This window comes from Rattus norvegicus, chromosome 2 (genome assembly GCF_036323735.1).
Source record: "Rattus norvegicus strain BN/NHsdMcwi chromosome 2, GRCr8, whole genome shotgun sequence".
In the NCBI taxonomy this organism is placed as follows: domain Eukaryota; kingdom Metazoa; phylum Chordata; class Mammalia; order Rodentia; family Muridae; genus Rattus; species Rattus norvegicus.
This window is the reverse complement of record NC_086020.1, coordinates 7,024,368-7,268,160: the sequence shown is the minus strand read 5'-3', so window position 1 is coordinate 7,268,160 and position 243,793 is coordinate 7,024,368. Positions and strand designations below refer to the sequence as shown.

General features: G+C 40.8%; 4 protein-coding genes and 1 non-coding gene across 17 annotated transcripts; 3 read left to right on the top strand and 2 right to left on the bottom strand.

Annotated features, from left to right (window-relative positions):
* Positions 1–13,766: 13,766 nt before the first annotated feature.
* Rfesd (Rieske (Fe-S) domain containing) lies at positions 13,767–47,772 on the top strand. 9 transcript variants are annotated; one of them, XR_005500308.2, is made up of 6 exons: positions 15,318–15,818; positions 20,569–20,710; positions 20,803–20,837; positions 29,657–29,946; positions 40,564–40,628; positions 40,739–47,772. XR_005500308.2 is itself a non-coding variant. In XM_039102505.2 (4 exons), exons 2-4 carry the CDS (start codon positions 20,545–20,547, stop codon positions 29,918–29,920), a joined length of 465 nt encoding a protein of 154 aa, XP_038958433.1. In that variant the 5' UTR covers positions 13,767–15,222; position 20,544; the 3' UTR covers positions 29,921–35,136. The 9 variants fall into 9 exon arrangements, 7 of the variants coding, with proteins under 7 accessions (XP_038958433.1, XP_006231768.1, XP_006231771.1 ...); XR_005500309.2 differs by having other exon boundaries at positions 40,710–47,772; XM_039102505.2 differs by lacking the exons at positions 15,318–15,818; positions 40,564–40,628; positions 40,739–47,772 and adding an exon at positions 13,767–15,222 and having other exon boundaries at positions 20,544–20,710; positions 29,657–35,136.
* Spata9 (spermatogenesis associated 9) lies at positions 32,753–70,789 on the bottom strand. Of its 2 annotated transcripts, NM_001106399.1 has the most exons (5): positions 70,570–70,728; positions 70,316–70,404; positions 61,716–61,943; positions 39,177–39,272; positions 32,761–33,224 (listed from the first exon to the last, which is right to left on the bottom strand). In NM_001106399.1, exons 1-5 carry the CDS (start codon positions 70,628–70,630, stop codon positions 32,940–32,942), a joined length of 759 nt encoding a protein of 252 aa, NP_001099869.2. In that variant the 5' UTR covers positions 70,631–70,728; the 3' UTR covers positions 32,761–32,939. The 2 variants fall into 2 exon arrangements, with proteins under 2 accessions (XP_006231767.1, NP_001099869.2); XM_006231705.5 differs by lacking the exon at positions 39,177–39,272 and having other exon boundaries at positions 32,753–33,224; positions 70,570–70,789.
* Positions 66,654–173,189, top strand: Rhobtb3 (Rho-related BTB domain containing 3). Of its 3 annotated transcripts, none has more exons than XM_063281692.1 (12): positions 66,654–66,837; positions 117,773–117,998; positions 121,686–121,872; positions 134,768–134,922; positions 139,112–139,223; positions 141,595–141,960; positions 149,159–149,271; positions 152,214–152,334; positions 160,456–160,629; positions 164,616–164,782; positions 165,323–165,419; positions 170,189–173,189. In XM_063281692.1, exons 5-12 carry the CDS (start codon positions 139,124–139,126, stop codon positions 170,302–170,304), a joined length of 1,254 nt encoding a protein of 417 aa, XP_063137762.1. In that variant the 5' UTR covers positions 66,654–66,837; positions 117,773–117,998; positions 121,686–121,872; positions 134,768–134,922; positions 139,112–139,123; the 3' UTR covers positions 170,305–173,189. The 3 variants fall into 3 exon arrangements, with proteins under 3 accessions (XP_063137762.1, XP_038958078.1, NP_001101115.1); NM_001107645.1 differs by lacking the exon at positions 66,654–66,837 and adding an exon at positions 117,255–117,674 and having other exon boundaries at positions 170,189–172,908; XM_039102150.2 differs by lacking the exons at positions 66,654–66,837; positions 160,456–160,629; positions 164,616–164,782; positions 165,323–165,419; positions 170,189–173,189 and adding exons at positions 116,981–117,674; positions 154,251–160,449.
* Positions 80,052–80,183, top strand: LOC120101286 (small nucleolar RNA SNORA17). The gene has a single exon (XR_005501660.1). It is a non-coding gene; the product is annotated as a small nucleolar RNA SNORA17 (small nucleolar RNA).
* Positions 173,190–184,612: 11,423 nt separating the features above from the next.
* Positions 184,613–194,424, bottom strand: Glrx (glutaredoxin). Of its 2 annotated transcripts, none has more exons than XM_039103033.2 (3): positions 194,129–194,424; positions 187,214–187,342; positions 184,613–185,359 (listed from the first exon to the last, which is right to left on the bottom strand). In XM_039103033.2, the coding sequence occupies exons 1-2, from the start codon at positions 194,333–194,335 to the stop codon at positions 187,226–187,228; spliced, it is 324 nt and encodes a 107-aa protein (XP_038958961.1). In that variant the 5' UTR covers positions 194,336–194,424; the 3' UTR covers positions 184,613–185,359; positions 187,214–187,225.
* Positions 194,425–243,793: the final 49,369 nt, after the last annotated feature.

Sequence of the window (243,793 nt, the reverse complement as noted above, 5' to 3'; positions counted from 1 at the left end):
CTGGGCATCAGCCCACCATATTGAGCAGACTTCCTGCAGATCAACATAAAGATGAACTTTCATGAATTAATACTGTTTAGATGAATTAATGATTTTTATAGAATTCTCGATTTGATTCAAGTAATTTTATGAAGAAAGTTTTAAGAGATGGCTTTAGTTGTTTTTGCTAGAAAGATGTAATAAAATTAGAATCAAGAATAGAATGTGCCTGCTCATCATATAGTAAGTAAAGTCTTCATAATAAGAAATACAATGAACTCTCATAATTACACTAAAAAGAAAAACAGGTTTAGGACAAATTTATGTTCAAAGAAAAGCATTCAGGTCCAAGGATGAATTCACAGGTGTGCACTGTGCAAGGGCATGTAAAAAACTGTTACTTTGAACTTGTAACAGCTTACAGTATGAAACTTATTGCTTTGAACTTGCTATTAATATTCTTCTGTAACTTCCCTTTTAACATTCTATCTGTGAGGTAATTTTTTTCTTACACAGAGAGCTTTTTAGCTATAAGAAGACTGAAAGCAATAAGGGAAGTTGGTGGGGCTGTTTCCCCCTTTATCTGATGAGTTGTCTTTCTTATTCTTTTTCTCTCTGGTTCTGAAAGAGTTAATTAGCTCTGAGCTTCTCACCTAGCCACCAAGATGAAGGGGGTGGGGGGGCTGGGGCTGGCTTGACAGAGAAAGGCAGTCTACCAATAAATTCTTTTACTTAATTCCCCACTGCTAAACAGACATTACTGCTTATGTAAGCACAAATAATGAGAGGTAATGAGCTAAGTTTCCCCATTGCTTATTTAAGCATTGAGTATTAAGTTTTCAGGGTTTCAGCATACAACAGTAAGAAAGAGTTAAGTCTCCAGTGTTAAATAAAGCAGTGATTCATAAAGTAAAAATAAAGCACAGAGAGTTAAAGAGAAGAGAAGCCAGAGGTTTCCAGCCACAGAATAAAGGAGAAAGTGTTAAGTCTTCAGAAGCATCAGCTTCCAGGACAGAGTTACAAGGTTAAAGATATCAGTCTTTTGGCCTTTGTTCAACTCTGTGTTCCACCACAGCTTGGAACCCCAAAAGGCCGGGGCAAAAACTAAAAAGTTGTCAACAACAAAAGCTGATCTTCTTTGAACCCTAAGTGAAGGAGGTTGGAGGCTCTACCCCTGTCTGTGCTGCTGACAGAGCAGAAAACCCTGCTCACAATGTTCACAGCTTTTTCTGAAAGGTTTTGGGTGCTCTAACAGACAGACACTTCAAATCTAAAACATCACAAGTATACTGTCATTGGAAATATTCCACCAGGATTTGCAGACATCTCTCTGTTAAATATTTCCTTTTCTGCTTCATTGTTCACCCTATGCAGCTCTTCCCTTGGGCACCTGTAATGGATTTCTGGACTACCTTCACTTTGAGTCACCCAGTTCATGCTGAAAAAAATTTTTTTTGAATTTTTAAAAATGTTTATATATGTGTACTGTATTTACCTTATATACCTTCCTCAAGTTCATAACATCTTTTTCTTTCATTAATATTTTTACATATATATTTTTCAAAGTGTAAAAATAAAACCCAAATCAATTTAGTGTAACTTAGATGTTTTTAGGGCTGACCATTTGGCACGGGGCAAGCTGATTACCTCTCTCCACTATTCATAAGCCTCTCTAGGTCTTGATCTAGGGGAGGACCCTGTGAGATTTTCTTCATTCACAGGTCAATTGCTGTTGCAATGTTCAAATCCTGTTTAGGCAACAATATTGTTGAATATTGAGTGTGGCCTCCCTGTTACATAAAAAGCCCAATGGCCTGGTCTGCTGCTGTTACAATGTTTCTAGTCCCTCCTCTCCATTTCCCTTCCTTTGGGTTAGGATTGCATTGTAGATTCATTGCTTGGTGTTGGGCACCCACAGTCAGTTCTTCTTGTATTTTTACTCTGCAGAGCTTTCTGTCATGGCTACAAAAAGAAGCTTCTTTGATGAGGGGTGAAAACTACACTTACCTGTGGGCATCAGGATAAGTACATTAAATGCAGCTAACCATTATACTGGTTTAGGGAAGGGGTTAAACTTGAAAATGTTAACATATTTCAACTTTAGTTTTTAATAGTATTGTAAATAGTTATAATTTATTAAGTGGTTTCCATGAAACAGGCATTGTGTTTGGCATTTCACAAGCACTAACTCATGAAAACCCCACAACAAGCTGGAAGGCACATCTTATCATCACCTCCAGTTTAAGGAACTGGAGAGAAAGATAAGCTGTCCATGTCCAGACAGCTTTTAAGTGGCAAAGCTTATCTCTTTGCTGCTGTTATCTGAAAATATAGTAGAAAAATTTTGTGGGTGTTTTTTTTTAAGATGCAACCTTCCTTTGCATCAATACACACCATCAGGAAGAAGCTGGGAGGGAGGATGTTGGGTAAACGAAACCAAAACAACATCAATTCCTGACTTGTTCTAAAGAACAAAATTATATTTTGGACAAACAACCAATGACCATCAGGATTTCTCATCATCTCAGCTTCTAAACAAATCAAGTAAAGAACTCACTTGCTGGAAATGAAGAAGCATATCACTTAGTCTACCAAATCTACTCTTCCCTGCTCAGCCATACATGCCTGCTCAGCCAAAGACCACATCTCGAAGTCCTCTTTGCTCCTAGATATAGCAAGTGACTCAGTTCTGGGCTGTGGAATGTGGTAACAGTAACGTTTGCTTTCCAGGCATGGGCTCTGCCATGTGCTTTTTTTCTCCCACTGGCCACCACTCATGGTGGGACAGTGACTCGGGTTTATCCACACAGACAAGGGAGCGGAAGAACCAAACTGCATTTACCTATGCTTGAGTCATCTTACAGTAAAGATAAACAAGGTTCTTGCCTGTTTATGACTGAACTACTGTTTGTTAAGGACTGGGCTATGCCCCACCTATAATCTTAACTACAAATTGTTCTGTATCTCCTGTTCCAGGAATGGCAATAATGTCTTTGTTTTAGGAGATCATTATGACTAACTTGTTATGCTTATGTTCTGTTCCTGTAACCCTGCCTATTTTGTGAGTCAACTCTGCCCCCCTTAGAAACCTCCTACCCCTGAGCTACAAAAACCCTGTCTTTCTCATGCTCAGGGTTTCTCTCCAAAATGCTGATATAGAATGAAACAATTAGCTAGCCAGACAAAGTCCACCCCTAAAATAAATCTTGTTTTAATTAGATAATCCTAGATTTGGTGTTTCTCCTTACACTTTTCAGGCTTAAAAGAAACATTCTGGAACATGACAGAGCACCAATAGGAATGCAATCTGGATGTTTTGGAATCTTGTGGTACAAAGGCAAGCCAGCCTAGACCGAGGATCATATGAGACTGTACATGTCATCCTTAAGCTACTGCATTTTGTGGGGGTTTGTTTTTGTTACAATAGATAAACTTTTCCTTTGCATAATATTCCAAGGATCTATTAAATTAGACAAAGATATGGTTCATTCCTCAGTTTTCTGCTCCAGGAGCTGTCTAAGTTTCCAGGAAATGCTGGTGTGAATTACATGGGCACAAAATTACACTATGACGCTCCTTAGGGGCTTAAGGATGATCTAGAGCTTGACCTGTGACCATAGCCAAACTGCATTTATGAGGAATTTGCTCTATTTGCCTTAAAAGATGTCCATTAATGTCAGAAGAGACTTTGTGTCCATCTAAGCGTGTTAAAGAAACCTCATTCACAGTACAGAGCAGCGGTCAGACACAGCGTCTATGGGACCCATTGTTAACTCCCATGTCTTTCCTGTCCTTTAGCAGAAGCTAGTTTTATTCAGGATCAACATATTCATATGCTGTGCTGAGTAACAGAATACTTCAAACCTTATGGCATAAAATAACCATTATTTGATTATGTTCATGGATTCTGTAGAGCTGGAGATCAGACCAAGTACTTGTCTGTGTGGAGCTTTGTCTTGGAAGGAAGAAGTGGAAGAGTCTGTAGTCACTCGAGAGTTTCTAACTTTGTACAAATAGCCCCTTCGATACGCAAAAGCTGGGCTCATCGGAGCCTATTGACTAGAGTGCTCACATGTGCTTCCAAGTGGCCTCAAGAGAGACGGACTTACCAGACATGCAAAGACGGCATACTAGTGGTAAAGCAGAAGCAGTAAGATGCTGTCCCACTGCCTCAGAACCCAGGCAGCATTGTTGTCTCTGTGCCCTACTGATCAAAGCAGTCACACATCTGCCAGATGAATAAAGAAGTGGATACAAATCATTTCTTCTCATGGAAGGAATCTTCCTCATAACCATTCAGGAGTTGTTTAACAATAAAAGCCCTCTCCAACCGGAGTAAGATAAAAGCCCTTGAAATTAGGAAGTCCAAGAACACAAAATGGTTTTGGGAAGAGCTGAATGAATCCAGTCACAGAAAATACATCACCAGAAACATGTGTTCTTCCTCTCAGCTTTCCCTTTCTTAGACTGTCTCATTCTGAGTCTCTGCTCCCACAAAAATCAAGGGCTTTTTAACAACATATAGTTCAATGCAGCCAATAGAAAGACACCATCATATATTATTTAAGACCAGCAAAGATCACAGGACCAACCATGCTCACTTGAACATGTGACAAAATTTGCATTATGGGCACATGCTTTTTAAGAACGATAAATATCAGGCCTTCCTGGGGCTTCTGGCAGGAGAGTTGATCTACATCATTGTACTTGAGGTAATACTAAATAAAGGATCTGGGTAATGAATACTAGATATTCGATGTGCAAGATTCTAGCTTTACCATTCTGACCACTGTGTTAGCTGCATTCAACTGACTTTAAAGATACATTTTGAATTTCTAAACCAACGTTTTATTTTTACTGAGCATTTCTATTACTGTAATATCTACTATATTTATATATTATATATAATATATAAGTAATACATACATATACAAGTATATTAGGTATAAATATATTATTATGTATTTAAAATGTAGATACCAAAACCTTACCCCATGCAAGAACATTCTACAGTATACTCCTCTGTGATAATGTTATGGCCCTGACATTATTATGAGAAATAATTTCATAGTCATATGTTTGGAACATTAGGTTAAAGAGATTTTGCCTCTTTTTTAAGCTTTTTATTATAGAATATACAAAACACTGAGAGTGTAATACAAAAGAACACCCACACATTCAGCACTGAATTGCAACAGTTGTTAGCATTTGCTATGTTTGCTTTTGTGTTCACGTTGGTGACAGGGATAAGCTGACGAGCTCTCGCAGGCATCATGAGCTCATCTCATTACACTTTGCTCTGCCTCTGAGCACACAACTGCTAAGACATTCTTACATAACTCCAAAAGCATGATCGTGCTTAAGGAAAGTAGCAAGAATTTTTCTTAATACCTGTTTTTAAAACGTTTTATTGATTCTTTGTGAGTTTCACATCATGTATCCCAGTCCCACCCATCTCTCTGTCCCTTCGTATTTGCCCTTGCAACTCCCCGAAAAAGAAAATAAAAAACAAAATAAACAAAACAAAACAAAGCATAGAAAACATCTTGTGGAATTTGTAGTGTGACACAGGGTGTCGCACAGAACAACACTGTCCACATATCTTCACTTGCAAATGTTCATTGCAACGAAGTCATTGGTCTGGTTTGAAACCTCTGGCTTCTGTGACACCATTGACACTGGATTCTCCTGATTACCCCGCAGGTACTCTGTGTCAAGGAGATTCTGCAGCTTTGGATCTGCAGGATTGGTCCTTCCAAGGGCTCCAACAGTTCCTAGGTAAGGTAGATGTTGATCCAACCCATAGCCTGGATCTGTGCCTGGGTAGTAGCTAAGCTGGTCAGCCTCCCAGCTCTCCCATACGCATACCACCGGGCCAAACTTTCTAGCACTGCCCCAGTTATATTACCCAGTGCTGCAGTTGTCAAGGCACGGGGCCAGCTCACCTCAGTGAGCATCCCTTACTGTGCTGCCCAGGCAAAGTACAAGGCCAGCTCTGCAGAGTGCTGTAGCCACTGAGAATGGAGTCATCTCTGCACAGCCCCTGCATATTACTATGGTCTCTGGCAGCAGTCCAGAACAGGGACATCTGCATAGTCTTCAGTGACACTGACCCCTGCTGCTACATGGCCACAGACCCAGATATAGCCCTTAAGGGTAGCACAGCCTGGGACTCCAACCTGGAGGCAGGGCAGGTCACCCACTACTGGCCACTCCTCTCCACCTTCTTGTCTCCAGCCACATTTCTCTTCATTTTAGTCGAACTGTTCCACCTCTCTTTCTCTCCCATCTGTGAACCACATTCTAGCACATTGTAGTGGCTCTTGCTGCAGGTGAGCCATGGCTGGTTGGTGGCCTCTGGGTGTCGTCCACTTACTTGAGCCATGACTAATAACTTTTATACTCAGTTCACAACTACATGTTCTCTGTGTCAGTATAACTTGAACTTTTCCCTTTGAACTCAAATCTAATGGTAATCCATCCACTTGACTCTATTGTTTTGTTCAAACAATCTTTTGACCTCTTAAAAAATGATGCTGTATATTTAAAGAAACTACTTATCTTATGAGCCTTTTAAAAATCTTTCTTTTATACTGATCGTGTGTGTGTGTGTGTGTGTGTGTGTGTGTGTGTGTGTGTGTGTGTGTGTGTTTATAAGTGGGCACTTATACAGTGTGCCATGAACCATCTTTGGAAGACAGAGGACATCTTTCAGGAGTTGGCTCTCTCCTTTCACCATGTAAGTTGAAGATACAGAATTCAAGTCATCAGACTTTACAATTAACCCATCTCACCAACCCAGCTGCACATTCTCTTGTTGCTAAAATATCAGCTCTCACCCTGGCATGGGCATACCAGTCATTTAGTAAACAGTGGGAATATTCTTTAAAGCATATAAACATATCCTACCAACTCAGAACTACATTTATTTCAAATTCATCTTCCCCTTAGGCTAAACTCAAAAGCAAATGGCAAAAGGAAAAGAGACAATGAATCTAATCTCTTGAAACTAAATCATTACTTTCACAGATTTTACAAAGATATTCTACCACTATTATTTCTATTTCTTCCCACTTTAAACAATTTAGTTTTAAAACAATTTAGTTTTAAATTCTGATTTTAAAATCAGAAGAAGAGAAATAGCCAGGTAAACACTATCCTAACTGGGGACCTAGGGTGTAGAACCATAGAGTCTCATAGTAGTCTGATAGGGTCGATGACAATGTCGTTGTACAATGAGGCAAACTCTAATGAGGTGAGAAAGGACAAAGGGCTCAAAGCTTATCTTTGTTAGCCAATCAGGAGGAAATATCAGACAAATTCAAATTGAAGGGCATCAAAACAGTTAACGTTGTTGAGCATAGTAGCTCACACCTGAAATCTCAGTTACTTAAGAGGCAGGGGCATAAGAAAAGTTCTTGTCTCAAAAAGGAGAAGAGAGGGAGAAGTTATTCATGCCATAAATGTTTTTTTTTCTTTTTTTTTCTTTTTTTTCTTTTTTTTATTTTTTATTTTTTTTTATTAACTTGAGTATTTCTTATATACATTTCAAGTGTTATTCCCTTTCCCGGTTTCCGGACAAACATCACCCTCCCCCCTCCCCTTCCTTGTGGGTGTTCCCCTCCCAAACCTCCCCCCATTGCCACCCTCCCCGCATAGTCTAGTTCACTGGGGGTTCAGTCTTAGCAGGACCCAGGGCTTCCCCTTCCACTGGTGCTCTTACTAGGATATTCATTGCTACCTATGGGGACAGAGTCCAGGGTCAGTCCATGTATAGTCTTTAGGTAGTGGCTTAGTCCCTGGAAGCTCTGGTTGCTTGACATTGTTGTACTTTTGGGGTCTCGAGCACCTTCAAGCTCTTCCAGTTCTTTCTCTGATTCCTTCAACGGGGGACCTATTCTCAGTTCAGTGGTTTGCTGCTGCATGCCATAAATGTTAAGAAAACACTGAATAGCTTGTGTTGTTGCAAAATCAGGCTTCACTTTCAGAGCTTCTAGTTTTATTAATAAAAGAATTTAAAAATGAATTTAGAAGTTATTTAGGCTTGTGACCAGCATCTGCAAATAACCTGGAAGAAAGAAAAGAAAAAGCTACTGTCTTTTGAATTAGAACTTGGAAAGCGGCAGGCTTAACAGTACTGTGTGGCAGAAACTACCTAAGCAGGATCATGGAGAAGAACTTCTGAGAAGTAAAAGCATACTTTTTCATTAAATACATAGTTATACCTCCCACCTTATCAGATGTTCTGTAAGGTGAGCCTCTGGATAGGTGGTAGGCAGGCAGGCCCTGCTGAATTCACTTTAACCAAAGAGACAGGAGTAAGTAATGTTTTAATCTTCAGAGCAGATTAGAATTCAATGTTTCTACCCAACACCAAATGTAGAACTCAGAATCTATTCTTTTGACCATAAGAAAATATCTTTCCTTGATAGGCCTCAATAAAGTCCTAATATCTCACCCTCTTCATATGGTATTTTAAATCTGGAGGTGCAGTTGTGATATTTCCCTTTCTAGTGTTACCAGGAAAATAGAAGATAGAGTCTGAAACTGTCCATGAGAGAGGACGTCCATCTCCAACGGCCTCCAAGATTGTTAATCCCTTTAACACTCGCTGTAAGAGCTGAATCTGAAATGATTTAAGAGATGGATTGAAATTGGAGTATGGAAGGCTTTAGGGCTGATGGTTGGCCTTGGAAGGTAGTCATGGGAATCCAGATAGTTGGAATTAGGTTCTGGATGGACTGTGAACAAAAGGAGATAACATTAAGGTAGCAGCTTGAATGTACAAGGTCCAGCAACTATATCATTACTACTACAACTATAGCTACAACTCTTTCCAACCCTGAAAACTCCAAGATCCAGCTGCAAAGCCGCACCACAAGGAGTAGGCATCTGGACTGCTCTTGCTCATGTTCACTTTCCAGCAAGCTGTGTGAAAGAAGACAAAAAATTAAAAAGCAATCAAACAGACAACCAGATTTGGAACTAGAGCACTGAAATACCACTTCCGGCATTTTTGGCTTCCAGCCAAGACAGAACAAAGACCATATCTAACCAAGGACAAGAATAGAACTGCTTGTTTTCAAGGTCCCTGCCTGGCTGGTTCATTAATTTAATCTTAAAGAAACATGGCATCTAAATATAGTCTTGGGTTTGAGAATTGAGCTTGAGAATTAGATAATAGGAAGGAATTCTGGCTATCTTCCTGACTTTATGATGTAGAAAATACCTTTGTGTTCAGGAAATACACCCTAAACACTAGGGACTGATAGGACCTCAGAGTGGGCCCAGACATGGAGGAAACCTGAAGTCTGAGTTATATTAACATCACTACTTCTAATAGCAGCACATGTTACTCTACCCACTGTTGTCTGAAAGTCTAGTATACTTACTGAAAGACAGCCTTTCTATAGTCTCATCTTAGCTGTGCCTGGTCCCTAAGGTCTTTGTCTTTTTTTGGTCTTTCTTCATTTGCTAAGAGTGTAGATGGCAGGCATTCTGGGCACTGCTCAAGGTCAGGAAGCAGCAGCTTACATTTAGAGGTCCTTTACTGAAACTCCTTAGCTCTGTGTGCGTTTGTTAAGCCAGGCTTGGTATTCAAGATTTGCTACAGAACTAGTGCAAATCCCTGGTGAAACCTGTGTTTCTCCATCTCCTACTGGGAGCTGTGTATTCATTGCAGAATGTTAGGTCACAAATTTTACCAGAAAGAATGAGAAATATTTCACCTGCTCACTTCTGATGTATGTGGCTGAGTAGTTGCTCTCTTATGCAGGATATATGCCCGAAAGAGGATAGAGTGGGGTTTGTTCTTTAAAAAAGGACCACAGTTAAGAATGTCTACTTGCATATGTAAATTTAATTCCAGAGGTTGTTAGCAAGATTCTTTAAATACATATTTAACCCATCCCAACTGAGATGTTTATTGTTCTCTTTCCTTCTATTCTCAGCTGGTTCTCTCAGAAAAGAAAGTTGGTATGGTCTTCTCAAAGTGCAACAGAAATAGAAGACAATGATACCTACAAGGTACTGTCAGTAGCTGAAAAATGAGGGACAGTTAACCCAAGTGTATTTTCAGAAGTAGAATTGAACAGCATTAGCTCTGGCTTAGCTGTAAGGATGATATCAGGGGACAAAGGAGCCGTCTCATGAGTGGTTAGAGAGTGTTCTTAACTCCAGTAATGAAAGCACAGAAATGTGTGCAATGTGCTTGCTAAAGGAAGTCTGCTAGAGAATTGTCACTCAGCATTTTTATCAGAATCCACAAATTTGCACTTCTTTGTACCCTCTGTCTCCATATGTAACAATTTTGACTTTCCCCAGGCTTATGGTAGAGACCAAGATGTTCTTAGCATAATATCCCTTTTACATAGGTGACCAGAGATGGGTGTTTCTAAAAAGTTCATTTTACTAGCTTCACCCTTGGCTGATGTTTTGGAAGTTGCCAAGCTGAAAATTAATATTTTAATTTTGAACATAATGGAATTGGATATAATTATGAGATATCAGATTAGACTATGCCAAATAGTCAACAATCCCAAATTTTCAATCCCTATGGTGATTACTCCGTTGTCAATTTGATTAGACTGAGAACCACCTACCAGGTTAGTAGAGGCTACCTACAAGAAAGTTTCTGAGAAAGAGTCCTGAAATCCTGGGATCATGATGGTAGGACCTAAAAAGTTGATGAACCCCTTGATGAAGCCATAATACGAGACCCTCACTGAATTCCCCTCCTCTCTGATTGCCATCTGCCAAATACTGAGGAACATCCTCTGCACATAGGCTTATTGTCCACTCGCCTGGTGGCATTATTCACCTTCTGAAATCAGAGTTAAGAGAGCCTTCCTTCCTCATGTCTTTCCTGCCATCTTTCTTCCCCTCTTCCCTCCATCTTCACCCTTCCTTCCCCTCTGCCTCCCTTCCTTTCCTTCTTCCCTTCTTCTCTTCCTCACCATGTTGTTTTGTTGAATATTTTGTCATTGCAGGCAGAAAACTAACTAATCTGGTCCCTCAGTACAACAAAAGTTCATTTTTTTTCACCAAAATCTTATGTCTTTTGCAGTTTGACAGAAGTTGGTGGATTGCAACATGAGTGAGAAATGGAGAAGCATGTAATCTTTGTTATCTGGAGTTACTTGGGGACCCAGGTTTGTGGTGCTTCTAAATCTGTAGTGTCTGTCTTTCATTCTTGTGACAGGTGAAGGGGTAACTCCCAAGGTCTCCTACTAAGCTTTTCTCTTTTGGTCTAGGGATGCACAAACTGCATTTTCAGCCACAATTGTATAATCAGCTTGTAGGCAGGGCTGTGAGTTTATTAGATTCTGAGTAAACACCACTGTTTCTGTCATGGTACCTGGCTACGTGTGAACTGTGGGGATAAGGTTTGGGAATTACAGGACGTAAGATGCATTGAAGTATACTGTGGAGGTCTGAAGGAGAATCCCCCCATAGGCTCATGTATTTGAGTACTTGGTCCCTGGTTGTTAGAACCACTTGGGAAGGATTAGGAATTGTAGTCTTGTTGGAGGTGTATCACTGTGAAGTAGGGTGAGCTTTGAGGTTTCAAAAGACGGATGAGATTCCTAGTGCCCCCTCCTCCCTCTCTCTGTCAAGATACAAGCTCACCACCTCCTACCTCCACCTCTTTGCTCCTGCATCATGAACTTTCTAAAACCGTAAGTCAAATTAAATGTGTTATAGCCTGGCTTGGTCTTGGTGTTTTATACAGAATAGGAAAGTAACACAGTAAGGCAAATACCCTCATTTTTTGTGTCTGTGTAGTTTGTGTCACAAGACAGCTAGCTTCAATATTTTCTTTTGCATTTGTAGGAAATTCAGTCTGGTGAATATTCTTCAAATCTTATAGTAGCACTCAACTTAGCCTTCACCAGCTTACAAAACTAATGATGGTAAAGTTCTGTAAGGGGAGGGGTGTGGTACCTGGAAAATCTGTTTAAAAGCAGACTGCTACTCAGTACAGAGGGCTTGGACTCCCCAAAGTTTAGAAGAGACCCTTGAAATTGCCCCCAGAATACAGGATACAGAGGAAAAGTCACTGTGTTCTGATTTCACAAACACCACTGGGTGTCACTAGTAAACTAAAGTTAGAAACACTGGAGAGTAACAACAACCACAGACAAAAACCCATGGAGATGTGAAAACACGTAAATCATGCCCACTAAGTAGAAAGTGCCTCAAGATGGCCATAGACAGCATTAAAGGGAGCAAGAGGAGTTGTGAATTTTACTCAGTTGTAAAGATTTTCACACACACTTAAGGGGTGTGCTACTACCTAGTGTATTATGATGGTGCACACATGATTTTGTATGTTCATATGTGTGCATCTGAGAAGTAGAGAGATGCAATTTATTCTACTATCCATTACAACTTTCAAAGCATTTAATATTAATACTTTCATAAAGATAATAGAAAAATTTCTCTTTATATAGGTGTGTTTACTGGAGTGTTGAGTTGGAAACAGATTGAAGGACAACGTATTTAAAATATGTATCCCTTTAAAATTGTCAGATTAGGTTATGCAAAAGAAAACTTTTTGTTACTTACTGAAATCCATATTTAATTATTTGGTGACACAAGCTGTATGTGTGCTTTATGTGTCACAAACAGAACTGGGGACAGGGGCTGGAGAGGGGGTGCAAGAGGGTTCCTAGAGGAACTAATCCAGAGGACTCAGGTGCAGTCCTCAGCACACACATGGCAGCTTGCAACCATTTGTAATTCCAGTTTCAAGGGCTCTAATGCCCTCCTCTTACCTGTCAGGGCACCTACATGCATGTTGTCACACACACACACAGGGACACATAAAATAAATATTTTCAGAAATCAGGACTGCAGGTAGATAAAGCAAATATTTCATTTTTAAAAATAGTTTTAAAATGATAATTACCACTGAACTAAATAGTGAAAAGGAAGATTGCGGTAGTTTGAATATGCTTGACCCAGGGAGTGGCACTATTAGGAGGTGTGGCTTTGTTTGAGTAGGTGTGGCCCTGTTGGAAGAAGTGTGTCTTTGAATGTGTGGCCTTTAAGACCCTTGTCTTAGCTCCCTGGAAGTCAGTCTTTTCCTGTCTACCTCTGGATGAAAGATGTAAAACTTTCAGCTTCTCCAAACCCTCATCTGCCTCTATACTGCCATGTTCTGCCTTGATGATAATGGATTGAACCTCTGAACCTGTAAGCCAGCCCCAGTTAAGTGTTCTTTATAAGAGTTGCCTTGGTGGTGGTGTCTGTTCACAGCAGTAAAACCCTAACCAAGACAAACATTGTTCTATAAAATACCACTGGTTATCCTAAAACTATACAGTGAACAGAATAGTATGAAGGAAACTAGCATTGAACTATTATTCGGGGATTCTCTGAGTTTTATTTGTTGGGGCTCATTTTGTAAATATTTTGATATTTGTGTGCACACACCTGTAAGTGCTGTGACTTCAGAGACCTTGGAGGGTAATTTTGAGAGAATCACTTGAGCTCACAAGTCTGAGACCAACCTGGATAACACAGCAAAACTTTGTCCTGAAAGAAAAAATATGTATGCAACACACCAGGATAAGTGAACAAGATCCCTGAGTCTCAAGAACTCCAATCCTTTGGGACACTGAAATCACTGTTAGTATGTTAAATACAGGCTTCAATGTTCAATTTGGGGTTCACAGCAGAATCACTTTGGAAGTTAAAAATATATTGAATCCCTTCTACAATTTTTACTTCATTGATCTGGTGTACTGGGCAAAGTTGTGTTTGTTTTTTGTTTGGTTGTTTTTTTTTTGTTGTTGTTGTTTCTTGTTTTTAATTGCTAGGCAAACCTAAAGCCTAGGTTCTGAGCAATGCACCAAAGGATCATTGATTTTTTTTTTAATAAATCAATCTTTTTTTTCTTTCTTTCTTTTTTTTTTTTATTAACTTGAGTATTTCTTATTTACATTTCGAGTGTTATTTCCTTTCCTGGTTTCCGGGGCAACATCCCCCTAGCCCCTCCCCCTCCCCTTTATTTATTATGTATACATCATACAGCTTTCTGCCTGCATTGCATGTATGCCTGCAGGCCAGAAGAGGGCATCAGATCTCAATACAGATGGTTGTGAGCCACTATGTGGTTGCTGGGAATTGAACTCAGGACCTCTAGAAGAGCAGACAATGCTCTTAACCTCTGAGCCATCTCTCCAGCCCCCATTGATTTTTTTCTTTTTAAAAATGTTTATTATTCTGTGTGAGCAGGGACATGCATGCTACAGTATAGTTTGTGGAGTCAATTCCTTCATCATTAGATAGGTTCTGGAGCTACAACTCAGGATGACAGGTTTAAAAGTACCCTTATTACATGAACCATCTTGCTGATCTTTTTAAAAAACAAAAACCAAACCAAAACAAACAAAACAAAAAAACCCCAACAACAATATCAAAAAATTCCCGGGGTCTCTCTGTTGCCCAACACTTGGGTTCAAGTGATCCACCTCAGCCCCAACAGTAGCTGGCTCTACAAGTGCTTGCCATGTGCCAGTTTACAGAGAATACTTGCAAACCTGTTTAGTTTTCACCTCTGAGCAAGTATGAGGAATTCTTATTGTGTTGCTTTCAATGTAATACAAAAAGAGAAATAGGCAGTTAAAAAATTGAAAATGAAAACACACCATCTTCCCTTAAATCTACTAATTTTTAAAAGCTTAAATATATATAGATACTTATCCTATTTGTATCTCAAACAGTAAGTTATTTGTATTAAAGAGCATATTAATAGGGGAACCTGTATGATGTGTTCATTATAGTATGGAATTGGACCTTTGGCTTAGTAGTATATAGCTGTAAAGTTTTCCTACGGTCTAGGTATTATTTCGTTACTATACACAATCCTGTACGTGGATTATGCGCGCCATGAGGCTTCTTCTGCCTTTATTTTTTACAATGTACATTCTTAGGCATGAGATTGCTGAGTGCATTTAAAATTTGAATAAATTTAGAGTGAGACCAATAATCGTTCTTTAAAAAAAGGAAATGATCTCACTTATGGTGGAAGAGCAGGGTAGGTTGGCTGTCACCATCAAACCAACTCCGCCAGAGCTAGAAAATCCCAGAAACGCGGCCCCAGACTGGGGGTAGACAGTACTTCCTAGTACGTGACCCTTGCCCCGCCCCTCCAGCCCCGCCTCGCGCAGGCGCACGACGCAGAAGATAGGGGTGGGGGAGCTATAGTGTACAGGGCGGGGCGAGAACCCCAGCACTGTAAGTTGAGTTCTCGCGGTGCGGGAAATGGGTGCGGGCGGGGGGCGGAGCTTCCTAGTATGCTGCTTCCGGTGGTACGGAGGCCGGGCCTGGACTTCATCCGGCTGTCGGCGCAGTTCGGTGTCTTCGGGTGTCTGAGCTGGGAGCGTTTGGTCCCTCGCGGGGAGGTGTTCCGTAATGGCTCGGCCTCCGGAAAGAGCTTCAGTGTACTTTTCACCTTGACAGTTGGGCCGCCACCGGGATCTGCAGCCATTTAAACACGCTTTCCCGCACCTGTGCACGTAAATTATGAAAGTTGATCCTTCTGATGTCCCACGCACCCCAAAAAGTTCTCCCGGGATGGCCTTCCGGACTGCTGCTGGATGCAGTGATGTCCCTGGCGCCGCTCAGTCTAGCAGCTGCGCAGGCTGTCTTAGCCAATAAAGCTGGTGTTAGAACTGCAAAAGCCACGGGGGGTGGGGGGGCGGCTATCTTGCGTTTCCTGTGGTTGCACCAAACTGTATATTAGTAGAGGTAATGGCATTAACATGCTTTTCGTCTGCACACCCTATGTATGATACAAGCCTCTTATGAAGCAGTCCGGGATTCAGACCCAGGTGAAACTCCTTGTCACCGTTAACATTAGACATTGGCATTAATTTGCTCAGCTGCATGGCTTCATTAAATTGGGCAAGTGTTTTACTTTAAATATTTGTGAACACAATCTTGTACATTAGCATTCCTAGATTTAAATTTGCAACCATCTTTTCTGATACCTGTATGCATTGGGAATATAAAAGGCTCTCTATACATTTTTGCTGAACGATTTTTGTGGCTTTCAAGATGATTTTCTTTCAGGCCACATTTTTTTTTTTTTTTTTAATAAATCGCTGGCTGCTAGTCAAACGAAAGTTACACCAAATATCATGAGTTTACGGATATTTAATTTTGTGAGGAGTAATGAACATTTTAACCCTAACCCTAACCCTAACCTGCAAAGTGTCCATGCAGTAGTCAAATGTAGCTAGTCATGTGTATCATCAAACTGCTACTGGCTAAGGCATTTCCCTTCCATGAGCCTAAAAGCAAGGATATCACCCTGGAGATAAGCATTGTGATAATGTGCAGGCCAAGTCCCCACTCTTGGTGTAGAACCCCTTAGTCATTGCTCAAGAGGAGTGACGTGAATGTGAGTACCTTTAATTTCATGTCTTTTGTCTCTTGTGACTATACTTAAAATGAATTATCTACATTAGAAAGGTGTTTAAAACTGATGGGGCCATCCTCTTATCTAAAAGTAGTAGTTTTATGTGGAATTCTCACTTTAAGAAACCTAATTTTAGGTTTCTTACAACCCTAAACAACAAAACAGAAGGAAATCATTTATTCCTCAAATTGGGTAGTTGTCTAATTTTATACTTTTATTTATTTAAAGGAATCAGTTTATCTTAGCTCTATTGCACACATGGTGACTAAGGTTAATAGTATTGTATTCTTGAAAAACTTAAAATGCTTGAATGCATGTAAATTATTCTTATCACAATATGTTAATTATGTATGGCAACTCACTTTTCAATAACCTAGATTTAGTCGTTCCACGGTGTATGTGTATGTTAGGTTATATTCTGTAAATACATACAATTTTATGTCAGTGTAAAAAAGCTACACTTTTTAAAAAGATTCTATTTTTTTTTAAATACAGGAACTATATGTAGGCATATTAGCATTAGCGATGCCTGAACAGTTTTTATCAGAGTAAGAAAATTTAAATTCTTAAAGATGAACACATGAACTCATTGTCTGAAGGGATTGTGATATTTGCAGTATTTAATTAAGAACAATATGGGTGTTAATTTTAACTAAAAAAAGTAAACTATTATTTGATAAGGAACACTTTCCTAAGCATGTACAAGGCTATAATCATAATTCTCTGAAACTGTTATCAGTAGACAGAGCCTCTCTGTTCCTTTCTTATCAGCCCCTTCAAGTTCTAAACGTCCTATGTGCAAACACTGAAATTTGAGGGAAGTTTGTATTTGCTTTTATTTGTTTGCTTGTCAGGAGTGGTTGACTTTAAGAGTTAGTCTACATTTATTGGACTTTTGTTAGCTTTTGGTGTGTGTTGTGGGTGGTTAACTTCTAATCTAGTACTAAGTTTTGATATAAGATACACAAAAGTCTAAAAGAGTTGATTCTTGATCTATGTGCAGGTAAATGCTCTAATACAAACCTCTATTTTTCTTGACTTTGCAACAAAGGCATAAAGTAGTATTCAACTTAAATACTACAAAGAATAATTTTAAATATAAGAATTAACATTTTTGAGGCTTTTAAGAGTATGTTTTTATTCTTGCTTTTTTCTTTTGTTTATCCTGTAAATGTATTCATAGGGGCTGGTGAGATGGTTCAGCAGTTAAGAGCACTTGCAGCTCTTCCAGAGGACATAGACTTGATTCCCAGCACCCGCATGTCAAATTTTAAACTGTAACTCCAGTTCTAGGGGATCTAATGCCCTCTTCCAGCCTTCTGTGGCACCTAACCACCTGACATGCACACGGTGTACAGACATACATGTAGGCAAAATATCAAGACTAATAAAATAGTAATGAAAATATTTTAAGAGCATGTATTCATGAATAACATTTGGTTTTATGTGCTTTTGCACATGATTAAAAACTGAAAGCTTTTCACATTTTAAAATGAGTCTATTTCTACAGCTATACAACATTCCATTGGATGGATATACAAATTATTCATCTTGCTACTAATGGTCTGTGTTGTTTCCTGTCCTTTGTTGGTGTAGTCATTCTTCCAACAGTCCTCAGTGGCGTATAAGGTCGAGACTGTTCTGCTTTCCTGGGGGATGCCATGCTGCATCAGCATTAGCTTATGTCATCACAAGGGGTCATGCCACATTCTTGCCAGTCTTCTATCATCTTTTGCTGCTCTATTCTAGCAAAAAATATTCTAGTTTGGGGCTTGCTTTTCATTTTCTTTCATTTTCCTGATGAGATGAACATATTCACATGTGACCATTGGCCAGGAGGAGTTCTTCATCTGTGAACTCTTTGGTCATGTCTTCTCTATGTTTTCTCTTTGCTTTTTTTTGGCATTTCTTACTGTGTCCATAGGAGTTCTTCATATATTCTGCATCTTATTTTTGTGGGGGTGTATGTGTGACAAATTTAATAAGATTTCTTTACTTTTACTTCAGCCTAGTTCCCTTTTCTTTACTTGCTTGTTTCTTTGTTTTCTTATCATTTTGGTTTTGTGTTCTTTCCATGGAATCTGATAAGGCTGTAGATCCAGCTTTGAAGGTAATGTTCCCATTAGGAATTTGTATATTTGACCAAATCAAGCAAAACCAGGTGACTAGAGAAATAGGAAGTTCCAGCTTCCTCTCAGACACAAATAATCACCACCACCTACCACCACCACCCCCAATGATAGTAATATCCCCTTTACCCTTTTCTTTTAAGACAGATTCTCACTATATATTCCCTGACTGGTCTGAGACTCACTATATAGAGTTCAGTCTAGCCTTGAACTCAGAGATCTGCCCGTCACAGCCTCAGAGTGCTGGGATTAAAAATGTATGCTACCACAACTGGCCCCTCACTTTTTTTTATTAAAATTATTTTTGCTATTCTATTGTGGAATAGTTTTTTAAAATACCATATATCTTAGTTTTCATTTAACAATTGTCTTAGTTTGGGTTTTAATGCTGTTCAGAGACACTGTGACCACAGCAACTCTTACAAAAGAAAATATTTAATTGGGGCTAGCTTACATGTAGTTCAGAAGTTTAGTCCATTATCATGGTGGGAAACATGGCAGCATGCAATGCTTGAAAAGGAGCTGAGACTTCTATATCTTCATCTACAAGCAACAAGAAGGGACTCCCACCTTAGGCCGAGCCTGACCATGTGTGAGACCTCAAAGCCCACCTCCACAGTAACACACTTCCTCTGACAAGGACACACCTCCTATTAGTACCACTCCCTTATGGGCCAAGCATTTAAACACATGATTCTATGGGTACCATTCCTATTCAAACCATCACAACAGTTAAATGCTAAGTTAAGCCTTCCACCCCAATCCACATGGTAGGGATAGAACTTGTGGCGTATGCTAGTCATCCCATTCTTTACCACCGAGCTGCATCCCAGCCCAACTAGGTTGAACAAGGGTTGACTGAATTTCAGAGTACTTCCTAAACTTAGTTTGTGTAAAGTTTATACACTGAATGAAAGAAAGCTCTTGCTTCTCTGAACCACATCAGGACACATTTCTTCTTCCATTCATGCATGTTTTAGAGCCCAGGCTTATGATGCTATCCTATCTTGTACCTGGTTTAGCTGTCCCCATTGTTACAGTAGCTGATGAATTCCCTTTTCTAAAGCTCCTTCTAATAAACTCAGTAATATTTTATTCCTAAGTAAATGTTTTCTGTTTTTAAACTCTGTTTTACTTGCTTTTAAATGAGTCAGAGTTTTTCCTTCCTAACATTTTAAGGTTTATTATATTGGAGCCATATAATCTAGGTCCAGATTCTCCTTTAAACAAGTTGGATATGTGGGCATATACACACAAAATGTTAACCTCAGGCTGAGATATCCAATATGATATAGCTTCCTGTTTGGTCAGGTAAAAGGTGTGCTAACTCCTTATGTATGCGACAGTATCAGTGTAGTTTAGAAGGTTGATTGTGGGTGTCACCTTCACACAGTTGGAGGACTTGAAGTTAACATGTGCTTTTCTGTATATTGTTAGTAGTAGGAGCACTTCACAGGTACCTCTTAGTGTGTTTAATAACAGTTTCCTGCAGTAGTGCGGGGCATTATTTCCTACTTCATTTCCTTTTCCATATGTAATTCTCTATCTTGCATAAAGCAGGTTGTAAACCTCATACTGGAACAAGTTCACACAAGTATAAAATCGCTAAGATCAAACCAAAAGGGGCTACAGCAATGGCCTAGTGGTTTAAGAGCACTGGCTATTCTTCCAGAGGACCCAGGTTTGATTTCCAGCCCCACATGGTTCCTTCATTCCTCTGTACCTCCAGACCCAGGGCTCTGATACTGTCTTCTGGCCTCCTCAAGCACCAGCCAAGTATGAACATGTGGTACACAAACATACATGCAGGCATACACATAAAATAATATACATACCTATACATATAAAATAGCTTTTTAAAAGGGGATTAAAAAAAAAAAAGAAATGAAATAAAACCTAGGATTGCTTCAAAACTTTACAGTCATTTCATTTTGGTTTGGAAGGTTATGTCTGAGGTAAACATATGTTGAGCTTTCCTCCCATCCCTTCCTCTCTTTGCTAAATAGCATGGACCCTGAAATCTCTGAACAGGATGAGGAACAGAAGACGGTCTGTGTTGGCAGAGAAGAGGACATTAGGAGGTCAGAGAGAATGACAGCTGTTGTCCATGGCAGAGAAGTGGTCATTTTCTACCACAAGGGGGAATATCATGCAATGGACATTCGCTGCTACCGTAAGACTTGTCTTCATTTGTAGAATCTGTATATGTTTACCACAAAACTATCAAGATTCATTTAGTAACTAGATATATCCATTCCTCTTCAGATTCTGGAGGACCCTTGCACTTGGGAGAAATTGAGGTATGTAAAGTTAAATTTACTCTAGACAAACTCAAACGTTTCTTACATTCTTATTATTTTATTTTGTTCTTTATTCAAAATTTGATAATTTACATTCAATTCTACTTTAGTGGTTTCTACATGATTGTCATTATTCTCATTTATTCTTAAAATGTAAAGAGCATCATTTTCCAGACAAAATAATAAGTATGTCCTTTGAACTAACAAATATACTCTGTTAGCTACTCTGTGGATATAATTGCACAAATATTTGATAGGAAAAGCTTGCTGCAGTATCACTAATATGGAAATTTTAGGATCATCTTATTAATAAATATAACATAGCCATGCTTTGGAACATTGTGCACTCATTAAATTAATGAAGCGAGCCTATCTGTGCTAATATGGAGGGACATTAACAATGTGAATATTCAGAGCAAATGGAGTAGTTCCTGTGGGATGACGTCAATATACAGGTGAGGCAGGTACAAGATAGAAGGAGGCCTCTCATTGGATGAGAAGGAAGGATGGGCGGGAGAGAAGTTTGAGGAAAGAGGAGGAGACTGGAGTGGAAGGAGAGAGGAGACCTGAGGGACAGCAGAGTAGCTGCAGGAGAACATGGAGGCTGCCGTTAAGATTTCATGCTGTACCTTAACAGGTTGTTATGAATGTTTTTAAGGGATGGATGAGTGCAGAGCTTTGTATGTTAGGTGGGCAATTATATCTTATCAATTGGATCAAAGGTTATTGGGTTGCGTGTTCTTTCTTGTGGTGATTTGACTTTGGGAGTGTGTGGCAGCAGAGACACTGGGACCCCACAGAGTTGGAATGTGTGCTTCTGCCAAGATATCTACTAGATATCTTGGGGCATGGTGGTGCCGGATCTAGTGGGGATAAAAGAAAACCATTTTTTATAATTTTACAGCAACAGTTTCAATAAACTTGTATTTCTTGAAACATTTTTATTTATATACTGTGTACTTTGAATTTTATGAGTATGTATTCTGACTTAATACAAGGTATTATTCAATATATTATATAATAATAATCAATACAATAAAAGTTTTTCATAGTATTTGAGAGAAACCAAATTTTGAAATATTACCTGAAGAATTTGGGGAAATTACCTTTGCTTTTTTTTTCTTCCCTTCATCTATATTGACATGGGTATTTCTTATTTACATTACAATTGTTATTCCATTTCCCGGTTTCCGAGCCAACATCCCCCTAACCACTCCCCCACCCCTTCTATATGGTTGTTCTCCTCCCCATCCTCCCCCCATTACGGCCCTCCCCCAACAATCACGTTCACTGGGGGTTCAGTCTTAGCAGGACCAAGGGCTTCCCCTTCCACTGGTGCTCTTACTAGGCCATTCATTGCTACCTATGAGGTCAGAGTCCAGGGTCAGTCCATGTATAGTCTTTGGGTAGTGGCTTAGTCCCTGGAAGCTCTGGTTGGTTGGCATTGTTGTTCATATGGGGTCTCAAGCCCCTTCAAACTCTTTCAGTCCTTTCTCTGTTTCCTTCAGTGAGGGTCCCGTTCTCAGTTCAGTGGTTTGCTGCTGGCATTCGCCTATGTATTGCCATATTCTGACTGTGTCTCTCAGGAGAGCTCTACATCCAGTTCCTGTCAGCCTGCACTTCTTTGCTTCATCCATCTTATCTAGTTTGGTGGCTGTATATGTATGGGCCACATGTGGGGCAGGCTCTGAATGGGTGTTCCTTCTGCCTCTGTTCTAAACTTTGCCTCCCTATTCCCTCCCAAGGGTATTCTTGTTCCCCTTTTAAAGAAGGAGTGAAACATTCGCATTTTGGTCATCCTTCTTGAATTTCATGTGTTCTGTGCATCTAGGGTAATTCGAGCATTTGGGCTAATATCCACTTATCAATGAGTGCATACCACGTGTGTTTTTCTGTGATTGGGTTACCTTACTCAGGATGATATTTTCCAGTTACATCCGTTTGCCTATGAATTTTGTAAAGTCATTGTTTTTGATAGCTGAGTAATATTCCATTGTATAGATGTACCACATTTTCTGTATCGATCCCTCTGTTGAAGGGCATCTGGGTTCTTTCCAGCTTCTGTCTATTATAAAGAAGGCTGCTATGAAAACATAGTGGAGCATGTGTCTTTTTTATATGTTGGGGCATCTTTTGGGTATATGCCCAAGAGAGGTATAGCTGGTTCCTCAGGTAATTCAATGTCCAATTTTCTGAGGAAAGTTCAGACTGATCTCCAGAATGGTTGTACCAGTCTGCAATCCCACCAACAATGGAGGAGTGTTCCTCTTTCTCCACATCCTCACCAGCATCTGCTGTCACCTGAGTTTTTGATCTTAGCCATCCTGACTGGTGTGAGGTGGAATCTCAGGATTGTTTTGATTTGCATTTCCCTTATGACTAAAGATGTTGAACATTTCTTTAGGTGTTTCTCAGCCATTCGGCATTCCTTAGCTTTGAATTCTTTGTTTAGCTCTGAACCCCTTTTTTTAATACGGTTATTTGTCTCCCTGCAGTCTAACTTCTTGAGTTCTTTGTATATTTTGGATGTAAGCCCTCTATCAGTTATAGGATTGGTAAAGATCTTTTCCCAATCTGTTGGTTGCCATTTTGTCCTAACAACAGTATCCCTTGCCTTACAGAAGCTTTGCAGTTTGTCGATTTTTGATCTTAGAGAATAAGCCGTTGGTGTTTTGTTCAGGAAATTTTCTCCAGTGCCCATGTGTTTGAGATTCTTCCCCACTTTTTCTTCTATTAATTTGAGTGTATCTGGTTTGATGTGCAGGTCCTTGATCCACTTGGACTTAAGCTTTGTACAGGGTAATAAGCATGGATCGATCTCCATTCTTCTACATGCTGACCTCCAGTTGAACTAGCACTATTTGCTGAAAATGCTGTCTTTTTTCCATTGGATGGTTTTGGCTCCTTTGTCAAAAATCAAGAGACCATAGGTGTGTGTGTGTGTTCATTTCTGGTTCTTGAATTCTATTCCACTGGTCTATCTGTCTGTCTCTGTACCAAGACCATACAATTTTTATCACTATTGCTCTGTAATATTGCTTGAGTTCAGGGATAGTGATTCCCCCAGAAGTCCTTTTATTGTTGAGGATAGTTTTAGCTATCCTGGGTGTTTTGTTATTCCAGATGAATTTGCAAATTGTTCTGTCTAACTCTATGAAGAATTGGGTTGGAATTTTGATGAGGATTGCATTGAATCTGTAGATTGCTTTTGGTAAAATGGCCACTTTTGCTATATTAATCCTGCCAATCCATGAGCATGGGAGATCTTTCCATCTTCTGAGATCTTCTTTAATATCTTTCTTCAGAGGCTTGAAGTTCTTATTGTACAGATCTTTTACTTGCTTGGTTAAAATCACACCAAGGTATTTTATATCATTTGGGACTATTATGAAGTGTGTCGTTTCCCTAATTTCTTTCTTGGCTTGTTTCTCTTTTGTGTAGAGGAAGGCTAGTGATTTATTTGAGTTAATTTTATACCCAGCCACTTTGCTGAAGGTGTTTATCAGCTTTAGTAGTTCTCTGGTGGAACTTTTGGGATCACTTAAGTATACAATCATATCATCTGCAAATAGTGATATTTTGACTTCTTCCTTTCCAATCTGTATCTGTTTGATCTCCTTTTGCTGTCCGATCGCTCTGGCTAGGCCTTTGAGAACTATATTGAGTAAGTAGGGAGAGAGTAGGCAGCCTTGTGTAGTCCCTGATTTTAGTGGTATTGCTTCAAGTTTCTCTCCATTTAGTTTGATGTTGGCTACTGGTTTGCTGTATATGGCTTTTACTATGTTTAGGTATGGGCCTTGAATTCCTATTCTTTCCAGGACTTTTATCATGAAGGGGTGTTGAATTTTGTCAAATGCTTTCTTAGCATCTAATGAAATGATCATGTGGTTTTTATCTTTCAGTTTGTTTATAAAATGGATCACATTGATGGTTTTCCATATATTAAACCATCCCTGCATGCCTGGGATGAAGCCTACTTGATCATGGTGGATGATTATTTTGATGTGCTCTTGGATTCGGTTTGCCAGAATTTTATTGAGTATTTTTGCACTGATATTCATAAGGGAAATTGGTCTGAAGTTCTCTTTCTTTCTTGGGTCTTTGTGTGGTTTAGATATAAGAGTAATTGTGGCTTCATAGAAGGAATTCGATAGGGCTCCATCTGTTAAAATTTCATGGAATAGTTTGGATAGAATTGGTATGAGGTCTTCTGTGAAGGTCTCATAGAATTCTGCACTGGGCTCTTTTTGTTTGGGAGACTTTTAATGACTGCTTCTATTTCCTTAGGAGTTATGGGGTTGTTTAAATGGTTTATCTGTTCCTGAGTTAACTTCCGTACCTGGTATCTGTCTAGGAAATTGTTCATTTCCTCCAGATTTTCAAGTTTTGTTGAATATAGGCTTTTGTAGTAGGATCTGATGATTTTTTGAAATTCCTGTGGCTCTGCTGTTATGTCTCCCTTTTCATTTCTGATTTTGTTAATTTGGACACACTCTCTGTCCTCTTTTTAGTCTGGCTACGGGTTTATGTATCTTGTTGAATTTCTCAAAGAACCAGCTTTTGGTTCTGTTGATTCTTTGTATAGTTCTTTTTGTTTCTATTTGGTTGATTTCAGCTCTGAGTTTGATTATTTCCTGCCTTCTATTCCTCCTGTGTGTGTTTGCTTCTTTTTGTTCTAGAGCTTTTAGGTGTGCTGTCAAGCTGCTGATATATGCTCTCTCCTATTTCTTTCTGCAGGCACTCAGAGCTATGAGTTTTCCTTTTAATACAGCTTTCATTGTGTCCTATAAGTTTGGGTATGTTGTACCTTCATTTTCATTAAATTCTAAGAAGTCTTTAATTTCTTTATTTCTTCCTTGACCAGATTATCATTGAGTAGAGCATTATTCAACTTCCATGTATATGTGGTCATTCTTTCCTTATTGTTATGAAGACGAGCTTTAGCGCGTCGTGGTCTGTTAGGACACATGGGATTATTTTTAACTTTCTGTACCTGTTGAGGCTGTTTTATGACCGAATATATGGTCAGTTTTGGAGGAAGTACCATGAGGTAGTGCAAAGAAGGTATATCCTTTTGTCTTAGGATAGGATGTTCTATTAATATGTTACATCCATTTGGTTCATGACTTATCTTAGTCTTTCTATGTCTTTGTTTAATTTCTGTTTCCATGAGAGTGGGGTCTTGAAATCTCCTATTTTTATTGTGTGAGGTGCAACGTGTGCTTTGAGCTTTAGTAAGGTTTCTTTTATGTATGTAGGTGCCCTTGTATTTGGAGCATAGGTATTTAGGGTTGAGAGTTTATCTTGGTGAATTTTTCCTTTGATGAATATGAAGTGGGCTTCCTTATCTTTTTTGATGACTTTTAGTTGAAAATCGATTTTATTTCATATTAGAATGGCTACTCCAGCTTGCTTCTTCAGACCATTTCCTTGGAAAATTATTTTCCAACCTTCTACTCTGAGGTGGTGTCTGTCTTTGTCTCTGATGTGTGTTTTCTTAGGCAGCAGAATGCTGGATCCTCATTACGTACCCAGTTTGTCAATCTGTGCCTTTTTATTGGGGAATTGAATCTATTGATGTTGAGAGATATTAAGGAATAGTGATTGTTGCTTCCTGTTATATTCGTGTTTGGATGTGGGATTATGTTTGTGCTTGTCTTCTCTTTGTTTTGTTGCAAAACGATGTTTCTTGCTTTGTCTAGGGTGTAGCTTGCCTCCTTGTGTTGGGCTTTACCATTTATTATCCTTTGTAGGGCTGGATTTGTAGAAAGATATTGTGTAAATTTGGTTTTGTCATGGAATATCTTGGTTTCTCCATCTATGCTAATTGAGTTTTGCTGGATACAGTAACCTGGTATGGCATTTGTTTTCTCTTAGGGTATATGTGACATCTGTCCAGGATCTTCTGACTTTCATAGTCTCTGGCGAGAAGTCTGGTGTGATTCTGATAGGTCTGCCTTTATATGTTACGTGACCTTTTTCCCTTACTGCTTTTAATATTCTTTCTTTGTTTTGTGCATTTGGTGTTTTGACTATTATGTGACAGGAGGAGTTTTCTTTTCTGGTCCAATGTATTTGGAGTTCTATAGGCTTCTTGTATGTTTATGGGCATCTCTTTAGGTAGGGAAGTTTTCTTGTACGATTTTGTATTTACTGGTCCTTTGAGTTGGGAGTCTTCACTCTCTTCTATACCTATTATCCTTAGGTTTGATCTTCTCATTGAGTCCTGGATTTCTGGTATGTTTTGGACCAGTATCTTTTCCGTTTTACATTATCTTTGACAGTTGTGTCGATGATTTCTATGGAATCTTCTCCTGGGATTCCCTCTTCTATCTCTTGCATTCTGTGAGTGATGCTTGTATCTACGGCTCCTTGTCTCTTCCTTTGGTTTCCTGTATCCAGGGTTGTCTCCCTTTGTGCTTTCTTTATTGCTTTTTATTTCCATATTTAATATCTTCACCTGCTTGTGTTCTCCTGTTATTCTTTCAGGGATTTTTGCATTTCCTCTCTATAGGCTTCTACTTGTTTATTTATGTTTTCCTGCATTTCTCTAATGGAGTTCTTTATGTCTTTCTTGAAGTCCTCCATCATTATGATCAAATGTGATTTTAAATCAAGATCTTGTTTTTCTGGTGTGTTTGGATATTCAGTGTTTGCTTTGGTGGGAGAATTGGGCTCCAATGATGCCATGTAGTCTTGGTTTCTGTTGCTTGGGTTCCTGCACTTGCCTCTTGTCATCACATTGTCTCTGGTGTTGCCTTGTTCTGCTATTTCTGACAGAGCCTAGACTGTCCTGTAGTCTTGTGTGTCAGGAGTGCTGCAGACCTGTTTTCCTGTTCTCTTTTAGTCAGTTATGGGAACAGAGTGTTCTGCTTTCAGGCGTGTAGTCTTTCCTGTCTTCTGGTCTTCAGGTGTTCCTGTGGGCATGTGTCCTGAGTCCACCAGGCAGGTCACTTGGAGCAGAAAAGTTGGTCTTACCTCTTTTCTCGAGCCTGCAGTCGCTTCTCAGATTTGGGTTTTAGTTCTCCGTGAGGGCAGCAACCAGAAGGGCCTGCCCAGCCTTTGCTCGGGACCCTGTGCACAGGGGGCCCAGATGGCACTAGGCGTTTTCCTCTAGAGTCAGAAATGTTGGCAGAGAGTAGTCTCCTTTGGCCTTCCAGGCGTGTCTGCCCCTCTGAAGGTCTAGCTCTCCCTCCCACGGGATTTGGGTGCAGGGAGCTGTTTCAACGGGTCCCTTCAGATCTGGGCGGTGTCTGGACCGCCGTGTCCCTATCTTCCTGTTCCCAGAGGCCCTATACAATTTCCTCTTGGCCCAGGTATGTGGGCAAGGGTGGGCAATACTGGTGGTCTCTCCTGCCCTGCAGTCTCAGGAGTGCCCACCTATGTGGGTTGTGAGCTCTCTGTCCCATGGGGTTTGGGAGCAGGGAGCTGTGGGTTGGGATCTTCGAGGTTCGGGCCCCAACTAGAAACCGGAAGTGCCCAGTCCTGGAGGAATTTTCCTTTGTGAGTCCTGAGTCCACCAGGCAGGTCACTTGGAGCAGAAAATTTGTTGTTACCCCTGGTCTCAAGCCTGGAGTCGCTTCTCAGAGCTGGGTCTCAGCTCTCCATGAGGGCAGCAACCAGAAGGCACCTTTGCTTTTTTTATACTCCAAAACTAGTTATCTAATATGTCTTCTTCCATTTTTGTTTGTTTTATTTTGTCTAATTGTACAAGCCTTCATGTTAAGCATATATTTTCCTGTTCCAAATACATGGCACGGGGCTGGGGATTTAGCTCAGTGGTAGAGCGCTTACCTAGGAAGCGCAAGGCCCTGGGTTCGGTCCCCAGCTCCGAAAAAAAGAACCAAAAAAAAAAAAAAATATATCGTACAAACCAAATACATGGCATGTATTTGTTATGAAAAATGTTACTATTTGCTCATAACTCTATGGAACTCATATTAGCAATCCTCTGTTTCTGGTGTACTGGGCTGCTAGCACATGTTTGAGAATGCTATAGTATTGTCTCTAGGATTGTAGTCTATAAAGAACTTGCTACTCAATGTGTGAGCCACCCCCGCCAGCACTCTTAGCATGTTGGAGTCTCTTAGACATGTAGAACCCTGCTTACTGAATTTAAACTGACAGCTATGTTTAAAGCAGATCCAGGTGCAGCCCATGCTCCTTAAGGCTTGGCAGCATTTCATTAAGACAGTTCGAAAGTGGGGATCAAAAATTGCATGTCTGTTAGCTTTGCACACATGCCTTTAGTAACACCTAGGCCTTACAGTGAAAATTCCTCTGGAGGCACTATAAGCCCTGCCCTCTTTCTGCCACAGAAGTGACATTAATGTAGATATCTCCTGAGTATAAGGCAGTGAGGTCTTCTGCCAGCTAGTCCTCCCCTGCTGGAGCTCCAGCTCACAAAGTTCTAGCTACAGAAGGGGCTTGATTGTCCTCAGATTAGGTTTACTTTATGTTGAATAACTTGTTGGTAGGAGGGGGAGACAAGGCCTTCTGTCCATTTGTTATGTGTGTATGGGGACAGCCTTGTAGAGGCTGCATTTCCTCATCTATCCGTGGGTTTCTGTGCCTTCACCTACAGGCTTCTCACTGGCAGGCTCCTTTCTGTTTATGAGATAGTCTCACTATGTAGTCTAGGCTGGCCTTAAGTTCAAGAGCCTCTTGCCTCAGGTCCCAGGCAAGCGCTGAGATGACTTTTTCGTGCCACTCCTCTTGGTGGTGTTCTGTAGCCTAGTCCTCCTGCACTAGATTAAATCTGAGATCTATCCTAAATACTTTAAGGTCAAGACTATTAAATCTGGTTTTTTCCCCTCCAGGATTTCAATGGACAATCATGTATAGTTTGCCCGTGGCATAAATACAAAATCACTTTGGCAACAGGAGAAGGATTATACCAGTCTATAGATCCTAAAGACCCATCAGCAAAACCCAAGTGGTGCTCCAAAGGAGTAAAGCAAAGGATTCACATTGTGACGGTGAAGAATGGCAACATTTATGTGACGCTTTCTAAGGAACCTTTCAAATGTGACTCTGACTATTATGCCACTGGAGAATTCAAAGTGATTCAGAGTTCTTCCTGATAAAACATGTACAGCAGCCAAAAAATGTGTGTATGTTTGAAAATATTTTAAAAGTAATTTTGTTTCAGTACCAAAGATGGATTTTTTTTTTCCATCATAGGAGCGTGTGTCTTGTCAGGGGCTGGAGAGATGGCCAGAAGCTAAGCGTTCTCGCTGCTTTTTCAGAGCACCTGAGTTCAGTTCCTAGGGCTCGGATCAAGTGGTTCAAAGTCCCCTGTGATCTGTGACTCTCACTCTTAAGGATCTGATGCCCTCTTCTGGTCTCTGTGGACACCTGCACACACAAGTCATTTGCCATAAATAAAAATAAAAGCAGATGTTTTTTAAAGTGTTAAATTTGAGAAGTTTAAAAACACATTTACTTTAGTATGGTTTCAGGGCCCCACCCAGGTCAATAGAATACATTCCATCTTTCTCAGGACTGATTGGAATCTGTACATTATAGGCTGGACACGATCTGTTTAAGAAGCATGCAGTTAACTCAGAGAAAACACAGTTGATAAACAGACTAAGCAGAAACTTAACAGGAAAAGTGTAAATGGGTAAAGACACATTTTCCCAATCACATTGTGTTTTGTTTTGGAAAATTTTCATAATTCAAAGTTACTTGCTTCAATAGTCCCCAGCAGTCCTCTGTTCCTCTTGCATTGCTGTGCCGACAGACTGTTGACTGCTTGTATTTAATTATGGTTTTTACAATTTTAAAGGTAAAATTTAAACACACTGAGATCCTTGAATTTTAGTTGTATTATATACTTTTGCTTACAAATGTTTAGCACATGTCTTACATGTTAAAACTGCTATCAAAAAAATGAGGTCAATGTTTATGTTGAACTTAAAAATGAGAAACTCAAAGCTAGTTTTAGTTTTAGCTAGAATTAGTGGTGGTACACACCTCTAATTCCAGCATTCTGAGGCAGAGGTAGAAGGATCTGTGAGTTACAGGCTAACCTAGTTTACATAGTGAGAGTCTATCAAGCAGGGGACTGAGGAGTGCGAGATGTAAAGACCCAGTAAAACTTAGCCTGCCCGCCCTGTCTCTCATACCTTAGCAAAGACAGATGTAAAGTCGCCTGTTCAATGATCCAAAGAAATTTACCTAAATGAAACTTTCAAGTAAAACTGTAAAAGAGTTTTAGAGAACATTGTGTATGTGTACAGTTTCCCATAAATGTGTAGACAGCAGAGATATATTTTGTTCCTCAGAGTTTACAAGCAGGATAGATATTCGCTTGGTAACACCCTGTTTAAACCATCAGTTAGTTTTGACCAGTACTGTTCTAGCTGCCTGGGACCCATATCATACTTTTTATTCAGGATTTAGAGCAACACCCTGGGTATCTGTCATGTAGAAGTTAGCAACTCAGTAAAATATAGGCGTAAACAGGGCCAGAAAGGATATGTAGGCTATGAATTCAGCATAAAGACTGTTAAAAATAAAATCAAATCTCAAAACATGATTTTTCATGATGTGGGATGAATTAAGTACTTAACATTTCAAAGGATTGTACCTGGGCTCTTGATTTGTTGTAAAGATCAGTGAAAGACCTAGAGAGATGGATTGGGGGTGCAGTGCACACTACTTCTTCTGAGAGGACTGTTGCTTTGGATCCCAGAACTCACATTAGTGACTTACATGTGCTTGCACCATTTGCTGTACATTCCCTTTTCTTTGGGCATATGGGTTACATGACAGAAAGTATTTGTTACTTGTTTCTAGAAATGCTAATCAGCCAGGCTTGGACTTTCTCCACAGTGTTTTACATCAGCAGTTAGTCACGCATGGGGTTCAGAAATGTGTCATCTCTGAGGGGAGTTCATACCAGCCTAGTAGTTCTTAAATGGGTACAAAATCTTATCATGCATTAAAATGTAAAGTCATTCCCCTTTAGGCAAAAACTAGGACCTTGGTTTATAGAGCCAAGAATAGCAGCCTTTCATAAGGAGCCAGTGGCAGTGATGACTGTGGACTGGGTTTCCTCTTCTTAATCTGTGTCTTTAAATTTGAAAATTAAAGTGTTCCTGTAGTCCTGGTTTCTCAGGGGGCTGAGGAAGAAGGATTATTTGACCCAGGAATTCAAAGTTAAAATGAGGATATAGCCAAACCCCAATATTAAAGAACAACCCCCACCTTATTGCGTCCTGTCGTAACATACAGAAATCTCATCAGATTTGCAAGTAACGTTTTGTTTTACAAGTTTATGGTATGTATAAGTGTTAAGTCCTTCATAACTTCCCAAGTCAGTTACAAAGTCACCAGCAGGGAGACTCAGCTCAACAGCCTGCAAATAGAAATATACTTCTACTATTTCTGAAGATGATGTGTAGCATTTTTTTTAAAGTTTTTGTCTGCATCACACTCACCTGGTGCCAGCAGAAGCCAGAAGAGAGGGTTAGATTCCCAGTGACTGCAGTTACAAAGAGTTGTGAGCTACCTTGAGGATGCTAGGAACCAAATCTTGGTTCTCCGTAAGAGTACCAAGTACTCTTAACCATTGGGCCATCTCTCCAGCCCCAACATGCATAACATTTTGCATTTCCAGATGAACATTCAAAATACTTCTTAAATAAAAATATAAATGAATTTTGAACACATCCATATTATAAACACTGTGTAAGTTCTAACACAACAAAATATGAATTCTCTTATTAAAATTACTGTATAGTCAGGGCTGGGAAGAGCTCAGTAATTAAAAGATGGTCTGCTCTTCCAGAGGACTTGGTTCAGTTGCCAGTATCCATGCCCTCAGAGTTCTGATACTCTCCTCTGGCCTGTACAGATACCTGTATATGTAGGAAAACAAAAATTAAAAAACACTGGGTAGTCATACGTATATTGTACATCAAGATTCATTTTATTTTCTATTTCATTTAAATACCAGAGAATGATGTCATAGTTTCCCTTCTGTGTCCCTTCTTAAAAGAGCATTCAGCTTACATAAATTGGAATGTCTGATGAAATTTACCTGTGGATAGGTAACTATTGAGCTCTCTAAAGTGGTATTTTTGTCCATATTTCTCATTCATTTAATTCAGCCGATTGGTCAAATACAGAATGTAGAACTTGGATCTTGTTGCTCTGCATGCTGGCAGGAGGCTTGGGTTGATCTGAGAGGTGGTCTGGCTTCTCTGGCAGTGACCTGTAAGGTTTCGCTTTGATTTCACCTTCAGAAAACATGGGCTCCGAGAGCACGGGTTCAGAGAAGGCTTTTCTAAAATTCTTGCTCTCTCTATTTTGCCTTATGGATTCTTCTTCTTGGAAAATGTTCTTTATCTTTGCCAGCACAGCATTAACACAGACTGCCTGTACCAAAATCCAAAACAAAATGAAACAGAAATGTTGAAAAATAATGTTTCCCTTTAAGGTACTAACAACCACAGACAAAAAGTAACATGTCTAATATAGTCAATCTACATGTTCTAATTTAAAAAACCCTTCCTTTGAGGAAACCCTGACTCATGGCAAGTGATAGATCGATTCCTTATCCTAAATATGGAAAGGCATTTAAATAAAACATGCATAAAAATAACTTCAGAAGTGAGAAATACAACAAGTTTAATCTTAACTTACTCTTCATCACTAATGACGTCGATGATGGAGCCAAGGAGTGAAAGACAACAACCATTCCCTGAAGCTAAACAGAACAGCACTAGTTTGCCTTGCACAAGAACTGCCTCAAGTCGACATGAGGACAGCAAACATTCAGGGCTTTCTTTCTCTCCTTCAGATTTCAACGCACTTTACTTTTCTCAGAGAACTCTTATTATTACAGCACATGGCTTATATGCTGTTACATTGCTGTATCACAATGATAATTTACCCTCTCCCTCCTCGTACTAGTCCCAGCCCTTCCCTCGTAGTCCTTCCACTAGCTTATGTCTTCTTAAAAATCATTCTGGTTTCCACACAATGAGACAAAACATACTATACTTTTCTTTCTACGTCTTTTGTCTTCTCCTAAATGACCTCAAATTCCATTCTGTAATCTTTTTCCCAAATGTTATAATTTCATTTCATAGGTTTCCTTTGCATTGATCTAGATGATGATATTTTTGTCTTAATTCTATTTAATACTGAATTAAATATTGGTTTACAAATATAGATCTATCCTAGCATCCCTGAGATGAAACTGACAATTATGATGATGTTTTAACATATATTTCTGAGTTCAATTTGCAAGTACCTTATTAAGGATTTATTCACCTAATTAGTTTCAAAGATGATCAAGTATTATCAAAGATTATATTGGCCTATAATTTTTTTCTTCCCTTTTCTTCCTTTCTCGTTTTTCAGATTTGTAAACCTTGTAGTAATGGCTTAAAATGTTTTGAAAAATAGTGTTTTGTGTGTTGATTAAAAGAATGTGTGTTTTGCTACTGTTGTATGGAATATTGTGTAGACATTTATTAAATCATTGACCCTTAGTGTACTTAACGCTATAATGTTTCTTTGTCCATATTTTTGTCATGATGGTCTGTGTGCTGGTGAGAGCAGGGATACTGAAGTCACCAACTAGGATTGACACAATGGTATTGTAGTCTTAGCTCTCCTTGTATGCTTGTTTAATGAGTGATCCAGTCTTCAATGTATATAGATTTATAACCATTACATCTCCTCAATGGACTGTTCCTCTTATAGTTTGGATGTAAAATGTTCTCCATAGGTTCATGGGCTGAAGGCTTTGTCCCAGATATGGACCTATTTTGGGAGGTGCTAGTAATTTTAGATGATGGGTACTTCCTATAATCATTATTTCGTTGGAGGTATATTCTAGGGGTTATATCTTGCCTTGTCCACATCTCCTTCCCCTGCTTCTTCTCTGTCATTAAATAATAAGCTTCTGCCACCTGCCTCCACTGTCATGCTTTACTCCAATGTGAGAGCTGTGGAGAAAGCTAGCCTTTGCTGAAAGTTCTCACACTGTGAGCCAAAATCAACCTTTCCTTCTTTAAAATTGTTTCTTTCAGTTACTTGTTTCAGTGATGAAAAGCTGCCTAGTACAATTCCTTTTGCTGATATATAGTGACCTTGTTTTTTATATTTTCTGAACATTTTGTCTTTAAGTCTCCTGCTTGGTTTCTGATTTAATTTTCTAGAATATAATTTTCTGATATTTCATCTTTAGTTTTTGTATGACTATGTGATGGATGTGCGTTTCTTGCAGGCAGAATTTCTTGTATCTTGTTTTAAAATCCAATAAATCATTTTGAAATTTTGTGTGCGTATGTATGTGTGGTATGTACATGTGTAAGCATATGTTTCTTTTTTTTATAACTTGGTTCATTCAATGCTAGTTAGTCATAAACGTATCCTTCTAATTATGTCACTTTTTGAAAACCATTTATATGTTCATAACATATCTTTTGTTCACTTGTCTTTTGTATCTGATACTTATGCCTTACAGATGACCTTGTTTATTGGTGAGGCTTGAACGAATTTTCCTTTTTCTAGTTTGTTTGGTTCTTTTTCTGAGTTTCATCTTATTGCTTATATTGACTTGCTTATTTTATTCATCTGTTCATTTGTATTCTATTCAGACTCAGTCATCATTTTGAAAAACAGCTGTTTGAATTCTTTATCATTTGTATGCTTCAGTATCTTTGGGTTCACTTTTATAAACTGTCAGAAGAATGGTGCTACCTTATTTTCTTCATAGTACTTGTATTTCTATATTTATATTTGTACATCTACTAGAATGGATATCTTTTCTACTTTATGCAAAGGTCTTCTTAATGAGAAGCCTTCTCCTGAAAGTTCTGTATGACCTATCACTCAAAGATGAAAGTAATCACAGTACAACAGGAAAACAAACCTCCTGGACATAGAAACACAACAAGCAAATAAGAAACAAAACATCAATACCACCACCAATAAGAATAGAAAAGAAATAGTCAGGAATAGTACAGAATAAACTAAAGAGAGCTAAGATGGAAATTTAAAAATCTAATTAAAAGAAAAAGTAAAATTAGATGCAAGGAAAAAATAATGTAAGGAGGAAACACTAAAACTCCCTCCTAACTGAGGTCCATGGATTGAGAAAGTTACCTTCTTTGTCCTCTATTCTTCCATGTGTGATTGGTAGGGAAAGGGGATAGTCTGTCACAGATAAGGCCTATGGTCATTAAATTTCCCACCTGACAGGCAGAGCTGTATACAGTTTGAACCTTGTTCTGCACTGCCTTGCATTTTCCTCTTGGCTTGGTCAAGGATATGCCTGTGGCAGATCTGTATTCATAAAAAGGCTTTCAGTATGCATGGCAAGAAGACGGAAGTGGTAAGGGGGCTGGATGGGCACTGCTCCTCTCTTGAAGTTTGGTTCTGCATGAACCCCAACAATTTTTGATAGGTGAGTGCTCTCTTAGTCCAGATGCCCTCCATCTCAATCTCCCAGGGCATTGGCAAATGTCCAAGCCAAAGTGTATCTTTAGAGGCCCAATAGGGTGTGGGAAGCAAACAGACTACTGACCTCTGACTGGTGATAGGGCAGGGATGGGATGGAGAGAACCCTGTGGGAAATGAAGAATCTACTGCCCTTTCTCTGAGCACTTTCAGCCCAGTTCTTACAGTAAAGCACTTGCTCTTCTCCTTCCCACAGAGGAAAGTGCCATTGACCACTGTGCCCTGCAGTTCACACTTTCCAGTGCCTCTGAATTGTGACCGCTCTGTGTAGTCTGAAATCCAGAGTAGTTCAGTCTTTAATAGTACCCTTCTCACAGTGAATCCTGGCTCCAAACTCTTAAGAAAGTGTGAGCAATAAGTCACCTTCAAAACAAATCACAATACTGGACATGTAAGGCTTATATGGACTAGGGGTTTCTCCACTGCTAAAACGGGCTGATGGTATTACTGTGGCTGTCTGCACTTTGCCTTGCTGAGTATTCTGGCATGAAGACATCCCCTAAGCCTTGCTGGGGACCTAAGTTGGAGTTTCCAATTTGTTTTCTCTGAGTTGCCTTGCTGTTTCTTTGTCTTTTAGCTCTTGTTCACCTGTTTTGATTCCTATAGCTTTTTCCATTTTCTTTCTTCAGAATATACTTTGTTGTACTGACTCTTCCCACTTGCAGAGTCATGTAAAGGACATTTCTGTTCCACCATCTTCCTACAGAAGACATCAGTGCAGTGCTTTGAAGGTAGATTCAGTTCTGGTTTTCTTGAAAGGATAGCAGTGAACAATTGGGGCTTTCAGCTGTTCTCCTGCCTCCTGACTGTCCTATAAAACACTGCAACATACATGCTCCTTTGTCCCCTTCAGTTTTGACCCTGCCTCTTCTACCTCTTGCTTGCTGGGATTATAGGCTTGCAAACCGTACCCGATTCATATATGCATTGCTTGAAACCAAACCTAAGACTTTTGTGCATAGTAGGCAAGAACCCTACTAACTGAGCTGCATTATATTTCCAGCCCTCCCTGACCAATCTAGAAGCAGCTTGTCAACACACACACCAGTTGTGGGAAAAGTTTAATACTATTATATATTGTAATATGATAAAAGTTGACAAATATATAAGTTATGATGAAATAAAAATTGTTAAGAGAAGTTTTGAAAGGCCAAAGTAACCAAAGGATATGCCATGTTCATAAATTAGAAGAATGTAACTGGTAACTTATAAAAACATTTTTATGAAGGTCCAGTGATTCACCACAAAACTGGACTAAGAATAGACAAAACAACTAGACATAGAGAGTTTATAAACAGTCCTACATACAAATAAATTTAACTTGTGACAATAAAGTTCCTGATAAGTAAGGGTAGATTAGTTGGGTGCCATTGGGCTGTGTGTCTCTTAACTCATACCAATTTCCACATAGATTATAAATCTATAAGTGAAAGACAATATAGCTTCTAGAATATAACAGATGAGAATGTTCTCATCATCTTGAGTGTAGGTCATAATTTATTTAAACAGGAAAAAAACCCACAATATAAAGAAAAGTATTAGTAAAGTAAACTACATTAGAATTAAGAAATTGTACATTAAAAGATTCTGCTATGCAAATGAAAGGATAAGTCATAGGATGAAAAAATGAAATTTACCTATATGATATCAAACAAGAATATCTTGAAATATATTTTCAAAGCAAAATCAATAACTTAGAGAGTTAGACATCTCTCAGAAAAATAAAAGACTTTAACAGAAATTTATAGACAAGACATCCAAATGCCCAGGTAATTTATGAAATGGAAATCAATCTCATTAATAATCAAAGACATGTAAATTAAAATCAATATTATAATATGCACTTTCAAAAATGACTAAAAATAGAAACTCTTGACAGTATCAAGATGATACTAATGATAACATATAGGACTGTTGTGATCTGCTAGGATGTTTTAATTGCTAACACTCACTTTAGAAGCTTTTTGCAACATCTATTAGTGATAAAATGTATGCAGATCTGATAGCCTATTGATTTCACCAAAGAACCTGTCCAAAGACATGTATGTTCAGACTAGGAAGAGTCTAACCTACCCATGCATAGTTGAATGGCAGAAGGAATGCAAACTACTAGAACACTCTACAACAATGGTCAGAAATGGACAGCTACAGAGTAACGCCTCTGTAATCTGAGCAGCTGCAGAAAATGTAAATGAAAGTGTATATTATAATTCAATCTATGTACATTCTAAAAAGCTGAATTGCCCACAAGTCAAAATAGTAGTCACTTAGATGTGAGAGAGGGAAGAATGGCTGCCATAGACAATGAGGTTTGACATACGAGTAAAGTTGAAATAGACCAATAGACTTATAATAACTCAAGGCAAGACCTTTCTTGTATTATGTTTTTAATAAAGCATATATGGATATTTATTAACGAAGGGAAACTTATAATTGATAAAACCTTTTATATTGTTATCATAAACAGCACTTATAATCAAAATGCAGTACTGTGTTCTTCAAAGTCACAGACCCCAAATAATGGACTAAAGGTCTCATGAGACAATGGCAATAACAAGTCAATAGAACCCCCTCAAAGCAAATGTTAAACTGTTTTGACTAAATTTCTCTAAATAGTAATTAATTTTGGAGAGATAAAATAATTCTAATTCTATAAGCGAATTGGACCGGGTGGTAACTTTGGCTTTTCAGAAGAGCAAACATCTAATCTGAAATCATTTTGCATAGGCAGCACTGTGCCTTGACTTAGGACTGGTAACATTAAAGCTAGTGCTAGATGACACCTTAGATACAGGGCCTGCCGTCTTCAACAAGGCATGAAGTACCTTCATCTCTACAATCTAGCAGTTAACTTACCAAATAAATTAGCGCTGCATAAGAAGCATACATTATGCTAGTTAAGGCAGTTTTTGCTGGAAAAGAAATGATTTCAAACAAAGAACCTTTTCTGACCTGCAAAAACAAAGCGAAAGTTCATTAAAATGAAATTTTCAATGTTTCAATGTTCTATTTCACAATATTATTCTGAGAAGTTAAAATTTTTACCTAATAAAAGGTATCTGTATTTAGTTATCTGTGCCTTTTCACACTGTGAAGATGTACTAGTTCCTGCTTCTCCTTTTAGCAAGAAGATGCTTCCTTTTACTAATAAAAACCTGTGACAAATATACACAAATCTGAAGTCTCTATTTCGGAAACCAGAACTATTTCAATGTTTAGCTGTGAAATGTGTTCACTAGGAGGGATTCCCTAAATATTAGAAAAATTCTTTGTCTTTTTCTAACACTCGTAATCATTCTTTACTAAATTATTCACAACCTCAATTAAGCAAACAGCAATCAAAATACTAAGCATTTCCTGGAGATTAATGACCCGCTTAGAAATGTTAATCGTGGGGCTGCTGTAGGCAGTCATGACCTTAGATGAACGTTAAGCTTCAGGCAAGTCTCTGCTCATAACCAGCCTGCTGCCCTGAAGGGTTTATGCTAATAATGAATTTGCCTCTTACGAGTTTCTGGTTTCTGGTAGCAGATGTTTTTGCCTTTAACATATCAGTATAACATATTCAGCTTAAGGGGCTCATTCCTATGGGGTTACCTCTGTTGTTTTGAACAGGCTATGAAATGAGGGCCTTTAGATAAATATTTCCTTCCCTCCAGCAGTGAAGTAGCAGTTAGCCATGCTCCTCTGAAGTAAGAGCTAAGCCACATGAAGCAGCTTCAGTGACTGTCCAATGATAGGGCTGTAACTAATAAAATCATAGAGAGGCACAATGGATAGTGCATGCATGCTAAGAACAGTGTGTGCATTGCCCTTAAAAATTATTTATAATGCTGAGACTGGTGCTTCAGCTCAGTGGGAAAGTGCTTGCCTGGCATGCACCAGTTTTGAGTTATTCCCTGGCATCACCAAAAACCAAAATAAAATTACCCACACATAGGAGTGGGTAAATCCAGCTATTTGGGGGACTGAGGCAGGAGGATTCCTTCACCACAGCAATTTGAGGTCAGCCTGGGCAGTATAGGAAGATCTCATTTTGCAAAGGCTATTTACACTATCCTTCTCCTCCCTACCCCCCTCCCCAAAAAGCCAAAATAATTACTGATAGCAGAAAGGTTAGGAAAATGAAATCTAACCGATAATATATTCTGTAATCTTTAAGAACATGCTTCTGAAGTGTATATAATAACATTTTATTGAATAAACACTTCATTCTGTTACTGATGTCATGCTCATTTTGTAGGCTGACATGATAGTACTGGCTGATTGTCACAGCTACTCAGACCAGCCTGGAAGGAACGGAACAAGGTTAGTTCAACTAAAACAGCAACACAGCCAAATATATGCTTTATAAACACTCTGTTTTATACTTAAAACCACCTCATAAAGGTGGCATTTTTGCTTTTCTCATTCCACAGAGACCCAGGAGAAAGGAGACAGAAGTGACCCTCAACATAGCTGCTGAAAGTAAAGTGAGGTTCCAGCAAGGAATCACATCCCAAGTCTAAGCCCTAACTGGACCAGTGAGCTGTGCTGCTGGAAGGCTTTGCTCATCCAAGTGGATAGTAGTACCTGGAGCTAGAATCGTTTACGTCAAGCTTTTGCTAGGAAGACAAGAGCATGCTTACAGTACTTCGTGGAACTCCTGTACAAAGAGAATAATAAATGACTTGACAGACATTAGTATCTCATGCACATGAGAAAGAATGACATTAGAGCTGTATGCCTAGCAAATGGGAAAACTGAAAAGAAAAGTGAGCCAAAGTAATCTCTACTGGTGGGAGTGCAGAGCATGGACTCCTCCTTCATAAGGATGAGGTCAGTGCTGAGGAGGGTATGAGATTTTCGGGGCATGGCTACCATAAATTGTCAATTTATGAAAATTCATTGAATTACACATTAAGTGGTTTGCATACTTTTTGATTATATAGCTCTGTTAGTTTTGATTTAGAATTTAATGATTCTATCTGGATTTTTTTCTTTTTCTTTCTTTTTTTTTTTATTATTAACTTGAGTATTTCTTATATACATTTCGAGTGTTATTCCCTTTCCCGGTTTCCGGGCAAACACCGCCCTCCCCCCTCCCCTTCCTTATGGGTGTTCCCCTCCCAACCCTCCCCCCATTGCCGCCCTCCCCCCATAGACTAGTTCACTGGGGGATCAGTCTTAGCAGGACCCAGGGCTTCCCCTTCCACTGGTGCTCTTACTAGGATATTCATTGCTACCTATGAGGTCAGAGTCCAGGGTCAGTCCATGTATAGTCTTTAGGTAGTGGCTTAGTCCCTGGAAGCTCTGGTTGCTTGACATTGTTGTACTTTTGGGGTCTCGAGCACCTTCAAGCTCTTCCAGTTCTTTCTCTGATTCCTTCAACGGGGGACCTATTCTCAGTTCAGTGGTTTGCTGCTGGCATTCGCCTCTGTGTTTGCTGTATTCTGGCTGTGTCTCTCAGGAGCGATCTCCATCCGGCTCCTGTCGGTCTGCACTTCTTTGCTTCATCCATCTTGTCTAATTGGGTGGCTGTATATGTATGGGCCACATGTGGGGCAGGCTCTGAATGGGTGTTCCTTCTGTCTCTGTTTTAAACTTTGCCTCTTTATTCCCTGTCAAGGATATTCTTGTTCCCCTTTTAAAGAAGGAGTGAAGCATTCACGTTTTGATGATCTGTCTTGAGTTTCATGTGTTCTGTGCATCTAGGGTAATTCAAGCATTTGGGCTAATAGCCACTTATCAATGAGTGCATACCGTGTGTGTTTTTCTGTGATTGGGTTACCTCACTCAGGATGATATTTTCCAGTTCCAACCATTTGTCTATGAATTTCATAATGTCATTGTTTTTGATAACTGAGTAATATTCCATTGTGTAGATGTACCACATTTTGTGTATCCATTCCTCTGTTGAAGGGCATCTGGGTTCTTTCCAGCTTCTGGCTATTATAAATAAGGCTGCTATAAACATAGTGGAGCACGTGTCTTTTTTATACATTGGGGCATCTTTTGGGTATATGCCCAAGAGAGGTATAGCTGGATCCTCAGGCAGTTCAATGTCCAATTTTCTGAGGAACCTCCAGACTGATTTCCAGAATGGTTGTACCAGTCTGCAATCCCACCAACAATGGAGGAGTGTTCCTCTTTCTCCGCATCCTCGCCAGCATCTGCTGTCACCTGAGTTTTTGATCTTAGCCATTCTCACTGGTGTGAGGTGGAATCTCAGGGTTGTTTTGATTTGCATTTCCCTTATGACTAAAGATGTTGAACATTTCTTTAGGTGTTTCTCAGCCATTCGGCATTCCTCAGCTGTGAATTCTTTCTTTAGCTCTGAACCCCATTTTTTAATAGGGTTATTTGTCTCCCTACGGTCTAACTTCTTGAGTTCGTTGTATATTTTGGATATAAGGCCTCTATCTGTTGTAGGATTGGTAAAGATCTTTTCCCAATCTGTTGGTTGCCGTTTTGTCCTAGCCACAGTGTCCTTTGCCTTACAGAAGCTTTGCAGTTTTATGAGATCCCATTTGTCGATTCTTGATCTTAGAGCATAAGCCATTGTTGTTTTGTTTAGGAAAATTTTTCCAGTGCCCATGTGTTCCAGATGCTTCCCTAGTTTTTCTTCTATTAGTTTGAGTGTGTCTGGTTTGATGTGGAGGACCTTGATCCACTTGGACTTAAGCTTTGTACAGGGTGATAAGCATGGATCGATCTGCATTCTTCTACATGTTGACCTCCAGTTGAACCAGCACCATTTGCTGAAAATGCTATCTTTTTTCCATTGGAGGGTTTTGGCTCCTTTGTCAAAAATCAAGTGCCCATAGGTGTGTGGGTTCATTTCTGGGTCTTCACTTCTATTCCACTGGTCTATCTGTCTGTCTCTGTACCAATACCATGCAGTTTTTATCACTATTGCTCTGTAATACTGCTTGAGTTCAGGGATAGTAATTCCCCCTGAAGTCCTTTTATTGTTGAGGATAGTTTTAGCTATCCTGGGTTTTTTGTTATTCCAGATGAATTTGCAAATTGTTCTGTCTAACTCTTTGAAGAATTGGATTGGTATTTTGATGGGGATTGCATTGAATCTGTAGATCGCTTTTGGTAAAATGGCCATTTTTACTATATTAATCCTGCCAATCCATGATCATGGGAGATCTTTCCATCTTCTGAGGTCTTCTTCAATTTCTTTCTTCAGTGTCTTGAAGTTCTTATTGTACACATCTTTTACTTGCTTGGTTAAAGTCACACCAAGGTACTTTATATTATTTGGGTCTATTATGAAGGGTGTCGTTTCCCTAATTTCTTTCTCGGCTTGTTTCTCTTTTGTGTAGAGGAAGGCTACTGATTTATTTGAGTTAATTTTATACCCAGTCACTTTGCTGAAGTTGTTTATCAGCTTTAGTAGTTCTCTGGTGGAACTTTTGGGATCATTTAAATATACTATCATATCATCTGCAAATAGTGATATTTTGACTTCTTCTTTTCCGATCTGTATCCCCTTGACCTCCTTTTGTTGTCTGATTGCTCTGGCTAGAACTTCAAGAACTATATTGAATAAGTAGGGAGAGAGTGGGCAGCCTTGTCTAGTCCCTGATTTTAGTGCGATTGTTTCAAGTTTCTCTCCAGTTACTTTAATGTTAGCAACTGGTTTGCTGTATATGGCTTTTACTATGTTTAGGTATGGGCCTTGAATTCCTATTCTTTCCAGGACTTTTATCATGAAGGGGTGTTGAATTTTGTCAAATGCTTTCTCAGCATCTAATGAAATGATCATGTGGTTCTGTTCTTTCAGTTTGTTTATATAATGGATCACGTTGATGGTTTTCCGTATATTAAACCATCCCTGCATGCCTGGGATGAAGCCTACTTGATCATGGTGGATGATTGTTTTGATGTGCTCTTGGATTCGGTTTGCCAGAATTTTATTGAGTATTTTTGAGTCGATATTCATAAGGGAAATTGGTCTGAAGTTCTCTTTCTCTGTTGGGTCTTTGTGTGGTTTAGGTGTAAGAGTAATTGTGGCTTCATAGAAGGAATTCGGTAGTGCTCCATCTGTTTCAATTTTGTGGAATAGTTTGGATAATATTGGTATGAGGTCTTCTATGAAGGTCTGATAGAATTCTGCACTAAACCCGTCTGGACCTGGGCTCTTTTTGGTTGGGAGACCTTTAATGACTGCTTCTATTTCCTTAGGAGTTATGGGGTTGTTTAACTGGTTTATCTGTTCCTGATTTAACTTCGGTACCTGGTATCAGTCCAGGAAATTGTCCATTTCCTGCAGATTTTCAAGTTTTGTTGAATATAGGCTTTTATAGTAAGATCTCATGATTTTTTGTATTTCCTCTGAATCTGTAGTTATGTCTCCCTTTTCATTTCTGATTTTGTTAATTTGGACACACTCTCTGTGTCCTCTCGTTAGTCTGGCTAAGGGTTTATCTATCTTGTTGATTTTCTCAAAGAACCAACTTTTGGTTCTGTTGATTCTTTCTATGGTCCTTTTTGTTTCTACTTGGCTGATTTCAGCTCTGAGTTTGATTATTTCCTGTCTTCTACTCCACCTGGGTGTATTTGCTTCTTTTTGTTCTAGAGCTTTTAGGTATGCTGTCAAGCTGCTGACATATGCTCTCTCCTGTTTCTTTCTGCAGGCACTCAGAGCTATGAGTTTTCCTCTTAGCACAGCTTTCATTGTGTCCCATAAGTTTGGGTATGTTGTACCTTCATTTTCATTAAATTCTAAAAAGTCTTTTATTTCTTTCTTTATTTCTTCCTTGACCAGGTTATTGTTGAGTAGAGCTTTGTTCAATTTCCAAGTATATGTGGGCATTCTTCCCTTATTGTTATTGAAGACCAGCTTTAGGCCGTGGTGGTCTGATAGCACGCATGGGATTATTTCTATCTTTCTATACCTGTTGAGGCCCGTTTTTTGACCAATTATATGTTCAGTTTTGGAGAAAGTGCCATGAGGAGCTGAGAAGAAGGTATATCCTTTTGCTTTAGGATAGAATGTTCTATAAATATCTGTTAAGTCCATTTGGTTCATGACTTCTCTCAGTCTGTCTACGTCTCTGTTTAATTTCTGTTTCCATGATCTGTCCATTGATGAGAGTGGGGTGTTGAAATCTCCCACTATTATTGTGTGAGGTGCAATGTGTGTTTTGAGCTTTAGTAAGGTTTCTTTTACGTATGTAGGTGCCCTTGTATTTGGGGCATAGATATTTAGGATTGAGAGTTCATCTTGGTGGATTTTTCCTTTGATGAATATGAAGTGTCCTTCCTTATCTTTTTTGATGACTTTTAGTTGGAAATTGATTTTATTTGATATTAGAATGGCTACTCCAGCTTGCTTCTTCTGACCATTTGCTTGGAAAGTTGTTTTCCAGGCTTTCGCTCTGAGGTAGTGTCTGTCTTTGTCTCTGAGGTGTGTTTCCTGTAGGCAGCAGAATGCAGGGTCCTCGTTGCGTATCCAGTTTTTTAATCTATGTCTTTTTATTGGGGAGTTGAGGCCATTGATGTTGAGAGATATTAAGGAATAGTGATTATTGCTTCCTGTTATATTCATATTTGGATGTGAGGTTATGTTTGTGTGCTTTTCTTCTCTTTGTTTTGTTGCCAAGACGATTAGTTTCTTGCTTCTCCTAGGGTATAGCTTGCCTCCTTATGTTGGGCTTTACCATTTATTATCCTTTGTAGTTCTGGATTTGTAGAAAGATATTGTGTAAATTTGGTTTTGTCATGGAATATCTTGGTTTCTCCATCTATGTTAATTGAGAGTTTTGCAGGATACAGTAACCTGGGCTGGCATTTGTGTTCTCTTAGGGTCTGTATGACATCAGTCCAGGATCTTCTGGCCTTCATAGTTTCTGGCGAAAAGTCTGGTGTGATTCTGATAGGTCTGCCTTTATATGTTACTTGACCTTTTTCCCTTACTGCTTTTAATATTCTTTCTTTATTTTGTGCATTTGGTGTTTTGACTATTATGTGACGGGAGGTGTTTCTTTTCTGGTCCAATCTATTTGGAGTTCTGTAGGCTTCTTGTATGCCTATGGGTATCTCTTTTTTTAGGTTAGGGAAGTTTTCTTCTATGATTTTGTTGAAGATATTTACTGGTCCTTTGAGCTGGGAGTCTTTACTCTCTTCTATACCTATTATCCTTAGGTTTGATCTTCTCATTGAGTCCTGGATTTCCTGTATGTTTTGGACCAGTAGCTTTTTCCGCTTTACATTTTCTTTGACAGTTGAGTCAATGATTTCTATGGAATCTTCCGCTCCTGAGATTCTCTCTTCCATCTCTTGTATTCTGTTGGTGAAGCTTATATCTATAGCTCCTTTTCTCTTCCTTTGGTTTTCTATATCCAGGGTTGTTTCCATGTGTTCTTTCTTGATTGCTTCTATTTCCATTTTCAATTCCTTCAACTCTTTGATTGTATTTTCCTGGAATTCTTTCTGGGATTTTTGTGTCTTCTCTCTATGGGCTTCTACTTGTTTATTTCTTTTTTCCTGGAATTCTTCCAGGCATTTTTGCGATTCCTCTCTGTAGGCTTCTACTTGTTTATTAATGTTTTCCTGTGTTTCTCTAAGGGAGTTCTTCACGTCTTTCTTGAAGTCCTCCAGCATCATGATCAAATATGATTTTGAAACTAGATCTTGCTTTTCTGGTGTGTTTGGATATTCCATGTTTGTTTTGATGGGAGAATTGGGCTCCGATGGTGCCATGTAGTCTTGGTTTCTGTTGCTTGGTTTCCTGTGCTTGCCTCTCGCCATCAGATTATCTCTAATGTTACTTTGTTCTGCTATTTCTGACAGTGGCTAGACTGTCGTATAAGCCTGTGTGTCAGGAGTGCTGTAGACCTGTTTTCCTGTTTTCTTTCAGCCTGTTATGGGGACAGAGTGTTCTGCTTTCGGGCGTGCAGTTTTTCCTCTCTACAGGTCTTCAGTTGTTCCTGTGGGCCTGTGTCTTGAGTTCACCAGGCAGGTCACTTGCAGCAGAAAAGTTGGTCTTACCTGTGGTCCCGAGGCTCAAGTTCGCTCATGGGGTGCTGCCCACGAGCTCTCTGCCGCGGCAGCAACCAGGAAGATCTGCACTGCCATTTCTGGGAGCTTCAGTGCACCAGGGTTCCAGATGGTGTTTGGTGTTTTCCTCTGGAATCAGTAATGTGTGCAGAGTGCAGTCTCTTCTGGTTTCCCAGGCCTGTCTGCCTCTCTGAAGGTTTAGCTCTCCCTCCCATGGGATTTGGGTGCAGAGAACTGTTTATCTGGTCTGTTCCTTCAGGTTCCAGCGGTGTCTCACACGGTGGCTCTTAACTGGCTGTAAATCCTGGACCAGGGATGCTAGCGCCCTCCCGTTTTTTTGTTTTTTGTTTTTTTTTTTATGTATTAAAAATACAACTAGCTTTTTACAGGAAAAATTGTCAGAAATACACTAAAATTGTAGTAAAAGCTTTTTGTAATAAAAGTTGTTTGAAAAGTACAACTTTGTATCATTTATATAGAACATTTCTTGAAGGCCAACTTTTTTTCTAACAGTGTTACTAGCATTGTTTTAATCTCTAAGATACCAGTCGCCGAATCTGCCCCCCGGAGTTAACTCTGTGGCACAGCTCCCTGTACCCAATCCCACTTGGAGAGAGCTGATCTCCCAGGAGTGCTGTCACTCCTAAGTTCACAGGTGAGATGAATACTTTTGCTCCAATAACCGGCCAAAGAGGGACCTGCCAGGAGACCACAGGGCTCCGGAACCACTCAGCAACTGGGGAAAGGATCCTTCCAGTCTCCATCTGCCCCCCCGGAGTTAACCCTGTGGCACAGCTCTCTGTACCCAAATCCCACCCAGAGAGAACTGATCTTCCAGGACCACTATCACTCCCAAGTTCACAGGCTCACAGGCTCATAGGAGGGAAAGGCTCCAGTCAGAGACATCAAGACCAACTAACACCAGAGGTAGCTAGATGGCAAGAGGCAAGCACAAAGAACCTAAACAACAGGAAGCAAGGCTCTTTGGTATCAGAACCCAGTTCTCCCACCACAGCAAAGCTCCAATACCCCAAACACATTAGAAAAGCAAGATTTGGATTTAAAATCACATCTTATCATGATGATAGAGGACTTTAAGAAGGACATAAATAATTCCCTTAAAGAAATATAGAAGAGTATAGGAAACAAGTAGAAGCCCTTAAGGAGGAAACACAAAAATCCCTTAAAGAATTAAAAGAATATACAGACAAACAAGTGAAAGAATTGAACAAAACCATCCAAGATCTAAAAATGGAAATAGAAACAATAAAGAAATCACAAAGGGAGACAACCCTGGAGATAGAAAACCTAGGGAAGAGATCAAGAGTCATAGATGCAAGCATCACCAACAGAATATAAGAGATGGAAGGGAGAATGTCAGCTGCAGAAGATATCATAGAAAAGATTGCCACAACAGCCAAAGAAAATGCAAAATGCAGAAAGCTCCTAACCCAAAACATCTAGGAAATCCAGGACACAATGAGAAGACTGAACTTAAGGATAATAGGTATAGAAGAGAGCAAAGATGCCCAACTTAAAGGGCCAGTAAATATCTTCAATAAAATTATAGAAGACTTTCCAAACCTAAAGAAAGAGATGCCGATGAATATGCAAGAATCCTACAGAACTCCAAATAGATTGTACCAAAAAAGATATTCCTCCCATCACATAGTAATCAAAACACCCAATGCACAAATCAAAGAAAGAATATTAAAATCAGTAAGGGGAAAAGATCAAGTAACATATAAAGGCAGATCTATCAGAATTACACCAGACTCCTCAACAGAGACTCTAAAAGCCATGTAGATTAATACAAATCAATCCATTCTTATCACCTTGTATAAATTTCAAGTCCAAGTGGATCAAGGACCTCCACATAAAACCAGGTACAATGAAACTAATAGCAGATAAAGTGGGGAAGATCCTTGAACTCATGAGCATATGGGAAATTTTCCTGAACAGAACACCAATGGCTTATGCTCTAAGATCAACAGTAGACAAATGGGACCTCATAAAATTGCAAAGCTCTGTAAGGCAGAGGACACTGTCAACCAACAGATTGGTTGACAATCCTACATCTGATAGAGGACTAATAACCAATATATACAAAGAACTCAAGAAGTTAGACTCGAAAGAATCAAATAACCCTATTAAAAATGGGGTACCAAGTTAAACAAAGAATTACCAAGTGAAGAATATCAAATGGCTGAGAAGCATTTAAAGAAATGTTCAACATCTTTAGTCATCAGGGAAATGCAAATCAAAACAACCCTGAGATTCCACCTCACACTAGTCAGAATGGCTAAGATCAAAAGCTCAGGTGACAGTAGATGCTGGTGAAGATGTGGAGAAAGAGAAACACTTCTCCATGGTTGGTGGGATTTCTACTCTGGAAATCAGTCTGGTGGCTCCTCAGAGAATTGGTCATAATACTACCTGAGGACCTAGCTATACCACTTCTGGGCATAAACCCAAATGATGCTCCAACATATAACAAAGACACATGCTCCACTATGTTCATAGCAGCCTTATTTATAATAGCCAGAAGCTGGGAAGAACCTAGATGTCCTTCAACAGAGGAATGGATACAGAATGCGGTACATCTACCAATCATGTACTACTCAGCTATTAAAAACAATAACTACATGAAATTCTCAGGCAAATGGATGGAACTAGAAAATACATCCTGACTGAAATAACCCAGTCACAAAAGTCACACATGTATGCACTTGTTGATAAGTGGATATTAGCCCAAAAGCTTGGAATACCCAAGACACACTTCACAGACCACATGAAGTTCAAGAAGAACAAAAACCAAAGTGTGGATGCTTCAGTAATTTAGAAGGAGGAAACAAATACTCAAGGGAAGAAATATGTAGACAAAGTATGGAGCAGAGACTGAAGGATAGGCCATCTAGATATTCCCCCATCTGGTGATTTATCCCATATACAGACATCAAACCCAGACACTAAGGTGGATGACAAGAAGTGCTTGCTGACAGGAGCCTGATATAGCTATCTCCTGAGATGCTCTGCCAGAGCCTGACAAATACAGAGGTGGATGCTCACAGTCAAGCATTTGAGTGAGAATGGGGTCCCCAATTAGGGAGTTAGAGAAAGGACTGAAGTAGCTGAAGGGGCTTCCAACCCCATAGGAAGAACAACAATATCAACCAACCAGATCCCCCCAGTGCTCCCAGGGACTAAACTACCAAATAGTACCAACCAAATAGTACATGGGAGGGACCCATGGCTCCATCTGCATATGTAGCAGAGGATGGTCTTGTCAGACATCAATGGGAGGAGAGACCCTTTGTTCCTGGGAAGGCTCAATGCCCCACTGTAGGTGTATGCCAGGACAGGGAGGCAGGAGTGGTTGGGTGGGTGGGGCAGCACCCTAATAGCAGATAAAGTGGGGAAGATCCTTGAACTCATGAGCATATGGGAAATTTTCCTGAACAGAACACCAATGGCTTATGCTCTAAGATCAACAGTAGACAAATGGGACCTCATAAAATTGCAAAGCTCTGCAGGGGGAGAGGGGATGGGATAGGGGGTGTCCAGAGGGGAAACCAGGAAAGAGGATAGTATTTGAAATGTAAATAAATAAACTATCCAATAAGAAAAAAAAATCTATGAGGTAGGACACAGGTTCAGAAAGATTAGCCCCTTCTATACTGTCACAATTATATTGAAAAGGCACAGGGTATTGTGTTAGTGAAATGTCTAAACTATACATGTGCTCAATGCCCTGAATGTTTCATTTTGGCTTACTGCTGCCACTTCTGAATGAAGAACAAACCTGGCCACCAGTATTTCCGTGACTCTTAGTAAGGGATTTATGGAATGCAAAAACAAATCATGGGCCAAGAGACCTCTCAGCTAAAAGTGAGGGAGTATATTGTTAACTGTTTTCTTCTTTCCTTTTTGAGGCCACACCAACACAGATATAGGAACTGATGCCTTCTTTCTGCTTACAATTAATGCTTTCTATTTCTTTAATAGATCATCCTCATAGGAAATATATTTCCTCTAATTTTGGCTACTCTCCCCATAATTCAATGTGGACAATGACTCAGTGTCCCTGGCTAAGGAGTCTTTGGAAAATGAATCAAAGGCTGCATTTTCTTTTTTTTCCCAGAACAGTGGGAATGGCACCATGCTTTCAAACCTAACTGTATGGCTACAGGACACAAGTACACAGGTAAAGAGCATGAGAAAGAAAGGCAGATATATTCACTTCAACAGGATACCTCTTTGTACAGGAAAAGACTCATTTATGTGCATGGGGGAAAGTCTGTGTGGGATGAGTAGAAGGTCTCATAACAAAATAAAAGAGGTGTCTGTGTAAGAAATCATACTTTGTTTCACTACACACTTCTCTCAGATTTATTCTTTCATCAAAAGGTAATTAAAATGATTAGTTTCAAAATGTATTGATGATTCTTGTTACAACTGTGAGTAATTAATTTTGTACATTGCCTAAGGTTTGTTGATTTCATTATCTTACTATTTTCAATTTCTGTAACATCCCCATAGGATATATATTTGGTCCAAAATTTATGTGGCTACCAGCAAGTAATATTTTCCAGTTTTGCAGCTCACATGCTTTGGTGGTTTAAATAAGAATGGCCCCTATACCCAATTTAATAAAAATGGAAGAAAAAAGGGGCCCCTATAGGTGCATATATTTACATGCTTAGCCATCATGGAGTGAGCCTTTTTGAGAAAGAATAGGAGGTGTGGCCTTGTTGGAGGAAGTGTGTCACTGGGATGAACTTTGAGGCTTCAGGAGTTTCTCTCTCTTGGCTGATGACCAGGATATAGCTCTCAGCTACTTCTCCAGCACCACACCTGCTCCTGTCATGAAAATAAACTAAGCCCCTGACACTGTAAGCAAGTCCCCAATGAAGTGCTTTCCTTTATAAGACCAAATCAGTGATCATGGTGTCACTTCACAGCAATAGAACACTGATTAAGACACATGCACTGCATGGTTTTTACATCGTAAACCACCTTGCTTCATTTCTGCCTGATATCAAGAACAGTGTATAGAAATGTATAGAAAAAATAATAAACAGGAGCTGTTTGGATAAATATGAGCTGTATTTACATTATCTTGGTCTGTCTGAAATATTTTATCTTAAATTTGTTTTATTAATTTCATTTATTTATATATTTTAAAAGTATAGTATAAATGCTATGTCAATATTTTTAGTTTGGTTACATTAATATGCACAATATATACACATTTTTGAGACAAGGAAAAATTTACATAATTGACTGTCTCATCTCGTAAAGCACCTGTCTTCATTTTCTTTTCACTAATAATGACATAAATCACAAGAAAATCATGTTTGAGCAGCTGAAAAAAATAAAGATTTAATTATACATAACCAGCAGAGTAAAGAATTGCCAGGCCTGACTTCTTTCATGCTGTTCAGAATCACAACATGAAAGGGATAGGAGACGCGTCAGGGACAGCTCTGACTCTGTAACTAACAAACAACTGTAAATGTGCTGACGCTGTGAACAGGCAGGCCCAGCAAGGAAGGGCCTCATACAAGTTGGCAAGAGCTACATGGCCATGCCTTTGTGTAACTTACCACAGTGGTAAGTTTAAGACTCCTAGCACTCCACAGTACAGAAGGTTTTGGTTAGCATCTTGTGGAACATCATTCCAGAGAAATGGTCCAGTAGAAGTCAGATGACCTGACTTTTTGATCAGCTTGGAGTAGTATGTCTTTGAGAAGTTCTTTTTTGGGGAAATGTCCTCTTTCCTCAGGTCTGAATCATAGCTCCTAGGTTAGTGTTGGGGCAGACCCATCAAGAACCCACAGAAACCCTGATATTTGTACTTTAAACTCTTAACTGGTGTGCTCCCTGAAGGGTGCAGGGAAGGTGGTGGTAGTGGTAGGGTTGTTTTTAGAAAACTCACCTCAACCTGAAAAGAGGCATGAGTTCAGTTGACTTGAGTAAATATCGAGGAAGTACAGGGCTTCAGGTTCACTCAGGTTTTGCCCCCATTTTACCTCATGCCTCCCATAACGCCTGTACACAATAGAAACAGTCATCTTATCTCGACCCAGAAAGAGCTCTTAATTCTCTGGCGACACATTGATTGGCCTTCCAGAATCAACAGCTATGTCTGGAGCTGACGTGTCTTGGCTGAAGTCAGCATTTAAGCTGATTATCTAGGTCACTGCAGCAAGAACAGCTGCAGGCTTTGCTCAGCTAGGCAGCTTTCAGGCTGGGTGGATATACCACTCTGAAGTACTGGTGCTAGGGATGTTGGAAACCTCTAGGGAATTCTCCACTCTCCATTTCTGAGACTTAACATCATTAGCTACTCTCCTATCACCGCAGTCTGAGGTCTGCAGAACCTGGAAGAACTTGAGAAGAAACATGACTCAACATTCATCTGTCTGTACAGTCAGATGCAAAGGAAATTTCTAACAAGATAGCAATGAAGAGGCCAAACCCCAACTTCTATACTCTACTCGTGACTGGTCATTGGAATTTTTTGAGTATCGAGTGTAGATTTAGGCAGCTCATGTATGTATTTTAAAGGTTAAGAAATACTCGCATGCTCCAGATCCATTCAAAAGACTCAGGAGTCTGTCTTAGGGGCTCTGGGCCAGTATCCTCTCTCTGCTCATCTTAAGGAAACCATTAGTGTAAATTTAATGGCTTAGCTCTCCCTGTACTGTACCAAATAGCTCAAACATCATTCTAGTTATTGTCAGTGTCCTAATGAAAATGCTTCTGTTTCCATGTTTTAAGGGAAATAATCTGCTTCACTGGTATTTAATATTAATAAAAGAATTTAGATAGAACTAATTAAATTGTTACAGGTTAAAATAAAATGCTTCTATCATTCACCACTTTCAGATCAGAGACTCAACAGGGCACTTGAAGACTATCTTTAGACCATGAAATATAGCTTCAAACTGGTTATAGGCCATCTACATTCCCCACAGCCATGTTTACATAAAGTAATATTCTCTAGGAGGTCACACAGCTTACTACTTTGAAAATTAATTCCAGCTATCACCTCCTTGAAATTCTCCACCATAAAGCTTTGCCTGGAAGCAGCTGGGAAAATCGACTGAGAGTTGTTAACAATGAACATAGTTTCTCCATGTTATGACTAAGAGGTACCTTATGTGGTGAGACTCACTTAGTATACTACCACCATGGAAACACTGTCCACAGAGCAACCCTTCCCACACTTCACATCTCATGCATCCCTTTGTTGTGCCTTTGACCCTCTGGACTAATGTTCACATTCATGCTTCCATATATACCTTCACTGAGCCTTCAGGTTCTGAAATTGCATGCCTCTTCTGGATCCTTCCACAATCTGCTTTGCACCCTTCGGTCATGCACTTGCTACGTTTGACTGACAGTACCTACATGTTTACCTATTAGCTCCATGAGGCAAGGATGATACCCCTGAATGCCTGGTACCCAAACAAGTGATTGTATATATCAGGTTTCAATAAATATTTGCTGGGTTAATTGAAAGGTTGCTATACTTTACTTACTTCCCAAAAGAAATGTAGACATTTTATATTAAATTGTAAAAGAAGATGGTAGAAAGATGGTCTAGTTACATGACAGGCTAACATGGAAACATTCACATAAAACCACTGAGAAGTTCCATTTAAAATTAAAAACCCAGAACTTCATGTAAGGCCAAGTCTATTAAAAAGAAAGATAAATCCCTGTGCCAGGAACAAAGCAGGAATGGCCAGGGTAGCTTGTGAGCTTGTATCTCAGGCACCCGGGCACTTACTGGACTACCAGATGAGTTTTAATATCCAGCAGCATTTGAGGCTTGGATAGACACATGGTGGATGAAAGGATTTGCTGAGCTGCAGTGTCAGGGAGACTGAGACTCAAACTGTAACCAGCACAACAGAAGCAGAGGAAGCTGCTCCCTGACTGGGGCTGGCATTTTCTCTTTGTCATAATGCTTAGAGAGCTGTGTGAATGATGCAGCCAAGCCTGGACAGAAAAAGCTTGAAGGCTGGTCTCAGGTTGTCCATATGCCATATGTCCAGGGCACTAGCAAAATTCCTCCAGGAGAGCTCTGTATCAAGTACAGAGGACATTACTAATGTGAACTCTGTTGGAGAAGTTCCAGTTAAATACAATCATAAAACATAAGGAAATAGTAGCTCCTAATATTTCAAAGAATAACCATTTGAAAGACCATACACACACATATGTGCAAAATTATTGAAAAAGTTTAAAGAAAGACTTGAAAGGGAAAAAAAAAACAAAAACAAAAATGAAAAAGAACAAACAGAATCCTAAGGGAAAGAACTCACAGTTCCTCTCAAAGTCCTTAATGTGGGGCAAAAAGGAGACAGCTCATTTGGTAACATATTTGCCATAGAAACAGGAGGCCTTGGGTTTAAACATGTAAAGCTTGGTGGCACACACTTGTAATCCCAGTGCTGGAAACAGAGAGAGGAGGATCCTGGACTTCCTGCGGGCTTAGTGACAGACTCTGTCTCAAACAATACAGTGAAGAGATAGGGAAGAAGATTCTTGATGTCAACCTTTGGCCACTATACACAGTCACCTTTACACACACACACACACACACACACACACACACACACACACGCATGCATAAAAAGAAATTAATATGTTTTAAATTTAAGATACCCTTTGGACATAGCTAATTACTCAAGATGCTTCAAAGAAAAGAGAAAGAGCGAGGCCCTGTGGTGCACACCTTTAATCTCAGAATTTGGGAAGCTAAGGCAGGTGGATCTCTGTGAGCTTGAGGTCATCCTGGTCTACAGAGTGAGTCCCAGGCCAGCCAGAGCTACATAATAAGACCCTGTGTAGAAAGACTCAGGGTTGGGGTGCACAAAACTAAAGTTACATAGAGTGAAACAAGAGGGCAGGGTGTAGCTCAGTGATGGGGTGCTTGCCAACATGCACATAGTCCATGCATATGCACAGGGAAACATCTATAAACATGTTTACCAAAGCACTGTCTGTTTAAGAAAGGAATTGGAAATTAAATTTTTCATCTTACCAGGTCAAACTCTAGATTATCTTTCCTTATTCCAGAATACCAGAGAGAAGCTAAAATAAACCCTAGCTACATTTATTAATAATGTTAGATAAAATCCAAATCCGGTGGAGGAGAGAACTGAACTCTCAGAAGTGTGGACATTTCACATCTGCTCACATTCCTGGCCCAAGAAGAAACCGCCTAGTGCCCTCTGGGCACAGGAAGCTAGGAGCAGTCATGGGCAGGACCATTCTGGTTTCTGCCTGTGCCCAGAGCAGAAAGCCAGTTCCCAGGAGCACTGACACACCTGAGAGATGTCATCTCTTCTGCTCCGAGAGACCCACCTACAGACCCCGGGACACACAAAGGCAGGAGCAGTCTGGTACAGGACCCTCCTGGTTTCTGTCTGAGCCTGGAGCTGAGCCGGTGCCACCGCTCTCTGTACCCCGATCCCACTGTAAGAAAACAGGTCTACAGGAGTGCTGACATGCAAGCATACAGGAAGGCCAAACTACTGTCAGAGACAGCAAGACAAGCTAATACCAGAGACAACCTTATGGTGAGAGACAAGCACAGGAACCTAAGTAACAGAAACCAAGACTACTTGGCATCATCAGAGTCCAGTTCTCCCACCAAAACAAATACTGGATATCCAAACACATCAGAAAAGCCAGATTTGGATTTAAAATCACATCTCATGTTGATGATAGAGGACTTTAAGAAGGACATAAATAACTCCCTAAAGAAATACAGAATAATACAGGTAGAAGCTCTTAAAGAGGAAACACAAAAATCCTTTAAAGAATTAAAGGAAAACACACTCAAACAGATGAAGGAATAGAACAAAACCATCCAGGGTCTAAAAATGGAAATAGAAACAATAAAGAAATCACAGAAGGAGACAACCCCGGACATAGAAAACCTAGAAGAGAGATCAGGAGTCATAAATGCAAGCATCACTAACAGAATACAAGAGATGGAAGAGATTTATCTTAGGGGCATCAGATACCATAGAAAACATCAACACAACCATCAAATATAATGTAAAACACAAAAAGCTCCTAACCGAAACATCCAGGAAATCCAGGACACAATGAGAAGATCAAACCTAAGGATAATAGGTATAGAAGAGAACTAAGAATCCCAACTTAAAGGGCCAGTAAATATCTTCAACAAAATTACAGAAGAAAGAGATGCCCATAAACATAAAAGAAACCTACAGACTCCAAATAGAATGGACCAGAGAAGAAATTCTTTCCATCACATAATAGTCAAAACACCAAATGGACAAAACAAAGAAAGAATATTAAAAGCTGTAAGTGAAAAAGGTCAAGTAACATATCAGAAGGCAGACCTATCAGAATTACACCTGACTTCTCATGAGAGGCTATGAAAGCCAGAAGTTCCTGGGCAGATAGATGTCATACAGACACTAAGAGAACACAAATGCCAACCCAAACTACTATATCCAGCAAAACTCTCAACATAGATGGAGAAACCAAAATATTCCATGACAAAACCAAATTTACACAATATCTTTCCACAAATCCAGCCCTACAAAGGATAATAGATGGAAAACTCCAACACAAGGAGGGAAACTAGACCCTAGAAAAAGCAAGAAAGTAATCTTCTTCCAACAAACCCAAAAGAAGATAGTAACACAAACATAATTTCACCTCTAACAGCAAAAATAACAGGAAACAACAATCACTCTTCCTTAATACCACTTAACATCAATGGACTCAATTCCCCAATAAAAAGACATAGACTAAAAGATACTTAAACAGGACTCAGCATTTTGCTGCATACAGGAAACACATCTCAGTGACAAAGACAGAAACCACCTCCAAGTAAAAGGCTGGAAAACCATTTTCCAATCAAATAGTCCCAAGAAACAAGCTGGAGTAGTCCTTCTAATATCGAATAAAATCGACTTCCAACCAAAAGTTATCAAAAAAGATAAGGAAGGACATATCAAAGGAAAAATCCACCAAGAGGAACTCTCAGTCCTGAATATCTATGCTCCAAATGCAAAGGCACCTACATTCATAAAAGAAACCTTACTAAGGCTCAAAGCATACATTGCACCTCATAAAATAGTAGGGAGAGATTTCAACACCCCACTCTTATCAATACACAGAGCATAGAAACAGAAACAAAACAGAGACATAGAGAAACTAACAGAAGTTATGAACCAAGTGGATTTAACACATATCTATAGAACACTTCATCCTAAAACAAAAGAATATACCTTCTTCTCAGCACTTCATGCTACCTTCTCCAAAATTGACCTACAATGGGTCATGAAAAAGGCCTCAACAGATACAAGAAGATTGAAATAATGCCATGCATCCTATTAGATCACCATGGACTAAGGCTGGTCTTCAATAATAACAAACATGACAGAAACCCTATATACATATGGAAGTTGAACAACACTCTACTCAATGATAACTTGGTCAAGGAAGAAATAAAAAAATTAAAGACTTTTTAGAATTTAATGAAAATGGAAGTGCAACATATCCAAATTTATAGGACACAATGAAAGCAATGCAAACGCATGCTTTGTAAGAGGCAAACGCATGGTTCTGAGTGCCTCCAAAATGATACTAGAGAGAGCATACATTAGCAGCTTTGCAGCACACCTAAAAGCTCTAGAACAAAAAGAAGCAAATAAACCCAAGAGGAATAGAAGGCAGGAAATAATCAAACTCAGGTTTGAAATCAACCAAGTAACAAAAAGAATATAAAGAATCAACAAAACCAGGAGCTGGTTCTTTGAGAAAATCAACAAGATAGATGAACCCTTAGCCAGACTAAACAGAGGACACAGAGACAATATCCAAATTAATAAAATCAGAAATGAAAAGGGAGACATGACAATAGAAACTGAGAAAATTAAAAAAAAATCAGATCCTACTACAAAAGCCTATACTCAACAAAACTGGAAAATCTGGATGAAATGGACAATTTTCTAGACAGATACTAGGTACCAAAATTAAATAAGGATCAGATAAGTCATCGAAACAGTCCCATAACTCCTAAAGAATTAGAAGCAGTTATTAAAAGTTTCCCAACCAAAAAAGACCAAGACGAGATGGATTTAGTGCAGAATTCTATCAGATCTTCATAGAAGACCTCATACCAATACTGTCCAAACTATTTTACAAAAGAGAAACAGAAGGAACACTACCCAATTCCTTCTATGAAGCCATAGTTACACTTATACCTAAACCACACAAAGACCCAACAAAGAAAGGAAACTTCAGACCAGTTTCCCTTATGAATATCAACTCAAAAATACTCAATCTCTCTCTCTCTCTCTCTCTCTCTCTCTCTCTCTCTCTGTCTCTCTCGTCTCTCTCTCTCTCTCTCTCTCTCTCTCTCTCTCTCTCTCTCTCTCTCTCTCTCTCTTCCTCCCCTGGCTTGACACGATAAAAAAAATACTCAATAAACTTCTTGCAGACCAAACCTAAGAACACATCAAAATGATCATCCATCATGAGCAAGTAGACTTCATCCCAGAGATGCAGGGATGGTTCAATAGAAGAAAATCCATCAAAAAAAGAAAGAAAGAGAGAGAGAAAGAAAGAAAGAAAGAAAGAAAGAAAGAAAGAAAGAAAGAAAGAAAGAAAGAAAGGAAGGAAGAAAGGAAAGAAGGAAGGAAGGAAGAAAGGAAAGAAAATCCATCAACATAATACACTATTTAAACAAACTCAAGGAAAAAAACCACATGATCATCTCATTAGATGCTGAAATAGCATGTGATAAAATTCAACACCCCTTCATGTTAAAAGTCTTGGAAAGATCAGGAATTCAAGGCCCATACCTAAACATAGTAAAAACCATATACAGCAAACCAGTAACTAACATCAAACTAATGAAGACTAAAGTCCCACTAAAATCAGGGACTAGACAAGGCTGCCCACTCTCTCCCTACTTATTCAATATGGTACTTGAAGTCCTAGCCAGAGCAATCAGACAACAAAAGAAGAATGACCACCAAAGTGCAGATGCTTCAGTTCTTCTTAAAGGGGAAATAAAAATATTCATAGGAGGAGATATGGAGAAAAAGTTTGGAGCAGAGGCTGTAGGAATGACCATTCAGAGCCTGCTTCACCTGGCGATACAGCCCATACATATACAGCCACCAAACCTAGAGAACATTGATGAAGCCAAAAGTGCATGCTGAGAAGAGCCTGATAAAAGTGTCTCCTGAGAACCTCAGCCAGAGCACGACAAATACAGAGGCGAATGCTATCAGCAAATCATTGAACTGAGTGTGCAGTCCCCATTGGAGGAGTTAGTGAAAGGTCTGAAGGAACTGAAGGGGATTGTAACCCCATAAGAACAATACCAACCAACCAGAGCTTCCAGAGGGTAAACTACTACCCAAAGACAGACCCATGGCTCAGTTTATTTATTTCAAAGTTCTTCTCTCCTGATACAACATTAAATGTGTACAATTAACAAAGGATCCTTATTTCCTCTTCCTGTAGTAGGAATCAAAAGTAGGGCCCAGTACAAGACATTGCTGTGGCTAATGCTTTTAACATGAATACAATGTGTTGTGGATTGGTTCTACTGCTATTTGTGTTCATTTGGCTCCCCAAATTACATGGAAACCTGCTCATCTACCTATAAGATGCTGAGGGTCCCTGCCCCCAGTTGACTTCGATTGGTGAAATAAAGTTGCCAGCAACCCATGGCTGGGCATTGAGACAGAGAGGCAAAGATGAAATATGGATTTTAGTCAGAAATAATTCAGGAATATCAGAGGGGGTTGTTTTTAAATTAAAGAAGATTTAACATGCTATTTATTCTTTCACAATTCTGTCCACTATCATGGACTTTGACCATAATCCCCCATTTTTCTGTCTTATCCTTTTCCCTAGATCATTGATGCCTTCTGTCTTCCAACAAATCTTCCTATTTTTCATACCTTTCAGGGGGAAGAGTGGCTCATTACTTTTAATTGGGGTACTTGAATGAGCACAGGTTTGGGGCAATTTACCTGTGCCTGTCCCATTCAAGAAAAAGCACTCGCCCTTCTCTAGCAACCATTAACTGTCAATAGCCTTCTGAGCTCTTCCCAGTGAGTGATGGAGTGTCAGTGGGCTCAACCCCGAGAACGTAGGCAGCCACTGCTGCAGTGAGTCCATCAACTGGCATGTGTTGTCTAGAAGATGGGCTTTCACTGAATTTCTTCCAGTTTTCTGTCCTGCCCCATGATGTTCCCTGAGTCTTGAAAGGGGGATTCAGGTGTTTAGGGCTAAGCATTCAATGGTGACTTATTTTCAACACTTGGGTCAGCTATGAATGCTTAGAGAGGTTCCTCAGATCATGCAGATATAGCCTGCACTTACCTGTATGCTATTCAGGGGTTGCCTTGGCGCATTCACTTCTCTCAGCAGCCTGTGAGATATGTTCCTCAGTTCTAAGAGTCTGCATGCCAGCTGTGGCTGCAGAAGCTTGGCCACCGATTTGGAGGAACTGGATATCCTGTTCAACCCTTGAATTAATGTTCCACGGTTGATCTTGGCTAAAGCAAGGGCCATTTTGACCTTAGATGTTTTCTGCACTGAATCTTTTTTCTGAAAAAAAAAAGAATCTGATATATGATTCTCTGACATATTATTAGAATCTGCATGTAGCAGAAAGTGAGTATTCAACTACATTGTACACAATGCCTTACATTTATCAGTCCAACAATTATACCTCAAAAATTCAATGACTAATTAAAACTATGTGTGAATACATTTATTTTTCCTTACAATAAATATCAAGAATTGAATAAACCAAAAGAAAGAATATTTTCTTTCAGGGTTTGTGTTATTGTTGTTTTTTGAAACAGAGTTTTACTATGTCATCCTGGTTGACCTTAAATTTTCTGTGTAGACCAGATTAGCCTCAAATTTATAGAGATTTGCCCATCACTGCCTGCCTTGAGTGCTGTGATTAAAGGCATGTGCTACAACCACTGTGCCTGCATAGATGTGGGGGTGGAGTGGAGGTAATGGTGTTTTTACATTGACATTAGAAGCTGCTGTGAAAATAAACATGATTCTCTCTTAACACTTCCTTTGCCTTTCTTCCTCTCTTCCCAGTACTTGGGATTGAACCCAAGGTCTTGTACATGCTAAGCAGATGCTTCACCCCTGAGCTGTATGTTAGCTCACTGTTTACTCTTACTTTGACACAAGATCTCATAAGTTGTGCAGGCTGCATGTGAGCTCATGCTGTAACCCATTCAGGCCTTATACTTGGCAATCCTCCTGCCTTAGCCTCCTGTTTACTTGGGACTGCAGTCCTATGCTTCCAGGCTCCACTGCAAACAATAATTCTTACCCAAGATATTACTCAATATCTGAAACATTCATGCAATTGTACTTATTTTAAATGCTACAAATGTTTTAACAGGCTTACTTTAAATTGTTTTAGTCATAAGCTAAAGCATATATAATATGTAGAAAGGATTTAAAGGAAAGTAAAATGCCTTACATGCAGATCTATTGTGGCTCTAAGAAAATCCTTTATGTCAAAACTTCAGAAATTCTAGGAATTTCTAACAAACCTGTAGTAGCATCATCAAAGCATATAACATGTGTTTCTTCTGAGTTCTACCAAGTAGTTTACCACAGAGAAACTGCAGAGAGTAGCAAGGCTGCACCCAGGTAACAGACAGGCAGTTTCATCATTGATCCAAGCAATTTCCTAGCCATAACTTAGGAAATACTGATTAAGAATTGGGTACAAAGCCACCCAATTAGACAAGATGGATGAAGCAAAGAAGTGCAGACTGACAGGAGCCGGATGTAGATCTCTCCTGAGAGACACAGCCAGAATATAGCAAATACAGAGGCAAATGCCAGCAGCAAACCACTGAACTGAGAACAGGACCCCCATTGAAGGAATCAGAGAAAAACTGGAAGAGCTTGAAGGGGCTCGTGACCCCATATGAACAACAATGCCAAGCAACCAGAGCTTCCAGGGACTAAGCCACTACCTAAAGACTATACATGGACTGACCATGGACTCTGACCTCATAGGTAGCATTGAATATCCTAGTAAGATCACCAGTGGAAGGGGAAGCCCTGGGTCCTGCTAAGACTGAACCTCCAGTGAACATGATTGTTGGGGGGAGGGCAGCAATGGGGGGAGGATGGGGAGGGGAACAGCCATAAAGAAGGGGAGGGGGAGGAGTTAGGGGGATGTTAGCCCAGAAACCGGGAAAGGGAATAACACTCGAAATGTAAATAAGAAATACTCAAGTTAATAAAAAAAAATACAAAATTAAAAAAAAAAGAACTGGGTACAAAATCTGCAATATTTTGTTAAACCTAAATATACCCAAACAAAATATCTGATAAATTGAATTATTTTGTCTTGTCTGCAGCAAACATCATGTGTCTGCCTAAGAGCTAACATTTTATATATTTACTTTAAAAATAAATATGCATCATGTGATTTCAGTATTTTTCTTACTGTTCAGAATTTCTAACCCATTCCTGAGGGGTGGTTTTTTTTGTCCTGTTTTTGGTGTTTTGATGTCCCATTGGTGGGTCCTGGTCTTAGTCTCCCAGGCAGCAGCTACAGTAGCTAGTGCCATCTAGACAGTGGGTTGATTTTGGAACTGCTAACCTCCCAAGCCATGTAGAGAAAAGCAACCTAAAAGCAGAGTGAAACAGCTCAGAGGCACAGTCACATGACACTGTTTTCTTCTGTGGCTGTGGTTAAAGGACAGCCAGGGAAGTCACACAGGCTGTCCTGCTGAAGCTCTGATGTCTGCTGGTCCATTTCTTGTGTGCTATGCTGTACTTGCCCCTCTCTACTCTTCCTTTGTAGGGACTTGACACTAGCTTTATCTTACTTGTGACTACACTTTACCTATGTTCTCCCTCACTGTACTCATTATTAAGAATAGTCATCCACATTGGCAGGACAAACAGGGATGGGACATGTTTCACCTTACAAACTTCATCTCCTTTTCAAGTAATCAGTGTTTGGAGATTCTACCATGTTGGCAGTTGTGAAATGATTATCATCTACAGATTCCTCTTCTAATTTTCTATGTGTCTCTACAGGATCTTTTACTTTCTTCTAGTTTTTCTGAGACACAGTCTCACTTTCTAAGCAAATCTGGTCTCATATGGCCTCTTTCTCTGCTGGCATACACAATCACACCTCCAGTTCTTCTCTAGACCATGGCATGCAGCCACTCATTGGCCCCATCTGTTTCTTTTAAACATATTTATTCTACTCTGATGAAATCAATCCAATCCCTTTCTACATTTTCTATTTTCTTTCTTGTTTTTTGTCTTTATATAAAAACAAGGTTAATTATCATTGATAATTTGGTCATGTCAAATTTCAGTAGGGCTCACATAATTTAGGTTGATCAAAACATGACAATTGTATTCTTTCATGGCAGTCTGAACTGCAATAATGGCATATTTAGCTGCTGTGGTTTGAATATGTTTGGCCCAGGGAGTGGCACTACTAGGAGCTGTGGCCTTATTGGAGTAGGCATGGCCTTGTTGGAGGAAGTGGATCACTTTGGGGTGGGCTTTGAGTCTCTCCTTCCAGCTATGTGGGAGCCAGTTTTTCTCCTGGCTGCTGTCAGATCAAGATACAGAACTCTGGGCTCCTCCTGCTCTATGCCTTCCTGGATGCTGCCATGCTCCTGCCTTGGTGATAATGGACTGAACCTCTGAACCTGTAAGCCAGCTCCAATTAAATGTTGTCCTTTATAAGTGTTGCCTTGGTCATGGTGTCTCTTCATAGCAATGGAAACTCTAAGACAGAAATCATCATGAAATCCTAGCTATCTCTGGGTCTTAACCCATGCCTCATGACTATGGTCTTTGTTTCTTTCTAATGCTTAGTTGTTAGAATTTAATGCTGAGCTGCCCTGCACATCTTTTAAATCCTTTCTTTAAGACAAAAGAAAACAAAAACAAACAAAACATTTCCCATATAACTTTAAGGACTTGTTACTTCCAACAACACAATGTTCTTGGCAACTTGTAATTTCCCTCCCACAAACCATAGAATTGGCACTTTCTCAAGAAGACATTCTTCCTGCCTCACAGGAAAATGATGTAGGAAAGCAAACCAAAGCAGAGGGATACAGGTGTGGTTCTCTTCTATATTACGTGAACAAAAAGATGTCAGGGAGAAGCACCTACCTACAGTCCTCAGAGGTGGGTGGACATGCTTATGATTTACAGCAGTAAATAAACTTCTTAATCAGTTCTAAAAGGGGTGGGGTGGATCTTCATTCTCAGCTGCCAGACATTCCCCTCCTTTTTCTATTGCCTATTCTATGTTGTTTGTTAAGCAAATCATGTGTGGGGGTTTAAATATTGTTCCCAAATGAGTGATCTTCATGCCTGTTTGATGGTTTTCTTTAAGACTCTTAGCCTAAGTATTTAAGATCTGGTTACCGGTGCAAGGTGGATGTCCCTTTGGAGCTTGAGCATCATCTGAGCCGTTCACAGATGCCAGGAAATCAATCACCCACCAAACCCCTGGAGGCTCAGGATTTGCTTAGCAAAGGTAATGTCACTAAGATGGGTTCTGGAACTATGCTCCAGATTTCCGAACTGACCTTCTTCACTTGAATACTTTCCCGCTTCTCAGGCCCTTCCCATATCTTTATTGTCAGTAGTTTTAACACCGAACTATCATTTCTATACCAGAGCAATTACTATCCTCCCTCTATAAAACAAGCCTGCCAGTAAAGCTTATTCAATTCTTCCTTTGAATAGTCCCAGGATTTGGCCCTTTCCTCCCACCCATCCTCTATTCTAGTGTCTACGACACCATTGTCATCTCTTCTGTAGGTGAGCGAATAGCCAGCTAAACAGTTCCTTTCTTCCAGTTTTGCTTACTTTCATTATTTCACCTTCATAAAGCTGAGGGACCCAGTTAAAACCCATGACAGTGTCTTCGTTAGGTTTTTACTGCTATGAACAGACACCATGACCAAGGCAAGTCTTATAAATGACAACATTTAATTGGGGCTGGCTTATAGGTTCAGAGGTTTAGTCCATTATCAAGCATGACACCATCCAGGCAGGCAGGGTGCAGGAGGACCTGAGAGTTTTACATCTTCATCAGTCTGGCTTCCAGACAGCTAGGATGAAGTTCTTAAAGTCCACACCCACAATGCCACACCTACTCCACAAAGGTCACACCTACTCAACAGGGCCACACCTTCTAATAATGTCACTCCCTGGGCTGAGCAAACCATCACAGTCAGAATCACACCTTACTTTGGCACAATTGCTATTCAGCTCTGTGTGAAAGCAAAGTGGGCATATGCCCTGTGGAGATGGCGGCTTTCTCCCATCTGACACAACCATCTTCCCTCCCTTTCCCTTCTCAATATTTGTGGAACTTAAGAGTGTTTTGTGAAAGTTGAACTTCTTCTTGTCAAATCCAGACAGAAGTGGAGCTGGAGATGAGGGAAGGGTGAATACTGAGGTAAGTGCTTCTGAAAGGACTCCTTAAAGGCTCAGGTGAGGTCTCTTTTCATTCTACACACAGTCTGTGCTTTGAACATGTCACACATATGAGTGGGTCTGTGTCACTAAGTTAGCAAAGAAAATGGTGAAAAAAGAACCACAGATTTCAAATTGGGCAAAAGCTGTCATTGTGTTCTTCCATAAATGGCCTGAGTTTCATAAATCAATAAATTAAGGTGCTAGAAACAAGACATAGAGCTCTCTTTAGTGAGCTGGCAGCTATGTATCTAAATAGAAATCATGGTCTTGGATCTGGTGACAATGATGCCATCAGAAGGCAGACAAAGATGAAAGGGGATATAAAAAAACTGAATCCTGTCACCCTATCTGGACTATCTTGTCTCGCCTTGGTATGAGAGGATATACCTAGTCCTGTGGTGACTTAATGTGCCAGGGTAATGTTCTCAGAGGAGAAGGGTATCTGAAGGGAGTACTGGGAGGACAGAGGGGCTGTATGTAAAGTGAATAACAAATCAATTAATGAAAAATCTGATTTTTTTTTGGTTGAACAAGTCTCAATGTCTCTAATCTTAACAACGAAGGAAGCACATTTTGGAAAAGTAACAGGGCACTTATAGCATGTCTCTAGCTTAGAGGACTCCCCTTGAGGCTTTTTCCAATAATTATTGCCACTTTAAGCATTTATATCCTAGGTCCACTGTGGATGCCTGTCTATCTCTTCTCTTACAACTCCAGAGAATGGCCACGAAAAGTTTACAGTGTTTCAAAGTACTTTATACCCAAGTCCAGGGAAATACTAAGAGGGGGTGTAACTAGACATTAGAGATCTGGAATTACTAACTTTGGGTTGACCCCGGGAGTTTTCAAGCCTTGGTTTGTGCTGCTCCATTAGCCAGCATCTCTCTGTACACTGCCCAACTACTGCTCATTGGGGATCCCACACTTCACCATAATCCTTTTCCCCCAAATGAAGAAGGGTTATTTTCATTGTTAGTCAACATTCAGATCAATAAACTAAGTAGCTCCAATTTACAACTCAACTGCATGGATTAAATGCAATGTGTTATGTCCCTTGAAACAAAATTCAACGAAAATAATTTTATTATATTCTATCTCTCTGTTCCTCACCTAGTCACCTATCCTACTTAATAGAATGATTATCCTTCCAGCTATTCAAGAAATGCCAACTCTTGCTTGACTCCTGCATAGCATGTCATCCCATGCTGTCAACTTTATGATATATTGAATCTACCACCAGTCTTTATATTCCCAATATTCTTGGCAACCATTTATAACAGAATCTTACTAGAAACTTTGCCACTATTAAGAAAAAATATCACTGGAAAAATAACATTTCTTTTGTGGGTTTGTATATGTGTGTGACATATATCTGTGTTCATGTATGCATGGAGAGGCCAAAGGAGGGTTTCCTGTGTCTTCCTCTATCATTCCCTACCTTATATTTTGAGGCAGGTCTGTCACTGAACCGTACTCTTTCAGCTAGGCTGACTAGCCAGTGAGAGCCCAGGATCCACCTGCCTTCATTCGTAATGCTGGGTTTACAGGCAGACATACCTGGATTGTATGTGGGCGCCAGAGATGCAAACTCTTGCTGGCACAGCAAGTGATCTGATCCATTGAACTTTCTCTCTAGCCCTAAGAACCATTTTCAGTGTAAAAATTGGATATCATTTTCATCCTCAAGATCATCTTTGTCATATGTTTGTGTTATAATTAAGACAAAGATTAGCTTCTTTTGTTGCATGACATCCAAGATCTTTATATTCTGGGTCCAGGTTAAATTAATAATACTTTAACTTTACTATTAAAACCCCGTCTTTAGTACATTAAACCCACTGACAAGGGACCATTCTTTTTAATTGTCTCTATATCCTTTCCTTCCAGTTCCAAGTGATAGAGAGGTAATGTGGTAAATATTCAACAGTCGTTTATCTCGAGAAATGGCTAGGACAGCTCCAACACCCTTCCTAATGAGATGCACAGATTTTTGTGCTTTCCATATTGTTCAGGATGCTTTTTGTATGTTTTTTAAAACTTCTGGTTTGGACTAAACACTTGATATTGTCACAAGTCTGGCTTTTATAGTATCATATAAAGTGTATTGTACTTCAAAGGAGATACTTAGAATAATTAGGTTAGAAAAGATACTGTCTTTCCTTTTTTTTTTTTTTTATAAGCATCTTCAAAATTCCCTCTCCCTCCAATTTCAAGTTTATCTTTTTCAAATCCTTTTTGGAACAGAGACTTTAAAAATACAGTATATGCATATTTTGTGTAAATTGGTAGATATCGGTACTTTCTTTTCACATTAACACATACTTATTTACGCTGTATCTTTTCAGTATTGGTTTATCTCAGTTATTGTATTCAGTTAATTGTATTAGATTTTATCATAGTATTTCTAACTACTTTACAATTTACATTAAGTAAATCTTTTTTTTTTTATTAACTTGAGTATTTCTTATATACATTTCAAGTGTTAGTCCCTTTCCCGGTTTCCGGACAAACATCACCCTCCCCCATCCCCTTCCTTATGGGTGTTCCCCTCCCAAACCTCCCCCCATTGCCACCCTCCCCCCATAGTCTAGTTCACTGGGGGTTCAGTCTTAGCAGGACCCAGGGCTTCCCCTTCCACTGGTGCTCTTACTAGGATATTCATTGCTACCTATGGGGTCAGAGTCCAGGGTCAGTCCATGTATAGTCTTTAGGTAGTGGCTTAGTCCCTGGAAGCTCTGGTTGCTTGACATTGTTGTACTTTTGGGGTCTCGAGCACCTTCAAGCTCTTCCAGTTCTTTCTCTGATCCCTTCAACGGGGGACCTATTCTCAGTTCAGTGGTTTGCTGCTGGCATTCGCCTCTGTATTTGCTGTATTCTGGCTGTGTCTCTCAGGAGCGATCTCCATCCGGCTCCTGTCGGTCTGCACTTCTTTGCTTCATCCATCTTGTCTAATTGGGTGGCTGTATATGTATGGGCCACATGTGGGGCAGGCTCTGAATGGGTGTTCCTTCAGTCTCTGTTTTAATCTTTGCCTCTCTCTTCCCTGCCAAGGGTATTCTTTTTCCTCATTTAAAGAAGGAGTGAAGCATTCACATTTTGATCATCCATCTTGAGTTTCATTTGTTCTAGGGATCCAGGGTAATTCAAGCATTTGGGCTAATAGCCAACATTAAGTAAATCTTATGTAAACCACATTGTCAGTTTCTGGTTGAAAGACCTCCAGGTTTTTAATCTAATGATCAAATGATCATCTTTAATCATAATTAATCTACCTCACTCACTTCCTGGTCTATCTCTAGGACTAGTCCCACGAAATAAAATTTGACATTGGTTTTTCTGTGGACAAATTAGTTAAAAAAATTTTAACTTTACTTACTGATCTCAGCATTAATGATTTGTATGATATAAATAATAACATATTTTGTCCTTTTTTTTTTGAAGCTCAAGAATCACATTACCTGGTTAGACTGTGATAATCTTAGGATGGTAGGAAGATCATCTTTAAACTCATCTATAAGGTCCATGATTGCCTTCTGGAGCCCCTCAACTAAAAAAAGGAGAAATTAGGAAAAACATCCTGTGACATTTGCAGGCATTTGGAACACTGGCCATTATCCCAGGGAACGGGGAATACAAAGAAACCTGTGGGATTTGTTCCCAATTGTGCCCCTGCCCATAGCCCCCGTTACAATAGGGTTGGCCATATACACACATCTTCCAGAGAAGTTCTTCACCACCTGTCCACAGATCCACCCAATAGGTCTGACTTCCATGACAAGCTGGAACTTGGTTCCAAGCGTTTAGTGAATTGCCAGCCTGGGATAGGATGTCCTCCACTCAGACCAGCAAGAACAGGACCTGTTGGCTCACTGGCTCACTGCTGGGGTTCTTTGTGACTACACAATGGAACCTCTGAGAACTTGTTACAAAACCTTCTGAAATAACTGTATTAGTGGGAGAAAGAATGTGTTTGGAGGCAAGAGGGCAAGAGGGAAGAGTGAGGAACCTGAAAAGTGGATTACAGTAGGAAGATCTATATTTCAGATTGAGTTTTGTCCTAAATTCTATAGTGATATTTAAATTAATGGGTCTAGCTCCCTTTGAAGGGAGTGAGAATGTAGTTTAAAAGAAGTACTTCATATACAGTGTTAAGCACACACACACACACAAACACACACACATACACACACACACTCATTCACATACACACATACTGTGGTTATTCACTCAAGAGGCAAAGAAGGTGGTGACCTCCCTTTGTAAACTCTGTAAACCTCAAAGCAGGAATATGGCCAATTCGTGGCCTGAGAGCTCCAGTCCCCTTCCCCAGGCCTCCCTTACTGTCAAACTGGCATCCTAGCCTCTGAAACTATCATAAATGTCATCTCCAGTCCTTCAATATGACCCTTCCCAGATTAGTCTAATTTTAGGTGAAAAGTCTGAACAGGAAAAACCACCTGCTCAGGAATCGAAATTCCACCAATCCTCACTCTAAAAACTCTCTGCTTTAGAAAGCTCTGCCCCTTAAACCCTATGTAAAGGTTGTGTCTCCTCAGTTCCCTGTTGTCCACTCCCAGTGCAAATGTCAAAACTTTACCAAAGGAAGACCCCAGTCTCAGATAAAAAACAAAGTGTTTTGTTTAAATATCAGCCCACGCCCAGATAAAGCACATCAAGCCAACATGGTTCCATGTGGAGAGATTTAATGGGAGAATTTAACAAGGGGAAGGGATAAGAGAAAGAAGAGAAAGAGAGAGAGGGCAGAAAATGTCTGCCTTTTATTTGTAATATGATGTAACTGCTCCCAGCTGAAGGTGGGAACTAAGCCAAAGGTGTACTGGGAATTTATGGCAATTGCCATGGCAACAGTGACCAGGTGGTGTAGCTGCTGGAGGTGAAAGCAATTCCTGATACCAACATAACTCTTTTTTTCTTATCATAAAATAAAGGAAAAAGGGAGGGGGAAGCTGATGGTGAAAGGAGGATAGGGGTGCTGTGTCTCTTAGGCTACTTCCTGCTGCCTTGTACTCAATGTCAGGGTACAGCTGACTTTCACCATCAGGGCGCACTTGGTAAACGTTCGCATCAGGTTCCTCAATGGACAGTGGCTAGTAATCCTGTAACAGGAACTGATTAATAGTTTGATTAGAGTTTTTTTTATCTGTTGTTGAAGGAATGTAGAGACAAGATTAATGAGGCAGAAGCAAATAGTAACACCAGAAAGATGACTAGAAAGGGTGTTCTGAATGGGAGTATCTACTTTTATATAGGGTTTTCGAAAGTCCAGGAATTGGAGGCCTCACGTTCCTTGAAATTCTGCCTGTCTGATTGAAGCTCCTGAATTTTATTTTTCACTATCCCGGATTAGTTGATGTAGAAACAGCATTCTTCTTGGAGGAACAGGCAAAGAGCACCTTCCTTAGCTGTCAGGATGTCCAGCCCCTGTTGGTTCTGAAGGACCACAGCTGCCAAAGAATCGATCTGTTTCTGGATGGAAAGCATGATTTCAGACATTTTTAAAAATGGTTGCCAAGCTTGTAAGTGAATTTATTATATTGGGTCATAGAAGTAGTTATCCCTGAAATCTCCTGCAGCGACCAAGACCTGAACTGCCCTCTTATGTTGGGCAGCTATCATATCTACAGCTGGGATTGGCAGTGGGTCGTTTCCCTGGATTACCCTTAGTTCAGGGAAAAAGAGTACCGATGTGCAAAACTGTGACCACCTGGCAGGTAAATGATCATAAACTTGGGTGCCACAGAGGATTGACATGTTTTGGACTGCAGGGCATTGTGGCAAGATGTGGCTCTATTGGAGTCTAGGGAGCCTAGTGTTCCTACAGAATGTGTCCTGAAGGTTTTAAAACAGTTTGCCACACCAAAAAGAGAAATAGAGGAAAGATATGGAGTCATAGCAACATCAGAGTCAGGGCAACTGACAAAGGGTGAGGTAAGGTTTGTATCACTGGAGAAGCTGTAAGTGGCAGCTGAGAGTTAGTTCCTGGGGTTACCCATAGCCAGCAATCTTTGAAGCAACCAGGTCGGGTGACATTAAGGAGTTGGTATGCTGAGGTAAAGGTTTGGAGCAAAAGGAGGAATGACAGGTTGGTGCCATTTATGGGGGGCGGTATCAAAGAGGTAAGAAGCTCAGAGGAGTATCTGACTACCTCCCCTACATTTCTGATATCTAGAGGTTGGGCAATTGAAACATATTTTCTCTGAATGTGGATAGTACTTATTGGAGTCTCTGCTTGATTTTTCCAGTTGAGCTTACCAACAACTCCTGTCTCCCACCTGGGATTCCATGGATCTCCTATGTAGAAAAAGAGCATCTTGCATCGTCGTTGATAGAAGTGGTGATTGGTCCATGATCCTAGCATATGTATTTGACAAAACCAATATGGGCTGCGCCCATATGTATCTGGCCAGTTTTTATAATCATCTTTTGTCTGGTCAAAATGAAAGCAAGTAAAGAGATCATAATATTTAGATGGGATAACCGATACAAGGATGACAACAATTTGGATCAGTTCCTGGCACCCGGCCATGGAGCAGTTTCCAGACCCTATTGGGAAAGACTGTTTGTTATCTGCAGAGGTTTCTTGAACCTCAAATTTCCAGATTTATGACCTACCCTGGATAGAAACAAGCAGCAAGGAAAGGATGAGAAGCCCATGTCTAGTCCAGTGGTGTTGAATGCAGTTGGTGAAGTGTTGGAGTCTCCTTTTCTGGAATTGGGACAAGGTGGGGGGTCTCGATGTCTTCTGGAGCTTAACAGAGCATTGTCCTGTTAGGGTTGATGTGTATGAAGAATGTTTAGGAGGAGGGGTAAAAGGTTTAAGGTGGGAAAGGTGGACCCAATGAGGGAGTCCCTCCAATTTGGCAGCTCTAGGTATCATGAGAATCACCTTAAAAGGGCCCTGCCATTTAGGGGAGATGGGTGAGGTCTTGGAGGGATAGCAGAACTTGGTCCCCAATGTTGATAGGCAATGGACAAGGGACAGTGTGTGGCCGAGGTAGATGGTGGTCAGCAAAGTTCCATAGGAGAGAACAAATGAGGCAAAGCAATGGGGTAAGTAGATGGTCTGGGAGGAGAGAGCATTTAGGTGAAAGGCCAGGAGTTAGGACTGGGCATCCATGCATGAGTTCAAAAAGTGAGACTTGGAGAAGTCATTTAGGGAGAGCTCATAGTCTGAAGAGAGCCAGAGGTAGGAGTTTTACCCAATCTAGACAAAGTTCCTGTGACAGCTTGACAAGAGTAGTTTTTAAAGAGTGGTTAGGTCTTTCTACCTTCCCTGACGATTGAGGGTGGTAGGGAATATGAAAATGCCAGGGGATGTCTAGGGCCTTAGATAGAATTTGAGAGATTTGGGAGGTAAACTCAGGGCCATTGTCTGAATGGAGGGAGGCTGGGATACCAAATCGGAGGGAGGGGGGATGGTCTCTCAGAGGAGATCAGAAACTGTCTGTATCCTTTTGTTAGTTGTGGAAAATGCCTCTACCCACCTGAGAAGGTGCCTACCAAGACCAGGAGGTACTTGGCACATTTGACAGTGGGCATGTTGGTGAAGTCAAGTTGCCAGTCGATTCTAAGAAGGGAGCCTCTGACCTGGTGGGTAGAGAAGGGGGGACTAAGATACCTTGAGTTGGAGTCCAACATCTGATAGATTTTTCAAGAAGCAGTGATAGATTTTAAGAAATTTAAGGGCTGGAGAGATGGCTTAGTGGTTAAGAGTACTGACTGCTCTTCCAGAGGTCCTGAGTTCAATTCCCAGCAACAACATGGGGGCTCACAACCATCTGTAATGGTGTCTGGCACCCTCTTCTGGTGTGTCTGAAGACAGCTACAGTGTACTCATCATATGTAAAATAAATAACTAAATACAATTTAAAAGAAAAGAAAAAGAAACAAATTCTCAGGAGTAGGCTGTAGGTGGGTCAAATAGGACAACGCTCAGCTGTTAGGATGACAGTGTTGGTGAAGACAGGACAGAGTTGAGAGAGTGTCAGAGGGTGAGGGTGGCGTTGTCGGCTGTAGTGTAAGAATGCCCTGGGAAGGACGAGATGAGTCTAGGCCTCTAAGGGCTGCATCTCTAAGCTCGTCAACTCAGTTGTTTCCCTTGGAGACAATAGAGTCATCCGTCTGGTGGGATTTGCAGTGGACAATCCCAATAGCTGTGGGGAGGTGGGAGGCCTTTAGCATGGGCTATATTTTGGTTCGAATTAGTTACTGATCCTCCTTTAGTTTTAAGTAACCCACACTCCTTCCAGATTGTTAGGAGACTTCTACGAATATTGGGGTAGAAGTCTCGGCCCATGCCGGGATAAAGCACACGAAGCAACATGGTTCCAGTGGAGAGATTTGTTGAGAGGAGAAGAGTAGAAGAAGAGAGGAAAGGAGGCCTCCATGGGCACATGGAGGGAAAGGGGGAGGGGGAAGGGACAGGGATAAAGAGGGCATGAGAAGAGGAAGAACAAGAGAGAGCAAGAGGGGGAAAAGGGGGCAAGCAGACCCCTTTATAGACAGGCACAGCTAGCTGTTGCCAGGCAACTGTGGGGCAGAGCATACTCGGCTGTTCCCAGGTAGCTGTGGGGGTGGAGCTTAGACAGAATACCAACACAAAGAGCATTTATTCTGCAGAAACAACTAGCATGCTAGGGTCACCATCATTTCAGAATAGTGAAACAGTCAAAGACATTCAAGCCCTTTTTATAACAGAACTGCTTGATTGCTTTTGAAATAACAAACTTCTAAAACCTAGAACACATTCCAAAGGGTTATAAAAGCCATTAATCAAAGGTTATAACAAAGATATACACCAAAGGTGAAAAGACAGAAGATAAAATATTGACTGGATTTTTCTATATAAAGCTTCAATGACAGTTTAGTTATAGTTTTTAACTTTCCATGAACCTGTAAGCTAATAATAAATGATGAATGTTTAGCCAGATAATTATTCCTGGTAGATATTCACATAGACATTCTCTGTTATAAACCTCTTATTCCATTTATGACTTGAATTTATGACAATTTTGTAGTGAACTTTTTACCATGTGATCACACTCTTGGAAAAATCATACAATTGCTGAGAACAAAGGACAGAGACAGGCTTAGCATACCTTTTAAATTTAGAGCGTCCTGCTGTTCCAGTATGAGGTGCTAAGACAGAGATTGCAGCATCTTGCCTCAGAGCAGCCCAGATAGGCAAATCAGCTATGGAAGTACCTCACACCTAGATAACAGATAACAGATGGATAACAGATGGATAACAGATGGATAACAGATGGATAACAGGTGGATAACAGGTGGATAACAGGTGGGTAACAGATGGATAACAGATGGATAACAGATGGATAACAGATGGATAACAGGTGGATAACAGATGGGTAACAGATGGATAACAGGTGGATAACAGGTGGGTAACAGATGGATAACAGATGGATAACAGATGGATAACAGGTGGGTAACAGATGGATAACAGATGGATAACAGATGGATAACAGGTGGTTTATGGACTAGTTCCTGAGTGGGGACAGAACGGGATGAAAAGGACCCTTCAGCAGGAGTAAAGGCAGTCATCCCTGGATTTATCCCTCCACATCCTAATAAATCTCTTTTATGAGTTTTGCTGCCTGAGGTGACTCTCATGGGAAGCCAAGAAACAATGAAAGGAAGAAGGGAAGAAGTGAAGTGGTGGAGCGGGGCTGAAGCTGCTCAGCTCCTCAGCTGACCTGTGTGATTCCTGGGTTTCTGAGTCCCATAACACCTTCCCATCTGAGCAGGAAGGTCAATGCATACTCAGCCCGTCACTTATACACTCACTCACACACTCTCATAACACGTATACTCACACACTCATATACTCACACATAAACACTCGCCCATACACACTCATACTCACGCACACTCACATACTCTTTCTGTCTCTCTCTGTCTTTGTCTTTGTCTCTGTCTCTGTCTCTCTCTCTCTCTCTTTCTCTCTCTCTCTCTCTCTCTCTCTCTCTCTCTCTCTCTCTCACACACACACACACACACAGACACAGTGTTGAAAGAGAGAAATCCTTGTGCCAAGGAAACTTACATTCCATTAAAAAAAAAAAAAGAAACAAGTCATATTCTGTTTCCTGAGAACCTAGAAAAATGATTCCTTTCATTAATGACTTACTCATATTTTGAGATGAATGCTTCCATTTCTGTATTCCCCAGTACCTGGAAAAGTGACTTACATATGATATAAAGCATTTCTTTAATTTAAAAGTAGATTTATGGCTTGGAGTGATGTCTTAGCAGTTCAAAGTGCTGGCTGCTTTCCAAGGGACATAGAAAGCACACACAAAAAAATCAAAGTTCAGAGTGGTAAAACTTAACTAAGGCCCAAGGAACACTTTAGAGGAGTGGACAGAAAGATTGTAAGAGATCGGGGAGTTTAATGGAGTGTGTCTCCTACTAAGGTTAGAAGCTACGCCCACAAAGTCTCACCAACATGACTGATCAGACTTGAGCTGGACAAGGAAGACACCGATGGACATGAGAGTGTGGACAAGGAAAACCCAAAAAGACCTCAACCCTACACAAAGAAGAATGCTGGGAGTGGGCAAGCTAGTTTTCTCCAGGGAAGAGCACACCAATTAATTGTCTAGTGCCAAATGGTCTGCCTTGAAAACATACATACAGGTAACAGTATACAGACTGAGAAAGTTATATTTAGAAATGTGTGTGTGTGTGTGTGTGTGTGTGTGTATGTGTGTGTGTGTATACATACGCATGCATAGCAGTGGAAAGGGGGGGCTGTGAATTTGGACACGAGTGGGATAGGGTATATGGGAGGAGTACGAGGGAAGAATGGGAAGGAAGAAATTGTATTATAAACTAAAAAATAAGTAAAGCAAAGAAATTGTTCAATATTTGTTTAAAATTGATAATGATGAGAACTTTTAAAAATTATTTTACATGTGGGATGTTTTGTCTGCATGCACTTAAATGTACCCTGTGCCCTAGGAGTCCAGAAGAGGGTATTGGATCTCCTGGAATTGGAATTATAATGGTTGTTGAAGTTTGGACTTTTGCTATGTATTGTAATGCTAAATATTGGCTCAAAGCAACTACAAGGTTGCTCTGAGAGAGAGAATCTGAATTTACACAAAGTAATACTATAGTAGTGAGTTTGGGCTATGCTGCTTTGTCTCCCGGGAGGGCGCATGCATGTACTTGCCCAGGCGCTATCTGGATTTGTGAATGGAACACACACACACACACACACACACACACACACACACACACACACACCTGCATGCGCGCCCGTTAATTTTAAAATGCCATGGGCACTCCTAAACCTTCCCCTGCTACTCCAGGCCCAATCTGGGAAGTGGCCAGTGGCCACTCACCCGAATCCTCACATAGCTAGTTGACTTTCTATCCTGCAGGCCTTACATCCCATTCATCTCCCCCAAGTCATGGCAGTTCTTTCTCTCTCTCTCTCTCTCTCTCTCTCTCTCTCTCTCTCTCTCTCTCTCTCTCCTTTTTCCTAGTTCCTAGCCCTCACAAATCTAAAGGTCCTGCCCTGTCTCCCTTTGTCCAGCCATTGGTCACTGGTATCTTCATTGATCAAACAAAAACCTGTTGGGGACAAAGACCTTCAGTGTTTGGACATGCAAATTCTTGATTAAATCCAAGCAGTAGAACCAGTCCCCAACATAACACTATGTGACCTTGCTCTATAATTTAAAACTATTGGTTGAATAAAGACAGTGGCAGAGGAGAGGATAGGTGGGAATTTAGATTCCTTAGCTATGAGTCTGAGGAGAACCATGAGGGGAAGAGGAGAAGATGCCATGGCATAGGTGAGTCATGAGAACATGGCCTTGAAGGCTGGCCAGTTGGAGCTAAGAACAGCCCAGATGGAACATAGCAAATTATAACTTGGGTTATTGTTTAGGGAAGAAGACATTAATAGCTTAGAGAGTAGATTTCTGCCCAGCTCTACTGCTTTAAAGGTTTATCATAAATATAAAGGTTGTGTGTCATTTATATGGGAACTGAATGATCAAGGCAGAGTAGAAACCTCTGACTGAGATTAAATATTAATATAACAGGGGTAGAAAGATGGCTTGTCAGTTAAGAGCACTGACTAATCTTCTAGAGGTCCTGAGTTCAATTCCTAGCAACCACAGGGAGGCTCATAAACATCTGTAATGGGATCCAATATCCTTTTCTGGTGTGTCTGAAGATATCTACAGTGTACTCATATACCTAAAATAAATAAATAAATCTTACAAAATTAATTCAACATATTGGCACCCAACATTGTGAACCACTCTGTGATTTCTAAATATAACTTTCTCAGTCTGTATACTCTTACCTGTATGTATGTTTTCAAGGCAGACCATTTGGCACTGGACAATTAGTTGGTGTGCTCTTCCCTGGAGAAAACTAGCTCGCCCACTCCCAGCATTCTTCTTTGTGTAGGGTTGAGGTCTTATTGGGTTTTCCTTGTCCACACTCTCATGTCCATCGGTGTCTTCCTTGTTCAGCTCAAGTCTGATCAGTCATGTTGGTGAGACTTTGTGGGTGTAGCTTCTAACCTTAGTAGGAGACACACTCCATTAGACTCCCTGATCTGTTGTCTCTTACAATCTTTCTGTCCACTCCTCTACAGTGCTCCCTGGGCCTTAGTTGTTGGAATTTTTTGCCACCCTATCTAGTGGGACAAAGCTCTATGACTCTGAACTTTTTGTGGTTTTCTGTAGTCTTCTCCATCTGTTAGAGAAGTAAGGATGAAGACTCCACTTATCTGTGGGTATAATAAATGTTTATAGATTGTTGCTAGAGATTGTGCTGCATTAGTAAAGTGATGGTTATAGACTCTCCTCCAATAATTATGACTTCGCTAGCCTGAGTAGGTGGTTAGATTTCCAGTACCGGGCATACTTTCTTTCTTGTTGGTGGGTCTTAAAATTAAATACAGAGCTGTTGCCTATCCTCAAAGTATGTGTGCCATTACTGCATCCTTAGGGTTGTTGTGCCATGCTGGTCATTAATGTTGCTCACAGGTGTCATAGCTGTGTGATACTGTTGGTTGCTTCCTTACTTTGAAAGCTGCATGGTGTTTCTGGTACCATGAAAGCTAATCTTCAGTGAGGAGGCATTCATGCCAGTTGACCGTTTTTTTTTTTTTCTTTTAAATAAAGAAAAGTACATGCCCCTAGAGACGTTATAGGAGTGGCTGCTGTGTCACATATGTGTCTGTAGGTAGCAGAGAGCAGAGAGGCTATGTCTATACTCAGTGTTTTCACATGTGAACATCTGAATGATTAGTTGCCTAACATTCCCTGTAAAAGAGAGCTGAAGATGACCACCAGTCTGGTGCTGTGCAGGCCCAGATGGGCTCCCAGGACAGAAATCAAGCTGAGACTAGAAGAACTTAGGCTAGGACTACGACCCCTGGATGGGAATGAGCCCCAAACAACTACCAGTCCCATGCCATGGGGTAAGAGCAGGGAGCTAGCCTGGGATAATCACCAGTCCCATGCCATGGGGCAAGGGCAGTGAGCTAGCCTAGGATGACCACCAGTCCAGCACTGCAAAAGTCTAGAGAGGCCGACCATGCCTCAGATAACCCCTGCCAAGGGGCATAATGCAGAGGTGGGGCACCATACTCCTTAGACCATTCCTGTGATGACCCTAGAATGCCAGAGATCCCAGGCTCCACTAATAGGAGGAGGTAAGTGGTGGAAAGTGGAAGAGAAAGAGAAACAGAAGGACGTGAGCACAGTGAAGAAGGCAGATCTGGAGATTTGAGGGTAGAGAAAAACCTGTTGTGAATAGCTGATAATGTTCCTGGGCTATGCTGTCATTGAGGGCTATGTCTGGGTCTGTACCCCTGCATCAGCAGGAATCTGTTACCACTAAAAGTCAGGAAGATGTCCCTGGCCCAGGAATATATTGATGTCTGAGGGCTGTGCAGATCTGGCTCTACCCCTCACCTGGGCATCATGGGAGAGCTGGCCTTGGAGTGTGAGAGCAGAAGTGCTGGCCCATCCCTAGCAAGCTGTAGTACCTGAGAGAGTTGGCACACATAGCCCAGGAGCTAGCCCTGGTATGAGAGTTGTGGGTGAGCCTGCCCTAAGAGTATGAATGTGGGCAAGCTGACCCTGCCACTCATTTCTCATGGGGTGGCATGGATGAGGGACAGATGCCCTCACCCCTCCTTGCCTCTTGACATCTGCGGAAGGTAGCAGACCTGGTCCTGGGGTCATGAAAGCAGGAGATGTGGTCCTCTGCCTTACCTACTACAACACTTGGGAGAGTGGGCCCTGCACCTTGCCTGGGTAGAACTATAAAGCTGGTCCTGGACACAGGTGGTGCAGGTGAATGGATGAGCCACCCCAGGGTTATGAGAGTGGGAGAGCCTTCCCAACTTCTCACCTGCCATAGCACTCTGGAGACTGGGTCCTGTACTTTATCTGGGCAGCACAATAGAACTATCTCTGACTCTATGGGTGCACATGAGCCAGTCCCATGGGCATGAGAGCAGGAGACTGGCTTTGCCCCTTGCTGGTAGTGGGTCAGTCAGAACAGGGCTTTGAATTGGCCTACCCCAAAATATACCTCATCTATGAACTGCTAGAGTGCATGAAGGGGCAAGTCCTATAGAGGTAAAGCTTCAGGATCTCCATGACACAGGGCAACAATAGGATATCCCAGAGGAGTTCAAATAAGGTTCCAGTAGTGATAGTGTAGTAGAAGTCAGAGGCCTGTATCAGACCAAGTCAATGAACATGTGCAAGCAAAGAAGTGCAGACAAAAGGGTATACTATGGGTCACACTGTGACACACTACAGTTTCCACAATGAGATTTATTTTCTTTCTCTGTTGGGGAGGGTGTTATAAGGGTGGATCTCAGGTATGGGGAGGAGGAGATGAGTGCGATTGGGGTGCATCACGTGAAATTCATAAAGAAAAAGTAATTCATAAAGAAAAAGTAAAAAGCTTTTTAAAGTATATTTATATTAGCCTTATAAAACTTAATATTACAAATATGCTTCAAACTCAGACTTATTTTTTGTAAGACTTTATAGTCAAGTATTTGTCTTTACTGGTCAGTAAAATTGTGATGGCTTGATTATGCTTGGTCTGGGGAGTGACACTATTAGAAGCTATGGCCCTGTTGGAATAGGTATGACCCTTTTAGAGTAGGTGTGATACTGTGGGTGTGGGCTTTAAGACCCTCATTGTAGCTGCCTGGAAGCCAGTATTCTGCTAGTAGCCTTCAGATGAAGATGTAGAACTCTCAGCTCTTCCTGCACCATGCCTGCCTGGATGCTGCCATGCTCCTGCCTTGATGATAATGGACTGAAACTCTGAACCTGTAAGCCAGTCCCAATTAAATGTTGTGCTGATAAGATTTTTCTTGGTCATGGTGTCTGTTATAGCACCCTAAGAAAATCATGGATTTCCTGGAACTGTACTTAACAGATGGTTGTGAGCTACATGTGTATGTCGGGAACTGAACATGGGTCCTCTTGGAGAAGAGCAGGTGTTCTTAACTGCTGATCCATTTTTTCAGCCCCTCAATAAATATTTTTGAGTAGTTAAATATTTCCTGAAAGGATCTATCACCTTGAAACAGGCAATCAACATCATTCCATGAGTAGAAAATAAACACCAATTAGGTAAATTTTGTAATATTAGCTTGTTAAGGATTGGATCTAATACTTTGTCTTAATCCAACTCTCAAAATCACATGGTAATCTATATGTCCAGACACCAACGGTCCCTGTTCTCAATTGGTTTTTGATTGATCAATAAAGAGCCATCAACCAATGGCTGGGCAGTGGGACAGAGGTGGGACTTTTAGGATTCCCAGGCAAGAAACACAGAGTAGAAAAGGAGCAGAATCACCATAATGGGGAAGCAGAGGGAAAGTGGCCCTCGGGGCCACTCCCCTGATTGGGTCTGAGATAGCAGAGATAAAATATAGATTTAGCAAATATTAATTTTGAAATACCGGAGGTGAATGTGTAATAGCCATGGGGAGTTTTAGAAGTATCCAATCATTAAGCTAGTCAAGGCTATTTAAAAAAAGGGTTGTGTGTGAGTGTCTTTCATTTGTGAACCCAAAGCTCTTGGGCAGGTGGAGAGATGACAGGAGCTCAGAGAGGAGCTATTTCACCACTACATAGATCAACAGTGCCTGGTATTCAGTGTGTGTGCAGTCAATAAATGCTAACAATGATCAAAACCACTATGATCTTAGTGAGCTGAAAAGCACAGTATTTAAAAAAATGTTTTCCAGAAATTAGTATGAAAAACAAGCTGAATCAAGATACACTGAGTACCAAAGTAAAAATAAAGTGACATTTATACAAATGAGTTAAAAGGGACAGATATAAGGAATGTGAGAAGAAAATGAACAATAATGATAAAAATATGTGTGTTCATGTGAGCAAAGTAAAGAAATTAAATAAAAAAAAGGAATTCAGAGCTGTGAGACTTTATTGGGAGAATGATAGAAATGGAGATACGGCATGAGTGAGAAGGGTAAGTGGGTGGGAATGGTGGGAAGGGATAGTTTCTGGCACAGAAAATCCTTTAGATATTTGAAAGCTCATCCATTCATACTTGGGGTCAACTATCTTGCAGGGTTCTACTGCAAATAACTTATTGAAGTCTAAATGGGACACCAGAGATTGATGGGAAGACTGGGGTTTTCAGCATAGACTTGGACTCTGATACCACATACTTCTTCAGTTTTTGTTGTTGTTGTTGCTTGTTTTTTGTTTCTTTGTTTTTTCATTTTGTTTTGTGGGTAACACTTGGAAGTCAAAATTTATGGATTTCCAAGACTTGGTAAAAAGGATGAGAATCAGGGACATTAATTGAATTGAATTGAATTCTAACTGTAGCTCACAAATATTTAATTAGCACAATGATGCTCCACAGCAGCTATTCATATTTTCAAGCTTTTTCTTAATTACAGACCCGCAGGAAATTGCAAAAATAGCAAGATCTTAGTTACCTTGACCCAGTTTTTACCAATAATGACATCTTATAAAGCAGAGTACAACAGCAAATCCTGAACCATGATGTTGGGATTTACCACTAAGCTTATTGAGAGCCATGCAGATTTGTGCGCACTTATTTGTGGGAATGTGTGTATCATTCAATACCATGCTCTCACACATCTAAAATTATGTATTATCCTCCTTTACTGAAATCATTTTTTCATTCTAGTTACTTATGTTTCATAGAGAAGCAATACCACAGGAATTTTTTAAAAAAATCATGAGACATAAATACATTAAGTTTTATTGAAAGCATAAATAGTATTGCAATTCTTAGAGATGTAATGTCTTAAACATTACTAATTGTTTGTCATTTGCATGTTTACATTTGTTTTTAATTACAAATTACTGTTACTATAGCCACTACAACTTCATAAAATGTTTCTTGGCTTCTTGTTAGCATATTATTAGAAGCCCAACTGATAAAAGAACATTGATTTGCCTTTCGGGGAAGTAAACTCTTTTTCAATGGATTTTAATTTTGTTCACTTAGATGCCTTATTGAAATAACCTTCAAAAATGTAACTTATTAACATATTTTTGTATTTTACTGATATTATTTCATACTACAAAAGTCAATTGTAGCAAAAGCCATTCTTTGTCTGGATGTATTGATCCATACTTTTCTGAGCCTTTGATCCCATGTTGACTATTCCCAATGTTATCAGCACAATAAAACTTGCAATGCTTAAAGTTCTTTCTAACCCTGTTGGTCAACGATTCCTGAATGAACTCCCAGGTCCCTCAACATCTGGATATAAAGTAGAAACATGTGGCAACTGCAACAGTATTTGAATTAGGTCAGTCTTTTCCCTTAACAGGCCAGTGACCTGGAAGGCATGGGAAATGCTTGTTTTGTTGTAGTAAATAATACCCTGAAAGCTTGGAAATCTTAACATCATACCACAGGTGGCTGCTTCCTCGAAGGTCTTGCAAACTTTAGGCTACAGGAGAAGAAATCAATTACTAACTGCCCTAACCAAAATAACTTCTGTGTTTTGATGAAAATGTTACCCCATTATTTTAATAACTAAACAAAACATTATGGTTTTGGCAGCATTCATCCTTTAGCTATGAGCTTCATTCCAATTGAATTAAGTCAAGATGTATAATGCTCCCTTGTGAGCCAGGCAAAGAAGCGTCTTCTGTGTAGAGAGAAAATAATACTGGCCAGCTGTCAAGTATTTGTAATTAGATTCTCTCCTAAAAATCTGTAATTAATTTCATAAAAATAGTAAAGCCTTTTTTTTTTTGCTTGAAAGTATGTTAGAAGATTCCCATGAGTCAGATAAATACAAATAAATATTTTGGGACTGAGAAAGTGCTACTTTGTGAAGCTTGCCTGAGCTACATACTTTGAAAAATAGTAATATTCGTAGTTTGACAGGTTGCATTGATGCATACACATCAATGAAAACACACTGGCAAAGTAAGGCTAGAGTTCTAATTCAGTAATGTTCAAGGAAAAGACCAAGAGCAGATTGAAGCACTCATGATATTACTTTTTATAGGTGTGTGTGTGTGTGTGTGTGTGTGTGTGTGTGTGTGTGGTGACATGCATGCCACACTGAGTGTGTGTATAGATCAGAAGGTTTTTCCTTCCACATTATTGGTCCCAGAGACAGAACTCAGGTCAGAGCTTAGTAACAAGCATCTTTTTCCACTAAGCCTTCTTGATAGTCCCATGAGGTAACTTTTACTGAACAAAGTTGGTGAAGTATCTTAGGTAATATTTTGTTGCTTGAAGTGACATCATGACCAAGGAAACTCTAATAAAAGAAAGCATTTAAGTGGGGCCTACCTTACAGTTTTAGAGGACTAGTCCATAATCATCGAGAGCTTTACCTCCTCAGGCAACAGGAAGAAAGATGGGGGAAGGGCTGCTTTAGGTTTTTGAAGCCCACATCTTCTCCAACAAGGCCACAATTCCTAATCCTTCCTAAACAGTTCATCAACTGATGACCAAACATGTAAAATATATGGGCCTGTGGAGTGGGAGGAAGAATTATCATTCAAACCACCTCATGAAATATATTTAAATCCTTAAAAGATTTTTAGTAGCTATGCCATTTTAAATTATGCTAATAATTCTATATTGTGATAGCATGATTCTCTCAAGGGAAAACATAGAAACACACAGTATTTGCTTTGAGCCAACAGATTTAGTAGGCCGAAATAAAAATAAAGAGGCCCACATCTTTCTAAGAGATAAAAGACATGACATAATAAAATTAGCACATTTAAAAGCATACTGGTAAAGAAAAAAATACTTACATTTTGTAGTATTGTCAGCATTTTAATAGAGAAACTGAATCCTTCTGAAGTTCTAGAGAGGGTTTGACCTCATTTGTTAGAATAAGATTCTCATCTCAAAGCATCCAAGTGCTAGGATACATCCTGGACACTGCTTGCTGGTCAGTCGCAGGATCCCTCTTGGAGTCAAGTCTTTTACTGACATGCACAGGTATTAGACTTCCGCCTGTCTTTCCCAGCTATGCAGAGCAGGAAGAAAATAAAAATCATGGCTGTCTGACTAAAATATAAGCCTTTTGGACATGTTCAGCCCCAATCACCCTGTTTCTCAGTAGAGAACCTGCACTGTGGAACACTAACTACTGTGCTCTGTTGTATCACATACTTGATTTATTTCCTCAACATTTGTTATAAAGCATCATCTGCTTTAAAGTAATCCTTCACCAGCAATTAGTTTTGTTGTTTAAAAAATGTTTATTGGTTCGGGGGGTATAGAACATTTTCCCCCCACTAGTGAGGCCCTGGGTTCTACACCTCACATAGCAAAATAAAATGAAACATAAAAACTCCTAATTTTTATTTATCATTTTAAAAATATCTTTTTTTTTGTTCTTTTTTTTTTTTTGGTTCTTTTTTTCGGAGCTGGGGATCGAACCCAGGGCCTTGCGCTTCCTAGGTAAGCGCTCTACCACTGAGCTAAATCCCCAGCCCCACAAATATCTTATTTAATATCCACACAGGCATGTAATGAGTTTGGATCAAATGTAACCCCCACCATTTCCTCCCCTCCAATTCTTTACCTACTACCTACACTTTTTCCTCCCATTTTCATACTCTCTGTCTCTCAGTCTCTGTCTCTCTCTCTTTCTCTACCTACCCTTTTCCCTTTCTCTCCTGAAATCTACTGAATCCAATTAGTGTGGCCTGTACTTGCACAAGTATGGACAAATGTATTGCATGGGCAGCCTCTCAGGAACTACACTTCTGAAGAAAACTGGCTTTCCCTCCCTCAGCAGCCATCAGTTGCCAGTATATCCTCATAGGAGTGGAACTTTATGATTCCCTCCTGTACGCATGCTGAGATTTTTAACTGGCTTGATTTCATATAAGTCTTGTGTATATACAGTCCTAGCTACTATGGGTTCATATGTACCCCTACAGTGTCATAGCTCAAGAATACCATTTGCCACTAAGAGCCTCTGGCTCTTACAATCTTTCCATCCCCTCTTCCAAAATGGTCCCTGAAGCTTGCAGGAAGGAGTGTGACGCAGATTTTGAGATGAGCATCTCGCAGTCTCTGTTTACCATCTACTATAAAAGGAAGGAAGTTTCTCTGGTGAGGGCTGACAAATATACTGATCTATGGGTATAATGATAAGAATTTATGGGGCCATTTATTACTATGCTCCCTTAATTCCTATGTTCTCCTCTAGGGACTATGACCTAGCTAACCACAGGTGTTTGGTGCAGCATGTGCCCCATCTTGTGTAGCAGGCTTTAAATATAATCTGAAAGTAGCTGGTTATTCCCATAACATCCAAGCTACTATTTCACCTGTGAACATGTCTTTCCAGATCAGTTATTATTGTAGCTCACCAGGTCACAACTGAGTAGAATAGTTCACGATTTTGCTGCCCTGATAGTATGTATAGAACTTTCTTGCATTGTGAAAGCTAGTCAGTAGAGACGAAGTTTCCAGGTCAGTACAGGTTTGTTTCTCCATGATCTGTGACTCAGATATATAGTATATCCAGCCTTAGGCTCTTATTGTCAAGGTCTGGAAGGTAAGTAAACAAGAGTGTTGGAAATAGCCTATAATGTTTGGGAACGTGACCTATAGGATTCCAGTGACAAACAATTTGAAAAGAAGTAACATATTGGCATTGGGCTTTTAACTTGATAGCCTATGGTGTCTGGGCCAGGCATTGTTTTCCTACTCTAGGGTAATGTATTTGAACCACTTTTATAGATGTGTGTATATATGTGTATGTGTGTATGTGTGTATATGTGTATATATATGTGTGTATATATGATGTATATATATAAATATATATAATAGGAATATTCAATGGTAGTGAATTTCCATATGGCATTTTCAGAGCTTGTAGTATTAGTCATTATCTTCCATACTCTACCCTCTTCCCTGACCTCCCCTTAAGCCCCTCCTATTCCATCACTCCTCTTTGCTCTTCACACCATCAGAAATCTATCTCCCTTCCCTTGAAATACCCCCTGGCCTCTTATTAGCTTCTTGTCTTCTATGAGTACTCCAATTTAAATACACACACACACACACACACACACACACACACACACACACACACCTAAAGATTCACAGTCAACATCCACATACAAGGAAAAACATGCACTGGGTCTAAGCGGCCTCATTAAAAATGATTATTTCCAGCCCCAGCCATTTATCTGCAAATTTTATTTTTCTTAAGAACTGAACAATAATCTTGTGTACATGAACCACGTTTTCATAACCCATTTATCTTTTGATGGCATCTAGGCTGTTCCCATCTTCTGGCTATTTGTGAACCTAGTAGCAATGAATATGGATGTGCAAGTGTCTCTTTAGTACACTGTAGAGTTCTTTGGAAATATGTCCAGAGTAGTATTGCTGAATGTTATAGTGAATCTAGTTCTAGCTTTCTGAGGAATTACACACTGATTTCCATGGTGGAAAAATGGAAAATGATTTCCATTTTCACTCCTACTATTCCAGTAGCCCTATTTCAGCATCTAACCCAATATTTGTTATCACTCGTTTTACTGATCATGGCCATTTTGCCTAGAGTAAGATCAAACCTTTTAATTTGCATTCATCTGAGGGCTAAGAATGTTGAAAAATTTATAGAATTGTTTTTTGGCTATTTGTATTTCCTCTTTTGAGAATGCCTACATTTTTTTTTATTGAGTATTTCTTATTTACATTTCCAGTGTTATTCCCTTTCCCGGTTTCCGGGCCAACATCCCCCTAACCCATCCCCCGCCCCTTCTTTATGGGTGTTCCCCTCCCCACCTTCCCTCTATTGCCACCCTCCCCCCCCCCAACAATCATGTTCACTGGAGGTTCAGTCTTAGCAGGACCCAGGACTTCCCCTTCCACTGGTGCTCTTACTAGGATATTCATTGCTACTTATGAGGTCGGAGTCCAGGGTCAGTCCATGTATAGTCTTTAGGTAGTGGCTTAGTCCCTGGAAGCTCTGGTTGCTTGGCATTGTTGTACAAATGGGGTCTCGAGCCCCTTCAAGCTCTTCCAGTTCTTTCTCTGATTCCTTCAACGGGGGTCCTGTTCTCAGTTCAGTGGTTTGCTGCTGGCATTCGCCTCTGTATTTGCTTTATTCTGGATGTGTCTCTCAGGAGAAATCTACATCCGGCTCCTGTCGGCCTGCACTTCTTTGCTTCAAACATCTTGTCTAATTGGGTGGCTGTATATGTATGGGCCACATGTGGGGCAGAATGCCTAAATTTAACTGAGTTATTTTCTTGTTTAGTTTTTGCATTCGTTGTATCTTGTAGATACTAGTCCCTTGTTAGATACCAATAAAGATTCCCCCATCCTCTGTTCTTCAGGCAGATTCCTCTTCATTTGAGTGTTGGTGTTCTTCAACTCCCTAGATCTTTGCTTAGACTAATGAGTGGTAGAACCTTAATGGTCCATTTGTTTCTCAAAGCTCTCTGTTGGTGGGAGTGAAAATGGGTGTAGCCACAATGGAAATCAGTGTGTAATTTCCTCTGAAAGATAAAACAAGATTCACTATAACATGAAGGAACATGGAATTTCAAGAAGAACCTCTGCTTTCTATTCAGTTGGTAAATTGAGTTGGTTGTCTCTAGCCTAGCTCTACGTTTTAATACTCAAATTAAATTTTACTGTTTACTGTTTGTTTTAGAAATTGGAAATGGGCACCTTCTCTTCCCAGTCTTAGCTAAACACAAACTCTGAGACCAACATTCAAACAGACAATATACATATACCCATGTATAGGTACGAGACTTTGCCTCAAGAGTACATGCTCATTTAATTTTCATACAGTAATTCAATTTCATAGTTAGGGAGGCAATGATATCCGTATTATCAGGATTAAGTCTTATCAAGATTCGTGTGGAACACGATAGGACAATGTAGAGTTTGACTTGCTTTTGGACTGCATCATGATTAATTTTATGTATCAATTTGCCTAGATAATAGTGTCCATATATTAGGTCAAACATTAATCTGGGTTTTTATATGATGGCATCTTTTGGATGAGATTAACATTTAAATTGTTGAAATTTGAGTAAAGCAGATTACTTTTCTAGATATGAGTGGCTCTCACTCAATCAAAGACCTTAATGACTAAAGACTAATCTCCCCCAAGCAAGAAGGAATTCTGCCAGAAAACTGCCTTTGGGATCAAAATTTATCAGCTGTGGTAGATACTCTGAATGAAAATGTGCCCCCATTGGCTCATGGGGAACGGCATTAATTGAAAGGATTAAGAGGTAAGACATAGGGGTTGGTTATTTAGCTCAGTGGTAGAGCGCTTGCCAACAAGCGCAAGGCCCAGGGTTCAGTCCCCAGCTCCAAAAAAAAAGAAAAAAAGAGAAAAAAGAAAAAAAAGAGGTAAGACATTGTTAGAGGAGGTGTAGCCTTATTTAGAGAAGTGTGTCACTTAGAGTAGGTTTTGAGGTTTCAAAAGCTCAAGCCAGGCCCAGTGGATCACTCTTTCTTCCTGCTGCCTATGGATCCAGATGTAGAACTCTCAACTTCTTCTGCAGTACCAAATCTCCTGTCCATCATGCTGAGAATGAGATTAAATCTCTGAACTGTAAGTCAACCCCAGTTAAATGTTTTCCTTTATAAGAGTTGCCTTGTTCATGGTGTCTCCTTACAATAGAAATCCTACCTATCCTAAGACAGAAGTTGGTACTAGGGACTGGGGTATTGCAGTGATAGGCCTGACTATGCTTTTGTCTGAAGGAATGTGAGACTTTGAGACTTTGGAATTGGGAAGCAGTTGAATAAGCAGAATTTAGTCAGCCATACTAGTTAGAAGGACAGCAGACAGTGATGCTGAGAACAAAGTAGATTATGATGGCCTGGCTCAAGAGGTTTCAGAGAGGAAAAATATTAGAATATGACCTAGAGACCGTAATATGCTGAAGAATGTGACTGCTTTCAACTTTTTCTGACAAGTTCATCTGGAGCTAAATGGAAGACTTTTGGATTGGTTGCATTGACAGACAGGTTTCAAATAGCCCTATTATTAACTGTCTTTTGGCTATTAGTGGCCACACTAATGCAGATCTATAATGAAAAGAAGCAAGCTGAGCAAGGAAAAAAATACAAAATGTACAGTTTAAGAATAAAGGGGTTACTAAGAAGTATAAACAGATGAAAGAAAAGTTTAAAACTAAATGGAATTAAGGGAGTAGGAGTCTCAGAGCAAGACATCACCCAGCTGAACTTCCAACTTGCTACAGGAATTAAAGAAAAAGGAAAAGGAATTAAAGGTAGCCCATACCTTTAATCTCAGCACTCAGAAGGCAGAGGCTAGTGAAACTCAGAATTTGAGGCCAGCTTGGTCTACAGAGTGAGTTGAAGGACAGCCAAACCTAGGCAGTGAAGGAAAATATAAAAAACAGAAGCTAATGGAGATGAAATTGAACAAGTGGGCCATGTTCCACCCCTAGAAAATAACAGTACTTGCCAGCTTTGACCATGTGGTTCTAACTTCAGAGTCAAGGATAGAAGAAAGGGGTTATGGAATCTCCCTCTAAGGAAAGCTGCTGAGGACGTGAAACAGGGGTGTCCCTGTATGGAGGCCTAGAGAGATCAATGAGTGAAATTATGAAGATGAAGTCTGGATTTTCTTGGAAAACCTGATTTTAGAGTTGTCAAAGATGCCAGAGCCATGGGATACCTGCCAAGAAAAGCTGCAGACCAGGTGTGGAACCAGCCTAAGATAAAGAAGTCTGTTTAAGTCAACAAAGCTAAAAGGGGTTGGAGACCTGAAGAGTGCCTTGACATCAGATATGAATATGCAAATTTTGGGGTTTGCCCAGCTGGTTTTCAGTCTTGCCTTGGTCCAATATTTCCTCATTCTCTTTCCTTTGGAATGGTAATGTTATCCTGTGCCTTTATATGTTGGAAGTAAGTAATCTGCCTTTTCATTTTGATTTTACATGTCGTTAAAGTCATGCAATTATGAATATCAGAGAGTTTGAAGTGTGAGCTTGTGATATAGGCTATGGAGACATTTAAAGTTGGACTAAATGTTTTCTGGACTATAATGTGACTGGAAGGCTATAGGGAACAGGGGGTGGGATGTGGCAGCTTTGGGTTCATCAAGTCTTCAGTTTCATGACCCCGTTTCTTTAAACAATCTTTTTCTCTCCTTCATACACCTAGATATGGTTCTTTTTACTGGAAATGCCCTGGTTGTATCAATTCATGACAAAGTCAATCCGCTGACCTCTGGAGACTCTTTTAGGAAGGTAGTCAGGGATGAAACATTTCCTGTTTCACTCAGCTCCTTCTGAGATCTATAGCAACTAAATTCACTGGAAGCCCAGGCCAGAGCAGGTACAGATGAGTCCTGCAAATCTAGAGTCCCAGCATGCAGTGCATGGTGGAGCAGAGAAGGAGGAGGAACAAAGACAGAACTGAACTTTCAAAGAAACATGTCTATTATGGTGACCTCAGAATGATGGTCACCTGTAGAAGGATGGGGAAGTCCATTTAGGAGGGATGTAGAGGAGGATAGTTATTTCCTTGATCTGAATGATAGGCACAATAATAATTCATTAAACTATATACTAATATATAGTTTTATATATGAAAACAAGGTTGAATAGTAAAGATTCTTACAGAATTTTAATTTTCAGTCATAATAATTTTCATGCAAACAAGTTTGGAACATTTAGAACATTTAAAATGCTGAAAACAAATGGTAAGAAAGTGTGAACACCTTGGCAAGTGAAAGAAGTAAATATTTCTGAATGGAAAGGTATTTTGTTTTTCTTTTATTTAAAATTGCTTCAAAAAGAAGGGAAAGAATAGCCAGATATTTGGCATATTACCTGGCTTTTCATGATTATAACTGAGTACTTAAGGCAGGGTAAATATTTTATAAAAGAAACTTAGTGTGACAGTTGTGACTATATCAGCTATAACAGGCTCTAGAATAACACATAAGACAAACCTCTTGGGATGCCTGGGAAGGAGTTTCTTGATTGGGTTAATTGAAATGAAGCTTATCTTAAGTGTGGGGAGCCCCTTCTGGTGCCAGTCTGGATTACAAGGAAGTCTGAGTGGAAAGCTTTTGCTATCTCCTGCTGATAAGTTCATCTATGGAGGCGATGGTGTTCCTGCTTCTGATGGTGTCTCTGCCATCCTTTACTAATGTCAGAACACAACTTCTTCAGCCTTCTTACATGAGGCAAAGATGAGTAGCTCTTCAGGAATCCTTCAGGCCTTCAGTACCATATTGGGACTTCTGAGGAGCCCCTCATGGGTTCATGGCTTCTCCACTATAAAATTATCAGTGAACTACCTAGACTATATGGTATAAGTTCATCTACGAAATCCTCTTTTAATATATATTCATTCTATTGGTTCTGTTCTTCTACAAAACTCTGACTAACGTCAGCATGCAGTTCTAATGATTTGAGTGCAATATAATAACACTGATTGAACTCTGGTGAGGACCCTGTGGTAGATAGAAAATGGCATCAACCATTGTAGGAGCAAATATGGGAAGAGACTATCACCCCAAGACACAGGACATGAACCTTTGAGGAGCATATGATTCCTAAGCCATAGCACCAGGAGATGTTGACATGCTGAAGGAGAAGTTGAGAGGAAAATGTTAACTATACAGGAGAACAAAACATAGCATGCAGTTCCTCCAACCACAAAAGGGAAAGCACACAGCATTCCCAGATCAAGTGATATATCAGAAGATAAGAGATTTGCACTAGTCAGCCTTGTATTACAATAAAATCAGAGACAGGATACATAGGAAATAAGGGTGGTGGTGGTGATGGTGTATACAGTTAACTCACAGTTTGTGGGCATCTAAACTCCCAAGTTAGTAGAACGGCATGTGGGCTCAGTGGGAAAGCATGCCAAAGTATGTAGTCACATCATAAACCTAAAACAGAGATAGTCTGAGAGGCTGGGTTTTAACAATGGCCTTTGAGATATGTTCCCAAATACCTAAGACCATCACATAGATAGATTCCCACCTCTTTTCTTTCCTATTTTTGAAAACAAAACATATTTTGATCATCTTTCTCCTCTGTTTACCCCAGATCTTCCCACCTCCCCACCAATCCAACTCCATACCTCTTCTCTCTCTTTAAAAAGCAAATGAATAAAAACAAAAAAACAACAGAAAATAGGAAAACACAGAGAGAGAGAGAGAGAGAGAGAGAGAGAGAGAGAGAGGGAGGGAGAGAGAGAGAGAGAGAGAGAGAGAGAGAGAGAGAGGAGAGAGAGAGGAGGTAGGTGGGGGACCAAAATATACAAGGAAAGGACCAATATGACAACAACAACAGCAATAATAACAAAAGCCCAAGCAAAGCAAAATGAGACAAATTCAAAATATCATTGGGTAAGGTTTGTGTTGATCAACTTCTCCTGAGCATGGGGCCTGACCTGAGGTGTGATTAATACAGCAGGTGAGACCTGAGTAGAGAAAGCTAGTGTTCCTTTGCCAACGGGTATCAATTGCTCATAGCTTCTTGGTTAGGGCTGGGAGCTCCTGTCTACTTCTCCCTCTCAACTCTGGGACCCTATCTAGCTTGCATCTTGCTCTAGTCTCTGCAAGTTCACATGTGCATCAGTCCTGTTGTTTCTAAAGAAAACTTTCTTTAAGATTCCCACCTGAAAGATCCACAGTACCTCCTAATTCTATCTATATTGTACTAATATGAACCTAGGGCCAACCTTTTTCATATAGACATTCAGAGGACTTTCACATAACTTACAGGAGGAATCATATTGCATTGTGAGAGGAAAAGGGTGTAGGTACCTACATGTAACTTTACTGGCTTGGTTTTGGAGAGGCACAGGGAAATCCTCAGCTGCACAGAATATGAAGGTGAATAAAGACAAGTCAGAGTTAGAGATGGAAAAAGGAGAAATCTGTTCTACATCTGAGAAGAAATGGTTAACTTTGATTATAAGGTCACTACCACATGACACTGAAGATAAGGACCATACCATCAATGCACACAAATTATGATTATTTTTTGCACTATGATGTTTGAATGAGGAAGGACCCCACAGGCTCATATATTTGAATTTATGGTCCCCAGTTGTTGGATATGTTTGTGAAGGATTAGGTGGTGTGGCCTTGTTGGAGGTGAGCTTTGAATTTTCAAAAGCTTAGGCCATTTCCTAACCCCCCTCCACACACACACTTGTGTTTGTGGAACAGATATGAGCTCTCAGCTACTGTGTCAGTGCTGTGCTATGCCTGCCTGCCCACTGCCATGTGCATGATGATCATGGACTCTAACCCTCTGGAACTGTAACTACCCCCCCCCACCCGGTTAACTTTTCTGCATAAGTTGTTTTGGTCCTGGGACCTAGTCATAGCAACAGAAAAGTAACTAAGATACAGAGTGATACTTTATAACCCAGATGTGAAAATCCACACACCTGCATGGATCCTGGTTTAGATTAGAATGGGAAGGAGAGAAGGAAATAGAGACTGTAAGGATTGTGAGGATGTGACAAATGATGCATAGAGAAGGAGATCAGAACAAACACTAGCCAAGAGGGGGAGAGAAAGAAGGACCAGAGTTGAGACATCTTGTGAGAATGTGAGCAGGTAGTGTATGAAAAATTATTACAGTCTTAGACATCCATACAAAGACCAGTCCTCCAGACTGTGCTTTTGACTGTGAACAAGCAAATTGATTAAGGATATAGCAAGCAAGAGTCCAAGAGTAAAGCAGCAAACAGCAGGGCATAAGATCAGACACTGACATCATCCCTCCAAAGTGGTCTGGAGAAACTCTGAAAATAAAGCCAACAGTCATAGAGCTTTTCAGGCAGAATAGCTTCTCCTGGGTGAGACTCGAAATTAGCCCTTCCCACCATGTGTATTTTTATGTCATGAGATGGCAGTAGTTGAGGCTTTTGCTTTGGAAAGGAGCCTTCAAATCATTTACCTTCCAGCTGTGTTCAAGAACATGTGTTTTTACTCAAATATAGTTTAAAAGCTCAATTCACTCCCCTCTATCCTCAAGGAAATGGTATGTTCACTGCTGTGCTATTTTTCAGCTCTGCTTTTTCCTTCTCACAGACTGAAGGATGGTGTTGCAGCCCATCCCAAGCAGAAGGTCTTGGAGGACATACTAGGTAAACATGCTTGGGTCTGAAGGGAAGGTAGGCAATCTCATCTCTTTACTCAGTTCCTTGGCTAAAACAGAGCATGACAACTTACTAAGACAATGAACATTACAGGTGTGGAGCTGTTGCAGACAGTGACAGTGTCTGAGGTCTGGTCATGTATGGATAAAGTAGAGGGATGGTGAAGGTCACCAAAGATCAAGGAGCTAGGAAGGGAGTTGAAGTAGGCATGGATATTGTTGAGACTGTGGACGCATCTGAGTTTGAGAAAGAGAGGCAGATGCTGTATGAACAGTGTTTGCTGTAAGGTATGTTTATGACTAGGGTGTATGAGTGACTGCTGAGGGGATCGCCAGCTGAGAGCAATAGGAGAGAAGGGGGAAGTATGTGGTAAAACAGAAGAACAGAAATAAGGTCTGATTTCTCCATCTGGCCTAAACAAAAGTCCAGAAGATAACCAGAAAAAGGTTGGCAGCAGGCAAAAATGTGGACTGACCCAGATGACGGACATTGCAGAAGGGTAAGTTACATAGTATACTACTAATGTGAGAAAATAGGGCATGCTAGGTTCATCTGTCTATAGTTTTCACAAGTTTGCATTAGGAACATTGACACTAGGTAATGGGCAGTATTGGTGACCTGTCTGCCCGGATTGCTGGAGATGTTAAAAGATTCTAAATGTTTATGTTATTCCTTAATGCAAGAATCTAATAGCAGAAAACAATTCACCTTGCATGCAATCATCTGTGTGCCTATCTGGAGAGGTATGGGTTCCTTGAAAGAACCAGAGGATGGGTTGTGACCATGACTAGTGGAGACCATCTTGTCTAATGCTGTCAGGCAGAGAGTTCATAGTTTCTCCAAAAGGGTTGAATAGAAGAGACAACTTCAGAAAATTGGTAAAGGCAAACATTGGCCTAAGGTAATTTGCTCTGAGTAAAGTGATTTTTGTACAAGTCAGTGATGCTACAGATATAGTTAAGGTGTTGTAATACACAACATATCCCAAATATCAAGCTAACATATACCCTGGGCACTAACTAATGTTTGCTGAGTTGAAGGCAGTAATGGAGGAGAAATGCTGGGTACATGGAACTTACTCATCTCTCTGACTGTTATGATCGGGATTACAGTTTACACAATGTCTTCTTGCCCCCCCACGCCTCCTACTGTGATCAATTTGGGGTTTCTTTATAAAAAGAGTTTGTAGACTTGCAACATAGAGGAATGAGCTTTTGGAAAAATGAGTTAACTGAGGCAACACCATTGCATCATTCTGTCACCCTGTCATACTCTCACCCTGTCACCCTGTCACCCTATCACCCTGTCATCCTGTCATCCTGTCACCCTGTCATACTCTCACCCTGTCACCCTGTCATCCTGTCATCCTGTCACCCTGTCATACTCTCATCTTATCAACCTATCAACCCAGCTGGCTTCTACCCATGACATTTCTAGCCTGATTGCTTAGGACAGCAACTTTATTTAAATCAATTTGACTTTCTGCAATAAAAATCCTGGAGGCCATGGAAGGGATCATTGGCAAGATATTGTTGTAATCAGAGATAATATAAGAGAACTGAGTAATATATTAGAGCATTGAGCAGCAATAAAATACACTGGCTTTGAAATGCCTCCTAACCTCAGAGTCTAGTATGCAGTCAGTTACTCTAGACCAGTGTTTCTTCAACCTGTAGGTTGAGACCCTTTGGTGCCATATATCAAATACTTTGCATAGAAATTACAGCTATGAAGTAGCAATGAAAAGAATTTTATGGTTGGGGTAAGCACAACATGAGGGACTACATCAAAGGGTCACAGCAGTAAGAAGGTAGAGGACCACTGCTCTAGACAGTCTCTAGCTGTTGTGAGGAGAGGGGACAGAGTAGTGAAGACTGAAATGTTTACTGACACAGCAGAAGGCAGAGTAAACTCCACTTTTTAAAAAGAAACTTGTTTCATTTGCATCTTATTGTGCTTTCTTGCTCTCTTGTGTTTTATGTTTCTGTGTATGTTGCATTCTATGTTTCTGCATACCTTACTGCTCAGAATAGACTTTTTTGCAACTCTAAAGTTAGGTAACATCTGTGAAAATACACTTTCCCCCAACATGACAAATATTCTGACAGCAATTCCTGAGTATTCTTTTGATATAGCTTACCCACAAAACCATTAGATACTTATTAGCCAGTTCAACAAAAATACCATTTCTTGTTAGATCTCACCTGATGCAAAAAGGTTTCTGGCTCCCCAGAATTCAACAGATTTCCTTACAGTTTGCCAGATTCCATAGTAGCAAACCAAAAGTCCATGAAACAAAACACATAGCAAACATTAAATGCATAAAATGCTCATTTTATTCGGTTGTTTGTTTGAGATAAGATCTTAATATGTAACTGAGACTGGCCTTGAACCTATAGAGGTCTACTTACATATGCCTCCCTCATATTAAGATTAAAGGTGTTTACCATCTTGCCTGAAAAGGATTTATTTTTGTTTATATTTCATGTGTATGAATGTTTGCCTAGGCATGTGTGTGTACCATTGGTGTGCCTGGTACTTACTCACAGAGGTCAGAAGAAGTTTTCAGATCTGTAGCGGAATTCTCCCCTAATTAATTGAAAAATAAAGATGACAAGAAGCCAATCACTGGGTGAGGAGAAGGCAAATCTTCTGGTCTGAGAGAGAAAGAGGAAACACGGAGGAGGCTTTTTGGACGCCAGGGCAGGAGCGAAGTAGACCGTATTTAGGCCAAGGACTGTTAGATCTGGTGGCAGAATCTCCCAGGATCTACCACAAGGTTTCTAACATAGAACAGTTGATAAATTTAGGATAATGGATTCCGTGCCCAGCGATTGTGTTATCTGTTGATTCTAAACTAAGATTGGTGTTTTCCATTCTGCAGAGACTCGAGGTGTGCCAGAGGGAAAGAACTTAGGCAAGGCAGAATTTAGCCAGGCTTTGGGATGGGAAACTTGGGCAAGGACTGAGCCCCAGGGGAGAGGCAGCAGAGCGAGGTTGCTGAGAGCACAACCACAGCTGCCCGCAGGGACCGAGAGAGCTATTTCAGAGGTCTGGAGAGGCAGAGCTAGCCTTGGTGGAAGAGGCCTTGGCAAGGGGAAACAGGCTGTCTGATCTCGGGCTATGTACCCGGCTAGAAACAGACCAAGACCACCGGCTGGTACTTAGCTGGTGACAGCGTGGATTGATTTTTAATTATTACATACAACACGGATCCCCCTGGATCCTTGGAGCTACATGTATTTGTGAACAATGATGCAGTTGCTTGGGAATTAAACTTGGTTCCTCTCCAAGAGGCACTCTCAACTACTGAGCCATCTCTCTAGCCCCATTTTTTTTTCATTGAGTAAGGATGTTTTGCGATTCAAAGGTAAGAAAATTCAAGAAGCCACGAAATATGTTTGTGCTTGCAGCATGCTGCTTCTGCTGAGGCCTAGATTCAGAAGTGGAGTGTTGGAGAATTTACTCAGGGATCCAGTGCAGAATGCTTCTAAGGAAAAGTTTCAAAATCTCTGCTTGCTAGTGGAATCAGAATCACTTTCCTTTGCTGCTTGTACTTACCACTTTACAGAAAAAGGTCAGTTACGTTTCAACACAGATTCAAACATGGTCCTAAAAGAGGCAGGAACTTATGTAACACAGAATGTCCTGAAGGAGAACCTGTAACAAGCCCTTCCTTAGCAGGAGCAGCAGAGGCCCTGTGGAACCTAGAGTGTTTCCTGTTGAGAAGGGTTGTGGATCTAGATACTTTAGGGAAAGAAAGTAGTTATATATCTGGGAGGAAAAGACTATCTAAATATAGATGTTCTAATTTGATGAGAGAATAGAAATGAAAGGCAATACCAAAATTCAAGCTTAATGCTTAAAATTTGTTTTTATTCAGTTTTTTAAACTTTTATTTTATTTGTGTGTTTTGCCAGGTATATCCATGTCTATACCTCATGTGGATGCCAGAAGAGGTAACCAGATCCCCTCACCCACCCCCCAAATTAGAACCACAGTTAGCTGTTGGATGCCTTTGGGGTACTGGAAATTGAGCCTGAGTTGTCTGGTACAGCAATCAGTTCACTTAACCATTGGGCCGTCTCTCGAGAGTTTGGAATTGATTCTAATGCTTTGTTTTAATTTGACTCCCCAAAGCAGTGCTTCTAGACCCAAGGGTCCCCACCCCCAGCTGGCTTCTATTGGTAATAAAGAATTGCTGTACAGCCAAAGGCTGGGCAGGGAGACAAATATAGGACTTTTAGATTGTGTGGACAAGGGACCCTGGAGAGAGGAAGAAGAGAATAGGCAGGATGAGGAAGACAAGAGAGCAGACTTAAAGCTATGCTACCATGAAGAATCCTAGAGAGTGGCCCTAGGGGCCACTCCCCTGATTGAATCTGGGGTAGCAGAGATGAGACATGGATCAGTGGGTACTGACTGTTCTAAAGTCCATCTCTGACTCCAGAGGTCCTGAGTTCAATTCTCAGCAACCACATGGTGTCTCACAACCATCTGTAATGGGATCTGATACCCTCTTATGGTGTGGCTGAAGACAGCTTCAGTGTACTCATATACATTAAATCTTTAAAAAAAAAGTTGTTAACTCTGGAAAATCGGAGGGGAGTGTTTGCTAGCTGTGGGGAGGTTTAGAAGAGCTCAACCATTAAGCTAGGCAAGGTATATCAAAACTAGCTGGCATGCGTGTCTTTCATTCAAGAATCAAGAGGTCGAAAAATTGTAAGGAAGTTTTAAAGAGGCCAAAAGGCCAATATCATTAAGAACAAGCCAGAGGGACTCATCAAAGAAAGCAACACACAGTACAAAGGTGAAGCAAATGAGTCACTAAGGCACTCTCCTGGCTCTTTGGTTTATTTTGTTTGCTTTCATTTTCTTCCTTTTGGATGCAGGCTCTCTCATAGCCTAACTTGCCCTTAATTTGCCTATTACCCAGGTTGTCATTGAACTCCTGAACCCTTATTGAGCCTAGCTAAGGCTTTGAAATGCCTCTGTCAACTTAATATTTAATGGAATCAGCTAGGGTCTCAGAAAGAAAGCTGTAAAGAAGTTTCAATTGCTGGTCACTGTAAAATACTGCTCTTCACTACAGGCAAGATTATCAACCCAGAAACGAAAAAGTAAAACACAAGTTGAGAAAATTAAGTCTGAGAAGTATTGTGTCAAGGAAGGGGTCAGGTGACAGTGAGTGAACTAAAGAGAACAGCTCAAATCCAATGCCTGTAAAGTCTTCTAGCTTGGTTAATACCCTGGGGACTGTCATTGTGGAGATCAGAGTTCCTGAAGTAGCAAGTTTAAGGGAGAATCCAGAACAGCCAGTGATGAGAGAACCTGCTATCAGAAATGCCAGTGGTAGGGCTGGGGATTTAGCTCAGTGGTAGAGCGCTTACCTAAGAAGCGCGAGGCCCTGAGTTCGGTCCCTAGCTCCGAAAAAAAGAACCAAAAAAAAAAAAAAAAGAAAGAAAAAAAAGAAATGCCAGTGGTTAGTGCAGTCACCGTGACAGTCAGAGATAGTGAGGATGAAAATATCTATTTGTACTGCATTCGAGTTCTCAGAGAAGGTTCAACAACAACATTTCATATCATTTAAAGATAACATGTCATGTTTCTGCACAGGGTCAAATTAAAAACTCCAAAATATTGTGAATAAATGAACTGCATCATATCTGTACTTACTTAGACACCTCCCTGGGAATTATATTTTACAGTAGGGGAGGGTTTTCAGCTTGTCAATAGCTGAATAAAAGAGCAGGCATCTTAAAGGCCACACAGTCAGGTTTCTTTGAAGTTCAACACTTCAAAGTGTTGGAAGTCCTAATTCAAAGGAATACATGTTTTGCTATTTATTTAATATTTTAACTAAAATAGAACAGTTTTTGAAAAACACAACTAGCCACTGTGCCTGATGTAGATAGATAACAGATGTTGGGGACTGAATGTTCATGTGACAACTGTATTCATCCAGGGCTTCCACAGACAATGCAGTTGAAAGTGCAAATCTTACCATTTGGAAGAAAGCCATAACACAGAAACAAAATGCTGCCTACTCCTGTAGGCTCACCATGTGATCACTCCTGTAGACTCACTATGTGATCACTCCTGTAGGCTCACCATGTGATCACTACTATAGGCTTACCACGTGATCACTCCTATAACTCACTGTGTGATCCCTATTATAGGCTCACACATGATATAAAATGAGAAAAGTCAATGTTCCTTCTGCCTGACCAAATGGTTTCAAAGGCAGATGTCTGGATTTACTGTTCCCAGTGAACTACTAGCAAACTCTTATTGGATGGCTAATCTCTTGATTTTGTATGTAAATTTACAAATGTTATCTCCCATTAGACTAGTTAAAACAATATGAATACATTTCTCTCCCACCAACTGAAATTCTAGACCAGAAGGTCTATAGTTTATCTATGTTAGCTTCCCTCTCTATTCTTCCTGTTTCTAAGCTGCTTTTTCACCTGAATAGCCAGCCCCAGTCCTCTGTTCAACTTCCAAGTGGATATAGCTTCATTGTGTGTCCCTTTGTGTTTGCCCTTAGAACATGAGCTAGTAGGTTCCAACGGTTTTGACTGAACATTCCAGAAGAATGGAACTTTAAAATGTTTGCATTACTGTCAGGACATTATGAATACAGTAAAACATGCTGAAAGAGAAAAGATTAAATAGATGAGATAACTGCAAATGGTATTTTGAATAAAGCATATTAATATAAGGATGTGGTTGTAGCTCAGGTGGTAGTGAACTTAGTTACATGTATAAAACTCTGGGCTTGATCCCCAAAACCATATAAGCTGGGCACAGTGGTGCATGCCTATAATCTTAGCTTTTAGGAGGTGGAGGAGAGGGAGGAGTTCAAAGTCATCCTGGAGCATATGACATATTGTCTCAGGAATAGAAGTAAATAAATGTGTGCATACATACGTATGTGTGCACACACACGTTAATATAGAACTTTTTAAATGTAATTCTTAGTAAAGCCTTACAGGAAGAATAACTGAATAGGTCTGGGTGGTTTTAGTTCTTGGTTTACACTGTGATACAATAATGCCAGTGTCTGGCTAGCCTTCAGTTTGCCTGAAGGTGCTCTGAGGTGTGTGCTTCCAATGAGTTGCTGCTTCTTTAGCTAGCTGTCAAAATAGATGTTTGGTTTTCCTTTCCACCCCTACTGAACAAAAATTTTGGTCGACATCTCCACCTTGCCTAATATTGCTTATGTGTTCCAGCAGACTAATCAAAAGGGGCTGCACACTTTCATTTTCATTGTTAATGTGCTTGCTATGGGAGGACACACCTCGTTGCTCATGTGGAAGCAGAAGACAGCTTGAAGGAGCTTGTCCATCCAGCTTTCCTGGGGTCCTAGGAATCAAACGTTGGCTTACTGGCCAGCTCATTACTAGCCTAGCCACCCCTTTGGCCTGCATTGTAGCATTTTTCAAACAGACCTTCAATGAATGTCCACTGAAATTCCATTGGGAAAATGTTTAAGGGAGTTAGAAAAATGCTATAAGCTATGAGATTTTATGGTGTGCATATGCTGTTATCAATCACAATTTTTTTTAAATGAAAGGAAGTGGGTCTGGAGAGATAACTAGTCAGTAAACAACACTGGCTTCTCATTCCAGGGAACCCAAGTTCACCTGCCAGCACCCACATAGTGCTCACAAGTGTCTGTAAATCCATTCCAAGAGATTCACGTCCTCTTCTAGTCTCTGAACACCAGGCAGGCAAATTACATGCAAACATAAAAACAGGCAAAGCCCCAAATGTATGAGATGAAGTAAAGCAATTGCCAGCAGTGAAGGGAGGTGTCCCAGATACTCTCTTAGCATTGCATGCTCAGGCTCTGTGCCTATCACCATAGTTGGAATTCCAACTCCTTCATACTGGGGGAGTTATTTAACTTCTTTGTGCCCTAACATCTTTTTCCTGTAAATTAGACAGTAAGAGATCCTACTCCAGGGGTTGTGAAAATTAAATAAATCATTATTTGTAAAGCTCACAATGTAGTTCCAGGTATACAATATATAATTTCAGTATATACTTAAGTATATTTAAAGTATATACTTAGATATATTTAAGTAAAGAATCGGGAGAATTTTCATGCCTCATGCTCTAGGGAGTGGATAAAAGTGTTTAAAATCATCTGGGTACTACCAACCAAAGCTGGACTTACACAGCCTGTGTGATTTATCAGACTCACAAATATGTATTTAAAGGAAAGAAACGGTCCAGTTGGGAGTAAACTGCCCTACCTGTGCAGCAGCAGAGGTAATGAGTCACAAATGTCTCAGTTGCTGCTCCTCAGCCATGGAAGGGGTAAAGCTCAGGCTTCACACTTTACAATAGCAACAAGCAAACGAAGAGTATGTGCAGTGTGAGCACACTTATGTCACCGAAGAACCGGAAGGAAGGCAGCCAAGATACACAAAGTGTAAGGGAAAAATAAACAATCACTACAACTTCAAGTTCTTTATTCTTTCAGTCACTGTGAAGGAGGCATCGTGAGTGTGTGTGTGTGTGTGTGTGTGTGTGTGTGTGTGTGTATGAGTGAGTGTGTGAGTGTGTGTGTGAGTGAGTGTGTGAGTGTGTGTGAGTGTGTGTGAGTGTGTGAGTGTGTAAGTGAGTGTGTGTGTGAGTGAGTGTGTGTGAGTGTGTGAGTGTGTGTGTGAGTGAGTGTGTGTGTGAGTGAGTGTGTGAGTGGGTGTGTGAGTGTGTGTGAGTGTGTGAGTGTGTGAGTGAGTGTGTGTGTGGGTGTGTGAGTGAGTGTGTGAGTGTGTGTGTGAGTGAGTGTGTGTGCGAGTGTGTGAGTGGGTGTGTGAGTGTGTGTGAGTGTGTGAGTGTGTGAGTGAGTGTGTGTGTGAGTGAGTGTGTGTGTGTGAGTGAGTGTGTGTGTGAGTGAGTGTGTGTGTGAGTGAGTGTGTGAGTGGGTGTGTGAGTGTGTGTGAGTGTGTGAGTGAGTGTGTGTGTGAGTGAGTGTGTGTGTGAGTGAGTGTGTGTGTGAGTGAGTGTGTGTGTGAGTGAGTGTGTGAGTGGGTGTGTGAGTGTGTGTGAGTGTGTGAGTGTGTGAGTGTGTGAGTGAGTGTGTGAGTGTGTGTGTGAGTGAGTGTGTGTGTGAGTGAGTGTGTGAGTGGGTGTGTGAGTGTGTGTGAGTGTGTGAGTGTGTGAGTGAGTGTGTGTGAGTGAGTGTGTGAGTGTGTGAGTGTGTGTGAGTGTGTGTGTGAGTGAGTGTGTGTGTGTGAGTGAGTGTGTGTGTGTGAGTGAGTGTGTGTGTGTGAGTGTGTGTGTGTGTGTGTGTGTGTATTTGAATATGCAGCCCAAGGATAAACCCTGATTGTGCTCTCGCTTTAATGTAAAGCTTTTAGATGTTTAATTTTTAAATTATGTGTTCAATTATACACAGGCATTTTCTACACCTCTCTTGTATGTGTTTAGTGTTTCACAATGAAAAGATTATTTTTTCATTTTTTTCTTCTATTGAAAATAAATTCTTCCATCATATACCATATCCTGATTACAGTTTCCTCTCTTTCTACTCCTCCCAGTTCCTTCCCTATTCCTCCTCCCCCACATCAGAACCACTTCCTTTCTGTCTTTCATTAGAAAAAAATAAACTGGCTTCTAAGAAATAACAAACAAACATGATAAAACAAAACTTTATAAGATAAAGCAGGAATCACCACATGGAGGCTGGATAAGGCAACCGAACAAAAAGAAAAGAACTCTAAAAGCAGGCATGAGAGCAAAAGACGCTCATATTTATTGTCAGGAGTACCATACTAATACTAAACTAAGAGCTATAATACATGCACAGAGGATCTGGTGCAGACCTATGTAGGCCCTGTGCTTGCTCCTTCTTCCTCTGTCAGTTCATATGAGCCTTGCTAAGCTGATTCAGAGGGCCTTGTGCTTGTGTCCTTGACCCCCTCTGACCTTTGCCTTTACACTCTTTCTGTATTCTCCTCCCATAGAGATCCATGTGTTCCCCCACTACTACCCCAATCCCTTTCTTTATATCTAACCTCTCTGGTTCTATGGATTAGGTATTCATTACCATTTATTTAATTTTATTTATCTAATATTCACATATAACTCAAGATAATTTTTCTAGTTCCATCCATTTGGCTGCAAATTTCATAATGCCATTTTTTTTTGTTTAACAATTCAGTAATAATCCACTATGTAAACGTGATACATTTTGCTTATCCAGCCTTCTGTTTAAGGACATCTACATTGTTTCTAGTTTCTGACTATTATGAATAGAGCAGATATGAACATAGTTGAGGAAGTGTTTTTTCAGTAGGATGGAGCATCCTTTGGGTACATATTCACAAATGGTATAGATGGATCTTGAGGTAGATTGATTCCCAAATTGTTTGTTTTTTCAAAAAAGTAATCAAACTGATAACATCCTGTTGCATGTCGTGACTCAAGCTGCTTTGCTAGAATAATTGCCTATGAGGTAATGCTGTCAGATATGGTGGCTCAGGATGTGGAGGCAGGAGGACCTTTATGAGTCTGAGACTAGACTAGACTATAGAGTAAGACCTGTTTCAAAAAACAAACAAACAAAAGGGCAAAATCCCCATGAGTCCATCAGTGTTTACACTTACAGAAACATGGAATAAAACTTAGCTTTTCTTTTTGAAAAGCCATTTTTGAAGAACATGAAAGAAATTATGCTGTCCTTACTACAGTTTTCTTTTAAGAGAATGCACATGTGTCTTATTATTGAAACACATGCTAATAAATACTACAGTGCAACAGAACCTACCAAACAACTCAAAGTGGAAAATATTAAAAAAGTAAGCTTTCAGTTTAGCCTGCAATTTCCTGCATTGCTATTCTAATACTTGTGACTCTGTGCTTAGCAAAACTTTCTGTGCATATTCTGACAGTCTTTGCTGACAAAATATAATGCAGTGTTGTTCCCCTCCCCCATCTGTATTCAATGTATTATTTCAAAGAGTTTGATCTTGGCAAGAAGAAAGCTATTTCCCCAGTGACATGTGCCTTCTGACATACATTTTTCAGGGAGTTCAACAGACCTTTTTAGCATTTTATAACCAGAGACTAGCATCTAAATTTAGTCTGGTATTTACACATGCTGGAAACAATCTTGGATCTTGCCTTTATGTTTGGAAATTAGGTTTTAAATGATTAGTTTAATATGAACAGTTCAGAATATTATTAATTGTAATACATACTTAGGTTAAAGTTAATGTAAGCAAAAGTGGATGCCGAGACATCAGGATGACTCAGTGGGTAAAGTTGCTTGCTGCCAAGCTTCATGGACTCTGTTTGACCTCCCAGGACTGGCAGGATGGAGAGAAAGAATTAACTCCTAGAAGCTGTTCTCTGACTTCAATATTGGGATGTGTGTGGGTCCTGCTCCTCCCAAAAATAAATAAATGACTATAATCGTTTAAGTGGTTATAAATTCATACTTAAAACAGTGTTCTTTAAGAACATTTGCTATAAACTACTGAACTGAGAATGGGACCCCCTTTGGGGGAATTAAAGGAAGGATTAAAAGAGTTGAAGGAAGGGGCTGGGGATTTAGTTCAGTGGTAGAGCGCTTACCTAGGAAGTGCAAGGCCCTGGGTTCGGTCCCCAGCTCCGAAAAAAAGAACCAAAAAAAAAAAAAAAGTTGAAGGAGCTTGCAACCCCATAAGAACAACAGTGCCAACCAACGAGAGCTTCCAGGGACTAAACCACTACGCAAAGACCATACATGGACTGACCCAGGGCTCCAACTGCATATGTAGCAGAGAATATCCTTTTGGGGGCACCAGAGGAAGGGGAAGCCCTTGGACCTGCCAAGGTTGGACCCCCAGTGCAGCAGAATGTCGGGTGGGGGGGGCGGTAAAGGGGAGATGGTTGGGGAGGGAAACACCCTTATGGGGGAGGGGAAGAGGATTCGGGGCTTATAGACAGGAAACCAAGAATAGGAATAACATTTGAAATATAAATAAAGAAATATATCCAATTTTTAAAAAGGAACATTTGCTATGGTAAGTTTTTTTTCCAGATCTTATTAGTTATGAGCCTTTTAAAAAATATCTAACATTTGTTCTGTGTGTGTGTGTGTGTGTGTGTGTGTGTGTGTCTGTCTGTCTGTCTGTCTGTCTGTTCTTTGTACATGGGAATCCAATCTGTTAGAATTTGCTTCATTTCATCCTTACAATGTCATATTTTTTAAAGTTGTATATGGTAAATAGTAATAATCAAATATATAATAGTTTACAGAGTAAAGTTAAAATTGAAAAATGCAGTAAGGTGTATGAACAAAAATGATTTTTTTGTAATTATTTTTATTGGATTTTTTTACTTACATTTCAAATGTTATTCCCTTTCCCAGTTTCCTGAACATAAGACCCCTATCCCAACCTCTTCCCCTTATTCTATATGGGTATTCCCCTCCCCAACCACCCTCCCTTCCTACCTGCCCCCCAACATTCCCCTACACTGGGGGATCCAGGACCAAGGGCTTCTCCTTCCATTGATGCCCAACAAGGCCATCCTCTGCTACATATGCAGCTGGAGCCATGGGTCAGTCCATATATAGGCTTTGGGTAGTGGTTTAGTCCCTGGGAACTCTGGCTGGTTGGCATCATTGTTCTTATGGGGTTGCAAGCCCCTTCAGCTCTTTCAATCCTTTCTCTAATTCCTCCATTAGGGATCCCGTTCTCAGTTCAAAGGTTTGCTGCTAGCATTCGCCTCTATATTTGACATGCTCTGACTGTGCCTCACAGGGGACAGCTATATCAGGCTCCGATAGTCATCCACTTCTTAGCTTCATCAATCTTATCTAGCCTTGGTGGCTGTATATACATATACATATACATGTATATATATGTATATATATGGACTGTATACCCATGTGGGGCAGGCTGAATGGCAGTTCCTTCAGTCTCTGCTCCAAACTTTGCCTCCAAATCCCCTCCTATGAATATTTTTGTTCTGCCTTTTAAGAAGGACTGAAGCATCCGCACTTGGATAGTCCTTCTTGAGCTTCAGGTGGTCTGTGGATTGTATCTTGCATAATTTGAGCTTTTGGGCTAATATCCACTTATCAGTGAGTGCATACCATGTGTGTTTTTCTGTGATTAGGTTTCCTCACGCAGGATGGTATTTTCTAGTTCCATCCATTTGCCTATGAATTTCCTGAAGTCATTGTTTTTGATAGCTGAGTAATATTTCATTGTGTAGATGTACCACATTTTCTGTATCCATTCCTGAAGGATAATCTGGGCATCTGGGTTCTTTCTAGCTTTTTGACTATTATAAATAAGGCTGCCATGAACATAATGGAGCACGTGTCTTTGTTATATGTTGGGGCATCTTTTGGGTATATGCCCAGGAGTGGTATAGCTGGGTCCTCAGGTAGTGTAATGTCCAATTTTCTGAGAAACCCCCAGACTGATTTCCAGAGTTGTTGTACCAGTTTGCAATCCCACCAACAATGGAGGAGTGTTCCTCTTTCTCTACATCCTCGACAGCATCTGTGGTCACCTGAGATTTTGATTTTAGCCATTCTGACTGATGTGAGGTGGAATCTCGGGGTTGTTTTGATTTGCATTTCCCTGATGACTAAGGATGTTTGAACATTTCTTTAGGAACTTCCCAGGCATTCCATATTCCTCAGCTGAGAATTCTTTGTTTAGCTCTGTATCCCATTTTTAATAGGATTATTTGATTTTCTGGAGTCTAATTTCTTGAGTTCTTTGTACATATTTGGATATTAGCCCTCTATCAGATATAAGATTGGTAAAGCTCTTTTCCCAATCTGTTGGTTGCCATTTTGAGCTAATGACAGTGTCCTTTGGCTTACAGTAACTTAGCAGGTTTATGAAGTCCCATTTGTTGATTCTTGATCTTAGAGCATAAGCCATTGGTGTTTTGTTCAGGAAATTTTCCCCAGTGCCCAAGTGTGTGAAACTCTTCCTCACTTTTTCTTCTGTTAGTTTGAGTGTATCTGGTTTGATGTGGAGGTCCTTGATCCACTTGGACTTAAGCTCTGTACAGAGCGATAAGAATTTATATTCTTCTACATGCTGACCTCCAGCTGAACCAGCACCATTTGTTGAAAATGTTATCTTTTTTCCAGTGGATGGTTTCAGCTCCTTTGTCAAAGATCAAGTAACCATAGGTGGGTGGGTCCATTTCTGGGTTTTCAATTTTATCCCATTGATCTACCTGCCTGTCTCTGTACCAATACCATAAAGGCTTTTTTTTTTTTATCACTATTGCTCTGTAATAGTGCTTGAGGTCAGGGATGGTGATTACCCCAGAAGTTCTTTTATTGTTGAGAATAGTTTTCCCTATCCTGAGGTTTTTGTTATTCCAAATGAATTTGCAAATTGCTCTTTCTAACTCTGTGAAGAATTGAGTTGGAACTTTGAGGGGATTGCTTTTGGAAGGGTGGCCATTTTTCTACATTAATCCTGCCAATCCATGAGCATGGGAGGACTTTCTATCTTCTGAGATCTTCAATTTCTTTCTTCAGAGACTTGCAGTTCTTGTCATACAGATCTTTCATTTGCTTTGTTAGAGTCACACCAAGGTATTTTATATTATTTGGGACTATTGTGAAAGGTGTCATTTCTCCAATTTATCAGTCTGCTTATCCTTTGAGTAGAGGAAGGCTACTGATTTGTTTGAGTTAATTTTATACTCCGACACTTTGCTGAAGTTGTTTCTCAGGCTTAGTAGTTCTCTATTAGAACTTTTGGGGTCACTTAAGTATAGTATATCATCTGTAAACAGTTATATTTTGACTTCTTCCTTTCCAATCTGTATCCCTTTGATATCCTTTTGTTGTCTGATTGCTCTGGCTAGGACTTCCAACTACTATATTGAATAAGTAGGGAGAGACTGGGCAGCCTTGTCTAGTCCCTGATTTTAGTGGGATTGCTTCAAGTTTCTCTCCATTTAGTTTAATGTTGGCTACTGGTTTGCTGTATATTGTTTTTATTATATTTAGGTATGAGCCTTGAATTACTGACTTTTCAATGATTTTTATCATGAAGGGGTGTTGAATTTTGTCAAATACTTTCTCAGTACCTAATGAAATGATCATGTGGCTTTTTTCTTTGAGTTTGTTTATATAGTGGATTAAGTTGATGGGTTTCCATATATTAAACTGTCCCTGCATCCCTGGGATGAAGCCTACTTGATCATGATGGATGATCATTTTAATGTACTCTTGGATTCAGTTTGTGAGAATTTTATTGAGTATTTTTTCTGTCGATATTCATAATGGAAATTGGTCTGAAGTTCTCTTTCTTTAGTGGGTCTTTTCGTGCTTTAGGTCTAAGTGTAATTATGACTTCATAGAAGGAATTGAGTAGTGCTCCATCTGTTTCTATTTTGTGGAATAGTTTAGACAGTATTGGTATGAGGTCTTCTTTGAAGGTCTGATAGAATTCTGCAGTAAACCCATCTGGTCCTGGGCTCTTTTTGGTTGGGAGACTTTTAATGACTGCTTCTGTTTTTTTAGGAGTTATGGGGTTGTTTAAATGGTTTATTTGTTCCGGATTTAACTTCAGTACCTGGTATCTGTCTAGGAAATTGTCCATTTCTTCCAAATTTTCAAGTTTTGTTGAATATAGCCTTTTGTAGTAGGATCTGATGATTTTTTTTAATTTCCTCTGAATCTGTAGTTATGTCTCCCTTTTCATTTCTGATTTTGTTAATTTGGACACACTCTCTGTGTCCTCTCATTAGTCTGGCTAAGGGTTTATCTATCTTGTTGATTTTCTCAAAGAACCAACTTTTGGTTCTGTTGATTCTTTCTATGGTCCTTTTTGTTTCTACTTGGTTGTCTTCAGCTCTGAGTTTGATTATTTCCTGCCTTCTACTCCACCTGGGTGTATTTGCTTCTTTTTGTTCTAGAGCTTTTAGGTGTGCTGTCAAGCTGCTGATATATGCTCTCTCCTGTTTCTTTCTGCAGGCACTCAGAGTTATGAGTTTTCCTCCTAGCACAGGTTTCACTGTGTCCCATAAATTTGGGAATGTTTTGCCTTCGTTTTCATTAAATTCTAAGAAGACTTTAATTTCTTTATTTATTTCTTCCTTGACTAAGTTATCATTGAATAGAGTGTTGATCAACTTCAATGTATATGTGGACTTTCTGTCATTTTTGTTGTTATTGAAGACCAACCTTAGTCCGTGGTGAACTGATAGGATGCATGGGATTATTTCAATCTTCTTATATCTGTTGAGGCCTGTTTTGTGACCAAGTATATGGTCAATTTTGGAGAAGGTACCATGTGGCTGAGAAGAAGGTATATTCTTTTGATTTAGGCTGAAATGTTCTATAAATATCTTTTAAATCCATTTGGTTTATTACTTCTGTTAGTTTCTCTATGTCTGTTTAATTTCTGTTTCCATGATTTCTCCTTTCATGAGAGTGGGGTATTTAATTCTCCTACTATTATTGTGTTAGGTGCAATGTGTGCTTTGAGCTTTAGTAAGGTTACTTTTATGAAGGTAGGTGCCTTTGCATTTGGAGCATAGATATTTAGGATTAAGAGTTCATCTTGGTGGATCTTTTTCTTTGACAAATATGATGTGTCCTTCCTTAACTTTCTTGATAACTTTTGGTTGAAAGTGTATTTTATTCGCTATTAGAATGGCTACTCCAGCTTGTTTCTTCAGACCATTTGCTTGAAAAGTTGTTTTCTAGCCTATTACTCTGAGACAGATACTAATCTGTCTTTGTCACTGAGGTGTGTTTCCTGTATACAGAAAAGTGCTGGGTCCTCTTTATGTATCCAGTCTGTTTGTCTATGTCTTTTTATTGGGGAATTGAGTCCATTGATGTGAAGAGATATTAAGGAATAGTAATTGTTGTTTCCTTTTTTTTTCTTGTTAGAGGTGGAATTTTGTTTGTGTGACTCTATTTTTTGGTTTCCTTGCAAGGAGATTACTTTCTTGCTTTTTCTAAGGTCTAGTTTCCCTCCTTATGTTGGAGATTTCCATCTATTATCCTTCTTAGGGCTGGATTTGTAGAAAGATATTGTGTAAATTTGGTTTTGTCATGGAATATCTTGGTTTCTCCATCTATGTTAATTGAGAGTTTTGCTGGATATAGTAGTCTATGCTGGCATTTGTGTTCTCTTAAGCTCTGTATGACATCTGCCCAGGATCTTCTGGCTTTCCTAGTCTGTGGTGAGAAGTCTGGTGATAGGTCTGCCTTTATACATTACTTGAACTTTCCCCCTTACTGCTTTTAATATTCTTTCTTTGTCTTGTACATTTGGTGTTTTGACTATTATGTGACAGGAGAAATTTTTTTCTGGTCTAATCTTTTTGGAGTTCTGTGGAGTACTTGTATGTTTATGGGCATCTCTTTTTTTTAGGTTAGGGAGATTTCTTCTATAATTTTGTTGAAAATACTTACTGGGCCTTTAAGTTAGAAGTCTTCACTCTCCTCTCTCAGAAATAGGATTTTATCAAATGTTGGAGAGTAACTAAGAGTAATGACAAAACCTATACTTCTTGGCTATTGGCACAACTCAAAAAGAGGTACCCATAGCTGACGCTGGGGCTTTTGTTTGAGAGCCTCTGGGTCTGGGGAGCTGAAGTTGGGGCTTCTGTTTGAGAGCCTATGGGTCTGAGGGAGGTGACGCTGGGGCTTCTGTTTGAGAGTCTCTGGGTCTGGGAGGTATTACCCCACCCTTTACAGAGGTATACTGTTTCTTAACTGCTCAGCAGGATCACATGCCATTGGTGAGAAGGAATCACATGGCCAAACAGTTTAGAAGATTCAGTTATTCATCTTGGAATTGAAAATGGGTTTGGTGAGCATGTGGCAGGCCATATCCCATAGAGAATGATGATACTAGCGCTGTTGGGACAGAGCCTGGGGCTTGCAGCCCTAATACTATGAAACCAGTTTCCAGTAAGCCAAGTAAATCGACAGGAAGCACTGAAAAGTAGAGAATGGAGACTGATTCACTGTGACGACCCTAGGAAAATTAATAGAGTCCCAGTGACTCCCTGAGTCCACCTTCAGGCCTAGACATGGCGTTTGGGTTTAAACAGAGGGCAAAAGGTGTGCATCCACTAAACAGTTTTGGTCAAAGTTTGGCCTCCAGCCTGTCACCATTGTGTCACTGCAGCGTTTACTGAAAGCAGAGAACGTCTGAACTTGTGAAATCTTTTCCTGGTGACAAGTTCCTGTCAGTAGACTTTACCCTTTCCCTTGCTGGGAAGCAGCAAGATCCTGGGGAAAATATTGAACCAAAGAAAGGGTTCAAGTATCTCTTCAGAATGTCTCATTCTTGCCAGGACACATATTTTGAGATGGGGTGGGGGGCTCAATCAGAGTGTAGCCTTACCTGACTTCACCACTCTGTTTTCCACCAGCTACATACAGGAATCTGCCTTCGCTTCTCTTCTTGCTTTGCCTTGGACCAGACTACTACCATACATGTTTCCATAACTTTACAGATGATTGCATGAGTAATCCAGTTCTTCCTAACATTCCTTCCTGTTCAACCTCTCCCTCCTCCAAATCTAGCAAACATTTCCTTATCTTTTAGAACCCAAGATACTGTTTACTTCCTCTGATGAACTTCTCCCTAATGATATGCAGCACAGACCTAGACGTTCACTGAACTTTTAATCCTTGTGCTTTGTATGCATCTCTACTAGCTATTGAACACATAGCTTATGTTATGTGGAGAATCATGTACCTTTAAGAGTCTAGTGGACATTCATAGACTTCATCTTCCATGTCTACCTGGCCAGGTTAAAACACTCAAAACTGGAGGAGGAGAAGAATGCTTTCTCCCTTTCTGCTATATGTCAATTCCGTCCAGTGTCTTTTTTGCATGTTCCTATGCTCTTTGTACTGTGCTTTACATAAAAACAGAAAATTTATTATCTTAACCAAGTTTCAGTGATTGGTACAAGCCACATTAGCTATGTGCACTTTGCTGTACAATTGATTTCTAGAGTTTTTTCATCCTCCCAAACTGAAACTCAATACTTAACAATAACATGCCCTCCCCGTGTCGGCACCTGAAAGTCCGCCCTCCTTCCTTGCTGTAAGAGCTTGGCTAGTTAGGTTAACGCATCCTTCCATGTCGGCTTCTTCACATAGCACCACATGTGCTGAAGGATCATCTATGGCATAAAGTATGATGAGTTTACTTTCATTTAGAAAAGCCAGTTCATAACTCATTAACTATCTATGGTCTCAGCTACTCTGGAAATTTAATATAGGAAGACGGCTCAGTAAGCCCTAGGGTTCTAGGCCAGCCTGGGGAATACAAGAGAAAACATCTCAATAAAAAGTTCATCATATTTGTATAAGCTATGTTCTTTATTGATTGAGCATGGATTGAGCACTCTAGTGTTGCTGTGTTTGAGTAGTGGGTCATTGGAGAGCAATGATGAGAACTTTGTTTTGACCCAAGAGGAAGTCTACACATTTGAATCTTTCAGGATGGTTATTTCTCCAGAAACTACAAGAAATTGTACTTGGGCAAAGGAAGAATATTATTTATTTATTTATCTATTTATTTGATACTGGGTCTCATTAACTCTGGCTGTTCTGGAGTTCACTATGTAGACTGGACTGGTTTTGTTTTTGTTTTTGTTTTTTTTTTTTTGTTTGTTTGTTTACTAGTGACCTTCTGAATTAGTGGTAAATGATTCTAATTACACCTATTTAGGAGGCTGAAGAGGAAGACAAAGAACAGAAAGGACTAAGTAAACTGCATAAAGAAGTCTCCTGTCCCCTTCCCCCAACCCCACTCCCGTGCTATCTATGGACAAGAAGCTGATACTGTCTCAGTGAGTAATACTGGTTCCTAATAGACAGCAGTGGTCATTCCCTGGCTTCTTGTTTACCTCAATCTTCCCAGGACCTTTTAAACATCTATTTCTCAAAATAGGTCCACTTAACAGAGAGAAAAAAAAAAAGCCCAATTTCAAAGCATAGCAAATAACCAAAAGGATAAACAAGAACTCTTTTAACAGTGTGTGACGTGCTTGTGAGAATTTGAATGTTTATGGAGGAGGCCCAGAGTAACCCTTGGCCTGTCCTAGTATTAGCAGTCTCTCGTGGTGTTTTATACTTGAGGTAGTCTGAGGCCCTTAGGGGCATCCACAAGCTTTACTTTTGTGTGTCATCAAGAAAGAATCTAAAATATCCTTACATTAACATGATCCTTATTTTTCAGTGAGCTATTATTAAATAATGTAACTGGAATGTGTACTGAAAAAAATCCAAGTAAACTGCTACAACTTTCTTTTTAAAAAAATCATATTAAAAATCCCAGCACTTCAAATTCTGAATCTTGGTTAAAGTATGCCAAATATAGGTTGCAATAGTAAATGACCTTTCCAAAGCGACACCCGCAAATTAATTGGTTCGTGAACAAAGAACCTTTTCTGCAGCTGCATGAATGTGTCTTTCTTCTTCTTTTTCTTCTTCTTCTTCTTCTTCTTCTTCTTCTTCTTCTTCTTCTTCTTCTTCTTCTTCTTCTTCTTCTTCTTCACAAGTACGATTTTACAAAACAAGCCATAGCGCATGATTGACAAAACAGATAACACACTTTTGGTGAAGGCGGGCATGGGCATGGGTCCGCAGGAGGCTGCCTCCTAGCTGGGCTCTCTTGTCCCCGGCGGGGGCCAAGCTGCCCCTCCCCCGCTCCCGGCTCGGATTTCAGCCTTCCGAGTTGAGCAAACTTGCTGCAGGCGGATTGGCAGCGAGCAGCTCCCGGGCTCCGTGTCGTCCCCGCGCCCGCCGCTCCTTTGTGTCCAGCGGCCGCCGCCTGGGCGCGGGGGGCCTCGGCGGGCAGCCAGCTTCCTCGCGCGCCGGACTCTAAGGGCGACACGTGCGGGCCCCGGGTCCCGGAGGAGCAGAGGCGGAGCCGGGGCGGAGGCGCGGCGGCCAGGAGCAGTGACCAGGGATCCGCAGCGCTGCCCGCGCCCGGCGGCAGTTCATTCCGGGCCCGCTCTGTTCTGCAGTGGCAGCGCCGCGGTACAGGCGCGCGAGGGCCACGGCTGGGGGATGAGCTGACTGCAGTGAAAGCGTCGCTCCGGCCCCCTCCAGGCCTCCGGCCGCAGTCTCCCGGCCGCCTTGCCAGCCGCAATCATGTACGTATGCGTCGCCGTCCTGCCACGGTCCGGGTCCGGGACGTGCCACGCACCCTGGTTGTGCCCACTCGCTCACTCTGCCCCTCTCGGCTCCGCAGGTCTATCCACATCGTGGCGCTGGGGAACGAGGGCGACACTTTCCACCAGGACAACCGGCCGTCGGGGCTCATCCGCACGTACCTGGGGAGAAGCCCGCTGGTGTCGGGGGACGAGAGTAGCTTGTTGCTGAACGCCGCCAGCACAGTTGCGCGCCCGGTCTTCACCGAGTACCAGGCCAGTGCGTTCGGGAACGTCAAGCTGGTAGTGCACGACTGTCCCGTCTGGGTAAGGGGCAGCGCGGTGCCCAAACTAATGTGTGTGTGCGTGCGTGTGTGCGTGTGTGTGTGTGTGTGCGTGTGTGTGTGTGTGTTTTGTGTGTGTGTGTGTTGTGTGTGTGTGTGTGTGTGTGTGTGTGTGTGTGTGTGTGTTTACATTTTTGGCAATTTTGGTCCTTTGTTTCAATTTGGAGGTGGTGGGGCAGCCCAGTCACTTCGGTAAGGTAAAAAGCCCCAAAGAAATGTAGAGCAGTTTCTGTATTTCAAGACTTGTCCTTTAGTGGACAGCTGACAGTTGAATGTGCCAACCCCAAGGGACAGGGTCACAAAGTTCCACTGGTCAAGAATCATGTTTTCATGTCCACCCTGTGGAGGATAGGGGGATGTGTTCTATAAATACTGCCCTTTACAGCTCAGCATTGGCAAAAATACTTTTGACTGGGACAGGTAAGAAATAGTATGGGAAAAAAGGAAGAAAGGATGGGGTTTGAAAACTAATTTTACATGGTTTATTTGTAGATTATTAACCTCTGAAAAAATAGTTTTTAGTAATGCTAATGCTCATATATTAGCCTTTTGTTTTAGTGATTAATAAATTGGAAATACCACTAAAATTATTTAGAACTTAAAAAACAACTTCATATTTGTGATGGTTAAATAAAATAAGCCTTAGCTTGACTCTTGAGTAACTTAACTCAAGTGTTTCATAAAAGGACAAAGGTTATCTTCATAACATAGTAGCAGTATATTTCAAATGTTTTCATTTAATTTTGAATCCATGATTCCTTGCTGATATTATAGTTATATATTTTTCAGCTAAAGATTACTATATTTATATGCATATATAAATGTTTAAACTTTTGAGTCTTAAAAAAAGTGCACAATATGTGATATTCTTACATTAAAAAGGCAGTTTTTGAAAGATTGTCAAAGCTAAGGAGAACTAGCATACTTTTGAACATAAATATATAAAAAGTACAGAGAAAATTTTCTTGAACATATTTTCCTGTTATGGAAAGAAAGCACTCATTAAGTGGAAACTCATATTAATGTGCTGAAATAAATTTAAAATATGCTTTTCAATTAAAAGGATGCTACTCAGCCTTCAGGTATGACAGTATCAAGAGAAGTCAGCAGGAAGGACTTACAGGCTGGTGTATGCAGGCACAGTCACCGCGAGCCCTTTTATTATGGAAGGTCTCATAGCCTGAACGTATTACAGTTCAATTGAATAAATGTGCAGTGCGTCGATGAGGTAAAGACAGAAAACATAAAACAAGGTGAATCAGGATGTCGGGATTGCTTTAAATTTTAATTTGAGAGTTAACCCTTTCCTGTCTGTGTTAATTTAGCAAAGAGCCACAATTTTATAAAAATAGATAAAACCAAATCTTCAAAATGGATGAAATAAGCTGCATGGCCTTGAGTCTTGTCGCATTCTGTTACAGTTTATAAGGGAATCCTGAGTGTGTGCTCACAGTCTGTGACGACACATTTGTTACCAGGTACAACTTCCCAATTAGGATGAGTCCTCAAGCACAGTGAATTTCATAGGCAGTTATTCACTCTGAGCTGCTGGGTCTTCCTCTTGGATGTAAGTAAATTCTGTTAGAAATATGAAGGTTGGTGGTGCCTGTCAGCTGGGATTGGCATATGTACTGAGTCAGAATATCAAACAGCACTTTGGACAACAAAAGGAACAGCTTTCAGACCCCACGCTCCTACTATATGAGGTTTTTGGTAAACCCTTCATCCCCTCTCAGGCTTGTTTTCTGGTATCTATCCTGGAGCTGTGCTGAAGGGTAAAGTCCCAAGTGTGGAGGCTCTAGGTGCCCCAAAAGTGATAGCTTCTGTAATAAAGTACACATTACAGCTTTAGTGCAGCCATATACTACTTAACACTAAGCACGGAGAGTTTCTCACGTCAGTCAAGGTTTAGACCAGTGCAGGACCTACACACACTAATCAAACAGGATGAAGTTCTTATTTCCCTGTGGGAACTCAGATTTTTTATTTTAAAGATGAATTTAAGGGCTGGAGAGATGGCTCAGGGGTTAAGAGTCAGTGGACTGCTCTTCCAGAGGCCCCGGGTTCAATTCCCAGCACCTACATGGCAGCTTACAACTGTCTGTAACTCCAGTTCCAGGGGAACTGACATACATTCAGGCAAAACATCAGTGCACATAAAAAATAAATAAATTATTTTTTTTTAAATTTGACTCTCCAGGGTGGCCCCCAAGTTTGTTGTGTAACATCCCAGTGAAATCCTGGAACTGATTTATGAGGCACATGGATTTCCTTCGTATTTCTAGAAACCAGTAAAGCATTTTCTCTCTGACCTTTTTCTGTGGGAAGGGTCTGGGAGAGCTTCCCTTTCTGACCTATTTTTCTGTAGCTGGCTAGCCCTACTCTGGCTACTTGCCATCTATCTTGACACTTTTTAAATAAATCTACTTCAAATTCATTAGATGAAGTTCATAGCTTAGGTTCTCCTACCCTCTCTCTTTTGCATTCATATTATTATTTAATTTCATATTTCTAGATTTTTATTTCCCTCTCTGTAAAAATATGTTCTAAAGCAATGAGGTTAGCTGGAACATCCTGGCTCATGCCTAGAATCCCAGCACTTGGGAGGCAGAGGAAGGACGGTATGAGTTTGGGCCAGCCTGGGCTACTGGACTGTCTCAAAGAACAGAGAAATGAATGAATGAATGAATAAAAAAAGAGTAAACCATGAGGTTTATTTATATTTTATTGTACCCCTTTTCCCATGTTTTCTCTTAAATGTCTCTTTTTCCCATATAATTCTCCAGTAACTCTGAGATTCCAAATTATTGGAATGTGAAAACCGATTTCTAACTTGTTCTTTAGGTGTTACATGGCTGCTGGGTACTGGCCCAGTTTTATAGTTGGTTTTGAATCCCAGGTCTCTGATCTTTTCTTCTGCATCCCTTCAGCTTCCTTATGGTGCTGCACCTGCATATTCTGAATTTGAATATTTACAGATGTGCTTGGGACCAATGGGATTTTGTGTTCTGTTGACTTGGGAGTTAGGTGTTCTCATCTTCTTGGGCTATATCCATGTGCTCACTTCTCCCTTTGCCCCTCCTACCCTGATCCTGAACCATCCTCAGTCCTTTGCTTTTGATACCAACACCTGTTTGTCTTCCTATTTCTGCTGTTCTGTGCTTCTTTAAAATATGCTTTATCTGTTCTGTTGTTGATATTGCATACCTATTTAAAAATTCTGCAATGCCACTCTCATTCTCAATAGGCTTCCTAAGGAGGTGGGCAGGTTAGGTATGGAGATGGAACAAGAACTTCTCTCTATAAACAGGCATTTCTGTCATAGGCTAAAAGCTCTGTCATGCAGGTCTTACCTGATTGACTGATTTGAAAACTCTTAACCTGTTTTGGACTTACATATCGAAGTGTAAACATTCATAGATCAACAGCTTACTCACCTCCAACAAGGCCACACTTTCTAACACGTCCACCTACTGGGAGCCAAGCATTCAAAGTCTATGGGGCCATCCTTAATCAAACCATCATGTCATTTAAAAATACATTTTCATAACTTCTAAAAACCATACATGGAACATTTACACTAGTAGGTTATAATTATAACTGATCTGACAGTGATTTTGGGGATTGATTTGAAGATAAACTAAATATTGACGTTTGCATTTTTGTTTAGGACATTTTTGACAGTGATTGGTACACCTCCCGAAATCTAATTGGGGGTGCCGACATCATTGTGATCAAATACAATGTCAATGACAAGTTTTCATTCCATGAAGTAAAGGATAATTATATTCCCGTGATTAAAAGAGCATCGAACTCAGTTCCAGTCATCATTGCGGCTGTTGGTACGAGACAAAATGGTAAGTACAGTTTCTTTGCAGTGAGCATGTCAACACCATGTTTAACAAAGCAGAGTTGATTATTGATTAATATGGTTCTGTTTTAAGTGACTGTTCTGTAGATCAGATGAGAGACATGAGCTTCTACTGTGGTTGCTACACCAATCTTCCCTTAAGTTGCTCTCCTACTGTGCATTAGTAATTGTGTGCTTTTGGCATGCAAAATGTATTATTAGACTGACTTTGAGCCTCAATAATATCTTGTTAGCTATCTTAAGGTCCGTTCAATGGGCAAGGCTAGATTCTCCATGAAAAGATGTGTGCATGTGAGCAGGCTGCTTAGACAGATAACTGGGAGGAACACACTCCCAGCTCAGCCTGAGGAAAGGGCTCTTTATTACCACACGCTCGGAAGGTTTCAATGATTCAAGCTGTCCCAGACTTTGCTCTTATGCACAAGACTTCAGATATCTCAAGGAAAACTCAGGACTCATTTTGATTTGGTAGTATTTTCTAAATTTACTCAGTGGTATTTCCTTAGTAAAACAGTCTTTAAATTTTGATTTTAGTTCTTTGTTTAAAAAACTTTTAAAAGCATGGTATAGCAAAGTGTCTCAGTGAGGTTTCTATTGCTGTGATAAAACACCATGACAAAAGGAAGTTGGGGCCTGTTGCAGCTAATTCCATCACTTAGGGATGTCAAGACAAGAACTTGGGAAGCAGAAGCCATGGAGGAGTGCTTCGTATTGGTCCATCCTTTATCACATGCTAAGCCTGCTTTCTTATAGAACCAGACCACCAACCCAGGGGAGGTATTGACCACAAGGAGCTGGCTGGGTCCTCCTACATCAGTTATGAGCCAAGATGTACCACAGGATTGCCTACAGGCCAATCTGGTGGGGCATTTTCTCAATTGATGTTTCCGCTTCCAGAATGGCTCTGCTAGTATCAAACTGACATAAAACTAATCAGCACAGTAAGGAACCTATGGCCTGCTAACCTAAGAGCACAGCTTAATGTATACTACTTAATCATGACACCCTCTGTAGAGGAAGCTGTTGCTCTCTGGCTTCTGATAGCTTGCCGGCTCCTGAACATCACACAGAGTTGCACAGTAGGAGTGTGTACATATTGCTTCCTCATTTAGTTGCTGTATATTATACCATTGTATAAACTATGTCTGCACTGTCCTGTTGATACTTGGGTTGTTCTTTCCAGTGGATTGCTGGACCAAAGGGCAGGAATGTTTCACCCTAGTACTTACAGAGAAAATAAGCTTGACCTGCCCATGACCTCACATTCTTAGGACTTCTCCACTTTTTTTTCCTTCCTGTTCATGATTTTTGGCCTGTTCCATCACCTGTATCCCCATGGATATAACCCTCTGCCTCCTGAATTCCTTCTGCCTCTCTGTACATCTAAATAGAGCCTGCTAAACTCATTTTTCTCTTACACCACCCATATCTAATAAGTTGAGAAACTTGTTTGATTTTTTACTAAGTACAAAATGAATTAACATCTAGCAGCATCTAGAAAACACTGATGGCTCCTTCAGAGTGGCCTCATTCAATAGGAACTTAAAGAATGCAAGGAGACAGTGATCATAATCAAACACATATATCATTTTGCCCACTTTACAGCAGTGTATAACCGTGTGGGAGAATACATTGTTGAGTTTTCTCCCAGGCATTTCCAAAGGAGGTCCAGACAGCCTGAAGTGTAAGCGCCACGATGAAATGTGTCTGGCCTCCTGCTTTTGCTTTCCTTCTTACTGAAGTAAACTCAGAAAAATCCTGCCAGATACAAGTCAGATAAGCATAGTTAATGCCTTGAATTTTTTTTAGAAACTTCATATTTCACTTTTATTTCTCAAATTTCAAACATAAGAAAATTGTCAAGAATAAAACACTGAATTGAAGAATTTATTATACACACATGCACATTGCACACACACATGCATGCATATACATGCACACATGCATTTTCTCTTCTAGATAATTTGAGACTACATTATAAACATGAGATTTTCTTTCACTCCTGATGACTTCAATGGGTATCATATAAGAAGAAAGCTAGTATTCACATCTTGTGCATAATATGGCCAACACTCAAGAATTGTGAGACATTTTTATTTGCTAGACTAGTATTTAAAATATTTACATTTATGTTTTCTTGCTTTTTCCAGTAATAAGTTATAGCTGCTTTTTTTTTCCAGTTCGAGATATAAACACTATACTACATTTAGTTATCCTGTCTCTAGCCTTTAATCCATAATTGATCCCAGTGTCTTTTTCTTCTTGGTGGGGGCTTTATGACATGTACATTTTTTAGTTTTTTTTTAGATTTATTTATTTTATTCATATGAGTACCTGTAGCTGTTCTCAGACACACCAGAGAAGGACATTACAGAGCCACCATGTGGTTGCTGGGAATTGAACTCAGAGCCTCTGAAAGAACAGTCAGTGCTCCTAACTACTGAGCCATCTCTCCAGCCCATGGCATGTACATTTTACAAGGGTTTTGGCCTGTTCTTTTGTGTAAGCTGCAGAACATGTACTTGCAATAGTGTGATCTGTCGTCTTTCTTACTCTGTGGTTGGCTGTCCTCCATAGCAGCTTCTCCTTCTCTCCCCACCCCCATTTTTTTAAATTCATTATGGTTTGTAAGGACTGGTTTTTACAGTTCAGTATTTTATGATCTATTACTTTGGTGTCTTTCTAGGCTAGCTCCAGTCAGTTTTTAGTGCTTCTTAGACATTGCTCTAAAGTTTAGGTTCCTTTTTGTGGGGTATAGTGATCAGAAATGAGCAGCTGGGTTCTGGGCTGTACACCATTGAAGGTGTCATTGTGTCTACATTCTTGCAGTAAAGCTGGGCATGAAATCAGTTTTTAAATCAGAGGTTACTGTTAGTACTTTTCTTCTTATCCAGTATTTATATTCATGTTAGTAACTTGGTGTTGTAAACTCCTTATCTAAAATACAAACTCCTTCCTGATCTGGTTTCTGACTACTTCTGAACATTTAGGACACAGTTCCACTCTTGGGAATAGTCACACTGGACTCCTTGAAGAACCTGACACTTTTCTCTTTGAAGGTCTCTGCCCTTCTGCCTGCAGCTGCTGCCTCCTCCCCTTCCTCCCACCATTTTCTCCCTCTTTTCATACCTTCAGTGGACTGATATTGATGATTCTTGATCTCTCCCCACACTTGTAGCTTTCTTGTTTTCTGTTGCTGAATCCTGTCTTCTCCCTCACCTCTCTTTGTGGTAGCATCTTACCCTGTAAGCCAGGCTGGTCTTGAACTTGTGGTTCTGCCTCCCAAGCACGTCAATTACAGTGTATCTTTATGTTGCTTTGTTCTTGGCCTCTTCTCTCTGACTTTTACATACATTTTTTTCTGCTACTTTTCTTGTTTAAAATTTTGATGTCAATATTTTTTTTTTGTGACTAAAAATCTCTAAATGGTTCATTCACAATTTCTTATTCCTGACTTAAAGATACTTTTAGATACTTAAAGATACATTTCCTTAAAAATATAGTTAATTATTCTAATTTATAATTTATAGTTAATTATAGTTAAAATTACAGTTAATTATTCTCTTTGGTTGAATGTTAAGTGGGTTTTGTTTAAGCATTGTAAGTGCATTCAGTGAGTTTTATTTCAAGATATAGCAGTTTCTCAGATTGTAGGGAAGTTTTTGTTTATCTGCTTTTGCACTTCATTTTCCAGGCTGGATGGGCTCCTTTTTCTTGCTCTGGGCAGCTGCTCTCTGTGGCTGGGGTAGACGTGGGAGTATACACAGGGTCAGTTGGGCTAGCTGTTTCTGTTCGCCAGTATGCTTTGGCCATCTGCCAGCCATCTGCCTGTGGTCCTGCTGTTTCCTGCTTCCCAGTTAGAGCTGAGGACACTCTGGACGTTGCTCCAGTGTGTGAAAACCACGTGTACTCTGGCTTCACCCTCCAATTTAGTCTGCTGCTGTCTGCTATCATTTGCCTGATGTCATCTAACTTAATTTTAATGTTGCAGTGTACTCAGTCCTCTGCCAACTCCTGCCCTTCCTTCCTCCTCCTCTTTAATACTCCGCTTTTATTTAGTCACATGTGTGGTTTAGCAGGTAGGAGAGATAGCAGCATAGGCTTAACTTGCCACCTTGAGATTTTAAGAGTGGAAATGTGGGGCTGGGAGGTACTTCTGAGGTGAAGAGCGCTTGCTGTTCTTCCAGGGGATCTGAGTTTGATTCCCAGAACAACTACTTGGAACTCCAGGGAAGTCAGCATCCTTTTCCAGGTTCCTCAGTTACCCGCTCACCATGTGGCAGATACACACAGAGATACATATAGACATAAATAAAAGTAATAAAAATAAGGGATTTTTGTTTTTGTTTTTAGTGCAAATAGGTTTCTTGTTCTGACCTCTGCCCACACTGTCTATTCTGATTGCAGCCAGTGCCCCTTGCACAGCCTCCTTCTGTAACAGCTTAGCAGATTCATCCTTACCTGTGAACCATTACCTTTTCTGTATACCCTTCACGGAGCTCCTCTCCTCAGTTCCTCTGGTAATTTTATATACCTTTATTTTGATATTCTCTATGTTGCAAATGTTTGCAATCACATCTGCCCTGGTCAGTTGGTCCTGAGTCCTTCAGTGCTGTATCTTTCTACCTTTGTGGGTAGTGGGTACTCATAAACATTTTGCCAGTGGGTAAATACATTGTTTATAAATAATCTAGATTCTTTTTTTTGATTTATTTATTTTATTTATATGAGTACACTGTAGCTGTTTTCAGACACACCAGAAGAGGGCATCAGATCTCATTACAGATGGTTGTGAGCCACTATGTGGTTGCTGGGATTTGAACTCAGGACCTCTGGGAGAGCAGCCAGTGCTCTTAACCTCTGAGCCATCTCTCCAGCGCCTATAAATAATCTAAATGAAAAAAGTCATTTTCATTAATATCGTGAAATGAGTTGACTAACAATGTGATTACATATTAATAACAGAGGTAAGTCTGACTGTTAACTCACAGTCTTTACTGCTCCCCCTACCTCATTCCCCTACAATACATTTCATTGAGCTGGGTAATTTTGGGAATTCTCTTGGAGAACTTGTTAGAGCTTAGTAAGCCAAGCAGCAGTTTTGTTTCTTGTGTGTGTTTGTGTGTGTGTGTGTGTGTGTGTGTGTGTGTGTGTGTGTGTGATTGTGCTTGCTGGGTAGCTCCGGCAGATCACAAATTTGCTACCCTCATATTTTAGCTTACGAAAGGCAGAGATTACAACCATGGTTGACTCTATCACACTTTTTTTTTTACAAAGTTGGCAATGTGGCAGTTTTACATACTTGGCTCTGAATAAATTTTTGGATTCGTGATTTTTTGAGACAGTGTCTCTCAAAGCCCAGACTAACCTTGAACTCATTATATAAACAAGAATGACATTGAATTGATAATCTCCCTGCCTCCATCTCACCACTCCTGAGATTGCAGGGTGTGCCACACACCCTGAGCCACATCCCCAGCACAAATCTTTGGGTTTTAGTATACAGTGAAAATATCTTTTAAGGACAAATCTGTAGTGTCTCTAGGATGCATCCATCGTTTTAAATTTCAGTAAATGCGCATCTTCCCTTTCGAGTTTTTTTTCTTTCTTTTTCAAATTATCTTTCAAGCACTGAAACTTTAAGCTATAATTTATCAAGAGAATTTCTAAAACTTGCCAACAATGGCACCATTGTAAAGAGTACCCTATTGTTGATGCCACTACTTTGAAAGAGATGCTGTTTATTCAAATGTCAGACTGTACTGTTTTGAAAAAATGAAGGCATCTTATAATATCTTAAAAATGTATGTGTGTGTGTGTGTGTTTGTGTGATCCGGGTGGTGTGAAGACCATGCTAATTCTGATTCCTAGAGCCACTGTGGCCATGAGGTCTGCAGATCTCTTTGAGTTCAAGGCCATTCTAGTATACAAAGTACAGTGTTTTTCAACCTGTGGGTCATGACTCCTTTGGGAGTCAAGTGATGTTTTCACAGAGGTCACATCTCAGATATCCTGCAGATCAGATATTTACATTACAATTTATAGCAGTAGCAAAATTACACTTATGAAGTAGCAATAAAAATAATTTTATGTCCTCAGAACATGAGGAATTGTATTAAACATTAAGTACTATTTTGGATCTTCTGGTTGTTATATGCTTAATATGAATGTATTTAGTCCATCAGTATTTTATGGACTCTCCTATAGCCAACTCAAGACAGACTTTGGCATAGAATGTACAGTAAGTTCAGCTAGTGGGTATATGGAAACAGTGATGGTTCAGAAGAGTCCCAGAGTAACCAATTGGGGAAAAAATTGTCTACAGCAGGTTTATAGAAATCCAGAAAACATGTACTTAGCCAACTGATTGTGTGACAGTTTTCCTTCTTGCTGAGTAGAAAGAGATGTCACTCCTCTGGCTTCAAAAAAAATTATTTTTCCTCAGAGTTGGTTTGTTGACCATTCTTGTCCATGTGGTTCATTCTCCTCTCATAACACTGATGACTTTGCTTAATTTTTATCCAGAAGGAAAGCTAAGTAAGGTGATTTGCAAACCCACCCACTTACCAACACATAAGAAAACCTTTGTAAACATAAGAAGGCCTCTGTCTTCAGAAAAATCAAGGCACTGTTCACAAAGGCCTTGTAAAGAGTGAAGCCAATTGTTCTTTCTCAAGACAGGGCAAATGCTACATGAGCAGCTTGCTACAAACTGAAGAAATCTTAGAAAAAAATATGTTCAGATTAGGATGTGTGGCATAATTAAAGAAGCGTAATAGTGTTTCTAATCGTTGTATTTTGGGAACTGATAATGTCTATTCAAACTTTATTATTTTGTTTTTTGGATATGCCACTTTTTTATTAAGATATATTTCTTTACTTACATTTCAAATGTTATTCCCTTTCCCAGTTTCCTGTCCATAAGCCCCCATTCCCTCCCCATCCTCTATACAGGTATTCCCCCCCATCCACCCCCCCTTACTGCCCCCTCCATATTCATCTGGCCTGGGGATCCAACCTTGGCAGGACCAGGGGCTTCCCCTTACACTGGTGCCCCAACAAGGCTATTTTCTGCTACATATGCAGTTGGAGCTCTGGGTCAGTCTATGTCTAGTCTTTCAGGAGTGTTTTAGTCCCTGGAAGCTCTGGTTGGTTGGCATTGTTGTTCACATGGGGTTGCAATTTCAACTCTTTCAATCCTTCCTCTAATTCCCTCCAAGGGGGGGTCCTGTTCTCAGTTCAGTGGTTTGCTGCTAGCATTGACCTCTGTATTGGACATGATCTGGATATGTCTCTCAGGAGAGATCTATATCCAGTCCCTTTCAGCATGCACTTTTTAGCTTCATCAATCTTACCTAGTGTTGGTGGCCGTATATATATGGGCCACATGTGGGGCAGGCCCTGAATGTCTGTGCTTTCAGTCACTGCTCTAAACATTGCTTCCATATCCCCTCCTATGGTTATTTTTTCCCTTTTAAGAAGGAGTGGGAGCATCCATATTTTGGTCATCCTTCTTGAGCTTCCTGTGGTCTGTGGCTTGCATCTTGGGTAATTTGAGGTTTTGGCTAATATCCACTTATCAATGAGTACATACCATGTGTATTTTTCTGTGATTGGGTTACCTAACTCAGATGATATTTTCTAGTTCATTCCATTTGTCTATGAATTTCATGAAGTCATTGTTTTTGATAGCTGAGTAATATTCCATTGTGTGGATGTACCACATTTTTTAAAATCCATTTCTCTGTTGAAGGGCATATGGGTTCGTTCTAGCTTCTGGCTATAGTGTCTTTGTTGTATGTTGGAGCATCTTTTGGGTATATACCAATGAAAGACCCCAGCTTAGCAGCAGTAACGCCATTTTGCAAGGCTGTACTTAAGATGACTGGTTCAGGGAAAGGTTAGAACACTGAGTATACAGCGGCTGCCAAGCAGGAGATGTTTGGTTGAAGGCCTGGCAACAGGATGACTGGGGTTGAGCACCTGACAATAAGAAAAAGCCCCGGGAGAGGTCCCACACCCTGGTGGGGGGCCGAGTCAGTTGTTATGTTTCAAGAAGGTAGCTTGGAAACTTGCCCCCGGGCTAAACTCTTGGGGGGCCGAGTCAGTTGTTATGTTTCAGGAAGGTAGCTAGGAAACTTGCCCCCGGGCTGAACCCTTTGGGGGCCGAGTCAGCCGTTATGTTTCAGGAAGGTAGCTAGGAAACATTAGAATCCACCAATGATATCCCTGTAACCATGCATCTGCTTCTGTATGCTTGCTTCTGCTCCCCAAAATCCTATAAAAAAGCCCATCCTTGGTTCCGTGGGCGCGCCAGTCCCCCGAGCGACTGAAGCGCCCACAGGTACCTGTGTATCCCGACAATAAATCAAATCCTCTTGCTGATTGCATCCTGTGGTGTCTCGGCCTGGTCATTGAAGTTGGAGGGTCTCCATCCCGAGGGAAAGTTCTCCCTGAGAGCTTTTCACCTAGGAGAGGTATAACTACGTCCTCAGGTAGTGGAATGTCCAATTTTCTGAGGAATCTCCAGAGTGGTTGTACCAGTTTACATTCCCACCAGCAATGGAGGAGTGTTCCTCTTTTTCCACATCCTCCCCTGAGTTGTCACCTGAGTTTTTGATCTTAGCCATTCTGATTGGTGTGAGGTGAAATCTCAGGGTTGTTTTGATTTGCATTTCCCTGATGACTAAGGATGTTGAACATTTCTTTAGGTGCTTTTTGGCCATTCGCTAATCCTCACCTGAGAATGTTTTGTTTGGCTCTGTACCCCATTTTTAATAGGGTTATTTGGCTCTCTGGAGTCTAACTTCTTGAGTTCTTTGTATATTTTGGATATTAGCCCTGTATCAGATGTAGGATTGTTAAAGATCTTTTCCCAATCTGTTGGTTGCTGTTTTGTCTTAATAACATTGTCTTTTGCCTTACAGAAGCTTTGCAGTTTTATGAGGTCCCATTTGTCGATTCTTGATCTTAGAGCGTAAGCCATTGGTGTTTTGTTCAGAAATTTTCTCCAGTACCCATGTGTTCAAGATGCTTCCCCTCATTGTCTTCTATTAGTTTGAGTGTATCTGGTTTGATGAGGAAGTCCTTGATTCAATTGGACTTAAGCTTTGTACATGGTGATAAGAATGGATCGATTTGCATTCTTCTACATGCTGACCTTCAGTTGAACCAGGACCATTTGTTGAAAATGTTATCTTTCTTCGATTGGATGGTTTTTAGCTCCTTTGTCAAAGATCAAGTGACCAGAGGTGTGTGGGTTCATTTGGTCTTCAGTTCTGTTCCACTGATCTATCTGCCTGTATCTGTACCAATACCATACAGTTTTTTATGACCATTGCTCTGTAATACTGCTTGAAGTCAGGGATGGTGATTCCCCCAGAAGTTCTTTTATTGTTGAGTATAATTTTCAGTATCCTGGGTTTTTTGTTATTCCAAATGAATTTGCAAATTGCTCTATCTCCATAAAAAATTGAGTAGGAATTTTGATGGGGATTGCACTGAATCTGTAGATTGCTTTTGGCAAAGTGGCCATTTTTACAATATTAATCCTGCCAATCCATGATCATGGAAGATCTTTCCATCTTGTGAGATCTTCCTCAATTTCTTTCTTCAGAGACTTTAAGTTCTTGTCATACAGATCTTTCATTTGCTTGGTCAAAGTCACACCAAGATATTTTATATTACTTGGGACTATTGTGAAGGGTGTCATTTCCCTAATTTCTTTCTCAGGCTGTTTATCCTTTGAGTAGAGGAAGGCTACTGATTTGTTTGAGTTAATTTTATACCCCAACACTTTGCTGAAGTTGTTTATCAGGTTAAGTAGTTCTCTGGTGGAACTTTTGGAATCACTTAAATATACTATCATATCATCTGCAAATAGTGATATTTTGATTTCTTCCCTTCCAATTTGTATCCCTTTGACCTCCTTTCATTGTCTGATTACTCTGGCTAGGACTTCAAGAACTATATTGAATAAGTAGGGAGAGTGGGCAGCCTTGTCTAGTCCCTGATTTTAGTGGGATTGCTTCAAGTTTCTCTCCATTTAGTTTAATGTTAGCTACTGGTTTGCTGTATATGGTTTTTACTATGTTTAGATATGGGTCTTGAATTCCTGATCTTTCCAGGACTTTTATCCTGAAGGGGTGTTGAATTTTGTCAAATGCTTTCTCAGCATCTAATGAAATGATCATGTGGTTTTGTTCTTTCAGTTTGTTTATATAATGGATCACGTTGATGGTTTTCCGTATATTAAACCATCCCTGCATGCCTGGGATGAAGCCTACTTGATCATGGTGGATGATTGTTTTGATGTGCTCTTGGATTCGGTTTGCCAGAATTTTATTGAGTATTTTTGCGTTGATATTCATAAGGGATATTGGTCTGAAGTTCTCTTTCTTCGTTGGGTCTTTGTGTGGTTTAGGTATAAGAGTAATTGTGGCTTCATAGAAGGAATTCGGTAGTGCTCCATCTGTTTCAATTTTGTGGAATAGTTTGGATAATATTGGTATGAGGTCTTCTATGAAGGTCTGATAGAATTCTGCACTGAACCCATCTGGTCCTGGGCTCTTTTGCCACTTTCTTTTTTTAAGCAGGTGGAGACGGTGATGCTTTTGTCTTTGTTTTTCAATCTCTACTTTGAGAGAAGAAGCACCTGACTGATCTGAGCAGCAGTTTTCTCTTCTGTAAAATGAAGATAAAATTACACAGTTTCTGAACTTTATTTTTATTTATTCATTCTTTTTGGCACAGGGTCTCCCTGGGTAGCTATCCTGGAACTCACTATGTAGACCAGGTTGACCTCTAATGCACAGAGATCTGCCTGCCTCAGCCTGCTGAGGGCTGGGATTAAAGGCTGTGCCGCTACACTCTTGTTTATGATGATATAGTTCAGTGGGTAAAGGTGCTTGCTGCCAAGACTGAGCACAGGGATTTGATTCCAGGATTTGATCCGTGGAAGGAAAGAACTGACTCTAGAACATTATCTTTTGACCTTCCCTCAGACACTGCGTCACATGTCCCATATATACATGTACTGCGCCAACTGTAACTGGGTAACAGTTCTTTTGTGCTCCAATGCCTTCCTTGGCTCTTCCACACACTTCCTCTATTGTGAGACTTGTCAGCTGATGCTGCACACAGAGTGTCTTTCAGATATGCATCTCCACAGGTTGGAGCTGCTTTGTACAAGGTAATGTCGTCTCCAAGAATGTAGTTTTCATCTAAATGATGTAAGACACCAGAGGCTCCGTTGTCTTTCTTTAAGAGGCTAACCGCCAGAGGAACTGCGTGGTCTTGGGTACAGCTGCCTTGTTGCTGAAGACTTTCCAGTGCTCAGACTCATTTCCCTCATTCCTTAGGAGAGTTGTTTTTGGGGTCTCTGTGCTGGCTAATTTTTCTAGCAATTTGACCCAGCTGTATCTAAGAAGAGGGAACCTCTACTGAGAAAATGCTGCTTTTAAGATCTGGCTGTAGACAGATTTCTATGGCATTTTCTTAATTGATTGATGGGGAGGGCACAGCCCATTGTGGGTGGTACCATCTGTGGGCTGACAGTCTGGAGTTCTATAAGAAAGCAGGCTGAGCTAGCTTTGAGGAGCAAGCCACAAAGCAGCACCCTTCCATGGCCTCTACAGCAGCTTCTGCCTCAAGGTTCCTGCCCCATTTGAGTTCCTATCTCACTTCCTTTGATGATAAACTGTTCCATGGAAGTGTGGGTGAAATAAACCCTTTCCTCTCCAGGCTGTTTTTGGTCATGGTGTTTCATCACAGCGATAACGATAACAACCCTAACTAGGAGAGTCACTAAGCAGTGAGTCACCCACACACCATTCCATATCTTAGGCTGTGCTTCCCAGGCACGCTAACCAGCAACAGCATTGCTGTTCTTACAGTGACTACCTCATCCTTTTGACTTAGCTGCTATTTGATCATGACACATTTAATATTTATTCCTGAGACAAAGCAAAGCTGGCTGAGGAATATGGAGCTGATCGTGTATTTTGACCTTAGGAAGAGTGTTTGTAAGCCTATGATAGGCCACACTTTTCCAGTTGTAAATTTGGCTGTTATTCACACAGGAATCCTGAGAAGTTAACTTTTTTATTAAATACTTTTAATCTATAAATTTTAATTTGATTTAGTTTTATCTCTAAAGTAGAATGTTTTAGGGAGCTAGGGAGATGGCTCAGCAGGTAAGAGCACTGGCTGCTCTTCCAGAGGACCTTCCAGAGGGTTCCTTTCTCAATGTTCCTACAACCATCTGTAATTCCAGTTCCAGGCAACCAGCGTTGTCTTCTGGCCTTTGCTAGTACCTGACTCTCATGCTGCACAGAAACATATGTAGGCAAAATACCCAAAGATAAAATAAAAATAAAGCTGAAGAGAATGTTGTAGAACTAAATGACTACATTAAGAATGCATTTTATGTGAAATTTATGAGCAGTGGCATGCAACTTTAAAATTAAGGTCAAATTAAGGGTTCTGTTGGAATAAAAGTGTAAGATTTATTCAAAGTTGATGATATGCTTAGTGGACAATTTATGACAAAAGAAGATCCAGTCCACTGTTCTCATGGTTTGTGTGGGCGATTGGTCAGATGGTTGAATTTGACTGATGGGCCAGATGTTGGGTTGTATAGCTAGATGGGGAGCACCATTGCTATGCTTCCTCTCATATTGTTCACTCAGCAACTTCTGAATCCTCCTGTTTTCTAAAATACTACTTGTTCTCCTATGGTCAATGCCTATCCATCGAGCACTTTCTCTTTGTTGACATTTTGGGTTTGGTATATAGTAGTTGTATTCACTAACATTCACAATGTCTATGTATTTTTTCCTGATTAATTTTAGAACTATTTGTTTTTATATTCCTTTCTTCAGAAGAATTACCTTGTACATGCCCACTGTGTACTTCAGACCGAGGGAGCTGTGTTACCACCACAGAAGGGATCCAACTTGCCAAAGAACTGGGAGCTACCTATCTGGAACTCCACAGCCTTGATGATTTCTACATCGGAAAGTACTTTGGAGGAGTGGTAAGTGGAAAACCCTGTGAGGTCATCTGTTGGACTGTCACTTTAGCTATTTTCTAGGGCATCAATTGGAAGTTTAGTTTTTATAAGCATGTTTTGTTTTAACCTTGCAAAATAATGAGTTAATGGCATAGACTGAATCAGACATTTTTATCATCTATTATGACTTTTGGAATCTTTCAAAGTTGATACTGTATTGGTCTTTGTATATGTCAAAATCTCATGTTATTATACAAACTTACACAAGTCTGTAGTAATCTTGTGTGTATATGTACATATGTACATGTGTGCGTGCATGCACACATATGCCTGCATGTGGGCATGGGTACATATGTTCATACTGGCATGTGAAGTCCAGAGGACATCCTCAGGTGTTGTCAGACACAGATCACTTTCTTTAAAGACTCTCCTGGCCTAGAACTTGCCAAATGAGCTGGGCTGGCTGGACGGAATCCCTCAAAGGTCCGCCTGTCTTTCCCACCCTAGAGCTGGTCTTAGAAGGATGCTTCACATCCCACCTTCCTTGATATTACTGGGGCATGGAGCAGTGGTTAGTAATATATGTTGTGTAGAGGTCAGAGGTCAATCCTGAGTGTTGTTCAATCTTGTTGACCTTGTTTTCTGAGACTCGGTCATTGACCTGGAGCTCTCCAGTGGCAAAGCTGGCTGGCCAATGAATCCCAGGGATCGGCATGTCTCTCTCTCTCCCTTCCTAGTGCTGAGATTACAAGTACCTCCCACCAATGCCAGCATTTTCTGCCCACGTGGACCAGGTCCTTGTACTTGCAAAGCAAGTACTTTACTGATGGAACCGTCTCCCCATGCTGGTTTATATTATCTGATCTACAGCTGAATGAGCCTTGTGACCTGAACAATAGTTCTCTCTATTAGTTGAAAAAAAAAACCAAAACTGATTTTCTTTTATGCATGGGTTAACAAGACTTCAAACCAATGTTATTATAATTGAAAAGTAAACTCGGTTCTAAATGCCTTCCCTTCAGAACTCAGGGAACTATGTGCAAGAGACAAAAGGAGTATACAAGCCACAGAGGACGAATGACATAAAGGGGACAGTGCTTTCCAAACACAGCAGAATAGACACACATATGAACTCAGAGACAGTGGCGGACATAGGGCTTGTACAGGTCTAAGCCAGATAGATAGGTTCCCAGAGCTGAAAGGGGGAAGTTGACAAGAGGCCTCATCCCTACACAAGCCATGTCCAATTGGCAACAATTTACAAAGGAAAAGAAAATAGTTTTTCTCCACGGGAGTCTCACTGAGTATACAAACCACACTTAAGGCCCCATGCCCAGTAGTAGATGACCAACAAAGACAGCTAGCTCAGTGGCGGTTTTGTAGATTTTGGTACATATTGCTTTGTTTGAACTTTTTTTCTCCAATCTTTCTGGTCTTTTGGTTGTATATTAGGGTTTCCAATTTAGTGTTTTTATGTGGGGTGTGTGTGTGTGTGTGTGTGTGTGTGTGTGTGTGTGTGTGTGTGGTGTTTCTTATGCCTTTTTGTTTATTAGTTTGTTTGCCTGTTTTATAAAGAGAGAATGAAGATGTGGAGTTGGAGGGGTGGGAAGGATCTGAGAGGATGTGTAGGGAAGGGAACTGTGGTTAGAACATATTGTATAAAGGAATTGTTTTCAGTGAAAAAAAGACAAACACATAGGACTGTTTCTGTAGTTTCTTGTTGGATGTGAAGGAGCTAGGTGGGCTTTAGTTCAACTGCAGTGCTAGGAGGTCTTGTGTTCGTTTTAAGTCTCAACATACAATACCTATCCCATAACTAATATTAAGAATTACAAGGTCTTTGGAGAATATTTGCATTGTTTAACAATTTACTGATCTTAAACTATCAAAAAGTAACCCTTTCAGTAGACAAATCTAATAATCAATGAAAGTCAATACCCAAAACATCTCTACCTTAAGTGTAAGATCTTTGGACTTAACACATGCTTGTGTTGAAACATTGTAATTTCTACAGGTGACTATAGACTTTTCATTCTCTAGAGTTCACTAACATGGCTATAATTAACAAATATAAATGATACTGATTTCTATTAAACATAAATAGCTACAATTGAGTCCATTTCTATTGTAGTGAGTATGAAATATTTTAATTTGATCAACTGTGCATTTCCATGAGATACTTAGGTAATTTATGTGGAGTACCTGGGTATCATTCTTGCTTTAATGATTTTCTTTGATAGCTGTTTCATGAGTTGGATTTAGTTTCATTTCTATTGGAATAAGAGTCTCCTGAATGGCTATTCCAGCTTCTGGAGCCTGAAATACTTAGGATCACTCCTTATCTCTGTTTCTCTCCCATGTTTCTCTTTCTTCCTAATGTTTAATGGTATAGTTACTGTGAGACACATGAGAAGGATTGAGATGTGGTCCAAGTTGGAAGAGAGACATGGATGTTTCCTTTATATTAATACTTAGTAAGAATATGAAACAGAATCAAGATAATCTTGATGCATGTGTCTGTGTATGTGCATGCACTTGTGTGTGCATTTATACGCCTGAATTGCCATTGTGCATACATGTGGAGGTCAGAAGAAAATCGTGGATGTTAGTCCACACTTCCCACCTTGTGTGAGCTAGACTGTCTTGCCGTCGTTACTGCATCACTGCACCAGCTGGCCCAGGACATTTTGATGGCCTGTCTACACTGCCCGTCTTTCGGCAGGGATGCTGAGATTACAGATTCATTTTGCCATTTCTGACTGCACAGAGCTCTGGATTTCTAGACTTACATCCTCACATTTGGTCAGCCAGTACTTCACCTCTACTTGAGCCGTCTTCTCAGGTCTCTCTCACGGCTCTCGAGTAGTAATTTGTAACTGAAATCTCGAGGTAAGAGAGTATGGTATTGCAAGAGTACAAGTGGAGGTGATAATACTAAACTGAGCATTTAAGATTTTATGTTTCAGTGAGGGATGAAGAGTTATATGGCATTCTTTTCAGTCCTGGGTAAGAGAAACCTGTGAGGTTTAGAGAACCCCACCCTCTGGTTGTACCCCTCCCCGTAGGGCATAAGTTAATAGATTTAAAAGGATGTAACCAGCTGGATCAAACAACCCTCACTTTGTAGAACTGCCTGAGCTTCCACATGTGGCTATTGCTATTTAGATTTTAAAATTAATTGAAATAAAACAAAATGAGATTCAGTTCCTTGAGTGTTAGATGCAACTCACATTTCAGAGTGCTCTGTAGCTCTCCATTGTCACACACAGTTTTGTTAGACAGAGCTATGATGAGGCTCCCAGACACAGGACTCAAAAGTCTGTTTCCTGGCTTATACAGGCCCTCTCATGGACCTGCCCTCCTGATGGTGGACTGTACTGCTAGGACCCTATACCTTAGAGGTGGCTAATTGTGAAGGGGACTGGGGACAGGAACAGCTGAAGTGTGTGGTGGGCATGGGGGTGGTAGGAGGAGAGACTGTCTTAGCATCCAGGAATAGGGGTGACATACGCTGCATGTATATCTGAGGAATTTGAGAATTTAAAGCTGAGTCTGGCTGAACATGCCTATATGATGATAGGTTTAGGAGAACAGGAATGTAGAGTATCTTTTTGTGTCTCAAAGTTTGCTTTATTGATTAATATTTTAAAATTTTGCTATGGAGATGACATCTATTTGTGCTTCTACAAAACCTAGACCTTATGACATGTGTTACCGGCCTAGTGCCAGACTAGTGTGTGTTGAGGAGAGTTTATTTTGTAAAGGACAATGTGTTGAAGAGAAACAAATGCAATTGCCTAGCTGATGAGAGCCCCCTGTGGACAGATCTAGCCATATCTACTACTGCCTTGAATGTCACAGTATTGACTTCACTGGCTCCCACTGAGGGGACTGCTGTAGCCATGGTGCTACAGTGTGTGTGTGTGTGTGTGTGTGTGTGTGTGTGCATGTTGCTTTTTTGGTTTTTCAAGAAAATAATTTTTTCTTAAGTATTTGTGTTGGAACAAAGCAAATCAATCCTCCTAAATATATTTATTTTTAATAGTGAAGATTATTTTAGTATTATATAATTATAATATATTTTATATAAAAATATGTAAAAATTATTTACATTTTTGCTAGTATTGTTGCTGGCATTGAAACCTTTTGCAGGTGTGGTTTGGAAGACACATAATCATGTTGACCTTCTAATTCTGATTTGATACATGTTTAGTTGGAGTATTTTATGATTCAAGCCTTAAATCAGAAGGCAAGTGAAAAAATGAAGAAAAGGAAGATGACGGGCTCCTTCCATGGAATTCGACCTCCTCAGCTGGAACAGCCAGGTGTGATGGTGTTAGAGCACACTTCTTACAAGTCATAGATCTTACAGAGATTGCTTTAAATTCAAGCATGCTTAGTGACCATCTGACATTCTCATTCCGTGAACCTGGGAAAAAGGCTGGGACCCTTTCAGCTGACACTAAAGCGAACAGTAGTTAAACCACACTTGTGAGAAATACTGATTCAATGTTTGAGCCTACAGACTTTTAGCATGTTGTAGAGAACTGTTGAGATTGAAGACTTCTAAAGGCCATACATAAATCCTAATTGGGTGCTGCTCAATAAGACATCTGAAAGGCAACCTTGGAATACTAGGTGAAATTTTAGTACGAACTGAAAACTAGATGTAATTGTAGCATTATTGTTAATTTCTTACCTATTATGATTAATAAGTCAGTGCTAAGATATAATTTAAATATGTTCAGAGCCATAGTGGCCTAACACCTACATTTTATTTACTTTTAAAGAATTTGTCTGGTGTGTATGTATCTATCTCTGTATGGACTTATCTTTATGTCTAGAAATAAGGCTCAATGGCAGTGTTAGCAGGATAAAGTTAAAGGTGGATTTGTGCTCAACTGTATTGTTTGTGCAATTGAGTGTAAATATAAAAATAAAACACACCATTATTAGAACATTTTGGATCAGTTTATCTTTTATATTATTTCTAAAAATAGGTACTTTTTATTGTTGAATAATGACTAGTTTATTATAATAATGTATCTATATTTTATGAAGAAGTGTAAAAGATGAGTTTGAAAGCCCCAAATACAAATAAATGATGAGATGCCATGTGGTATATATGTATTGAATAATCAGTGTGTATTCCATAAATGTGAGGTATCAGTATTTGTCAAAAAAAATGTAAAGTAGGTAGGAGAAAACTATTTGTTGAAAGAATATAAACCAAGGAAATACAAATTAGAATTGAAGAATCATTTTTAGTTTTGAAAAGTTCAGGTAAGTAAAAGGTCTGTTAGATGGTAGATTCTCGGGCCTTATATTCTCTAAGGGTTGGAAAAGACCAGCTGGTATACACAGCTAGTTGTTCTGAGTGATCCAAAGAAGAGAACATGTTCATTCCTTAGAGGAATTAACCCACACACCATTTGACACTGATAGAAGCTTCTCCAGCAGTTCTTCGTTTGGGGGACTAGATAATATAGTGTACAGGGTCGCCAACAGCATTGGGGTAGGAGATACAGCCTGTGCGTTCACAAGGCTGTTTCATGTGTCTTTCAGTTTGGAGAGCAGTGGACGGAGCACTAAATAAAACCCAGACCAGCTTAAATACCGCTAGGTGTCTCTGGGGCTGATTTGTTGTAAGGATTAGTACTGGCTTTAAAACTGCCAGCATTTCAGGTCCTGTGAGGGTCGTTGTCAGAGAAGGGAAGGTGGTGTTGGGGTGCAGTGCAGGGAGACTGACCCACAAAGGAGCTTCTCTGTGTCACAGACCCAGCCTCCAAGCTTTGTTTAAAATAAAGGATTTCTGTTGCTACTAGAATTAATTACACTCACTTAGATCCTGGTGTGCCATTCTTTGGCATGTTTCTTCTCCCATGTCCTTCTGCTCAGGTTTGCCAACAAGTAAGAGGCCAGACATCTTACCCTTAGGTTTTGTGGGAAGGACATGACCTGTGGGTATGCTGAGCTGATGGAATACTCTTCTCCCTTCAATAGGGTCAAGCTAGTGTTGGTAAATCCAAGGTTATGCTCTCCCTAGAAACCCATGGATCACAATCAACACCCTGGCTGAGGTGTGCTGAGTAGAGGGAATTATTTGCTGTTTGGTGAAGTAGATTAGTTTACTGGAAGGAAAAGAAAAGACTAGGATCATTAAGGTGATTTCAGGCAATAAAGTAGTTAGAGGCATTATGTTTTTTGGAGACATAGAAATGTGAAGCTGTTATTTCACTGTCATTAAACCATGGCCCTTGATATCGCCCTATTGCAGAAGGACAGCCTGTGTGAGAGTAGGCTCTTCAGAACTTAGGTGGATTTTTAAAAGTCAGGTAGAAGTCTCCTACCCCAATATTAAAGCATTGCATGTGAGGGAGTGTTTTGTTTTGTGATACAAATAATGAGAAATGTTATTTTATTGCACATATCATTAGATTTTCATTTTTTACTACAAAATATAAAATTATATCCTTGTGTGTTCTATAAAATGTGCTTTAGTAATTCTTGATGAATTAGTTCATATATGCATAGGTTAAGCTGTACAAAATCAGTGGTTTGTAGGTTAAAAGGGGGGCAAGTATTTTTTTTTTCTTTGTAGAACTTCACCTCATTTTTAAAGAGCATTTATTTTTAATTATTGGGGCTATAAGTGTAAAAAGTGAGCTATTATTTTTATTTTTCCCTGTGGAACAGAAAAGATGCCTGTCTTGAAAGCTGAAGCATCACACTATCACTCCGACTTGAATAACTTGCTGCTCTGCTGCCAGTGTGTTGATGTGGTCTTTTACCACCCGGAAGTGATGGGTGTCGTGGAAGCCCACAAGATCGTTCTCTGCTCTGTAAGCCATGTTTTCATGCTGCTTTTCAATGTGAAGAGCCCTAACGACATTCAGGATTCCAGTATCATCCGAACCACCCAGGATCTCTTTGCCATAAACAGAGATGCTGTGCTTCCAGGTGCTAGCCAAGAATCCTCCAGCAACCCGCCATTGCGCGTCATTGTTAAGGATGCCCTCTTCTGCTCGTGTTTGTCAGACATTCTGCGCTTCATTTATTCAGGTACCTTGTGTGATGCTCTTGGTCTGTTAAGCTGCTTAGATGAAAGGTGCTCGTGGTCCATGAGAATCTTGGTTAATTTTATATTTATCTTATCCCCTGACATCAGAGGTGAGACTTACACATAAAATATAGCATTTGCTTTATACGTAGAAATATCCAAGTTATTTTTCTTCCTGACAAATTTATTCGCCTGAAGGAAAATAAAATGGCAAAATCACATAGTGTATGATTTGTTTTCAAATCATCAGCCATCTTTAAGTGTACAACCAAGTAATATTAGATGCATTCAATATTAGACCCGTAACTTCTTCAGGTTTCATCAATGGCATCCTTTGTGTCACTTTTTTAATGCTTTAAACAGAATATGGCAGTTATTAGAAAAGTAAAAATAACATAACAATTCATTTATGAGTGTGTACCTGAAATAACTGAAAGCAAGGTGTCAGGAATTGTACAATCATGCTCAAAGTAGTAGTATTATATGCCAAACTGGTGTGTGTGACCCAAATGTCATCAATGGGTTTATGATATGTGTCTTTGATGTTATATGTATGTTATATACGTGAGATATATATGATATATATATGCAGATATATATGTATGATATATATATATGATATATATATATATATATAGAGAGAGAGAGTTTTACTCACCTCTAAAAACTAAGATATTCTTTTTTTCCATTTGTGTTATGGATATATCATGTAATAAGCTAAAATTTAATTAGGGTTTTAAAAAGAACTTGTAGTTGTTTTTTTTTGTTGTAAATGTGAAAATAATGTTGTGTTGGCTTAGTGAATAGTGGTTTATAAAATTCACAAGTACCCATAGGGCACACTACCTTCAGCTTGGCAGATTTCCATAAATTTCTGTGGCCATGTAGGTGATTTCCAAGTAGTTAGAGCCATCAAATATCTAGTTATTGACTTCTTTTGGTTCTGTAGGTTTTCATGTAGAACTTAGAATCTCATAGCTCAGACTTTTGAGTAATTCTTACTCTTTAATGTCTAGAGAACTGTGAAGGCTATTTGACTTTTCAGTGATTTTACTGATAAAATTCTATGAATTATTCAGCAGGTTTCCCATAATATCATTTAATCCTGGAAGGCACGGGAGTATTCTAAAGCATTTATGCTTTCTTTGGTATGGTAGTTGTAAAACATGTCCACACAGCCAGAGACTGAACCTGTCTGGCAGTCTCCTGGGGAAGGATGCTTTTTTTTGGCATTTTAAAGTCAGTACAGCGATGGGGAAATACAGATCGGTGGATGAAGGGGAAAGAAAAGAAAAGAGAAGAAAAGAAAAAGTTCTTCCTGTACCCTCACCCATGCCCCTGACGACAACTTTCTGAATTCTTGCAGCTACAATTAGAAAGAGATTTATTCACATAAACAGATGCTGTGGCAAATATGTAATCCTTACAACTGATGTTTTCTTGGGACTGCAGGTACTTTCCCAGGAGTACAGAGAGGGAAATGAGCTAGCTATTTGGGCCTGTGGGGACAGTTTCTGCCATTCCAGAAGCTGTGATACTGTCCTTAGTGTAATCAGGCAGGGATTTCTGTAGACTGTTCTTGCCTGGTGGAGGAGAGGGGGTTGAGGTAGAGTGGGTAAGGCATGAACTCAGTAAGAAAGCTCAATGAATCTGTCATGCAGATTCAAGGAGGCTGACATTACCTTTCAGCAGCAGAAATCTTAGAGTTCGAGGTCACCAGGGGAACCTGTAAGTATGCAGATTCTGATGGTATGGCAGGGGTGGGTGCAAATGTGAGCAGTTTTCCTACAGACTCCAAGTGATGGTAGGGCAATGGGGCTGCATCCCAGCCAGTGAATTAGGGCTTGGATTCAGTGAAGAGGTTGGGCCTGGAAGCCTGTCGTTAATTTAGGGCACAAAGGTAAATTACAAGACTGCCTGACTCAGCTAGTTGGAGCTCAGTTCTTGGTGTCCTGCCATGTGTCTGCCCAAAGAGGAAGAGTAGATCTTAGCAGATGAGTAGAAACTTGGGGAGCAAGGGAATGAATGGGATGCCTGAGCAGAACAGAGGCTGTGAAGTACGTGGGAAAGTGAGCTCCTCAGCCAGCTCAGAGCTTTTGTACATCTTCTGTACTTTTGGTCTCCTATGTCCCAGCCAGGCAGGCAATGCAGGAAGGGACATAAGGAACCTGATGCAAGTTGAGATGGAGGAGTAACTGGCTCTGAGGTTCTTATTAATCATTCTTTAATTATATATAAATGATACATCTGAATGGAGCAGAGGTAAGCTTAAGTTTTGTTTTTAAAGATACTAAAGCTGTCATTACAAGATTTTTAAAAAATGTATGTTTATTACAAAAAAGAGAAACCGCTCAGATCCCATTATCAAAACAATATATCTGATTGTCATTTGCTAACAGATCAGTACTTTAATGTTTTTAACCAAATGAAACAAAAATCTTCAGTCTACAATTCTCATCCAGTCTTCAACAGGGACTTAAAATGTTTCCAACCTCTGAACAGAGCACAGATTTTAAGGCGCATTGTGCAGTGCTTTCTTCGTGGTCCATAGGCCCTGGGTATGTCAGGGAACCATGGAGGACAGGAGTCCATGGCATGTTGTGTCACCACAGCAGCTCAGGCAGAGACAGAACCCCATGGCACAACTTGCTCAGGAATATTTGTCCTGAGCAAACAGGAGCTAAAACCCTACAATAAACAGATCTTCTGTCCAGAAAAAGTCAACTAGACCACAGAAGGTACTTTTTAAATAAAAAGGTTTCTTTTTACATCTGGGAACTGGATTGTGTGGATGTTTAAGGTGGTTATTTAGAAGCCACCTATTTCATAGACTGGTTAGCATTTTAAACTCACCAATAAGGCTTTAGTTTGTTTTCTTCTCAAGTGTTTTGAATATCTAGATAGTTCACATGTGTCTGGTTTATATATGTTAACTCTCCACTGTATAAGAGGGACACTATGTGATGGGCTAGTGTTTACTAACTAATGCCTGAGGGCAAGGGCTAAGGGCAGAGTGAGATCTACAGTTTCTGTGTTCAGGAAGTTATTCTGAAACAGCAAACACTAGTAACATTTTTATAATACTTGGCAGTTCAAAGCTGGTGAATTCCTGAGTCACATGATCTTTGGATGGTTAGAAATTGAAATATTTGTGAGAGACTCAGGAATGTAGCTTTGAGGTAGACCTGTCCCAGATGACCCAGAATCCCACCCACATCACTTACTGAAATGCAGAGTAGTCGAGGTGGGCTCGACTTGCATGGTATTTGCTCTTATTTTTGGACTTATTCTGTGGCATGCTCTTTTCTGTAAAGCAGAGGACAGCATAGGATACCCCAATGCATTAAAAAACTTAAAAAAACTCAGTGAGCAGTGCAAAGTGAGCAGCTGTACAGACCCTACCGTGTGGCCCTGCCTATCGATGATGATGCTGTCTACTGGGAACTGTTCAGAGGGTGGATCTTGTGTCAGAGGGTGGGTCTCATGTCAGAGGGTGGATCTTGTGTTAAACGTTTACACAGCAGAAACATTTGCCCTTACCTCAGGATTACTGGTTTATTAGCATTATGGCGGCAGTGATGACATGATTAGCATTTCTACTTATGAAAACAGCCCACTCCTTAGTGCCATTAAGAATTTTTTCTGGGCTGGGGATTTAGCTCAGTGGTAGAGCGCTTGCCTAGAAAGCGCAAGGCCCTGGGTTCAGTCCTCAGCTCTGAAAAAAAAAAAAAAAAGAATTTTTTTCTGCTTTCATTCTTAGTTATTGGCTCTTGGTGAGTTGTTTTTAAACGCCTAAGTGGCCCCTTGAGTTTGCCTGGTAATTTAGATTATTTGATAATGGCTTGCTTTTATATAGTCTTTTGAATGGAGGTATTATATAGGTGTTCTTTGGTGAATATAACTTTACTTGTATTAACTGGATATAAGTTTTACTTAACAATGGTAAAGGTCAATGCAGAGATTGTATCTGTGTTCTCCTTCAGCTAGGATGAATGGAGACAAATCGGAATCACTTCTCCTGCTGCCTGTGTGCCACTAACTGGATATTGATGTCTTGGATTTTTAAAGTGGGAACATGGTCTGTCAGCAGCAGCCCTCAGACTGCATTAGGAGCCCTGGGAGGTTTTAAAACATATTAGTGTCTGGAACCCTACCTCCAGGAAGTCTGAGTTAAATAGGATGAGGTTTCCTCTGATGTATTTTACAAACTATCTCTCTTCAGGTCAGTATAATGCATAGGTACGATGGAGAAGCAATCTGTGCTCCATTGGTTTCTAAGGCATTCCATATATCTATGTGCCTTTTATTTTTTTTCCTAATGTATGTGGTTTATTTCATAGTGGTTAGGGAAATGGCAGAAAAGTTAGCTACAAATTCAAAGGAAAGTTTCTTCTCACTGTAGTCATTTCAGGACTCTACAGATGGACATGGGACTAGCATATAGCTTTCTGAGGTGTTGGTGTCAAAACTGGTATGCAGGAGTCTCCCATGCTGGAGCCAATTCCTCAGCAGAGTAAAAAACTGTTCTGTGATGCTCAGAGGAGGCAGTGTCTCCAGTTTTGTTTTGTGTGGTGGTCTTGCTGTCCAGTCTCTGGCTCTTGAGTATCCACAAACACCTTTGAGATCTATGATCCTGAGAATGCTGCCCAGCCCTGGCAGAGGGCACTCAGTTAACCTGTTATCAGCAACCAGAAGGCCAAGAGGCTTCAAGAGAGAAAATGTTTTCAAGAATACCAAGGTTTAGCAAGGATAGAAATGGACCTTCAAAACCAGAAAAAGGCTTTTAGCATCCTCTCCAAATAGGAACAATGAGCAGGCATGAGTGTCCCAGAGTCACTCTTGAGTTCAGGGCTCCTGACATTTCTACGCAGACCTTCGTCTATGTGCATGGGGGTTTCTGGAAGGATGACCTAAGGAATGTGTTAGATTGTGAAGAGATTGTTTGTGCCCAGATAAAATCTGGGAAAGAGTGAGCAAACAGTTATCCTTAGAGACTCATCATTCTTCTGGAGTGTGAGAAGGAAGGGGATCTAGCAGGTAGGTCAGAATAGAACAGTTGTCACAAGTAGAACAGACAGTGGTGAGCTAGAGTCTAGCCGGCACCTGTGTGGGCAAGCCGACTGTGTTTATTCCCAATTCCATGGTCTGGAAGGCTTAGATTTGGCCATATTGTGAGTGTTTATATGGTGGGGATAGCAAATGCTGAAGCTGAGGTGAGAAGTGGAAGCTACCCAGCAACACTGAAAGCTGTAACAAAAAGCAGATGCCAGGGCTGGAGAGAGGGCTCAGCAGTTAAGATAATTTGCATGCACAGGACCCAGGTTCTGTTTCCAGTACCCATGTGATTGTCACTCCAGTTCCACAGAATCTAGCACCCTTTTGGGTTTTCTTAGCCACTGAACACATGTGGACACTTACATACTTGAAGTCAAACATTCTCACACATAAAACTAAACCAATCTTTAAAAAAATAAATAAAAGTAAAAAACCAGTGCCAAGAACCCTGGAATCTGGCCCTCTGGTTGGCTTTGGTTCCAACTGCTAGATGCTGTCTGCAGTGGCCTGACTCATTAGCTTAAGATGTGAATTATTTTATACTCTGCCTCAGTCTCAATCACGAAGGCATCTGCAGAGTGATGAATACAGGCAGTGGCACACCAGAAATTGTAGATTAGGAACAAATAGCAAAGAGTCTTGATTACCTGCTCCAAGAGGTAGAATGACTTCCTTGAAGTAACACCAATAGTTCATGGCAGAGATAAAGCTGGAAGAAGGGCCCCATTACTGTGTCTGTGGCAGGATGTTTTAGTTTTAGTTTTAGATGATTGGACTTCCTGTAAACCATGGGGCAGATGTGGGCAATTTCTTGTGTGGTGGTTTGAGTAAGAACGGCCCCCAAAGACTCATATATTTGAATGCTTAGTTTGAAAGGATTATAAGGATTAAGAGGTATCACCTTATTGGAGGATGTGTGTCACTGGGGATGGGATTTGAGGTTTCAAAAGTCCAGGCCCGGGCTCTCTTTCTTTGCAGATCAGGAGGTAGCTCTCAGCTACTTCTTCAGGGTCATGTATACTCCCACCATGATGATAATGAACTAAACCTCTGAAACTGTAAGCAAGCCTGCAATTAGATGCTTTTTTTCTTTATAGGAGTTGCCTTGACAGCAATAGAACAGTAACTAAAACACCTTGGAACACCATGAGCATAAATCATACTTTTCGAAAACTTAGCTTGGATAATAGGTTGGATCCCAAGCTAAAAGGTTGTGAAGGAGCAGGAAGGCTGAGAAGAAAAGTACTATAGGCCATGTGAGAGGAGCATTTTGGGTAAAGGCCACCATAGAATTACAGGAAAGAAAAGGGTTCACAGAGTATGTGGCATGAGTGAAGGAGCCCAAGAAGGGTAGCTTTGACGTTGGCCAAGATGGAGACTAAGTTCAGGAAAAGACCTGGCAGCTGCTGCTGCTGCAGTGGCTGGATCTTAGATGGAGTGTATCAGAGGACCACCTCATTGCCTTTCTCAGGTTAACTTTGTAGGGTTTAAGAGCAGGTATCCCATTCTGAGCATGACAGTACACAAGGCCTTCTGAATTAATGTTTCTGCCATGTGCCTCTCCACACCAATGGTAAGTAAGCTTTGCTCTCCACTGGTAGTAATGCAATTCCAACATCACCTGAGAAAGAACATACCCACCTTTGTCCTGGGAGCAAATAGGTAACTTTCAAGATTGCTTTTCACAGAAACTCATCTTGGCTGGGGCTGCTAAGTCACTTGCTTGAGTACCTGCTTCAGAAATGGCAGCTGTCAGAGGGGAAGATGGTTTACATGGTTTTCAACCATTTTAATACTGTGGCTCTTTAATACAGTTCTTCATGCTCTAGTGACACCAACCATAAAGTTACTTTTGTTACTACCTCATAACTGTAACTTGCGATGGCTGTGAATTGTAATGTAAATAACTGTGCTTTCTCCTGGTCTTAGGTAACAACTCCTTTGAGAAAGGTTAGTCCCCCACAGGGGTTACCACCCACAAGTTGAGAACCACTGGTTTAGGAGAAGGCAAACAGATCTGTTAAACACATATTTCAAAAGACATGTTTGTAATTGAAGAAGGGAACATTTATAATCTAAAAAGAGACCCAGCTTTTCATACCTTTTACTCACATAGGGATATCTGATGTATCTAATTCTTTACAGGTGCTTTTCAGTGGGAAGAACTTGAAGAAGATGTCAGGAGGAAGTTGAAAGATTCAGGGGATGTTTCTGATATAATCGAGAAAGTTAAATGCATTTTAAAAACACCAGGAAAGGTAAATTAATTTGATTCTGAATTATAGCTTGTACACTTTGGTGATTATAAGTAACATTGAGTCACTAGCAAAGTTAAATAATTTATTAATATAAATGTTTTCACTATGTATATGCTTCTGTTTAAAAGTATTTACAACAGAAACATATGTATATCCTACTAAGACTTTATGTGGGGATTAAAATGTGTTAGTCATGCCTTTGAAAGGTTCATTTGTGAATTCTGTCTTCAAAACACCCCACTGGAGCTCTGAGAACACAGAGACCAGCCTGCCTCTGCCTCCAGAGTGCTAGGATTAAAGGCATGCCCTGCCCCTGCCTGGCTGCTGTGGAGATGAAAGGCTGCCTGGCTCCCACACTTGGACCTCTGGGAGAGATGATTTCACACATTATTTAAATCTGGATAGCCTTGTTCCTGCACGAACTTTTCAAAGAGTTCCAAGCAACATAGTTAACCAAATAGACAGTCGAGGAGTCTCTTGAGTACATATTCAAAATTAGAAACTGGGTTCAAGGTTGTAAAAATACTGATGTTGTATGGCTATAAGATTGCAGTGATTTAGATTGTACAGAATCTGTAAAAGTTTTAAACTTATATTTGTTAAATTTTAAGACAACTGTATTGCACAATTTAGTCAGTTTATTCTTATTTCAGATCATGTGTAAGCAAATTGGCTATGGTAGATTAAAAGGGTAAGCTGTGTGCAATGCTTAGGAAAATATACATTTTCTCAAAATATAAGAAAGACATTCCTTTAGTTATTTTTTACAGATGATTTAATTCTAGGGCCCACATTACTAACATTTAAAGTTAATAGTTTAATGATGTAAAAATTTTTCATTCCCTGATTTAAAAAGTTGTTTTTATCTTCACTTAGTATATGTGTATATACACACATGTACACAGTCATGTGTGCCAAAGAGCACATATATGTGGGGTTCAGACAAGTTGGTTCTTCCTTCCACCATGTGGGCTCTAAGGATTAAACGCAGACAGCAAGTGTCTTTGCTCACTGAGACATCCCTCTGCATGCCCTTTCCCCTTTGTGTTTGACTTCAAACTTTCCTACTAGCCCAGGCTAGCTTCAAACTTGTAACTTTCCTACTAGCCCAGGCTGGCTTCAAACTTGTGACTTTCCTACTTTAGCTTCCCTGATGCTAGTCTTGCATATATGCAACCATACCTGGCTTGTACTAACTTTTCATGAAGATTCTTAATTTTTAGTTGAGAAAAAATAACAGAGAAACAAAGAATTAAGAGATAAGATCTATTGTTTCAGTAACACAATGCAATAAGCATCCACAAGTTAGCCAACCTTATAGGAGTCAAAGGTTAATAATACCTCTCTTTCAACCTAACTCAACTAAGTAACTTGTAAAATGCACAAATACGGGTTGGGGATTTGGCTCAGTCGTAGAGCACTTGCCTAGCAAGCGCAAGGCCCTGGGTTCGGTCCCCAGCTCCGAAAAAAAAATAAGAAAATGCACAAATACCTGTATTGCATTTATTAAAATTGTCTGATGAGTTAATGTATGAACCAGGAGAAAATACCCCCACACACTCCACATGCTTCATACATAGTATAAGATTCACTATGTGCAAATTCATAACCTTTATCTACAGGGGACATGTGTCTTTTTCTTTCTCTGATTTGGCACTCTCTTCTTTGAGATACTGAGAGTAACATCACCGCTGAGTGGTGAAGGGACTGTGATTCTGTGACCCTCATCCACCCTTCTACCCTTTCTGTTTACCAAGTGTGTCATAGGAAGGTAACAGAGCACCAAGTTGGCACTTGGGAGCATGGGTTTAAATTCTGAGTGTGTTATGAATTATTGCTTTTAAAGTGGGATAAAGCTGGCCCTGCCAGCTCTCTGATTCTGGGTGGGTTTGACTGTCACTCTTCTTACGTGTGTCTGTTAATCACTTGCGTTCTAAATGCCGGTTCCCCTGTGGGTGCTATAGCACAGGGTTGAGACCTGACAATGGAGGACCAACACCCGTGTTACTTCTTTCCCTCCTATTATGCTTGTGCGGTTCATGCCGGGAGGACAGTATTCTTTTCTTCCTTCACAAAAGATTGGAAACTTCCCTTCAAAGTAGATTAGCGCAGGTAGACATCACTTGCTCTGATTACCAGAGCCTTAAATATGACTTCTTAAGGGCAGAGGTTCTGGATTCCCCAGCTGACTGAAGATGGGAGTTCCAATGAGTATGAGATTCAAAAGTCCAACCAAGGATCTGATGATGTCATCAATGATTAGTAAAGTAATTTTAATAAGAGCCATAATGAAGTGGTTCCAATGAGGAATTGTGACCACACAATTTAAGGTTGCAGCCCTAATTTGGACAACTCTACTTGAAAATGTTAGGACTTGGCTTATTTCACTGTAAAGAAAAAAACAGAAAAGATACAGAAGTGTGGAGGCAAGTGAAGGGAGCTAACCTTGGGCTTCTCAGATAGAGACAGAGTGTCTGCATAGACCTCAGCAACAAACTAGGTGCCAAAGCTGAGGTAGACCAAGGCATTGTGGGAGGAGGCTAGCAGCTGGGCAAGGACAGAACTGTCTGGAGCTGTAGATCCAAGACCTCAGGCTACACACACACACACACACACACACACACACACACACACACACACGTATGTGATGTTCACTCTTTAGGAGAAAGCCCTGCTAAGCTGGGCAAGGACATGTGCAATAAAGAAGCACGTATTTACCCCTTGATGCATGAGTGACTCTCAGGGATCTAGGATCCGTAGGTTTCCTGGCCACCACTTAGCAAATGGCCTGGTGCTAGTCACGGACAGGCATCAGGTGAAATGCTCCAGGATCCCCCTCAGAGATACGATTAGAATCATGATTTCCTGTTTGCAGTTTTCCCTGTTTGTTATCAAAGCAAACTGAACAGCTTTCCACTTTGTGCTGTGCTTTCTCCTGATAGATTAATTGCCTGAGGAATTGCAAGACATACCAAGCCAGGAAGCCTCTGTGGTTTTATAATACATCTCTCAAGTTTTTCCTTAACAAACCAATGCTTGCCGATGTTGTCTTTGAAATACAAGGTATGGCTCAGCTGTTACAGAGGTCACTCTGCATTTTTATTTCTTACTTGCTTCCCTTGAGCTCTAGTTCAGCTTTAAGTATGTAAAGTAATATCAGCCGAATCATAAAGAAATCACTTTATAAACTAAGAAAGGGAATTGACATTTCCCCTCCGTCCATATCTCACTTCCGTGTCTGTGATGGGGGTGGGGGTTGATCTTTAATGTGTCATCTCTGTTTTCATTTCTGTGTTTCTTAAGATCCTGATTTTAATTCATCTGAACCCAGCTGTCTTAAAAGCTCGTTATCTCTTGCTTGATTTATTTAATTTTTTAAAAACATTGTCTGACCTGCATTGGGCATCCACAGTTATTGCTGACTGTATCCCCGGCAGCACTGTGAGAAAACTGCCTCTTATCTCTGTGGGAAATAATGTTGCCTAATTTTTAAAAAGATGAGCTGTCTTAGAAGCTCATTAATAATTACTTGCATGGATAATTCTGCCACATTACTAGATTAAATGCATAATCTTAAAGATAAATTGTTAGATACCTTCAATTACACAAGTATAAAAGGAGTTGTCTACAAATAAATTAAGTAGAACTTTAGATGAGCCATTGTAAAGAGGGAGATGTTAATTCTAATTTTGGGGCGGAACTGTGTGGGAGCTGACATAGCATTTACTTTTCAGTACCTTTACCCAGCAATATCTCTCTGCTTTTAACTTTACTCCTATGTCAAGAAAACTGGGACTCAGAAAGTAAGAGAGACTTGAGATATATTTAAAATGCCGCAGGGGAGTGAGACAAGAAGAAGCCATAGACTATCTATAGCTCTCTCATGAGGTTAGAAGACCCTCAGCTGACTAACCAGTCACTAGCAGTGGCACACTCAGATTTATTAACTGCCGAAATGAAAAGTCCAAAGCATCTGTCTACAGCCAGCTTCATAATACCCATTTGTAGGTGGAGAAAGTGTCCTTAGAGGCCCAGCCAGTGGCAATTCCAGAACTAGCTCGTAGGGGAATCCTGTTGATGGAGGCATTTGTGGAAGTCCCTGGGTATTCTGTAGACCAGAGAAACACCAGGTTGGATAGCTAAGCAGCTTTGCATTCCAACAGAAAACTCTACATCCATTGTTAGGAAGAAACTTAAGCTATAAGTTAGAAAGATTTCTCTTTAACAAATTAATTATCTCAAGTCCATTTTGGAAGAATTTCTGTGTTCTGATGAAGGTAACTGATGGTGCTAGAGCTGGCACGTGCTCTGTTGCAAATAACTTCTCATGGGTCACTGAGGTCTGTCCTTTAACCACATCTATGATGTACAGCAGATTAGTCACATGCTGAACCTACTGAAAGACCCACAAGAGTTCTGGGGCCACACAACAACTTAGAGTCGACTTTTCATGAGGGGTAAATGTGGTGGGAGGGTCTGAAGTGTATGTGGTGAACATATATGTGTTAGTCCTGCATCTAGGCTGAGAAGTATGTTCTGAGGAATGTCTTCCAAGATATGTGTGTTAAACAAGTTGCATCTGTAGGCCTCCTGGATGGTGCTTGCCTAATAGTTGTATGACCAGGGCTAGCCAGTTTCTCACCACTTGCACAGTATTTGATACTTATAATATACAATACAGTCAGCCCAGAATTTTTTTTTTTTAATTTTAAACAGGGTATCTGGCTGTACTGGAGCTCACTATGTAGACCAGCCTAGCCTCGAACTGAAAGAGCTCTAACTGCTGCCAAGTGATGAGATTAAAGATAGTACCACCACACCTGGCTGTGGGATTCATTTCTTTTTGTTGTTGTTGGTGGTGGTGGTGTTGTTTTTGTTTGTTTGTTTGTTTGTTTTGGGGGGGTATTCGTTTCTTAAGGAATGGTCAAGTTCTACTTTTTTTTTGCCTGCCTCCTGCCCCTTTTCCTTAAATAACCTAGGTCTCCTTGGTTGATATTCTGGATGTTCATAAAGCCTCAATTTTTTTCACTGAACTCCGGGCCCACAGAAGCAAGAAGAGGACATCAGACCCCATGGGACTGAAGTTACAGCCATTTGTGGATACTGGAAATCAAAACTCTGGGATAGTAGCCCTCAGCCATCTCTCAGCCTCTCATTCGTGCCTTGCACTTGTGCTGACTGGTAGCATCGCTCCCATATTTACAGTTAGCACAGCAGGCTTTTGCACAAAGCATTATGTCAGAATAACCTGCTGACAAGATTTTTGAAGAAAATATGCAACACATGGAAAGTAGAGATTCTTTCCCTTTTAATCTCTTGCTTCTCCTCTGCTGTCACTTCCTGGCCCTTTCTGCCTGCCCCTGCCCACTCCTCTCCATGTGCAAGGACTCTATGCTTCCCAGTATCTGCACATAACTTCAGGCATTGGTCCTATGGCTAGCCACTCACCTTTGTAAAAGTTACATTATTTATTTATTTGGGGTGTATGGTGTGTGCCCCAACAGTCAGGTGGAGGTCAGAAGACAACTTGTGGGAATTGGCTTTCTGTTTCTACTACATGTTCTCCAGGGATCAAACTTAGGTTATATGGTTGCTGATAAACCCTTTACCCACTGGGCCATCTCATAAGCCTCACCTTGATGTTTGTTTGTTTTGTTCTGAATTTCACTTGTTTGTTATAGTGTAACCAACCACTCTTTGAGTTTATAATATAATTACGTTTCTTTTTTCCTCCCTCAAAACCTTCTCATATATTCCTCTGTGTTCTCCAAATTTATGGCCTCTTTATTTCACTAATTGTTATTGAATGCATATATGTACATGCATATATATCCCTAACTATAAACTGCTCAGTCTGTGTAACATTCAAGGCTAATTACTGGCACTGAACAACAGATTTGTGTGCTCTTTCTAGGGAAGCCCACCTCTCCCACTCCCAGCTTTCCTCAGCTGTCTGTGCTTCTTTGTGTAGGGTTGAGGCCTCGTGGGCTTTTCTCATCCACTTTGGCATGTTTATTGATTAGCTCAAGTTTGGGCAGTTGTGTTGGTGAGACTTTATTTGTAGCTTCTGCCCTTACTAGGAGACACAGTCTCACAGCCAATTCTTCCAAACACTCTGCCTCCTCTTCTACAATATTCTCTGGGCCTTAGATGCAGGAATGTTCTGTAGATGTATCAGTTGGGACTGGGCTCCACAACTCTGCATTTTGATTGGTCTCCATTTGTTGGAGAAGTTTCGTTGAGGAAGGGTGAAAACTGCAGATATTTACAGATTGTTGTTAGGTATTATGCTGCTCATTGATGTACTTCCCCGGTGCCATAGCTGCTTGAGACAGTTGGAGGCTTCCCTCCTTTGCAGGCTTGCTTGATACAATAGACTATGTTTTGGGAGTCTCTTGAATAGCCCTGGCCAATAACTCAAAAGAGGAATTCTTTTGTCTGATACTGGAAATTTTTTAGGTTATCTTTGGCTCTTGAAGGTAATACCATCAGCTCAGATGAAAAAAGTTCATTAAGACTATATATGTATACTTATACACATAATTACATGATTATGTCATTTGTACCCAGTAATTCCCCTATCTGGACAATGGTCCTGTTTTCCTTTTCTGATTGTTGTCTTTAGTATGGGCTATGAATTCATACCTGGATATTTGGAGCTAGGAGCCTCCAATGAGAAAGAACATATAATGTTTGTCTTTCTGAGTCTGGAAAGACTCGGTATGCTCTTTTCTGGTTCCATTCATTGACCTGCAAAGTTCATGGCTTCATTTTTCTCTATAGCTGATTCCACAGTGTGCAGGTAGCACATTTTCATTATCCCTCTATCAGTTGTAGGACATTTACATTGTCTCCATTTTCTAGACCTTGCTTTTTGAGACAAGGATTGTTCACGGGGAACTGTGACTTGTTGGTTAGGGTAGGCTCATAGCAAATTATCTGTAGTTCCTGCTGCTGCTGCCTCCCTTCCCTGGTGGGACAGCAGCCTGTGCTACTGGCAACTTGTTTTATGCAAGTTGTAAGCATTATGCTCAGTTCTTAAGCTGTCATAGGAAGTGCTTTATAGACTGAAGCCCTTCCTCAGCTTTATCTCGTGGTCTAGTGATTTGTTTGTTTTGATGTTACTTTGTTTTAATGGAAATGGCTGTGCGCAGTGTGACTATGTATTTGACTTGTGATTAATCATTAATTTAAATGTTTCATACCAAAAGCAGGAAGGGCAAACAGTCTTACATTTAAACTATTTATACTCAAACTAAGACAAACCCTTAGAGTATTAGTTGGATAATAACTCTCCCTAAACCTTAATTACAAAGCCTTTTATAAGTTGTAGTGAAATCTTAACCAAACACGCATCTTTCACTGTACATTTTACCTGAAATATTTACAATTCAAAGAATATTGTGAAAACGTCATGTTTGTAAGCTGATTGACATCCAGATGTTATTTCAGTATCTTTAACAAGATTAAAGACGTAATATTGGAAAGATAATGTAAAAATGAAATTAGTATTTATTTAAGCATATTTCTCCATGTGGCAGTAGTAATACATTTTTGGCTTCTTCACTCCAGTTGTGGTTGTGGACGTCACACAACCTCTTGAAGTTTTCTGATCCTAAGTGAGGAACAGCTGGGTCCAGGGCAGATACGTTGCTACCCTTGGCTGAGTAGATAGTGACAGACTGAAAAGTCCTAGCTGGGATTTGTGCCAAGATGAATGTTTATATAGACTTGGTTGTGTTTCTTTCTGTTTCTGGCCCTTTACTGTTGATCAGAACTGCTAGGAGAGAAGATGCTTGTAGAGTTTGATGAGTGAAAGTTTTAACAGACATTGTCTATTCAAAATGTGAAACACTGTAATCTTCTCGCCTATAAATGGGGACTCAAGTTTCCACTTAAGGAGCGGCCACAGGGGTTTCAATAATGCACACAGGGACTAGCAGATACTGAAGTGTGAACTCCATTCCTCTCTCCTGCTGTGACAGTTGAAACTGAACTGAGGATATGGAGCAACTGCTACTGGGGCTGGAATGAACATGGGATATAAAACCAAGACATGGAGTATTACCAGTGTAGTAGGAAGTCATGTATAGAGATAAACTTATTCAAAAATTTCAGTTAGAAAACATGCAAATGAGGCATAGATAGGGCTCCTCCACATTTGACTCCATGTTAAATAAAACACTGTTTAACAAAACCTCATTCCTTTCCTACTTACTTAACACAGTCCATGTTTTAAATTTTTCTTGAGGTGAACAAGTGTCTATTTTTCCCAAGCAGCATTCCTAAATTTTACTGTTCAAATCTGATATAATAAAAAGGCACAGCAGATGCATTTTACTTCAATACACAATCAAAGATATCTTTAATGACCTATGTCTAATGAAGAGCAAGTGGCTTTGTAATCATTTCAGGTTTGTTCTTAGAAAAGTTTTCTGAAATTATTACATGGAATGGATATGACAGGAAAAGATACTCAGCCTTGGCATGTTCAAAGACCAGATTTATCTTTTAACAAAAATTATATCTTCTATATACCCTTATATAATCACTTGCAATCAGTTGCCAGCTGTTATATAAACACTATATTCTGTTAGTGTTTACATAAATATACTGTTTAAAACAGGTAACTATGGGCTGGAGAGATGACTCAGTGTCAATAGCTGTTCTTTAAGAGGACGTTGGTTGGTTCCCAGAACCTATGATGACTACCTATAACTCTACCTTCATGGGATCTGAAGGTGTCTTCTGGCCTCCACAGGTGCACACACACACAGATCACACACTAAAACAACAAAACAACAGAAAACAAGTAACTGTAGTTAGGTATTACATGACATTTTCACAACATAAGTTTTACAACACCAAAATAGTTATTTAAAGGGTGTGAAATAAAATTTCATATTCCCTTCACTAAAAGTATAATGGTTTTCAAAACTAAATTTTAATCTTTAAATGGCTCTCATATCAGCCAGGCATGTCTTTATATTTGGCATCTACACCATGCTTGTAATCTCAGTGTTTGAGAGCAAAGACAGGCAGATTCTGCTGGCTTGCTGTGCAGGCAGTCTAGCCAAAACATGGTAACAGGTTCATTGAGAGAGCCTGTTTAAAGAAAAAAAAAAAGTAGAAAAGAAATTGAATCCTGATGTAAACCTCTGGCACACACATCTTGTAGCATTATGAACAGAAAGCTCTGTTACAATTTCCCCTGCTTATGAAATCCACCCCTGTCTACTATCCACTAGATAGTTTTAGTCAGTGTTAATTCATCTGCTTAATTCAAGTGATAAACCATCCAGTTTGTTTAAGCTATGCTCCTATTTTTCAATTGATGCTCTATCTTGAAATAGTTTAAACCCTAAATTTGTAAGTCAAATTGCATTGCCAATTTGACTTGCTTGTTAATTGGTCTCACAGATATATCCAGCATGCTTCAATTGTGGAAACGGGCCCTTCTGGTAAATGATGCTGCCACTCTGTGGCTGGGAAGGCTGTGGTGATGAAGGGAAGATGCAGTGCACAGATGGTGTTTGCTGTTAGGAGTAGGAGGCTCTCAGGCTGTCTCCTTGCTCCTGGGAGTGTGGCTATGCAAATCACAGTGACAACTGTCTGTTCAGATGGCAGCATCAGTGGTTGATTAATGATCCTTAGGATATATTGGCTTTGGGAAATCTCTTTAGATGGACCTCTTTTCTTCCTAGGACAAGAAATATTTTGCTTGGACTTAGAAAGGTTGGAGAACCAATAAATTGTGAATATTTTAAAAGAATATATATGTATGATAAATGTGAAATCACTTGCAATTATTGGGCAGAATATTGTGGTTTGGTTCATTGCATTTCTTTCTGGAAGGGGACAGCTTTGTGGTTCCCATTGTCCTGGTATTCTCCATAACTTGAATTCCCACTCTACCTTCCTCATCTTGGTATCTTCCATTGTAGTGCTAAGAATGTATTAGTGAACCCCCAAAACTGGACAGGCGAATCACAACAGAGTCTTTATTCAAGCTAGCCCTTCAGACCACCATTGACTCATAGCAGGATGCCCTACCCCAAATATCTTATCGGGGTGAAGCTTTACAGAAAGCTACAAGTGGGGGTGGGTTGAGTGTGTCTAGCCTAGCAGGCATCTAATTGGAGACCTCCTGTGACCTTTAACATAACTGGCTGCTGCTGGGAGTTAAACCATAAACTTAACTTCTGCTCCCCCCTGCATGAGGCAGGGGTGGGTTTGTTGGCAATTAACTTGGAAATACCGGATTTATTGTGGTTAGCCTAGAAACTGGAGTTAGGCTAGGGTTTTATTGTGGGATAACTAGGAAACTAATGTTAGGTACTGGCCTGTTAGTTTACCTGAGTTCAAGTTCTCTAAAATGGAGTCTGAACTTAAAAGATTTGGTCTCTCACCATTTCCATCACCATCACCATGATAATGGGTGTCCAGTGATAATTTGTGGGACAGAAGGCCGTTATATGGATTTGTGGTCTCCTTACATGGTAGACATTATGACAACAGGAGCCTCACAAGTTCCATGTCATCTCATCTGGTGCAGTCATTGTAAAGTAAAACAGTATCTGAAAAACTCAGGAGTTTCCCTAGAGAGTCGAGGTGGAGTTCAGGGTCTCCTCATTTTACAGAAAAGGCATTGCTTGTGTGCAGCAGTGGGAGAATGATGTGGCCATGATCATCAACTCTGCAATGTTCCAGAAGTCAAGACTGAGTACTTTGGCTTGGCTCTGGGGAGCCTCTTTGCCATTCCTCCTGTGAGGTGGGCTCTCTGCTTTGTGAAGCCTGACCAAGACAGTTCCGTGAGGTTGGTCACAAGGTTATGATTAAGCTCTTTACCTGGGCAAAGTTGGCAGTATTCCAAGTCAATCAGCATGGATAGATGCTGTTCTAAAAACACAAGGAAAAAATTGTCATTTCAGTTCCTTGATCTTAAGGAGATCCAAACTAATACCTATTTGTCTGGTTTGCAGATTGTTAGGTTCTAAGGCAAGTTTTAAACTCTTTCTGTTTCTCAGCTGCTATAAGAAGCCTCTGGAGCAATGCCAGTTATCTCCCTAATGTGGCTTCTGCATAGCAGCCTGGCCCATCATGGTCAGTGGCACTCCAGTTAAAACACACTGGGAACCCCACGGCATTACAGTTCTTGATTTGTTTACCTCTCTCACCTTTCAGGAGCAACTGTGCCAGCCCACAGGGCCATCTTGGTGGCTCGATGTGAAGTAATGGCCGCCATGTTTAATGGTAATTATATGGAAGCCAAGAGTGTACTGATTCCAGTTTATGGCGTTTCCAAAGAGACATTCTTGTCATTTTTAGAATACTTATACACAGACTCTTGTTGCCCAGGTACGCAGTATGCATTGACAATATTTCATCATACTTTCTTTTTACTCATTTTGATACATTGCTCTCTATCAAATTGTTTTGTTTAAGGTCTGTCAGAGTTGATACTGGCATTTGCTGATCGGTTTGGAGTAGTGATAGGGAGAGCATTGCATTCTCAGTTAGCTCAAGTGGAAGAGCAGTGTGTAGGAGCCTTCTATGTACTCACACGTCCTAGCTGCCACTAACAGCAAGGTTACTGATTACCCTAGGTACCTAGGAACAGTTATTTGGGGTACCTAGTGGCCGCTCTAATTTTAGAGTTTAGGGAGCACTACCTTTTCAATAAGACATGGTCCTCACATCTGGTTGAGATATATTTTTCAGGACTTTTAATATTGAGACTCCTGTGGTCTTTCTGGCTCTGGGAATGTGGGATATTTAAAGGCTGCTCTGACTTCCAAAGTCAGACTCCCTTAAAATTGGCATCTCTAAAAACGTTCCCTGAGATGTTTAGAATCCCAGTAGACTATAGGATTTATTTCTAAATTCACTTACTAAAAGCTTTCATTAATAATGTTAATAGTAATTAATAATGTGTAGCAGCTACATACTAGAACAGATCTTGTGAGATTTTCATAGCACAATCCTTTGAGCAAGTCAAATAGTGTGTTTTATCTCAAGTGACCACCAGATGGCTCCCTCTTCAAACACAGCTCAAATGAGAAAATTCCATCTACAGTAAATTGTCTCAGTCATCTTCTCAGTTCAGTGTTTTAATAGCAGTTTAATTGAGTTGTTTATTGGAGTTGTTAATGCCAGTATTAATAAAGATCAGCTTGCTATTTTTTGCTTGGTGAAAATGAAAGCATTGGCTATTGGTGGAAATAAATGTTATTATTTTCTCAATACTGGGGAATTTGAATACTTAATAAAAAATTTGGTCACTAATCAGAAAAAATGCTTAGGAAAGTACTAGCAACTATAGGGCACAACACTTTAAGAATTAAAGGGTATTTGGGAAAATTTAAATTTGTGTGTATGCATGTGAACATTTTTTAATCAAGAAAAGTGGAGACTATTAGTCTATTTATATTAAGTATTGCCAAAATAGCAATGTTGTTGGTGTCATAGCTACAACATAATGTAAGAAATGTAAGAAATGTAAGTATATACCAGTAATGCACCAAGCCTGGCAGCACACACCTTTAATCCTAGCACTCAGGAAGCAGAGGCAGGTGAATTTCTGAGTTTGAGGCCAGCTCGTCTATATTCCAGGATAGCTAGACACCCTATTTTGAAAAGCCAAAATCAACCAACCAACCAACCAAACAAACAAACAAACAAACAAACAAACAAAGTAACTGAATGTGGAAGAGCACTATTGTATTAGCACAAGTCAAGGTGCTATCTCCAAATGGTTTGATGACTGCATTATATAATAGCACAGTCATTTTTTAAAAAATTGTTTTCATTTTTTAGATTTTTAGTAAAGGACATACTCATGATAGAATTTATAGATTTACTTTTTTATTTTATTTCTACTGTGTAATAATATAGTCCAAAAGAAAGTAACTTATGAGAAAAAGCAATTTATTTTAGTTAGCAATTCCAGATGGAAATCCATGATTTTAGGAAAGTTAAGGAAGCTACTCACATCACATCCATGGTGAAGAACAGAGAAAAATAAATGTATCGTCCTTTCAGCTCACCTTTCCTACCCTAGTGCAGTCCAGGACCCAAGCATAGAGAACTGACTCCTGAAAGTTGTCCTCTGACCCCCCACATACACAGGCATTGTACCATGCATCAATATCCCTTGCCCTAAAGATGTTTTTTTTTTAAAGATTTATTTTATTTATTATATATATAAGTACACTGTAGCTGTCTTCAGATACACCAGAAGGGGGCATCAGATCTCTTTACAGATGGTTGTGAGCCACCAGGTGGTTGCTGGGAATTGAACTCATGACCTCTGGAAGAGCAGTCGGGTGCTCTTAACCGCTGAGCCATCTCTCCAGCCCTAAAGATGTTTTAAGATGGGCTTTAGAGATAGCTCCTCAAGGAAAATGCTTGCTGCACAAGTATAAGAACTGTGTTTACATCATAACAACAGAACAAAAACTGGTAGGCATGACAGCCTCCTGTAAGCTCAGCACTGAGGAAGGTGGAGAGAAGGAATCCCAAGGCAAATTGGCTAGCCAGTTGAAACTTAAAAGCTTCAGGCTTAGTAGTGAGAGACCATGTCTCAACGTATAAAGGCAGAGAAAGGCACACACACATACAACACAGATACCATACGCATGTTCGCGCGCGCGCGCGCGCACACACACACACACACACACACACACACACACACACACACACACACACACATTTAAAACTACATTTTATTTTGCCATAATGAAAACAAGCTAACAAAGCTGAGGAGTAAGGTGAAGAAAGAAGGATTAGAAGTGGAGATGTAGGTAGCTTAAATGGTGGTGTGCTCGCACAGCAAGCAGGAAGTCCTGAGTTTGCTGATGACATACACACCCGAGACATTCAAAGGTAGAGGCAAGAAAATCATTCAAGGTCATTTTTGACTACATAAGGAGTTGGAGAACCTGCAGTGAGGATGGTAATGGCGGAAGAGGAAAAAATGAAATTTAGAAAAGGTTAGCCTTTAATACACACATGTGGGAGGCAGGAAGTTTTCTTGGATTTCTAGGCAAGCCTGTTCCACAAGCCAGGCCAGAGTTACACAGAGACAGCTTCTGTAGTGGCAGAGCTTCTGCAAAACTAACCTGCTTTGCCCAGGTCACCCTAGACACCACCCCTGCCACTGACACCGGTCACTGCCACGTGCGGGACGGGAGCCTTTCCTGGTCTCTGTCTGGTGTGTGCTGTTCAGGGTCTGTTCCTTCTGCCCTGGGAGTCTCCTGGAGTTAGTCGTGTGGTCACCAAGAGGATTGAGGACACAGTAACCCTGAGCTGAACTAGACTCATCTTCCAGGGAGCAAACCTAAAGCCAGCAGTCAGTACCCCTGGCTGGAGCCCTGCAGTGAGTGAGCAGAAAGTATCTTATAGCTAGAGAGCCCTGTGCCCAGCCACAGCCCCTCCCTTTAGGCTAAAATTCTCACCCGAGCTTTCCCACCAGAAACTCTCTGGCCGCCCAGGGGCTCTGAAATTTTCTGGTCATCAAGAAAGCGTAGGTAGCACAGAGGGAGTGGACGAGGATGGGATTCGGTCGAAGGTGCCTAGTTTAGTGCTGTTATTGTCCAACTTTTTTATATCTATTTTTTCTTGGCATAAACATTTTAAATAAACAGCGTCATTGTTTACTCTGAAAAAAAAAAGGAAGGAAGAAAGAAGAAAAATAGATTTAATTAGCTAGCTCTATATATCCTTCTCTAGAGAGCTGGGATTCTCTTCCATCTATGAAAACTTCAATGGATTATTTACAAAATATAGTACAAGTTAGGAATGTGCTAATAGGACTCTTCTTAGGAATACTAGACCACAGTAAAGAAAAACTATCAGCATGTTTTAGCTCTGTGTGTGTATACATGCATAAATTTATTTGAGATCGTGCTTGCTGCGTAGCTCCGGCAGATCTCAAATTTGCTATCCTCATATTTTAGCTTATGAAAGGCAGAGATTACAACCATGGTTGACTCTATCACACTTTTTTTTTTTTACAAACTTGGCAATGTGGCAGCTTTACACACTTGACTCTGAATAAATTTTTGGATTTGTGATTTTTTGAGACAGTGTCTCTTGAAGCCTAGGTTAACCGTGAACTCATATAAACATGGTACTGCTGCTGCTGCTGTAGCTCTAGCTGGACTGACTCACTATGTAGACCAGACTTACTTCAGCCTCACGGAGAACCACCTGCCTCTGCCCCCCAAGTAGTGGGATTAAAATATACACCAATTACACCCAGCCATCTGTCGTGTGTATATTTTCTTTTTGTTTCTCAAAGCAATAGTCTTAACTGTCCATCCTCTCATTTTCCCTCTCACCAGCTGGCATTTTTCAGGCCATGTGCCTCCTGATCTGTGCCGAGATGTACCAAGTCTCCAGACTGCAGCACATCTGTGAGCTGTTCATCATCACCCAGCTGCAGAGCATGCCCAGCAGGGAGCTGGCCTCCATGAACCTTGACATTGTGGACTTGCTCAAAAAGGCCAAGGTGGTTGGCCTGTGGTTGAGTGGGGATGGTGCTCTTTTAATTTAATTTAAAATATGCATATACTAATCCACGTTCCTTGAGTTGGCTGTGCTGTGAACATTGGCATTACAGGAAATAGAATTTTCTTCCTATATTACTGAAAGGAAAATGGCAGGATTAGTCTGTATACTAACTGACATAGTTACCAAAGCTCTTTTCTCCCTTATTCATTCATCCGTCCATTCATTTATTCCATGAGCATGTTTTCAAGTTCAGTGGTATGACATGTCTTGCTTTGTTAGGAATCTAGGAAAATTAAAAGTGTTAAAGTTGGGCATCACCTGACTGGCTTCTGCCTCCTTCATTGCCTAGGACTTAACTGTTAAGAATGGTGCTCCTACTAATTTTAGGAAATGCATGCAGTTTACACAAGTATTGTGGAAGGCTGTGGTTGTAAAGAGCTGAGAATATGGAAGCCAAAGATGAGACACAGCAGACCTGTGTCTCTGCGAAGCTGAGCAGAACGGAAGTGGAATGCATTTCCCTTTGCCTTTCTTGCAGTTTCACCACTCGGACTGCCTTTCCACCTGGCTGCTTCATTTCATTGCCACTAACTACCTCATATTCAGCCAAAAGCCCGAATTCCAGGACCTTTCAGGTATGTTGCTGATTTCTGCTTTGAAAAGAAAAGGTTACACCCTTAATTTGTGGTTTGCGACATAATTAATAGAAACAATTGCTTTAACATAAGAACATAAATGTAATGCTACCCACTTCCTTTTAAATCCACCTTGTAACTGAGAACACTTCAGCTATAGTCCCCTGTGTTTCCTAAGCAGCATGGCCTGGGTTACATAAAACATTTTCTAATGATTGTTTTATAGTGCTTATTCATGTTTAATTTGTTTTCTGGTAGGAGAGTTAAGGGTACAAGTGTCCCCACATGCCACTTGGCTGTGGTAAATGAGACTTTATTCAGTTAGGAACAACTTTAAACAATATATGTTTGAACTTTTTCCTCTTCATAGAAATATAAATGTTTATTACTTATAAGATGTCATCTTTAATACTTAGAGAATCTATATGTCTATATCTATATAGGAGTTTTGGAATAACAGTTTTCTTTTTGACCAAGTATTATGGAACTTTTCTGAGGTAACTGATAAGGATTAAAATGAGGCAGCCAGATGTGGCAGTGTAAGCTCAGGATCTCTACATTGGAAACGGGAGGCAATATGATTCTTGAGTTCACCAGTTCAAGGACAGTGTCAGCCTCAGAACAAAGGGTGATATTTCCTGGAACTGCATAATAGGAAGGAAAGCAAGGTGGAGTGTAAGCAACTCATGAAAAGGAGTAACAGTCAAGGACAAAGAACTCTCCATGGAGATGACTGAGAGTTTGGGGAGTGCCACACAGGGAATAGAGCCAATCAGGGTAAGTGGAGGGAAAGAGAAAGAAACAGCAGACTCCAGAGCCCTGGGTTCCCCTCCACTTCAGAGTACCCACTTTGTATCATGTCTTAGTGGTGACACACAAGACCGAAAAATCTTTTGGCCTCTTTCTGTTCTACACACTGTCACAAAAACATGGAATCCAAGAATCTTACCTTTTTTTTTTTTTTTTTTTGATAGTTATATTTAGCCAGTTAAGGAAACCGTGCACCTTTTGTCAGTCTGTCCCCTAGCTTGGCACTCAGGTGTTAAGACAGTAGTGTAATATAATCAAAGCAAAGCCAAGGGCAGATAACATTCATTCTCTACAGTTTTCAAGAACAAAAAAAAAAAAAAAAAAAAGCTGGGCTTATCATAAAGATACGGTTTGCTCTGCTTACCACAGGTACAAGGTGCACACTGACAAGAAGGCTGTTCTCTTAAGACATTAACTGAACTTCATTGTGGCTCTAGAGCTACTATAAATGTGCCACCTTAGGCCACCTCCATTGTAAAAGAATGAGATTAGGAGTCATAGTTAGAGCCTTGGGAGAAAGACACTGCACACATCATTTCTGTTGTTTTCAATAGCTATTACTTAGTGGAATTGCCTATAAAATGTGCAATGTCCAGTGGCATAGGGCAAATTAGAGACACAGGGGCTCTCAGGGGCTATGGAAGACCCAGATGCTGCGATGCGGTCAGTTACATCCTTGGGTGGAAATTAAGAGAAGTCTGAAAGGTCACTTCTTTGGTATCTATGGTATGATTCTCCCTAGCAGTTGAAACAGTCCTCTGGATAACAGAGAATTATGAAATATGGTAATTCTGTAATTATGAACTGGAAACCTATGGCATCAGTGAGGTCTTCCAAAGTTTAGTTTTTTGGTCGCCATTTAAAATTTTGTCTTTGAAGAGTAATACCATTTAAAATCTCCAGAGGACAGTCTGTGTGTACCTTCCTCGTAGCTAGACAATGACTGCCCACAAAGGGCCTTGCTCTTGGTGGCCTTCTACCTGGCCCACTGGCCATCAGCCTGGGATTTGGAAGTTCCTGTCATACACTTATGGAACTGTTCACCTGCAGCTTTAGAAGTTACTACCAGAATCCTCCTCATTGCTTCTTGGCACGGCACATGGTTTCACTTTTATTTTTCTCTCCTTAAAAACAGGGTGTGTTGCTTGGGCTGGCTCACACTCTGCTTTACAGCCAAGGCTGGTCTTGAACTTCTTACCTTCCTGCCTCTGCCTCCCAAATTTCTGGTGAGAATTTTTTGTGTGTAAAGTTCTTTAGAAACCAGAAAGCTAGGATGGGAAAGGATCTCCTGCCATGGTGAGCCTTCCAACCCCACTAAGTAGCTAAGTAGCTCATCACTGAGATTTGTACTCGCTAGGTATTTTTTTTCTTTTTTTTTTTATTGGATATTTTTATTTATTTACATTTCAAATGTTATCCCCTTTCCCAGTTTCTCATCCATAAGCCCTCTATTCCATGCCCCTCCTGCTGCTTCTATGAGGGTGTTCCCCCACTCCACCCACCGCTTCCTGCCTCCCCACCCTGACATCCCCTACACTGGGCCTTGGCAGGACAAAGGGCCTCTCCTGCCACTAGTGCCCAACAAGGCCATCCTCTGCTACATTTGCAGCTGAAGCCTTGGGTTTGTCCATTGTAAGGCAGGAAGTGAGCCTTAATGGAGACACCCCTCACTCCAACCACCCCCACCCCCCCACCCCAGGTGAGACACAAGAACGGAGTTTGACACAAACTCAAGAGGTTTATTTTTCCAGCACCTCGGGTCAACCCATTGTGGTGAGTGACTAGAATGGCTATAACAAGCAGTTTTTATACTTTTTAGGGGTACAGGTTACATCAGCAAGGTTGCAGTTTAAACTTAATTGGCTAAGCATATTGACCTTTGAATCTATTGGCTAGTAAGCATATGACATACATTGGGACCAGAGAGTCAGGTGACTATCAGTCAGTACATTCTGTGGTTTTTTTCAAAGTCCCTGCTCCTCCAGATAACTGTGGGTGGAGAATGGAACTTGGCCTAGCCTTGACCTGAGGTGGGAAGCTGGTACTTGGCCTAATATTGACCTGAGGCAGTGGTTGGTATTGTTCTCATAGGGTTGCAAACCCCTTCGGCTCCTCAGTCCTTTCTCTGACTCCTCAACTGGGGACCCTGTTCTCAGGTCAATGGTTGACTGTGAACATTCGCCTCCGCATTTGTCATGCTCTGGCAGAGCCTCTCAAGAGACAGCTGTATCAGGCTCCTGTCAGCATGCACTTCTTGGCATCAGCAATGTTGTCTGGATTTGGTGGCTGTATGTATATGGGCTGGATCCCCAAGTGAGGCAGTCTCTGGATGGCCTTAAGAAGACTTACAGCAACACACTGGAAAAGATGACCCTTGCTGTTGATGGGTTTCTTTTTCTCACAATTGGTTTAATTTAGCTAAGTATTGGGTTATGTTGTACAGAGTAATTGTTTTTACTGGCCGCCAGAGGTCATCTGCTATCACTTTTTTCTGGAGTTCTGACTCCCTTCCTTCCTTTCTTGTTTTTGTTTGTCAGTTGGTTTGTCTTTTGATACAGGGTCTTATTCCATAACCCTAGCTGCCCTGGAATTCACTGTGTAGACCAGGCTGGTCTAGATCCATCTGCCTCTACCCAAAAGTGCTGGGATTAAAGGCATGCACCACCACACCCAATTTGGAGTTCTTTCTTTAAAAGGCCACTTCAGTCTTTTTGGCCTTTTCTTGAAACTGAGACCACTGATTTCCCTGAGGGAGCAGCTTGTTTACTCTCATTTAGATCCTGTAATCAGGACCTTGCTAATCCACACGCTGGTGAAGTTAGAAATTAGACTGGAGAAATCAGACTGACTAAGCATAATGAAATGCAAGTGCATACAGAAGGGAGGGGCCCCCTTAAATGTTTAAAGTACCAAGTATGTCAGAAGGTGAGATGTAGCTTGGGGCCTTAACAGTAGAATTCATAAGTTGACTGACAAGCTTTGGTAGAAGCCTCTCTAGTCAATGAAGACAACTTTACAGGACATGGGAAACTAGAAAAGTCAAATCCAGTCATAGATTCACAGACTCTGATGGAGCTAAGCTTGAGCTGAGGGCCTGGGCTGAAACCCCGGTTCCTATGAAAGTGGGTCCAGAGTGTACAGCCAGCCTAAGGAGAGACAGGAGGAGCAAGCCTGGAAGTTACAGTGTTGCTGATTGGAGCATTATAGTGTAGCAGACTCTGGAGCACAGAAAGCAACACCAAGTTACAGTGTGGCAGACTCTGGAACACAGGAAGCAACGCACACCAAGTTACAGTGTGGCAGATTCTGGAGCATAGGAAATAACACACACCAAGTTACAGTGTGGCAGACTCTGGAGCATAGGAAATAACACACACCAAGTTACAGTGTGGCAGACTCTGGAGCATAGGAAATAACACACACCAAGTTACTGTGTGGCAGAGTCTGGAGCATAGGAAATAACACACACTAAGTTACAGTGTGGCAGACTCTGGAGCACAGCAAGTAACACCAAGTTACTGGAGCATGCATGGGAAGTAACACCAAGTTACCTTGTAGTAAACTCTGGAGCACAGGAAGTAACACCAAGAATGAATAGATTGGCTGGTGGCTATGACTGAATGGGAACTAGAGTCAGCAGACGTTAGTGTGAATGGTAGAGTTCTCCACAAAGAAAAATGAATTTGTTATCTAAAGTAAAAGCAGAAATTTTATTGGAAAAGAAAAGGATAGCAGTCAAATGCTACTTGGTGGAAGAGTATGTCAATGTAAATTGTGTAATAGCATAAATCCTGATGATATTTTACTGATATTCTATTACATGATTATGGAAGGCTACAGGAAGGACTCAGAATATAAGAGACTGAGATCCTCTGTCATAAAGGAAATTAATTGTTGGTATTTCATCTTGTCAAAAAATAAAGTATATGCAATTAACTTTTTTTCTCTTAAAACTTTAGTGGAAGAACGAAGTTTTGTTGAAAAGCACAGATGGCCATCAAACATGTACTTGAAGCAGCTGGCAGAATACAGGAAATATATCCACTCCCGGAAATGTCGCTGTTTAGTCATGTGACCTGAGCTTTTGCATACTTACACTTTTTTATTATTATGAAGAATGGGTACTTCTGGATTCCAGTAAAATTCTTATAACTAAAATCAATGTTTTTTAAAAATCACTATATAGCTTCTTACTAGTTACCTTTTAAAGACTATGGTGGTCTTAAAAGGGAACAAAAGCTACCACAGACTTAATTAATGCTTCATCTAGAATATAAAACTGTTGGACATTGGGTCTCCTTTAAGTTTCCCTATTGCTTTAATAACATCAAGACCTCTCCTAGTTAAAAGATATTTAATTTAAAAAATCTAGGATAAATACAAAAATTTCATCATGTCTGAGTGATTGCTCTGCTAAAATAAGGAGCATTTAAAAGCCAAGCGGAACCATGGAATTCAGAGGAGCTCTAACCAGTGCAGCATGAAATTGTAGAAATAGAAATTTGCCCATGTCTTTGATAGTCATGTGTCATCTGGCTTCCAGTCCATTAAGAGTATTTGGATCAATATGATAGCCCCATCTGTACCATCCACCCACATCTGCTTGTCAATCAGGCTGCAAACCTAAGTAGGCTGGTAGTTATCTCTGTGTAACCTTCTAGAGTTTATCGACTTCCAAACTTAGAAGGGTCTGGCATTTGGTTTAGTGCTCTGCTAGTACAGTTGTTAAATTCTTAAAAATGTTTGATGAAGGGCCCATGTTTTCACTTTGCACCGGTTCCCCAAAATTGTGTGTATTTCCTAACAAGAAAAAAATGCTGAGATACTGTTTTCTTTTCCTTTTTTTTTGTTTTTGTTTTTGTTTTTGTTTTGTTTTGTTTTGTTTTTTCATTTTTTGTTTGCTTTGTTTTGTTTTTTGTTTTCATTTTTTGTTTGTTTTGTTTTGTTTTTTCAGAGGGGGTTTCTCTGTGTAACATCCCTAGCTGTTCTGGAACTTGCTTTATAGACCAGGCTGGCCTCAAATTCACAAAGTTCTGCTGGGATAAAGGATGTGTGCCACCATGCCTAGCTTAAAATGTTTTTTTTTTCTTGCTCAAACCTTCTCTCTATGGAAGCAGAAACGTTGCTGATAGCCAGGAAAGGACAGTAGCTTTTGGCCAGAAGAGCAGAGTGGAGACTCCCATCTTTGGGAAAGGACATATGCCCATGCGCCTCCACAAAGATCTTTCCTGGCAATAAGAAATGCTGAAATGCTTTTTGTTGGTTTTGAAACACTCCCCCAGTTATAGCTGTACCCCAGAAAAGCAAATACTTTCTTGATCAATATGTAAAGTCAGGAAGTTGTTAAGACTGATAGAGTAACCTGACTATAATACACAGAGTGATAAGCCACAGGAAAAGATGTCTTCTAAAGACTTGGGCCTAAAAACTTAAATATCCTTTCTTTTAACTGTTAAGAATAAGATGCCAATTGCATGAATTGAGTTCTTTTCAAGGACTGATAGACTATTTGGTATGAAGTAGCAAAGCCACCTGGGAAGGTAAAAAAGGATGTAAATCAAAGACATCCTTTTTTGTCGATGTAGAGACAATGGTGTCTGGGATTGAAGGCAGAGTTAGTATCACTCATAGCATATATTTGCAGAAATGATTCTGCAAGATGCTCAACGGCATGGAAAAACATATTACTCTTTTTTGTTAATATCATGGTCATGGGATATATTTTTCTAATTTCTAGTGATTTTTAGTATGCATATTTTTCAAACTTTTCAAAAATTTGATTCAATAATCTTATCCTGTAGTGTTAGGATTCCATACAGAAAGCCCTATTATACATACCAAACTATCAGAATAAAGGGGAAAGAATCCCAAGAGAGCTTATTTTAATTTTGCTGTGTCAATGAAGATTACTGAAATGAATTTTGTCCTTTATATTTTAATCACTTGAGTGAATCAACATTGGCAAATCCCATTTGGTGGCTTAGCATTAGAAAGAACAGCTGATGCCAGAAGTTCCTCTGCTTTTTCAGATCAGTGGTGGCCTTTGATACTCTAAAGTAATTATGTTCACCCTCTGTACTAATGACATTTAAAATTCTAAAATTTTATGATATTGACATGAAAAATAGGAGCTGAGAAAAAAACATTTTCTTGGAAATATTATTTTAACATTTAGGTGGATCATAACTAATTTTACTAGGGTGTTTTTCCTGAGTAGGAGTTGAGTTTGGAACTGGTAGTCTTGCATGTTAAACATAAAGTGTGACTGAGACAGCCATGAGTCAGAATATAGATGAATTCTTAAATGTTTGAATACAAAGGCCTCGGTATTGTTACTCAACAATTCCAATCCACTCAGTTGGAAGTAATAGGAGATTTTGAATCTTTATAAATGATCTTGTGTAAATTACTGCTGGTTGTAAGGGTTGTTTCCCAATCAAAGGTTATTTCTAGACAGTGATATGCTTGTTGCAATTTCTTGCTTCTATTGGCCAAGCATTTTACTTAGAAAGGATACTATGTAGTTGAACTAAGGCTACTTCTAGTCTGGGCTTGCATCTTGTTGTGCATTCCTTGTATGCTGTTGACCACATCCCTGTTCCTTCTGCAGAGGACTAGATTTCTAACAGAACATTGGCCTAGTAGCTGAAACCCACCCCTGTGCAAGCCAGAATGGAGCTTCATATTGAGTAGTGGAAGGCGGAGAAATAAGATGGATTTCCAAACTGGCCAAACTTTTTAACTGTAATTTTACAAATGATACTACACTGATATAGCCAATTCGATTTAAAATGTCTTCAAAAATTACTGTATTTTATTTAAAGCATCTGTTTACTGCAACTTTTAATCAGATTTTGCAAAGGGTATGTATGTATTTTAATATAGCCTGACCTGAATTTATATGTTTTTAGCTTTAGTATTTAACCTTTTATAACAAATAAACCATTTTTTTAAAAAAAACAAGTTCAATGGAGTGTTAATTCTTTCACTCTGAATGTTTGTTGCTGAAATGATTTTGGGATATTAAGTTTCTCAAGCACAATTGCATTTTATAAACAGTTTCCCTTATGTATAAAATCCTGAGTATTGCTAGTATTGTAGATGCCTCATATAAGTAAGATGAGATAAGGAGATGATGTTACTTTTCATACCTGTGTAAGGGATAAAATAATCCCCCAGCAAAGCAACTGCCTTTATCCAGGAAAGAACCTTGCAAATTTGAGTGTTGGCTGGCCTCAAGAACAGTAATGAGCTGTTCTGTGTAGTAGAAGAATATGAATGTAGAGTTTCCCAGGAAGAACTAGGTATATTTATACCTTCCCATCAATACCTCTCAGTGCTAGTAAGGGCTTTAGTAAACCTGACTTCTCTACCCAAATACTCCTCTCCTAGGGAGAAAAATTTATCCTGTCCTGATACCTTGGATTATTCATTTAGATTATCTGTATACTTCATACCACGTATTCTTTGTGTGCCTTGGGTTAGGTGAACAATTCCTAATGCAGAATCTTGTATAATCAAGACAACCCAATTAAACAGCATTTCTCATGCTTTCTATGATGCTCTCAGAAAGAATCAGTTACTTCTACATGTGTTCTCCCTTACTCATACTTTTGTTATAGAACTTTTAACATCTACAACATTTCTAGATACTTGTTTATCAGTGGTCTCTACATGACTACTCCTCGCAGACAGGACCCATGTTTTGATTTATCTCCCCAACCCTCCCATCAGGCACAGGCCTTGCAAACTTATGTATTATATACTTAGTATATGTGCTGGCAATGTTGAACTCAACTGCATCTGCAAAGGTCAGATTGCCTGGAATTGGAAATAACCACAAACTTGCAAATGAGAAATGGATAGCATGCTCTCACTCCAGGCTGTTTGTGCTGTCAGGAGTAACTGATGACCCTGTGGGCCTGGTGATCAGGGTGAAGTTTTCTGTGAATGCAAAGTGTAGAAAGGAAGCATGATATATGAAGAGCCATTGAGGGACGACAGAGCATGCATAAATAACCTTCAGGATAGCTCTGGGCTCCACTGTAGGTTGGGCTGAAGATGGGATGAGAAGATAGAAACTCCCCCCCCCATTATACATAGTACACAACTGTCGTTCCAGCTATATGTAAGGTTCCCCTGTTCTGAGGCAGCCTAGGCTCTCAGAACTTAGTTGTTGTCCTATAGCTCAGGTATGGTTCAATGTTCAATCTTGGGGAGTCTGTGACATCCTTTTACTTGTTCAAAGCAAATAGCCCTCTTATTACCATCTAAGAAGACAGCATGTAATTTTGTACACACTATCTGTTATATGCTTGCCAGAGGTTGAGTTTGGCCCCTTACCTGTTGACTTGCTCATTCTTATCCAGAACAATTCCTGGTTCTCTTCCTTACTATATGAGCCACACTAAATTAATTTTGTTCCTAATATGTATAGCTTCTAGGACTCCAGACTCCAAGGGGTTCCCTTGCTGACATGGCAGTGTAAGGAAGAACAGTAGTACCATAGTCTCACTTGATTTTCCTTTGTGTGTGTGTTCACATTGTGGGAGAGGTGATTGATTTTTCTGGAGCAAAGCTCAAAATAATATAATATGTAAATTTTGGAGAGTGATTAAAACAAAGGAAGAGTGGGAAGAAGTGAGAGGACATACATGTGAAAAAGTCTACTGGGACTTTTGATTATAGACCTCTCTGAGGTAAGCAGCTTTTAACCCAGGCCCAAAGCAACAAAGCCAAGAGCCCCTGAACTGAAACTCTGAACCACTGTATTAATCCTCAATGTTTCACAGTAATTCAAAGTCACCTATGGGGTTGATTTGCATGAACATAAGCAAGTGAATAGTACATATTCTCATTTGTGTTCCCCACTGTAAACTAGAAGAGAAGCTTCACAAAGATGCCCACGCCCTGCCAGAGTTAACGTTACTTTTCCTGGGAGAGTTGGCTGATGCTGTTAAGGCTTTTGAGATGGAAAATTATCCTCATGAGGCCCTTGTAAGTGGGAAGCAGTAGAGTTAGGGAGATGGTGCTTTGGAGGTGCTGCCTGCTCCTGAAGACAAAGATGAAGGGAGGTTCATCAGTCAAGGCATAAGGACAGCTTGGAAAGCTAGGACAACATGAAAAAGGACTTGAGAGCGAAGGAAACAGCCGACCAACACCTGGACATTCAGATTCACGACATCCAGAACTGTAAGAGAATTAATTTAACTACCATAAGTCTGTTGTATTCAGCAGACCAAACAGGCCAGTAAACAGCTGGCTTACTCATTTATTTTCCCAGGTCTTCATGTCGTGTGCTTTTCCACTGTTCTCACAGAAGCGATCAAGGGTGACCTTTTGAGAGTTAATTAAAGTGCAGGCTGCTGGGCTTTGGTCTGAGTGGACAGTTTTGTAATCCAAGGTAGGTCTAAAGAAGGTGCATATGACACATTTAAAGGCAATGCTGATGTGAGTGGCTCCTGAGCCAGAATTTGAGAATCTAGGGAACAACTCAAATTCTCAGCTCTACAGCACTTTCGGCAGCCTGTTCCTCCATGTCTCTCCTCGCCCCTCATTCTGCCCCAGCCTCAAAGGCTCACCCGATCCTATCAGCCTAACCCTGTCCTTCCTTCCTTCCTTCCTTCCTTCCTTCCTTCCTTCCTTCCTTCCTTCCTTCCTTCCTTCCTTCCTTCCTTTCTTTTTTTCTAATTCTGTTTCACAGGCAATTGACCAGCAGCCTGGCTAGATGTCCCTATAAGTGTTAGCTTCCAGGCAGCAGTGTAAATGCCCATCATTGTGTACGTGGAGGCTGGAGTCAGACATTGGGTGGTGGTGGCCACACAGTCTCCTGCATGTCTCCTGTCACACTGTTTATAGACCTTCTGATCTCATTCACTTTCACAGGATCTCTGAACATATTCTAAATGCTGGGTTTTTTACATTTTTTGCTCCAAATTTTCCCTAATGTAAAATTAACTTTGGAAAGTCATTTATTTTAGTGGATTGGGTGTGTGTGTGTGTGTGTGTGTGTGTGTGTGTGTGTGTGTGTGTGTACATACATGTGTGTATTCCTAAATACATGAATATAGCCTGCTCAGTCTGTATAATGTGATTGGTATATAGATAAAAAAGTGAAATGAATGGAGGAGGACGTGGCCACTTCTAAGTGTGAGGAGATTTGTAGTGTGGATACAGGGGAGAAAACAGACAGAAGGAAGAGCCAGGCTGAACATGGCTAGCTGACAAAACCAAACCAGCAGAGGAGAGAGGGGGAGGGAAAGCAAGAGAGGAACTGCTGAGGAGAGATAAGAGGCCAACAGCTTGGTGTAGCCAAAATGGCTGAGTTATAGTGATCAGGCTGGGGAAGAGAAGTGGAAGCTGAGCCATTGGGAGGGAGGGGTTTAGGGCTGGGTGGTGGGGTGAGAAGGAGTGGGAGGGGCCACAGATACTGAGTGAGAATGGTCTTGCATTTGAGACCTAACAGCCTGAATGTGTTTTCAGGAATGACAGTTTAATATTGGATAACCAATTGCTGTGCTCTTCCCTGGTGAAGACTCTTGCTCTCAGCATTGCTCAGTTCTCTGTAGTTCTCTGTCTAGGCTCCATGGGCTTACACACACACACACACACACACACACACACACACACACACACACACTCACACTCTCACACACACATACACACACATATACACACTCACACACACATATACACACTCACACACATATACACACTCACACATACACACACACACACACACACACACACACACACACACACACACACACTGTCTATTGGTATTACCCCTGTTCAGTTCATGTTGACAAAATCATGTTGGTGAGACTTTATAGGTGTGGCACTTAGCACTTCTAGGAGGCACAATTGTGCAGCAAAGACTCCTCTGCCTCTACCTTGTTTCGTCTCCCTCTCCTGCAGTTATCCCTGAGCCTTGGGTACAGAAGTTGTATTCTATATGTATCAGTTGGGACTGGGCTCAACAACTCTGCCTTTTAATTGGTTATGGTTTTCTTTAATGGTCTATATGGAGTTTTAAAAGAGTTCAAAGAGAATTTTAATGTTCTGGAGTAAGAAATCCCATTTCTCACCAAAATACACAGGTAATACTTCATATTCATTGACACTTAAATAAACATCAATTTTATATTGTTACTTTTCATGAAAGAATTTACTGTACTTGCTGAGGAATTCAAAGTATTGATGTTTTTGCTTCAACTTTATCATAAAATTAAAATACATGCAGACATTTGCTTTACTGTAATAGAATTTGGTACTATCTTACCCTTGTTTGCTTGAGTTGTCTACATTTTAACTATCTTCTGTTATACTATAAGTATCAGCTGCTCTAAAAGAATTGGAAGAAATATTGCAGCCCAGTCACAAATGACCTTTTTAAGATGAAAAGCCTAGAGAGGACAAGTTTGGCCAAGCTAACGTTTTGTCATTGAGTCCAGGAAGTTACAAGTAACCCTTACTTTGACATGTTTGCAGACTATTTTTATTTTCTTGAGACTGGCGATTCTTCCCTCTTGGTTACTTGAGCCAATGAACAGATCATTGTGGGGCAAGTAGAACCATGTCACCGGACAGAAAACCTGGTAAGGTTGAGCAGATTAAGCAATTCTCATAATTGAAAACAGTAGTCGTTTGATCCTACTCCCAGCGAGGTTCCTGTCCTGGAGCACATGACCACGGCACTCCACTAAGAGTACCATGACAACTGCTCAGGTAGCATAGAAACCCAGAGTTTTTATGGTAATGAGGTATCTAGATAGACCCCAAGTATCTAGCCAATGAGCTTCCCTTTATGGGCATTCCTTTCTGTAAAAAGTATTTAATCCTGAGTAAGTCACCCTGAGTAAGTCATATGCATCTTTTCTACCATGAATAAACAGTTTGAACAAGAAAAGACTATCTCGATCCTCAAGGACCACCTCGGGGCGGGAGGGGAGGGGGGAGGGGGGAGGATTCTTTCTCACAGAACCATACCAAAGTCTCTCACAGAAGACCCCTCCACCTTCCTGGCACCCTGAGCTGAGCTGAATTCCCCCAAACCCAGACTCATTGCAGGCCTAAGGCCCCCTATGGTTCCCAGATGAGTCTGGGTATCCAGGAATTTGAGAACCACAACCTCCACCCTAGTCCTGAGAAATTTCTCATCCCAAGAAATATGGGCCAGGACCCCTATCTTAGGCTGAGTTTTGCCTCCTCTGAGTGGTTTAATGGTATCACATGAGCCGGCATCCCAACAGGGAGAATGGAATATAGCTTAGCACCCCAGAGTTTTACCTCCCCAGTAGCAAGGGGAAATGCAAAACCACAAACCATTATTCTTGGCGTGTATCTTTTGCTTAGAAGAGGTATGGGCTTGGTTTTCTAAAATTTCAGTGCATTCATTTGAGGATAAACTGCTTCAGAAGCAGTAGACATTTTGGTCACTTACCAACTGTGGTGGTTTGAATGAGAATGGCCCCCATATATCATAGAGTTGAATGCTTGGTCCCCAGTTGAGTTGGTGGAAATTTTTTGGGGAGGATTAAGAGGTGTGACCTTGTTGGAGATGTCTCACCAGGGGTGGACTTTAAGGTTTCAAAAGCCAATGCCTGGCCCTGTATGGTTCTGTGTGCCTCCAACTTGCATTTAAAATGTAAGCTCTCAGCTGCTGCTCCAGCACCGGTGCTTTCCTGCCTCCCACCCTGCTCCCTTACCATGTGGTCATACCTTCTGAAGTGTAAGCAAGCCTCCTTCAAATGTTTTATTTCATAAGTGGCCTTGGTCATAATGTCTCTTCAAGCAATAGAAGAGTAACTAAGATACACACTAAAATCCACCAACAGTCAACTATCAGGACTGACAACACTTAACTATCAGTTAAGAAGGCTGAGAGCAATGCTGTAGGACCATAAAGCAAGAGTCAATACACTTTCCTTGGCAATAACTAAATCGTGAAGATGATTGTTTAAGTGTCAATAGATGCTATGAACTACTGCCTGGATGTTTTTATACATGCATGTCACCACCAATAAGAACTAAATTTCTCATAAGCCTTACAATTTCCAATAAATCTGGAAAGAAAGGTTGGTTTTGTGTGGAGACTTTGTAGGCATCAGAGGTTCCAAGGCAGCTCTGGGGCCTGTTTGGGCCTACTTGTTACTTGTATATGTCTCTTAGTACCAAAACAGAAGTCATGTAATAAATGTCTATTGGACGTACTGGAGCACAGCTAGTTAATGGGTTAACTAGCTAGGCTACTTGTCTCCAAATTGAGGACTCTTATGTCCAGATGGCTCATTTTGCTTAACATTCAGGAAACTTGACTAGTGAATTTGGACTCATACAGGGAATGTGCAACATTTGACTCAGTGACATTGTGAGGTCCTGTTTTCAGGGAACTTCATAGGCAGAGCTTTCAGAGAGGGGTAAATATGAAAAGAGCTACAAAAATCATGCCAGGCATAGCCTAGGGCAACTTACAAACCCATGAAACGTTAAATATGCAAGATTGGCCTGCAATCCCAGCATTCAGGAGACAGATCTCTATGAGTTTGAGGCCAGACTGGTGTACAAAGCAAGTTTAAGGACAGCCAGGGCTATTACATAAAGAACCCTTCTCAAACAAAAACGAAACAAAACAAACATAATTGATTGATTGATTGATCCGGGTTGTCTCCTCAAAGGAAAAGAGGTACAATTTGTTTTCCTGCCCAGAGTGCTGGGAATGGATGTGGTTAATAGCCTGGTGAATTTTATAGTATCTCTGTGACCAGGCTATTCCAGCTTCCTTAGACTCTTAATAAACAGGAGCAGAAGAGGTTTATAGCCTGGTGACTTTTGCACTATCTATATGATCAAGGTCATACTAGATGTTCCCCTAGACCCTTAAGATGTCACATGTAGTAAATCTATAAAACCCATATTGATGGAACATGAAGTTTAAAAAAATTTTTAATGTAGTTATGCCTTAAGCTTTATTGTATGCGTGGAATTGACTTAATTAAAACCAGGAAACTTTGTTCCAAATTATATTATACCTAAGTATCCTTAAAATAAGCTGTTAGACTCTAGAAGTTTGAACCAATACCAGCTTCTGAGTTGTGCTAAACTGGACGCCTTTCTTGTCTCACACAGATCATTACTCTGTTGGCCTTGATGGCCTCGGAGATACGTCCCTCCCCCAGGACAGAAGTGGGAAAAGGTTAGATTTGATACTAAAGCCTATGTGTTTCTACCAACTCAGAAAATGCCTCCATTGCACCCGAAGAACAGAGCATAATCATCCCACTAACTCCAAAGTGGGTGACCTCCTTCATAAAGTAAAAATGCTGTATGTAAGGCAAGGAAGATGATGAGGATTCAGCATGCAACTGGGAGATGTTCTCCCTTTGCTTGCAAAACTGACTCCAAAGTCATCAAAATCATCCCTAGGTTAGAGAGATGGCTTAGCAGTTCAGAGTATTCACTGCTCTTGCAGAAGACCCAGGTTCAGTTCTCACCACCCATGTGGGGGCTCACAGCCATCTGTAACTCCAGTACCAGAGAACATGATATCCTCTTTAGATCTACACATGGTACATACAGGCAAAATAGTCATGAAATAAAAATTAGTAATAAATTTTAAAATGTGGGGGACTAGAGCGATAGCCTGGCAGTGTTCTCGAGGACTGAGATTCCAGCACTCTCAGGGTGGCTAATACCCATCTATAACTTCAGTCCTAGAACACCTAATGCCCTGATGCCCTCTTCTTACCTTCACAAGCATTGTATATATGTGCTGCAAAGACATACATGTAGGGAAAACACCCATAGCATACAACAAAACAATATTTTTCATACAATATATTTTGATCATATTTTCCTCTTTTTCAAAACCTTCCAAATCTTTTGCACCTCCCTATCCACCCTTTTTCAAGTTATTTCTCCTCTGTCACACAGGAGAAAAACAAAAAACAAAGAAACAAACAAAAACCCTAAAAACAAAAATCAAAACAAGTCAAAAACAAAACAAACAAATAAAAACAACACCTAAAAAGGCCAAAAAATGTTGAAACAAAGCAAAGTGGAACAGAAAGCCCACAAACTATAAAACAAACAAACAAACAAAATGGAGGTAGGTGTGTGTGTGTGTGTGTGTGTGTGTGTGTGTGTGTGTGTTAGCCTACTACTCTTGGGCATGGGGCCTATCCTAGAGTATAGTTGTTAGACCCAGTGACACTCCATTGGGAACAGGGTTATTTCTTTTTACTAGCAGCTATGTATTGCAAATAGCTCCTTGGTTAAGGGTCCACTCAGTGCTGGGACCCCATCAGTCTTGAACTTCCAGCCACTCTCTGTGAACGTGCGCATGGCGTATCTGGAGGACACAGTTTCCTTGGCGTCATCCACCACCTCTGTAGCTTACAAGTTTCCTGTTTCCTCTTCTGCCTAAATGCCTGAGCCTTAAGGGGAGCTGTTTGATGAAGACATCTCATTTAGGACTGAGTCTCTCACTTTGGTCACACTGTTTAGTTGTGAGTTTCTATGTTAACTCCCATCCACTGCAGGCTCAGGGAGAGCTGTCAACTATCCTCTTGGGCCAGAAAACACAACTCTTCTTTGGAAATGGTGAGTGGCTGGTAGAGTTGTGCTTGCCTGATCCTAGAAGCCCCTTAGGGATTGGCTCTGTTATTTGATGCACTTTGAACAATTATTTAGCCTCCCCGTACTGACTGGTTTTGTGTGTCAACTTGACACAAGCTGGAGTTACCACTGAGAAAGGAGCCTCAGTTGAGGAAATGCCTCCACGAGATCCAGTTATAAGGCATTTTCTCAACTAGTGATCAAGGGAGGACTCCTTGTGGGTAGTACCGTCTCTGTCCCTGGAATGCAAGTCATGGAAAGCAAGCCAGTAAGTAAGGAGCCTCTGCATCAGCTCCTGCTTCCTGACCTGCTTGAGTTCCAGTCCTGACTTCCTTTGGTGATGAACAGCAATGTGGAAGTGTAAGAATAGACCATTTCCTCTCCAACTTGCTTCTTGGTCATAATGTTTGTGCAGGAATAAAAACCCTGACTAAGACATTCCCTGTGCCTCAATGAAGCCCACCTTCCAAATAGACATTATATAGTTAGCTTACAGAACTGTTGTGAGGTCACACTAATGAAAATCTACATAAAACTTGTAATGAAAGACAGGTGTGGTAGCTTTGTCTTGGTTTAAGCACTTAGGCTGAAACAAGATCACTGAGTTTGAGGTCAGCTAGACTACAGTATGAGATCTTAGGAAAAACCAAAAACCTTGGCATGTGTTAGTTAGGGTTTTACTCTGTGTGAACAGACAGCATAAGGAAGGCAAGTCTTATAAAGGACAACATTTAATTGGGGCTGGCTTACAGGTTCAGAGATTCAGTCCATTATCATCAAGGCAGGACTATGGCAGCATCCAGGCAGGCATGGTGCAGGCAGAGCTGAGAGTTCTACATCTTCATCTGAAGGCTGCTGGTGGAAGACTCACTTCCAGGCAGCTAAGATGAGGGTCTAATAGCCTATACCCACAGTGACACGCCTACTTCAACAGGGCCACACCTTCTAATCGTGCCACTCCCTGGGCCGAGCATATGCAAACCATCACAGCATGTTCTTGGCATTTAGTAAGTAGCCAAGCTGGGGTAGCTGAATCTGAGTGTTCAGTCATGTTGGATGTAGACTCTTACATTGTCATCCCATTTCAGGCACTGAAATGTCCAAAAAAACACTGCCCAATAATCAATCAGCATCGATGCCAGAAAGAGATAGCTTCACTCTATAGCTGTTTGCTGTCCACGGATCTCTGTGAGCAGTACTGTTAAACCACTGCCAGCTGCCCCTGGTACAGAGTAATAAATTCCTATCTTAAGGTGGAGGGCATAACCCTATCTGCAGATACTGGATGTGCTACTGGGTCCAACTGAGCCAAGAGTGATGCTCACAAGCCTCCAGGCACACCGGGAAACTTTCCCCGAACTAAAGATTTTGAACTGATAATTGTGTGCAAGTCATGAATCTTTAAATAGGTTTGTTTCCTTCTCTGCTATTGATGCCATATCTCAGCCAGGAAGAAATATGATCAGGTAAAGCAATTACTCACTTTTAATAAGGTATCGGGAAAAAATTAGGTAAAAGACTATGTAGATCATCTTGTGGAATGAAAATTTAGTGTGTATCTTGCAATCTCTTTAATCTTAGAGGACTCCCCCACCCCTTCTCTAGGGTTCTGCATCTCACAGGGACTTAATTTCCTCTGACCAAGACCATATAGAGTGCCTAGGCTAAAGTGGTGCCAAATAATGGGGCTATTTACTACCCCTGTGAGTCTTTTCCTCACTGTTTCTATAGGTGAGAGAGGAGGATTGCTCTGGCTGGGGTGACTGTTTGTCAAATATGGGGCCATACCTGGCTAGGGTGACAGTCTGTCAAGTATGGGGCCATATCCTTACACAGAGGATGGCACATGGGTGTGACTTCCAGAGTACAGTAAAGCCTGTTGGCCACCTTATGTCCTCCAGTGAGGAGGAAGGAGAACCACCGGTTCCTTGGTTTTGTGAATCTGCCTTGCCCATAAGCTCTCATCACACCTTTTTCTGGAGTCAGCTCGAGACTCTTTTCTTTCCCCTTCTGTGGTTTTCTCCAGCTCCACTGTGACCATCATTCTGAAGCTGATCAAGATGAAATCTCTCAGAGGCAGTGAAAGAGCCTGGTGTGGGCTTTACCCACTGCTGCCACCACACACTGTCCCCATAGATGCCAGACACAGCCTCTGCTCTGGGTATAGGTTCCAGGGGTGTCCTTTGAGGCTGCTTTTCCAGGAATTGCCGGTCCCCAGTGTGGATCCTGACAACTTTAGGCAAGGGGAAGGAGCTAAACCCAGGAGGGCACCACATAAGTATGAAGTAATTACCAAGTCATAAGCAACATCTGGTTGGCTAAAATGGCATCACATTGAAAGTTTTCAATAAAAACAAAACAAAACAAAACAAAAAAACCCCAAACAATTAAAAGGCCATGGGCCAGAGATGGCTCTGTGGTTTAGAATGCCCACAGTGGACCCAGTTTCAGTGCCCAGCACCCTTGTCTGACAGCTAACAACTGCCTATATCCAGCTCTGGGGAGTCTTGACACCTCTGGCCTGCAAGAGAGCTGCACTAATATGGACATAACCACACATAGAAACACATAACTACATACAAATTCAAAACATACATCTTTTTTGCATGTGTTGGTTCTCATCTTATACCACAGGGGCCCCATGGATTGAACTCAGATTGGGAAGCTGAGGGGTAAATGACTTTACCCATTGCCCCACCTGCCCAATAGCACCAAGATTATTATCCCTTTTCTTCTCAAGAACACAGCACAGAACCAGACCAAAATCATTAGTCATCTACAGATACATCTTTATTAGGAATGAATGAGTCCTTCTCATTGGAGACCAGAGAAGAGACCTACAGTTCCATGATAATTAAATGTCATAGTAAGACATCAAAGCAAAATGTCAAAATGCGAATGGAAGAAATTATCTAGGAGAGTGTTTTGCAAACAACTTCTTTCACAGACATTCTTGGAAGGAGAGCTCTGCAGTTTTGCATTTCATATTTGACTTTGCTGTTACTCTAATTAGGATCAACACACAACTGCTTGGGAATTTCTGGGCAATTAATCACCTTTACGAACAGAGCTGAACGCACCATCTGCTCTGTTAATATGGCTACAGTGAGAACCAACTATGCTAAAGTTCTTCATTTGATTTTTCAAACAGCATCCTCATCCAAGTGTGGACTTCTGTGGGTTGTGGGAGGGCAAGGTTGAGAACACTGGCTGAGAGCTGTGAATGCAGAAGTGGGATGGTGCATGCATGAGGGAGGGAAAGGCCTGTGACTCAATTTCACAATATCCATTGATTAACAATCATTTAAGAAGTGGACTTCTGCAAAATGACTTCAGCTGACCAGCAGTGGCAGGAAACCAGCAACAGATTCACTGGAGATTTATATCCACTGAATTGGGAAACATGAGCTTAGAGGAAGAGACATGTGGGCACATGAAGAGTGGATAATCAAACCGTGTGCTCCGTTAAGCTTCTCAGCCCCATGGTTAGAGGCAAACAGCAACAGTTTTTAGCACTGAGGAAAAGAAGAAATAAAAGCCAATTTGTTGAAAATCCCAGTCACCGGTATATACTGACATCCTCTGTGATGCACATCAACTCTCAGGGGCACTGGCCATTAGCATGGCTGGACGACTGCTGTCAGTATGGGCCTGGCAAGAAAGAGACAAAGAACTAGATTTTACAGCAAAAATTAGCTCAGCCTCCTTTTCCACCACCAGAACTCTCTCTCTCTAGTCATTTAGATGCATTTATCACAGGTGGGTGACGTTGGGTAGAAGCTGCCAGGCAAACAAGGACACATGGAACACTGAGGGGAAAGAATGACACTGTCAGGCTTCGGCTGGGAAGATGCCACAGCAGGAGCTGAGGGTATGGCATTTTCTTTCTGTTTCATTCTTCTTCTCAACAAGAACTGCTCAATGTGCTCTAGAAGCCATTGAACACCCGTAGCTGTATTTAGTGGTTTAGGACTCAGCAGGAGGCCACAAGTTAACAACAGACACAGTGCTCACCAGCTGTGATGTTGAAAACAAGAATCCAAAGATGGACATTGACTATTTGGGGTCTGGAGGCTCAACTGTATTTTTTTAGGCCTCACTTGCTCCTGTGTTTATACTGAGCAACGAATAGCATATGAGTTGCCAGAAGGATACATTGTTGATCTGTGAGTCATGCAGCCTCTCAAAGAACTTTTATGTTAAACAATCATTACTTTCTTTTTTGATAAAAGCAAACACTTGAGTCTTTCTGTGTAGTAAGCTTGCTACCTCTATGGGATGAGGACAGAGAAGTTGCTCAACAGATCCCAAGGCATCCTGGTGTTACTGAATGGTTTAAGGTCCATTAAACTTTTGTCTCCTAACAGAAAAGTGGAGTCTGTCTCTCGGTGAAAATATGCCATTGTCTCCAGGCTTAAGAGTTGATCCAATTGGGCCGGCCAATTACCTGGCTGAAGGACCACCCTTCAGGAAGGAAGGCATACCTCAAGTCATGCTAAGGAAATAGGGATAATCTCCCTTTAAAGAGATGCTCTTTTCCTACCCTACTCCTGATGCAGTCTCTTACAGACATGCAACTCCATAAGCCTGCCTCATTTCCTGAACTACTCAGAAAAAGCTCAGCTTTTCCTTTTCTTCTGTCAGTTCTAAACATGCTTTCCCCCACTTAGTCTAACCCTCTAACTTTCCCCTTCCTGACTTTCATGTTGGTTTAGCTCAAAGTAAGTGGCTTTTTTTCTTTCTTCTATCTAGGTATTCCTCTTCTGGGCAACTGTCAAGATTTACAATGGGCCCACCCTGAAGCTTTTCTTTTGAATTCTAATAGAATTGTCCTTTTGAGTCCATTCTAAAGTTCTTTTATCTGTAAGACTAAGAGAGGAAACCCCTGATTCTCTCCACATCACTAGCTCCTTGTAGTTGTGCTTTCTGTTTATCCCTTAGAAGTGCCTTCCATGCTTTCCAAAGCTCCATGCTCAGCTAGCTGGGTTTGTGTCAGCCAGCCTTTGTTGTGAGAGAACTTCTCCTTAGGCAATGCCCAAAGCCTCCCTCACCTCTCTGGCACATCCAACCACATTCGTCTACTTGTTTCTGGATTGAGTTACTCCTCGTTTGTGGTATGTCTACTTCTATGGACTGTAAGTGCCACGTTATCTTTGTGTGTCTTTATGCCTAGTACTATGTGCGGCACAATGTATTTGTTAAATAAAGATACACTGAAAAGATTTCTCTCATTGCTACAATTCATCCCTCCGTGAAACATAAAATTCATCAAAAAGTGTCATCTCAGTTCCTCAAATCACCCCAATCCAGAATGTCTTCTACAGCATAAGGGAAAAAAGGCAGCAGAATGTTTTTGTCCCCAGCCTCACCTGCCACCCCTTTCATAACTGCAGAGCTCCAATCTGCTTCAGCCGGGCCGTCAGCTCCCCATTCTGTTGCATGGAGAGTAGATCACTGCATCCGCCTATGCAGTCTTTACCTATGAAGACCCGAGGAACCTGTGGAAACAGACAAGTCAGGAAGGTCAAGGAGTTTTGGGACTGGCTTAACCTGGCCAGTATTGTCCTCTTGCTAAACTTTACAAATTCTTCTACAGTCTATTTGCTCCTGAAGACTATTTTAAAAACAATGGTCCAAGAGTTGAAGTAGTCATTTTGAAATGTTGTTGAAGGGCTGAAGAGATAGTTTAGAAGTTAAGAGCACTGACTGGGGCTGGAGAGATGGTTCAGCACACTGACTGTTCTTCTAGAGGTCCTGAGTTCAATTCCCAGCAACCACATGATGGCTCACAACCATCTGTAATGGGATCCTGAAATCCAAGCTCTCTTCTGGTGTGTCTGAAGACATCTGTAGTGTACTAATATACGTAAAGTAAACAAATCTTTTTTAAAAATGTTGTTAGAGCTGGGTTGTAGCTCAGGGACACAGCTATTGAGCATGTATTAAATCTTCAACCCCAGGTGGGAAAAAGGTAAACAGCAAATGGTTTTCAGATGGAGTGAACTTACAATTTTTTCACTTTAAAAACGCACATAAGGAGCAAATTCTTATTGGTTGCACTTCGGTTTTTCTGCAGTTGTAAGCAGACCTGAGACCTTATACTGAACCTGGGCAATCGAGAGCATGTTTCTTTTTCAGCAGCTGGAAGGGAGGTCCAGGCTTATTAAACATTGCATCATCCTGATATTAAAATACAGGTTAGCTGTCCTCAACTAGAAGACATTATTATGATGTTTTGAATCTCCTTTAATGCCTTGCCCTTGGGTTCAAGCACATGGCTTCCTGGCCACACTGACATGATCACTGCACTTGTAGAATGGGTTCCTCTCAGTCACTGTCACTCCACAGAGCCCTGTTCAGACACTTGTCTGACTGACTTGTCACAGTTGAAGAAGACTTCAGACTGTGACAAGTATTGTCCTTCAACTCTTGAAGAAGACTTCAGACTGTGACAAGTATTGTCCTTCAACTCTTCAACTGTGACAAGTCAGACAGACAAGTGTCTGAATAGGGCTCTGTGGAGTGACAGTGACTGAGAGGAACCCATTCTACAAGCGCAGTGATCATGTCAGTGTGGCCAGGAAGCCAGAACAGACCCATGTGCTTGAACCCAAGGGCAAGGCATTAAAGGAGATTCAAAACATCATAATCTAAATTAGTTAAGCTACCTCCTTTTCCTGAGAATTAGAAAAAAAAAATCACAGAACCTCTTTCAGGCAAATCAGCCTGATATGTATCCATCAGTCCTAGAAAAGGTGACTGCCAAGGGGAGTTTGGGTGTATGTGGCTGTTTCACAGATTTTTGTAAAGGAAAGTAACACAATATTGTTTCCGTTGGCTACAAGTAGAAAAATGCAGAAACATGAGGCAAGAAGCCCCAGATTGCTACAGAACTCTAGGTTGTTTCTGAGGAAAGGAGGCCCCGTGTTTGAAGAGCTTTTCAGTATCTGTCTTCTCAGAAGTTTCTGTTCCTTTGTTCTGCTCCTTTGGGGCAGCCAGTTGTTCCAGTAACAGCACTGCCCTAATGGTTCTGTTGAAGGTAACGGCTTGCTAAATAAAATTAATAAACTCCTTCTAAGATTTAAACAAGGAAACCATGTTTTTTTTTTTTTCTTCTTGAAAGTCTATTTTCAAGAAGACTCAAGCAGGCTTCACTATTTCTACAGCTTTCCACCTCTCTATTTGTGTCTGTGGAAGGCAAAGGTTGAAACTGAATGTCTTTCTGGATCACTCTTTTTCTTAAAAACTGAGACAGGGTGCCCTGCCTATCCTGTGCTAACATCAAAAGCAGGCTATCACTGTGCACAGACAGTTTTTTGTTTTTTGTTTTTTTAATGTGGGTTCAAGGTTTTTGTTTTGTTTTTTCTTTTTTTCCGGAGCTGGGGACGGGGTTCCAGGTTTTAATGTAAGCAGTTGCCCTCATGCTTGTGAGGTAAAATTGTTTGATCAACTGAGGGTCTGACCTAATGCCAGTGGCAATAACGCCCTGAAAACCAAGGGTCATCATCTCCTGGGAGCCAGTTCTCCATTTGTCTGTGAGTCAGAATCCTGGAAGGTCTGGTTAAATAAGACACAGACTTCTCTCAGATTCAGAAGAAATGAGCTAAAACCTGAGATTTTGAGTTTCTAAACATTTCCTAGGTGCTGGTCACCTTCAACCACTGGTTTACACAGATTTCTCCCAGGGTGACAGGGCTGGACCCCTCTGCACACACTACACAGACAGACAGCACTCCCCCCGCACCCCCCACCCCATGAAACAGGACCTGTAACATTATCCGACTGTTCCCCAGGATGAAGATTTTGTACAAGTCTGGCAAGAAGCTAGGTTGCCTGAAAGCCTAAAGGAACTTTGTTGTTCTATCTCCGCTATCGTCTGGGTATCAGCAAAGCTGCCTTCAATCAAGTTGAGGAAGAGGAGGAAACACCTGTCACTCAAACGTCTGCCCACCCCGTTCCTGGGAGGAAGCCAAGTCAGCTACTGCTGAGGAGATGAAGAACCTTCACTCTAAACCAAACTTAGTAACACTGGTCTGAGCTCCTGGAGCGGGTTTTCTCAGCATTCTCCGCACTCTAGGGTTTTCTTCCTGTGTGTGGAGGCCAAAGGTTGAACTTTGAGTGTCCTTCTTTATTACTCTGTTCCTCCTGTGCTGAGATTACAAGCAGGCTGCTACCTGCGCACAGCTTCCTCCTCTTCTGTTTACGTCTGTGAGGTAAGCGCAGGAGGGGGCTGAGTCATCTTCCCAGCACCCACATCCCCACTTCTGATCACTGTTGGATAGGGTTTGAGCCAATGGGCTCCTCAGATGCAACTCCTCCAAGCCCCTTAACAGTTTCCTCTTCTTTTACCACAAACTGCACTTGAATTCTTGTGGCCCCAGAATGTCTCTCAGTTTAGTCCCTCCTGCAGTCTTGTTCCTGTGAAAGAAAATTCCCGGAAAGCAGCCGTATGTACAGAGGCAGAGGACTAGGTTAGATCTTCGGCGACCATGAAGCCCGTGGACTGTGGCAGTTTGAGGGACAACTCCACAATTTATCTTAGATGACCTTTAACCTACTTTGACTAACTCATGTCAGGCCCAAGGAATGTGCGAAGTTAACAAAGCCTGTTACCAGTCAAAGGGGTAAGAAAGGTATCACACAACATCTGAGGCCCATGGGCTCTGCTGCAATCTGCTTTTTAATGTACCTTCCAAGGTTTTTAAAAATTGTGGTTTTTTTTTTTTTTGGATCTTTTTACTTTGCTACTATAAAAATTAATAAAACCACTTCTATATTCGAACATGGACACTGAGGTAATCCAGTGCTGTCTTCTCAGGCTATGCTTTCTCACTTGACTCTTAGAATAACTCATCTCTTTTGAGGTAAGAGCAGTTTTTGCACCGATGACCTACAGTTATCAGAATGACCCTTCCAAGAGTCAAATCAAGTCACTCCAAAGCTAAAATTCCAGCAGCAGCCTTGCTCTCTCGAAGCACAAGCTGGATTATTAGAGAGGTTAGAGGCCTTCCTAAGGTAGCTGCCAGTATCTCTCTGGTCTAACACTTCTTACTCTAACCCACTCCTGATTGGTCCATGACACACCAGTTACAGTCCACCACATGCTAGCCCTTATTTTTTTTTGTCTCCTTCCTTCATCTTGGTGAGGCCCTGTTGGTTCCACTTAAAACAGTAACCTGCCGCCTCCACCCTGCCTCCCCTCTCATATTTAATTTTCTTCATAAACACATTACTGCTGCCTCCCAGATACACAATCCATTGTGTTATTTATGCTGAAAAATATCTGTTGTGTCCAGAAAAGTCATCCCATGAGTGCGAAGGGAAAATATAAGCCTTCTTAGACAAAATGGGGGCACTTTGCTACTAAAATAGTTGTTCTGTAAGAGGCATCCAAAGTTCTATCTGAAGCCCCTCAGGACTGAGGGAGCTGTGGAGAAATAAGATGAAGGCACTGGAGGGAGCCACAGGAGCTGGGCTGCTCGTCTGAGGACTGTTTCTGTAATCAGGTCCTCCTGAGCTCCTTTCTGCAATCGAACAGCCAACTACTCTCAAATTCTCATTCCTAAAATGGAAACACAACCTTAGTCAGCACCAGGAAGCATTTGTGCCTCAATCAAAAGAGGTGCATTTAGATTTGGACTCGAGAAGCTGCTGAGCAGGGAGTGTACGGGACCAAGGATATGGCTCAGTATACAGCAACCTCATCAACCTTGTAAAAAGTCATGCACAGCACAATACTGGGAGTGGGGTACAGGATAGGTAGATCTCAGGGGCTCACTGGCTACCCAGTCTTACCAAAATGGCAAGGATATAGATTCACTGAGAGACCCAACCTCAAAATAGCTAATTCGGAGAGTGACTGAGATACATCCTAAGGTCAACCTCCAGTACATGTACACACACACACACACACACACACACACACACACACACATACGTACACATACACACACATGTACATAAACCCAGGTATACACACATGCGCGCGCGCGCACACACACACACACAGGTACACACACCTTTTGTAATTTTAAAGTTAAAAGGCCACTACAAAATAGTGTTGCTTTACAAATCAAGGCGAACATTTGTTCAATGAAGAAATTTGTTTTTTTAATTTGTTGTTGGTTGGTTTTATTTTGTTTTTCTTTTCTCCAGAACAGGGGCTGCTGGGCTAAGCAGAGCATTTTCCTTAATTCTGTTGTAATTTCCTTAATTCTGTTGTAACTGGGACCACCTACAGATCTTATACCACCTCTGCTGTTGGGAGGCTGATTAAGAGACAATTAATGTTCAATTTGACCTGAGCATGGGATTGTCTGAAAAGATATCCCAGGCAATCCCACTGACTAGCAAAGTTTGGGAACCACTCTGCAGGAGGATGTCTGGTGGGAGCTGGAGCACGGCCTGGAGGGGTGTCTATATACTTCTCTTCACTGTCCACTTCCGGTTGTGACCCTGCTCCAAGACCTCATCCTATAGCTATAAAATACCTGCTTTTGGTTAGCACTACCATTCAGATTTTTGAATGAAATTTCGATTCATCAATTTCCAGAGATCCCAGAGAAAACTATTTAAGTTACACTAAAGCTCAAGTAGGAAATATGTTTTTTCCAACACTGCCCTACAATGTGCTCCTGAAAAGAATGTAAATGACCTAGTGTGATTGCTCTTTCAGGAAAGGGGATACTCTAAAAAGACCACCCATGCCTCTCCCTTTGGCTATCAGACTGTGTAAAAAAAGGGCCTCAAAACTCAAGCTTGCCCCACTCCTAACCAGTACTGGGAAAAGGCTGAAGTTCTGGTGCTAGCCAGTGAAGGAACCAACCTCATAGGAAGAGATTTCACACAATTCTGAGCCCTGGAGAGCAACTGGACCTGAGGCTACAGGGGTAGTGGTGGTGCAGGTGGGGGTGGGACTCTCCCCTGGGCCTGGCCTGCAAACCTCCTACTTTCTATTTAAGAATATGGGAGGAGGTTCTAGGTAAGGGAGATGGCTCAGCTAGTAACATATTTTTGCATGAGAGGGAGGACCTCAGTTTGATCCCCTAGCATCCAAAGAAAAAGTTGGGTGGAAAACACAATGCTGGGAAGACCTAGATCAGAGGATCCTGGGGGGCTTTCTGACTGCCAGCCAGTCCAGCCCAGCCTGTGAACTTCAGATTCAGGAAAGGAGGGGGTCTCAAAATATAAGACTTAGAGTGATTAAAGAAGTCACCCAATGTTAACCACTGTGCTGTTGAGTAAACAAGGACACACACACACACACACACACACACACACACACACACACACACACACACACTTTACACTTCAAGAACCTGATGTCCAGGACATCTGTATTTTTCAGCTTCCCAGTGAAGCCTCACTGAATAAGTTTCTTTTCTCTGCTTTTCTCTGTCATGTGTCTCTTTAATTGGCATTGGAGGCAGGTGGCCAAAGTTCTTGGCTTGTTGGATCGTCGGCCTTGTCCCCCAACAGGCCAGTAACAGTGTTAGCATGTAACAAGCTCAGCACCAAAGTCTGAGCATTAGGCTGAGCATTCCACCAGCAGCCCAGGCACGATCAAAGGCTTTTTGTAGGGAAGAAGGTGTTCAAGAGCTGCATATGTATTTGTGGAACAGGGTTCTGAAGGGCTCACTCTAATCTTGCAGCCTGGGTCACTGAGGCTTTCCAAGGCAAGATCAAACAGTAAATTATCATGCTATCCAGGCCTGAAATTATCCTACAATTAAGGCAGCACAAAGGGCAAAAATGGAGTACAGGATTTACTTTTCTAGTCGGTGGAGCTGGATAAGAATAAACAAACTGGGTGACAAATAAAGAAAGCCTAGCGAAAAGAAAAAAATGAAGGACCACAAGCCCCACTGTAATACATGCTAACAGGGGGAAGAGAGTGCATATGGCTCCATCCCATAACTTAAAAACTGGAGATCACACCCAGCCTTGAAGCTGCTTCCTGCCTTGCCAGATGGACACTGTCAGTTCAAAATAGTGCTTAAAACAAAGCCTTCAGATGCACACTTAACTTCACCAGCCCAGCTGTCAGACCCGCCAATTGATCGCACCACACACTGGCATTCTGCCTTCTGATCCTCCTAGGCAGCTTGCTGCCCACTCATTTAAGCAGTGTCTTCCCCTGTGTCCCTCCCCCACATCCTACAAAGCCCTCCTGATGCTTTGAAAGACAGAGCCCTGGCATCCTAGAAAAGGCAAAACAATGTCTGCATAGCTCCGGAAAGGAAACAGCAAACGTTAGTGCTTCCTTAACGTTTAAACACACTCACTGTTCTTGCTCCGGTGAGCTGTTGTAAATAATCTTGAATCGCATTGGTGTTGTTAGTAGCTGTGATGTCCACAAATTCCAGGAGACCACGTTTGAAAGGCAGTTGACTGAGGATTTCTTGAGTCTTTCTGCAATAGGGGCAGGTGGGTTTGATGAACACGACCACCTTTCCAGACTGAATCTTGCAGTTCACAAACTCCTGAGCCATGCTGACAGGCTGCAGCTTCCCAGGAAGGAACGTTCAATTGAAGGTACTAGTCTGGTGTAAAACGGGCGGCTAAGCCAGCAGCTCTCATTTAATAAGGAACCTCCTTGGAGGAGGAGTTAACAAGTAGGCTGCTTCAGTTTTAAAGGGCCAGCCCCAAAGTCAATTCATTCTGGAGTGAGTCACCAGTTACTAGGCCTACCATTGCACCCTTACTATTTAAACCATAATAGCGTTGGCCAGGCTATCTTGTGTCCTCCCCAAAATCAGAACTAAGTCACCCTCTAGGGTAGCAGAGACAGCAGTGACCAGTTTCCGGGAAGGTCCCCAGATCTCTTAGAACAAATACTCTCTCTCTCTCTCTCTCTCAAACATGGTTGTTTTGAAAAACAAAAATGAAACAACAACAACAACAACAACAACAACAACAACAACAACAACAACCCACAACCATTCAGGAAAGTTTAGCCTCTACATAGAAAGTAGGGGCCGCATAATAACTGTGCCTCTCGGTTTGCCCCAATACGATTTTTTTTGGCCTGTAAGGTGGTGCTTGTATGATTAGTGGACTTCAGACAGATCTGACTGTAGAGGATCATTAACTTTGACCCACAGGTTTCTCAGGGTACCTCCTCACCTTCTACCAATTTTCTGAAATCAATAACACTGAAAGTCATCCACTGACTATGTGCTGACCCTATGCTAGACTTACTCTAAGAACATAATACGAGCAATTGTAATCCTTACAGCAACTTTGAAAGGTAGATTCAAAATTGACTGAATGAAAAGGTCCCTGACCTGGAGGACATGAGGTTCAATTAAGGTCATGAACATCAGCTGCTTCTAAGAATTCCCCAACTTACATTTAGACTGATTCTCTTGCCATGGTTTCTAAGATCCAGATTCAGTTTGGATGTGGAATCTTAAGTTACCACCCTAAAGTCCCTGGGCATTACTGTGGTTTCTTGCTCCCATGTTAACTTCAAGATCCTATACCCATGGGCTTTGTAGACATACTGTATAATTGTTGCTTCAAATTTATGGAAGGGAATAGTTCCAAACAAAATCATACAAGGCAAAACAAACTAATCCCTAGATGGGGGAACTTCTTTACTATAGACTCCAATAGAAAAAACAGATTTTTTTCATTATGTTCTCTGTGCTAAGGCACAAAATCCACGGAATATCATTTGGTTACCATGGAAACTCAGTCTGCTCATCCTGAAACTAAAACCAGGTGGTTGGCATAGAAGATTATGAAACAGAAAGAACTTCCTAACAGTGAGCTCAAGTAGGTGAGATCCCTATCCTAAAGGGTTATCTTGCCTGAGAGGCTGATTTTGGGGTGGTTGATTTACAAGATAAGATAACAGCCTGATAAGCACCTTCACACAAGTCAGGGGTTATGATCAAGTCTTTTACTTGTGACCCTAATTATTCATCAGTAATCTGTACAACTCAAGAACAAGCATTATTATTTCCTCTGTGACATTCTCCCAAGACCTTCTTGCTGATCACCAAACTCACAGTCATGACAGTAAACAGACTTCACCCAACTTTTATGACACATAAGGGTCAAGGGAACTCAAATAGGGAACCAGGTTTTCAAGTTCCGCTTCAGTCCTGTTTCTGAGATGGGTGTGTTGGAGTTGCAGTGTGAATGACTCATTTGGTCTGTGATGTGGATTCCTTCTAACAAGTTTTGGTAGCAAAGCAGATAGATTTAGAACTCATAATACTATCTGAACACGAATTTAATGCCTCAGCTCTTGTAGCTATAGTCACTAATCGGATTAATTAGGCCATTTCTCATATGAAGTTTAAAAAAAAAAGCCCAATTAAACTCAGCTTTGATCAGAGAGTTTAATTTTTCTCATTCTCAGGAGTTCATGAACAGAAAGATTCAGAGAAGAAAAGCTGCCAGAGCTCAGGGAGTACTGTCCCTGAGAGTCTCTTGGTCTACCCCTCTTGATTATGATAGAGCTGCACGTCTGGCCTTCTTTCACACATTTCTGTGTTAGGCAACAGAAGGGGCAAAGGCAAGTGTGTAGGGTAGAGTATGTATTGTGGGCATGAGCACAGCCATGAGAAAGACCCAAGACCTCTGACACATAGGAAATTGGCAAAACCATTCCCCATCAGGATCAGTTTCAGAAAAGCAAAGCCTTTGTCTGTCCATGTATGATCGATTGATCAGTGTGTACATAAAATAACTAGCAACTGCAGCTTCCTCATCTTCCTTTGTATTTACATCCTGCTGCCTCCTCTATAGAGACCTCCTATGGAGATGGAACCACTCCCCCTGAACTCTACATAATAAATACCCCTTGAGGTTTTGGGTTGTGTTGATAGTCGGTGCCACTCCACCAGCGAACACACCACATTTTTCTGTACATGTGTCTAAGTATCTGTCCTTTCTTTGTATCCCCAGTACTCCCAATCAGGGTTTCAGGACCCAAGCCACAAGGGATGCAGTAGATGGGCATTTCCAGGTATAGGATTTTTCCTAGCATCTTGAGTGAAAACTGGTTCACATGCCCACCCCAGAAACAGTTCTGTTGCCTAGACTGAAACTCCTACTTGAATTGGAATTTGAAGAAATTCCACCAGAATAATCACATTTACCAGAGAAATTGGGGTCCCCTCTTAATTTTACTAATAATAGAATTTAAGAAGGAATTCAAAAGGAAACTTGAGGACAGTAAAGTCCTATAGAAAACAGGGCAGCAAGCTGGAAATCTTGGCAGCTTCACAGGAGCATGGAGAGAAATGAAAAGCCAGGCCCTTCTAGTTAAGCCAGCATAGAGGTTGGCTGCACAGCAGAACTGCATGCAGTATATACAAGCAGCCACATTGAAGGCAGGGGAACATCAGAGGAGTGAAGCTCTCAGTGTGTAGAGAAGCATGCTTAGAGTACAGATAGACGAAGAGGAAAGCTGAGCTTTTCTGAGTGATTCAGAAAAACTTGCAGACATGTAAAAAGTATGTTATCTCATTAAAGGAATATTTATTTCTCCTGGCACTTTAGCATGTGTATGTATACCATATGTATGTGTACCAGGGGCCTTGGAGGTCAGCAGAGAGCTGTTGAATCCTCTGAAACTACCTTAACAGTGGTTGTGAGTTACTATGTGATAGCTAGGAACAAAATTCCGGTCCTCTGGAAGAGTAGCAAGTACTCTTAACCTCTGTGTTGGCTATTTTTATACTCACTTGACACAAACTAAAGTCATCTGAGAGGAGGGCACCTCCATTGAGGAAATGATTCCATAAGATTGGGCTGTAGGATAGTCTATGGACAGCTTATTGTGTGTTGTGACATAACAGAGCTGACCCCATGGGCACTAGCATACTTTCCCACCCTCCTGCCCTACTTGACCTGGTAACGAACATTGAAATGTATGCTTTACACCTCTTATTAAGTAAAAAGGGCTCAAAGAGAAAGATTCTTGAAGGTTGGAGGGTACCTACAAGAAGGGGAGTTACATATCATTTTCCAGTGTGTGTTTCAGTTGCATCAGTAGCTGGCCCTCATATCTGCCCTGTGCCTGCTGACCAGGGGTAGAAAGATCTAGAGACGATGGCTTACAGGGAATGTGAGTTTTCCATGGGTGAATGGTTGCCATGAAGAGTCACATCCTTGAGCAGTTTTTTGACCTCTGCATGCCAGTCTCGCTGCCTAATGGTATCTCTCACCTTCTTACTGGAAATGTCCAAGAAGTCTGGGATTCTACTGACCTTGGCTTTCCCCCCAGACCTCTCTCAAATGTTTGTTCAGGGAAATTCATCCCTTTTAAGACTGAGTAATCAAATAAATGCCAATATAAGATCTATGACAAGTCAGGGAAGAGGGAAAGTGCTTCATAGCACAAAGACAGGAAATGTCACCAGTGTACTAGAATTGTTGAACACAGCTTCTCTATGGACTTCTTTGTAATAAGAATCTTAAAACCTTAAAATTGAGGTTGATCCAAGCATCCCACATGTGGAATTGATTACACATATCAGGGAAAACTATATGGCTACTTTGAAGACATTAAAAATAGTAAATTGTATCTGAATTTGCTGAATATGGAAGATATTCAAGATATAAAATTAAAGTGGTGTATTTATCAAATAAATATGTAGGTAGATAGAGAAATGGCTTATTGATGTCCAAGTATATGGGCCAGAGTTAAGGTCCTAACTCTCATGTCAAAAGTCAGGTCCGGTCCCTCAAGTGCCTCTAGTCCTAGTGACCAAGCCAGCTCAGTCAGTCGACAGGCTCTCGAGAGAGGGAATAAGAATTGAAAAGAAAAAAAAGACAATTAGACAAAACTATAGCATGATTCCAGCCAGTGCTGAGGCTGAAGCAGCATTAATTTTTTTCAGTCTGCTTTTATATGAATCTAGGTACATTCAAAGAATAAAGTCAATTCTCAGATCAAAGCAAGGTAAAAATCAAAGAGATCACACCAGGTAGCAATTAGGTCTTGGGACTTAACAGGATTATCAAGACAAAAGGGAAGTCATACAATCCTTGGCTATGTTTACTCTGATCCTTGCATCAACCCAAATGTGAATATTCTTATCTGAGCCTACTTTCTTGAGCCCAGTGACAAGTACTTGCCAAAATTTCTATGAGCAGCACCAAAAGCTCTCCATGTCCTGGCACCAAGGTGAGAGCAGACAGAAGGATCCCCAGAGCATGCTGGTAGCTCAAGAAGAGACCCTCTCTCAAGGGAAGAATGTGGAGAATGACAGAGGAGAACTTTCCAACACTCTCCACATATGCATCTCCACAGTGTGTGTGTCTATAAACACAGAATGTGTAAAACTGACAGTTTATGTTTGGAAATGTGTAAGACATATATGTTATGATATCTATATTCACACAATATGTAAATGGGCTTTTTTTTTTTGAAGAGAGGCTTGAAATTTGGAACCTAATTAATCAGTCCAGATGGAGTAGGATGGTTCCTTGTTCATCCTCAGTCTTTGAATGTTTTCCATTTGCACTCATCACTTCATGATTGTTTGTTTGTTTGGTTTTTATTGAAGGTAATGATTAAGGAGGCAGAGAATTGAAAACCAGTTCAAATTAGTATTTCGTTTGTTTTGGTTTTGAGCCAAAGTCTGGCCTGAAACTCACTATGTAGACCAAGCAGGCCTTGAATTCAGAGATCTGCCTATCTCTGCCTTGCCTTTTCTGATGTGCCACACCACCTCCAGCCAGATTAGCTTTTAGGAAACTTGACAAAGCAGAGTTAAAAGCAAAATAATAGTTTAAAAGAATAGTGGGACATAAAAGGATGGAGGAAGAAGATGTTTGCCAGGAGGGAGCTTTCATATGTGGCTTGGCTTTGCTTTGCTCTGCGCTGCATTGGCACAGAACAATCTGTTGTAGGGAAGGTGACTGATGGAGCAAGAAATAACTGGAGGACAGGGATAGGGGACCAAGTGGCAATGTTAATCTCAATGAGAGGATCAGCTGCACTTCTTGAGAGTGGCCCTAGTAAGGAGGAGGTTAGCAGGGCTGAAAATAGGCAAGAAAGAGGCCACAATGGAAGCCCTGGGGCACAAGGTAACCTAGACTTCTATGCATGTCCAAAACCTCTACTGTGGGATCCAGCCTACTGAGGAGGTCAAAGGAGCCAGGGAAAGATGGTAAAAGCAGAACCAGGAGACGTTAAAGTAAAAATGAAGATAGAAAGCTGCTTCACTAGCAAGGATTCAAAAGCAAGAACAGAAAGCAGTGGGCAGGGCAGGAAGCCAGCACCACAGGAAGCCTGCTAGCTGGTTGCCTGCATGACTAAGTAGGTGTAGCAACAGGAGGAGGGCTGAAACAAGAATACAAAAACTGTACAACTGCGCCACAGCTTGGCCTGGTGGGGTGGCCTATAATTCCACATACCTGGCGAGTAGAGGTGGGCAAAGTCAAGGCCTTTGTGGATTGCAGAGTGATGTAAAGGCCATCATGGGCAGTTTACTGAGATGGTGTAAAACTAGGCTGAAAGTACTTTAGTGATTAGCATGTAGGCAACCTCCAGTTCAGGCCCCAGAAGCGAGAGAAAAGAAAAGGCAGAGTCAATCACCTTTCTTTGGAACAACTGGCAACAAGTAGAACCTCATACTAAATGAGACCTATCCTACTAGGAGGCCAGCAACCTTAGAAGGAAGCAACCCAGTTGCCAATGCATCAGACATTCCTTTGTGTTTGTTAACAGCCAATGAGCAATCCCAGAAGTCATAGCTGCATCTGGTTGTGAAAATAAATTTCTTAAATATGAGTGGAGATGCTGAAAGGAAATGAATCATTTAGGGACAAACAGTCTTTAGTTAGAGGGGACAGCTTGTCCTACCCAGAAACAATAACTGGGTACATGTGTACATCATAAACCTGACTTGACCAAAGAGCTTAAGGTAAAATATAAGAGAAATGGACACCAGAAAAAGGAAAAACCAAGCTACCTTTAGCTACCAAGCAAGGGCCTCATATGTTTTAGGATGTGACTACTGATCAATGAAGAGGAAACAGCAGTCATTGCGAGACCTTCATAGGAGGAAACAGCAGTTAGTGCAAGCCCTTCCTAGGCCTGAGGTCCTTTTCTACTTCTCTTCCGGCAGCGCCACCATTGCCCCATGTCATAACTTGCTTGTTTCATTTCTTTTCCAAAGAACACAAAGTTCATGAGTTGGAATTTAGTTCAGTGGTAGAGTATTTGCCTTAAAAGTGCACAGCCCTGGTTTAGTCCCAAGCACCACTATCACCAATAAATTACTTCTACCATGAAAGCGAAACAAAACAATCCCTAAATCCAGCAAGAACAATAACAAAAATCCCAAACCAACAAAGAAAAGGACAAAGAGTTTAATATAAAGTTCAGTTCTATCTTGTACAGATAGATGAGAAATTTATATGTGACAAAAATTGTTTGATGGGCTTGTTTGTAGTCCATACATTTTTGCTCATGAAAGTTTAAGCTACTGTCCTTCAATGAGTTATGGGAGGGAGGTCTGCTTTTACCATTTGGGGTGTTGTAATGGGATCTCAGGTGAGGAAAAGTGAGTACAGAAACTGAGCCTCACTCCAGTGGGGACAGGGATGAGGCAGTGGAAGCACTCATGGCACAGAAGAAATGTAAAGTTGTCTGTCCTGGCTGCACAGGGTGCCCTCCTAGACAACGCAACACCAGCTGCCTTCTCTCCACTGAAGTCCCTTCAAATTTACACTTTCAACAAAGATCCTTCTTTCTAAGAGGAAGACCCACATGAAGGCACACTTTCTGTCCTGGTAGCAAGGCCCAGGGCTTTAGTTCTCAGGTTTATGGCAGAATCGTGAGACACTTAACCTGTGTCTTACAGGTGCTGTTTGATAGAGTCAGTTCTCTCTGCAGCTTAAAATATAGCAACCTAAGCATGATGAACCCAGCTAAGAACTGCACTAGGCTCTGGGAGGCTTGGACAAACTGGAGTCAGATTCTAGGATCTTCTGCTGGACCCAGCTGTGCATTTCCTTCTGCTCCAGCTGTAGTAGAAAGTCCTGCTAATGTAGGTTAGCAGGACTCTTCATGGCCTTTCACTGTGTCACTTCCCCCAAGTGACATCTGTTCACCTCACCTGTTTACCTTGCCTGGCTTCAGCAGGGATCCTGTTAGGCTAATTTAGCCCAAATTCTTCTCCTGATTTTTCCACTTAGTAACTGTCTATATTTTGCTCCTTGTTTATGAGTCCCAACTGCCCTTTCTGATTTGGAGTTGAGCCCAGCTCTTCCCTACCTTTTTCTTTAGCATATTTTTTTTTTTTTGGAAGAATCGCCATGTATGAGAACTTTCTGTTGTACAAAGCTCAACACTTTTGTAATTCATAAGTTTGGTGTTTTTGACTGTGTGAGAGGCTTCCTCTTCCTCATATGGATACACCTTAGCTTTTTAGTTACCTCTTCTTGTCTTGGTAGGGAATTGGAGGAGTGTGAACCTCTTGTGCTTTGGAATGGACCAACAGCTAGATACACGTGGGATAGGAACTGGGTTCTCTCCCTCCTCATTTCAGGACAGCTACAGCAAGGCTCCAATGTTCTTGGGTGGGTTGTTGGTATTCTGTCTAAGCTCCACCCCCATAGCTACCTGGGAACAGCCAGGTATGCTCTGCCCCATAGTCACCTAGCAACAGCCAGCTGTGCCTGACTATATAAGGGGCTGCTTGCCCATCCTCCCCCTCTTACTCCCTCTTACCTCCTCTGCTCTTTGTTCTCTCTGCTCTTGCCCCCTTCCCCATCCCCACCATCCCCCACACACATGTCCATGGCCGGCTGCCTTTCCCCTCTTCTACTCTTCTCTCATTAAACCTCTCCACATGGAACCATAGTGTCTGTGTGTTTTCTGTCCAGGCATGGGCTGAGATTTAAAACCTAACATTGGTGCATAAACCCAGGATCAAACCAGGAACCCTAACATGGGTGACATCTCCTTCTCCTCTTTTCTCTTTGAAATATTTTTAAAGCAACTGGCTCATTGTTTGGAAATATACACAAAAGCATGCTGCTTTGCAATCCCACCTACACTTGGTTCTTCTCTCCTAATGAAACCAGGACCAGTTTCTTCTATCTCTGTAGTATGTGCCTTAGGAAGCACAATAGTTGGGCAATGAGTACCCTCCATGCTGTTAGAATCTACTTCCTGTCCATAACTCAAGCTATTCCTTACTATGTTTCATCTGGGCTGCTCTTGGTTCCAATTGGCCAGTCCACATGGCCATCTTTTTTATGGCTCAGCTAAGCCATTCTCCTTTGTCCTCTCCTGCACACTCTCCTTCTGGTAGCCTCCCTCCCTCTCCTCTCTTTGTGGTCTCAAGTCAGAGGAAACCTAAACTCCACGTATGTCTCTTTTCCCCAGCTATTGGCTGCCAGCATCTTTATTCACCCATCAGAATTAACTTGGGGGCAGGGTCCCAGGAGTTACATGCAGAATCCAGGTTTTTGGGAGTCCACACTTAGCATTGCAGTAGACATTAAGACAAAACCGCAACATATGTCAGTCTGTCCATTGAAGGAAGGATGTCTTTGCAGTTTTCTTTAGCAGTTTCATATCAGCTCCTGTTTTTTCCTTGATTTGCTCACTTTAGCCATTTATCTTTAATAGATATAGCACTGATGCATCTAAGGCAATTGTATTTCATTTAACAAATATACCATAGCATATAAATCCTGTTTCCAGTCATAGGAGGTTTTGGATTTCACCCTAGCAGCAATTGGACAGTGAACTTCCAGTGTGTGTGTTGGTTGGTTTAGAGAACATGGAAGACTGGTGAACTTTGGTTTGCAGAGACAACTGGAGAAACTGGGCTGTGATGTTTGAAGTCAGAATGCCAGAAGAGATCACATTCTTGGGGTCTGTTTCTAATGGAGAACTCTGAGGCAAGACAGATGATTTGAGGTGACCCTAAAGAAACCCCAAGGGTTAACGGTTTGGAATGCCACAAATTCCACAAGTCCTAGAAATACCTTGGTGAACCTCCTCTTTGTAATGTTTGTAATTTGTACACAAGAAAAGAAACTCATCTTTATTTTCCCAACATCATGACATGTAGGCTGACCATAGAATCCCATTGTGCAAACAATGGTAACTTTGTCTCTGTAGGGATATCCAGAATACCAAAAATCCTTAGATATTTGAGTTCCTTATGTAAAATGGTCTTTTGCATAAAACCTAGATTTGTCCTACTGGAGCCTATAAATTTAGTTTACTTATAGTAACCAATTAATTGCAAATGTTATGTAAATTAAATACTATATTGTACAATGTAAAGGATAATGAAAAGATGAAGATTTATAGATAATTTTTCTGAAAAAATTAAGCAGAGTTGGAGTTTATTAACAAAATATTAATTTTTAACATGTATTTATTTATTTATCAACCTGTCTATTTTTTACTTATAGCTGTGTAGACATGTGTGTAGGTAAGAGGACAACTTGAGGGAGCTGATTCCTCTTTCCACCATGTGAATTCTGGGCATCAAACTTTAGTCATTAAACTTGGCTGCAAGTACCTTTACCCAATGAGCTGTCTCAACATTGCAAAAATACATGTTAAGAGAGATTTAAGGACAGGATTAATAGAAAAAGCAAAGATTCCACACCCAAGAGTATGGGTGAGCTTCTCACTGGAGGGTTGGCATTTGATCTTGAATTCATAAGTATGCTACCCACAGGTGAGAAGCCAGGAATTCATAGGCTTGACTGCATCTTGACTTTGTATGTTCAAGAATGCAATCAAGTGCCTCATCTTCTCATGACCTTTGGTAGGAATAAGTGGGTAGCTGCTGTATTAACACCTGCTGAGTTTCCTCATAGCTGAAGTTTGAAGTCAGCCATAGAGACACATTGGACTGTAGGGCCTCGTTCTGAAACAGTGGCATACCTGCCTATTGTTGCTCATCTTTTGTAATAGCTCCTCTTTACTCAGAGAATGGTCAGCTCCACAACAATGGAGGGATTGGTTGGGAATGTTTTCTCAAAAGAGGAAGAGAGTTTCATAATCTTCATTTGTGTATATAGTGAGCAGGATTGCACCATTAGCCAAAAGTAAAGTAGGAAGCCTCATGCTTATTCTTAATGCAGGTGTGGGAGAGGTGTCCTCAGGAAGTGCTACAGCTATGGCAGTAGTTCTGATGATTGCAGTCCCAGGATATTGGACATATAATATGCTTTAAGTATGCCTGCATATATTCTGAGAACTACATTCAATTTTCCATGATAATTTCATATATAGAAAAAAAGACGTGTTTTTGTTATTGTTTTAATTCCTACTACCAGGTTTGAAATTCAGAAAAAAATTCTTGGGCAGATGACATTGGGAACTGCAAAATATAGAGTGTGAAGAAAAAAGTATCAATGTCTAGGGTGTTGCCCTTGACAGAACAAATACTGGTGTCATACACTTGAGAAGGGTGGATATATGGTATGTGTGGTATGTGGTGTGCATGTGAGTGTATATGGTATGTGGTATGTATGTGTGGTATGGTGTCTGTGGTGTGTGTGCATTGTGTCTGCAGTATGTGTGTAGTATGAGTGGCATGTATGTAGTGGTATATATGTGAGTATGTGTCAGCAGTGTATGCGGTGTATGTGAGTGTGGTGTGATGTGTGTAACTGTGTGCATCTGATGTGTGTGTGTGTGTGTGTGTGTGTGTGTGTGTGTGTGTGTGTCCAAGTGCTGTCAGACACAAACTGTAGTCACTTAGCCTTGTGGGCTTCAGAAACATCTGGCTGAGTATGTCCCAATACAAACTTATGTTTCCTAGAGTATTCTGTACCTTCAGGGTCTGGTGCTGAAAAAGACTTCCTGCAACAGAAGCCTAAGGGAGACAGTGTGTGACATTCAAAAGCATTGTTTCCAGGCAGGCTGCCTTGGCTCTGAGACTGTAGCTACTGCCATTCTATGGTTGTGTCAAATCAAGCAAGTGACTCAATCTCTCTGGTCTCTCTATCCTGCTTTAAGGAGGTGAGCACTGTATAAGGTGCTAATTCTAAAGCACATTCCACAGAGCCTGGCTGATAGTGCTCAGTTTTGTTACTGGAACCTTGCTCTGGTCTCTCCTCAGCTTTCCAGCTTTGAAAGTATTCAGAAGGCCTGGATTTGAAGGGATCCAGTCAAACAGCTACCTGCACCCAAATCCTGTGGGACAGAGAGTTAGAGCTTCAAGGGGGCAGACATGCCAGGGAAGCCAGAGGAGACTACTCTCTGCCCACATTTCTGAAGCTAGAGGAAAAAGCCTAGTGCCATTTGGGCCCCTGTGCACAGGGTCCAGAGCAACAGGGGAGAAGGGGGAGCAGGCCCTTCTGGTTGCTGCCCTCATGGAGACCTGAAACCCTGATCTGAGAAGCAACTCTAGGCCCGAGACCAGAGGCAAGACCAACTTTTCTGCTCCAAATGACCTTCCTGCTGGACTCAGTACACACGCCCACAGGAACACCTGAAGACAGGTAGACAGGAACAACTACATGCCTGAAAGCAGAACACTTCGTTCCCATAACTGGCTGAAAGAAAACAGGGAAACAGGTCTACAGCACTCCTGACACAGAGGCCTATAGGACAGTCTAGCCACTGTCAGAAATAGCTGAAAAAAGGTAACACCAGAAACAACCTGATGGCGATAGGAAAGTGCAGGAGCCCAAGCAACAGAAACCAAGACTACATGGCATCATGGGAGCCCAATTCTGCCACCAAAGCAAACACTGAATCAAACACACCAGAAAAGCAAGTCCTAGATTTAAAATCACATTTGATCATGATGATGGAGGACTTCAAGAGAGACATAAAGAACCCCCTTAGAGAAACAGAGGAAAACATAAATAAACAAGTAGAAGCCTATAGAGAGGAATCACAAAAATCCCTGAAAGAATTACCGGAAAAGGCAATCACACAGGTGAAGGAATTAAAAATGGAAATAAAAGCAATAAAGAAAGCACAAAGGGAGACAAACCTGGATATAGAAAACCAAAGGAAGAGACAAGGAGCCAAAGATACAAGCATCACCAACAGAATGCAGGAGATAGAAGAGAGAATCTCAGGAGCAGAAGATTCCATAGAAATCATCGACGAAACTGTCAAAGATAATGTAAAATAGAAAAGGCTACTGGCCTAAAACAAACAGGAAATCCAGGAACAATGAGAAGATCAAACCTAAGGATAATAGGTCCCAACTCAAAGGACCAGTAAATATCTTCAACAAAATCATAGAAGAAAACTTCTCTAACCTAAAGAAAGAGATGCCCATAAACATACAAGAAGCCTATAGAACTCCACATAGTTTGGACCAGAAAAGAAACTCCTCCCATCACATAGTAGTCAAAACACCAAATGCACAAAACAAAGAAAGAATATTAAAAACAGTAAGGGATAAAGGTCAAGTAACACATAAAGGCAGACCTATCAGAATCACACCAGACTTTTCGACAGAGACTATGAAAGCCAGAAGATCCTGGACAGATGTCATACAGACCCTAAGAGAACACAAATGCCAACCCAGGTTACTGTATCCAGCAAAGCTCTCAATTAACATACATGGAGAAAACAAGATATTCCATGACAAAACCAAATTTACAGAGTATCTTTCTACAAATCCAGCCCTATAAAGGATAATAAATGGTAAAGCCCAACACAAGGAGGCAAACTACACCCTAGACAAAGTGAGAAACTAATCATTTTGCAACAAAACAAAGAGAAGACAAGCAAAAACATACTCTCACATCCAAACACGAATATAACAGGAAGCAACAATTACTATTCCTTAGTATCTCTCAACATCAATGGACTCAATTCCCAATAAAAAGACATAGATTAACAAACTGGACACACAATGAGGACCTTGCATTCTGCTGCCTACAGGAAACACGCCTCAGAAACAAAGACAGACCCTACCTCAGAGTGCAAGGCTGGAAAACAACTTTCCAACAAATGGTCTGAAGAGCAAGCTGGAGTAGCCATTCTAATATCAAATAAAATAGATTTTCAACTAAAAGTCATCAAAAAAGATAAGGAAGGACACTTCATATTCATCAAAGGAAAAATCCACCAAGATGAACTCTCAATCCTAAATATCTATGCCCCAAATACAAGGGCACCTACATAGGTAAAAGAAACCTTACTAAAGCTCAAAGCACACACTGGACCTCACATAATAATAGTAGGAGATTTCAACACTCCACTCTCATCAATGGAGAGATCATAGAAACAGAAAGTAAACAGAGGCATAGACAGACTAAGAGAAGTCATGAACCAAATGGATTTAACAGATATTTATAGAACATTCTATCCTAAGACAAAAGGATATACCCTCTTCTCACCACCTCATGATACTTTCTCCAAAATTGACCATATAATCGGTCATAAAACAGGCCTCAACAGATACAGAAAGATAGAAATAATCCCATGCTTCCTATCAGGCCAGTACGGGCTACAGCTGGTCTTCAATAACAGTAAGGAAAGAATGCTGATATATACATGGAAGTTGAATAATGCTCTACTAAATGATAACCTGGTCAAAGAAGGAATAAAGAAAGAAATTAAAGACTTCTTAGAATTTAATGAAAATGAAGGTACAACATACCCAAACTTATGGGACACAATGAAAGCGGTGCTAAGAGGAAAACTCATAGCTCTGAGTGCCTGCAGAAAGAAACAGGAGAGAGCATATATCAGCAGCTTGACAGCACACCCAAAAGCTCTAGGACAAAAAGAAGCAAACACACCCAGGAGGAGTAGAAGGCAGGAAATAATCAAACTCAGATCGGAAATCAATCAAGTAGAAACAAAAAGGACTATACAAAGAATCAATAGAACCAAAAGCTGGTTCTTTGACAAAATCAAAAAGGTAGATAAACACTTAGCCAGATTAACCAGAGAACACAGAGAGTGTGTCCAAATTAACAAAATCAGTAATGAAAAAGGAGACATAACAACAGAACCAGAGGAATTTCAAAAAATCACCAGATCCTACTACAAAAGCCTATATTCAACAAAACTTGAAAATCTGGAGGAAATGGACAATTTCCTAGACAGATACCAGGTACCAAAGTTAAATCAGGAACAGACAAACCATTTAAACAACCCCATAACTCCTAAAGAAACAGAAGCCATCATTAAAAGTCTCCCAATCAAAAAGAGCCCAGGTCCAAATGGGTTCAGTGCAGAATTCTATCAGACCTTCATAGAAGGCCTCATACAAATACTATCCAAACTATTCCATGAAATTGAAACAGATTGAGCGCTACTGATTTCCTTCTATGAAGCCACACAAAGACCCAACAAAGAAAGAGAACTTCAGACCAATTTCCCTTATGAATATCTACGCAAAGATACTCAATAAAATTCTTGCAAACCGAATCGAAGCATACATCAAATCAATCATCCATCATGATCAAGTAGGCTTCATTCCAGGGATGCAGGGATGGTTTAATATATGGAAAACCATCAACGTAATCCACTATATAAACAAACTGAAAGATAAAAACCACATGATCATTTCATTAGATGCTGAGAAAGCATTTGACAAAATTCAACACCCTTCATGATAAAAGTCCTGGAAACAACAGGAATTCAAGGCCCATACCTAAACATAGTAAAAGCCATATACAGCAAACCAGTAGCTAACATTAAACTAAATGGAGAGAAACTTGAAGCAATCCCACTAAAATCAGGGACTAGACTCTCTACCTACTTATTCAATATAGTTCTTGAAGTCCTAGCCAGAGCAATCAGACAACAAAAAGAAGATCAAAGGGATACAGATTGGAAAGCAAGAAGTCAAAATGTCACTATTTGCAGACGATGTGATTGTATACTTAAGTGATCCCAAAAGTTCCACCAGAGAACTACTAAACCTGATAAACATCTTCAGCAAAGTGGCTGGGTATAAAATTAACTCAAATCAAACAGTAGCCTTCCTCTACACAGAAGAGAAACAAGCCGAGAAAGAAATTAGGGAAATGACACCCTTCATAACAGTCCCAAATGATATAAAATACCTCGGTGTGACTTTTACTAAATAAGTGAAAGATCTGTATGATAAGAACTGCAAGCCTCTGAAGAAAGAAATTGAAAAAGATCTCAGAAGATGGAAAGATCTCCCATGCTCATCGATTGGCAGGATAAATATAGTAAAAATGGACATTTTATCAAAAGCGATCTACAGATTCAATAAAATCCCCATCAAAATTCCAACCCAATTCTTCATAGAGTTAGACAGAACAATTTGTAAATTCATCTGGAATAACAAAAACCCAGGATAGCTAAAACTATCCTCAACAATAAAAGGACTTCCTGGGGAATCACTATCCCTGAACTCAAGCAGTATTACAGAGCAATAGTGATAAGAACTGCATGGTATTGGTACAGAGACAGACAGATAGACCAGTGGAATAGAATTGAAGACCCAGAAATGAACCTACACACCTATGGTCACTTGATATTTGACAAAGGAGTCAAAATCATCCAATGGTGAAAAGACAGCATTTTCAGCAAATGGTGCTGGTTCAACTGGAGGTGAACATGTAGAAGAATGCAGATCGATCCATGCTTATCATCCTGTACAAAGCTTAAGTCCAAGTGGATCAAGGACCTCCACATCAAACCAGATACACTCAAACTAATAGAAGAAAAAGTCGGCAAGAACCTCGAACACATAGGCCCTGGAGAAAATTTCCTGAACAAAACACCAATGGCTTATGCTCTAAGATCAAGAATTGACAAATGGGATCTCATAAAACTGCAAAGCTTCTGTAAGGCAAAGGACACTGTGGTTAGGACAAAACGGCAACCAACAGATTGGGAAAAGATCTTTACCAATCCTACAACTGATAGGGGGCTTATATCCAAAATATTCAAAGAACTCAAGAAGTTAGACCGCAGGGAGACAAATAACCCTATCAAAAAATGGGGATCAGAGCTAAACAAGGAATTCACAGCTGAGGAATGCCGAATGGCTAAGAAACACCTAAAGAAATGTTCAACATCTTTAGTCATAAGGGAAATGTAAATCATAACAACCCTGAGGTTCCACCTCACAGCAGTCAGAATGGCTAAGATCAAAAACTCAGGTGACAGCAGATGCTGGCGAGCATGTGGAGAAAGAGGAACACTCCTCCATTGTTGGTGGGACTGCAGACTGGTACAACCATTCTGGAAATCAGTCTGGAGGTTCCTCAGAAAATTGGACATTAAACTACCTGAGGACCCAGCTATAACTCTCTTGGGCATATACCCAAAAGACGCCCCAACATATAAAAAAGATACATGCTCCACTATGTTTTCATAGCAACCTTATTTATAATAGCCAGAAGCTGGAATGAACCTAGGTGCCCTTCAACAGAGGAATGGATACAGAAAATGTGGTACATCTATACAATGGAATATTACTCAGCTATCAAAACAATGACTTTATGAAATTCGTAAGCAAATGGATGGAACTGGAAAATATCATCCTGAGTGAGGTAACCCAATTACAGTAAAACACAATGGTATGCACTCATTGATAACTGGATGTTAGCCCAAATGCTTGAATTACCCTAGATGCACAGAACTCATGAAACTCAAGAAGGATGACCAAAATGCGAATGCTTCACTCCTTTAAAAGGGGAACAAGAATACCCTTGGGAAGGAATAGGGATGTAAAGTGTAGAACAGAGGCAGAAGGAACACCCATTCAGAGCCTGCCCCTCATGTGGCCCATACATACACAGCCACCAAACTAGATAAAATGGATGAAGCAAAGAAGAGCAGGCTGATAGGAACTGGATGTAGATCGCTCCTGAGAGACACAGTCAGAATACATCAAATACAGAGGCGAATGCCAGCAGCAAACCACTGAACTGAGAATAGGACCCCCGTTGAAGGAATCAGAGAAAGGACTGGAAGTGCTTGAAGGGGCTCGAGACCCCATATGAACAACAATGCCAAGCAACCAGAGCTTCCAGGGACTAAGCCACTACCCAAAGACTATACATGGACTCACCCGGGCTCCAACCTCATAGGTAGCAATGAATAGCCTAGTAAGAGCACCAGTGGAAGGGGAAGCCCTGGGTCCTGCTAAGACTGAACCCCCAGTGAACTAGACTGTTGGGGGAGGGTGGTAATGGGGGAGGATGGGGAGGGGAACACTCATATAGAAGGGGAGAGTGAGGGTTTAGGGAGATGTTGGCCTCGAACCCGGGAAAGGGAATAACAATCGAAATGTAAATAAGAAATACCCAAGTTAATAAAGATGGAGAAAAAAAAGAAAGAAAGAAAGAAAGAAAAAAAGAAAGTATTCAGCAAAGATGGATCATAGTGTAGAAGACTAAGTGTATTATAGAGCCTGTTTTAAAGGTAGGAACGTGCAGTGCCCAAAGGGAGCATTTCAGAGAATGACACTCTCAAGAAGTATCACGCGACGACAGACAGATTGTCCCAATTTATACTTTAGGCAGACTTTAACTGCTTCCTAGTCTTGAGTCAGTGTGGCATTCTATTTAGGCAATCGGCAGGCCCGCTTGGCTTAGCTCTTGGGAAGGGCAGGTAGTATGCCTTTGTCCTTTTTATTACCCTCTGACTGGGTAATAAGCTTTTAATCCTCCTGACAGCTAACTCCTGTCTTCACCTAGGGATACAAACCCAGCTCAGAACCTACCAGAGGAGTAGGTTCCTACTAGAAATCACATTACAAAGCACAGCGAAAAGAACTTTAAAAAAAATCTATAAAAATAGCAGTGCTTACCGTGAGGAACCCATTAGGTCCTTTTGGTCTAATCTGTAACTATCCTTTCCATATTACTATTAAGTCTTAAAGTGGGGCCATTTCTATGCTACCATCTCACTTTATCTGTCAGGATTTCAGGTTTCATTGTAAAATTAATGTGTTTTCCAGGGCTCAGTGGGTGGGACTCAAAGCTCTCCATGATGGGGGCGATCCATTCTCAATGACTCTCAAGCCTGCTAAATTCTCACTAGCTATTAAACAGTAATGGCAGCTGCCCCTGCCAATTCACAAAGTAAGATTCTTTAGGCATCACTTTCACTCTAGTCACAATGGAGGAGAGAGAAAGGGCACCGAAGTCAAAACCTCTGGAGATTGTGGGATATAAGTAACGATCAGGAATAACTTTGAGAAGATGAATCAGACTCTGAGAACATTACTAATCCCCAGTGCTATTAGAGTCAGATATGCACATCCCAGGACCTCCAGGTTCATTTGTCCTAAAATAAGGAATTGGAGGGAGACATATGGATAGGAGCAGAAACAAAAACAATTTACTTAGAAAAAGCACACTTTTAGGAAGAAGGGAATGAGCCGGAGCTGGAGGAGGGTTAGAAGCACAATAGCAGACACTGCAAAGGACGAGAACTTTCATACCTTAGTAAAATGGTCTTTGTCGGGAGGGTTATTTTTCTCAACATGCTTGCCACTAGTTGGCCTTTGTGGGAGTGTTCCCAGTCTTCTGTATTCTAGCTCACTCTTTGCTCTGCCCTCCTGGCACACCAGTGTATCCCCAGTCTTGATAAAGGAGAGAAGTTTTTTGTTGATTTTAGAAGGAGAAGTGGCTGGAAAGATTCACTTTTGCCTAGACAAAGTTAGAAGAGAAAACTCCTAGGAAACAGTGTAGAAAGGAGAAGGGCTTGTATGAAATATGAAAACAGTAAACAGCAGGACAAGGTTTAAGAGACAGCCTGATGCTTGGTGCTTCCCAAGACACCAGTCCTAGAGGCCAGTTCATTCAACCACACTGCTAACATGTGCTGGTCCACAATTATGGTTTACAACAAGAAAATTTTCATTTAATGAACAAGTCACTGAGTAGTAGGATAGTGAATCCCATTATTTAGCTGCTTTCTACTGTTTAGCTGCTCTAGCTCCTCTAGGCTATTAGGTGTGCTTTATTCCACCGACACAGACAGGAGCAGGATTACATAGGTGCAGGGAATGCACAGCCATGGTTTTCTGCCCAATATCACTTCTTCCTCTGACATCTCTTCTTTTGGGGACCACCTTCCTGATTTCCATAGCCTTGGTTTCCTCTTTTGAGACTCAGGGTAAGTGTCCAAAAATCACTGAAGATAGACCCCAGACTCAGTATGCAAAGACAAAGAGCATTTATTCTGCAGAAACAACCAACATGTATTGGGGTCTGTGGGTGTGTGTGTGTGTGAGTGTCAATCATTCTCCAAAATGGTACTCCAGACAAAGGCATGCAGGCCTTCTTCTAGGGAACTGGCAGAACTCTCTAGAAAGATTAGGTAATCTAAAATTTCATTGATGGGTGCTAGGGAGTCACAGGTGGTCAGTAGTCTGCATTCCTATGTCATGAACGTTTAACCATAGGATGACATAGAACTGCCCAGTACAGATGGCCCGTTCTGATGTAAGATATTTCCCCATTTTTGTGATTGTCCCTAGGCTGTTCTTTTGGAGGGGGTTTTATGACTTTGTCTCTGGATTTTCTGGTCTGTTCCTGGAGCTGGTGCCTTATAGCCTTCTTTTGGAAATCAAGCCTGGTCCTTAAATGGAGAGCAATGGGTTTATGTCATCCTTTCATCAGGTCTACCTGGACAAAACCTCTGGAAAATTCCTTATTCCCAGGCCCGGGGAGAAGCATGTGATACAGTTGACTATTTATCAGTGTGTCCTGGGAGGGTTAACTGAGGTGGTTAAAGCCATGGAGAGGCAAGAGCCAATATTGTGTTGACTGTGAGTACAATAAGGGTGTGGGAGTTAGTATTACTTGCCTGTAGGGCCTAGAAGTCAGCACAGAACTCGATCAGATCCCACGTTCTCTGAACGAAGGAGATTATTTCCCTGCAGGGACAAAGGAGGAGGGGATGAGGAGGGTTGGGGATCTGAGGGTTTATGTCTAGATCAGCAGGTGTCTCTGCAGAAGTAGTTTTTAAGAAGAAAAAAGGGAAAGTCTGTGCTAGGAGGAGTTGGTAAGTCCTGATTGGACAGGTTAGCCAGTATAGACAAATAATGAATTTGGATTGTTGGATGTTGGTGTTTAGTCTCATGAATGAGTCAGGGGCCAAATAAGGGAATAGACTTTGGGGGCTAGCTAGGAATGTAATGTAACAGTTTAGAGAGGGGCAGGAAAAGGGGAGGGCTAGGCCTGTCAGTGCCGTGTTCACCATGCTCGAGGGCCAGTTAGAGAGTCCTTCATTGCCTGTCCCTGCTAAGAGAATGTATGTCCCTTAATAAAACCTGGATGGCAAACATAAACTCCCTTTAGGTGCACGTATTTGACAATGTTTTACTACCGTGTGGGTTAGAGGGACACTTCAACACTTAGTTTGTTCCCTGTCCTTTCTTGTGTGGGTACAAAACAGTGCTAATCTCAAAGGGCATTAGAGTTTATTCTTTCTATTTTTGAATTTTTCCTTTATTGGATTTTTTTATTTTACATTTTAAATGTTATCCCTTTTTCCTGCATCCCCCGCAGAAACCCCCTATCCTATCCCCCTTTCCCTTGCTTCTATGAGGGTGTTCCCTCATCCACCTACCCATTCCCTCCCACCTCCCAGCCCTGGCATTTCCCTACACTGGAGTATCTGGTCTTCACAGGACCAAGGGCTTCTTCTCCCATTGGTGACCGACAAGGCCACCCATATGCATTGCAGCCATACTACCATCCCTGTGACCTCTTGAGATGGTGGTTTAGTCCCTGGGAGCTTTGGAAGTCTGGTTGGTTGATAATGTTGTTCTTTTTAAGAGGTTGCAAACCCCTTCAACTTCTTCAGTCTTTTCTCTAACCCCTCCATTGGGGACCCTGTTCTCAGTTCAATGGTTGGCTGCAAGTATCCACCTCTGTATTTGCCAGGCTCTGACAGAGCCTCTCAGGAGACAGCTATATAAGCTTCTGTCAACATGCACTTCTTGGCATGCACAATATTGTCTGGGTTTGATGCCTGTATATGGGATGGATCCCCCAGATGGGGTAGTCTCTGGATGGCCTTTCCTTCAGTCTCTGATCCACACTTTGTCTCTGTATTTTCTCCTGTGTGTATTTTTTGTTCCCCCTTCTAAGAAGGTCTGAAGTATCCACACTTTGGTCTTCCTTCTTCTTGAGCTTCATGTGGTTTGTGAATTGTATCTTGGATATTCTGAGCTTTTGGGATAAAATATGCTTATCAGTGAGGGTGTACGATGTGTGTTCTTTTGTGATTAGGTTACCTCACTCAGATGATATTTTCTAGTTCCAATCATTTGCCTATGAATTTCATGAAGTCATTGTTTTTGATAGCTGAGTAGTATTCCATTGTGTAATGTACTACATTCTCTGTATCCATTCCTCTGTTGAAGGGCATCTGGGTTCTTTCCGGCTTCTGGCTATTATAAATTAGGCTGCTATGAACATAGTGGAGCATCTGTCCTTGTTAGATGTTAGAACATCTTTTGGGGAAATGCCCAGGAGTGATATAGTTGGTTTCTCAGGTAGTTGCAATGTCCAATTTTCTGAAGAACTGCCAGACTGATTTCCAGAATGGTTGTACCAGCTTGTAATCCCACCAACAATGGAGGAGTGTTCCTCTGTCTCCACATCTTCCCTAGCATCTGCTGTCACCTGAGTTATTTTTAATTCCAAACTCATTTTTATTGGGTATTTTTATTTACATTTCAAATGTTATTCCCTTTCCTGGTCTCCTGTCCATAAGTTCCCTATCCCCCTCTTCTTCTATAAAGGTGCTCCCCTCCCCATCCACCCCCACTTCCCAAACCAATGGAAAAAAGAAAGCATTTCCGACCAATAGTGCTAGTTCAACTGAAGGTCAGCATGTAGAAGATTACAGATCGACCCATTCTTTTTTTTTTTTTTTTTTGTCTTCGGCTTGTCATTTTCTTTCTTTTTTTTTTTTTTCTTTTTATTTTTTTATTAACTTGAGTATTTATTTACATTTCGAATGTTATTCCCTTTCCCGGTTTCCGGGCAAACATGCCCCTAATCCCTCCCCCTCGCCTTCTTTATGGGTGTTCCCCTCCCCGCTCCCCCCATTGCCACCCTCCCCTCAACAATCACCTTCACTGGGAGTTCAGTCTTAGGATATTCATTGTTACCTATGAGGTGAGAGTCCAGGGTCAGTCCATGTATAGTCTTTAGGTAGTGGCTTAGTCCCTGGAAGCTCTGGTTGCTTGGCATTGTTGTTCATATGGGGTCACGAGCCCCTTCAAGCTCTTCCAGTTCTTTCTCTGATTCCTTCAACGGAGGTCCTGTTCTCAGTTCAGTGGTTTGCTGCTGGCATTCGCCTCTGTATTTGATGTATTCTGGCTGTGTCTCTCAGGAGAGATCTACATCCCGATCCTATCAGCCTCCACTTCTTTGCTTCATCCATCTTGTCTAATTGGGTGGCTGTATATGTATGGGCCACATGTGGGGCAGGCTCTGAATGGGTGTTCCTTCTGTCTCTGTTTTAATCTTTGCCTCTCTATTCCCTGCCAAGGGTATTCTTGTTCCCCTTTTAGGAGTGAAGGAGTGAAGCATTCACATTTTGATCATCCGTCTTGAGTTTCATGTGTTCTAGGCATCTAGGGTAATTCAAGCATTTGGGCTAATAGCCACTTATCAATGAGTGCATACCATGTGTGTTTTTCTGTGATTGGGTTAGCTCACTCAGGATGATATTTCCCAGTTCCAACCATTTGCCTACGAATTTCATAAAGTCATTGTTTTTGATAGCTGAGTAATATTCCATTGTGTAGATGTACCACATTTTCTGTATCCATTCCTCTGTTGAAGGGCATCTGGGTTCTTTCCAGCTTCTGGCTATTATACATAAGGCTGCGAAGAACATAGTGGAGCACGTGTCTTTTTTATATGTTGGGGCATCTTTTGGGTATATGCCCAAGAGAGGTATAGCTGGCAGTTCAATGTCCAATTTTCTGAGGAACCTCCAGACTGATTTCCAGAATGGTTGTACCAGTCTGCAATCCCACCAACAATGGAGGAGTGTTGCTCTTTCTCCACATCCTCGCCAGCATTTGTTGTCACCTGAGTTTTTGATCTTAGCCATTCTCACTGGTGTGAGGTGAAATCTCAGGGTTGTTTTGATTTGGATTTCCCTATGACTAAAGATGTTGAACACTTCTTTAGGTGTTTCTCAGCCATTTGGAATTCCTCAGCTGTGAATTATTTGTTTAGCTCTGAACCCCATTTTTTAATAGGGTTATTTGTCTCCCTGCAGTCTAACTTCTTGAGTTCTTTGTATATTTTGGATATAAGGCTCTATCTGTTGTAGGATTGGTAAAGATCTTTTCCCAATCTGTTGGTTGCCGTTTTGTCCTAATCATAGTGTCCTTTGCCTTACAGACGCTTTGCAGTTTTATGAGATCCCATTTGTCAATTCTTGATCTTAGAGCATAAGCCATTGTTGTTTTGTTTAGGAAAATTTTTCCAGTGCCCATGTGTTCAAGATGCTGCCCTAGTTTTTCTTCTACTAGTTTGAGTGTATCTGGTTTGATGTGGAGGTCCTTGATCCACTTGGACTTAAGCTTTGTACAGGGTGATAAGCATGGATCGATCTGCATTCCTCTACATGTTGACCTCCAGTTGAACCAGCACCATTTGCTGAAAATGCTATCTATTTTCCATTGAATGGTTTTGGCTCCTTTGTCAAAAATCAGGTGCCCATAGGTGTGTGGGTTCATTTCTGGGTCTTCAATTCTATTCCACTGGTCTATCTGTCTGTCTCTGTAGCAATACCATGCAGTTTTTATCACTATTGCTCTGTAATACTTCTTGAGTTCAGGGATAGTGATTCCCCGGAAGTCCTTTTATTGTTGAGAATAGTTTTAGCTATCCTGGGTTTTTTGTTATTCCAGATGAATTTGCAAATTGTTCTGTCTAACTGTTTGAAGAATTGGATTGGTATTTTGATGGGGATTGCATTGAATCTGTAGATCACTTTTGGTAAAATGGCCATTTTTACTATATTAATCCTGCCAATCGATGAGCATGGGAGATCTTTCCATCTTCTGAGGTCTTCTTCAATTTCTTTCTTCAGAGTCTTGAAGTTCTTATTGTACAGTTCTTTTACTTGCTTGGTTAAAGTCACACCGAGGTACTTTATATTGTTTGGGTCTATTATGAAGGGTGTCGTTTCCCTAATTTCCTTCTCGTCTTGTTTCTCTTTTGTGTAGAGGAAGGCTACTGATTTATTTGAGTTAATTTTATACCCAGCCACTTTGCTGAAGTTGTTTATCAGCTTTAGTAGTTCTCTGGTGGAATTTTTGGGATCACTTAAATATACTATCATATCATCTGCAAATAGTGATATTTTGATTTCTTCTTTACCAATCTGTATCCCTTTGACCTCCTTTTGTTGTCTGATTGCTCTGGCTAGAACTTCAAGAACTATATTGAATAAGTAGGGAGAGAGTGGGCAGCCTTGTCTAGTCCCTGATTTTAGTGGGATTGCTTCAAGTTTCTCTCCATTTAGTTTAATGCTAGCAACTGGTTTGCTGTATATAGGTTTTACTATGTTTAGGTATGGGCCTTGAATTCCTATTCTTTCCAGGACTTTTATCATGAAGGGGTGTTGAATTTTGTCAAAAGCTTTCTCAGCGTCTAATGAAATGATCATGTGGTTTTGTTCTTTCAGTTTGTTGTACATAATGGATCACGTTGATGGTTTTCCGTATATTACACCATCCCTGCATGCCTGGGATGAAGCCTACTTGATCATGGTGGATGATTGTTTTGATGTGCTCTTGGATTTGGTTTGCCAGAATTTTATTGAGTATTTTTGCGTCGATATTCATAAGGGAAATTGGTCTGAAGTTCTTTTTCTTTGTTGGGTCTTTGTGTGGTTTAGGTATAAGAGTAATTGTGACTTCATAGAAGGAATTGGGTAGTGCTCCATCTGTTTCAATTTTGTGGAATAGTTTGGATAATATTGGTATGAGGTCTTCTATGAAGGTCTGATAGAATTCTGCACTAAACCCGTCTGGATCTGGGCTCTTTTTGGTTGGGAGACCTTTAATGACTGCTTCTATTTCCTTAGGAGTTATGGTGTTGTTTAACTGGTTTATCTGTTCCTGATTTAACTTCGGTACCTGGTACCTGTCTAGGAAATTGTCCATTTCCTGCAGATTTTCAAGTTTTGTTGAATATGGGCTTTTATAGTAAGATCTGATGAATTTTTGAACTTCCTCTGAATCTGTAGTTATGTCTCCCTTTTCATTTCTGATTTTGTTAATTTGGACACACTCTCTGTGTCCTCTTATTAGTCTGGCTAAGGGTTTATCTATCTTGTTGATTTTCTCAAAGAACCAACTTTTGGTTCTGTTGATTCTTTCTATGGTCCTTTTTGTTTCTACTTGGTTGATTTCAGCTCTGAGTTTGATTATTTCCTGCCTTCTACTCCTCCTGGGTGTATTTGCTTCTTTTTGTTCTAGAGCTTTTAGGTGTGCTGTCAAGTTGCTGACATCTGCTCTTTCCTGTTTCTTTCTGCAGGCACTCAGCGCTATGAATTTTCCTCTTAGCACAGCTTTCATTGTGTCCCATAAGTTTGGGTATGTTGTACCTTCATTTTCATTAAATTCTAAAAAGTCTTTAATTTCTTTCTTTCTTTCTTCCTTGACCAGGTTATCGTTGAGTAGAGCATTGTTCAATTTCCACGTATATGTGGGCATTCTTCCCTTATTGTTATTGAAGACCAGCTTTAGGCCGTGGTGGTCTGATAGCACGCATGGGATTATTTCTATCTTTCTCTACCTCTTGAGGCCCGTTTTTTGACCAATTTTATGGTCAATTTTGGAGAAAGTACCATGAGGAGCTGAGAAGAAGGTATATCCTTTTTCTTTAGGATAGAATGTTCTATAAATATCTGTTAAGTCCATTTGGTTCATGACTTCTCTTAGTCTGTCTACGTCTCTGTTTAATTTCTGTTTCCATGATCTATCCATTGATAAGAGTGGGGTGTTGAAATCTCCTACTATTATTGTGTGAGGTGCAATGTGTGTTTTGAGCTTTAGTAAGGTTTCTTTTACCTATGTAGGTGCCCTTGTATTTGGGGCATAGATATTTAGGATTGAGAGTTCATCTTGGTGGATTTTTCCTTTGATGAATATGAAGTGTCCTTCCTTATCTTTTTTGATGACTTTTAGTTGAAAATTGATTTTATTTGATATTAGAATGGGTACTCCAGCTTGCTTCTTCCGACCATTTGCTTGGAAAGTTGTTTTCCAGCCTTTCGCTCTGAGGTAGTGTCTGTCTTTGTCTCTGAGGTGTGTTTCCTGTAGGCAGCAGAATGCAGGGTCCTCAGTGCATATCCAGTTTGTTAATCTATGTCTTTTTATTGTGGAGTTGAGGCCATTGATGTTGAGAGATATTAAGGAATAGTGATTATTGCTTCCTGTTATATTCATATTTGGATGTGAGGTTATGTTTGTGTGCTTTTCTTCTCTTTGTTTTGTTGCCAAGATGATTAGTTTCTTGCTTTTTCTAGGGTGTAGCTTGCCTCCTTATGTTGGGCTTTACCATTTATTATCCTTTGTAGTGCTGGATTTGTAGAAAGATATTGTGTAAATTTGGTTTTGTCATGGAATATCTTGGTTTCTCCATCTATGTTAATTGAGAATTTTGCAGGATACAGTAACCTGGGCTGGCATTTGTGTTCTCTTAGGGTCTGTATCACATCTGTCCAGGATCTTCTGGCCTTCATAGTTCCTGGCGAAAAGTCTGGTGTGATCCTGATATGTGTGCCTTTATCTGTTACTTGACCCTTTTCCCTTACTGCTTTTAATATTCTTTCTTTATTTTGTGTGTTTGGTGTTTTGACTATTATGTGACAGGAGGACTTTCTTTTCTGGTCCAATCTATTTGGAGTTCTGTAGGCTTCTTGTATGTCTATGGGTATCACTTTCTGTAGGTTAGGGAAGTTTTCTCCTATGATTTTGTTGAAGATATTTACTGGTCCTTTGAGCTGGGAGTCTTCACTCTCTTCTATACCTATTATCCTTAGGTTTGATCTTCTCATTGTGTCCTGGATTTCCTGTATGTTTTGGACCAGTAGCTTTTTCTGCTTTACATTATCTTTGACTGTTGAGTCGATGATTTCTATGGAATCTTCTGCTCCCGAGATTCTCCCTTCTATCTCTTGTATTCTGTTGGTGATGCTTGTATCTACGGCTCCTTGTCTCTTCCTTTGGTTTTCTATATCCAGGGTTGTTTCCATGTGTTCTTTCTTGATTGCTTCTATTTCCATTTTTAATTCCTTCAATTGTTTGATTGTGTTTTCCTGGAATTCTTTCAGGGATTTTTGTGATTCCTCTGTAGGCTTCTACTTGTTTATTCATGTTTTCCTGTGTTTCTCTAAGGGAGTTCTTCATGTCTTTCTTGAAGTCCTCCAGCATCATGATCAAATATGATTTTGAAACTAGATATTGCTTTTCTGGTGTTTTTGGATATTCAGTGTTTGCTTTGGTGGGAGAATTGGGCTCCGATGATGCCATGTAGTCTTGGTTTCTGTTGCTTGAGTTCCTGTGCTTGCCTCTCGCCATCAGATTATCTCTAGTGTTACTTTGTTCTGCTATTTCTGACAGTGGCTAGACTGTCCTATACGCCTGTGTGTCAGGAGTGCTGTAGACCTGTTTTCCTGTTTTCTTTCAGCCTGTTATGGGGACAGAGTGTTCTGCTTTCGGGCATGTAGTTTTTCCTATCTACAGGTCTTCAGCTGTTCCTGTGGGCCTGTGTCTTGAGTTCACCAGGCAGGTTGCTTGCAGCAGAAAGGTTGGTCTTACCTGTGGTCCCGAGGCTCATGTTTGCTCATGGGGTGTTGCTTATGAGCTCTCTGCGGCAACAGCAACCAGGAACATCTGCACCGCCCTTTCCAGGAGCTTCTGTGCACCAGGGTTCCAGATGGCATTTGGTGTTTTCCTCTGGAGTCAGAGATGTGGGCTGAGTGTAGACTCTTCTGGTTTCCCAGGCGTGTCTGCCTCTCTGAAGGTTTAGCTCTCCCTCCCATGGGATTTGGATGCAGAGAACTGTTTTGTTTATCTGGTCGGTCCCTTCAGGTTCCGGCGGTGTCTAGATCGACCCATTCTTATCATCCTGTACAAAGCTTAAGTCCAAGTGGATCAAGGACCTCCACCTCAAACCAGATACACTCAAACTAATAGAAGAAAAAGTGGGGAAGAGTTTTTAACACATGGGCACTGGGGAAAATTTCCTGAACAAAACACCAATGGCTTATACTCAAAAATAATAAGAATAAGAATCAACAAATAGGACCTCATAAAACTGCAAAGCTTCAGTAAGGCAAAGGACACTGTCATTAGGACAAAATGGCAAAAGATCTTTACCAATCCTACATTTGATAGAGGGCTAATATCCAAAATATACAAAGAACTCAAGAATTTATCCGGGAAATGGAAATCAAAACAACCCTGAGATTTCACCTCACTCCAGTCAGAATGGCTAAGATCAAAAACTCAGGTGACAACTCAGGGGAGGATGTGGAGAAAGAGGAACACTCATCCATTCTTGGTAGGATTGCAAACTGGTACAACCATTGTGGGAATCAGTCAGGAAGTTCCTCAGAAAATTGGACATTCCACTACCTGAGGACCCAGCTATACCTCTCCTGGCCATTTACCCAAAAGACACTCTAACATCTAACAAAGACACATGCTCCAGTATATTCATAGCAGCCTTATTTATAATAGCCAGAAACTGGGAAGAACCCAGATGCCCTTCAGCAGAGGAATGGATACAGAAAATGTGGTACATTACACAATGGAGTACTACTCAGCTATCAAAAACAATGGCTTCATGAAATTCATAGGCAAATGGACTGAACTAGAAAATATCATCCTGAGTGAGATAACGCAATCACAGAAAAGCACACATGGTATGCACTCACTGATAAGTAGATATTAGCCCAAAAGCTCAAATTTTCCAAGATATAATCCACATAAAGCTCAAGAAGATGGAAGACCAAATAGCAAATGCTTCAGTCCTTCTTAAAAGGAGGAACAAAAATATTCATAGGGGGGGATATGGAAGCAAAGTTTGAGCAGAAGCTGTTGGAATGCCATTCAGAGCCTGCCTTATATGTGCCCCATATAAATACAGCCACCAAAACTAGATAAGATTGGTGAAACTAAGAAGTGCATGCTGACAGGAACCGGATATAGATGTCTCCTGAGGGACACAGCCAGAGCATATCAAATATAGAGGCCAATGCTAGCAGCAAGCCATCGAACTGAGAAAGGGGCCACCATTGGAGGAATTAGAGAAAGGATTGAAAGAGCTGAAGGGGCTTGCAACCCCATAAGAACAACAATGCCAACAAACAATGCCAATAAACCACTACCCAAATAGTACACATGGAGTGATCCATGGCTCCATCTGCATATGTAGCAGAGGATGGCCTTATTAGGCATCAGTGGAAAGAGAAGCCCTTGGTCTTGCAAAGGTCGGACCCCCAGTGTAGAGTTTATTCTTAAGCCACATGTGAGTAACCATGGCCAGGGAACAGGTCATCCCAAAGAAATGTTCCAATGTGGGAATGGCTTCATGAAGCTGTTATAGTTGCATAAACCAATGCATTTATTTTATTTGTATATATCTTTGTGTGCATGTATGCATGTACATGTATGTACATGTGTAAGGCTTGAAGTTAGCCTTAACTACCAGGAGACCCCCCAAGTGAGACATGAGAATGAAGTTCGATTCAAACACAAGAAGTTTATTTTTCTGGTGCATCAGGTTGACCCTCAATCAGCCCTTTGTGGTAAGTGACTAGAAGCCTACCTGGAATGGCTATAACAAGCAGTTTTTATACTTTTTAGGGGTATAGGTTAAATCAGCAAGGTTACAGTTTAAACTTATAGGCTAAGCATATTGACCTTTAAATCTATTGGCTAGCAAGCATATGACATGCATTCGAACAATATCTGGGACCAGAGGGTCAGATGACTATCAGTCAGTACATTCTGTGGTTTTACAAGAATGTCCTTGCTCCTCCTGAGAACTGTGGGTGGAGAATGGAACTTGGCCTAGCCTTGACCTGAGGCGGGAAGCTGGTACTTGGCCTAATCTTCACCTGAGGCGATGGGTATAAGGCTGACAAAAGCCCCTAGGGTCCTTCACAGGAACCCCATAACTTACCTACTTTCTACCAGGCTGAGCTTTCTCAGAACACCATCCACCTTGGATTTTGAGACAGGATTTCTCACTTTTACATGGAACTTGATGATTCAGCTAGGGTGACTGCCTGGTGAGGCCCACCCAAGGAGTCTCTTGTCCCTACTTCCTGAGTGCTGGGATTACAGGTGTGTGCTATCTCATCTCATATTTTATGTGTGGCCTAGAAAATCTAACTCAGGTCCTCATGCTAGAATACCAAGTGCTTCATGGATGAACTATCTTCCCAGCCTAATAAAAGACTTCTCAATTAGGGTTTCCAATGCTGTGATAAAACGCAGTGACCAAAAAAAATGTGGGGAGGACAAGGGTGGTTACTTCCATAGCACAGTTTATCACTGAAGGAAGTCAGGACAGAAATTCAAACAGGGCAGGATCCTCGAGGCAGGAGTAAGGCAGAAGTCATCAAGGGTGCTGCTTACTGGCTTGCTTGCTATGACTTGCTTAGCCTGCTTTCTTACAGAAACCAAGACCAGCAATCATGGAATGGCATCACCTACCATGGGCTGGGTCCTTCCCCCAGCAATCAGTAATTAAGAAAACACCTTAAAGCTAGATCTTATGGAGAGATTTTCTCAATTGAGGACCCTTCTTTCAGATGAATCTACCTTGTGTCAAATTGACCTAAAACCAGCAAGGACACCAAACAAACAAACAGACCAAGAAATTGATAGAAGCATTAGGCAGGCAGGTTATAGAAAAGCAGTACAAGTCTCTACTATAGCATTAAGCTGTTGACCATGTTCTTAGCCTTTAGTTAACACATTCTGAAAGGTTTCAGATGACAGTCAACGGATGCTAGGTTAGGCACAGAAGTGGGTGGGAAATTACTTGCTATTTAGGGACTAATGATTGCCCAAGATAATTTAACTCTGGATCTGTCGCATTCCAGTTCTTTATGATCACTACATCCAAATCAATCAGCTGACCTATGGACTCATTAACATAGGCATGGATTTTTTTTTTTCTGGGAATTTCCACTCACTTCCTTATGAGCACATACTGTTCTAACTTCTTTAGCACTTAGAATGCTCCCTGTCCTTAAGATTCAGTTCAAGCTAATGGAGAACTAGCTTAGTGTTTGAGAACAATTGTTACTCTTGCAGAGAACCCAGATTTGGTTCCCTGAAGTGATTCGGTAGCTAAACATGATCTGTAATCCCACTTTCAGATGATGCCCTCTTCTAGCTTCTTATTTTTTTTTAAATTAACTTGAGTATTTCTTATTTACATTTCGAGTGTTATTCCCTTTCCCGGTTTCCGGGCCAACATCCCCCTAACCACTCCCCCTCCCCTTCTCTATGTGTGTTCCCCTCCCCATCCTCCTCCCATTGCTGCCCTTCCCCCAACAATCACATTCACTGGGGGTTCAGTCTTAGCAGGACCCAGGGCTTCCCCTTACACTGGTGATCTTACTAGGATATTCAATGCTACCTATGAGGTGAGAGTCCAGGGTCAGTCCGTGTATAGTCTTTAGGTAGTGGCTTAGTCCCTGGAAGCTCTGGTTGCTTGGCATTGTTGTTCATATGGGGTCACGAGCCCCTTCAGGCTCTTCCAGTTCTTTCTCTGATTCCTTCAACGGAGGTCCTGTTCTCAGTTCAGTGGTTTGCTGCTGGCATTCGCCTCTGTATTTGATGTATTCTGGCTGTGTCTCTCAGGAGAGATCTACATCCCGATCCTATCAGCCTCCACTTCTTTGCTTCATCCATCTTGTCTAATTGGGTGGCTGTATATGTATGGGCCACATGTGGGGCAGGCTCTGAATGGGTGTTCCTTCTGTCTCTGTTTTAATCTTTGCCTCTCTATTCCCTGCCAAGGGTATTCTTGTTCCCCTTTTAGGAGTGAAGGAGTGAAGCATTCACATTTTGATCATCCGTCTTGAGTTTCATGTGTTCTAGGCATCTAGGGTAATTCAAGCATTTGGGCTAATAGCCACTTATCAATGAGTGCATACCATGTGTGTTTTTCTGTGATTGGGTTAGCTCACTCAGGATGATATTTCCCAGTTCCAACCATTTGCCTACGAATTTCATAAAGTCATTGTTTTTGATAGCTGAGTAATATTCCATTGTGTAGATGTACCACATTTTCTGTATCCATTCCTCTGTTGAAGGGCATCTGGGTTCTTTCCAGCTTCTGGCTATTATACATAAGGCTGCGAAGAACATAGTGGAGCACGTGTCTTTTTTATATGTTGGGGCATCTTTTGGGTATATGCCCAAGAGAGGTATAGCTGGCAGTTCAATGTCCAATTTTCTGAGGAACCTCCAGACTGATTTCCAGAATGGTTGTACCAGTCTGCAATCCCACCAACAATGGAGGAGTGTTGCTCTTTCTCCACATCCTCGCCAGCATTTGTTGTCACCTGAGTTTTTGATCTTAGCCATTCTCACTGGTGTGAGGTGAAATCTCAGGGTTGTTTTGATTTGGATTTCCCTATGACTAAAGATGTTGAACACTTCTTTAGGTGTTTCTCAGCCATTTGGAATTCCTCAGCTGTGAATTATTTGTTTAGCTCTGAACCCCATTTTTTAATAGGGTTATTTGTCTCCCTGCAGTCTAACTTCTTGAGTTCTTTGTATATTTTGGATATAAGGCTCTATCTGTTGTAGGATTGGTAAAGATCTTTTCCCAATCTGTTGGTTGCCGTTTTGTCCTAATCATAGTGTCCTTTGCCTTACAGACGCTTTGCAGTTTTATGAGATCCCATTTGTCAATTCTTGATCTTAGAGCATAAGCCATTGTTGTTTTGTTTAGGAAAATTTTTCCAGTGCCCATGTGTTCAAGATGCTGCCCTAGTTTTTCTTCTACTAGTTTGAGTGTATCTGGTTTGATGTGGAGGTCCTTGATCCACTTGGACTTAAGCTTTGTACAGGGTGATAAGCATGGATCGATCTGCATTCCTCTACATGTTGACCTCCAGTTGAACCAGCACCATTTGCTGAAAATGCTATCTATTTTCCATTGAATGGTTTTGGCTCCTTTGTCAAAAATCAGGTGCCCATAGGTGTGTGGGTTCATTTCTGGGTCTTCAATTCTATTCCACTGGTCTATCTGTCTGTCTCTGTAGCAATACCATGCAGTTTTTATCACTATTGCTCTGTAATACTTCTTGAGTTCAGGGATAGTGATTCCCCGGAAGTCCTTTTATTGTTGAGAATAGTTTTAGCTATCCTGGGTTTTTTGTTATTCCAGATGAATTTGCAAATTGTTCTGTCTAACTGTTTGAAGAATTGGATTGGTATTTTGATGGGGATTGCATTGAATCTGTAGATCACTTTTGGTAAAATGGCCATTTTTACTATATTAATCCTGCCAATCGATGAGCATGGGAGATCTTTCCATCTTCTGAGGTCTTCTTCAATTTCTTTCTTCAGAGTCTTGAAGTTCTTATTGTACAGTTCTTTTACTTGCTTGGTTAAAGTCACACCGAGGTACTTTATATTGTTTGGGTCTATTATGAAGGGTGTCGTTTCCCTAATTTCCTTCTCGTCTTGTTTCTCTTTTGTGTAGAGGAAGGCTACTGATTTATTTGAGTTAATTTTATACCCAGCCACTTTGCTGAAGTTGTTTATCAGCTTTAGTAGTTCTCTGGTGGAATTTTTGGGATCACTTAAATATACTATCATATCATCTGCAAATAGTGATATTTTGATTTCTTCTTTACCAATCTGTATCCCTTTGACCTCCTTTTGTTGTCTGATTGCTCTGGCTAGAACTTCAAGAACTATATTGAATAAGTAGGGAGAGAGTGGGCAGCCTTGTCTAGTCCCTGATTTTAGTGGGATTGCTTCAAGTTTCTCTCCATTTAGTTTAATGCTAGCAACTGGTTTGCTGTATATAGGTTTTACTATGTTTAGGTATGGGCCTTGAATTCCTATTCTTTCCAGGACTTTTATCATGAAGGGGTGTTGAATTTTGTCAAAAGCTTTCTCAGCGTCTAATGAAATGATCATGTGGTTTTGTTCTTTCAGTTTGTTGTACATAATGGATCACGTTGATGGTTTTCCGTATATTACACCATCCCTGCATGCCTGGGATGAAGCCTACTTGATCATGGTGGATGATTGTTTTGATGTGCTCTTGGATTTGGTTTGCCAGAATTTTATTGAGTATTTTTGCGTCGATATTCATAAGGGAAATTGGTCTGAAGTTCTTTTTCTTTGTTGGGTCTTTGTGTGGTTTAGGTATAAGAGTAATTGTGACTTCATAGAAGGAATTGGGTAGTGCTCCATCTGTTTCAATTTTGTGGAATAGTTTGGATAATATTGGTATGAGGTCTTCTATGAAGGTCTGATAGAATTCTGCACTAAACCCGTCTGGATCTGGGCTCTTTTTGGTTGGGAGACCTTTAATGACTGCTTCTATTTCCTTAGGAGTTATGGTGTTGTTTAACTGGTTTATCTGTTCCTGATTTAACTTCGGTACCTGGTACCTGTCTAGGAAATTGTCCATTTCCTGCAGATTTTCAAGTTTTGTTGAATATGGGCTTTTATAGTAAGATCTGATGAATTTTTGAACTTCCTCTGAATCTGTAGTTATGTCTCCCTTTTCATTTCTGATTTTGTTAATTTGGACACACTCTCTGTGTCCTCTTATTAGTCTGGCTAAGGGTTTATCTATCTTGTTGATTTTCTCAAAGAACCAACTTTTGGTTCTGTTGATTCTTTCTATGGTCCTTTTTGTTTCTACTTGGTTGATTTCAGCTCTGAGTTTGATTATTTCCTGCCTTCTACTCCTCCTGGGTGTATTTGCTTCTTTTTGTTCTAGAGCTTTTAGGTGTGCTGTCAAGTTGCTGACATCTGCTCTTTCCTGTTTCTTTCTGCAGGCACTCAGCGCTATGAATTTTCCTCTTAGCACAGCTTTCATTGTGTCCCATAAGTTTGGGTATGTTGTACCTTCATTTTCATTAAATTCTAAAAAGTCTTTAATTTCTTTCTTTCTTTCTTCCTTGACCAGGTTATCGTTGAGTAGAGCATTGTTCAATTTCCACGTATATGTGGGCATTCTTCCCTTATTGTTATTGAAGACCAGCTTTAGGCCGTGGTGGTCTGATAGCACGCATGGGATTATTTCTATCTTTCTCTACCTCTTGAGGCCCGTTTTTTGACCAATTTTATGGTCAATTTTGGAGAAAGTACCATGAGGAGCTGAGAAGAAGGTATATCCTTTTTCTTTAGGATAGAATGTTCTATAAATATCTGTTAAGTCCATTTGGTTCATGACTTCTCTTAGTCTGTCTACGTCTCTGTTTAATTTCTGTTTCCATGATCTATCCATTGATAAGAGTGGGGTGTTGAAATCTCCTACTATTATTGTGTGAGGTGCAATGTGTGTTTTGAGCTTTAGTAAGGTTTCTTTTACCTATGTAGGTGCCCTTGTATTTGGGGCATAGATATTTAGGATTGAGAGTTCATCTTGGTGGATTTTTCCTTTGATGAATATGAAGTGTCCTTCCTTATCTTTTTTGATGACTTTTAGTTGAAAATTGATTTTATTTGATATTAGAATGGGTACTCCAGCTTGCTTCTTCCGACCATTTGCTTGGAAAGTTGTTTTCCAGCCTTTCGCTCTGAGGTAGTGTCTGTCTTTGTCTCTGAGGTGTGTTTCCTGTAGGCAGCAGAATGCAGGGTCCTCAGTGCATATCCAGTTTGTTAATCTATGTCTTTTTATTGTGGAGTTGAGGCCATTGATGTTGAGAGATATTAAGGAATAGTGATTATTGCTTCCTGTTATATTCATATTTGGATGTGAGGTTATGTTTGTGTGCTTTTCTTCTCTTTGTTTTGTTGCCAAGATGATTAGTTTCTTGCTTTTTCTAGGGTGTAGCTTGCCTCCTTATGTTGGGCTTTACCATTTATTATCCTTTGTAGTGCTGGATTTGTAGAAAGATATTGTGTAAATTTGGTTTTGTCATGGAATATCTTGGTTTCTCCATCTATGTTAATTGAGAATTTTGCAGGATACAGTAACCTGGGCTGGCATTTGTGTTCTCTTAGGGTCTGTATCACATCTGTCCAGGATCTTCTGGCCTTCATAGTTCCTGGCGAAAAGTCTGGTGTGATCCTGATAGGTCTGCCTTTACAGGTTACTTGACCTCTTTCCCTTACTGCTTTTAATATTCTTTCTTTATTTTGTGTGTTTGGTGTTTTGACTATTATGTGACAGGAGGACTTTCTTTTCTGGTCCAATCTATTTGGAGTTCTGTAGGCTTCTTGTATGCTTATGGGTATCTCTTTCTGTAGGTTAGGGAAGTTTTCTTCTATGATTTTGTTGAAGATATTTACTGGTCCTTTGAGCTGGGAGTCTTCACTCTCTTCTATACCTATTATCCTTAGGTTTGATATTCTCATTGAGTCCTGGATTTCCTGTATGTTTTGGACCAGTAGCTTTTTCTGCTTTACATTATCTTTGACAGTGGAGTCAATGATTTCTATGGAATCTTCTGCTCCTGAGATTCTCTCTTCTATCTCTTGTATTCTGTTGGTGAAGCTCATATCTACGGCTCCTTGTCTCTTCTTTTGGTTTTCTATATCCAGGTTTGTTTCCATGTGTTCTTTTATGATTGCTTCTATTTCCATTTTTAATTCCTTCAATTGTTTGATTGTGTTTTCCTGGAATTCTTTCAGGGATTTTTGTGATTCCTCTGTAGGCTTCTACTTGTTTATTTATGTTTTCCTGTGTTTCTCTAAGGGAGTTCTTCATGTCTTTCTTGAAGTCCTCCAGCATCATGATCAAATATGATTTTGAAACTAGATATTGCTTTTCTGGTGTTTTTGGATATTCCGTGTTTGCTTTGGTGGGAGAATTGGGCTCCGATGATGCCATGTAGTCTTGGTTTCTGTTGCTTGGATTCCTGCGTTTGCCTCTTGCCATCAGATTATCTCCAGTGTTACTTTGTTTTTCTATTTCTGACAGTGGCTAGACTGTCCTATAAGCTTGTGTGTCAGGGGTGCTGTAGACCTGTTTTCCTGTTTTCTTTCAGCCAGTTATGGGAGCAGAGTGTTCTGCTTTCGGGCGTGTAGTTTTTTCTATCTACAGGTCTTCAGCTGTTCCTGTGGGCCTGTGTCCTGAGTTCACTAGGCAGGTCACTTGGGGTAGGAAGTTTTGTCTTAGCTGTGGTCCCGAGGCTCATGTTTGCTGGTGGGGTGTTGCTTACGAGCTCTCCGAGGGGGCAGCAAAGTGGAAGATCTGTGCTGCCCTTTCTGGGAGCTTCCGTGCACCAGGGTTCCAGATGGCGTTTGGTGTTTTCCTCTGGAATCAGTAATGTGTGCAGAGTGCAGTCTCTTCTGGTTTCCCAGGTGTGTCTGCCTCTCTGAAGCTTTAGGTCTCCCTCCCACGGGATTTGGGTGCAGAGAACTGTTCATCTGGTCGGTCCCTTCAGGTTCTGGCGGTGTCTCATACGCAGCAGGATTTGCTGCTGTTGTGCCCTTATCCACGGGAACCCAGAGGCCATATAGTTTCCTCTTGGGCCAGGGATGTGGGCCGATGAGGGCAGTGTTGGTGGTCTCTTCCACTCTGCAGTCTTAGGAGTGCCCACCTGTCCAGGCGGTGATGTCTCTTTCCCATGGGGCTTGGGAGCAGCGACCTCTTCTGGCCTCTATGAGCACAAGATACTCATGTGGTATACATACATACTTGCAGGCAAAATACTCAGATACTTAAAAATAAAAAAAAAAATTTAAAAAGGACTTAATTGAAGCCATAGAAGCCTTGAGAAGACCCCTGAAGTGTTAGTTGTCTCATCTGTGAAGTGAGCATTTATAAATCTTTGGAAACCAAAACAAACAAAACAAAATAAGCAAAGAAACAAACACCCTTACCAAGTAGGGATTAATGTTCTAAGTATCCATATAACCACAATAATTAGTCAATCTGGATAGAAGTAGTTGGAGTTGGTGTCTTGGGCTAGGAGTCTACTTTGGAAGGCTTTCAGGATGACTTCTGGGCACCTTCAGAGACTTCTAGAACATGGAGGGATTGCTTGAGAGCTCTAGACCAGACTCTTGAAAGTCAAGTTCCTTGGAATGCCTCCAGTAAAGCCTTCCCACCCCCTGACATATTTACTTTATTTTATGTACATGAATGTTTTGCCTGCACACATGTAATGTACCACATGCCTGGTGTCCTGGTGTCAGAAGAGAATATCAGATTCTCTGGAACTGGAGTTAAGGACAGTTATAAACCACCATGTGAGTACTGGAATCAAACCCATGTCCTCTGCCAGAGTAACATATACTCTTAACCAAAGAGCCATCTTTCCAGGCCCCAGTGAAACCTTTCAATCATGTTGGCTCTTGCAATATTTTTCTTTTATTTTCAACATTTAGCATGTATGGATATATCGCATAGTCTAACCACCATTTACAACTGACTTAGAAGTGTGTGTGTGTGTGTGTGTGTGTGTGTGTGTGTGTGTATGTTTGTGTGAGTATGTGTTTATGTGTGTGTACATACAAAAGCATGCATATTTGACTGAGGCTTAAAACAATCTTGTATTCCTTTGGGAATATGACTCAAATTTGAAACTAGTCTAGGGAATGGGAAAACAGCTTTGTCCCTGGACTAGGAGACATCTGGGTCTCTGCTTTCCAGAGCAAGTTACCTGGGCTGGCAAATGTTGACTGCTAGTGTGAGACAAAAGAAATCTCGTGGAGGACTGGAGATATGGCTCAGAGGTTAAGAGCACTGTCTGTTCTTCCAGAGGTCATTAGTTCAATTCCCAGCAACCACATGGTGGCTCACAACCATCTATAATGAGATCTGGCCTGCATGTGTACATGCAAGTGGAACTCTGTATACATAATAAATAAATCTTAAAAAAATTCAAAAAAAAAAGAAGAAATCTAGTGGATACTAAGCAGGGCACTGCAGAACTAGTGCAGAGGTAAGAGCTCATACCACTCCGCACATCCTTCCCTCATGTACATGTAGGTCAAGTTCTGATAGAAGGTTCTGGAAGATGTCAGCATAAGCTCTCCATGGCCTCAATAGTTGGTCAGTCCCTGGAATGGGGGATTAAATTATCACTTAAGATACCATGGTGAAACCTGGGCAGGTTGGCAACTACCCACTTATTTAGTTCTTTCCTTACCTCTGTGGGCAGAGCTTTCTTTCTCTGGTTCAAGTAACATTTTACTATCGTCTTTGCTCAGGGAGCTCTGTGAAAACTTTGGGGGTGGAGAGAAAAGCATACTTTATGCAGTATGTGATTTGTCCAAGGTTGTTCTTTTTCAGGGGTGCCTGACCTAACATTTGCAGCAAAAATGTTTCCAAAGCTCAGATAGAGATATTATGGTTGGAGCCCCACATAGTGGTGGCAACGAAGAGTGCACATACGGAAAGAAAGAAAGACCTCTTGGAAGGTAGACAGTAAGAAGAAGAGATAAACAGCACTCAGAGACTTCCTGTCTACAAGCACACACACAATACTCTGTAAAGGCAACCGAACCAGCTAAAGTTTTAAACTAATGGTTTCAATGGCAAGTTAGCATTAAAATGAGTTCTCTGTTGATTCTTTAAAAGGTATGTTGTGGGGAATGCAGAAGTAGGGAGAAGGAGGAGTAGACTGTGGGGTAGGGGTCAGTAATTAGGGGCTGCGAGGTGGTGGTGGTGGGTTTTGGATTACACTCAGGTCTCTCGGCTTAAAACAAATACCTTTACCAGCCAAGTCTTCTCTTGGGCCTATTGTGGTGTCTATGGGAGGGTTTGGAGGGAGGAAAGGGTAAGAGAGAAATGATGCAATTATAATATAAAAAAATCAAGACTCAGAGAGTAAAATATTAAAAATAATATAAATTTAATACAACAACAAAATGTATTTTGTCTGGCCTTATATATGTTTCACTTTTTCCTTCTTTTGTGTTATCGTATATTAATTGTTTAAAAATAAGTACTACCTTGACATTTTCATATATTACTTTGAATGATAAGATTCCTAACACTAGGGTCAGGGCAGAAAGGGGGATCGATGGGGGGAATACCTGTATAGGGGAGGGGGAGGGGATGGGAGACTTATGGACAGGAAACCAGGAAAGGGAATGACATTTGAAATGTAAGTAAAGAAATATATCTAATTAAAAAAAAGATTCCTAACATTAGTCATTAATTGATTAGATTACTCTCATTCAGGGAAACCAAGGAGAAGTAATATGGTAAATTCAGTGAAGTGATTCTCTGGGAAGTGATTCTCCACCAGGATGCCTTTCGAAATATTGAAGTTTAATGTTGTAGAATGTCTCAGAGACAGCCCAGTCCTATGCCTAGCGTTTTCTTCACTAATTAATAACTCTTTCTATTTATGAAATTTTATTTTGCTACCTATCTTAGAATTGTATTTATTTAGGTGTTTGGGCAATAACAACAACAACAACAACAACAACAACAACAACAACAACAACAAAAACAACAACAGAAAGCCCATGAAGCCATTTGTATGCTTGAATTTAATTTAAACACGAGACACAACATATTGTGGACATCCTGACTTTTTCAACAAATATGTGAAACACAGATATATGTATACACACACATGCATGCACGCATGCACATACACACACACACACTCAGCCAACATTCTTAGCTATCAGATGATCATATATTATGCATTTTCCTAAACATGGGAAGATGATAATTATAGAACTTTCTGTTTGTTACTGTTTCTTTAGGACTCTAGTAGATGGTTTACTTATTTATTTAATTATTTTGTGTGGGGGTTGTTTGCCTGCATATGTGTCTGTGCATCATGTGCATGCAATGCCATCAGAAGCCAGAGAAGGGTATCATATCCCCAGAACCGGAGTCACAGACAGCCATGAGTTGCTATGTGGGTTCTGGAACTCCAACCCTGGTCCTGTTGAAGAACACCTACTGTTCTTAACTGCCAAGCCATATTTTTGGCCTCAACTTAAGATTTTTCTTTTGCAAATTGTATGTCTGAACTTTTTAAGGTAACAGGTAAAGGTGGATTGTTTACAGATGATTGTCTTCAAGCCTTGTTCAAAACTTCAACACAAATGTATGAGTGCACCTGCATGCACACACATGTACACACACACACACACACACACACACACACACAAGTTCATGCATGCACACACCCACACATAAGCACTGAGGTACTCAGTCTTGTACTTGAACTCCAAATACAGCACATGAGTGTCTAATGAGGAACTGGCCATTTCTCAGAGGAAGTGGACATTGGGGACATTTCTTAATAGTACAGAACAAAGCTGTATTGTTTCTTAGACTTGCTGCTCTCTGTAACCTGAAGCTCTAGGTCTTGTTTCTGATCATATGGCTGGCCAATTACTCCTCAAGTGGCCTCAGCCAATCCAGGCTTTTCTTGTGGATCCTGGCCCATGGCTTACACTACTGCTGAACAACTGTAGCACATGTTGTAATTGATAGTTCAAAGGCTCTTGGATCATTCTGAGTAAGGTTCCAAGTTCTGCAGAAACTTAAAGCATCTGAATAGATGAAGTCACTGAGATTACTGAGGGACTCTGGGTGCCCCTGCCTTGTGGTCAGAGCACCTGCTTCTGGAGGTGAGGTAGAGGATTCCTGGGAACTTTATTGCTAAGGTCATGGTAGGGTCATCTTGAACTCACAGTCCAGGCTATCACGAATAGGTCCAACTCTGCTCTACAGGTTAGTTATTCCTCTTCTAACTGTCACATTATTTGGAATCAATGTCTCATTTATTTATGAGCTCTTCTTTCTACTAGTTGTCTTACATCACTGCAGCATCTTTTTCAAAAGCACACTGAAGGATCTACAGAAGCAAAAAAGAAATATGGATTCTCACAACAGCTGGCACAGCACAGGCCCTGTAGTTCTTCTTGAGTCTGGAGGCAAATCCTGACTAGAGAGCTAGTGGGAAGAGGCAGCAGCTATGGTGTCTGGTTCTCATCACACCCATCTTCAATTCTTTTCCTGATTCAGAATAGCAAGAAGTAACCAAATGCCCCTTAGCTTACAAAGCCCTTACTATTGAAGGAGTAAACTTATATTAAAAGAAAGACCGCAAGCTATGTATGATCCAAAGCCAAAAGCAGGTAATTTAAGAGAAAAGAATATGTTAGCAATTTAAGGTGAATAAGACAATATAAAAGGAACCACATGGAAATATTGGTGTCATTAGAATAAAGAACATAATGTAGGAGAAAAATGCGATAGAGAACTTACAAAATTAATTGTTAAGTTGGAAAACAAGATTAAGGCTTTTTTTCCTGGAAGAGAAAAGGAAGGGAAAAAGATAAAGTACAAGCAAAAAATAGAGTATGAGGAGGCCAGAAGTTTTGGCTTCCTGGTAATAGGAGTCCCGGGGAAAGAATGGAGCACAGAGACTTGGAAATTTATGAGGTGATGCAGATAGTTTTCTTAGAATTCAGGGCCATAGAACATCCTTAATTAAATGACCTGTGGCACAATGTTCACTGACATAACCATTATAGGAACTCGCTTTATCAGCAATGATTTACACAAGAATTTGTGTATTCATGTACATTTCATATCAGAAAATCTATGATGTGGGCTGTGTGTGTGTGTGTGTGTGTGTGTGTGTGTGTGTGTGTGTGTGTGTACTGCACTACACAGCCTCATATCCTCATTTCCAAATGGGAGTCTCTAACTCCAGGTGGCCTGGCCAAAAGCTTTTTCTGTCCTTGAGTCCACCCGACAGACTTGCCCTTAGGTTAGGCCTGAGTCACAGGCCTGGGCTATATTGTCCTTGTGAGTCTTTCCCTGTTGTATGCTTGGCTGGCCTGTAGGAGGTTGCTATATGCTCTGTTCAATTTTTCAACCTTGTCTTTGGGAGGACTGGGGTCAGAGACTGCATCTTTGTAGCTTCTCTGTAAGAGGATCTGTTATGTTGTTGCCATTGCTCAGCATGTGTTGTTTTATTCTTCTATTAGAGCAATGGTTCTCAACCTTCTTAACTCTGCAATTGTTTAATACACTTCCTCATATTTTGGTGACTCCAACCATAACTTTTTTTTTTTTTTATTAACTTGAGTATTTCTTATATACATTTCAAGTGTTATTCCCTTTCCTGGTTTCCGGACAAACATCACCCTCCCCCTTCCCCTTCCTTATGGGTGTTCCCCTCCCAAACCTCCCCCCATTGCCACCCTCCCCGCATAGTCTAGTTCACTGGGGGTTCAGTCTTAGCAGGACCCAGGGCTTCCCCTTCCACTGGTGCTCTTACTAGGATATTCATTGCTACCTATGGGGACAGAGTCCAGGGTCAGTCCATGTATAGTCTTTAGGTAGTGGCTTAGTCCCTGGAAGCTCTGGTTGCTTGACATTGTTGTACTTTTGGGGTCTCGAGCACCTTCAAGCTCTTCCAGTTCTTTCTCTGATTCCTTCAACGGGGGACCTATTCTCAGTTCAGTGGTTTGCTGCTGGCATTCGCCTCTGTATTTGCTGTATTCTGGCTGTGTCTCTCAGGAGCGATCTACATCCGGCTCCTGTCGGTCTGCACTTCTTTGCTTCATCCATCTTGTCTAATTGGGTGGCTGTACAACCATAACATTTTTATTGCTACTTCATAATTGTAATTTTACTATTGTTATGAACTGTAATTATAAATATCTCTGTTTTCTGATGGTCTTAGGTGACCCCTGTGAAAAGGTCATTCAAATCCCAGGCTGAGAACTGCTGTATTAGAGGGAACCTTGGCCGGGAGGAACCCCTGCAGGTACTGTATCTGTTTGAGGGGCCTATCATAGCATTTATGTGAATATCTCATTTATTCTTTACTTCATAATCTGTAGCATGGATTAATAGTGTTTTACATGTGCAAGTGATCATTTTAAAGTGCAGTTTTAGAAACAGGACACCCTTTCCAAAGAAGACTTTCTAGAGGGTCATAGTATTAAAAAAAATTAAAAGTAGAATTGTTTAGGCTAATATGGGGGATAAGGGCCATGGGCTTCATTCTCCTGCCTCCTACTTGTCCTGTAAAGACCAGGACTTTGAAGGAAGGCAGCATGTGAGACTCAAGGTGTGGCCACCTGACTGGGTTCTTAATTTCAAGCAAAGAAGCAAAAGGATTCATCAAAGAGCACTACATAGCTCCCCACAGCTCTGGAGATATGGAGGATCAGGGTGCATTCACCTCTCTTTCTGACTCTTTGTAGGGAACCGTGCAAGACTTGCCTGAGTCAGGCTCCTTTCTCTCTCCAATGGAATAAGGCTGTTCCGTCTAGGCTCTCTAGCAGGTTAGTTGCATTTGTTCCATGTTCTAAGAGACCAAGTTCTGTTTTTTAATTTTGTCATTGTACTTTTATTCACATCATATATTTTGGCGTTCCCTCAGAAGATCAGGAAGGGACAGGATGGGTGGCTGAGGCAGAGGACCAAAGTGAGGTCCCAATTTCCCTCATATCCCTCCTTGCCTAACCAAAATGGTGGGGAAGACTCAATTGTCTCTGCCTTGGAAGTATGGATAAAGCCACATTCATGCACACAGACTCACCACACCTCACTGTAGCAGCTTCCACACGCTAGACTCCTGCTCCTGACTGCAGCAGCCTTTGCACCCCAGTATCTTCTCCATGCTTTGTGGGGTTAGCTCTGTCTCGGCTCTGTACATGCCAGTAAACAAGATGCCCACACAGGTTGTTAGTGACTTACAGAGAGCTTTTTACTTCTCTACGGTTCAACTGTAGATGCTTTGAACTGTGCCTCCTGTACTCATTTCTTTTTTTTTTTTCCGGAGCTGGGGATTGAACCCAGGGCCTTGCACCTGCTAGGCAAGTGCTCTACCGCTGAGCTAAATCCACAAGCCTTGTACTCATTTCTTTAATCTGGTGCCCTCTCTTGTGCTATAAGGCAACAGCAGTCTTGTAGGTTACACGGAGAACAAAGTGACATGCTTAAAGCCACATTTATTTTGTTTATAAGGCTGATCTAGTTACTGTTTTCTTTAGAAAAGCAGATGATGAAACTTGAGTCTGTTCCTGGCTCAGAGATTAGTCACTTAAATAGGATTTTAAAACTCTTTATTTTACCTGATTGATAAAAGTAATACTCGAATAAAAGTAGCACCTAGAAAAATAGAATAACAAAGAAATGAATAAAAAAATCAACATTAAAAAATGTGGTTACTTTTTATGTAAGAAAAGTTTAAAAACACCTTTTTAGAACAATTTAAGACTTATAGCAAAATTAAGTGAATAAGAGTGGGGTATACTTGTTACATTATTGGGCCAGTGTGAGACAATGTAAGACAACATTGTGGTAGGTTGTTCTTTAGTGTGCAGGCAGCCTGGGATACAGTCTTAGCATTGAATGAAACAGATATGAGGGCACACAAGGCCCATGACAGATTAGTTCCTGGAAATAACGTTTCAGGTTCTTGGAAGAACTGGGGGTTGGTTTGGAAATAAACTGTGTGGTACCATCTTTTGGATGCCATCTCCTAGACAAAAGGCTATTGTCTGAAGGCTGAAGGCCAGTGGAGGCTCTCCTGGAGGATGGGCCTCACTGGAGGCAGCCAGGGCAAGAATGGGGACAAGCTGGTGCAGAGTTAACTCTTCCTTGCTCCTTTGGGAAGAGCCAGAGTATGCATGCCTCTCTCTCAGCCACTCAAGGATAACCCTCCTCCCCCCAAGCCTTTAGAGCAGCGGTCACATATCAGATAATCTGTATATTATATATTTATGTAACAGATATATTCATAACAGTAACAAAATTGCAAATATGAAGTAGTAACAAAACAATGTTATGTGTGAGAGTCACTACAACATGAGGAACTGTATTAAAGGACTGCATTAGGGACTTTGAGAATCACTGTTTTAGAGTTTAAGGCTTACACCCACACCTGGCACCTGGCATTCGTTTGTTTTTCCTAGGGTTGGGGATTTAGCTCAGTGCTGTTAGGGACTATTGGCTTCATGGGAAAACCAGGCCTAGTGTCGGCAGAAGTGAACTGGAACTGTGAAAAAAGATTTTGACAAAATACATCATCTGTAGTAACCTAGCAATACTGCCTCCTAGAATCTGCAAACTATGTCAGTCTGAATAGAAGGTTTCACTAGAGGGCAAGCGACTGCAAACATAATGTTCCTTTGCTGCTTCTCATGGACATACATCCCAGCCTATATAACAGAGACAGGGTAAAGGGAGCAGTTGCAGGGCTGTGAGGGTCTCTCCTTCCACAGCAGCTCCTGGTCTACACTGCAACGTCATTCCAGTGCTGTGGCATCATTGCTGTGATATTACGTTGAGACACCTTGAACTCCAGAGCTCTCAAGGCTGATTCAGCCTCACATGGCTTGTTACATGTGTTGTGTAACATGTAAATGTGTCAGGGGCCTGGGGCTGAATTCATAACATGTTTTCCTGGCCTGCTCCTGCTGACTAAGGTTGAGCCAGGCAGTGTTCCTTGTTTGTTCACTGGGGGGCAGGTTTGTGACCCTATCCCTGCAAGCTATCGTGAGAGGCCTTGTTTGCTTTTGCCTTAGAGTCCAACCAGTCTCCTGACCTCTAACCCAGAACTATTTGTTCCAGCCATTCCTCAGTCTGACATTCTAGTTGAAAACAAAGAAAAAAAAAAAACCAAACCAAACCAAACCAAAACGAAAAACCAAAAAACCAACTAACAAACAAATCCACCCTCTCCAACCATTCCATTCCATTTGGGGATCAGACAAGCTGGTTACCTTTATGGTTTAGAGGGGATGACTCAGTTAGTCTTGAAGCAAGTAGCAAAATATACTGTAGATTAGAGGCTGGCAGGGCACCAAGAGCTAGGAAACTGTAGGAAACAAGAACAGAGACCTGGCCAGAGTCCTCCTAGTCCTGTGCTGTGTGTTCATGAATGCCTAAGCAGGTTCCTCCTCCAACAGATGTTTGATCTCATGTTAGAAACCTTCTCAGCAGCATGATTGTGCCTCGTGATTATGACATAAGCACATCTTATAGCTGATAGAGAATCTGGCCAAAAGCTAAGCCTGTTGCTGGCCATGCAGAGGTTTCTGAGACCCACCTCCACACTCAGAAATAGTTGAGGCTCGATGTCAGACTCCTTATAGCTGGCTGGGTTTTACTTCGTCTCCTCCACCCAACAGTTGCTCAGCCTGTCTTTATTTGCATGTGAGCAAAGACTTGGTAAAAAAAGAAGAATCTTGTTAGCTGCCACCTCAGTCATGGCTAAGTCATGAGTAATTCTACTAGCAGAGCCAGTATTTGATACCCCTTACTCTTTCTGCTTATACAGAACGGTGAGAAAGTATATAGAATTACTGAAGTATGAGTTTCTGTTAGCTGTAAAAGTTCATACAAATTCAACAATAAGGGTGGTGATGTTAACTTTTCCTATTTGTTCAAAGGTCATGTCCAATCCCTTCACATAACACACACACACACACACACACACACACACACACACACACACACACACACACACACACCCCTTGAATACACATGTGCATATGTGCTTGCCACACTCCATTCTGGGACAAGGAAAGGACCACATGCAGCCTCGAGGACTGGTTTGGATGTAGGGTATGCATTTCTGCTAGTGTTCCTGGCAGGCCTTGCAGTCAGGCCTGGCTGCCAGCAGTCTCAAAGCTCACAGAATTCAGAAACATGGTCAGTGCCATCCACTCCAGGCTGCGGGTTATCCCACAGCTTCCAGCAGATGGTGCTGCACTCCGCACCGACGCACGGGTATGCGTTGTCTGTCAGGAAGTCAGAGCCCTGTGCGGTCAGGAAGTGGGTCTGCTCACACGCAGTGGTGGCTTACGCAATCACAATCGATGACACATGGGCTTGACGAGGGCCTTTGTCAGAAGCAAAGGGATCTGGCGTCACCATCCAATGGAAAACAAAGTGCTTTGCCTGGCTGGCGGGGGAGATCATGGTTGCTCACTATTGATGCCTGGCTTTTACAGGCAGCATTAGTTTATGCAGACTTTCAAAACCATGCTGTGAGTCAGATTCACTTTCTGTAAGCTAGGGTCACCATTCCTAGGGTCACCTTCCTCAGCTTGGGCCATTATTTGAACTTTGAGGTCTGCAATTGTTCTGGTGCTTATTGAAGGTTTTTGAATATTTTATAAGTACTATTTCTTTCCTCTTCTTTAAATTTTATTTTGAGGTAAGGTTTCACTATGTAACCCTGCATTCTTGGAACTGGCTACATAGATCAGTCTGACCTCCAGACAACCTGCCTCTGTCTCCCGAATGCTGGGATTTGAGGCACATTTCACCACCCCCACACCCCAGCAACATTTGGCACAGATCTGAAGTACGAAATTGTTGTCTTTCAGTCCCTCAAAACTGGGTTAGTCTCAAATATCATACTGCTGTGCCCTGGCCTTGAGGGCAGGAGAGTAACCTCCATAGAATGCCTGAAACTTGGATGGTATTAAACTCTATATACACTGTTTTACTATATATGTATATACCTTATCATGTATGTGGCTGTATCTTTTGTAGTTTTTAAATATTTTTTTGTTTAATTATTTATTTTTTACACTGTAGCTGTCTTCAGACACACTAGAAGAGGGCATCGAATCCTATTACGGATAGTTGTGAGCCACCATGCGGTTGCTGGAATTTGAACTCAGGACCTCTGGAAGAGCAGTCAGTGCTCTTAACCTCTGAGCCATCTCTCCAGCCCTCTTTTGTAGTTTTTAAAGCCATAGAAAGTTAGTTCAGACTTCTTTTCCTTTTTTCACAATTTTATTGTTAGAAGATCTTAGCAGATCTAAGTTAGTAAATCTTAGCAGCCCCAACATAATTCTTTTATTAGTGGAGTTTTTATCCTGTCTTGGAGATTTTATAGCTCACCTTTGGTGTACCTAAAT

Excerpts from the sequence above, each read along its gene's own strand:
- Spata9 (NM_001106399.1), bottom strand. The coding sequence starts at position 70,630 with ATGGAAGTCAGACCTATTGGGTGGATCTGTGGACAGGTGGTGAAGAAC. Across the intron at positions 61,944-70,315 it reads GATTATCACAGTCTAACCAG|AAAAAAGATTCAGTGCAGAA; the intron begins GTAATGTGATTC and ends TTTTTTTTTCAG. Across the intron at positions 39,273-61,715 it reads AACCCCTGAATAGCATACAG|GTCAGAAAAGGTTCTTTGTT; the intron begins GTAAGTGCAGGC and ends TTGTTTTTGCAG.
- Rhobtb3 (NM_001107645.1), top strand. Across the intron at positions 139,224-141,594 it reads TCCTCAGCTGGAACAGCCAG|AAAAGATGCCTGTCTTGAAA; the intron begins GTGTGATGGTGT and ends CCTGTGGAACAG. Across the intron at positions 165,420-170,188 it reads CGAATTCCAGGACCTTTCAG|TGGAAGAACGAAGTTTTGTT; the intron begins GTATGTTGCTGA and ends TTAAAACTTTAG.
- Glrx (XM_039103033.2), bottom strand. The coding sequence starts at position 194,335 with ATGGCTCAGGAGTTTGTGAACTGCAAGATTCAGTCTGGAAAGGTGGTC. Across the intron at positions 187,343-194,128 it reads AGCTCACCGGAGCAAGAACA|GTTCCTCGGGTCTTCATAGG; the intron begins GTGAGTGTGTTT and ends CTGTTTCCACAG.
- Rfesd (XM_039102503.2), top strand. The coding sequence starts at position 15,792 with ATGAAGCAGTCCGGGATTCAGACCCAG. Across the intron at positions 20,711-20,802 it reads AATGGACATTCGCTGCTACC|ATTCTGGAGGACCCTTGCAC; the intron begins GTAAGACTTGTC and ends ATTCCTCTTCAG. Across the intron at positions 20,838-29,656 it reads TGCACTTGGGAGAAATTGAG|GATTTCAATGGACAATCATG; the intron begins GTATGTAAAGTT and ends TTTCCCCTCCAG.